Source organism: Prionailurus bengalensis, chromosome C2, assembly GCF_016509475.1.
Source record: "Prionailurus bengalensis isolate Pbe53 chromosome C2, Fcat_Pben_1.1_paternal_pri, whole genome shotgun sequence".
Classification (NCBI taxonomy): domain Eukaryota; kingdom Metazoa; phylum Chordata; class Mammalia; order Carnivora; family Felidae; genus Prionailurus; species Prionailurus bengalensis.
In genome coordinates, this window is record NC_057350.1 from 2,576,634 (window position 1) to 2,857,993 (window position 281,360).

General features: G+C 54.6%; 5 protein-coding genes across 9 annotated transcripts; 2 read left to right on the top strand and 3 right to left on the bottom strand.

Moving 5' to 3' along the window:
- Nucleotides 1-19,499: 19,499 nt before the first annotated feature.
- Nucleotides 19,500-37,903, bottom strand: RRP1 (ribosomal RNA processing 1; the record flags this gene model as incomplete). The annotated part of the gene is made up of 13 exons (XM_043595962.1): nt 19,500-23,828; nt 24,375-24,488; nt 25,395-25,414; nt 25,602-25,699; nt 26,304-26,383; nt 29,014-29,180; nt 29,365-29,429; nt 29,518-29,647; nt 31,906-31,967; nt 33,668-33,753; nt 35,219-35,276; nt 36,484-36,566; nt 37,663-37,903. Coding segments are annotated over 13 exons (1,443 nt in total), but the record flags the coding sequence as incomplete, so codon positions are not given.
- Nucleotides 37,904-49,134: 11,231 nt separating this feature from the next.
- Nucleotides 49,135-52,048, top strand: CSTB (cystatin B). Its single transcript, XM_043593482.1, has 3 exons — nt 49,135-49,299; nt 51,436-51,537; nt 51,698-52,048. The coding sequence occupies exons 1-3, from the start codon at nt 49,234-49,236 to the stop codon at nt 51,824-51,826; spliced, it is 297 nt and encodes a 98-aa protein (XP_043449417.1). The 5' UTR covers nt 49,135-49,233; the 3' UTR covers nt 51,827-52,048.
- Nucleotides 52,049-56,371: 4,323 nt separating this feature from the next.
- On the bottom strand, nt 56,372-89,009 carry PDXK (pyridoxal kinase). Its single transcript, XM_043593489.1, has 11 exons — nt 88,709-89,009; nt 75,713-75,767; nt 71,093-71,197; nt 69,671-69,754; nt 68,606-68,652; nt 67,677-67,762; nt 67,056-67,101; nt 64,375-64,486; nt 63,332-63,468; nt 61,716-61,782; nt 56,372-61,431 (listed from the first exon to the last, which is right to left on the bottom strand). Exons 1-11 carry the CDS (start codon nt 88,793-88,795, stop codon nt 61,319-61,321), a joined length of 939 nt encoding a protein of 312 aa, XP_043449424.1. The 5' UTR covers nt 88,796-89,009; the 3' UTR covers nt 56,372-61,318.
- Nucleotides 89,010-108,872: 19,863 nt separating this feature from the next.
- On the bottom strand, nt 108,873-134,033 carry RRP1B (ribosomal RNA processing 1B). 4 transcript variants are annotated; one of them, XM_043593484.1, is made up of 16 exons: nt 133,717-134,033; nt 126,573-126,655; nt 124,948-125,005; nt 123,587-123,672; nt 122,958-123,019; nt 122,479-122,608; nt 121,555-121,619; nt 120,916-121,097; nt 119,134-119,225; nt 118,404-118,501; nt 117,473-117,492; nt 116,673-116,801; nt 115,496-116,160; nt 113,472-113,627; nt 112,388-112,451; nt 108,873-111,612 (listed from the first exon to the last, which is right to left on the bottom strand). In XM_043593484.1, the coding sequence occupies exons 1-16, from the start codon at nt 133,844-133,846 to the stop codon at nt 111,419-111,421; spliced, it is 2,214 nt and encodes a 737-aa protein (XP_043449419.1). In that variant the 5' UTR covers nt 133,847-134,033; the 3' UTR covers nt 108,873-111,418. The 4 variants fall into 4 exon arrangements, with proteins under 4 accessions (XP_043449419.1, XP_043449418.1, XP_043449421.1 ...); XM_043593483.1 differs by having other exon boundaries at nt 116,673-116,804; XM_043593486.1 differs by lacking the exon at nt 126,573-126,655 and having other exon boundaries at nt 116,673-116,804; nt 133,717-133,826.
- Nucleotides 134,034-134,039: 6 nt separating this feature from the next.
- Nucleotides 134,040-230,991, top strand: LOC122491118 (heat shock transcription factor 2 binding protein). Of its 2 annotated transcripts, none has more exons than XM_043593487.1 (9): nt 134,040-134,158; nt 135,217-135,484; nt 136,249-136,399; nt 149,025-149,128; nt 161,272-161,421; nt 163,449-163,581; nt 166,310-166,427; nt 186,876-186,979; nt 230,252-230,991. In XM_043593487.1, exons 2-9 carry the CDS (start codon nt 135,449-135,451, stop codon nt 230,458-230,460), a joined length of 1,005 nt encoding a protein of 334 aa, XP_043449422.1. In that variant the 5' UTR covers nt 134,040-134,158; nt 135,217-135,448; the 3' UTR covers nt 230,461-230,991. The 2 variants fall into 2 exon arrangements, with proteins under 2 accessions (XP_043449422.1, XP_043449423.1); XM_043593488.1 differs by having other exon boundaries at nt 136,252-136,399.
- The last annotated feature ends 50,369 nt before the right edge of the window (nt 230,992-281,360 follow it).

A 281,360-nucleotide genomic window follows, 5' to 3' on the forward strand; every position in this document is an offset into this window, starting at 1 on the left:
CTCTGGAGGCCTCTGGGACCCCCTCCTTGGCCTCTGGAGCGGAGGGACAGGCAGGGGGGCTGCTGGTGCAGAGCCGGTCTCTGTGTGGCCACCGGAGGGCAGGGAGAGAGCAGACAAAGGTCCAGAGACAGCAAAGCCAAGAGTCTCAGAAAGGGCACATGAGGTCACGACCCCCCAGACCGGGCAGGGAGGCCCCTCCAGTTAGAGGCTGAGCCCCACCCCAGAGGGCAAGGCATCTGCAGGGCCGAGGTTGGGGGGGGGGGGTGACTGGATCTCACCCTGGCCTTCCAGACCCCATTCCAGCTCTCCAGGACCTGGATCTCTTGCCCGGCGACCCCCCAGCCCGCCTCTGGGGTCCACATCCTACGAGGGAGGGCCACCCCCGGCCCAAGGGGCTGCTTGCTGAGGGGTGAGGAGGCCAGGAGGAGGGGCAGCAGGGAACAGGGTCAGTGCTCCCCACATCACCACCTTCCAGAACCACCTCAGAGCGCCAGTTTCCAAGGTCTGACCTGGCTGGGTCTCGGCAGAAATGTGTCAGGTGGGAGGAGAGAGCAGGTCTCGTTAACAGACCCTTAGCTAGTTTACGGCTCTCAGATACTGAGTGCACTCGCCCCGCCACCGAGCCGGGAGGAGCTGGGCCCCGAGGGACGTTCCGGGGCCCCAGGAGCCGGAGCAGTGGAGCTGCAGTCCCAGCAGAGGGACCAGCGGGGAGGGCGCCCTGGAGACCCCCACAGGTGCAAGGAGGGCCACCCTGCTGTGTGTGCTCAAGGAGTCACCTTCACAATGACCCCTTCAAAGCAATCCCCAAACATAAGCTATATTATTGCAGGTGTCATTCTCTCTGCCTCGCGGCTGAGAAAATTGGAGCCCTCTGAACGGAAGAGCTGGGAGACCCCCTACTCTCTAAGCCAGGTGACCGCTCGGACCCTCAGTGTCCTCATCTTTGGGGCAGGGACGACGACAGCCACCGTGGTCTCCCTGTGAAGGTGCCAGAGACAAAGCGCGCACGCCTGGAAACAGTGCCCCGAACGTGACACGTTGCTGTTATTACCTCCAAAGTCCGATCACCTAAGAATCTCGATCACCCAGAAGGCACATCGGCCGTCAGGGACAGGGCTGCAACCAGCCCACTTTGAACTCAGGACCAACAAACGGGGAGATGGACCGCCGTTAAGAAGGTGATGGCGGCTTACGCAGGTGTTCGAACACCGCTTGCCACCCAGCTGGCTAGAAACAGGCCCAGCGGTGTGGGCGCCACGGAGGGAGACACCGGCTGAGACGTGAGTCATCTGCAGCTCTTGAAGGCCAACACTTCTAGAAACAGATATTTTGGGCTCCTTTGCAAAGCGCACCACGGATGGAGAGGAAAAACCCTCAGGGCCTGAGGCTCAGGAAGGGTGGGGAGGGAACCGTAGGGATGGTGGGAATCCTGGGGGGGGGGTGCTGCAGGGAGAAGGGGTGCAGTCCTGAGCCAGTGCCTTCCACTCAGCCACTTGGGGCCAGTTTTGTCCCGAGTCTCAGGACAGGATTGGGAATGGGTCCCTTATGGCGAAGGATGGCATTTTTGAGGGCTCTGCAGGGCTCAGGCGGGGATGCACCCCTTGCAGGACTCTCTGAAGGCCTCCCAGCCGATGCCAGCATGTCACCCAAGGTGAAGCAGGGGGCCAAGGTCACCTGGGGATAGACACAGAGTCAGGAGTCCCCCGGGGGCAGTGGACCCACTGGGGCCCCTTGTGGGTGGCAGATCCGGCTGGTGTCAATGGGGAACACCGCCCCCCAACAGCTGTGGGAGGGAGGGGACCGGCCTGTCCCCGGTGACCTGAGTGACCTCGGACGGTTGGGCACATCTCTCTGGGCTACTTCCTCGCCTGCACAAAAGACGTCAGAAACAGGAACTTGGGAGGATTCTGAGAGACTGACAGCAACACGCTGTCTGAGACCAAGGTCCTGGGTCAGGGGCGGTCACACCTGATGCTTCGGGTTGGAGGCTGAGGCCTTGGACCTCCCTCTGGGGTCCTAACAGCTTGAACCCATACAGTTAGGACAGCAAGGGTCTGCTTTCCAGAAAACAAGAGTTCATTCCCTCAAAACAACCAAAGAACAGAAGAGTCAGGGATGGGGTGGGGGGAGTCCACTGACCATGTGAGCCTGCTTGGGATTCTGTCTCCCTGTCTCTCTGCCCCTCTCCCCTCGTACTCACGGACGCTCTCTCGAAAAATAAATAGGGGCGCCTGGGTGACTCAGTCGGTTAAACGTCCGACTTAGGCTCAGGTCATGATCTCGTGGTTTGTGAAATCGAGCCCTGTGCCGGGCTCTGTGCTGACAGCTTGGAGCCTGGAGCCTGTTTCAGGTTCTGTGTCTCCCCCTCTCTCTGACCCTCCCCCATTCGTGCTCTGGATCTGTCTCAAAAATAAATAAACGTTAAAAAATAAATGAATGAATGAATGAATGAATGAATGAATGGAGACCCCAGTTGGAGGGAGCATGTATGGATTTGAAGCCGGTGGGGTTCATTCACCTGCCCAGAGAGGCAGGGCTCAGACCCCCTCCAGCAAACACCCACGCTCTGCTCCTCTGTGGACCAGTGGCCAGGGGCCGGGGGGGGCGGGGAGGGGGCGATGGGTCAGCCCAGCCCCTACACTCATGGAGCTTGTATTCTCATCGGGACACAGACAAAACCCAGAGTTACAAACTGCGGTTAGTGCCATGGACATATAAAGAGGGGCTGAGATAAGCAGACCGAGCAGGGGAGCCTCCTTCAGCAGGTGCCCGAGGAAGACCACTAACCCCCTGTTCAACACCCACTCTCCCTCCCCTCCCTTTTAACACAACCCCAGTATTGGCTGTGCAGCCCTAAAAATGTTTGTCACCTCCCCCTTGCAGCAGGGGTTTGCCAATGAAATAAAAATGATGGGCTGGGACTTCTAGGAAAGTTCCTTCAAGAGGGCTGCCTCCACTGAGAAATGAGTTCTTTTCCTCTCTTCCCCCCTTCATCCTCCTTGTTCCTGGCTGGAATAGGGTTGTGATTGCTGGAGCTCGAGTAGCCATTTTGTGACATGATGTGACCCTGAGTTTGGGAGGCCCAAGTTTAAACAGCAGGTAAGTTCTAGAGCCACGCATTGGACTTGTTTGGTTTTTTGAGAGAGCACGAGCAGGAGAGAGTGGGAAAGGGAGAGAAAGAATCCCAAGCCGACTCCACACTCAGAGCAGAGCCCAACATGGGGCTCTATCCCACAACCCTGGAATTATGACCTGAGTTAAAATCAAGAGTGGACACTCAACTGAGCCCCCCAGGTGCCCCTGGACTTTTGATTCTAAAACCTATATTCTTCACCCTTTGTAACCCTTTCCTCCTCAAGATACACACACACAGAGCTGAAACAAAACAGGGAGCCTTGTGGCGTTAAGTAGGGCTTCTTGCGGGATGGAAGGCCTCCATGAGTGCAGAGAAGGTTCCTGCCACATGAGCTCAGCCCCACACTCAGGGAGGAGACAGGCCGGATGACAGCAATTCTTGCTCTACTGATGGTCCTAAAATCAAATTCTCATTTCTTCTCTGTGACTGCAACCAGATAAAATTACACAGTGCTAGCAACTTATAAATAGAAGAAAATAAATGGGGAGAAATGAACACATTAAGCCATGAGCCACCAGGAGGAATCAGAGGAGGGGATTTGCTTTGTTGGTATTTCTTTCATTCTGCCAACACCATGGCTAAAACTCTCTGTGCTCTGCACCTGCTGTGCGTGGTCCCGGTGACCCCTGGTGCCCTGCACCTGCCGTGTGTGGTCCCCAGTGACCACCCCGAGCCCTGCACCTGCTGTGCGTGGACCCCGGTGACCCCCCGTGCCCTGCACCTGCTGTGCGTGGACCATGGTGACCCCCCTGTGCCCTGCACCTGCCATGTGTGGTCCCCAGTGACCCCCCCGTGCCCTGCACCTGCTGTGCGTGGACCCCGGTGACCCCCCTGTGCCCTGCACCTGCCGTGTGTGGTCCCCAGTGACCCCCCGTGCCCTGCACCTGCTGTGCGTGGACCCCGGTGACCCCCCGTGCCCTGCACCTGCTGTGCGTGGACCATGGTGACCCCCCTGTGCCCTGCACCTGCCATGTGTGGTCCCCAGTGACCCCCCGTGCCCTGCACCTGCTGTGCGTGGACCCCGGTGACCCCCCTGTGCCCTGCACCTGCCGTGTGTGGTCCCCAGTGACCCCCCGTGCCCTGCACCTGCTGTGCGTGGACCCCGGTGACCCCCCGTGCCCTGCACCTGCTGTGCGTGGACCATGGTGACCCCCCTGTGCCCTGCACCTGCCATGTGTGGTCCCCAGTGACCCCCTGCCCTGCACCTGCTGTGCGTGGACCATGGTGACCCCCCGTGCCCTGCACCTGCTGTGCGTGGACCACGGTGACCCCCCTGTGCCCTGCACCTGCCGTGTGTGGTCCCCGGTGACCCCCTGCCCTGCACCTGCTGTGCGTGGACCCCGGTGACCCCCCGTGCCCTGCACCTGCTGTGCGTGGACCACGGTGACCCCCCTGTGCCCTGCACCTGCCGTGTGTGGTCCCCGGTGACCCCCTGCCCTGCACCTGCTGTGCATGGACCCCGGTGACCCCCCGTGCCCTGCACCTGCTGTGCGTGGACCATGGTGACCCCCTGTGCCCTGCACCTGCCATGTGTGGTCCCCAGTGACCCCCTGTGCCCTGCACCTGCTGTGCGTGGACCCCGGTGACCCCCCTGTGCCCTGCACCTGCCGTGTGTGGTCCCCGGTGACCCCCCGTGCCCTGCACCTGCCGTGTGTGGTCCCCGGTGACCCCCCGTGCCCTGCACCTGCCGTGCGTGGACCATGGTGACCCCCCTGTGCCCTGCACCTGCCATGTGTGGTCCCCGGTGACCCCCTGCCCTGCACCTGCTGTGCGTGGACCCCGGTGACCCCCCCCCCGTGCCCTGCACCTGCTGCATGTGGACCCCCGTGAGCCTCTGGCTCCACCCCTTTCTCACATCAGCTAAATCCAAAATGAAAATGCAGAGCATCTTACTCTGGAACTTGATCTGCACTTGGGACGGTCTGCTCCAATGCTGAGTCCATAAAATGACACACAAACCAGGAGATGCGTGGTTGCTCTGACGGTATTGGCTGGACACCACGGGGCTGCAGGTGAGGACCCAGGCGGGGGCCCAGAGAGCAGCCCCCGCCGCAAGCCGGGTAGCGGGACACCAGGTCCACGGCCAAGGTCAGGAAGGGGACGCGCTCCCCTCCAGCATGGCTCCCCCGTCCTGCTATCGTCTCAGAGCCACGTGCCCCCCCCCCCCCGCCTTTGCAAACATGCTCAAAGTCCAGTTGAAGCCAACACAAAACACTGGGAAACCAAAGGGAGGAAAGGGTTGAACGCAAAAGATTTCGTGGGTCGTCTCTGCAGCTGCCAGGATTTGGGGGTGTGTGAAAGAGGCACTGCTATGATTTCTTCAAGGTGTATCCATTTTCCAGGGGGGGAGGAGTGGAGACAGGAGGGGAACAGAGGATCTGAAGCAGGCTCTGCTCTGACAGCAGCGGGCCCAGTGCGGGGCTCGAACCCACAAACCACAAGATCACGACCTGAGCTGAAGCCGGACGCTCAACCCGCTGAGCCACCCAGACGCCCCAAGATTTTCCTTCAGGGTTGACTTCTACTCACCTGAATTCTCTGCAGACTTGTCCAGCTGGCTTAGGTCACACACACACACAACCTGTGGTCACACTGGCTCACACACACACGCTCAGACACGTGTACACACACACTCACACCAGGGGCTGGGCTCACACTCCGGGCCCTTTAACGCTCCTTGGCTTATGCCGCTCAAAGATGAGCTCGAGGCAGGAGGAGAGTCAGACCGTCTGTTGTCGGCCGCTGCTCCCCTGCTTCGTCTGCGCTGCTCTCTGGCTGCCCTGGTGACGCATTCCTTTGGGGTTTGTTTCACTTTATTTTTACTTCTTCGGCGATAAAACCCATGAGCCCGCGCTGACGCCGGGACAGGTATCTGAGGGCAGGCTCTAGGCCGCTCTCTGGGGCTGGGGTGACCGCAGGCCTCCCCTGCCTGCCTGTCCAGGCCGCTCCCCATGCCCGCGGGGCTGGGGTCCCGCTGGAGGGCCCCCTCTTCTGCCTCTCCCACCCCCCCAAAGCCCACGGGCTCTGCCATATCCAGGGCGGGCTGGCCTGGGGAACCCGGGGGAACCCTGCAGGCAGGGCACGGCTGGGCAGGAGGGCCTTTCTCACCTGAACGAAAAATTTAAGGTGGTGCCAAAAACTCAGCAGTTTAGATGAACAATAACTTTATTTCAATATTTTAGTGAATCAAATAGATGTCAAAAAAACCGATAAACAAAAATAACAAAATTTTAAATAAAGGCACTGGCCTGGCTGTCTCTTCTCACTCGCCCCACCCTGGTCCTTGTCCTGGGCACCATCACCATCAATATGGGGAAACCGCATTTAGAACGGAGTCTGGGGGCCACGGGGGTGCTCACACATCCCACCGCTATCTTTATCGGCGCACCTGACGACAAAGGCAGCTACTGTTTTAGCTACTGTATCACCCAGCAGAAAGAGGGAAGGTTTGGGGGGCGCCTGGGCGGCTCAGTCGGTTGAGCGTGTGGCTTCGGCTCAGCTCACGATCTCGCGGTCCGTGAGTTCGAGCCCCGCGTCGGGCCCCGTGCTGACAGCTCGGAGCCTGGAGCCTGCTTCTTGTTCTGTGTCTCCCTCTCTCTCTGCCCCTCCCCTGCTCATGCTCTGCCTCTCTCTCTCTCTCTCTCTCTCTCTCTCAAAAATAAATAGACACTTAAAAAAAATTTTTTTTAAGAAAGAGGGAAGGTTTTCTCTTCCCCTAGCAGCAGCCCAGCCGGTGAGAGACAGTCGTAGCCAAGCCAGTGAGAGACGGTCCCAACACAGCCAGTGAGAGGCCACTCTGCTTCCGGCCCCCAGTTTCTCCAGGGGACTTTGCGTTGACAACAGCCCTCACGGCCCCACTTTCCTCTGCAGAAGAGCCTCCTTGGCCTTGTTCTCCGACTGGACTAGGGTTTTGCCATGACCTGCTCGTTCTGGGTTGTGATCCCCTACTATTCCCAAAGAAACCCATCGCTGTAAAACTGGACAGTTTTATTTTCAAGCTGAACAGCAGCTTGATCCCCGGAGCAAGGGTGGAGGATGGGCCAAGGCCCCGCCACCTCTGCAGCGGGTGAGGCCCTCCTGTCACCTGTGCAGCAGGGCCTTTCCCTGGATACCTACGGCCATTCGCTGCGGGCATCCCCTGACACGTGTACGCGTGCACACACGCACGCGGGTGCACCCAGCAGCAGCTTCCTGGGAGCTCCCCGCTCGCCGTCACAGCGCACGGCAGCACGGGGAGAGGCCCTCACTCAGCCACGGCAGACTTCTGAATCCAGGTCAAAGCCACGGGGGCAGGAACTGGCAGAAGCCAGAGTCCCAGATGGGGTGGAGTCGACGAGACGCCCCCAACGCCAGGCCTCTGCTGTGGACAGCACTGATCCCACGGGGGCTCCACCTCCGTGTGTGTGTGTGTGTGAGAGAGAGAGAGAGAGAGAGAGAGAGAGAGACAGTGTCTCCTCCCCCACCTGGGCTGTCACCTCCACGGGCGCAGCCCTCCTGCGCTGTCCACAGCCTGACACTGCCCACGGCTGCAGTGCGTGAACGACATTCGGGGTGTCTCCGGGAAGCTCCCACGCTGTAGGGTGGCTGTGCCCTGGCATAGGGCTGGACGAGGGCCACATGCCAGCCACGTGGCTCCTTGGGCAGCGGGGAGGGCCGGGCGGCTGGGGTCAGAACTAGGCCCCCTGAAATGGCCCGAGGCCAGGGAGGGTTTAGAGAGCACAGGGGGCCCGTGGAACCACCTACACTGGTTTGGCCACTGCAGCCGGGAGGCTGGACGACCGCGGGACAGAAGGGCTCTGCTCCTTCCTGTCCCTTTCGGCAATCAATCCTCTGCGGGGATTGACCGTGCCAGTTGGTTGCCATTCCAGGCACCGTCGCTGCTCCTTGCTGCTTCCCGCTCAGTCTGCCGCACTATTTATAGCGGACTATTTAAGAGCCACAAATCACTATTGTAATACTGCCTTTAAGTTCCAGGAGGCTAAAGGATACAACGGGCTGAAACGTTTGCTAATGGACTTCGTGTCTCTGGCGGGTTTGCAATGAAACTGCCTCTTTTCTCTTAAGCGATGAGTGTGCTTTCAAGGCCTCTCCCAAAAATGTACCTTCCTTTAAATAAACTGCTCGGCTGCATTTCCCGAAGGGCGGGCGCGACCCTCCTCCCTGCCAACCGGTGGCCAGGGGAGGCGGGCCGTCCCTCTCACACGGCTCTAGAAAGCTTTCGCGACCTTCCCCTCGGCTCCGACTCCGACCTCGCTGACTCCGTGCCCACCCGCCGACATCCCCCCCAAGCCTGGAGATCGGCCTCCATTCGGCACCAGCAGGCCGGAACAACCCACAAACATCATGCTGCCACAGCTGCTCTGCACCCACACGCTTCTCGCCACTTTGCTCGTATTAATGTATCAAATCCTCAAACAACCTGAGGCGGGTGCCGCTGCCGATCCTGAGCGGCAGGAGGGGAGACGGCCCGACTCCCTGGACCCCCCAGGCCAGCCCCCCCTACCCCCACCCCGCATGACCACGCGGCAAAGCTCCTCAGGGGCCTGGCAGCTCCAACAGCTCCCCCGCCTGGGCCTGAGCTCTGCCTCACCCTTAAGTCACTTGTAGGACGCTCCGGGGTCAGCGGAGTCACCACAGACATAAGGACGTCAAACTCGAGTGGTCTCTCCTGGAAGGGATGAGGGGGCTCCTGAGAGGAGCTTCTGAGGACTCCCGACGGGGGAGGGCCAGGAGGCAGCAAGGTGGGAGGAAGCCAGAGTCTGAGTCGGACTGTGGGGGTCCCGACCCCCGGGGGGGGGGGCCTTTGGAGAGGTACGCAGGACGGCCCTCGGGGACACCATCCTGCATGGGCCCACAGGAGGAGGAGACTCGGGATTTGCCCACCCGCAGGAGGCGGGGGTCGTGCTCGTGCTGGCCAGGAAGGCACAAAAGGAAAAGCCTGAGCTTAGAGGTTGCCCCTGGGGAGCGAGGTGTCCTCCGGGAGGGTGGCTAGCTCATCCTGGAGATGGGAGGGGGGAGAGGGACCATGGGGGCACAGGTGGGCAGCCCGCTTCCAAAAGGCCAGTGGGGCGGGGGTGGGGGAGGAAGGCCAGACCAGACACTCATGCACCCCCCCCCCCCAGGCCCGAGGCCCCAGGGAGCAGGGCGGGCCCCCAGGGGGGCCCCAGGCAGCTCTGCCCCACCCCCCTCCCGTCTTTTGTTCTTGCTACTGGTTTTGGCCAACGGCCCCGCCCGGCCTTCCCCTCTGCCGGAGGCCTGCATTTCCACACAGAAGCCAGGATCCCGTGAGACGGGTCTGGCTTTGGGGGACTCAGCTCTGCTCGTCCTCCCACTGGTGGCCACCGGCCCTTCCCTGCCCTGCCCCCCGACCTGCTATGGGTCAGCAACCTTAGGAACGGGTGACACGAGGCCAAGGGGCACTGGGTGCCTCCCCATCGGGGTTCCAGGGCTGCCTGCTGGGCACGTTTCCGTAATCCACAGCTGAGTCATCGTAAGTGTCCACGGGGCCTGATGGCTGACAAGGCCGCCTGGGGCTGGCTGTGCCCCTCTGGCCCAGGACGGAAGGGCCGGGCGTCGGTGCTGGGGAGCCTCCCTCCCGCCCTCCTCCCTCGGAGGCTGGAGAAAGTGGTCTTTGGAGCCGAGCCTGTGCCGGCAGGCCCGGGGCGGTTCGGCAACCCAGGACGCCGCCTCCAGGCTCTCGTGCAAGGAGGTGCCCCTGGCACGTGCCCCATTTTTACACAGACCTCTGCTTCTCGAACCCAAACCTTTCCAGTGCAGTGGGACGTTCAGACCCTGAGAGCAACGGGAACCTATTGAGGACACCACGTGGGGCTCGCGGTGGCTCCCCACTCCCAGCTCTGGGGAGAGCCACTGGACCACAGGAGTGGACAGAAGCGACTCGGCCATGCACGCCATCCGCCTCCTGCCCCCCCCACCCCCACCCCGCATCTCACAGCACGCGTGTCCTCTTGCAGGAGCGCCTCCCCTTTGTGCCTATTTTTTGTGAGCAGGGAAGAGAACGCCCTGGAGACTCCAAGGCCCAAAGGCTCTAGAGACGCTCCAGGGACGGCGGCCCCCACGACGACAGGGATGAGGGAGCCGCTGCCAGATCACACAGCCCAGGGTGACTCGAGGGACGAGGAGCAGCGTGGGGAGACCGCGGGAGAGGGACTTCTGGCACCAGGGCCCACAAAGGATGGCACCCATTCCAAGTGACCAGGAGCGACAGGGTGAAGCCGGGCCGGCCGGGGCCCAGGAGCCACTCAAGCCGCGTGTCGGGGACGCGGCCTTGAGATGCTTTCGGCTTTCGTGATAGAGTCCCTGAGTTAACGCAGGAGGCACCTGCCCCGCAGGTGGCAGGGGCAGGGCACTGGCACACCCTCCAGGCAGGAGTCTCCTGGCCACGGGGTCTCCGCGCTGAGTCCGTACAGCGCCTCCCGGCTGTACGGGTCTGGCCGGGAATGGAACAGCCCCCCGCCCCCGACGAAAGACCCCCCCACACGGACAGGAGAGAGGGAACTTAGTGCGCGGCACGTCAGAGCGCCAGGCGTGGCACCGCGGACGCGACCGCGAGGTGTGGACAGAATCTCGCGCGAGGTCGCGAAGAAAAGCAGCAGAGAACGCGCCGAGAACGTCCTGGAAGGAGGCAGGGGTGGCGGTCGGGCAACACGGTGGGCGCGCCCAACGCCCCTCGGCTGTGTACTCTCGTCGCTTTCATCAGCTATCGCGCGACTTCTGCCTCAACTGAAAAAGACGACCCACATCGTGCTCGTCTCGGGGGGGCCTGAGGGAGACCCCGAGAGGCTCGGGTGTTTACAGTCCCGACGGCCGGGCCCCAAGACGCCGCGCTGCCCGCCGGAGGGAGGGCGCCTCTGCTCCGGCTTCCTCGCGTTCTCAAGGAGATGCCTGAAGAGCCTCCGTCACCCCAGCCGGACACGCCACCCCGCCGGAGGCCTCAGTCCCTCCCGGCCCGCCCCCGCCCCGCCAGGGCTTCCAGGCCCTTCCGCGGCGGCCGGGCGTGAGTGGGAGCCCTGTCACGTGGGGCCCCTTTCCAGAACTCTTACACGTCTCACAGGTTTGTGCCGACTCTAGCTGAATGTCAGCTGCTTATCACGTGTCTCCCTGGGGCTTTGGTCTGGGTGCCGGGCCGGAGACCCGCGTACTACAGGCCCCAGGGGACCAGCAGGCGGCGGCCTCTGCGTCCCCCCCACCACATCCACCCCAACGGGAGCTGGGCGATTTTAGGGCCACCCCCGGGGAAGCCCAGGGCACGGTCGGTGGCTACAGCCCGGGTCTGAGGGACGCCCAGGCCGCACATCTCCCCCTCCCGCTGGGTCACGGTGGCTGCGGGACGTCGTGTCCAACGCGTGCCCCCTGGGAGACGAATCCACCTCAGGCTCCCGAGCGATGGGGGGGGGGGGGGGGGGGGGGGGCGGGCGACAGCACCGAGGGGAGACTCGGGGACGCCAGCAGCTCCCGTGCACGTGAAGGAGGCTCCGCTTCACTCGAAACACAGCAGGCGCCACGTGGACCTCGCCGAGGCCCGCCCTCGTGTCACCAGCCCTCGTCCCAGCAGGGCAGCAGCCAGGTCCACCGTCCTGGAGGCTCCGGGGCATCCGCACTCTGGGAGGGGACGGGGCAGACGCCGGGCAAGGGGACAGCGAGTGTCACAGTCAGGAGAGAGGGCAGGCCACATTCACCACGACAGACCATCAGTGTGCTGCCGTGAGAGGTGGGGCCAACTGGCCGCCACCTGCCACCGAGACCGTCGGGCGGGCACGCGCAGGGTGGCCGGCCATCCTGCACACACACGTGCACACTTGCACACGCACACACTCATGTCACACAGATACACACACACACATACGCACCACACGTGGCTTTTTAAACATATCATCTCCGGGGCACCTGAGTGGCTCAGTCGGTTAAGCATCCGACTTCAGCTCGGGTCACGATCTCACGGTTCCTGAGTTCGAGCCCCGCGTCGGGCTCTGTGCTGACCACTCGGAGCCTGGAGCCTAGAGGGCAAACCGTCCAGCCCAGAGCCAGCGGCCGGGCCCCCTCGACACGCCGCGGCCTCTTCGTGCCTGTCAGCAGCCATCAGGCATCAACACCGTCACACGCCCGGACCGCCACTCGTCCCTGCTGCTCCGGCCACATCTGCACTTTCCCAGTCTGTTTACTGGAGTGACAAGGTCAGTCCCCAGACGGAGGCTGGCGGGGGTCTCCCCACCACCCCGTTCCCTTCTTACAGTTTCTCTGCCGAACCAGGTTGCCTGTCCTGGGGCGGTTCCCCAGACTGAAGGACGCTGCGCCCCCACCGTGTCGGGTGACGTGTCCTTCTGTCCCCAGTGTCTGTGAACCGGTATCAGCTCCACGGGCTCAATCCAGCTCAGACTCTCCTTCTGTCCTCCTCTCCCGGTGGGAGGTCCTCAGAGGCCGGGGGGTGTTCTCCCACCGGAGGCTCATTCACCTGCTGGTTTCCCGGTTCTGGGAGGTGACACCCGCTGGTCTTCGTCCCCTGGACCCGACTCAGTCAGGGTTGCACAACGGATTCACTTTTTCTCTACAGAAACTCGCCCTCATCGAGTCCGGACCACCCCTGGCAGGGACGGGTCTGGGAGCATCTGGACGGGAAGGGCAGGGTCGGCGTGGGGCTCTCACCCCTCAGCCATTTTCCAAAGAATGAACGGGGTCCCCAGCACCGCCCACGGGCCCACATTCCTGTTCTTCCTCACCGCGTCACGAGACACGCACGCCCGACCACATCGCTCCGCCGCAGCCTGTGTCCCCACGACGCTCCTCAACGCGTGCCGAGTGTCGGCAAGAATCCGCGCAGCGGGACCCCACGCGGCACTAACGCCACACTCCGGGCCAAGCATCCACGTGGGACCTGATCACGGGCATGCGTGACAAAAACGCTGGGGACAGAGCACACGATGGGGAGCAGCCCATCCGGAGAGGGCTCGCGTTCACGTTTGCCCCGCCTCTTCCCTCCTATCCTGACCTGACGTGGAGCTGGGTCCCGGTGACATTTCCTCTCCTGCCTCCTTCGCTCCGGGACACAGGGCCACGGGGGCGCTTTAGAACGGGGCAGACCCACCCCCTCTTCTGCCCGGCGCACACAGACGCTGCCCAGTGTTCCCAAATACGACGCTGAGCGGAGTCACAGATGGGGGCTCCACCCCGGGAGTCCCCACGGCACAGCCGAGGCGAACCCCCGACGGGCGCGGCCGGCTTCGCGGCCCTTGCGGGCACCCGCGCCCAGGCTGACATCCTGCCGTTGCCAGCCCAAATCCCCTAACGATTTTACGGAGGGGCCCCGCAGATAGGGCGGCCGGTCCTGCCTCTGGGGCCCCCACCCTGTTCCAGACACGGGCACAAAGACACCACCATACGCCTTGAACATTCTCACCGAGGTCACAGCTCCACCGCACGGCCGGTGACCGGCTGCAGGGAGGGCTGGGGGTCCCCGTCCGGACGGCAGAACCCAACCTCGGGACGGGCCTGGCTCTATGGCCCAGCCGTGCGAGCCCACGACCCCGCTGCCCTGTGCTGCCCCCCTGCCCCCCCTCCACCTTGCGGGGGCAGCGCCATCGGCCACCTGGAGAACCCCAGCCTCAGGCTCAGCGTCCTAGAGCCGCATCGATGACTGACGGACCTGCTGCAGGCACGCGTGGGGGCCGTGGGGGGGCAGCTCACAGGGAGAGGCAGGGCCCTCCCACGGCATCTGGAACTGGGCAGGGGTGTGGGGGCTCCGGTCCCGACCCGAAGCCGGCCTCCGGCAGACCGCAGAACTCCTCAGGGGCCCCAGGGAACGCCAGCCTCCAGAGCCTTCACAGACACATAAAGGCACCTGTGCAGACCAGAAGGCCTACGTGAGTCCTGGGGCTGGAGCCTCTCAGCACGGCGCGGACGGACATGAGTCACGCTTCTGCTGGATGCCACCGAGCTCGCCACTCCATCTTGTCAGCTCACCCTGGGACACGGGAAAGACCTTGCTTCCTGCTCCGACACCCCAGGTCCGGGAGACCAGAGTGGACGACCTGCATCGCCCTACCCAGCAGCCCCCATTTGCCGGGTCGCAGCCCTAGAAGCTCTTGGGGGGGGGGGGCAGCAACACAGAGCCTCTCAGTGGCGGCGGGCACGGCGAGGGCAGCCCCGGTGCCACCACGTGGTTAAAGGACACCAGTCACACAGGGATGGGCAAGAAAAGGGAACTGACCGGTGGTGAGCTCCCCTGAGGCAACACCACTTCCAGAAGCCCCAGAGGCGAGGGCCAGTGAGCCCCTCTCCCGTTTAAGCCGGCCTGAGTCTGAGTTCAGTTAGTGAAGGTCCCAAATCAAAACACCCCCGCTTTTGAAACTCAAGCACGTCATCGATTCACATGAAGGCAGAACTTACTACGATAATTAGAAGCTAGAAAGAAAGCAGTGACCGTCTGGACGTGCGGCTGGGAAGCAAGGGAACAGCTGCCTCGCCCCCCCTCCCAGAAGCCCCCGCACATGACACAAACTCAGGAAGCCCCAAAGCCCAGGGCCTGACCCGTCCAACTCTGAAACAGCTTCGTGCCAGGGAAGGATCTGGGAGAGAGGGTTCAGGGTCAGCGTGAACGAGGCACCGCTTAGGCACAAAGCAGAGGCTCCGACGGGAGATGTCAGGGCGGGGCTGATCGGGGCACTGGGAGCTGAGAGACGTGGGGCCTGGCCCGGTGGGCAGGGCGCCCCGGGAAGGGAAGAAGGGAGCTGCGGTCGTGCAGGGACCAGGCCTCCAGAGAGACAAGGGACGATGGGATGGGGACCATGACTTCTCCACGTCCGGGAGACCCAGAGCCTTCAGGGAAACGGGATGTTCTGTTCTCCAACAGGAGGGCTGTCGGGAGCGTCCCCAACCAGGCTCCGGGGCAAGGCCGAGGCCACCCAAGCGCCATGAAGGCAACGGGGCCCTGGGGTGTGCCGGAGGGGTCACCCGACAGGCCAGGAGCCCACGGGGCGGGTGAGGACAGGACGGCACCGGTGCCCAGGGAGCACAGCAGCCCCGCCGCGGGCCCCTGGGAGTGGCCTGGCCCTCTAGCCTGGGAGACAGGATCCGGTCCCCAGAAAGCTGGGCTCAAGGTCCGTAACGGGAAAGGAGCCGGCCCAGAAGCTGACCCGCCATGCCACAGGAGGGGACGGGGCCAGCCACGGGCCCTCGGTCACATGCTCGTCCCCCGTGCCCAACACAGGCCCGGACCCCGCTGGTCACGAGCCCTCACCACTTCCTGACAGGCTGGTGCCCTCAAGCCTGATCAACCCTGTCCCTGGCCTCAGGGTGCTCCCGGGGGAAGGGGGGGAAGGGGCGTGCAGGGTGAGAGTATACAGGGAAACACCTACGGTGAGGCAGGGAGCCAGGCTGCGGATTGAGGTGGGGTGATGAGGTGACCCGGAACGCCACCCACCCCCCCGCCGCCACATTGCCCGGCCCCACAACCCCAGACCCTGGCCGGGGAAACGGGCAGCACTGCCAAGCGAGGCAGAGCACTCTGGGCGTCCAGGGAGCTTGGGGCCAATCTCTGGCTCTGTCAATCGTAACGGCCCCACCCCCACACTTCAGCGTTTTCTAACCCTTTCACTCTTTGGCAAACCTCCCAGAGCAGGGAATTTTCCAAGGGCAGGAAAGGGACAGGGCCAAGCCCTGAAGTGTGAGGCTCAGGAGAAAGAAAGCCTGGACACAGGGACTGTGGCGGCAGGATTCTCAGTCAGCCCCGAGAGGCCCGCCCCCGGCCCCAGCGTGGGTGGGCCTGTCCTAATCAGGTCAGCGGGAACGCAGAGGAGTGGCCGGAGGCCTCCGAGGTGAGAGTCTGTCCTGCTGGCCCGGGAGCTGCGGACGGCCTCAGAGGCTCAGACTGATCCGGGCAGACAGCCAGCAAGAAAACCGGGACCTCGGACCTCCAGCCGCAAAGACCTGAATTCTGCCAACAACCGGTGAGCTGGAAGGGGGACTCCGAGCCTCTCATGTCACGGCAGCCTCGCTCCAACCTCACCTTCGGCCTGAGACCCCGAGCAGGAGCCCGCCAGGCCTCACGCTGGCCCCCGACCTCAGCATGGTCTCCAGCCCCTGCGTCCGCAGTGAATGGCTGGCCACCACCGGCACCTCACACGGGACTGCGTGAACATTCAGGGAGAAAAGGAGAGAGAAGAGGGGAGGGGAGAAACAAGAGGGTGACCGCAGAGGCGGGCAGCGAGCCGGGCTGCCGGGGGCACGGGACGGCCGAGGGTCCAGGGTCCCGCCAGGGAGCACCAATGTCTGCGGACGACCCAACATCATGAGTCAGAATTGCAAAGGGAGGCGCGGGAACGAGGGTGAGACGCGTGCCGACGGGTATCCGCCGCGCCCAGGGGCCAGGCCGCGTGGCAGACCCAGAAGCGGCACTGCCACCCGGGGCCCCCGGCTCCGCTGGCCGCGGGTCGCTGAGCCCGCACGTCCCTCTCCTCCCATCCTCCGCGTGGCCCGGCCGGCACACGGCCGCCAGGCCCGCAGATGAGCGCCCGGGAAGGCCGTGGCAACGCACTGGCAAGCCCTGAGGTCAGGGTCGATACCCGCCCCGGCCTGGGAAAGGCCTAACGTCTGTCTGCCTGGGACTCCAACCACGCTCTTGGGTTTCCAGAAACGTGGCGCCGGCAGCAGCAGGGACACCCCCACGGAGCCCTCAGAGGCCACCGACACCACCCCACGTGCGGACGAGATCACGGAGGCTACAGCGGTTAGGGACCCACGCGAGGAGGGACCAGACGCCTCTCCGTGTGCCCACCTCAGAGGGGCACCCGCCGCGTGGGCCCAAGCACCCGCCGCCCCCCACCCCCTAAACCCGCCTCCCACTGGCCCTCAGGGCCACACTCCTCTGCCTGTACTCTCCAACCCCACGAATCCAGAGGCTTCCAAGAGGTGGGCAGAGCTGCAGGCCCTGGGGCCACAAGCCCGCTGCCAAGTGTGTGGGGTTGCCTGCCCGCCCTCACATACGCCTTCAAGGTCTGTAGCGCCAGCCAAGAGGGCCCCGGGCAGCTTCCTCCCGGGGCGTATTTCCCAACCATGGGTAGCGAGGAGTCTGAAGGGTCCAGAACAGGGACGAGCGTGCGGTATGGTGGCCTGGAGCTCTGCCAGCTGCTCCGGGCCAACCCCTGGAAGGAGAGGTCTGGGCTCCTGAGGCCCCTCAGAAAGGAAGCCCCTGTGTCGGCCTCACCGGTGGGGCCGGCCACGCTGGGGTAAGATGCCCTCTGAGCCAGCTACGTGGACACCAGCCACCTAAGAGCAGAGCCAGGACCTCAGGGCCTGTGTCCATCCTGGGGCCTGGAGGACAAGGTGGGCTGCTGGGCCGACCGGGAAGAGCGAGGGCCCACGCAGCCCATCCCCAGACAGACCCAGGGTTCAGCCCACCCACCCAGGGCACGGGGGCGAGCGCCAGGAGGCCCGTGACTGCAGGGAACCATCCCTGAGAGGCACCTTCGGGGCTCTATTCAAAGAAAAGAACAAGTTGGGGGCTTTGGCCACTGGCCATAAGGGGAGGTGGGGCAGCACCCCCATGACCTGGCTGGGAGGGACTAGGGACTAGACAAGCCCGTCTCAGGGCCACGGGCGCCCCCAGAGGCCAGTGGCGGGACAGCACCCGCTCCCCGTGGCGGGTCCCAAAAAGGATGGGATGGGATGACATGGGGAAGGGGACATCCCCAGGGGCCACCAGAGGGGGCTAGACTACCCTCCCTACACCTCTACCCTGCCCCTCACCCACATCAGGACAGAGAGCTCCATGCAAACAAGGCTACTCCATGGAGGATGCCCGCATGGGGGCCGACACTGGCGGGGTGCGGGGACAGGTCACTTCAGACAGAATTTCCAGTTCTTCTTCACTTAGGGAGGGACGGAGGGAGGGTGTCGGACAGGATAAGGGCAGGTAAATGGATGGAGGGAGACAGATGAAGAGGGCAGACGGCTGGTAGGTAGGTGGAAGGGACAGGTAGGTAGGGAGCTCAGGAGGTGGACAGAGATGTAAGTGAGCATGTGCCTTTGCACGCGGTGCTCAAGCAGAGCCGTCTTCGGTGCAAGCCCACAGCGGACAAGCCTGGCTGATCACCAGCTCAAAGCAAAAGAATCCATGGGAAAGGGACGTGCGGTGACACCGGACTGAAAGGGAAGTCAAGACTCCCGGGCACAGCTGCTACGGGGAGACCAGGCACCGCCTGACACAGCTCCCTCCAGCCAAATCCGGTTTGGAAAGAAAATCAGCCCAATTTACCAGCTGAGCGGCCCCTTTCAACAGGCTCCAAGCCCGCCCACTGCTGGGGCCAGCTGGTTGGCACGGCTTTTCACAGTAGAAAGGTCGTCTGGGGAGACGTCCCCCTGAGACTTAACTGATCCTCACAGGCTTCGGGCTGGGACCTGGAGCCTCAGTCCTTCCCCCACGCTGGCTGGCGGTGAGCAGCACATAGACCCCCCCCCCCAGGACCCTCCTTTTTCTTCTACAGGGTACAGGCCACAGGATGGGACCTCCCCTGCATCCGCCCCTCCACCCCACTAAGTGCACAACCACCTGGAGTCTGGGTCCTCCATCTAAGCCCTGCTGCCCACGTGGGGAACGTCTGGGCTGGGGATGAGGACACTGTCCTTTGCTGCCAGGCCCTAGTGATTAAGAGGCTATTTTTATAAGGCAGTGTGTGTAAAGGCCGGACCTACCCGAGACACTGGCCAGAAGGCGTCCCAACCTAGGGCTGCTGGCAGGACTGTCCCCAAATTCACCCCCTATCCCACTACCAACGGGACAGGTGCAAAACTGTCACGCCCCTGCTTGAACGTTCAGCACACAGGACCCCCTCACCTGCCCGCCCCTCACCCCCAACCAAACCCCCTCCCTCGCAGCCCTGGTGTCTCTTTGCCCTGGGTGAAAGCTGCCCCCTGCTCTGCCACCCAACCCGCCCGGTCCTCGTTACAAAAGCGAAGCCGTCGGCCCGACCCCTTGCTGGTTGTGGCTAAAACGGGAGTTCTGGGTCACGGTGGTGACCGATGAGCAGTTAACTCAGAGGCGGCCCTGGCTGACTCGAGCCCCCCCCTCCGGTTGATTCAAGGCCAGGCCTGCCTTGCCAAGCAAGGCGAGGCAGGGACGAGACTTATCTCCGAGGTCGGTGAGCCGAGACCCCACGGCACAGGGGCCGCCCACGTGCCCCGGACCAAAGCTCCAGTCCCACCTACGTGTACTGCTGACACAGAGGAGGCAAAGGGTCCCGAGAGGCCCCTACCTGACCAGTGACCCCCAGAGCTACTGTGTAAGCACCCAGGAGAGAATTCCTCAGGTCGCCTCAGACACAAGCTGTATGTGTTCCAGACCTCTCAGTGGTTCGAGAAAACTATAAATTCATCTATCAGCCTTGTGAGCAATAACCCATCACCACCTCTTGGCGGGGGCTCCTGCTGGTCCAGAAGCTTCACACAGGCTTTCTCCAAGTTAAGAGGCCCCCCACTATGGAGTTTCTTTGGGGGGGATGGGTACAAATGTCCCATGCTGGCCCGTGGTGACGGAGGCACGCCCCTGCGGATACATGAAGAACCCCCGGACAGGCCACTTTAAGCAGGAGAACCGAACGCCGCGTGAGGTACATCTCAGTGACGTGGTGGCAGAACGCAAGATGAAGGGACTCCAGGAGGCCCTTGTCCACACCAGCTCCTCCCGAGCCGGGCAGGGTTGTACCGTCAATTGAGTCAGTGCTCCGTGGAGAAGCGGCCTGTCCCGGGGCTGAGGATTCTTACTGTGACAAAGGTGAGGGGTGGTGGGGGCTCCTTACGGGGAGCAGAAGCCAGCCTCAAGTCTCCCACTGGCCCAAACGGGACATGCTATTAGAATAAGTGGCAGGGACAGATTACAACCCACAAGATAAACAGGAAACCAGGAGCCACCGATGTAAGTCAATGAAGTTTGGCGAGAAGCTCCGTTTGGGGGCCGCGGAGGCCCTTGCCACACACACCGTTAGCAACCAAGGGAAGGGGCCACATTCACAAGCAGGTGCCTCCGCACCAGGGCAGGTGGAAAGCGGAGGCCCGGGCAGGACACGGGGAGAACGAGCATTGTTTCCGATTCCTGCCGAGAGGGGTGACCGAGGGACCACCAGTCACCCGCAGTGGGGACGATGTACAGAATCGCCAGCCTGAGATCCACCCGACATCCAGGTCCTGGATGGTACACAAGGGCGGAGGACCTGGTCTCGTTCAGAGGAAGCTGAAGAGAAACGAGAATCAGACGCGGGTGACTCCAGATGGGGTCTCGTGGCTGCAGAGGGCATCGCTGAACAGACCGGACAGAGGCTTCGATGGCACAGAGGGGCCCATGCTAATTCTGACTCAATGACTGTGCTGTGGTTAAGAGAATGTTGGTTGCAGAAAATGCACCTAAAGTATTCCGGGTGACATGCATCAAGTCAGCACACAACTCTCAAGCGGTTTGGGTGAAAAACGCTCATCGCGTTTGTGACTCCTCTATAAGTTTCAGGCTGCCTTGGAAAAAACAGCAATATAATCCCCAGCCCGGCCACGTTACCCCCATTTCACAGATAGGTCAGTGAAGGCTCAGAGTGACTGTCTCCTGCCCAACAGCACACAGGTGGACGGCTGAGCCAGTCAGGTCCAAGCGGGACCAGACAGGGGCAGGGGTGAGACGGTCCGGAGTGCACCCCCGCACAGGGGCCAGGCGGGTTCTCTGCAGCCGCAAGGCACCCTCAAGGCCGTCTGTCCGCTCTGATCAGCCGTGGCGCCGTGGCGCCAAGGGCACGCCACAGGCTCACAGGTCAAGCGGCACCAGGGAGCGCCCGCCTAAAGCTGCGCCCCGTCCAGAGGTGGGAACGTCAGGAGGTGTGGCGACTGTGAGAAGCCTGGCGGATCTTCACGCAGGTCAAGGAGTCACCTACCGCCCGGCCCAGCAATTCCGTCCCTGGGTACACACCGAGGAGTGAGAGCGGGTCCCCGCAGAAGCTCGTGCGTGTCTACAGCGGCACTAATGGTCACAAGCGCACCGCGCACAAACGGTAAACGGAAATGCGGTGCAGGCATCCTCCACTTCGCTTTTACGGAACACCTGTGTCAGTACCAGTTCTTGCTGATCAGACTCAATCTGAAGACTTCTGCGTGTAGGGAAAAAAAGACAAAAAGCGGGGAGAGCGTCCAGCACTGGTTCCGCAGCGAGCTGTAACAGAGGCGGCGCGAACCCCGGCAGCAAGCGCGGCCCCGCCAACCTCCTTCCCGGGACCCGCGTCAGCCGCCAGCCGCCACAGCTCTGAGCGGTGTCCGTGAGCACCTGGGCTCGATCACGACTGATTTTGGGTCTCCATTAGCGAAGTAAGTCCCGGGGAGTAGAATCACAAGAGATTTGGGGTCTGGAAACGCCCAAAAAACTTTCCACGTAAATTAACGGTAACTGTTTTTGCTTTATGCCGTTTCGGCTGAAGAAAGGTCTCACAGGAACACTGTGCTTTCGGACAGCAGGTGACACTTGGGCATCCACACGATGGGACATTGCTCGGCCACACAGGGAATGAAGTCCTGGCCCAGGCGACGTGGGACAACACGGATGCACACAGAAAACATCCGCACCAAAAAGCCGCACGCAGAAGACCCACACGGGATGATTCCATCTACATGGCAAGTCCAGAACACGCAGACAGAAAATGGGTGAGGGTTGGCCAGGGGCTGGGGTGGCGGTGGGGGCCACGAGAGGGCCAGTTCAAGGACACTGGTTTCTTTGACAAAAGGCTGGAATGTGGATGGTTACGTAACTCTGACCCACGGAGCCCTACGCTCGACGGAGGTGACTTATAATGCCTGTGAGTTACAGCTCAGTAAAGTGATTCTAGAAAAAGAATACATGATAAACACAACGTCCTCTTCTGGACACAGGCTCTCCTGGGGGCACTGGGTGGCGGTCACCTTCCGTTTCCTCTTGAGGTTGCCCTGTTTGGCCCAAGGAGAGCCCGTCCTGACAGGGAGGAGCGACCACAAGCCGCCCACTGCTGGCCAGGGCGCCAACGGTCACATTGTCCACACGACGCGGTCGGTAAGGGAAGGACCACAGCGTGGTCGGAGAACCGCCTGGAAACAGCACTGAGGAAGCCACAGATCCTCTGGTTTGAGGGCTACGATCTGGTCGGATTTTCGTTTCTTCACAAATTCCGCATGTGGCTGTTTCCTTACCCTTTGACCAAAGAAATTTCGGCCGAGACAACAGAGCACAGGCCGTCCCCGCCACACACACAAAATGGCACCAACGGCTGGGGAAGAGACAAGGCCTCGGCAACGTCCGCCCGGCCCCTGCCTGGGCCCGGGCTCTGGGTGGGATGTGCTGCTTTTCCAAGTCACTTTGCACAGCAAGAACCGTGCCCTCCAGGGTCCAGGGGCCCGCCCCGTCGGCCCCTGGCTCTGCCCACCCCGCTGAACTGACTGAACGGGGCCACCGGGGGCCACCGGCCCTCGCGTGCGGCAGGCTTGAGGAACCGGGGTTCAGTGAGAGACCGTGCGGTCCTCTTGCTGGGCTCACCCACACACCTCAGCTCAGCAGTGACCCCGCAGGCCGACCCAGATGGTGCCCACCTGTCACCTACGCAGCCCCGAGCCCGGAGGCCACCAGGGACCCACGTGGCACTGACTCACACCTACGGTCCTCCTAATCCGCATTCTTGGGCCAGGGGCTTCTCACAGCACCCTGGTTCTGGTCAGGGTCCCGGTCACGTTCCGGCAACACACGACTGCCTCAGACCCTCCAGGATGAGCAGCAGGGCCGACGCTGAATTTCAAGGCACTGAAGGGAGATGGGGGCACCACGGGTCCACCCACAAGTCAGGGCTGAGGGATGAGCAGAGCCAACCTCCCTGCCTCGGACACACCAACCAAGCAGTAGCCGGCTCTGTGTCAGCCCGACTGCTGACTGTCAGCTCCAAACACAAGTTTACGAAGAGGTCGTCCAGAAAACCACAATTAACGCTCGGTGTCCGCTCCCAAATTTCGAGACGTGTGTGAACTTTTTCTCCACAAACAGGTACGAGATACAAACACTACTGGGAACAAGCACCTAGCAGTTTTCCCCACTGGAACTCTTCCTGCACGAATGCACCAGAAGCGGGACTCTGCTGGAAAGAGCTGCACAGCATTTTATTCACGGATGCCCCGGGGTGTGGCGGGTCACTGGCCCAGGGAGAGGGTCTGCAGGGCACTTTCACGTCTCGGGGGTTCCTGACCAAGGTCAGCACGGCGCCAGCATTTTCTGGGGCCTGGGGCACGGCCACCGAGCAAGGGGCCCGACCCTCTGCCGACACAGGTCAGGAGCCGCTGCCATCGGGACACGGTCTTAGGAGCGGGGCCCTGCGGCCCTGATCCCCCGCTCACCTCAGCACGAGACGGAGGGGCCACAGCGAAGGGCCTCCCTGCACGTGCGGGGCCTGCCGGGGTCACTTCCCGCTCCGTGGCGGCTGCCGCCTCCTCATCTGCAGGTCCTGGCAATCGGTCACCTTCGCTCTGGCCCCCGCCCGAGGCCGCCGCCGCCGCCGCCTCTTCCGAGCCCCTCTCCCAGCAGGGCCCCCGGGCTGCTCCTGGGGCCCGGTGTGCTCAGCCCCCGAGCCCTGCCGCCTCGCCATCCTCTCAGCTCCGGAGCTCAGGTCTGGACACGAGTCCTCCTCACCGCCTTTCCCTACAACAGCAAGGCCATGTGAACAAGGCGCCGGGGCCTGGTTGCCTCGCTTCCACCCGGACCAAAGACGCAGGCTGCGGCCTCCGGGGCCGCACGCGGGCCACACAAAGGGAGCCCACACAGAAGCACCGACGGGCTCAGGAGCGTCCCAGCAGCGTGGAGGTCAAGTGCCACAGCCATCGGGCACCCGCGAGGCTATTTATGGTGGCTCCCGGCCAGGCAGGAAGACCGGAAGCAGACCTCCAGGAAAGCCAGCAGACAGACTCAGGAGAGAGGAGGTGGCCACAAACATGCGACCCGAGGGGTGAGGAGGCCCGGAACGCAGGATGGGGCAGACTGGATCCGGCGTCCAGCCTAGCGTCGCTGCATGAGCTGGGCCACTGACTGCAGCAAGGGCCCGGGCATAAGCCAACACGGGGGGAGGTGGCCTGGGCACGGGCAGAAGCAGTGGCGACCCAGGACACCCTTCAAAGGGTAGATGCCGGGACCTGAGACGGTTAGCACCGTGGGTGAACGCCAAGGTCAGCACCAAGGCACGAATCCTACCCGCCTTGTTCTGTAACGCAGATTTGGGCAAACGCTTCCTCGTCCTCCTCTCCCGCCTGTCTTCCTGCAGGTTCCTGCAGACTTTTTCCGGAACGTCATCCTCAGGGAAGAGCCCTAGGGACCAAGGCAGGTGATCAGGAGGCAAAAGGCGGGTTGTGATGCTGTCGGTGCGCGTTCAGGACTGCGAACCACCACGCAGGGTCCACCTCCAGGCGCCGCGAGTGGGAAGACCGTGTTCATGCCCCCACAGCCACGACCAGCTCGAAGCCGCGTCAGCAGGAAGTGGGGGGGGGGGGGGAGGTTCCTGCAGCGCCGATGGTGGGTCGTGACCCATTCCCTAAAAACCTCATGCTGAAAGGGAGCCAAGATCGCCCTCCGGGCCAATGGCGATGTTCTCTATGCTGACGGGGACAGCGCCTGTGACACCCAGACGTATGTAACACACACGCATGTACGTGCATGAATTTTACCTAAAAATCCCACACTTCAGCTCACGGTGCGCACAAAGTAGTTGGGGTTACGGTGGGACGGAGGAAGAGGGAGACATGTGACACAGCAGGGACAGTAAATACTGACGGCAGAACTGGACACCCTCCCGACGTCGCTCTGCGTTTAAAAGTTCTCACAGCGAAATGGGGGACATGCCCGTCTCCAGTCATAAGCCGAGAAAACACCTTTCAGAAGAAGCCTCATTACCAGCCCCCTCAGCCACACGCTGAGAAGTGCTACCGTCTGCCACACAGCGTGCCAGCAGCAGGGCAGGCCTGAGAACTCACTAGAAATGCAGGTTCTCGGGCCACCGTGCCCGGGGGGCCAGCAGAGCGTCACAAGCCCCCGGGGCTCTAGCACACGTGCAGGGCTGACAGCCACAGCATCGGGCTAGGGCGAGCGCAGAACCCCTCGGGCCCCCTCTTCCCCAGACAGAGCCCCGCCTCCACAGACCAGTCAAGCCGTGAGGGTGACCATGCGAGCCAGCGCACGCCCAGGAGAAAGGCCGGGGTCCCGGCACGAGATGCTCACCTTCGGCGAGGTCCTGCAACCTGCAAGGAAAGACAGGCACTCAGCACGGCCACAGCCGCTGCCCGAGGGCGGAGGCCGCGCCCGTCTCTGCACCGGCCGCCCGCGATGAAGCCCCCCACCCGTGCTCTGAGGTCGGGACGGAGGGAAGGCACCAGGCCAAAGGAGCGAGCGACGGCAACACCAAGGACAGAGAGAAGGGCAACTTACTTCCGGATCACTTTGTAGAGGCGCTTCCTGTTCTGGGAAGGGGTGTCCTGCTGACTGGCCGCCGCGAACAGTCTGCTGGCCACAGCCTCATAGTCAAACTGTTGCCCAAAAAGAGACACCAGTCACCTCCCAGCTGCTCTGGGAGTGGAAGCCGAGCAGAGAGAGCACGCAGACCACATGCAGACTCTCCGATGGGGTCACAAGGACGGGTCCTGACGACGTCCTCCCGAGTCCCCTACGCTAACACCACGTACAAGGCATGAGGCAGCGAGCAGGACCCCAGCGCTGCTGACAATGTAAAGGGCCCGCCCAGGCCAGCCTCTCTGTGACCCCGCCCCCCCGCCGCGCCCCGGGCAGCCACATCAAGATGAGCAGAAAACACTCGTTCAACTCTGACAGATGCTACTTAGGCCATACACCTAATTCCTACTCCTTTAACAAGTAGTCAACATTTGAAAAGTTAGTAGGAAGTGTACGTTTCCAATGGGCCTGAAGTCACAGGTCCTGTTTGCCGGGTTCTGACCCCGAGTGCGACACAAAAGGTGACCCATCGGCAGTGCTATCTCATGGGTCTAGTGCTCCAAGAGGCGAACAGGGAGCACACCGCTTGCAAGGACTCCGTGACTCGGCACGTGAGGGGCTGGAGCGCCCGCCTTCCTGGCAAGCAGAGGCGGAGCCAGGCCCCGAACACAGGCCACCCACCTGGAGGACGGGGCCCATGCTGTCCTCGCCATCTCCTGCTGGCTCCTCGCTCGTGTCAGGTGCGGCCCCGTGGAGAGAGCCTAGAACAAAAGGGCCCCCGTGAACAGGTGCATATACCCAGCGTGCAGAGGACCCCAACACAAACACCTGGGAACCTGGAGCCCCGTGCACCAGGGCCCAAGACCTGGGCAGAGGTAGGTGCAGGCTGGGGTGGGGGTTCACACCGAGCGGTAAGGTGCCACTGCAGGCCTGGAAATGAAAGCAACGTCCCACAGGCGGCGGGGCCTGAGCAGTCCTTAGAGCGAAACTAAGAATTACGAGCGGGCGTCTTACATAGCCAACGTAGCGTCAGAAGTTCCGGAGACAAAGAAGAGGGGTGCTAGATGCCACCACGGGAGAGCCCCGGATCAAGGGGCCGCAGAGACAGTGTTCAGATCGCTTGGGGCTATGATGTCACGGCCTACCTACAGCATGGTTCTGGACAACAGGCAGGCACGCAGGACAGAGAAAGGGGACGGCAGGGCCACAGGCAGGCTCGGGGGGCCCTCCAGGAGACTACTAAACCTGCCTGTGTCGAGGCGACTCGGCTACAGAGGAAAAGGATGGGCAAGATACACAAGATGGCTGGATAAAACGCTGGGGGCACAAACACAGCCACCAGGAGAGCTCCACTGGGGGCGTGAAGAGCTGGTGGGGGGGGGATATTAACCCTTGAATCTACGTGGTCAAACGACCTTCCATAAGGGCTCTAGAACCACTCACTGGGGAAGGACAGGCTCTTCAACAGACGGTGCTGGGAAAACTGGACATCCATGTGCAAGGGAACGAAGCTAGGTCCTGACCTAGCACCATAAACAAAAATCAGCTTGAAGTAGGTGAAAGACCTACGTGTAAGAACTCAAACAGTGTAACTCTGAGAAGTAAATAAAGCAAGGCCCTCACGAGACTGGACGCAGCGAGGACTTCTCAGGTGTGGCCCAGAAGACACAGGGAACAGGGCAATTGAATTTTATGAGGATGAAAACTTCCGTGCATCCAAAGCCGCTACCCAGAGGACAGTGCACAGAGGGAGAAGATATCTGCGGATCACAAACCCGACAAGGTGTGAGTGTCCAAAACACACAGGGAGCCCCTAACACTCAGCGGCACAGGGCATCCTGCCCTGCCCAAAACAAAGGACTAGGGCAGACCCATCTCCGGGAAGACGCACAGACAGCCACCAAGCGCATAAGGGTGTTCACATCCCCGATCATCAGGGACACACAGACCAAAACCACAGTGAGACACCCCCTCACACCCACGGGGATGCTCCCGCCAGCAAAACAGGACATGGGGCCCCTTATGCGCTGTTGGCAGGAATGCAAGATGGTGGAGCTGCTGTGGAAACAGCATGGAGGGGGTCCCCAAAAAATTTTAAAAACAATTATGTATGATCCCACAATCCCACTTCAGGGCATTTGCCCCCACGAACTGAAAGCAGGGACTCCGAGCAATCCCTGTTCACCCGTGTTCACTGCAGAGTCCCTCACAGTAGCTACAATGTGCAAGCAACCCAAGGGTCCCTCGATGGGTGACTGGACACCCATAACATGGTCTATGAACAGTGGTGCACTATTCAACCTTAAGAGAAAGAAATGGAAAGAAACTGACATGTGCTTGAGGTCGTGATGCTGAGTGAAATCAGCCGGCCACAAAAGGACAAATCCCGTGGGACGCACTTATATGAGGCCCCAGAGCAGTCAGCGTCACAGAGACAGAGAACGGATGGTGGGCGCCATTGGCTGGGGAGGGAGCGATTGAGGGGAGGGGGTCAGTGTTTAACGGGGACAGAGTTTCAGTGTGGAAAGATGGAAAGTTCCAGAAAGATGGTGGGGACAGCTGCACAACAGTGTGAACACGCTTACCACCACCGAACTGAACACTTGACGATGGTTAATGTAAGCTTCACATAACGCATATTTTCGCACAAAAAGAGTCAGAGGCAGGCAGAGTCCTAAAGCTGGCGGCAGACGCACGCCTGCAGCCACAGGCCACAACCGAGGCCACAGGCCACCTGAGATCAACGGACGTCCCACAAGGACCCACATGAGCATCGAGGCGGTGAACAGACCCCAGAGCCCTTCCCCGGGACATCCCCCGTGGCAGGTTTCCCCGTGGTACGCTCCATCCACTCACTCACCCACCCCGGCTCGTGGGCACCTCGTCTGTGCCAGCTGCCGCTCCCGGCACTGGGGACGCAGCTGTGATCAACAACCCTCGCCGTCCTGGGGGAGCCCACGTCCGGTGGGGAGAAAGGGCCACAAATGACAAACGTCATTTATCTAAGTGACTTATCCCAGAAAATGAGATGTGTTGTGGGGAAACCCAGTGAGCGAGCCAAGGCAGGGGCTGGGAGGCTGTTTCAACAGGGTGGTCCGGGTGGGCCCAGTGATGGAGGGTTGGGACCGGAGAGGAAGGGTGAGCGGGGAGGAACCATAAGTCAGAAAGGAGCCAGGGAGTCAGGATCGCATCCTGGGAAAGGGAGGCTGGAGAGGAAAAACACACGTGCTTGTTTCTGGAAGTCAACCCGGCTGCCGGGCCACGGATAAAAGCTGGGGGTAAGCTCAGGAACAAGGGGACCAGGCCAGAGGCTAATGCGGAACCCCGGCAGGCACCGAAGCTTGCCGGGCCAGGACGGGTGCCGGCACACCAGATGTGCTGTGACCCTCACCTCTCCGTGGCTCCTTAGACGGCACGTCCTCCTCCCGCTCATCCTCCGACGTCCCCTCCTCCTCCTCTGGTGCCTCCAACTCATTCATAAGGTCCTCGATGGCAAACGGGGCCTGCTCCACGATCGTTTCAAAGACGCCCCGAGTGATGTTATGCAAGACCAGGGAGCTGAGGGGCAGCCGCACAGGAGCAGGCCAGTTAGGTCGTGCCCATCCATCCAGCCCCGCCCACGGCAGCCACCCTCCAGTGGCCCTGTCATGCACCCGGACGGGACTCAGCCTCTCTTCCCGGAGGTGGGCATCCGGGGAATTCAGCGAGAAAGAACCGGCCGGAGGAAGCCCCTGCCACTTACTCCTTAGTCTGAGCGGCGATCGTGCAGAAGGGCTCGATGAACTTGAGGTTCTGGTCCGCCGTCAGCTACGAGGAGAGACAGGCGTGGCCTGAGGCCCTCGTGCCTGAGCACAGGTGAGGGGCTCGGCCGCCACCCTCGGCCCGCCGCCCTCACCTCCGTGGCGCCCACTTTGCTCAACTCCTCCAGGAAGATCTCAAGGAAGTGGCTCTTGACCCCGCTGGGGGCCTGGCTGTCAGGGTGCAGGATCTCTGTCGTCAGCAGCTCCAGCAGCCGTTCCGCCTGCCTGAGGAGGGAGACGGGCAGGTACAGCAGGCGGCCACAGCCGGCCACGAGCCAGTGAGGTCCCTCTACCTGAAGCGGAACTCTGACGGGGCACGGTGACAGGCAAGCGCCCATCCTCCCAACGTGCCGCTTTCCGCCGGTGCCGATCTGGTGACCCGGGCGGGTCTGTTCCAGCACAAAGGACTCGTCATTACAGACGTGGGACCACTGTCGGCACCAGCACACGTGGCAAGACAATCTCAGCTACGAGGGCCTTCCCTTCCATCACCATGCCGGGGGCCTGGAGTGACAAGAGGCCGCACCACCACGTCTCGCACGGCTCCGTCCTCACGGGGAGGGAACGCCAGGACAGGGCAAAGACAGGAGGGGAGGCCAGCGAGGGGGAAGAGCCACTTCCCCGGTTCCACTGCATGGAGCACGTGGCCCGGGCAGACCACGTCTGCCCTCCCCTAGCATGCTGGTTTCAGTGGTCTGAGGCCTGGGGCTCCAAGGTCAGAGAGCCCTGGCGACCAGCCTTCGATGGTCCCGATGCATCGAGGTGCAGAGTGACGTAGCGTTCCCTTCACCTGAATTGTAAAACGCGCCTTCTTTAACGAGCTCCGCGGCTGAAGCGGACGCTTGGCCGCACGGGGACTCGCTGGCTAGGAAAGGATGCTGTCTGCGGCTCAGCCCCGGGACCCCTCCTCCCAGGCCAGTGCCAGTAACGAACGTTGCCAGGCAACCGGCGCCATCCGGCTGTGCGAGAACGGGGACAGGCTGCAAGGACAGCCGGGGCGGACAGCACTGGTGACCCCAGGCCGATGGGAGGCTACCAGCTTCTTCAAGAGGACCTCTGCATTCAATTCCCCACAACGAGGCTGGAACTACTCTCGCAGTGATAAACCGAAGAGTTAACAGAAGTAAGACGTCCCTTCAACATGCCCCTCTGCTCAGGCACCAGCCACCTACGGTACGGGGACTGAAATCCTGAGTCCCGTCGGGTGGGTGCCTGACCCCGGGCACCCCCCCCCCCCAGAAGTAAAGGATGAAAATCACTCAAAAGCAGAGGCACCCTTGCCCTAAACATGACGTCACTCATAATCAGAGAACTACGGTCCGCTCCTGCTGATCCACGTTTATTTGGGAAAACGCAGGCCAGAGGCAAGGACGTCCCCTTACTCTCCAGAAGATGCACCGCCTGGGCTGGGACACGTGCCTGGTGTAGCAGCTAGGCCAGTGGCACTGGTTTTAGGGTCCGCATGCTTGAAATGAGCACTTGAGCATACATACGATTCTTAATCACGAAACCACTCACAATATGTTGTTTCTGACCCTCCCTGCTCCCCAGACCTTGCCGCAGAACACGGGACACAGGGGGCGTCTTCGATGCATCATCAGTGAAATAAAAAAGCGCTCTGCAAACGTGGTGTTTGCGCCACGCCCCTCTGTGCCCCCCACACCGAACACCGCAGAACCTTAAAGGTCGTTACCTGTTGCTGTTCAGCATCTTAAATGTGTTCTGAGTTCCTATACAGGGAAGTGTCACTCTCACGATGAGAAAAAAGTGTAAAGAAACAGTTTTAATTTTAAAAGCTTTAAAATGGCAGCTCAGAAACCCATCTGGAGCCGCAGACCTCGGCCTGCCTCCTGAAGGTGTAGACAGTGGTGCCATACCTGGGAGGCACGGCCCAGGTGGCCTTGCCGGGCGTGGTCCCGGGGGGCCCAGGAGGGTGGAGGAGGGCTGGGGCTCGGCACAGCCCCCCAGCCCGGAGCCCGGGGGAGCCCAAGGCCGGCCACAGACCGAGGGGGCCTCTTAATGTGGGGGACGCGGACTTCCCCATCACAAGCACCACTGTCAAAAGTGACAAGTCTGAATGAGTCAAAAATTTCTGTAACTGGAAGCAAGTACCACTGATAACAGAGCCAACTATGCCACCCCGTATGAAAACAAAACAAAAAACAAAAACCACCACCGTGGCTGTGCGTTAACTATATTGAGAAATGACACTACGTTATTTACAATGAGAGAACTCAATTGGGATTCAGAGTAAGAACTCACCATCGAGGCTGAAAACGTTCACTTCTGAGAACACAAGAACCAACTATGATGTTACAAATGCCTTCCTATGAAGCACCACTGGGTCGCCCTTTAACGGGAAGACTGACGTCTCTTTATGACAAAGAGCTAAAGAAGAGGCACGTGACCCAACCCCCAGGGAAGGAACGTGGGCTCGCCCGTGAGAAGCACAGCGGCTCTCAGGATGCACCATGAGTACCAACCTTTCTTCCCACCCCTGCATCTTCAAGGCCTTCAAGGACTCGTTCAGGACCATCCGCATGAGCTGTGGCATGAACAGAGACCCCCGTTAGTGGGAGCAAGGCCCCGACTTCCCAGAATCCCCTCCACCCTGGTCGTCTCTGTGGCCCAGAGCGCACAGCAGGCCCCCCAGAGCTGCTGGTGGACAGGACACCAAGGTTCAGGACCCTGAGTCGAGAGGATACGCCGCTGCCCCCAGGCTGGGATGCTCCCACCTTCCAAGAGCACCCGGAATTCCAGCTCACAGTGGACACATCCGGGGGCACCGGCAGCACCATCAACAAAAGCCAAACGGAAGTGTCCTCGTTTCAGGGGTGGGAGCAGGGAACCAAGCGTGGGTCCCCCCTGGGGAGGCAGAGCGCTTTGGGAGAACCAGGTCTGGAACAGAGAACGGCCCCTCTGGGCCCCCCGAGGGCTGCTGTCCCAACAGAATGGAAGCATTCGCTCGCTCTCTCGCCTTCGCATCAGGTCCCGGCTCCCCCCACAACTCCCCGCTTCCCGCTGCAACAGCCTTTCCACCCGGTTTCCCCACCGTCCAGAGGCCGAGCAGCACGCCCGCAGAGGGGTCCGGCAGTGGCAAAGGGACAGAGCGTGCACAGGGCACAGCGGGCAGCCAGCAGACCCGTGCCTAGGAACACGGGGTCTCATGTGACATCACTCACGGGGCCGGCGGCGCCACCAAGGGGGCTGTGCTGCTGGGCGCGCTCACACGGGCCCCCGCCAAGCAACAGAAGCCCTCCTCCCAAGGTCGCGGCAACTGCATCTCAGGGAACGGGGAGCTGACTTACACAGAAGCTCCTCTGTCTTGTAAACCTGCATCTCGTGCACGTGCACAGCTCGGGCCCTGGCCCCACCCCGACTGCCCTAGCGCCCACCCTCCTTCCTACTGGGGCTCCGGGCCTTGCCCGCTAGCTGGTCCTCACCCGGACATCTGAGATACACAGTGTCCACACAGCCCCGGGCCAAGTCTGAGCTGGCAGCCGATCCCGAGTAACTACAGCCCCACGGGGCCGTCCTCAGTGAGGCCCAGCCAATGCCCTACTGGGTCCCCACTGGGTCCCCTGCTCTCAGACGGCAGCACTGCCCCAAGTCCCAGCGGACAGCACTGTAGTAACGAGACTGCGGTTCAAATGGGGGGGAGGGGAGTGGACGGCAAGACCCTGAGTGCGTAAAACTCCACCTGTCCTGCATTTCTGAGCGCAGACAAGTAACCGAAGCTCGCAGGAATGCAGCACAGAAAAGAAAAAGGGGATTCTGCACACAACCATCACATGAATCGTCCTCACGCAGAGGAAAACATCACAGGCTGGAGCCCACCGTGGACCCGAGGCCTGTGTCTCGGGCACGAACCCGACGGAGGCTTGCTGGCTCGCAGGTCCACGGCCTCTCCAGCAGGGATGCGATGGCTGCACCACCGACTCTCCCCACACGGGTGACTCTGACACCCCTGCCTGAGACCGAAGCCCGTGCGTTACGTTCTGAACCGTCTGCACGCTCACCGACGCTGAGATGGGGCAGACGCGTGGAATCGCGGGCCCGTGCTCCCCTCGAGGCCCGTTGGACTCACGGGTCACAGTCCTCAGGGCCACCGCGCTGCCCAGGCCGGGCAGGAAAGGCTCAGAGGCCACATCTCTCGGTGCCGTGCCCCCAGCTCTCCCCCACTTGCCCTCATGCCCACCGCCGCCGGCACGGGGGGACCCAGAGAAGAACGCAGAGCCTCCTCACCATGTAGAACTTATCCAGGCGCAGTCTGTCAATGCCCGTCCACTCGCGGTTCATGGTTTGCCAGAATGTTTGAAGGAACAGGTGCTCTGAAGGAGAAAGGCCAGAAGAGAATCACAGGGGAACACGGATGCTGCTTTGCAAAGTGGGGTGAGAGAATGTGGAGAAACCCGGTCAGGACGCCACGCGCAACCAACCGCTGGGGTCCTTGCCCCAGGCCGCGGAGCTCAGAAGCAGTGTTAGGAAGCGGGCCTAGAAATGGGACTCAGAAAGCAAGCGCCCAGCTACAACCTCAAACCGCAGCCACGTTCTCTGAAGAACAGGCACAGAAAGCTGGCAAAGCCGGCAGCAGAGAAGCGGCTCCAGCCAGTCCCCCCGCCCCCTCCCCGACACCCACGCCCGGCCCCCGCATCCCCTAACCCGCTCAGGCACAGAACCCCACCGATGGCGGGGAGGGAGCCACACACAGTGCCACGAGCTGTGTCCCCCAAATTCACGTTGAACCCTAACCCCAGGACCTCGCAATAACTTTATCTGAAGATCGGGTCTTTAAAGAGGGAACGAAGGTGAAATGAGGGGGACGATGGGGGCCCTAAGCCAACCTGACTTGAAGAGATCAGGACACAGACACACAGGGGGACGAGCAGGTGAGGACGCGGGGAGAGGACGGTGTCTGCACGCCCGGGAGCAAGGCCTCCAGGAACCAGCCCTGCCCACGCCTGGACCCCGGGACACACGTGGGGCCTCCCTGATCTCCTGGGACGAGTTTCTCCAACAGCAAAGGTTGGTCAGGCGCTTCAATAACAGACAAGCCCGAGTCCAACTCGTGCAACTATCACCAGGCGAGTCTTTCTACTTGGCCTTCTGCAGGCTCTCAGAGAGAACAAGTTAGAAAACACAGACCTCCGCTGTCTGCTCAGATGTAGTTACCTCGACTACCTGTGCACCCCTAACTGCAACTACTCCACCCACGTAAGTGTAACTGAACTAAACCCGCCCGGTCCTCACCAGCAACGGCCACACTATCTACAGGGTGACACCGGGCCACCCTGGCTGTGGCCCACCTGAACACCGTGGGGAGGTCAACACTGCCGGTGCCCGGCCCCAACGCCAGAGCCACATTCATCTGGACCAGGGTCTAGACATCAAGATTTGTAAAGAGGCCCCAGTGATCACAGCGGGCAGGCAGCAGGGTTGAGAACGACGCATCTTGGGCAGGACAAAAACAGAAGCGCTGGGGAAACACTGAGGGAACACCCCAACTATCAGGTGACTCAGCCAAGCAATTTGGCAACCCTGCACTAGGTCTCCATTTCTAGGTCTCCGTTTTTATTTTAAAACGTAAGCTACCGGCCCTTTAGACTCCAGCTGGGTCCACGGTGGATAAACAGGTGAATACCGTCGGACACCTAGAGCAGGGTTTTGCAGCTAAGCACCAGCAGACGCCAGGCAGAACGGGACCTCCCTCTTCTCTAGGTCTCAGGACGCAAGCCTCCCACGTCCCGTAGCCAACGCTCAGCCGTTCTGCCCTTACCCCAGGGCAGGGATACTCACGTGCCTCTGTGGTCTGAAAAGCATGGATGAGCTGGGAAATGGTCCTCCCTAGTTCCTCCTGCGTGGTAAACAGTAAAAACCGCTCTCAGACCCTGAAGAAACGTGGTCTTACACCAAGAAGCATCAGCAGAGAGGGGTGCCTGGGTGGCTCAGTAGGTTAAACATCCGACTTCGGCTCAGGTCATGATCTCGCGGTTCGTGAGTTCGAGCCCCGCGTGGGGCTCTGTGCTGACAGCCCGGAGCCTGGAGCCTGCTTCCGATTCTGTGTCTCCCTCTCTCTCTTTGCCCCTCCCCCATTCATGTTCTGTCTCAAAAATAAACGCTAAAAAAACTTTAATATAAAAGGATGTTTTTTACAATATTGGGTTTTTTTGGTTTTTTGTCTACTCACTTATTATTTTTCAATTTACATCCAAGTTAGTTAGCATCTAGTGCAACAATGATTTCAGGAGTAGCTTCCTTAATGCCCCTCACCCATTTAGCCCATCCCCCCTCCCACAGCCCCCCCAGGAACCCTGTTTGTTCTCTGTATTTACGAGTCTCTTCTGTTTTGTCCCCCTCCCTGTTGTCCTTATATTATTTTTGTTTCCCTTCCTTTATGTTCACCTGTTTTGTCCCTTAAAGTCCTCATACGAGTCAAGTTATATATTTGTCTTTCTCTGACTAATTTCACTTAGCATAATACCCTTCAGGTCCATCCACGTAGTTGCAAATGGCAAGATTTCATTCTTTTTGATTGCCGAGTAATACTCCATTGTATGTGTGTGTGTATATGTATATATGTGTGTATATGTATATATGTATATATGTATGTATATGTATATACGTATATATGTGTGTATATGTGTGTGTGTATATATATATATATATACACACATACACACACACACACACACACACACACACACACACACCACATCTCCTTTACCCATTCATCCCTCGGTGGACATCTGGGCTCTTTTATACTTTGGCTATTGTCGACAGCACGGCTATAAACATGGGGGTGCCTGTGCCCCTTTGAAACAGCACACCTGTATCCCTTGGATAAGTACCTAGTAGTGCAATTGCTGGGTCGTAGGGTAGTTCCATTTTTCATTAAAAAAAACCCAAAAAACACAGTTTTTTGTTTTTTTTAGCAAAAAATAAAAAATACAGCATCGAAGCTGTGAAAGTGCACCCAGTGTCTGAGGCTACCTTAAACGCCCGTCTGCCCTCCCAGTGGCACGGCTACTCCGGCTTCTCCTGCTACCGCCTCATACGCTCACCTGGAGGAGGGCCTTGTCCTGCATCCACATGCAGTAAAACAGTCCTTTCCAAACCTTGAGCAGCTCGTCATGAGTGAAACCACCTGCACCAGAAACAGCAACACTCGAGGTAAACCAAGATTTTAGTGCCGGGAACAAAGCCAGAGAAATGCGACCGCCCGAATTACATCAAAGCCTCTCACTGTAAAGGTGCCTGGCCCTCTCCTCCAGCCCATCCTCTCAACTCAGAACCCGCGGGGACTGGGCCTAGTCTCCCAGGTAACAGCCATTTCATTCATCCAATAAACAAGCATCTACAAGTATCCATATTCCATTTCAGGACTCTCAACACTGCATGCGTCTGTCATAATGCATTCAGCTCTACACTTGGGATTTGTGCATGTTTGTGTTAAGCTTCAAATTTTAAATGAAAAAGTTAATTCATTCAAACTAGTAAGGGAGCTACAGAAAAGCACTTGAAATATTTACAGGGGTCCTAAAAATGCGCCCGGCACTCCGTTCCTGAAGCAATGGTTCTCAGACTTTAGCACTAGGAATGGAATCACTTGGAAGGTTTCTGACTCCTTAGGGCTGGAATGGGACGCAATAATTTGCATTTCTAACAGGTGCCCGGGTGACACCGAAGCTGCTGATAGGGGCCACACTTTCAGAACCAGCGTTAGAGAGATCAGTTCACAAGAAGCACGTTCCCCGCCCCGGCGGAGGCCACACTGCACCTAACTCAGACCACAACCCAGTGACCACACAAAGAGAAAACTACCAACGGCAACAAATGCCGCCCTGAGGGAAAAATACCGAGTGCCCAAACACCCGGGTAGCAGAGATATCAGGACACATGGTCTGATGACGGCGCCGGTTCCCAGGGGGAGGGAGGTGTGAGCTGGGAAAAGGAGATAAGGGCTGGGGGGGGGGGGGTCCACGAAGAGGGACACCTGGTCACCACCACCACCTGGAGGAGCCGCAAGGGGTCGGAGAGGGGAGGGGCGCAGGGCGAGAGCTCGCCGGGCAGGACAGGGGGGCCTGCACCACACGGAGGCCGCGCCGGCCCGGCCACGTGGAAGTCCCGCGTGGTTCGGAGGTCCCACCCGGCCCCGCGCCTCCGCAGGCCTCCGGCCGCCCCGCGACCCCCGCCGCGGTCCCACCCCGCAGGGCGCCCACGCCCCGCCAGCCCACGCCAACCTGCGGCCCGCTGAGTCCTGGCGACGATGTATTTCCGGAGCCTCTTCACCGCCCGGTCCCGGGTCACCTGCTCGTTCCCGGCCAGGCGCTGGGCCAGCTGGATCTCCGGGGGAGCGGCACGCGCGGGCCCATGGCGAACGCCCCCGACCCTCGGGCGCCGACGACCACTTCGCTTCGCCGGGGCGTGCGCGCGCGTGACGTCACAGGACCGCGCCGGCCTCTCTGGGGCGTGCGCGTGACGTCATCGGCCCCGCCCGTCTCCCTCGGCGCGCGCGAGTGACGCCTCCCTGCCGCGCGCGCCTCTCTCGGGGCGTGAGCTCCCGCCGCCTGGCGGCGGGTCCGGGATGCTGCTTCTCTGGTTCTGCGGGTGGCCGTTGCCCCTGGACACTCGGGGTTAAAGAGAGACCATTATGGGGCGCCTGGGTGGCTCGGTCGCGTCAGCGTCAGGAGTCTTCATCTAGGCTCAGGTCGTGATCTCACCGTGGGTGAGGTCGAGCCCTGCGTGGGGCGCCATGCTGGCAGTGCGGAGTCGGCTTGCAGTTCTCTGCCTTTCCGTCTCTCTCTCTGCCCCTCCCCTGCTTGCGCGCGCGTGGGCTCTGTCTCCCTCTCTAAATAAATAAATAACTTAAAAAAAAAAAAGAGGAAGAGGTCATTAAGCGTGTGCCAGTCTTTGGGGGGGGGGGGCTGTAGTTCACCCTGTAAGGGTTAAATTGTAGTGTAGGGCTAACGCTTAGCTTGAAAAATAACAGCGTTGAGTTGACACTGAAGGTTAAGAGATAACAGCCTTGCTTTGCTCTGGTAAACTAGCTTCATACTCTTGTAAATTAGGCTTCACCAATTAAGGAAACAAAAGTCCAAAGAAAAGAGCGTCAGAGGCAGGGTCAAGGAGATCCACCGGTTGCAACTTAGAGGCAGAAAGTCTAAAATAAACACGTCATTAGGCAACTGTTTCTAACTCATCTGGCAACTGTTTCTAACTCATCTGGAACCTGTTTCTTCGTTCTGTTCCCAGGTGATGATAAAACGATGTGATCGGTTATAAAAACTCTGTACCCCGGCTGTTCCGGGCCGCACTCTTATCAAGCGTGTTGGTCCCGATCGGTCGGCCTTGCCTCTCATTGTAGTAAACTTTGTTGTGACTGTCACTGGTGCCCGTAGCATTCTGTTTCAGGAGTCGTGTGGATGCATCAACCCCGCCAGTGGGCGAAGGATGCCAGAGAGCAAGCACAGGAGTGGTCGAATTGGAGGCAGACCCCGTGAAGCCCCCATGAACGGTTGGTGCAGGCGAAGGTCATCCGAAAATGCAACAACGGAGGGAAAAAGATGTCACGGGGAGGGGGGTGTCAGCCGCACCCCAAATGTCTGGCACCACCGGGGCACCGTGTACCAGTGTTGCCGAAGGGTCTATCACAGCCAGTAACTCAGAGAAGGGAGGGGAGCCCTGGCGCTGCCCGGTCAACTGCTCCCTCCCAGGAATCGAGGAGCCTGCACAAGTGGAAACACAGCTCAGGGCCGGGTTTGCCAACAGTGTTGTCGAACAAACATGGATAAACATCTTGCAAGCGAAGCCAAGCACTCAAGAGAGGAGGGTTTGGAAAAGAGAGAGGTAGAAATATACTCTGGGTGCCGGCAACCAGGGGCCGCAGCAGGCTCGAGCTTCACCAACCACCTCTCCACTGCTGGCAAGATGGACACCTAGAGTTTTCTCGAGAGAGGTTCAGGGGGTACGTGCAAGAAGGCAGGCAGAGAGTGCATAATCACGGGTGGGGTTCGGTATGTGCTCAGCCCCTGGTCGTGGGCAGGGAAGGGGACGTGCTGCATGCGGTCCTCTGCAAGCATTCTGTTGCTATTAGGACTTTTCTGGTCAGGCGTTAACGATGGTTTGGTCATCGTCAATGTCTCAAGAGAGTGTAGTAAGAAATAACCGCTGGCCACTACAGTTGAGCAAGAGGGCTCGCTAACACCAGCATCACTTGCAGCGCAGTCCAGCCTAAACCTTGACCAGCCTTTAGGTCTGCACCCCTGCTTTCAGGACACAGAGGAAGGCCACCCACAGTGCACGAGAAAACAATCGTGAGCCCGGGTCTGGGACAGTTTGCGGGCAGCTGCCCTGATCTCCTCACAAAGTTAATGTCATAAACAAGGAATGAATGAATGAATATATAAAGGATGGGGGAATGAAACATACAAATCTTGATTGGATCCTGGTTCAAAGAAAAAGTTAAAAAAAGGTCACTTGGGAAACAATTGGGACAGCGTGCATACAGACTAGATGTTAGATTATAGTACAGAAGAATTGTTTCTTTTTCCGGGTGTGACTGGTGTTTGTGTAGAATGGGGTTCAGCAGGTTTTTTCTTTTTTTTTTTTAATGTTTATTTTTGAGAGAGAGACAGAGCGTGAGTGGGGGAGGTGCGGAGAGAGAGGGAGACACAGAATCCGAAGCAGGCTCCAGTTTCTGAGCTGTCAGCACAGAGCCTGATGCCGGGCTTAAACCCACAGACCATGAGATCATGACCTGAGCCGAAGTCAGACGCTTAACCGACTGAGACACCCAGGCGCCCCATCAGCAGCTTTTTTCTTTAAAGGGCTATGTGTCCAGGGACCCCAAGACTACCCCCAGATTCCCTGATTTGCTGGGAGGATTCATGGCTGTGACTTACTATGGCAAAAGGATATAAAGCAAAATCAGCACAGGGAAAAGGCTTGTGAAGTGAGTCAAGGAGGAAGCTTCCAGAAGCTTTTCTCAGTGGGGTCACACTGAAGTCACTTAATTCCCCAGCAAAGAGCTGTGACACACATGGGAGATGTCATCTACCAGGGAGCTGGTCAGAGATCAGCACCCAAGGTTTTTACCAGGGGCTAATCACATGGGAACCCTCTGCCTGGCTTTTACAAAATTCCGACTCCCAGAGGGAGAGCAAGTGTTCAGTGTCAGCCTGTGAAAATTAGCAAAGGGAAACCTCACTCAAATGGAGTCGTGAAGCCAGAAGGGGGATCCCTACCACTCAACTTCGATTACAGGAACAGCTGTCAGTTACAGACCCGACAGGAGAAGATGTACTTGCATATCTCCCACCAGGAATTGGCCACCTGTGCGATTCAGCTAATGAGAAATCACCATCACCATGAACTCGGGCTTTCCTCCAATGGACTTTGGTTCAAAACAGCCCCTTCCCATTTCCTCCTTCTTCCCCATGAAATAAAGTTTCTCTCCTCTGTTGGACTAGCGTGTGGGGTTTTTAGTAGCTTGCTTGTTCCCAGTTGTAATTCTCTGCTATTCCTGAATAAACCCATTTTAGCTGGTGACATAATGGTTTTATTTTTAAGGTCAATGAGCCCATCGTTGATACAAATGGTTTTGGCCCAGTGAAGCACTCTCATCACAGGGTGGTAGGAACCCTCTTGACATCCACGTTCCCAGACAGCAGCCAACCGTGTATGAGCAGGAGGTTCTAAGGAAAGCAGTCAGGACTTAAGTCAACTCTTTTCTACACAGTTGTAAGATGGTAAATATTTTCAGGATTATGGGTCAGACCACTGCTACTGTGGTGCAAAATCAGCCATAGGCAACATGTAAATGATGAGCATGGCCGTGTTCCAATAAACTTTATTTTCGAAACCAGGTGATACGTGGGGTGCCTGGCTGGCTCAGTCAGTGGAGCGTGCGACTCTTGATCCTGGGGTTGTGAGTTTGAGCCCCACGTTGGGCATAGAGCTTACTTAAAAAAAAAAAACAAAAAACAGGTGGTGTGATGGATTTGGGCCATGAACCATAGTGAAGTGTCGCGATATCTGGAAGTTAATTCAATAAATAAATAAGCATGCACAGTATATAAACAAACGTGGCAAAATGTTAACAAAGGCTGACATTGGCAAAGGAGGGGTCAGGAGTACAGGTGTGTGGTGCTGTATTTTTCCAACTGTCTCAATTTTTGGATATTTCCATGAAAAAAGTTGGGAAATATTTTAGAAACTGACTTTAGAATCAGAATGTGCTTTTCCACCTGCTGTTTAGGTCCCATTGATAAACAGTGACGCAATGAACAAGACAAGGTTGGTCAATGAAGTCACACATCCATGCGCTATCCAGACAGAAGGCAGGAGACAGCCAAACCTGAAGAAAAGGACAATTTTTAAAGAAAAACTTTAGCATTCAATTTTGAAAGACAGAGGGAGACAGAGCACGAGCAGGGGAGGGGCAGAGAGAGAGAGAGGGAGACACAGAATCCGACAGAGTCTGAGCCGTCAGCACAGAGCCTGACGCGGGGCTCGAACCCATGAACCACGAGATCATGACTTGAACTGAAGCCAGATGCTCAACCGACTGAGCCACCCAGGCACCCCAAAAAGAACAATCTTAATAAACGCACAGTGTATTTGTGAGGCGAAATTTCACCAAGATCATGCAATGAAGTGCACCAATGTATAATTTTAAAATAGGCTTTACCATATATACAGCTAGTAGATGCTAGCACCTAATGAAAGGTTTGCATCAGTGTACCAGCGTACCAAAAAAATAAATGTGCTCTGTCCTAAATGCAAAATTATCCCTCTTTAGGAAACTTTTCAGTTTGCTGTGCATGGCAGGCAAGAACCAGCAATGGATACGAAGATTAGAGGCAAAGTATGATAGGGACCATGATATTTGCATGGTCTCGTAGGTACTTGGTTACAATAGGAAAGTGGTAACTTTATTCAGGATGGAAGTCAACGTCACCAGCGATGAAACACACAGATACCAGGTACCTTCCCTACGAGGCACTGAAAGGGCACAGCATCACTTTGGTGGTGATGAGAGAGGAACCCTCTAAGGGCCTGATTTACGAGGGGGGACCAGTTTAGATTTCTCAGTCAGCACGACTGGAGGGAACGTCTGTTGGGACCCAGAGCCTGATCTACAGCCCGCCGCCCCTGCACCGGGTGCCTGCTCTGGGAATGACTCCGCTAGAGGAAGACCATCTCGTCCTTGACGCACCGATCGACTTTCCTGCTCCCCGCGTTCCTTTGTGACAAAACCCGTGACTCCTGCCTACACGCTGCTCTACGATCTCCCGAGCCCTCACAGGATGTCAAAAAGGATACAAATGTGGGGGCGCCTGGGGGGCTCCATCGGTTAAGCCTCCAACTCTTGATTTCGGCCCAGATCGCGATCCCACAGTTTGTGAGATCGAGCCCCACATCAGGCTCTGTGCTGACGGTGAACAGCCTGCTTGGGATTCTCTCTCTCTCTCTCTCTGTCTCTCTCCCTCTCCCTCTCTCTCTCTGCCCTACCCTCCCTCAGGTGCTCTCGCTCTCTCAGGATAAACATTTTTTTTTTAATTTTTTTTTTCAACGTTTATTTATTTTTGGGACAGAGAGAGACAGAGCATGAACGGGGGAGGGGCAGAGAGAGAGGGAGACACAGAATCGGAAACAGGCTCCAGGCTCTGAGCCATCAGCCCAGAGCCCGACGCGGGGCTCGAACTCCCGGACCGCGAGATCGTGACCTGAGCTGAAGTCGGACGCTTAACCGACTGCGCCACCCAGGCGCCCCTCTCAGGATAAACATTTTAAAAAAGCATATAATTCTGGTAAAAACTGTTCATTCTCCAGAGCACTTCCTTCCCTGTGAAGACCGTGTTTCCTGGACAGCTGTTCTAACCCTGGTTCAAAGAAAACTCTCTTTCTTTCTTTTAGAGATTCTAAAGTTTTGTTTATCTTGTACCGACAGTGGTATTCCTGCTCAAAATGCATAACCTCAACCTGATCATGAGGAAATGTCCGCCAGGCCCCAATGAGGATCCGTCCTCAAAAAAGGTCATCTATACTCTAAAAGTATCAGGGTCCTGGGGCGCCTGGGTGGCTCAGTCAGTTGAGCGTCCGACTTCTGCACAGGTCATGATCTCACAGCTCGTGACTTTGAGCCCGCATCGGGCTCTGTGCTGACAGCTCAGAACCTGGCTCCTGCTTCGGATTCTGTGTCTCCCTCTCTCTCTGCCCCTCCCCCACTCGTGCTCTGTCTCTCTCAAAATAAATCAACATTTAAAACAAATTTTTTAAAGGAAAAAGTATCAAGGTCCCGAAAGACAAAGGTCTAAGAGCTGAGTGCCCCCACCATGTGGGAGGAACTTGGACCAGAAAGATAACTTCATGGGGACGATGGTGAATGAGTCAATTCTGTGGGTCAGCTTGTTTGCTGTAAACCAACATTCACTTCCTGCTTCTGGTAACTGCTATTTCTGCTTAGGTACAGTGCCAACACTTAGGGAAACTGCATGCGGAGTTTACAGAAACTACACAGTCTTTGGACCCTAACATTATTTCCGTGTAAAAAAGTTTTAAATATTAGAAAAAGAAAAAAAAAAAAAAAAAAGAAAGCCTGATGGGAGTTCGGGGAACAGATGTTTTCCAACTTCCATACACAGTACCGCATGAGGTCCGCCCGCGGAGGCAGAGCCCCGCCTGCCTATCTGCCCACACCCAGCACAGGGTCAGGTGGTGACAGTGTGTCAGAAGAGCTGTGAACACCTCACTGGGTACAAATTAGCAACAGAAGGGTGCTTGTGTGTTCCACAAATAATAAGGACCATTACATTGCCATACAGTATCACGTGCACCCACTTCTCATCCTTGTCCCGCTTGCGTTTTGTTTTCTAGAACGTAGAAAAACCGGTGTTCGTGGATCGTGTGTGTTTTCCTAAGTCTTGTCTTTCTTTTTTTTTATTTTTTTTTTAAATTTTTTTTTCAACGTTTATTTATTTTTGGGACAGAGAGAGACAGAGCATGAATGGGGGAGGGGCAGAGAGAGAGGGAGACACAGAATCGGAAACAGGCTCCAGGCTCTGAGCCATCAGCCCAGAGCCCGACGCGGGGCTCGAACTCACAGACCACGAGATCGTGACCTGGCCGAAGTCGGACGCTTAACCGACTGCGCCACCCAGGCGCCCCCTAAGTCTTGTCTTTCAACTCCAAGCTCAACTTGATGGAAACAGACAGGCCCTGGAGCGTGTGTGCGACATCTGTGAAGCGTGGCCGTGCGTCTGTGCTAGGACGCGTGTGTATGACGCGCAGGGAAGGTGTATCAGTTCCCCGGGGGCCGCCAGAACGAGGCGCCATAAGCTGGAGGCCAGAAGTCTGAAATCCGGGGGTCGGCAGGGCCATGGCCCCCTGGGAGACTCCAGGGGAGGATCCTTCCTGCCTCTCCCAGGCTCCTGGCGTGGCTCGTGGCTGTACTGCTGGAAGCCCCGCCTTCCGCATCGTGTGGCCCCTCCCCTGTGCAGCTGTTTCTCCCCCGTGCTGTTCCGCCATCTGTCTCTCTGTGTCTTCTGGTTTTCTTACAAGGGCAGCCATTGGGTGTAGGGCCCACCCTCCCTGATCCACTAGGAATCTCTCTTAACTAAAGACTTCTGGGAAGACCCTATCTCCAAATTAACATCACACTGCCAGTTTCCGGTGCACGTGACTTTCAGGGAGCTGCTAGCCATCCCACCACGAAAGGGGCAAAGAAGATAAGAGAAATAATAGTCGCTGCCATCTAAAGGCCGCTACTAGGCGCCTAAGACTTTATGCACACCCTTCGTAAACCTTAAAACAATGCTCCTAGGGAGGCGTGATTTTTGCCGTGTTACTTGCGAGCAAATTGGCTCCCAAGTTATCCTTCAGCCCAGAGCCTGGAAGAGACAAGGCAAAGGATACGGCCAGGCTGGCCCATGGTGCCCAGCCCGTGAGAGTCTCGCATCCTAGCTGGGACTGCTCCACAGGTGATCCGTGTGTCTGCCCTCCATGGGACCCACATCCTCAGGAGGGCTGGTGTGGCTCTGTTGCTGCCACCTTGAAATTCTTCATATGTTTTTATGTTTATTTTTGAGAGAGAGAGAGAGAGCACACAGGGGAGGGGCAGAGAGACGGGGAGACACAGAATCCAAAGCAGGCTCCAGGCTCCGAGCTGTCAGCACAGAGCCCCATGCCGGGCTCGAACTCACGGACCATGAGATCATGACCCGAGCTGAAGTCAGATGCTTAACTGACTAAGCCACCCAGGCACCCCAAATTCTTCACATTTTCTGAATGAGGGGCCCAAAGATTCGCTTTGCTCTGGGCCTGGCCAGTTAGACAGCAAACTGGCTCTACATACTGTCACAGCCCAGCCCCTCCTCCCAGACCCCCCCCCCCCCTCACCGGAGCCCCGCGCCTGCTGCCCACAGACCTTCTCTCCAGACTCAAACTCATTCACCCCTGTTTCATACCTATGCATCTTCCTCCTGTGTATGCTCTCAATTGTTTATTATAGAAAATTAGGGAAATAAGGTTAAAGGAAGGAGTCAGACATAGTCTCATGATCTAAAGGAACAGCTTTGCACACATCTGCTTATTTTCTGTGCATAAGACTTTTGTTAATTACATATTAATTAATTAATTAAACTTGCTAATTATATTAACTACACTCTACTGACAGTTTTGAAACTGCTTCTCAATAACCATACCTAGCATTTTTCCCGTGGCATTAGTACTTTCTCAAGAATATGCAGTATTCCAAAACAACACAATTCGTTTTTTCTAAAAACAAAATTTGTTTAAATAAAACTTTGGAAAAATACAGAAAATCACGGAGAACTAAGTTATTAAATGCTTGTATCCCACCCTCCGAGATGGCTACTGTTCACGGCTCAGAGAACATCCGTCAATCCCACGGCGCCCGGGCGCCACTGAGCCGCCGGGAACCGGGGTTGCCAGGGAGAAGCCTGGGACTGGTGCTTCGGCGATCAGCCGGTGGAGCCCAGAGCAGGGAAGTGGGGCCATGCCTTTCTAGAAGCGCTTCCTCCCACCTGCCCAGCCCCTTGCTATAGATGGCGGCTGGACATTGTGGTGCTTCTAAATTCTAGGATGGAGATTTTTATAAATTTTCTGTCCATCCAAGAATTTTCCTTAATGCCTGGCATTGAGTTCTCCAACTCTGGTTTTATTTTTTTTTTTTTTTAATTTACAGAAGTGTATGAGAATCGGTTATTTATTTATTGCCTCCTATGTGACAGGTATGAAGGTGAGGAACAGATCAGTGCTGCCTGTCTGCCTGCCGGGGATCCCACTAGAGACACAGGCGGTTAGTGAGAGAGAGCCTCTCGTGTGCCCAGGGCAGGTGCACCGGGCGTACCCCCCACCTGGGTCCCAGCCTTCCCTCTGATTCTGCTGACGCTTCTCCACTTAGGAACCCCCCTGCCTGCATTAGCTTACAGCAAGGCCTTCTAAGATTGTATATCTGTTCCCTCCCTTGACGCGTCTCAATTTCCTGCAGCTCCCTCCATCCCTCCGGAGGGGCTCGGGGCTGGCTCCCTTCAAGGAGCTTGGAAGTAAAGCCACAGTCCACTCAGTTTGTAGCGTCCCCAGGTGGCCAGGCCTGTGATGGGAGGCAGGACAGTGCTGCACCTGTTTTTAGGTTTACCTCCGCTATTATTTCCGTTGTTAGCAAAGATGAATTGGTAGCTGGTAAATGCTTAGTTGAGTAAATGCTACATCTTTCCTTTTCTTCCTGTGATTTCTCTCTTCCTTCTTTCTCTCTCTTTCTTTCTTTTTTCCTTCTTTCTCTCTTCTTTCTTTCTTTCTTTCTTTCTTTCTCTCTCTCTCTCTTTCTTAGGATTTCTTGGGCTAGAATTTAATTAGCAATGGATTCTGATGACAAATTTTTGCATGAGGGAACACAAGCAACCGATTAGCTCCAGAAACAGGCGTGTGGATCACCTGCCTGAGAACACCAAGAGGAAGGCAAAGGAGCTGTGTCTTGCTGAGGAAGAAGGAAGCATGAGACGTTGAGAAAAGAACCCTTTGGCTTCCTTATGCTGGGAAAGTCAGGAACCTCACAGGCGAGGCTTCACAGATTTCAAGCTGAAGTGATGTCCAAGGCCCTGGAGTGGCTCCAGGACCCTGGGTGAGGAGACCTGCTATTTGGTCTCTTTCTCTGGCTCCAGCAAGAAGGGCACCCGGGGCATCAAGGAATGAGAGATAAATGTCAGCATTTTCCAGGGCCTTTGGATAGAAAAAGTTATGCTAATTGTGGGAGAGATTTAAGCTAGTGTACTAATTACAGACAGTAATAGTAAGAACACTATCAACTCGCCCTGGGGCTGAAAACATTTTACACTTATTAACTCATTTAGAACTTTATAAAACTCAAAACCCTTGGAGATTGGTCACGAGTATTATTCCCACAGACGGGACAGGAGTTAGTCCTATGCCATCCAGCATAGGAGGGGGAAGGGGGAGGAGGGGGAGGAGGGGAGGAGGGAGAGGAGGAAAGCCCACTGAGCTGCAGGATAGGAAAAGGCAGGAGAACCGTTTTCCATTTTTGTGGAGTCAAATCTGACTGATCATACATGCATGCAGTTATGAATGAATTGTCAGATCTCCCCTTCCTCTCCCCTTACCGTTCAACCACACCTGACTTTCACCTTTCCTGAAGTTACAAACCAGGTTCTGCCCCTGGCAGGTGTCAGAAAGGCTTGTCTCCCCCCCACACCTGCTTCCAGTCACTCCCGGTTGGGGCTCTGTGTTGGGCCTACAGCAGGCAAGGCTGGGCCTGGTCCTGCACAGTCAGCACCAAGGGATGGGAGAGGCCAGTGTCCACTGAGGGTTGGGCCAGAGGGCTGGAGGGCCTGCACTTTTCTAAGAGACCAATCCTGTCCAGTCAGCCCCTAGTATGGGCCCCACCCCTCCCCCAAATAGAGTGTGGGACCCCTCCCTTCCCTGGGTGCTTGAATCTGCCCAGTCTGAACCCAAATCCTGCCACAGCCTAGCCCCTTCCTAATGCCCTCGATCTGACCACAACCCCTGCCCAGCCTGAAGCCCTGGCAGCCGTCTCCTCCCCATCCCGGGATGGCTTTGTGCCTCCTCTGCTCACACACACGAGCGCTCCATTGTGCCTCTGGGTCACAGGCTGGTGACCTCCAGAGTGGCCGGCACAAGTGGGGTGCTGGGCCAGGCCTTGCAGATGAGGGGTGCAGGGTAGTTGACTACACAGGGGGTCTGAGGCCGGGCAGGGTCTGATCTTGGACTCCGGGATGCCCCGGCAGCCTCCTGCCCCGGTCCCCAGCTCCTGCAGGTCCTGGCTGGGTACGAGTTTCTCTCCCCTCTGCCCTTCCGCAGCTGTCACCTCAGGTCCAGACAACCACCTGCCTGTGACCCGCTCCCCGCCCCCGCCCCCCTCCAACGCTGCGTCCTGCCCTGCACAGGGCAGACTCCACACGGTCCCCTACAGAGCCCACCCCAACCCCATGTGGGGCCTGACCCCAACTGCTCCTTGCAGGCTAGCCCCCACCCCATCCTGACCGGCCAGAGAAGGACGACACCACACCCACATGGCGGGCAGTGGGGGACCCAGGATGTCGCCCGCGAGACGCGCGCCCTAGGGGCAGGTAGGCGACCTGCCGAGCCCCGCCCTTGCCCCCTGCCCCTGCTCCCCGCCCCTCCAGCACCGCCCCTGCCCCGCCCCCAGGGCCCGCCCCGCCCCTAGCGTCACGTGACCGTCGCCTGCTTTAAGCTGAGCGGGCGCCTCTGCTCGGGGTTCCGCTCCGGCTGCAGCTCCTCGGCCCGCCGCCAGGATGATGTGCGGGGCGCCCTCCGCCACTCAGCCCGCCACGGCCGAGACCCAGGCCATCGCCGACCAGGTAGGAGGGAGCGGGTGGGGCTCCGGAAGGCGCTCCCGGCTGCGAGGCCTGCGGGTGCGAGCCTGCACCTGGGGTCCCCGGGGCCCCGCCTCGGTTTCCCCTCTGCGGCCGCAGGCAGGTGGTGGGAGGGTGGGCCGAGCGGGCCGGTCGGGGCCCGAGCGGGCGGAAGCACCCGGACGGCTCCTTCGGCGCCCCTCCCCTCCCCTCCCCTCCCCTCCCCGGCCGCCCCGGGCCTCGCTCAGGTGGCTCCACCACCCGACCGCAGTGCAGGCTGGTGACTCAGCCCCACGAGACCCGTGAAATGAGGAATTCGCAGGGACTGCTGCGCGAGCCCCGCCTGGGCCGCGCGGCTCCCGGCTCTGCCCCCGCAGCCCCTCCTCTCGCCGGGATCGGAGGGTCCTCTCCGGTCAGGGGAGTTGGAGCGGGTGTGAGGTCATTTGCTCCTGAATTTGGTGTGAAAGTGACCTGTGGCGGAGGTGTTGCTGCTGGCAGGCACCGAGGCGGCCAGCCGGTCTGCTGGAGGTGTCTAAGAGGACAGGGGCAGGGGGAGTCCCCACCTCTGCCCCTGGTGCTGCCTCCTTTCTGGAGCACTCTGGGGCACGCAAAGGGAGCGGTCTGTGACTGACCCCGGGTCAGAAGACATTCTGCGCCGGCCCCCGCCCCGTGAGCAGCGCCACCAGCCCCGGGCGCTTGGGCCTTGGGCCTCTGTGCCCCCTTGGCTGCAGCCCAGCCCAGCCCGTCTTTGTCCTGGTCCGTCCTGGGACCGACAGCTCCCACTCTGTAGGGAGCGGCCGGGCCTGGCAGTCGAGGCTGCGGCGTTACCTGTTCTGCCACCTGGCGCCTGGGTTTTCTTTCCATTCTTTGCCAGCGGCCTGGGGCTTTCGGCCTCTCCTGAAGCAGACAGAGAGAGAGGTGAAAGCCTCCCAAAGCCCTGGGCCGTTGTGGGGGTGGCACTCACCCCCCAGAACCACCCCCCCCCCCCGCCCCGATCCGTAAACTGTCAGCAGAGTCCATTCCCTGCAGACCTAGCGTGGCGTTTTGCACAGAGAAGGGGGCTCCAGGAAGTATGTAGACACAGGTAAGCCCCACCCTGGAGAAAGCAATGAGCACCGTGAGTTGCACAGATAAGGATCAACTTCTGCCCAAAAGCTCTACATCTTTTTTTTTTTTAACGTTTATTTATTTTTGAGAGAAAGAGACAGAGCATGAGGGGGAGAGGGACCGAGAGCCAGGGAGTTACAGAATCCAAAGCAGGCTCCAGGCTCCGAGCTGTCAGCACAGAGCTCGACGCGGGGCTCGAACTCACAAACCGCGAGATCATGACCTGAGCTGAAGTCGGACGCTCAACCGGCTGAGCCACCCAGGCGCCCCACCAAAGGCTCTACATCTTAAAACGTGGTAGGGGCACCTGGGTGACTTCCGACTTCAGCTCAGGTCATGATCTCGCGGTTGGAGAGCTTGAGCCCCGCATCGGACTCGCTGCTGTCAGCTCAGAGCCGGCTTTGGAACCTCTGCCCCCTCCCCCCGCCCCTTCCCCACTCACGCTCTCTCTCTCTCTCTCAGAAATGAATAAACATTTAAAAATAAAATAAACATGCAGTCAAGTGCATTTTACCTGCGAAGCCCTGTGCCTGCCGCCTCCGGTGTCTGGGGACACATTTGGAGGCTTTAATGCCCTCCGGAGAGGAGCCGCAAAGACACTCATGACCTCTCTAGACTAGAAGGGGAAATTTAAATCTATGACTGAACTTCGTTTAAAATTTCGAATTTTAAGAGGGAATAATTACATACAGCCTCTTCGTCAAACTGTTCGGCTGTGAACTGGAAAGGAAAACGGGGCGTCAACTCGTACATAGTTGTCATGATGGAAATTTAAAAATCACCCGTGCCTAGAACACGAAGGGCCAATGACTTGCTCCAGCACTGTCGCGGGAGCCGGTAGATTTAAGGAGCTTTCCGCACTCTATCGGTAGAGCTGACCGTGTAGAGAATGCCCCTCTCCGCTCTCAAGAACGCTCTTGCTGGAGAAGATCTGGAACGGGCGGGCGCAGGAATCCCGTTTGTAACGTTCCGTGGGAGAACTGGGCTGTGTGAGGAGGGAAGCCACTAAGTTCTCCGTTCTGTCCCCTCCCCTAGGTGAAGCCCCAGCTAGAGGAGCAGGAGAATAAGAAGTACACTACCTTTAAGGCGGTGGAGTTCAGGAGCCAGGTGGTCGCAGGGAGGAACTACTTCATCAAGGTGAGGGTCAGCCGTGGGCGGGGGGTGGGGGGGTTGGGGGGGCAGGGCCCCGCCCCTCTCCGGGGCCCTCCTCATGCAGGCTGGTCCAGCAGGGGCACTTGGGGTCAGAGGTCCTCCGGCCTGCCCCTCACTGGCCTCTCTCCTCTCTGTCCGTCTCCAGGTTCAAGTCGACGATGATGAGTTTGTGCACATTCGAGTGTTTCAGAGTCTCCCGCACGAAAACAAACCCTTGGCCTTGTCCAGCTATCAGACCCACAAAGCCAGGCACGACGAACTGGCGTATTTCTAGTTCCCGCTCTGAACATGGCCCGTCCGTGTGGTTCTGTCCTCTGTGGACACGTCTGGGGTCATAAACGGGTGCCATTTCTTCACTGGGGGTGGGGGGGGTGTCGCGCAGCTCTTCTGACTTGCGTCGGGAGAGACAAAGTCAACCCAACCGGCGATCTTAATTACTTTCAAAGAAGGCTTATATTCCCTTTTAAATACATATTTTTAAGTCTTGGCAAATTTATTCCTGCGTTTTGGGTTTTTTTGGCTTCGTCGGAAACCACAGTCCCGTACAGAAGCGTCAGGAGGCGTGAGAGTGGCGTGCTAATATGGTTGTTTGACGGCCACGTGACCGCTGTGCCACGTGGCGCCCCTCCTGGGTCACGTACTGGCCTGAGCTGGCCGGATACCTCTTCTACCTACAGAGCTGCCTCCCGGGGGAGTCGCTCAAGGTCCCCGCAAGTGGATGGTAGACCCAGGACTCCAGGAGCCTGTGCTCCAACCACAGTTCCCCACGCTCAGCTTTGACTGTGTCCTGTCTCCAGGCCTTAGTCTCCCCCATAAAATAAAAGGCTTTGGGCAAATCTGATTCTAGAGCATTAGCTCTGGATGTACTTAGACGCGCTCACACACCACCCTTACACCCCAGTAGAAACACACACGCGTGTGCAGAGGACGCCATAGATGTACGTGTACGTGTAGAATAGTTGTGAGGCCTCGCTGAGCGCCATCCACCTGGAAGGGTTCGTGAACTTAGCCTCTGAGCATCTGGGCAACGGCACATCTCCGGTTTTCGACACAGGGTCCCCGCCATGAGCGAAGGCAGTGCAGTGGTTTGCCCTGTGTCTGTTTTGCAAATAAAGAGCACGCGCATCGTTGCAAGAGTAGGGGCTGAGACGTCTGTGTGGTTCAGGTCATGGCAGAAAACCGTCCCCGAGGGTTCGAGTTGGTCTCAAATCACCACACCACTCTGCATCGGCGGCGTGTGGCGCTTGGTGGCGGGTCGGCAGTGCAAGGCGCGGGCTGTCCAGATCGCGAGGGAAGGAAGAGCACACCGGGTCGCAGGGTGAGCAAGCAGCTTGAAAGCGGCAAGAAGAGGGGCGCCCGGGGGGCTCAGTCGGTTGGGCGTCCGACTTCGGCTCAGGTCGTGATCTCACGGTTCGTGGGTTCGAGCCCCGCGTCGGGCTCTGCGCTGACGGCTCGGAGCCTGGAGCCTGCTAGGGATTCTGTGTCTCCCTCTCTCTCTGCCCCTCCCTCTGCTCTCAAAAATAAACATTAAAAAAAAATTTAAGTGGCAAGAAGAACACCTTAATGCCAGCTGTGTGTGTCCCCATCTCCATTCTTAAACTAGAAGAATGAAGAGTTTTCCCAACAGGCTCTTGTTCTTGGTAGTGAAGCAATTTGGGGTTGAAATGAAGACCTAACGGAGAGAGAGGAGAGAGAACCCCAAGCAGGCTCCACAGTGTCAGCACAGAGCCCGACGCGGAGCTCAATCCCATGAACCTTGAGATCACGACCTGATCCAAAAATCGAGAGTCTTGAGGCTTAACCAGCTGAGCCACCCAGGTGTGCCCCTCCCCCCACTTCTAAGAGTTATTGATACATTAGCAATGTCGTGCCTCAGTAAGTCACAAATATTTTCTCCAAGTTGTAATTTGTTTTGAGTCCTAGATTAAAAGCCCGTCTCCAGACCCAGACTGTAGAGAAACTCACCCGTTCCTCTAGAATTTTAATTTTTTAAATTTTTTCTTATGGATTTGGAGAGAAATAGCAAGTGGGGAGGGGCAGAGAGAGAGAGAACCCCAAGCCGGCCCCAGTGCGGGGCTCGAACTCCACGAACCATGAGATCATGATCTGGGCTGAAGTCAAGAGTCGGGACGCCGTCTGAGCCACCCAGGCGCCCCTAGAATTCTAGTTTTTTTTCCAGCCCTTGTATGCTGGAGCCACGGCCCTGCTTGTGCAAGGACAGAAAATGTGCATTAATGCCATTTCCGGGCAGCTCCGTTAGGGCCTCCGGGGCACCCCGCCTGGTAATGACGAATTAGTGACACCGCCGATTGTGTCCAGCGCACAAGTGACATCGGTTATCTGTTCCTCTATCTCCAGGCCAACGTGCGTCTGCTCCCTTGTGAGCCGGCTGGCCGGATCTGTGCCGGCACCGGGCTCCGGGAGCACTCCGAGACCGGGTGCTGCGGGGTGTGCTCCGAGCTGGGGCGGCTCTGCCAGGGCACGCACAGCGCACTGACCTGTTCAGCCCGAGCGGGGGCGCCGGGTCAGGCCTTGGGAAGAGTGACATTCGCCGAGAATCCCGGGCGGAGGAGAGGGGCCTCAGCTGAGGACAGCGGGGGGGGGGGGGGAAAGGTGCCCCCCTGCTGGCCCGGGGAGAGGGTGCTTGGTCCCACCCGGGGAGCATGAGGACTGGGGTCTGACTCCCAGCGGTGGGACCGGTCCCTGTAGCAGCCTTCTCGGTCCTGGAGAAACACAGCACTCGGCAGTGAGTGGAAGAGGAGGGCTTAGTAAGGGCCCCCCGCCCCCGCGCCTGTACGCGCACTCGCTCGCTCGCTCGCTCTCAAAAAAGGATGAAAAATTCTATAGTGAAGTGGGCAAAGACCTGAACAGCCACGGCAATCTGTAACACGTCCACACAATGAGAAGAGCAGAGTGAAACCACAGTGGGTGCCGGTCTCTGTCCTGCCCCACAGGCAAACGTCCGGACCTGCTAACCCCACCGCGGGCCGGGAATGCAAACAGGTACAAGCCCTTCGCAGACACCCGGGTGACCTCTCGGGACTACGCGGCACGCGCCCTTCCCGCTGGCGCTCCCCCGCACGTGGGTCTGTGAGCCCGGATTACCGGTGCGGATATTTCGGTCATTCACTTCCCCGACTTGGCCACGGGCACGGGGTCCCCAGTGGCTGGCACCGGGCAGGCAGTTGAGACAGTGACCAGATAACGCAGGAGGCTGTACTTCTTCTCTAACTCGGGGCTTTCTCGGCTCACCTCTGCAGGGCCTGGGACTGGGCCCCCCTCGCCTGTCCGTCCCGACCCGCCCTGGCCTCTGCCGTGGCGGCTCTGCTCCAGCGTCCAGCCCAGTGGGGCCCACACCTGCCCGAGGCCAGGCAGCACACCTCAAAAACCCAGGGGTGCCCGCCCCTGTGGGGTGAACTTTGACCAATTGGAGAAGACGGGAGAGATGCCCCCGCTTGACCACCTGGCCAGCTAGGTCACACGCTGCCATGCATCTTCTCCCCCCTCTCCCTGCCTTGTCCCTTTTCCTGTTCTTACCTGTCCCTTGAAAGGGCACCCCCTCCCCCCGTACCACTTAGTGCAAGGGTGGGGCCCGGGCTCCCTTCCAGGAACTCGGCCTGAGGGAGCCCCGGCCGGTGTGGTCTCCAGGGTGGGGCCTGCACCCGAGGCCAGGCTTCCCACCCTCCCCAGGGGACGTCTGCGGCAGGAATCCTCCTGATGGTTGAGGTTCAAGGCCGTGCGTGTCCTCTGCTGGACATCTCATGCGGAGTATCAGAGAGGGAAAGGTGACCGTGTCGGGACTCACTGGGCTTCACCCCCATCCCCATCACAGGAGGCAGTGGGTTGAATAATGTCCCCCCGGGATATCCCTGGCCCAGTGCCCGGAGCCTGTGGGTGTTATCTCACAGGGCAAGGGGACTTGTCAGATGTGATTAAGCTAAGGGTCTTGAGCTGGAGAGGAGATCCCGGACTCTCTGGGGCCCCAAGGTCATCCCGGGGTCCTCAGAAGAAGAGGCAGGGGTCGGGGTCAGACTGAAGCCACACCACAGCTGTGAAGTCATGAGGGCCCCTCTAAAGTCTGGAAGAGGCTGGGCACATTCTCCCTGGAACCTTCCAGAGGACCCAGCCCCGCCCACCTATTTGCACAAGTCTGATCTCCAGAGTCGCTTTAAGCCACTGCATTTGTGGAAGTGTGCCACAGCAGCCACAAAGGGTCGTCCACCAGGAGGGCCTTGCGGGCCAGCTAAGGGGCACGGGAGTCAGCAGGGGGGTGGAGAGGCGGAGTTTGAGGTGTTCCAGACATGAAGCAGATCCCTCGTTCTCTTCCACCCTTCTCCTGCTTTTCCTTCCAGGGCAAGGGGCCTGGCATTCTGCAGACTGCCTGGGGAGCTACTCACAAAGGTGTGGGTGAATCACAGCGGGAGCACAGTACCTGCCCGGCCTGCAGGACCGGCTGTCACCACCCAGGTGTGAAGGGATTGAAACCCAGGAGCAGTGACATTCATCAGGGATGAGGCTGGTCCTTGGACTCTATCGGGGGCTGGGGGCGGGGCCTGAGAAAGGGAACCCACCCTCCTGGGATCCCTGCCCGCAGGAGGAGCTTAGAGGCCAGCCCCCAGGGCACAGAACAGAGTGGGTGGGACAAGGGGACCTGGGCCACCGTGGGTGGGTTGGGCAATCTCTTTCCCTTAAGACACACGTGTTTACGGCCTCAGCTCCCATGCTGGGCTGGCTGGCTGGTGGCAGGGGCTTCGGGCACCAGGGGATAATTAACGGGGGGTTCCTGAGGCGGGAGGAATCACTGCACTTCAACACCATGGCCAGAAAAAGATTTATTCACGGATAATCGTAAGTCAGTAGGACCAGCACACAGACACGGCCCCTACAGCGCCGACAGGGACTTTACAAACACGCGCACAGGACGGAGGGCTGGAGACCCCAGCACTGGAGAAACCACCCCCTGGCCCTCCCCCGCAGCCGGGCCCCAGGGGCAACGTGCTCAGACCCGAGGGGGTCACACAGCCTCCACAGTCTGAGTTAATTTCCAGGAAGGCTCAGGCCAGCACCCGCTGGGCTCTGAGTCAGCACCTCAACCCTCCTGTCCGCCCAGTCTTGCAGTCATTGGCTGGAATCCCAACTAAAATTCGACATCAGAAAGTATGCAGCTATAAAGCCAAAAGCACTCAAAACATCCACACGCTCTTCATCTTGGAGCCTACACGTTGTACGTTAGGAATTCACTTTCAGTTCCCCAAACAGGAACATCTGTGCTACCCGTCAGGACAACAGGCCCACACGCTTTGAGGGGCGCACCAAGGCACCTTTCGCTCCCCACCTGTGCTCTTTGGGACGTCCTGAAGGCCGCTGCCAAGCCCGCCAATTCTCCCTTTCTGCCCCTCTCCCCCGCCCCGCCGCACTCACCCGCTCATGCCGGGAGCCGAGTCCCGCACGAGAAACGAAATGTAGTGGCTCTCTGGAGCCAGAGGCCCTGTCCCGCCCTGTCCCACAGCTCGGAACAGTGTGGGGGTGGGGTGCGCCCCGCTCCCTCCCCGGAGCCGGGCTCCGCGGAGCAGACAGAGGGTGGTAGGCCCTCCTCACCGTCAGCCCCATTCTGCTGCACCCTTGCCATCCGGCTCCCCAGGACACCTGCAGGGCAACGAGGGACGGCCGGGACAGGGAGTGGTCAGGGGCTTCAGGAAGTCTCTTCCCACCAGAATGGGCTTCCGGAGGCAGAAGGTGGAAACTTGCCCACCGTGGTGTGGGGGCTGCCCCACCTAGGGCTCATCTGCAGCCAGGGTTCAGCGACGGAACCAAGTGGCCTGCTCTGAGCACAGGGCTCTGCTCTTCTGGGACAGCAGGAAAGCTTCTAGAACAGCTGTTTACTCTGCCAGAATTTAAAGAGAAAATTCTAGGAAGAACTTTCCGTTCATACAAAGCTTGGAAATATTCTCGAAGTCAGAACTAAAGTTAACTCGTTAAACTCCGTCTTAAGCAAAGGAACATGTGGTGGGTGGTGTCTGTGAGCACGACCTCTTAAGACAGGCAGGAATGTGGTTTGTAAGACCCTGTGCTTTGGTCAGAGTCTCCCCTCAGTAAGACAGGAAATGTCCTGCACCGAGAATCACCTGCAGAAGTCCACGGGGAGACTCATGCACCAGAAGCCCGGGATTTTAGGAACCTGGCCAGCCTGGGACACAGACCCCGAGGCCCAGTGCCTGTCACTAGCACTAGAGCCCCGTGCACTACGCCACGGGGTGGCGATGTGTGCAAGCTCTAGGGGCCTGCCCCGCCCCCTGCCGGCAGAGGGTGGAAGTGCAGGGCTGGATTCTGCAACCGGTGGGGGGGGGCGTGAGGGGGGGTGGAGGGGGCTCTATAAACAAGCACTCAAGGTTCTTGACACTTTTCACCCTCAAAGGCCCCCCGACCACCCGACCGCCCCTGCCACAAAGCGACTGCAGCACACACACACACACACACACACACACACGCAACACCAGCTCCCTGGCCACATGTGTGCACTTGGGTCACTGTGCTTTGAGGGTCCAGCCTGACCAGCACCCTCGGGGCAGAAATGAAGCGGGAGGTCTCCTGGGCTCCCAGAGCTGCCCTCCCAGGGATGGGGGTCCTTCTGAGTGCCCACCCGGCACAGGCATCTAACGTGTTCCCTGTGAGCACACGGGACCCGGCTCTGAAGGAAGTCCTAATGTAAACAGTTCACGGAGTGACGGGATGAGAGAAATCACCTGCAGCCGGTCGGCAGGAGCTGGTGTGGAATGAACACGGGTGGGCTTGGTGGCCACGCCCCTCTGGGGGCAGAGTGGCGTCTGGGGGCCCCGCGGCTCCCATGAGACTCAGACAGCCAGGACCCCACTCGCAGCATCCTGGCCTGCACCCTCGCCCCTCTGCCCACTCAAACTTCCTTCCCCGCCTTCCGGCCCAGGCAGGTGCTAGGGTGGGCGGTTCCTACAGAAACCCTGTCCCATGGGGACATGTGCACGGGGACCCCAGCAACCTGCTGGGGGGCAGAGAAGGAAGACAGAGATTCTGGCTATTCTGGTGCCGGAATCCAGAGTGCTCACAAGTGCCTGTGATTCAGGCAGACGCAGCCCCGATGCCCTGGGGCAGGTTGGTCCCATCAAAGGGCAGGAGGGATAAAGGAGGGGGCGTGCTCACAGCGCAGGTCCAACAGCTAGAACGCTGTCACCTCCTTTACTGTACATTTCAACTAGCAGTGAACGTGAGGTCCAGCAAGGAGGGAATGGCAGTCAGGAGTGGCCTTGGGACACCCAGTGAGGCCAGGGCCCCGCCCGCCTGGCCCTGCCCCACCTGCCTGCTCCCCAGAGGCAAGGATTCACCCTTCGGGGGCTCCATCACACAGCATTACTTTCCTGGACGATGAAGGTGGGGAGGAGGGGGATTCTGCATCGACACGGGGACTCCGGCATCATGTTGCTGGCGGGGCGCCCTGGCCTCCGTTCTGAACACGAAAAGCACGCCAAACCAGGCTCAGTCCATTGTAAAGTTAGACGACATTTAAAAAATTGGTTCCGACAAGGTCAAGAACAGCACAACAAAGCATCATTTTTACCATTGCTGACATACATTTAAAAATAACGCAGATTACCACGATGACCTTAGCAAGACTTGGCAATGATTTGAAAATGGTTTTAAAAAAAGAGTAGTTTGTAATTCATCTTTAAGGCCTACAGAAGCTTTGAAAAACCATATTGAAATCTGTACTCTGGTAATAAGCAGGCGACTTAGGACTGATACACTTCTCATTTTAAAATATATAATTATTACTTTGCATGTTACTAAACTATGGGAAGTAAAAACAAAGATTTACTCTAATTTGGACCCAACCTATGTAAAAAAAAAAAAAAAAAGAAAGAAAGAAAGAAAGAAAAACCCGCTGCTAGTGACCACGGCTGACCTCTGGGTGGGAAATTCTAAGCACAGACAAGCCAGGGCCTGCGTGTCTGCGCAGGACCCCGCCCAGGATGGCAGTGGGCTCAGCAGCAGCACGTGGCCAGCGCAGCTCGCTGGGAGAAGCTGCTGTGGTTTCTACGGGAGCCCCGCGCCCTGCAGGGGCTCTTGGGATGCCGGGGTCCCGCTGCTGGGGGCGAGGGCTCAAGACCCCACCGCTCCCAGCGGTCGGGGCTTCTCGGTCGGAGGAACTTGGGAGGAGAACGTCCGAGATCCAGCCAGAAAGCTCACAGTTTCGCAGGAAGTTTAGGGGCGGAATAACTATCGTTCTATGTACAGTTGGGGGAAGTAAAAGCATCAAGTGTAACACGAAGCCTGAGCCCCTGAAATAAAACTTAAAGAACAGAGGATCGGCGTCTGCAGTGTTCCCAAGGCCATGGTACACACAGAGTAAGCCCCTACGCCCTACACGGTATCCTCACGGTGGGTTTTCCACCATCTCGTCGCAGAGAGATACCATGGCCCGTGCACGGGCTGCCGGGTGCTAACGCACGAGAGCGGACACTCAGGACGTGGACAGACTGGGAAGAAAGAAGAGCAGGCGGAACGGCATGGACGCTGGTATTTCTTTGTTTCGGGGAGTTTGCAACAGAGTGAACTCTGCCCTACCCAGGAGGTGGCAGTGGATCCTGGGGACACTGGCCCTGCTGCAGAGGACAGCGCGGGCTGCAGGAGAGGACCCGCCTGCGGGACGGGGAGGGGGCCCCCCCACTCTGCAGGCTCTGTCCCCTCCCGGCCGCAGGCTCCTGGGGGAGGCAGACCTCTGCTCTCCCCAGGGCGGCGCGGAGAGGGGCACCCTCGCTTGCAGCCACGCCTGGGGGTGCCCCGGGCAGTAGACGCCTGGCCTGGTGTCACAGCCCGAGGCGTCTGAGAGCTGCTAGCCCGGCGCTCTGCCCCGGCCCCTCCCCCGATCTGCCAACACCCTCTCCTCGGAGGAGGGGCTCAAGCTGCGGCTGCCTTTCAGGGGGCCTCGCGCACCCCGGCTTCCGGTGGCACGGAAGGCAGGACTGAGCGGGCAGGGGCGAGCGCACAGGGTGACTGGCTCGTGGGGTTAAATATGCCAATGGTATCCACGGCCCTCTACCCGTCTCTGCACAACCACGTGGCACGAGGCATCTGTCGCCAGCCAAGGGTGGCAAGCGCGCAGACGTAACCCGGCGTGCCAGAGACCAGGTGAGGTTTCCGGCAGGAACACAACGGGCCAGTCTCGCCACGGGCTGTTCCAGCCTCGGGAGCCCTTCCTCATCCCCGGCGCGCATCCGGGCCAGCTGGTCTCGACCTGTTCCCGCAGTGACGCAGTCCCCGGCGACCTACCCCACAGCTAGGTGACAAAAGAGACTTCTCAAGCAGGAACAAAGGGGGTCGGGTCACAACGACAACAGAGGCATTTGGCAGGATTCGCCCAGACGCAGATGGTTAAAACCCAACTCTTCCTCAGGGATGCACAGACTCCAGGACTTTCCCCGGCCCTCGCCCGCCAGGGATGGGACGCCGCCGGGGGGCCGCCGGGGGGCCCATGGGGAGTGGGGTTCCCGGGAGGCCCAGGAGCCCTGGGGGACAGGGAGCTGGGTTCCCCGAATTACAGATTTCTGTGATGGCTTTGTGACTTTTAAAAAGCACGACCAGCACGTTTTCACAATTAAGACCGGTTGAGGCTGGACACTCACGAAAGAAAAAAATATCAAGTTTCGGTCACGGCTCTAAGGCAGATGCTACGTTTTCACAGGGACGACGATGGAGACACCGACACGCTGTGCATTGGGAGGTGGCACGCGGGCCCTCACAGCACCGCGGCCTGGACCACGATCTCCGGGTTCTCGATGTCCTTCTTGCTCTGGACCATCCTCAGCTCCAGCTGCGACGGGCTGGGCTTCAGTCCTCCCCCTGCCTGGGCTGCAAGATGAAGCGTGGGTGACAGGGACAGACCAGAAGGCACTCCAGTTTCGTGCCCCCTTCCCTCGCCTGAGCCCTGACGGTCCGTGTCCCCTCTGGGGCTCCCGTGTGGGGCACGAGCTCCGCAGGCTAGCAGAGGAGGAGGGAGCCCCGGGACCCCGCCGTCGGCTCCCTCCCTCCCGCCTCCCCCCTCCGCTCTCGTTGCCGGCTCCTCCCCGCTCTGCTCTCAGTGCAGTCCCCCTGCCCCCTCCGCTGGTGGGCTCGGGGGCCCAGCCAGGAGGTACCTTTTGCACACGCGATGGTCCGCTGCAGAACGTGATGCATGGCCGACAAGGTCTTCTCACAGGCCACCTGCAGGGCGGGAGACGCGCACACGTGGTCAGTGCTGCCCAGGGCCCGGATGGGATTCTCCGTTCACCCAGACCCTGCCTCCGCCCCGAGATAGCAGGGCACTGGCTTTACCGTCACATGCTCCCCATCAACCTTCCCTGGAGAGCTGAGCAGATGCCTGCGTACTAAAACTAACCACCTTCCTCCAGACCGTGCCCTCTAGGGGAGGGCTGGGCTCTAGCACTCCTCGGTACTGTCTGCCGTGCAGTAGACGCTTAATAGGTGTTTCTGGAAGGAATGAGTTGTAAAGAGTCTTCATCAAAAATGACTCCTACCCCAAAGTTGGCCAAGGTCACTGCTTACTGGCACCTCAAAGTCAAAGACCCGGGCTTAGCAGGAGCCGGGGAAGCGAGTGGAACCCCCTCCCGCCCGACCCGGGGATGTGCCGAACCCGGTCTGGCCTCAGGTGGCCCAGCAGCAAGGTCTCCACTGCGCACCAGATGGCCAAGGTGCCCTGTACCAGAGGAAGATCCCACGGCTGCCAACGGCAACAGCAGGTCTGTGCTCCCCCTGGTCCCTGGGGGGCGGGGGGGGCAGGCAAGGACACAGCAGGTCTGTGCTCCCCCTGGTCCCTGGGGGGGGGGGGGCAGGTAAGAGGGGCAGGGCTCCGGTCCAGCCCTGCGTCTCACAGACAAGCTAGTTGATGGGATGGGAGGGGCGTGCCAGCCTCCGGCGGGTAGAGGCAGCTTTGGGGGCATCCACTTCCAGATCCCGACCTGGGGCTCCTCCTTCCCTCGGTGGACCCAGCACAGACGGGGGCATGGCTCCTCTCTAACCACCCTGCACGGCTGCCCTTCCCGAGCACATTCCAGAGACGGGAGGCAGGCCCTGACGGCCACCAAGTAAGTGGAGAAGGAAATAACAGAGGGGCCGGGGACAGCCTCGTGCACAGCTGTCCACTTGCGTGGTTCCAACGACGTTGAAGGAGGCCACGGCACGATCTGACGTCACGAAGGAACTTTCCTGCACGCCATGCAGATCGCAGCCATCACTCCTGAGCTTAACCACGGGGGCACGCGGCCCCCGCCACCCCACACCCCCATTGACAGAATCGGTAGCAAGGTATCTGCTCGCCCAGCAGAGCCCGCACACAGTGGCTTTATCTCCGTACAAACGCATCTGTGGACGTTTACACACAAAGCAAGGGATGGGGGAGGGACGGACAGACGCGCAGACAGTGCCTGACAAGAGCTGAGCCCCTCTGCAAGTCTGACTTCGGAGCCCTGTCCCTCACGCCCCCGAGGGGGCTCCCAGCCTCTGAGTCTCTCGACTCACCGGGGCCATGACATCTTAGGACCAACTTTCACCGGCTGCTCTCTGGGAGACGTTCCTAGTTCCGGACCTACCGAGGCTGCGGTAACCCCTCCCAGGCTCCGCCTTCCCGGGGCTCACACCTGCTCCGCGGCCCGACAGGCCGACTCCAGCGTGTGGTACACGGGTGACCTGTTTGAGCCCCCACAGAACCCAGTTGGTCCCCGATGGGGGCAGGGCGGGGGCGCGTCCTGCTGACCTTGAGATTGTTGGGGTGCTTGTGTGTCCATGCCAGGAGCATGGCAGCAAAGAGGTCCCCGGTGCCCACGAAGACCGCGTCGACCTTGTGCATCTCCATCCGGATGCGTTCCGTCACCACAGAGCCATCGGGGTTCCCTGGAGGAGAGCACAGCCGATGGGCCCCGAGACCCTGGGCCAGCAGAGAACGAGCCCCTCGTCTGGGAGCCAGCCTGCCCTCCCCCCCGCTCCTCCCCCTCATGGTGGCAGGGAGGGCTAGTGTCGCCTGTCACGAGGGAGGGAGTAGACGCCAGAACCCCTAGCAGGATGGCCCGGGGCGAGAAGAACCGCACAGCTGGGCGTGAGGGACCAGCACGTGTGACCGGGTGCAGAGGGAGCCCCAGCCTGGCACAGTAACAAGGGCACCGACAGCCGTGGGGGCCGTGAGCTTAATGAAATGGTATGGGAGCGCACAGGGCATGCGCGGGTGTGCACAGGGGCACATGGGTGTGCATGTAGGCGTGTGCGTGGGTTTGCGCACAGGGGCATGCTCTCCCGAAGACACAGAGGGAGTGGTGAGAGAGCTCTATGCTCTCTGGGGCAGCGGGTGTGACCCCAGCCTCCTGTGTCATTTCAGCACCCCGCAGAAAACACCAACCCAGGCGGTATTTATGTGAACCGACAGTCGACAGGTGAGGCCGCACAGGCGCCCCCGGCTCTGTGGGAGGGGACGGTGTGGACGCCTGGTTCCCCAAGCCCCGGGCCCTAGCCGGGCCATCCACGTGACCCTGAGCCTGTAAGACAGACGCTCCCCTCGAGCCGACGGCATGTCACGGGTACGGAGAGCTCGCCGCTCGGTGACCGCGGGGAGGCCTCCCGCACCTCGACTCACAGAACCCTCTCTCGGTTTCTGTTCTCAGTGTGTTTAGGGGGTGACAGGAGTTCAGGACACCGACCGCCTGCTGAGTGAGGCCCGAATTCTCTTCCCTACGGAGCCTAAAGCCAGGGAGGCCTCCAGGAACCCGCGGCGAAGAGGCAGGAGGGAGCCAGGGTCGCAGGACTTACGGATCCTCTGGCTCCCCAGCGCGATCAGGTAGTCGCTGCCCCTCGGGGAGGGCAGGTCAGAGCTGGTGATGACCACCGTGTCGGGGCCCATGGCGTGCAGCACGTCCATCACCTGCCGGAGCACAGGACTGCGTCAGCCACGCCGCGGACCCCTGCGCCAGGGCTCCCAGCAGCCCGAGCAGTCGGGTCCGACCGGCGGGAGGACGCCCTTCTACGGGGTCTGACTTGACGGAGTGGACACCAGAGGCCGAGAACACGAGGAATGGCGCCCGGGTTCCGCCTGCCCCCCGCCAGCCCGGGCGTGCCGAGTGGCAGCTTTGGCCGCTTAGAGCCACCACCCCGATTCCCTCCCACGAGCACACCTGCCGGGCCCCACACTCTTCCTGTGCCCACATTCCAGAGGAAGGCGTCAACCAGGCCCCAGACCGGCTGTCCTTTCTCATCTGGCTCCAGGGCGGCAAAACCAGGCCCACCATCAGGCTGTCACGTCCTGTCCACTCTGGGAAGGCACTTGTTCCCTCACTTGTTCATTCAATGAAGCTCTCCCGCTGTGTGCCCAGCAACACGCTGGCGGCTGGAGGCTCCCCGGCCTCCCACGACACACACGTTGGGACAAAATACCCGCTGGGCAAACCGGGGGCTCGGGAGAGCACCAGCTACACTGGAGAGGGGTGCTCCTCTCACCTCCGTGGGGGCAACGCCAGCTAAGCCCCTCGGGCCTCCCGCCCCGCACGGCTCACTGTGGGAAGCTGGGAAGGCTCTCGTATGGACCCTGAAGCGTGCGTAGGCGTTCAGAGCGTCTGATCTTGGCCCAGTGTGGACCCCGAGTCAGGCTCCCTGGCCCAGGAGAAGCCTCCCGAGTCCCAGCACGTGGCTACGTCCCCCCCTCGTCAGCCCGGGGCCTGCGGGCTGGGGAGAAGACAGGCCAGGGGGTCATGTGACAAGGAACAAGCTTTCTGCAAGTGGCTTTTCCTTCCCTCCTTGTACAAGGGCCTCAGAGCTGGGCTGGTGACCGTGCCGGCAGGCACCCTCCACTCCAGAGTCTGGGGCAGGCTGTGGGAGACGTGTCCCTGCCACACACGTGGAGCGTGTCTCCTACCCGGCCCCCACCCTGCACGAGGCACCACACAGGCACACACCGGGAATGCCCTGCAGTCCTCGGAGCACACGGGCGCACAGCAGAGGAGGGTCACCTGTGACCCCAGACCACCTGCTCTCCTGTCCCGGTGTCACCTGACTCTGAGGCCCCCGGGTACTGTCCCATCTCAGAGCGAGACCCTCAGAGCAGAGGAGGGCACCCTCTTCCCCTTGCCACAGTGAGCCCTCTGCACATTGGGGAAACAGAGGCCCCACAGCCCCTCGGGCCCGGGTGTGGCCAGGACTAGACCTGGTGCTCGGATTTGTTTCCTGGATGATGGAGAGAGCGTGCGCGCCTGATGAGGCCCCGCCATGACGGGGCGAGGGCCCTGGTGTGCGGGACCCGGGTCTGCTGCTGGGACACGTGGCCCAGGACTCCATGTGAGAGGTTAAACGACAGACAGGCAACAAGTTCTACAGGGGAAAGCTTTGGAGAGGAAACCTTGCCTACCTCACTTCCAGCTGCCCCTCCTGTCAGCGGGCCCTGTGGCTTCCAGACGTGGCCAGCCAACCCCCAAAGGTGTGAGCCAGCTCCTGGCCATAAATCTCTTCATGCACGCATGCACGCACACAGGTGTTTGCACACGTGTGCCCAGACACGCACACCACCCCACATATGGGCACACGCGCACTCCCTCTCGCTGGTGTCGGACGGACCCTGACTGGCCGTTTCTGATCCCTGCTTCTCTGACCATGCATGGGCTGGGGTGGTGGTGAGCGCGTCTGGAGGGCCGGCCCCTGCCTCTCCGCAGACACACAGGTCACGGGTGCGCGGGAGGGCCGCACCCGGCAAGCTGGATTCACGGTACCTGGCACACAGCAAGCACTCACTAAATGCCGTGACCACCACGGGCTGAACTGTGTCCCCCCGAGACGGACGCTGGAACCCTAAGCCCAGAACCTCCGAGCGTTTCTGATCTCCTCGAAGGGAAACACGGTCCGTGCAGATTCGAGCTGAGACGAGGTCACTAGCGTGGGCCTGGGTCCTATCTGCCTGGCGCCCTTAGCAAGAAAGACGAGGACACAGACACACCACGGGGGCCCCTTGAAGACACAGGCAAAGGCTGGTGACGGGTCTACAAACCCAGGGGCGCCAAGGATGGCCAGTGGCTGCCAGAAGCTGGGAGGCTGGCAAGCAATGGGTGCCTCCCTGCAGGTTTTGGGCCGAAGACAGTCCGACCGACACCCCGATCTTGGCCTTCCGGCCCCCAGAACCAGACAGAACGCACTCGCGTCGTTGTCAGCCACCCGGTCTGTGGCGCTTTGTCACGGACGCCCCGGGAAGCTCCCAGGGGACAGCCGCTGTGCGCAGAGCGGGCGGGGGGTCACGCGGACCCAGCCAAGCACTGTGGCTGCAGCTGCCCGACCCAGTGGCTAAGACAGAATCTACAGCACGTCCCGCAGGCCCCACCGGGCGGCTGGCTGGGAGCCAGGGTGCTGCCCACCTGGGGTGCCCATCTCCCCTCCCCGAGGGCATGTGGCTGTCCCCTCCCCACCACGAGCGGTGCACCTGTCTCATGCCAGGCCTCGGAAGGTCTCCTTACCGCTAATGCTTCTTCTTGACTGTGGATCTTTCTGCCGCTCAGTAACCTGGAAGGCAGATGAAGCGCGGGTGAGACCTTGCTTCTCTGGGTCCTGCTGGAAACATCCCCGAAGCTCCGGTGGCTCCGGGGACCCCCTCCCATCCCCACAGGAACTCACTCAGTGTCTGCTGGCCCCGTGATGCCCCCAAGGACCAGTCAGGGGTAACATTTAATAGCAGCAAGGGACAGCAGCACACAGCCCCACTTAGTGGCCAGTGAGGGTGACCGACATCCACGTGGGTTTTGGAGCTCCAGGTGGCCGCCTGCGTCAGGTGGCGTGGGATCCCCATCCCATGGCTGGTGTCACCCACATATGCCCTCAGCCCCTCCCCTTTCTGTCCCCAAAGGCTTGTGCTGCTCGGGGAAACGGCTGGGGGTCAGCACGACCACAGGAAGTCAGGGTGAAAATAACCACCCCCACCGTCATCGGGCCAGGGCACCGGGTTGGCCCCCCACCCAGAATGGCCTGCCCCCACCCCCTGAGGCAGGACTTCGGGAGGAGGGCCTCAGTGGCCTGACCGGCTCCGGAACAGCCCTCCCCATGGGGAGATCTGAAAGCTTCCGTGGTTTCAAGTTACTTACTCAGCCTCGAACTGGTTGGGGGTTATGATGTCTGCTACCGGCACAACCTTCTCTTTGTAAACCGGAAGGAGGTCCTCCGGAACGTACTAGAGGGCGACAGGGACACAGGCTGACGCGTACAGCAGAGGGAACGAGGCCAGCGAGCGTTTGCTGAGAGCCCTGCGGTCCAGGCTGGAGACCCGGAGCCCCGCCGTGAGCCCCACCGCGGGTACGAGACGCTGGTGCCCTGCGGCCAGGCCGGCACGCGCTCACCCGAAGGCCCCGGGGTCCTGGGGTAGGGCCGGGGCCAGCGCCCTCCGTGCCCCACACGCCAAGCTCCCCTGCTGGCCACGGGGTGACTCCTACCAGCGGACTGACGGCACCCCGCCCTACACTAGTCGGGGGGGTAGTCTGCTAAGACACGGCTAAGGGGGAAACAGGAAAGAAAGAACATTTGTGACACACAGAAACTACAGGAAATTCAAATTTCAGGGTCCGTGTGTAGGATTTTATTAGGAAACAGCCGTGTCTGTTTGTCTGCAAACTGTGACTACTTTTTTCTTGAGATTTTATTTTATTTATTTATTTTTTCAATATATGAAGTTTATTGTCAAATTGGTTTCCATACAACACCCAGTGCTCATCCCAAAAGGTGCCCTCCTCAATACCCATCACCCACTCTCCCCTCCCTCCGACCCCCAAGATTTTATTTTTAAGTCATCTCTGCACCCAGCGTGGGGCTCAAACACACAACCCTGAGATCGAGAGTCGCAGGCTCCACCAGGAGCCTGAACCAGGAGACATATGGACCCAAACATCTACTCTCTGGCCCTTTACAGAAAACCTCGTCTGCCGACCCCGCTTCCCGGCAAGGATGATGTGCACCCCCAGAGCGGTGTCTCGCCCAGCGAGACGTGTGCACTTGGATTAACGTGCCTGAAATCACTAACCATGGAGCCTTCGCCGTTCCATTTGTCGCCCATCACGGGGTCGCACACTGCGGAGGCAGAAAGGGCATCTGTTAGCACAGGGTGAGGCTCCCGAGAGGAGGACGCTTAACGCTTATTTCTGCTGTTAAATTTCGCGTGTGCGGCCGATCCTCGTTTCCTGGATTCCACGTTTGTGGTCCGAGGCCAACTACTCTGATCGATTTCTGACAATCGTTTGTTTGCGCCTTTCTCGAGAGTGTGGCACAGAACAGCATCCCCTTTCCCTCCGGCCCCCACACAAGCACGTTCCCTTCCCGCGACGGTCCACATGCCGTGTGGGACCTGCCATGAGGCCAGCTGAGGGTGGGGACCGGCGCGGACACCTGGGAGGCCCGCGCCTCAGGGAAGGCCCCCGAGTCTGCGTGGCTGAGGCAGCAAGGACGCACCGGTACCGCAGGGGCCCCCGAACCCAGCTACCGTTCGCGACGGGGGGACCCACACATCAGGACACTGGGGTTCCCGCCAGGATGGAAGAAGTGTCACACGTGGTCGGACCCTGCAGAGGCCTGAACGTGCACGTCTGAGTCCCAGAGGGGAAAGAGTAACCGAACCGTCCCACGTGTGTCTTGCCCGGAGAGGCCTCTGTGTGGGACATGCTCAGGGCTGGCGCTGAAGCCCCGGGGGGTGGGACGGACAGGCCCGGCGTGCGCCTCAGCTCTGTCCCAGCTGGGTGTCCACCATCACCCCACCCCCACCCCTCACTGGCCAGGCGCCGCCCACGACATGCACATCCACCCCATCCTCTCAGGGGTCAAGTGTGGCCACCCAGCGCCCCCCCCCCCCCAACACACTGCACACACGGGCACACGTGGACACGGATGACAGCACGTATATAACCCGCTTCTCTGCCAGGGTCACCGTGAGGACGTTCTGAACCCTTCCCAGAGCTCTGAGCTTTCGGACCGGGAGAGGCGGGACATGAAGGAGGGGCGTCCGGGAGGAAGGAGGTCGAGCCCCCGCTCCCCGGGTCAACCCCACCAGACAAGGTGGCGCCCCAGCGTGCACGCGGGAAAGCCCGGCACCTACCGTACACGAGCCCCGAGTTCTGCCGCTTCAGCTCCCGCACGATGTCCACCACCGAGGCCAGGAAGGACTTGTCTCTCGTGTAGCCTGGGGGGGGGGGGACGCACGGGCCACCCTCATCAGAAGGCTCCCATCCTGGCCGCGGCCCAAGGAGAAAAAGCGCCACCAAAACCACCTGCTGCAGGGGCGCCCGGGGGGGCTCGGTTGGCTAAGTGTCCGACTCCTGATCTCAACTCAGGTCGTGACCTTGTCGTCGTGGGATGGAGCCCCACGTGAGGCTCTGCGCGGAGCAGAGAGCCTGCTTGGGATTGATTCTCTCTCTGCCCCTCCCTTGCTCACAAGCAAGTGCACGCTCTCTCTCAAATAAACTTAAAATTTAACAAACGAAAAAACCCCATTCTGCTCTTGAGAAGGGCAGGCAGTTCTCAGATCCTGTGACCAGGGTTAAGACAAAGTGTCCTCAATATCTATAGTCCCTGAGGGGACACTATGCATTTCCCAAAAGTAAAGTCAAGTTTTTTTTTTTTTTTTTTAGAATCTTTTTTTTTTTTTTTTTGAGAAAGAGTGCGTACACACGCACAAGTGGGGCAGAGAGAGAGACAGAGAGAATCCCGCACTCAGTATGGAGCCCGATGAGGGGTCTCAATCTCACAAACCATGAGATCATGACCTGAGCCGAAATCAAGAGTCAGATGCTCAACTGACTGAGTCACCCAGGTGCCCCATCAAGTTTTAAACGAAGGGAAAAAGCCACGAGTGATAGGTGTACAAAGAACATTTTCTTTTGTCTTTTCCATTTTATTTAGAAAAATCGTTTTTAATGTTTGTTTATTTTGAGAAAGACATAGTGTGAGCGGGCGAGGGGCAGAGAGAGAGGGAGACATGGAATCCGAAGCAGGCTCCAGGTTCCGAGCTGTCAGCACAGAGCCCGACGCGGGGCCCGAACTCACGAACCGTGAGATCACGACCTGAGTCGAAGTCAGATGCTCAACCGACTGAGCCACCCGGACGCCTCTTTTCCATTTTCAATAGTAAGTACATTCACTTCTAACTACGTATATAAATGCAAATAAATATTTTTACTGTTACGGTGACTCACGAACCAATGTGCCAAGTGGCAGCGAGTTGCTTACCTGGCTGTTTTCACTGCCAACCCCCCACGTATCCTCCGACCCTACACGGGTCCCAGAAGCCCAACACGGCTCATCTGAGACAGCACCATGGGCCCTGGGCATCCAAGGCCACGCGACTGGGGCACGGCCGTCATCAGGGCACCACCAAGTTCTTGGCGGCACAGCCCATCTGTCCTCGAAGGAGGCAGGGGCCAGGGCGGAGCCCGGGGGCGGGGGGGGAATCCCTCCCCAAGCCCAAGCCCCACCGGATCGAGGCCCACGGGTCCAGCACCCCGCTCCCCCGGACACTTACCCGTGAGCACATAGTCATATTTATTCACGTTGTTCAGCTTCAGGCCTTCGTACAGCTCCTGGAGTTCATTGGAGTTCAGCACTTGACCTTTCCAGTGTGGGTAGCCTGGGGGGAGAGCAGGACAGTCGGGGCCTTGACACCAGGGCACACACGGGAAACACGGCCTTCCCCGACGGCCAGCCGCGGCCCAGACACTTGCTCACCGGCCCTCGATGGTGCCGTGCTTTGGTGGGTCCCCCGGACACCGTGCACCTCAAAGCCCCCCGCAAACACCGCCGGCTCTCGTGCTGCCCCAGCTCCAGGCCCCCTCCCGCTGCCAGCCCCTCTGCAGTCAACCCAATGCAGCGAGGCCGGTCAGCTTTCCATGCTGGCCTGAGCAGCCTGTGTCGAGCGGACATGCAGACACGCGCACAGCTGCGCACCTTCTCCCAGGGGCGCCCCCGCCCCAGGTCACGGCGGCTGGCTCCGCCAGCCCCCCCTGTGCGTGTTTCCCCCATCCAGGCCGCGTCGCGTCCTGCCAACCCAGCCCCACAAGACTGAGGCGGCCACCAAGGCCAGCCCCAGGTCAAGGCGTGACCAAGAGCCAAACGTGAAGTAGGAGGAGGCTCCGACGCGGGCTCTCGGCCCTAACGGGTGCCCCAGGTGAAGTCCTCGCTCCAGGCTCATGAGCAGGCAGGACTGCCGGCCTCCTAGGGGACCGTCCCGCCATGCAGGAGGACCCCTGCCCACCGTGGGCCCCCTGCAGCTGACCCATGAAAACCTGGTCCTGGCGGCTCTGGACTGTGTTCCTGATGCCCGGCTTCTCCCCACAGGCCTTCACCCTGGGCTGTGTTAGCTCTTTGTGCTGAGTCCTGGGAGGTCCCCTGGCACACGGGGGTCCATCCCTAAGCCCTAGGAATGAGCCTCCGACCCCTTGGGCTCCAAAGCATCCCTCCCCCAAAGCACACCCACCTTTTGTGGGTCTCCATGCTTCCCATCCCCAGTGGGGTCTCTGACGTTAGCGGCACCCACACCCCTGGCGGCTTGTCTGAAATGCAGATTCTCAGGCCCTGCCCAGCCCGTGAGTCACAGTGTTTGGGGGCGGGCCCGGCACTCGGTTTCAGCAAGGCCTCAGGAGGTTCTTACGCACACACGCATCTGAGAGGCACAGACCCAGGGCAGGGGATCCACAAACGAGGGCCCGTGGGCCAAGTCTGGCCCACTGCACGCCTCTGCACAGCCAGGTTTTGCATTTTTATTTTTATTTATTTTTTTAACGTTTATTCATTTTTGAGACAGAGAGAAACAGAGCATGAATGGGGGAAGGTCAGAGAGAGAGAGGGAGACACAGAATCTGAAACGGGCTCCAGGCTCCGAGCGGTCAGCACAGAGCCCGACGCGGGGCTCGAACTCACGGACTGTGAGATCGTGACCTGAGCCGAAGTCGGACGCCCAACCGACTGAGCCGCCCAGGCGCCCCGGTTTTGCATTTTTAAATGGTTGGGGCAAAGAGAGGAGTGACACATTACGACCTGTGAAAATTGCATGAAATCCCATTCTCCGTGTCCACGAAGGAAGCTGAAGTTTGGCCGAAGCTCAGCCGCGCCCAGCCCTGCGCACGGGGTCCCTCGCGGCTCTCACGCTACGAGGGCGCCGAGGCTGCAGAGCCTCCATTATTCACTATCTGCCCGTAACAGGGTAAGTGTGCCAGCCCTGCTCACCCAGGACGGGGGGGTCTGTGGCCTCCATGTTAAGAGTCATCTCTGAGTCGAACCATAACGAGCTCTGTTGAAGAAAAACAGGCCCGAAATGGGGTGTCTTCCATTAACGCCCCACGTCAGTACACCAAGACCTAATACCTCACTGCACCTGCCACCCTGGAGTGGAGCCTTTAGCCGGCCAGCGTGGAATTTCCTGGCCAATGTTGGGAAACTTACCGATGGACCCATTCTGTTCCCCTCAGAAGGGCAACCTTGCCTAAACCCAAGGCATTCGCCGCTGATAAATTCCTCCCTCTTTTTTTTTTTTTTTATGCTCTCTCTCTGTCTTTAAAAGCCTTTTTTTCTCCTTCAGCTTGGCAGAGCCCCCTCTACTTTCCAGATGGGATGCCGCCCAATTCACGAGTCATTTAACAAAACCAAGTAGGCCTTCCAGTGTACTCAGTTGAATCTCGTTTTTTTAACAGATCCCGCGTCACACCCACCAGGACGGTTAGGATGAAAAAAGCAGACGCGTCAGACGACACGTGCTAATGAGCATGCGAAGAAAGGGGAGCCCTCCCACCCCGCTGGCAGGGACAGGACGGCGCAGCCACCGTGGAAAACAGACTGGTGGCCGTTCACGCGGTCAGTGTTACTCTCCGATCGAGCGATTGTGCCTCTGGGGGTATCTCTCTGGGAAAAACGGGGAAATGGTCCCCAGAAGTACGTGCAGACGGATGCTCACAGCCTCAACCTTCGTGACAGCCACGACACACAAACCCGCGTCCATCAGTGAACGGACGCACGAGCGAGGCGTGGTGTATCCCTACGCCAGCCTTAAAGCGGGGCACGGACACCTGTCGCCGCACGGACGAGCCTGGAGAACACAAACAGTCACCTACCCCAGGGTTCTGCGTGTAGGAGACCTCCAGAAGGGGCACATCCACAGACAGAAAGTGGGACAGCGGTCCAGCCGCCAGGAGGAGGGGGCAAGGGTGAGGGACAGGTACGGCTCCCGCTGGAGCGGTGCAAACCTCTGGGAGTGTGCTTGTATTCAGCGAGCGATACACGTAAATAGGTGACCTGATTCCACGGCACATAAATACCGGACAGAGACGTTATTTAAGAAAGGAAGAGCTTTCTGGGGCCGCCTGGGCGGCTCAGTTGGTTAAGCATCCAACTCTTTAGTTTGGCTCAGTCGTGATCCCAGGGTCGACAGGATCAAGCCCTGCACTGGGCTCCCAGCTGAACGTGCAGCCTGCTTGGGATTCTCTCTCTGCCCCTCCCCTGCTCACTCACACGGTCTCTCTTGCTCAAAAAAAAAAAAAAGAAAAGAAAAAAAAAAGAGAGAGAGAAAGAGAAACACTTTGAAAAGAGGTGAAAACAAAAAACAAAAAAACACCCCAAGTACTTCTGGGTACAAAGCCCAGGACTGAACCCACGACAGCCCCGTGTGTCCAAGTACGGGGTGTTCCGAGTCACTCCCAGGCCCCGGGGGTCCCCTCGCCAGGCAGGCGCCGCACGGCATCTGGAGGCTGGGGTGGGGGCCCTGCCAGGGACCACAGGAGGTGAAGCCCCCATCCCTCTCCTGGCCCGACCACACCCCGCAGCGGCATGGGCTCCCAGCACTCCAGGGTCTGGCCTCCATCCGCCCCTCAGTCTTGGACCCCTCAGGATGGGCAGTCCGCCAGCACCTGAAGAGTTGTATGGGGGCCCAGAAGGCAGCCACTGGCCACGGAGGCCCCAGAAGCCCCCTCCCCGCTGCCGGGGTCTGTGCAAAGGGCGAAGTTTCTGAGCCAGGTCTGTGCTTATGTTGAACTAATGCTGCTTATGTCACAATGCTACGTGCAGCAAGAAATTCAATTCCAACGTTCAGTGCCCAAGGCAGTTGGCTCGTTTACTTAAATAAACAAACAAAAGGGAAGGTGGTTACAACGGCCAATAAAGCACGTGGGATTCAGGGAAGCTCACTGAGTCGACTTAAACGTTTTGGAGGCTTCTCCAAATCCACAGGACCCAGAACGGTCAGCAAAGCCGCAACGGAAGGGCTGTCCACAAGAACCACAGGCTCCTTCCGAATCCCGAACGTCACTCTTCCCCTCGATATGTGACTCATGATACCCCACCCCTTCCAAGAAAAGCCACACCAGGAGAATTGCAGGCAACCTTTCCTAAGAGCGTGGGCGGAGGCCCAGGTGCCCACCCGCATACCCTGCCGGCGCACTGCCAGGCTGCTTCTGGGACGTTCCGTACTCCTGAGCTTCCATCCGGGTTCAGAGTAACTTCAGAAGAGGCGACATTGGGATGTTTCCAGGAAGGGAGTGGCCTCGTTCCCCTGCTGCGACGGCACTGCGGGGTCACAGGACAGGCCCTCCCCGCTCATGGAGCCAGGGGCGTGGGGAGCGGGTTCAGGAAGCCTTTCTGAGGGCCGCGACCCTCACGTGCCCTTGAATCGGCGATTCTGCTTCAAGGCCTCTGTGCAGAAGTCCTTGGGGTCCCCTCTGTGCTGACACAGACGACACACGGGCCCCCGAGGCGTGGGTTCGTAACAGAGAAAATCAGGATCCACCTACGCACCCACAAGCGGCACGCGCACACGCGGGGCCCCGCTCGCGGCCCGCAGTGCCACGTCACTGGAAGAGGGCAGGGCCCCGCAGCAGGTGCCAGGATCCCAACCTCGTCTCAGAGGAGACCGAGGGGCTGAGCGGCTACACCAGCCCGCCCCAGGTCCCGGGTGGCTCGGCTGCACGCAGCCGGGCCGAGGTTCTAATGGTGTCCACACCCGGACAGGCCAACCCAGCCCCTCCGACCCTCACGTGCTGGGCGGCCCCTCCGGCTCCAGCTCCCAACCATCAGATGAGGGGCGGGGGCCCCGGATCTCTGAAGGCCACGTCTCATGCCCACACGCCCTCTGCGGCGACTGCTGGGGCCAACGCCTTACCTGTGTGGTTTGAAAACTGGACGGAGTTCAACGCGTCAATCTCGAATCCCAAAACCTGCAAGACAGAGAAGGCCCCGGTGTGAGAGAGCCAGGACCCCGGGGGCGGGCGGCAGTGCCTCCCTGAGTGGGGCTCCACGCCCACACTTTGGTGCCGTGCGGGTCTGGTGAGGGGCTTCGTCTGGAAGTATGTTGGCAGCAAGCAGCCCGGAGAGCCGAGCCTCTGAGCCGCTGCCACCCGTGGGAACTCACTTCTGGAAATCCCGCCAAGCAAAGATGCTTGAAAGTGCGAGGCGACAAGGCGTCCGTCTGCTCAGACGCTGAAAGGGAGAGGTGAGGCCGTCTCGGTTTCCAGAACGTGGGTTTGAAGCCCCGACCCCTCTGCGGAGGCAGGGCCTAGGGGCTCCCCACTGGACGGCACAGCCGGCCGGCCCCTCCCCCCGAGCCTCCACTGAAGTATCAGCCCCGCCTGCTCACTGCAAGCGGGGAGCCCACCGCAGAGCCACACCGGCCTGGGGTCGTGTGGCCACCCTGTGGCTGCGACACAGTTTCGTCACGCACCTCACAGCACAGAGAGTCCCAGGTGCCACTGAGTCAGGGACCAAGTTTATAAAGAACAGGAACTCCTTTTTCAATGAAGGGGAAGAAAGCTTCTACCTAAAATAGCCCAGGGGCGCCTGGGTGGCTCAGTCGGTTAGGTGTCTGGACTCTTGATTTTGGCTCAGGTCATGACCTCACAGTTCATGGGATCAGGCCCTGAGTCAGGCTCTCTGCTGGCAGCACGGAGCCTGCTGGGGATTCTCTCTCTCCCTCTCTCTCTACCCCACCCCCACTCGCGTGCCCACTCTTTCAAGATAAACAAACGTTAAAAAGAAATTAAAAATGAAATCAGATGGGCGAGGTCTACACCAGCCGGCGTGGACAGCTGTTTGCCTGTGGAACAGCAAATCCCAGGGGGATCTTTCCTTTTGCTCATCTTTCCCGTTTTTCCTCATGTAACAGGTAGGCGAGATTCACTCAGGCAACATGACCTACAGAACACTGCAGAGCCCTCCGGAGACGAGCCACATTCTCAGCGGGGCCCTGCCCACGCCCCTTGGAGGTCAGAGGTGGCAGGCATCGGGACACTTCCCTGCCCATCCCTCAGCCTTCGTGCCCTCCCCTGACCCTGGGTCCCTGCCAGGCCCCACGGGCCACCTCCACCTGTCCTTCCGGGCTGGCCCTGGCCGGCATCACCCCAAGCAGCGCAGGCCCACGGCCCTGCCACGTGGTCCTCGCCGTCTCTCGGAGCATCCTCGGGGTGGCTCTGCACAGCCGGCCGCCTGAGGAAACCTGCCCGGGGCCGCACAGAGGCCTCTGGAGCTCGGGGGAAGGGTACAGCCAGAACCGCCACCCGCCCCGCAAGGTGAGGCCCGAACGCCCGGAAGCAAGCCAAAGCCAAGCCGGTGTGAACAGCACGCCAGGGCCCGGCCAAGTCCTGTGGGGTGTTAACATCCCACAGACCACAGACGTCTGGCTCTTGGAGTCCCACTGACCTTTGGACCCTCTCCCTCCGCAGCCCCAGGAAAATGACAAAGAACAAAGGAGCTTTTTATGGCTCTGGTCCACAAGTGGGTGAGCGACTCCGACGTACTTTGGGGACACAGAAACAGATGCTCCACAGGGACCAGGCAGTCCCCCAACAAGAGCCTGGGACGAGACCTCGGGGACATTACATGGGGGGACATCACTCGGGCCTTCCTTTGTGTCCCCCCACCCCTGTGTGACTGACACAGCCGGGGGAGGTCACACATGGGCTCCGACCACAACCTGTCCTCTGGACGCTCGGGGCCAAGCGGGCTCGCGGCCAGCCTGGACTCTGGAGCCATGTGAGACCATGTCATGAGGACAGGTGTTCAACCCGGATGCCCCCCCTGCTGAGAGCTGGGCTGTCCCGCTGGCCCCTGCCACTGGGGGAGGCTCCTCATCTTTCCATTTGGAGATTCTGGCTCTGCCCACAGCTGGGACTCAGGACTGAACTGAGAGTCCCGTCCTCACCCCAGGCCGGACCAGGAAAATCACGTCACCCTTAGGATCGGCAGGACAGGACCAGCCCGGAAACCCAGAGCCCGCCCCCCACCCCCCCAACGCCAGCACCTCTGCCTTCCCGTCTCCCTATTTCACGTCACCCCTGCCCTGTCCTTCCCTTCCGAGGGAAGCGCGGCCCTCGGTGACTCCTCCCACCCCTGCACGCCGCTCCCTCCGGGGTTGACGCCAGGCCCACGCCACCAGCCAGCACCTGCACGAGGCCACCGTGGGGCCAGCCTGTCAGCCCGGAAGGTCCTCTCTCCTCCCCTCTCCTCGGTGCTCCCAGCTCCGTGACGCCCCGCCCCACGCCGACCCCCAGCCCCACCGTGACCGCGCCGTGGCACAGGGTGGGTCAGTCACTGCTGCCCTCAGTGACGGCCAGGACCCCCAGGAGGGCTAGCCCTGTTCTTTGGCACACGTGGGGACAGGGCGTGACCTTATGAGTATCTGTTGATTCGACGTGCCCACCACATTCGTCCTGGTGTCCGTCCCGCTGGTGCCCTGCTCCAGACCCCGGGCCCGGCCCCCAGCCACCCCTGTGGGCACAGTGTCTCCCCTCCATCCCCTCCTCCCTCCCCTCCAAGTCTCGGTTCACATCCACAGCTGAGGCCATCTGCGGACCCCGGCCACAGGAGCCACACGCAAGCAGTGAGATGCCAGGAGGCACCAGCAGAAGTGCCAAGACAGTGGCCCTGGGGGGGCCGGGTGCAGGAGGTCAGAGGTCGGAGCCCGACTGCCGGGGCAGGAGCAGGTGTGACACCAGGGCAGGGAGGCCACAGGGTGTTAATGCCCCACGGAGCGTCTGGCTCTTGAGTCCCGCTGACCTTTGGACCCTCTCCCTCTGCAGCCCCAGGAAAATGACAAAGAACAAAGGAGCTTTTTATGGCCCTGGTCCACAAGGCCGGGAAGAGGGCCCCAGTGGATGAGACTCCGACGAACTTTGGGGACACAGAAACAGATACCCCACAGGGCACGGGGACACTAAAACCTCAGTTCCCACAGAGGGGCTGGGCCAGTGCCCCGTGGAATGTGGCTGAGGAGGAGGCAGCGAAAGGGATGGGGGGATGGAAGGACAGGGGCGAGTGGGCAGGTGAGAGACAGGACAGGGACCGAGAGCAATGAGCACACAGTCCCCGGCCGTCCCTCTGTGTCCTACTCACCCGAACACCACTGACCACCCTTCAAGTCTCCCCTGCACGCTCAGAGATAGGCAGAAGTACGTGTGGGGGTCAGGAGTGGCTGCCTCCAGCAGCTGGGGGGGGGGGGGGAGTGGGTGCTGCTCACCCTCGCCGTGGCCCACCGGTGGCCTTCCCTCTGTGACGGTTCACTGTGCAATATGCACTTAAGATTGACATCTAACAAGTCTCTCCAAAATAATTAAGCGGGTATTACCCAAACTCAAAGAAATAAAATAAAAATCGCCAGTCTTATTAAACCCAACAGTTAAAACGGGCCCTTTGCAAGTCTGCCTGCCAGGTGCACGGCCTCCTATTCCCACATCCAGCTTGCGCGGCTTCGAATCCCTTAGAATTCTAATCAAGGCTCAAGAAACAGACTTGAAGCGGCCATGACACAAATCTGGAAACCCCTGCCAAGATATCCCGCTCCACTGCTTCCGGATGTATAGATAATTAATCCTTTGAAGCTGGCAAACTGATCCGGGAACGAAGCCCCTACTTGGTGCTTCTGAATGATAGCGAGCTCAGCCGCAGGCTGCCTGCTCCTCGAAGGCGGCAGTCGATGCGGCTCATTCCTCGGTGCACGTGCCGTGTGCAGGGCACGCACGACCGCGGGCGCTCCACTGTGCAGGCGCGGGCTCCCGCCCAGCCAGGGGACACCGAGGAGGCTCTGCCCTCACGCCCTCCATGGCCCCCCTCCTGGGGCACAGAGCACCTGCCGCCCCCCCCACCCCCCGCTGCTTGGGACCCAGTACCCCGCACCCCTCCCAGTTCCTTGCTGGCCCACAGCTGCTAAGGCAGGTGCCTGGGCGGGGGGGGGGGGGGGGGCGCAGGTGCCTCCTCGAGGGCGGGGCTCCGACCCAGGATTTCAGAAAGCAGGAAGCCTTTGCAAACCAACCTTGCCTAAGCCAAAACAGCAGTGGAAAGCGGGCGCTCCCCTGCTTGCCACAGGTTCACGCTGCTCCACTCTGCAAGGAACTGCATTAGTACGGTAACCGTTTTCTCGCAACAGCAAAATTCCTCTCTGGTTTCCTCCGTTAGCACAAACAGGTACTAGCGAACGTCTTGAGTAAAAGCGAAGTGGCTAACGTGAGCTTCTGGACAAGCAGGGGACACCGGGACCTGGATAACACCGAATGAATTCCCTGTAGAAATAACTGCTCTGGTCCCCATTTCTGGACTGGACCCCGCTGGTCACACCTCGCCTCCCCCCTACCCCCCGCCGAGGGAGCCGGACACACGCTGACCCTTGGTCTGGAACTCAGTGCAGTGTTCAGGACGCACATCGTGGGCAGCTGGGTTCTGCCCGGCCATGCTCACCTCCCGCTCAGCATGTGGCACACGTCCAAATTCCCATCCCTTGACAGGCTGTGCACAAGTCACATTCCCTGGGAAGAAACCCTCGAGTTGCACGGACACGACCTCCCCGGACCGGGCTAACTTCCGGGACAGTACTGGAGGTCTGTGTATTCTTGTGGGTGACAATCATGTCGTTCTGCAGTGAACCTTGGAGCCCACGGGGCCCCAGAAGCCCTCGCTCACCCTGCACCACCGTGTCCGAGTGTGGGCGGCCCCCGGGAGGGGGTCTCTCTCCCACGGTCACCATCTCGTGGCACAAGGGACCCTACCCAGCCGGGTCCACTCTTGTTACAGGCGTGCGTTGGAAGCGGGTGTCTGGGCTGAGCTCCAGAAGGGGGGCCAGCGCCCTGAATGAGGGAAGGACTCGGCAGCAATGCGGTTGTGCAAGACCGTCTCGCCTGGAGCCATTGCAGCTGTTGCTAAACACGCTTCCTTAGGAAAACCAGAGCCACCAGCCAGCCTGGCCTCACCCCCCTCCCCCGGGGACTTCCCTACATTCCACCTTCAGCAACGCTCCCTACCGATGGCTCTGGCAGAATCCCACGTAATGGAGGCCACGGTGTGCGCACCTCTTCCACCCACGCTGGAAGTGTGCGGTCACCACGGAAACGGGCACACACAGGAATCGGCCTCCCCCACCCCCCGGGTCGCTTTTTAAACATCCACCAGCACGGCTGCAGCACACGGTGGAAGACGCAAAAGACAGCGTGAGAACAAGAGGGAGGAACGACGCTCAGCCCAGGGAGGACGGCTGAAGCGAGGCCTCGCCACGGAAGGGGGACCACCACCTCCACCGACTCTCACCGGCACACACAGGGACAGAGTCCCCTCTCCCCAGCCCCGCCAGGCTGGCGGCCACCGGCCTTCAGTGTGCCCCCATCTCTGCGGACAGCCCCGCGCAGGTGTGTTTGGCCGTCCTCACTACCATCCCCGTGACTCTCCATTGTCCTCACCCCCCGGCCCCCAGATATACCCATGAAACCCCAACCTATGGGGGCCTGCCCCTGCGCACGGAATGAGGTCGGGACCCCCGGGCTGCGTGTCCCAACATTCCACCAATTCCACATTGTGGCCACAGAGCTGCTGACCACTTTCTGACCCCCCCCCCCCCCAAAATCTCTGAAACCCCTATGCCTGCGAGCAAATCTCCTGAATGCAGAACATCAGGACCTTGTTGAAAACCTTGTCTTCTCGGCCTCTGCTGCAGCGCCGGGACTCGGTGGGGTTTCTGGGCCCTGGGACTCCCCCCACCAACCGTGAGCCCCTAGGATGCACCCACCACCCTGTGCACCTCTGAATGAAGGCTGGTGTGGCCAAAGCCCGGCCCGGGCCACATGAGGAGAGCCACACCCATTTCAGAAAACACGAGGAGCCTTGGCCAAGAAGTCCCACGACAAAGCACGCCCCTCTCCCCAGCGAGCCCCTGCACCTCCACGCGGCTGCGGAGGAAAGCCCGGCTGCTCGATGACCACGGAAGCACAACCAAGCCCAGGCGACAAGAGTCTCAGGATGGAGAGGACCACTGAGGTTCACGGCCAGCCCAAACCGGAGGCACTTCTGACAAGGTCCCAGCATTGGACACACTGCCGGTGGGAGCGGCCCCTCGGCCTGCCGGGGGACGGGGGGTGCAGACGTGTGCATGGCGTACAGGAAGCACCCCACCTCCTGCCAAGAGAAGGGCGGTCAAAACGAGTCCAGGTGGGAGGGGCAGCTTGGAGATGGCTTCTGCTTTCCGTGCCTCTCTGCGTGTTCTGTGCGCTCAGTGTGCAGGATGGGGGAGGGGTGGTGCACACGACACCTGCGGTGACTATGGCGGGAGGGGGCTCTCAAACACTTAGTCACAGCCATCCGGCCACCAAGAACGAGCGAGGACGGCAGGGACGCCGGCACGCACTCCAGCTCGGTGGCCCGACTCCCACGGCTGTCATCTCCCGCCCCACGCAGACCTGTGGCCTTTCCCGAAGGAGGGAGGAGGGGCCTTGGGCGGGTGACGCATGTTCTCCGAGGCCAGATCCCCCTCATTGCTGCAATCATCACCCACTCTGCTGACAGCCAGCAAGACACGGTCGTTAACTCAGCAGCTGGGCGGGCAGCCCGCCCTCGCGGGGAATAGCAGGAGAGGGGAAGCTCTGGAACATTCCAGCACAGCTCCCCCACCCTGTCTGGACCACCCGGGCTCCTCTGCGGGAGAGGCTCGTGTTGGGCAGGGAGGGGTCACAGTCTCCAAGAACCCTCACTATGGCTTGTTCTGCAAGACCATCAGTTGCTTCCACAGGAAATCAGGATTAGGAAAGAGAGGACGCAAGATGTCAAGGGACTGCTGGCATCCTCGGGGCTCGGTGCCCAGTGTCCTGCCCACCACCTGTGACCGGTCAGCTCTACCCACGTCCACTGTTCCCTGACCTCCAACGGGAACCTCTGCTGGAAACAGCCCCGCATCCCCGAAGGAGCCCGTAGCTCGCTTTTGGTCCCCAGGCCACCTTGGCCCGTGTGTGTGCACCCTTGCCTCAGCCGTCACCACCCTGGACCCCAGCGACCCTGGCCCTGGTCCCGGGACAGCCCACTCCCCAACTTCCAGGCTCGAAGTGCTCAGTGGCAGGACCCTGGCCCCCTGCCAGGCCCCGCCCAGGGGCCATACACTAGCAAGGGGGCTGGGCCGCACTGCAGAGCCCTAGGAGAAGGGGGTCTCACCCCAAGACCCGGCAGCACCTGGATATGCACGGGGAACAGGGCACTGCCTCCCTCGGCCCCGCAGGATTCTACCACATGGCCCGGGGCCCCACACCTGCTTCCTCTCTCCTTGACAAACTCCATTTGTTCTGTTCCTTGGTGTCACTCTTCCAGATCACTCTATGAGCAGAACTGGCTGGTTCTACATCAAAAGCTCCACGCAGGCATATGCACCAGGGGACGATCAAGCCCATGAGCCACAAGGCCAACGGCTCCCGCGTCACGTAAGCGCCCTGCTCACAGACGCACCCTCGCCCTTCCAGAGAGCACGGTGCCACCCCGGGCCCCCGGGGGGAGCACTTAAACAGAAGAGAGGGCCCCACTCGGAGCACGGCAACAACACGCAACACCCGTGTACGCATGCACGCACACAGTGAGAAAAAGGTCAGAGAACAGGACCAAGCAAGCTCTTGCTTTCTCCACAACACGCACAGAGGAACGACAGAGGGGGCGCCTCCGTGGCTCGGTGGGTTAAGCGTCCGACTTCGGCTCAGGTCATGATCTCACGGTCCGTGAGTTCGAGCCCCGCGTCGGGCTCTGGGCTGATGGCTCGGAGCCTGGAGGCTGTTTCCGATTCTGTGTCTCCCTCTCTCTCTGCCCCTCCCCCGTTCATGCTCTGTCTCTCTCTGTCCCAAAAATAAATAAACGTTGAAAAAAAAAAAAAAGAAATTAAGCAATTCTGGACCTTCCTGGGGAAAGAGCTAAAACACCACCTACGTCCCAGGACTGGAACACAAGCTGGATCAGACCGGGGACTTCCAGAGGCCGGGAAAACGGGAATCATCTCAAATGGAGGAAGGGAAGAGAGCAGACGCGTGCGTCCCGGAGCACGAGGGAAAGTCTGGAAGAGGCTCAGAAGAGTTGCAAACCCCGCGCACCACACGGACTTGAACCTCCAAGGACTTGAACGTCCACACCAGGCAGGAGGGGCGGGCACTGTTTGATGCCAGGTCTCTTGTGCTGTTTGCCAACATACGTGTCCCCAGGAGAGACATTAAGGCAAAGGCCACATCTTTTAAAGGGCAGGCTGACATTCTTCCGGTATCTTCCAAATGCAGTTATGCTGCAGAAGGGCCCTTTCTATCCCAGGACTGCTAAGGAAAAAAAGTAAAGCACTTCCTCTGAAGGCAGCCACCTTGAGGCCCCAGGGGTTCTTAAAGATGAGAGGCTGAATCGAAAGGACCCCCCGCCATTCGCACCCCCGCCCCGTCACGCGTCTCTAGGAGATCCTGACGCGTCCGGGGCCCTGCCGCCCTGCGGCTTAGCGGTGGGCATACCATCCCTCTGCCCCAGCCTACGTCGCTCGGCAGGTAGGGGTCTCAATCCACGTTCCAGGCCAGCGGCCTCTCAATGCACCCGCTGCCCACCCACTGCCCTCCTCCCGAGGGATGTCTGAGCCAGTCCATGGTGGCCAACGCGTCCCTGCACAAAAGAATACGATCTCCACCGGCCACCAGACACGTCCCAGGTCTCAGGTCTGCTTCTGCACCGACGGGCCCAGAGAGTCAAAGAACGAGGCTGCTTTCTGCAGCAGGCCCCGCAGGCAGCCATCTCCCCAGGATCTGCCAGGACCCCCCAGGGCCCTGCCTTCCCGGCTCAGCAGCGACAAGGTGTTTAAACGGGTTCTGAGCGAAGGCCCAAGTCACATCCTCCAAGCTGCTGGAATTCAGGAATCTCGTGTCTCCCTGCGGACCCTTCAGGGCCGCACCTCTCCACGGTGACCCTCCAGTGCTACTCCCCTTCCCAGGACAGAGGTCACATGTGTCTGATGCAAGCTCCTCCCCGGGAGCCTGCACGCGGCCCCGCCGGCACCCTGACATCAGCTTCTGGCCCCCAGCACGGCGAGGGAGTAAATCTCTGTGGTTTCAACCCCCCGGCTTGCAGCAAGAGGGAGAGCGACCCGAGGACACGCACACACCACCCTAAGCCTCGGGACCTGCTGGACCTTCAATACAGCGGCACGGAAACGGGCTGCGGGGCTGCCTGGGGGATCCCAGGGTCCCCCCTCCCCCAGGGGGTGACGCAGACGCGGGAGTGGCTGCCGAACGGACACGCGCGCACACACAGACGCTGTGGGGCTGGCAGCGACTGGACCTCCCAGCTTGGGGGAATTTTAAGTTTCCAACTTCCAAAAGGAGGCGACCCCAGCAGCGTCTGGTGCGTGAGGCGGCCAGCGGCAGGCTGCACACCGTCTCTCCTCACCACATCCTTCCCTTCGCTTTCCCGCCCCTAAAACGGAAGGTCAGAGCAGCGGGAAGGCCCCGCCCCGCCCAGGGAGGCACCCCAGGCGCGCCCCTGGCCTGTGTGACCTTGACCTGGCGGCCCTCCCTCCGTGGACGGGGTCATGGAGTCCACGAGCCTGCCCTCGCTCCCCTCACTCTGCAAACATGGGGTCATCCCGCCTGACACTCGACCTCCTCTGCGGCTGGTCACTAAAACGTACTTGGGACTCTGGCCTGGAAGCAAATCCAAGACCAGGGCCAGGTTCTGGCCCTTTCTCTCCCGTGCGACGCTTTCCTCTGCCCGGGGAAGGCGGCTGCAAGCACTGGGCTCTGCAGACCCGGCAAAAAGCAGGCTGGGAACCGTGGCCCCTGACGCCCGGGATTCGCAGGCCTGCGCCACCCTCACCCCGGAGCGGCGGGAGCTCCCCGGGCACGGGCCCTCGCCATGCCAGCACCACGGGCCGAGCTCCGTCCGGGCGGTGCCCCCGGGAGCCCTGGCCCCATCTGACTGCCAGGAGGATTGCTCTCGCTTTGCTCGTGAGGCTTGGAGAGGCTCCACAGGCGGGGCCCCGTCCCTGAGCCAGAAGTCCAGGACAAAGGGACACTGCAGTCAGTCCCCACCGGGGCTTCTCCCGTCTCTCCAAACCCGTGGAGTCCAGCCAGAGTCCACCTTCTGCCACCCTCTGCGAGTTCTCCTCCCGTGAGAACAGTCGGGCGCTGTGTGAACCAGTGCACCGGACTCTAGCTGTATGGCGTCGGCCAGAATTGAGCATCTACACCCCATCCCCCCCGCCCCGACTAAGCACAGCTCTGGGCGTTGCGGGACGCGTCCCCTCAGAGTCCCTGCTGGAATCTGCGAGTGTGTGGCTTCGCGGCTATCCCAGGCTCTGCCCAACCCCGCCCATGCTGTGCCAAGGCTGGTCCGAGGTCAGTCAGCAGGCCGTCCCACCCCTCCGTGCCCCAGCGCGGCGCAGAGGTGGGGGGTGGGAGGGCTGCAAGATGCCAGCGTGGGACCCTGTGGAGCACCCTGCAGGATTAACAGATTGATCCTACCGGAGCTAAGCAGTCCAGCCTTGGCAAGTGTTTGCAGGCTGATAAGGAATCTAGACTCTCATCAAGGAAGCACTAAGTAGCTGCGGGGAGAAAGTGCCCCACGGACTAAGAAATTTCCGGAAATTGTTCTTGTTATGAGCTGAATTGTGTTCCCCAAATTCCTCTGCTGAAACCCTGGCCCCCAGCACCTCAGAATGTGACTGTATTTAGAGACAGCATCTTTAAAGAGGTAATTAAGGTAAAATGCGGTCAGTAGGGTGGCCCTGATGCAATCTGACTGGTGTCCTCACCTGACACGCACAGGGGGACCAAGTGAAGGTAGCCACCTACACGCCACGGAGAGACAGACATCTCAGGAGGACACGGCCTTGCTGACACCTCGATCTTGGACTTCCAGAACCAAGAGAGAACAAACTATCGTCTACACAGCCTGATCTGCAGTACTTGGTTATGGCTGCCTGAAACCACACCGATACTGTCCTGTTTGGGGTCCAGCTTGGCGGGGAGCATGTTTGGAGGACCCCCACCCCTGGTTTTCTCCCCTCCATTCCCTGAGACTGCATCTTATTTCTGTAATTAGGAAGAAGGTGATTAAGCCCAAAAAAACATACACAAGTAAGTACCTGAGGCCCCAGCCCCCACCCACTGCTGGCAGAGGTCCCAGCCTCTACGAGAGGCCCCAGGCACACTACCAGGCCATCTGGCCCTGCTCTCCTCACCGGTCTTCCTGTACGGTGGGGGAGAACACAGCACCCCTGGGCACTGCTGGCCCACCTCATTCAGCAGCCTCTAAGACAGACCCCATTCACGCGCCGCATCTCCCCTAAAACAACCTGGGAAGCAGGCATCGTGACTGTTCTACAGACAAAGGAACTGAGCTCAGTGTAGAAGGTGGCCTCTTCAAGTTCAGGGACCTAACAAATATCCCCTGCCTTCAGAGACACCCCCCCTGCCAGGCTTTTCCTGGGTCACAACCCCAGAAGGAAGTGCCAGGATGAGTCAAATCAGAGGCAGAGCCTCCGACCCCCAGCACACAGGTGAAGGATGCTGGGCCCTGGGGAAAGCCCAGGTTAGAATCGCAGTTCTGACCTTCAGAACCACTTCCCCGGGTGGGTGGTCTAGCCCCATCCCTAGGGTCCCCGGTGTGGAAGTTGAGAGCACGTGCCTGGAAGGGAAGGGCATCACTGCAGGACCCAGGTGAGCCGAGGAGGGGAACGGGTGCCCAGTGCAGGGAGAAAGGAGTGTAGACAGACACGGAGGAGGGACTGTGCACAGCACACAAGGAAGCCAGCGGGGGGCCGCACACCTCTGTCAAGGACAAAGCTCCCACGGTTGTGTGGCCAAGAAGGGGTGTCCCTCCTGGGACAGCAGGCTGAAGTTGTTCTTGAGCCCTTCCTGCTTCTGATTGCCAGGTGTGCCCCTGCACCTTTCTCCCAAGCACAGTGCCACCCGAGCGGCCCTGCCCACATAATCCACCTACATGTAACCAAGCGTCCCCTTCCCCAGAGAGCTAGGAGCAGGCAATCCACGGGCCATACCTGCTTCTTGCTGGGGGGTGTGGGTGTGTGTGTGTGTGTGCAGGCCAGGGACAACGGGCCAAAGGTGGGCAGTCCAGGGGAGCCGTGACCTTGTCATGACCACCCAGCCCTCCTGCTGGGCAGACAAGGGAAGGAAGCGCCCATCACCGGTGCTGCCTCCAGCCTGGCATGAGAGCCCACGCCAGCCGGGCCTCCTTCTGCACCTCCAAGAGCCACCCGGCCATAACCTTGCGGCTGGAATAGGAAGCAGTGGGTGCCCGGCCAGTGAAGCCCCAACAAGGACAGGCGCGGGAGGTCTGTCATTAAGTAAAGGCTACAGTACTTGAAAAGCAGCTTCTAAAGCCAAAAAGGCAGGCGCCTGAGTCGCTCTCTGGGCTTTTCTTCAACAACACCTGCAGGTAGGCCACCTCTGCCCTGTCTGCCTCTCTGGCCACCACCTCCCCCAGCCGCAAGGTGGGACCCAACCCGGCCGGCAGAAGCCAGGGTCCGCGAGCTCGCTCCTCCTCCTGGCAGGTGGACGCGCCAAACACCTGCCTTCCCTCCCTCGCCCTGCGCCTCCCCCCTCCCCCCTCCCCCCTCCCCCCGGCCAGGGTCCGGAGGCCCCGCGCCGCATTCTCTCGCCTCCAGGGAGTCGCCGGCCCCCCGCCGCCGCAGGCAGGGGTGCGGGTGGCGAGTGCGCCACAGCCTGCGCGCGGGGGCCTGGCCCTCGGCAGCCCCCCTTCCCCCCCCAGCCCAGTGCTTCTGCCCCCGCAGAACGCGGGCCCGGCGGCCGAGCCAAGGTCACGGAGCCCGCACGCCCGGCGCGGGGACCCCCGGCCGGTTACGTAAGCCGCGCCGGCTGGCGGCGCGTACCTGCAGCGGGAACGTGGCCGCCCGGTTGCCCACGTAGCCGCGGACGACGTGGCTCTGGATGGAGAGCACCCGGCACTCCTCCTCCATGCCGGGCCTGCCGCGGCGGCGCGGGGCCGGGCGGGCGTCCGCGTGTGCGCCGCTCGCTGGGCTCCGCTCGGCTCCGCTCGGCTCCGCTCGGCGCAGGCGCTCGGCTCGCGCGCCAGGCCGCCTCCCTGTGACCTCAGCGCGGCCGGCAACCGCGGGTCCCGCTCGGCGCGGGGGGGGGCGGGGGCGGGGCTTCCGCGCAGCCCCGCCCACCGGCCCGCCCGCGCGGGGACAGGGACAGCGGGAGCCACGCCCCGCCGGGCCCGGGGGGCGGCGTCACGGCGGCTCCCGGCGCGTGGGCGGGCGCAGCCACCCTGCGAGACGCCGGGGTAGCTCTTTCCGGTCCGGTGGGCGAGGGCGCTGCCGCGTCGCCCCTTCCTGGCACGAGGTCCGCGGGCCTCGCCTCTGACCTCCGGGCCTCACACCCCGGCGCGCTGCCGGACCCGAGCGCTTGCGACAAGGACAGCCGGCGCCGCGACAGGGCGCGAGGGCGGGGGGGTCCCTGGGGCCTCGCCCCCGTATAGCCCACTCACCGCTCCAGGGGCGTCAAGCCGGGCCCGGGGCCACCCCTCCGGCCACCGTGCTGGCGGGTGCCGGGACGCACTAGCCCCGAGCCCGCCCTGCTCGCCGGGGGGCGCCGGTCCAGGGGACGCGGAGCGGGCCGTCGTGCCGCCACCCCGCAGAGGCCTGGGGGGCGGGGGCGACATCTCCGCGGTGTCTTGAGACCCTTGGGGACCCCAAGGCGCCCCGTCCCGGGACACGTGGCCAATCCTGCCGCAGGGTGCCCCTGACCGACCCCGTGGTCCTTGTCCATCCAATACCTCCACCCATTATCCACGTTCAGAGCCCGCAGCAAGCACGAGTTGCCCCCCCCCACACCCCCAACGGTCACCACCCTGCCCTTCACCTCCTACTGCCACTGCCACCAGGCTGAGGGCACTCCCTGGGCTCCCCCACACTGTCCCCGCGCTGTCTCGGGGGCTGACTTCCAGACTGGGTGATCTGGGTCCCTTGTGGTGACCCAAGGCTGCATGTGCTTAAACCTCTGCAGCCTGGGGAGAAGGCCGGTGGAGCAGCCACGGGTGCTGGGGCAGTGAGGAAGGGGGCAGTGCCTTAACTGTCCAGACTGTCCAGACTGTCAAGAGGAAACCTGTCATAATTAAAACCAGTGGCAGGAATAAGAACAGCTAACATTTATTGAGCGGTTACTATGTGCCAAGCCTATTTCACACATTAACGTTTAAACTCCACAGCACCTTACGTGAGAGAGGTTCATCCGGTTTCACCCATGGGGAAACAGGAAGAGAAACTGAATGCCACAGAATTAGTGACAGCTATTGCTGGGAGAGAGCCCTGCGGGCCCGCAGCGACCAGCAGGCTAGCCGTCGCCCTCACTGCCTTTTCTCTCTCCTACAACGTGAGGTCAGCTGCCCTTGGCTCTTGGGAGGGCCTGATGAATCTCTCTCTGCAGCCGATCTTACCCCCTCCCCACCTTGATCCTTCATTCACTGTCCCTCTTTTTCTGGGCAAACCTGTAAGCCCCCTCCCCCATTCTTCCTCCCCACCCCCTCCTACCTTCAGCCCAGGTAAATCCAGAGCACTAAGAGGGGAAGAGGCTGACAGGCCTCTGGGACTTGAGGCTCTGGTACCCTCTTCCTTGACAGAGGGCCCAGGGAGAGGTCAAAAGCCTGGGAATGACATTTTGGTGAATCGACTTTTCGTTGAGCTTCGGAAAGTTCTAGGTTCCTCACTCCCAGTGCCCATGGTTCTCAAACTAGTCACCGGAGAGTCACCTGGAGAACCCGGTAACCTGGCCAAGGCCCAGCCCAGTCCCACTTCACCGAGCCTGGGCCCCAGGGCAGCCTTTCAACTCTACAGCTGCAACTGGGGCCTCTCAGATTAGGCAGATAAGGGACTTTGGTATTTTGGGAGCCCCGTTGGTTGCCGCTAATTATCAGTCCACAAACCTCTTTCCCGATGACTCAGAAAGTGAAGACCTTCAGAAACCACCAGTCTGTGGGAAAGATACCCCAATCCTGGCCAGCCAAGTGATGGTGGGCCATCTCACCTCTGTGTCTGGTCGGGCAGGGGTGGAGAGCCCCTCGGGACCCCTTCCACCCACTCCTGTGCCCCTCCGGGGCAGACCTGCCCTCCCCGGGACAGGAAGCCGTCCCCAGCTCTTAGCTGATTGGGAAGAGGCAGCGGACTGCAGGGCCCCTGCTTGGGAGGAGGGCTGGAGCCCCAAGTGGGTGGGGTCCAGGAGGTTCCAAGAAGGTTGTCTACCAAGAAAGAACCTGAGAACTGAGAGACTTCTCTCATACTCTGAGCTCGGTTTCCAAAAGAGCACTTGAGTTACTCCTGCTCTCTGAGCAGCTGGTGCTAATATGTGTGCGGGAAGGACACGAAGCCTTGGAAAATGACCACGATTTTGGGGACCATGGGTCAGTGATTGTTGTTGTTGTTGTTGTTGTTGTTGTTGTTTTTACATGTATTTATTTTGAGAGAGGCAGAGACAGCGTGAGCAGGGGAGGGGCAGGGAGAGAGAGGGAGAGAAAGAGAGAGAGGGTCTGCACTGTCCGCACAGACCCTGACGTGGGGCTCGAACTCACAAAACTTGCAGATTGTGACCTGAGCTGAAACTGAGAGTTGGACGCTTTACCTACTGAGCCACTCAGGTTCTCTGATGGGTAATTTTTTTTTTAAAAAGCTTTCCATTTGGACGCAGTGATGGGTAAACCCTGTAAGCACATCTTCTTTCTTTCTTTTTTTTTTTTTTAACATTTATTTATTGTTGAGAGACAGAGAGAGACAGAGCATGAGCAGGGAGAGGGGCAGAGAGAGAGGGAGACACAGAATTCGAAGCGGGACTCCAGGCTCCGAGCTGTCAGCACAGAGCCCGACACAGGGCTCGAACCCACGAACAGCAAGATCATGACCTGAGCCGAAGTCGGACGCTTAACCGACTGAGACACCCAGGCGCCCCAAGCACATCTTCACCTAAACCCTGGTGGCATTTGAAATGCCCAAATCCAGAGTGCACACGCAGAGGGAGCCTGGGCAGGGGCTCATCCAGTAAGGGGTGTTAGGAGTCGTGTTCTTTGACGAAACGGTGGTGCTCGGGTCTGTGGAGGCCCACAGGTTTGGATGGGCGCCTGTGCCCCAACAACCGGCACAGCCCAGCGCCTAACACCTTTGAAGGAGGACTTTGGCCATAGCCATTCTTGCCTCGGTCTGTACTTTCTGATTATGCCCTCGCTTCCAGCTCATCTTTTAACTCAGGCGAAGCGCCCCCTGGTGGGAGCCCCAATTACCCCCTCCAGCAACACGCACCGCCCAGAGCCGGGGAGACCCCGCGTGATTGACCCCAAGACAGTGATGGACCTGACCTTCGCTGCCCACCTGCATGGACCTACTGCCTTTGCCCCCCTTTTCCTGACCCCAAACGCAAGTATTTCCCGCACTTTGGGGACAGTCTTTGAAACATCCACCGTCTTCCCCTGCGTCCCCCCCCCCCCCCCCCCCGCCACGCCAGAGGGATGCTGTGACCTGGCCTGGGAAAAGGCTGGCTGATCCCACCTTCCACTGGAGGTGAACTTTACATACAGGCTGCCTGATCCAGGTTGAACTGTGTTCTCCCCCCAATTCACATGTCACAGTCCTAACCCCCGGTACCTGAAAATGTGACCTTGTTTAGAAACAGGGCGTTTTGCAGATGTAATCAAGTTAAAATGAAGTCGTCAGGGTGGGCCCTAAATCCAACATGGCTGGTGTCCTTAGGAAGAGAGGAAGACGAGACGGGGAGATGATGGCCACACGCAAGCCGCGGCCAGAGGCATGGAACAGACACTCCTTCACAGCCCCCGGAAGGAGCCAGCCCTGGGGACACCTTGATCTTGGGCCTCTCGCCTCCACAGCCGGAAGAGAATCACTTTTGTCTGGTGAAGCCTGGTCAGTGGCTCCCGGTTATGGCCGCACCCACTACCTGCGTCCGAATTCCAGCTTCGCTTGGGCATGCCACCTGCTAGCCATCAAGCTTGCCGCTCGTGGTCCAAGGTGACCGGCATTGGTCCCGAAGAAGCTGACCATCCTGAAAGCACAAGCTGGCTGGGCTCAGCTGACATCGTGTGTCCCAGATTTTCCGAGGCCTTTCTAGTTTCAAATGTTCCTTCACCAGACACGGTGAATACAGATGTTAGTCCCAGAAAAAGTCATCGCTGTCCCCAGGTTTCCCCGGCCAGAGTGCTGTCTCTGATGTTGGCGACAAGGGATGTCGGTCTCCAGAGATTTAACCACTGTTACAGACACACTTGTATCCCCCCCCCCCCTTCCATATTCCTATGTTGAAGCCCTACCCCTTCAAAGTCATGGCTTTTGGATTGGGGCCCCTGAGAGGTAATTAAAGTTAAACAGGATCGCGGGGGTCATAAGTGGCGGGGCCTGATCTGTAGGATTAGGATCCTTATGATGAAATTTGGAAGTTTTGGGTTTGCGAGCAAACGAACGGCTGAGAAAATTCTCGAGACGTTTTTGGTGCAAAAAGGTGATTTTATTGCAGCACCGGGACAGGGCCCGTGGGCAGAAAGAGCTGCACTGGGCTTGTGAGGAGAGACTGATGATATACTTATAAGTTAGTGGGGGGTTAGGGATGGCATAAGTCTCTAAGGAATTTGGAAGCAAGGCTTTCAGGACCTTGAGGGGCTCGTTACTGTTCAGATAAAGTTATTTTTAATCTTTATTTTTCCTAATTTTGTTTAATGTTTATTTATTTTTGAGAAAGAGAGAGAGAGAGCGAGAGAGCACCAGCAGGGGAGAGACAGACAGAGAGGGAGACAGAGAATCCAAAGCAGGCTCCCCGCTGTCCGTGCAAAGCCCAGCACAGGGCTTGAACCCACAAACTGTGAGATCGTGACCTGGGCTGAAGTCGGACGCTCAACGGTCAACTGCTCAACTGACTGAGCCCCCCCAGGCGCTTCTGTGTTGAGCCTGGAATAAAACATAAACATAAAGGCTCTAAGGCAGCCATGAGTTGCTTGAGGAAGGTCACACTCTGCGTCTTTCAGGTGTCTATCAGCGGGCTGTGAGCTGTCAGGAGATTTAATTTAAGTGACATTTCTCTGGCTTTGTTTCCCTCATCACATAGAAGAAGGAACAGCAGAGAGCCGGCTCTCTGTGCCTGAAGCGCGGAGGACAGGAACGAGAGCACGCGCTGAGCGGGGGGCTCACGTGGGGACCTGCATCAGAGCAAGTCCAAGTGGAATCTTTGACTTTGAGCGTCCAGAACCATGAGAAAATAAAGGTGGGTGGTTTAAGCCGCCCAGCCTGTGGTGTTTTGTGGCAGCCTGAGCGGACATCCTTTTTTTTGCCTTACAAATCATGCATTTCTTCAAGGCCCTGCCGCTATTTTTAGAATACACCGCCTCGAAGACTGTAACTGCGGGCCAGGAAGGCGCACACGAGGTGTGTCTGTCCCAACGCCGGCTTTATTCGGTCATAAAGCAAAGTTAGTCATACTTATAAAGCAGGTTCAGGATTCCAGACTCAGTGATATTTTACCACGTGGACAGATGTGTCTTCTTACGCGGCAGACAGAGCAGAACCGAGGACAGGCCACACAACACGCAAGATAACAGAGCGGTTAGGAAGTTAACGAATGAACTCGAAGTCAGTCTGCGGACCTGGGGTTGAGATAAGGCCTCTGTCTGTTGGGTCCGGGTCAGCGCTCGGCACTCGGCGGGCTCACTGCTCAAACAGCGGAGGGTCTCTGTTCCTTTTGGAGATGAACCGTGTGACTCTTGATCTCGGGGCGGTGAGTTCGAGCCCCATGTTGGGTGTAGAGATTACTTGAAAAAAACAACAACAACAACAACAACCAGGCAATAACTGAACCTGAAGCTTGGATTACAGGTTTTTTATTTGAACAGATTATCTTTTTTGCTTCCCTCTGGGGAATAGCCAAGATTTTTTGGAACCTTTTGAGCGCTTTGGCTCAGTGACTCCAGGAGCACTAGAGAACACCCTGGATTCTTTCCTGACCTGTTCCAGGTGTGGTTTTCTATTTCTTAATCCTCGAACACGCTCGTCTGGTTTCAAGCTGACCCTGCAGTCTCCAGGTCAATGAGCTGGTCACTATGACAACCTCCGGGCTGGGCTGTCCTTGATCCCCAGTCTCCACCTGAAATAGCTCCACACCATCTGGAGAGTTTTCTCCCGAGAGTTCAGAAGAATGTGTGATAAGTGTCATCTTAAACCCAGGGTGGGGCGATCTCTGCTCAAGGTTCTCACCTGAGAAATAACCTTGAGCCTCATTGTCTCTTCCTGACCAGACTCTATTGGAAATGTTTCTTCTTTCTCCTTAGTTCTCCTTAGTAATACTTTGATTCAGAAAAGACTCAAAATCTGGGCCAGCAGCCAGGAAATCAGACCCTCAAGGGGCCTGTTGGGGCAAATTATTCACGGAGAAAGAACCGAGGGAAAGTGAGGGGATTCGCTCTTGTACTGGGAGCTCCATGCCTGGGAGTGGCTGGATTTTCATCCCATCTAATGGGAAGCGATTGGCTGACCGGGATGGCGTGGGGTTCCCTTCACGGCAGCTGCTCTTCCTTACTGTGCCCCACAGAGATTCGCAAACATCCCTCGGGGGCCTCCAGCTCTAAGAGAAGCTCATGTCGCAGAGAACTCGGGGGGATGACGACCACTACAAGGAAGAAAATGAAGCCGCTCGCAGTCCCATGGTCTTGGGGGCGTATGGCTTTCTCGTCTTCTCCCCGGGCACATCGGTGTGCTTTTACACGAACGTGGCAAGTGCTCAAGAATCACAACAGTGTTAGGGGCGCCTGGAGGGATCCGTTGGCTAGGCATCCGACTTCAGCTCAGGTCGTGATCTCACAGTTCGTGAGTTCAAGCCCCGCGTTGGGCTCTGACCTGCTTCAGATTCTGTGTCTCCCTCTCTCTCTGCCCTTCCCCCACTCGTGTTCTGTCTCTCTCAAAAATGAATAAAAACATTCAAAAAAATTAAGAAACATACCGACATTATGCTCTGTAGACAAAGATTGGGATTGTCGTTGGTTGTGTATATTCGTATATTTTTCAACTTCCCACACGTCGTCTGATGTTCTCGGTGACCTTTGATGCCTACGTGACTTGCTTGCATCGCATGAACTTACAAGAATTTAATGAACCCTCTTATTGAATAGTCAGGTTGGGCCCAGTCTTTCACTGTTGTAAATATTTCACTGGCCTTACTTGTAAGTGAATCTTTGTGTGCATTTCTGATGACTTTCTTAGTATAACTTCCTTGAAGTGGAAAGACAGGTAAAAGAGAAGTTTGCATCTTTTGATTCTTAGTATATAGACGTGTTGTCAAATTACACTTGAGGAATGTGTGTAATGTACATGCCTGTCAGCCCTCAGTGATGATTTCAGCTCAGCTTTGTCAGGATTAGGTATCTGTATTTTTTTTTTTAATTTTTTTTTTAACATTTATTTATTTTTGAGACAGAGAGAGACAGAGCATGAACGGGGGGAGGGCCAGAGAGAGAGGGAGACACAGAATCTGAAGCAGGCTCCAAGCTCTGAGCTGTCAGCACAGAGCCTGATGCGGGGCTCGAACTCACGGACCGTGAGATCGTGACCTGAGCGAAGTCGGACGCTCAACCGACTGAGCCACCCAGGCGCCCCAGGTATCTGTATTTTTAAAGACTCCTTGAAAATTGGCAAGCCAAAAACACAGGAGGCGTTTTTAGGTACGAGTTTGTACAATTTCTCCCTAGAGTTTTACGGAAGGTCAAAAGTGCAAATAAAAGGGGTTAATCTAACTGTGGAAGCTGAATTTTTAACGTTTGTTTTTGAACTTTATTTATTTGTTCTTTGGCAGGGCGGGGTGGGGGGAGTCCCAAGCAGGCTCAGCACTGTCAGCATAGAGCATGACGTGGGGCTTGATCCCATGAACTGTGAGATCACGACCTGAGCTGAAATCAAGAGTCCGTGCCTGAGCCACCCGGGCGCCCCGTGGAAGCTGGAGTTTTAGAGGCAGAGGATCTTCCGTTTGCTTCCGAAACCACACGAAGAAGGCTGACCTGGACCGGGTCGTGCATCGTCAGAAGCCACCAGTGCACACATCTCAGCGCCTGCGGTCCTCACTATGCCCGAGGTCCCCTCCGCTCACCAGCACCTCATCTGGAGAAGAGGAAGGTCAGGTCCTGCCCAGTTCTCGTGGAAATCACCCCTGGCCATAAACGTGGGGCATTCGATATATGCTGGGGGTTAATCAAACCCGCTTTCCCACCAGACTGGAACTCCATTAACACGGGGAACAGGGCTGTCCTGTACCCCAACATCTTCACTGTGCTGATTGGTGGTAGTCAAATAAATGGAGGGAGCGAGGAGGGAGGTGGGGGGAGGGTTGGACGGGAGGTTGGGTGCGTGTGTGCGTGTTGAGAACAGTTTCCCAAACACTTAAACGTAGAACTACCATATGATCTGGTAATCCCGCTTCTGGAGAGACGCCCAAAAGCATTGAAAGCAAAAGAACTCCCGGATACCATACACCCACGTTCGCAGCAGCACTCGCTCACAGGAGCCGAAGAACCAAGTATCCATCGAGGCAGGAACGGATCAACAAAACGTGGGACGTGCTTGTTGAAAAGAAAACCGCAGGTCCGAAATGGCATCACGCAGACTGAGCTCCCAAACGGGGGCTTCGGCTCTAACCTCACGGCAGTTGCAACTTCCCCCAGAAATGTGGTCCATCGATCAGCACCAACGAGCCGACCGACCGCTCGGGCCCTCTCCCTCCTCCGGAGAAAGATGAGGTCAAGTGCACGATAAGACCCCTCGCCTCTCCCCGCACGGGAGACTGGCTTTGCCCGGAAAAATTCTTTCGCGGATAACCTTCTATCCCACCCTCCTTCCGTAAAAACCTTCCGACTCGTACACCTTTTTGGAGCACCCCCTCTGCTTGCCAGATGGCCGTGTTGCCCGATCCGCGAATCGGTGAATAATTAGATTTTTTAAATTGATTGGTCGAATGTTTGTTATTTGACAATGCGGTGTCTCCCCGATCGCGTGGGGGTCCCCAAATGTGGCATGATGAACCCTATACTGCCTGGTTTGCCCAGGTGGTGAAAGAAATCACCCGCGGCAGCACAGAGGAGGTAGAGGTTTATAGAGTGCATGGCCAGGGACTGGGGGGGGCAGGGCAGCAGAGGAGGGACTGTCTGCATGGAGGCAGTGGGTGGGGGCTGTCTTTAAAGGGGGAAGGGTAGGGGCATGGGGACAAATGGAATCTTCCCTTTCTTGGTACCTGTGTCTGGATGAAAGTAGCCCATTGGTCAGTTAGGGCCCCTGGGTATTTTGAGGCGGGTCGCCCGATGGGCCTGTAAGGGTTAAGTGGTAGTGTAGGGCTAACCTGTAGCCTTGAGAAATAACAGCTTTGTTCTGACACTGTAGGTTAGGAGGTAACAGCCTTGTCCTATCCATCAAGGGAACAAAAGTTCAAGGAAAATCAACTGGATTAGCGTTTGACTGGATTGGGGCAAGGGCATGTCTGAACTGTTTCTACCCCCATCTGGGAACTGTCTCTTTGTTCTGTTCCCAGGTGATGATAAGACGATGTGGTTTCGGCTATAAAAACTCTGTACCCCGGCTGATCCAGGCTGGTCAAGACTGATCAAGAGTGTCGGTCCCGATCAGTCGGCCTTGCCTCTCATTGCAATAAACTTTGCTGGGACTGTCACTGGTGCCCGTAGCATTCTGTTCAGGAGTCATGTGGATGCAACAGGCCTGGGTGTCGAGGTGGCCGTGGTCACTGGGGGCCCTTTCGCCTTGCTCTACATGCCATTGTTCAAGCCTGTGGCCTAGAAGCAGCCTCTACGAGCAATACATACGACACGCTATTGTTCGGCCTCAAACAGTAAGAACATTCTGACACCGGCCGTACCGCGGATGAGCCTTGAGCACACGGTGCTCACCGATATGGCCCGGACACAAAAGACGATACTGTGCGAGTCTGCTTACACGAGGAGGCGCCGAGACGGAAGGCAGGACGGTGGGCGCCAGGGCTGGGGGAGGGGCTGGGGGGGTCTGTGTATCGTGGGGACAGAGTTCCTGTCCCGGGAGATGGAGAGTCCAGGAGACGGAGGGAGGGGTTGGCTGCACAACCGAGTGAATGGACTCAACGCCACCGGCCTGTCCACGTAAAATGGTCAAGAACATAAAAGCACGTTTCGTACGTTTTACCGCAAGCTTGGGGTAAGATCCAGTGTAATGAAAGCAAGTTCCCTATTCTCCCAGAGCCTCCGTATCAGATTTAGCATAATAAGCCCAAGTGATGGACCGAGGGCAGAAAAACATCCCTTTAGGACAAAACACAAAACCGGGGCTGTGGCTGGGCGTTCTGGTTCATTCCGGACGCTGCTGGAGGGCTGTTGCTGGCACGAGCAGAGACTGGGCCTGTGGGCAGCCAGGCTGGGTTGGGGACTGGGGCCGAGAGCCTTCCTGCCAGGGAGGGGCCTGTCCCCGGAGGTCCCCAGGGCGAGGGTGGCCTGGTGCTCGGTCTGTGCATAGTAGTATCTGCTCCCCTTGGGCAGACAGTCCCCAGAGGGTCCTTCTCAGCCATGCGTCCCAGCAGGCGAAGTAACTGGTCCATGTGCCTTCTGTTCCCCTGGGGTGTGGCCACAGGGGTGAGAAGACACAGACCCTGTCGCTGTGCCGTGTCCATCGAGGGCACACAGAGCCTCCTTCCCTCCTTTCTCCCACCCCCCACCCCCACCCCGTTTCCGGCCCTTCCCTAGCCTTTCTGCTTTCTTCCTCTGCTGTGTCCTGCCTTCTGCTGCCCGACATGGGGCAGGGACAGCAACCTGTGTGGGTGTCCTCCCTGGCAGGCGTGCTCCCGGAAGGCAGACGTAATCAAATACAAATGAAAAGCACCGAGAGGTGTACTGGTGGCCAACATATCTGTGACCAGGACTCCCAGGCTTGGCCGGACACTGCCGGGGGTGAGCCAGGAGCTTGGAGACGGAGCCTGGGGGCCCCTTACCTTACCTCTGGACGACGGTCAGGTGGAACAGGCACTCAGCCAGTGAGGACCTGCACTTGAGAGCAGGCTGAACCAGCGAGAGAGATGACTTCTCTGCCCCAAAGAACACCGATACTGGTCACAAAAACGTCCCAGAGGGTAGGAGTCCATTTGTGTGAAAGGTCCAGAAAAGGCAGACCCTCGGAGAAAGGAGGTAGGGGAGTGGTTGCAAGGGTGGGGGGTGGGGGTAAAGGGGAAGGAATGGGGAGGGATGGGGGGGTGATTTGGGGGGATAAAAGGAAAATGTTCTAGAATTAGGTTATTGTTAGAGATGTGCAGTTCTGTGAATGGACAGAAAATCACTGAGTCATACATGTTCAAATGGGTGACCTCTAGGGTGTATCAAATATATTCCAATTAAGCTGTTTTAAAAGTTAAAGAAATAAGGGGCACCTGTGTGGCTCAGTCGGTTAAGCGTCCGACTTCGGCTCAGGTCACGATCTCGCGGTTCGTGAGTTCAAGCCCTGCATCAGGCTCTGTGCTGACAGCTCGGGGCCTGGAGCCTGCTTCGGATTCTGTGTCTCCCTCTCTCTCTGCCTCTCCCCTACTCACACCCTGTTACTCTCTCTCTCCCAAAAATAAACATTAAAAAAAAAATTAAAAAAAAGTTAAAGAAATAAAAAGACATTCAAAGCAAACAAAAGGAAAAAAGAAAACAGTTCTTCAAGGTGAAGTTGAGACTTAGGGGCACCTGGGTGGCTCAGTCGGTGAAGCGTCTGACTCTGGATTTCGGCTCAGGTCATGATCTCACAGTTCGTGAGTTCGAGCCCCACACCGGGCTCCGTGCTGACAGCTGACAGCGTGAAGCCTGCTTGGGATTCTGTCTCCTTCTCTCTCTGCCCCTCTCCTGCTTGCTCTCTGTATCTGTCTCAAAAGAAATAAAAATAAACTTAAAAAAAAAAAGTGCAGACTTAGAAAAGAGGTGGGCAAAACCGCATTCTCGTTGTTCAGACCCAAGCCAGGTGGGGACCTCCGGCCACCGCGCGGACGTGCGTGGAGCCCGGACGCCATCACTTCCACCCTCGTGGGGAAAACAAGCAGACTGACAGTCTGTAACTTTCCTTAGACCTGTCAGAGCACTGAGGTCCTGAGTAGACTGCCACCCCCGAATCTGGAGGGAAGGAAGGGAACACAGAGTCACAGCTGAGGTTGACTCACCCCGGGGCGGAAGCTCCCACAACCAGGAACCATAGGAACGGTTAAACTGTAGTTCTCAACCTGGTGGAGGCTGAGTATGGACCAACTTGAGGGTCCAAACTCTTGTGGGGTGGGGGCCCTTGGTGGGCTCACCTCCAGGAGCCCAGCTGTAAAGACCAGAGAGAGCCCACCGTGCTTGGCAAAGTAGGAAGGGAGGCAAAGGGTTTGAAATGCCCTGAGCGGCCTCGTCGTGGGCCTGGGGCGGGGGAGGGGAGGGGGGGTCACCTACCAGAGCCTGTGTGAGTCTGAGCAGGCTCCTCAGCTCCCGTCTCGGGGAGGGGGAACAGGCTAAGGACTGCTTCTGAGTGTCGCTGCCGAGGGGCGTCTTTGAACATTTCTCGCAAGGCTGGTCTCCGGGCAGCAAATGCTGTCAGGCCTTGTCAGCGAGAGTCTTTAGATCTCCTTCCATTTGCAGGGAAACGTCACGGGAATGGGACGGGACCCTAGGTGGGGGCTCACGTCTCTCTTCTCCTTCACCTGGTGACCTTTGCTCCTCTCCAGGTAAGGTGGCTTTTCTTTTCCCCTGACCCCTTTCAAGAGCTTCTCTTCGTCTCTGATTTTCTGCAGTTTCAATATAATATGCTTATGAGTAGATTCTTTTTGGTTTTTTTTGTATTTATTTTTCTCGGTGTTTCCTTAGCTTCCTGGACTTGTGGTTTGGCGTCTGTCATTCACTTTGGAAAGTTATCTGCTATTATGACTTCAAATATCTCTTCCGTCCCCGTCTCCCTCTTCCTTCTCTTCTGGGGATCCCATCGTGTGTGCCACACCTTTGTAGTTGTCTTATAGCTCCTGGATCATCTGTTCACTTTTTTTCCCCCATTCTTTTTTCTCTCTGCATTTCAGTAGGGAAGTTTCTTTCTTTCTTTCTTTCTTTCTTTCTTTCTTTCTTTCTTTCTTTCTTTTTTTTTAATGTTTTTATTTATTTTTGGAGGAGACAGAGACACAGCATGAGGGTGGGAGGGGCAGAGAGAGAGGGAGACACAGAATCCAAAACAGGCTCCAGGCTCCGAGCTGTCAGCACCGAGACTGACACAGGGTTCGAACCCACGAGACGTGTGATCATGACCTGAGCTGAAAGCAAGAGTTGGGCTTTTAACCCACTGAGCCTCCGGGTGCCCCTGAGCATCTGACTCTTGATTTCGGCTCAGGTCATGATCTCAAGGTTGTGGGATCGGGCCTCACATCGGGCTTTGCTCTGACAGCCCAGAGCCTGCTTGGGATTCTCTCTCTCCTGTCTGTTCTTCCCATGCTTCTCTCTCTCTCTCTCTCTCTCTCTCAAAATAAATAAATAAACTGAAAAAAAAGAAAAAAAAAAAGCTAAACATAGTCTTAGCATTCAATCCAGCAATCACACTCCTGGATATTTACCCAGTGAGTTGAAAAACTTATGTCCAGGGGCGCCTGGGAGGCTCAGTCGCTTGAGTGTCCAACTTCAGCTCAGGTCATGATCTCACTGTTTGTGAGTTCGAGCCCCATGGCTGGCTCTGCGTTGAGAGCCTGGAGCCTGCTTGCGATTCTCTCTCTCCCTCTCTCTCTGCCCCTTCCCCGCTCACTCTCGCTCTCTCTCAAAAATAAATAAACTTTTTTTTTTTCAAAACACAGAGAGACACAGAGGAAACGTAACTGCACGTTGCTAGGTGGAAGAAGGCAACGTGAAGGATCCCACCCGCGTGACCTTCTGGAAAGGGTCACACTACAGACACAGCCAAAGGAAAACCAGCGGTTGCCACGGGGCGGAGGGGAGGCAGGGAGGGATGAGTAGGGAGAGCACAGAGGGTCTTTAGGGCAGTGAAACTATATGAGGCTGTACGATGGGTGCGTGCCATCACACGTTTGTCCAAACCCACGGAGTCCACACCACCAAGAGGGAGCCTAATATAAACTGTGGGCGTCAGTTAGGAATAATGAAGTAATGCTCATCCATTCATTGGAACAAAGGTGCCCCATGCACTGGAGATGCTCAAAGAAGGGGAACTGTGGGGGGGGAGGGGTATAGGAGAACTCTAAGTCCGTACCATCTGCTCAATTGTTCTGTAAACTGAAGACTATCCTAAAAAATAAGATCTGTGAATTTATTCTTTTATTTTTTTTTAAATTTTTTAAATGTTTATTTAGTTTTGAGACAGACAGAGACAGAATGTGAATGGGTTAGGGGCAGAGGGAGAGGGAGACACAGAATCCGAAGCAGGCTCCAGGCTCCGAGCCCCCAGCACGGAGCCCGACGCGGGGCTCGAACTCACCAGCCGTGAGATCATGACCTGAGCCTAAGTCGGACGCTCAGCCGGCTGAGCCCCCCAGGCGCCCCTGTGAATTTATTCTTTTAAAAAAAAGGGCATAGTGTGTGTGTGGTTAAAGCTCTGGGTGTTAAAGGATAGAGGGAGCAGGGCTGAAAGGGTTACTTGAAGAGATAGTAGGCAAGACTCTCCCCCAAGGACGCCAATCCACCGACTGAAGAAACACAGTGGCCCCTGAGCAGCACAGAGTGAAGGAAAGCCACCCCCAGGTTCGTCCTCAGAAACCAGCTGGGACTCATCCCACCACATGCTGTCCCGACGGAACACGCTCCAGTGACATGTGTAAACAGCGGTGCCCGGCTGGGTGGGCCCGGCTCGGGGTACGTCTGCCCTGCGCCCGGTGTCGCGTGCCCGAGGGTGAGGGCGCCCTCATGGCTTGCGCTTGGGGTGAGCCAGGCTTCCCACCCAGCAAAGCACAAGATGGTCCCACGCAGACAGAACTCGCCCCGCACACTTTCACGTGGGTGAAATCCTGTCACCGATGACCTTAGCCCAGAACCTACGTGTGTTTCACATCTAAACACCGTGACGGACTGAAGCCTGTCCTCCCAAACCCATAGGTTGGAGCCCTGTCCCCCCTCGTGTGTTGTGATAGGACCAAGGAAGTGGTTAGGGTTAAATGAGGCCATAAAGGTGGCCCTGATCCGATGGGGTCAGTGTCCTTATTATGACAGGAGACGCCGGGAGCTCATCCTGTCCCTCCCCCCACCAGGCGAGAGGGCAGCCGTCCGCAAACCAGGGAGATGGCCCTCACCAAGACGCCAACCGTGCCTGCACCCGGATCCCCAACTTCCAGCTCCGGAGCAGCCAGGAATAGTCTGTTGTCTCAGCCCCCGTCTGCGGTGTTTTGTTAGGGCCGCCCGAGTGACCGACTGGGGCAAAGAAGTGTTTGCGTGGCTTTAATGTGACTTTGCAGGGGTGCGAGTGCCGTGCAAATTGACAGATCATACTTTGTTTCGTGCTGACCTTTACCTGGAGCCGTTCACCGGTCGGTGGAACCGTGTTTCCAAGGGCAACGCCCGCTGGCTTCTGAGTGGTTCAGTACAGGCCTGCGTGCCTGTGTCCAGTCACGGTTTCCGGCGCTGGGTGGCCAGCCCGCGCCTGCCTGGCGGAGCCTGGGCCCGAGCCAGCCGCTCTCATCAGGAACGTCTCTGTCCTTTGTACAGTAATCAGGGCCGCACTGCAAGTTGTGGCCGTAGCAGGTTGTGGGTCCGCTTCCTGCCCGGGAGGAGGCATCCCGCGTGTTGCTCGGGGCTGGGGTCCGGCAGGAGGCGGCGCGTCCCAGCGTGGCATCACCCCACCGGCGGCAGGGGCTGACGCCCAGGCCCCTGAGAGGCCGGCCTCCGGGTCTGACTCCAGCCTCCTTCAGCGGGTCTGCGCTCACAGGGAGCAGAGACCCGCCCGGGCTCGAGAGCAGTCCCGCCTCTGACGGACTCAGCGGCCTTTCTCTGTTTGTTGCCTCGCGTGTGGCAGTGCCCGTGACCCCGAGGCCATGACCCAGCACCACAGGCCGGGCGGCCAGAGGCCGGGAGCCCAAGATCAAGGTGTGGGCCGGGCTGGCTCCCTCTGAGGCCCCGGAGGGGACTCTGCTCCAGCCTCTGGGGCGGCTGGCTTCCTCACTGTTCCTCGGCTTGTGGCTGCCTCTCCCGATCGGTCTCCACCTCCTGTGTGTCTGTGTCCACATCTCCCCTCTTTGTGAGGACACGTGCTGTGTTGGTTTAGCGCCCACCCTCATGACCTCATCTTAAGTCGACTAAATCTACAAAGCCCCTTTTCTTCTTCTTCTTCTTCTTTTTTTTTTTAACGTTCTTTAATATTTATTTTGGAGAGACAGAGAGTGACAGAGCATGAGCGGGGGAAAGGCAGAGAGAGAGGGAGACCCAGAATCCGAAGCAGGCTCCCGGCTCCAAGCTGTCATCACAGAGCCTGATGCGGGGCTTGAACTCACAAACCGTGAGATCACGACCTGAGCCGAAGTCGGATGCTTCGACTGAGCCACCTAGGCGCCCCCGGACTTCCCTTATGTCTCGAGGTGCCTGTGGTCCTGGACCCCGAGCAGCCCGTGGCCTTTCAGGCTTGCAGTATGGTGCTGGCACTTCCCAGGGACTGCCCCCAGGACAGAGACCCGGGGCTCCTTCAGCGGGTGAGCGTGGCGGTGTGGGGAGCGGGTGGGCTCTCTGTGGTGGGCGGCTCAGGGTGGGGGCTGGGCCCCCTCCCAGCCTCGCCAGCCCCCCAGCAGGGTCACTACGGAACAGTCTGCCCCGGTGTTCTGGCCTGGTTCTGGCAGGCTCTGCGGGCTCAGAAAGCAGATGGACGCCCCGTCGCCTTTCTGCATTCATGTTGTTTTCAAATAACACTTTGATTTGGCTTATGTTTCCTTTATAGAAAAGTGATATTTAGTTGGGGCGTTGGTGAAATCGTAACGATAACGTGTATTCGTGGCTTCTGTCCACTGGCCGTGCACTCCCACCACATGTCTGCTGCCTGACGGGCTAACCCAGGACTTATTGACCTCTCGGGGCCCAGCGACAAAAGTCGGGGACGGTCTGTGCTCGAGGCGGGACCCGGGAGATGGCACCTGTCGGCCCTGGCTGTGGGCCCACGGGGCCTGGCTCAGCAGGCTGCCCGTGCTGGGCCCTGCCGCACCACCCCGGCACTCATGGACGCTCCAGTCCACCCGGGGGCTGGAGGGCCAAGGTCGGACACACTCCTCAAAAGATGCACTCTCACGAGAAAAATTAGGGGAGATGTTCCAGAACGAGAGAGACTAAGGCACGGTAAGCAAATGGGAGTGGCCGACCACCTCCTGGTTAGAAAAAACGTGTCGGCAAGAACTCGGGGACATTTGGGCAGGACCTCGTGGGAGGCGTGGCTGCGGTGACCAGGTTCCAGGGGAAGAACGTCACTCTTTGGCAAAGCAGGCTGGAGCGTTTGGGGATAAAACGTCACGTTGCCCATATTTTACTTGGAGCGGCTTCAAACAGAAAACATGAACAAAACACACAGCAAATGTTCACACGGTCCAGCCCAGATGGCGGCCCTCCGAAGGCTGAAAGGAAGCCGGGGCCGCGGGTCTGGGGCAAAGCTTCTCGAGCTTGACCTTGTGGAGGCAGGGCAAAGGAAGAGCCCTTGGATGTTGTGGTTTTCCAGCTGGATTCGGTTCGGTCCGGCCGGTGTTTGCTGAGCGCCGGTCTGCGCCAAGGGCCCCGGCTAAGGGCTGCGGGGCTTTGGACCTGGGGTTCTGCCACGTGTGCGGGAACAAATCCCCCAGCCCAGGCGAGACGCGGCTGGTTCAGCGGGTCCGGGTGGGACCTGAGATCGTGTGTTCCTGACCAGTGGGTGTGGAGCCCTGTCGCTGGCCGGCGTCCGGGCCGCGAGGGGGCAAACCCACAGCCCCGGGGAGCCCGCGCCTGCGTAGGGCCTGATGCCTCCGTGGCTCCTGAAAGCCCGTGAGCAGGGACCCACAGGAGGACTTACCTTCTGGAAGCTGTCAGGCGTGGACACATGTAGTCAGGCTACATGTGAAGCGCAGAGCCTGGCAGGAGAGAAGGTGCCTGGGGTGGGGGTGGGAGGAGCTCCCACACCCCAGGGCTGGAAACGCGTGTGAGCCCTGGGAGCGTCCCCGCGGCACCACGCCGGCCCTCCTCCAGCCTCTGGCTCCTCCGCGGGCCCCTCCGCCGCCCTGCTCTTGGAGTCACGCTTGCTCCCTGGGAGAGGTCAGCCCACCCACCGAGGGCTTCCCCACGCTGCCGCCTCCAGCCATCACAGCCTCCCTCCCGCTGTCCTTACCCAGCCGCTGTGGACTTTATCGAATAAATGCTTCTCAACTTGTTGTAAGCCCTTTGATCAATCTCCGGAGACCTTGAATGGTTGTTGTTGCTAATTCTGACCAGTTATCCCATGTCTTTCCTGGGGAGAGGTGTCTCTGGGCAATTCACACTACCATTTCGGAAGTTCTGCCTCCTTACCATTCTTAGACTTCCCTGAACAGGCACCTGCCTCAGGGCCTTGGTATGTGCCACTCCTTCTGCCTCAGGGCCTTGGTATGTGCTGCCCCTTCTGCTCACAGTACCTTCTCCAGGTACCTAACACATGGCTCGCTTTTCACGCTCTTCCAGCCTCTGTTCAAATGCCACCTTCTTGTAAACAGTCCTCGCCAGCAGTCAGTTAAATTAAGGAAAAAACACCACATACAAACGAAAATGCTGATTCAATTTCAAGTTCTTTCCAACACTCAATACAAGAAGCACTCCTTCTAGACTGTCTATACTTCTTTGCTGAGTTAGCTAGACACTTAAAGAGGCTCACACGGTGTGAAGCCTGACACTGATCTGTCCAAAACCGGCCAGATGTGTGGGGTGGGAGATTTTCGATCACAGGACGACACCAGACCCTGATGTGTTCCCTGCTCTCCTCCTCCCCAGACAGATCTGATCCCCAGCTGAGCCGTCACATGTGTCCCTGGTGCATCTTCCCCACTGGTCAGCGCCACCAGGGCACGGATTCCGCGGGCTGTAGCCCCTGCAGCATAGACAACAGAGCAGGCACAGCTGAGCGGAGCAATGGCCAAGAACGAATGGGGTTTGCATACGGGGCGAAAATAGTGGTTTTGGAACCTGCCTCCTAAGGACGGTGGCTCCTGTCGTGGCATCGGCTTTCTGCTGCACCCCATGTGAGCTCAGGAAAAGCAGGGACCGCACAGAGCCCGTCATGGCAGCATGGGACAGCAGGTACCCACAGGGAGCTCGGAGCCTGGGCGCGGAAACCGTGAGGAAGCCCGTGAAAGACCACTCTGAAAAGCGATGGTTTAAGCACGACTTCGGGTCTGTGGTGGATGAGTGATGGGAACCGGTTCGCTCCCCGATGCCGGCAGCATCTTAGGACAGGGAGGGCGGGGTGAGGCCCTGGGTGCAGGGAGAACCGGGCAGACAGTCAGGCCTGGGTGTCCTTAGAGCTCCTCTGGGACTTTGCATTCGGAACAGGGAATATTCAAACTCCCACAAGGTATCGAATGGAAGCCCCAGTTGATACTCGAGCTACATCTCAGGCCGGCAAGAGCCTGAAACCTGACCGCCCGCTATCCGAGAAGTGGACGAAGGGACGCGGGGGTGGTGGTGAGACCTGGGGTGAGGTCAGGACTGTGGATGGCAGGGGGAGGCTTTCCTGGTATTCTGGTCGTTTTCTGGTTTGAGTGACCCTCTGTGGACTTGTTGGGGCTCAGGCCACATGCAGCTGGGAAATCTGCTCGGGAACAGGTGCAGATGAGAGCGAGCGCAGTGTGGAGCAGAGGCGTCAGGCCTAGCAGCGGGGTCTCTGCTTCAATCATCCAGGAGACCCCAGAGCAACCGCTCGCTGGTCCCGGGCGGTGGACGCGCGGAGAGACAGGTGCCTGGAGAGGCTTGCTGTCGGGCGCCCAGGGCTGATGTCAGCATCCCGCGACCCCCATTACACTTGTTCCCCAAGACGTGTGTTTTCACGCACACGGACAGCCCATGTCAAGTACAGACCCGAGTGCAAAGACAGGTTGTGTTTATTGGCCTTGGGGTTGACGTGACAGACACACTCTGCAGACGTGAGTACAAACGGACTGTAAACAGACGGATCGTGCCAGCAGAGTCAGGTAAATGCAGAGAAGACACACAGATCAAAAGGCAGGTTCTACTTCAAGTTCTTTCCAACACTAACAACCGCTCCCAGCTGTCCTTGACCCTTCTTTGTGCTTTCGGGTAAACAGGAGTTGGAAAGGACGATACGTTTATAAAGCGTAAAACCAATTTGTACAAACCCGACCAGACGAACAGGGGAAGAGGGAAGATGCTTGTTTTACAAAATACCCTAAGACCACCAGCATTAATGTAAATCATTCCCATTTTTGGACTTCCAAGCCCCCTTAGCAATTGTCCTAGGAAAATAACATGCACCAGATAGAAAATTGGTATTCTAAATACATTTTCTTCGTGTGACACATTCTTGTTGTGGGTATAGGTAATGAGAATGAAAACCTTTTTCTTCTTCCTTTCTTTCTTGCCAAAATGTAGGCATTAAAAGTAAACCACAGCAAACCTACTGAACTCACCCACAGAATGGAGTCAGGACAGATGGAGACACGGGCGGATGGAGTCCAGGAGCATCGCGGGACCGGCAGGAGCATCTCTAGGACGCTCTGCGGGGGCCTCTGAGCAGACGGGCGCGCGTGTGCCACGAAGGGCAGGCCCGCGCTCGGCCGCAGAGCTGGCGCGCCGTCTTGCTAAGACACCTTCATGCTGCTGGGCTATACGGCCCGTCTTTAAAGCTAAAGCGAAAACTGTTAGAAAAATAATCTGGCCAAGGATAACAAAACGTTTTTTTTTAAAACAAAAACTTAAAAAACATTTGGATATTCAAATCTAACCTTTTCATACGATCCGATTTGGTTTTGAAGGTGATTTTAAGTATTTTACCAAATGCAGCACATAACCCCATGCAAGCACCACCACAAAGTCACCTCGTACGTTAAGACTTCTCGTCACAATACTACTTGACAGTTCAGTGTTCGTTATTTTCCTCGTGGCCTAATTGTGACAACTTTAACACAGAGCAGGCAAAGGACAAGGGTTACACTTCCTTCCCTGGGGGTCACCTGACCCTGCAGAAGCAGTATTGAAGATGAAGCCCTGCTACGATTACGTGATTAAGAAACCAAAATCAAATCAACACAGTCCCACGATCCCGGCGGGCGCCCCATGTCACCCGAAGTGGTGGCTGGTGCCTCGGTGCCACCGAGGCAATGCTGGGGTCCCCTCTGGGGGAGGAGCGATAGGGGTGGCAGCTGTCACTCCTGGGAGGTCCCCTGGGCAGAGAGCGGGCCAGGGAAACACTGGGCACCCGCGGGCCAGGCCTACAGACCCCCAAATCTCCTATCTCTTCCTCAAGTGTGCGATTTGTTATTTCGTTAACTCAAAAAGGAGCTGGGGGGGCCCCGGTGACTTTCCTTGGGCAAAGACCTGATGTCTGAATCTGCGCCCCGTCCATCACGTGGGCTCAAGGGACAGACGTAGCTTCCCTATGCTCTGTTCCTGTTTTTCCAACTGAAGTCTGAGTGCCTCCCACTGATGTGTGTGATTAACTAAAATCAGAACTCTATGAAAATCTCAAGTGCAAGCTTCAGTATTTCAGATTAAAGGTAGCTACGAGCAAATAAATATGCACAAGGAACCCTTAGCGGCTGCTTATTTCTGCCTTCTGGCAGGAACTCGGGTTTTCAGACACTGTTGCCACACCTCTGAAGAAATGAATTTTAATCTGAGTTGGGAAAGCTGCTTTTGGGGACACCAGTCACTTTGGGTGCTGGCGCAAAGGCTCGCGTGTAAAGAGGAAGGGAACCGGAGCACGAGACCGGGAGGAAGGCGCGTGCTCGCGGTCCCAGGTGAGAGCCGAGGAGGGGCACTCACCGGTGAAGACACTTTGGGCTGGCCTGAGAGGTAGGAACACAGGGAAGGAGACGGGCCCAAGGGCCGGAAAGAGGCGCCCCGAGGACAGAGGCTCTTCTCTCCCCGCCCCCACTGCAGGGTCACTCCCCCACCCCCACCCCCCCCCCGCGCTGGGCACGCAGAGAAACTACCACCGAGTTGCTGATTGGGGTTCGAGCCCAACACAAACTGCCAAATGCCCACAAGGCCAGGGGAAAGGTGGAAAGCCACTGGAAACCAGCCCAGCACGGCAGACGCAGCGCTGAGCACCCAAGCTCCAAATAGTCGGCTGGCCAGGACGTCCCCTCCGGGCTCCCCCGGGGCCTGCAGCAGGGGGAGTGACGGTCACACCGCTCAGCTCCCGCACCGGTGGGGGTCAGAGAAGTCACCCGCGAACGTGCGACCCCGGAGGGCTCACGCACCAACAGCGTTTGTGGCAAAACCACCACCAAGATGCTCGCAGAGGGGTGGAGGGCTAGCGGCTCTGCTCAGACCTCGTTTGTACGATTTACGGTGATTTATAAAACAATAAAAACCGCCCACCTTTTCAAAGTTATAATTTATAGAATATCTGTACAAAAACAGTCTCTAAAAGGACTCTGCTGCTGCCCTAGAAAAAGTCCATAGCCGTGGGCCTTCTCTTTGGCGTGGCGCTCAGCGGCTTCTTGGCCCCCAGGGGGGTGCCGGTGGGTGAGCCGGTGGCGGTCTTCAGCACGCCGTGGAGGGGCCTCTGCTCAGGGTTGAAGGCCACTCGGGAGGGGCCCGTGGGGCTGACCAGGATACTCTTGTCTGTCTTCTTGAATTCTGTGGCGGGTGAAAGCAAGGCCACGCGTCACCAGGACCTGCGCCTCTCCGTCCCCCCCGCCCGCCCAAGCAGCGTCCCCCGTCGGTGCTCGCTCTCGCCGCTTCACACCGCCGGTGGCCCCGCGCGGGCTGGGCCGCTCGCTCCGTCACGAGGCCCTGCAGATAGCGGGCCGGGAGCTTTTCGAGGGAACGGGAGTCCCTATCGAGGGTGCTCCACGGGAGCGCGTGAACAAGTGCCCGAGGACAGCGCGGGGGGGTCGGGTTCTGAGAGGGACTCTGGGGGCCGGGTGGCGGCGGAAGGCGGACGGACCCGAGGCTCCAGCGGATGCAGGAGGAGCCTTTCTCTGCAGGTGACCTGCCACTCCGGCCGTCTCCAGCTCCCGGGACAAGGCCTCCCTGACGGTCCCTCCCCACCCTGCACGCGCACACACAACTACTTGTGGTCCCTATGAAGAGTCAGGTCTTAAACTCATCGTGTACTTTCAGAACGTGTGGTTTCCGTTGAACTGAACCAAAGCAGTGAGGGGCACCAACGCCAAAAGCAATGAGACGAGACTGTCTCTCTTTTCCTGTCTCCTCATGGGCAGGTGACTCCACGTGTCAGCAGAGGCAGCTATGGCTGGGGGCCGTCAGATGCCCCCCCAGGCTCTGAAGCGTCTGGGCGGGCAGGTCCGGGGACACAGCCTCCTTCCAGAGGCCCCGAGTCCCCACGACCCTTGCAACTCTGGACAGCAGGACCTGCAGGTGCCCTGTGGGAGACGTGCCCCATACTTACCCGCAGTCATGTTTCTGTTCAGCCCGAAGGTGACCTTCTTGGAGCTTGAGGGCGTCTTGTCTCGCTGCAAAGGGAGAACAAAGGGGAGTAAGTCGGTGGCGGTGGAGGCCCTGGATCTGGCATCTCTGGCCACATAGCGGCCTCGTGCTGTGTCCTTGGGGAGGGAAGCCGAGCATGGTGGTGTCTTAACAGCTTCTAAGTGACGGCAAGCAGCTCGCACTTCAAGGCCGTGAGGACCCCACCCACTGAGTTTTAGTTTTAGCGCGTACGTGGGACAGGACCACGCACCGGGATGGGCTCTTGCTCAGGGGGCAGGACGCGCCTCCCAGACCCATCTCGGTGTCCCAGCAATTCATCAGTTAACTAAGTCGTTTCTCATTTGGGAAATTCCTGGATGCGGACCACTCTGCATGATGAAGCACCCGCCTTTGCTGCGTGGATCCCACGATTCCACTCCGCACCGTAAACACTTTACCGGAGGAACTAGTCCTCTGTGCGCCAAGTCTCAGGCCCTCAGGCGAGTGTCCCTAGGACGCCCTACCTGGGACTAGTTAACATGGCAGTCACGGTCCAAGGCTATTTACACAGCAGCTACTCCCCGGTGAGCCTCTGCCCCGGCCTGTCCCTTGATCTGCAGCACCCAGGGGCAGCTGGCAGAGCTGACCCTGTGCTCCACGACAGCCGCCGCCCTCTCCTGCCACTGTGACGGGGACAGTGCCTGCTCCTCCCCCACCCTGACCAGCCCCGAGTCCTGGGCGGGGGCCCTTGTCCCGGTCCTCCCCGTCTTCTAGGCCCGTTTCATGAATTCTAAGGTGAGGCACCACCCACCGCACCTGCAGGTGCCCTGACCAATCCCTCAGTCCCTCCCAGGTCACCAGGAGACAAGCCCCAGGACCACTCGGGCCTTCTGCCCAGCAGACCCAGGCTCCCTGAACAGGCCCCCATGTGCCATGCCATGGGCAGAAGCAGAGTCCCGGCGCACAGAGCCCCAGGCGTGGCCTTTAGGCAGGAAGGGGCTGTGCGGCTGTGGGGAGGGTGGAGGCGGAGGCAGGGAGGCCCGGGGCGCTGGGCAGAGCTGACGGACCTGCCCGGCAGGGCGCACAGAGACGGCAGAGGCACTGCTGCTCTTGGCTTTCCTGAAGAACAGGGGCTTCGGTAAGAAGGGGGTGTCGAACCTCACGAAGTCATTCTCCGTCCTCAGCTGCTGCTTCTTCGAGGGGCTGAGAGCCCCCCCACCGCCCTACGTGAGGGAGGGGCGAGAGGAGAGGAGAGGAGAGGGGAGGGGAGGGGAGGAGAGGGGGGAGAGGAGGGGTCACACCCAAGCACAAGGAGGTGAAGCGGGACGGGGGAAGGGGTGCGCACGCAGCCAGGCGGGGCCCCCAGGATGCAGTGTCTGCAGCTCAGACACCCCATGCCCGCCGCTTCCCGGACGAGGTTGACGGCACCTCTTCACGTGGCAGGGCGCAGTCACGCGCACACGACGGCTTCGCTCTCGTGGCACCGTGCCCACCGGGCCAGAGGGTGCCTGTCTTCCCACCCACAAGACCCGCCTTTGTGTATCTTTAAACTTAGGTCCCCTGTTCTGAGGATTTCTGCCTTTCAAAGGCCACCTGTTAAGTAATTCGTTTTCTTTTTTCTTTGTTAAAGTTTATTCATTTTGAGAGATAGAGAGAGCAGGCAGACGCAAGGGGCAGAGGGAGAGAGTCCCAAGCAGGCTCCACCCTATCAGCGCAGAGCCCAACGAGGGGCTTGAACTCACGAACCACGAGATCACGACCTGAGCCGAAACCAAGAGTCTGACGCTCAACTGACAGACCCACCCAGGCGCCCCCATTTTCTCATTTCTGATCCGAGACATCGTCCTCTACTGAAAGTTCGGTAAGAAAGGGCAAAGGTGACATCTAGTGAGGCCCTGCGGGTCCCTTACGGGCAGGTGAGGAACATTCACTGGGTGTCTGACAGCTGACCAGCACCCACGGCAAGGACCCTGCTCTGGCTCCGGGGTCCCCGGGGTCCGGGAAGCCCAACGTAGCGGACGTCGCGTTGCCAGCTTCCACCAGGTCTTGGTGTTCCTAGCTGGGGAGTGGGCTGCCTGCCCTCACAGAGCCCACAGCGCTGCCGGCGAGGGGCAGACCCGGGGGGCCTCTCTTGCGGACCTTCAGCCCCACTGGCAGAGACACAGGGCCTCGTTTGGGAGGAAAACCTCCCGAGACCCCGGGGCTTACTTCGCGCTAGTTCTAATCCTGAGAGAGGCTGCCAAGGGCCGGAGGAACGAGACAGATTTCCCTGATGTTCTCAGCAAGGAAAGAGCAGCCAGTGAACGCGTGAAGGGCCAAGGGGCGATGGTACAGGCGACAGAGCTGGTCAGGGGAAGGTCAAAGGTGAGAACAGGCTTCCTGGAGCCCGCTGGAGAGTTCCGAGGGCTTCCCCAGCGAAGACTCGTTCTGACCACAAGCTGAGCTAACCGCTCGGAGACGCCATCGTTCTGGGATCAGCACGTGACCCAACCCACTCAAGTTCCCGCTGAGCAAGGCCTCGGCGAGCTAACCGCGCACGGCAGCGCCTGCAAGTACCAGAGGGGGACGCGGTCAGCAGGCCTGTCCTGGAAGGGCGGGGAGTGAATACCGCAGCCTCGCGGCTCACGAGGTTTTCGCTTCTACCGCCACCGCTGAGACGTGAGGCCGCCCTGAGCGGCCCCCACGTGACTGGCGTGGCTGGTGTCCCAGCGGAACTGTGCCGTCACGGGTACAGATGCCTCCCAGAGCTTGACCGCTCGCTTACGCTGGCTCAGACGTATAAGCAGAGGCGGCCTCTTCGTTAAAGAGCAAAAGAGAAGAAAATGCTGGGCTCCGTCTTTTGCCGAAAGGGCCTAAGGACTGGCCAGGAGCTGATGATGAGTCGAGGCCAGCGCCCGACAGCGACTCGGTCTGTGCACTTACGCTGCGGGACGGCGGCGCCCCCCACGGCCGTGGGCACGACGTCCCGGCCCGGTGCCCACCCCCCCGCAGCCTCGGAGTAGCCTCATGGGGGACGGGGAGGGCCACCAAGAGTCTGTATTTCCTCGAGGCTGGACGTGTCCCCCACCTGCCCCCGCAACGGCTGCCTTACCAGAGCCTGCACGAGCCTGGCTTCGGCCTTCAACACTCCGCGGCGCTCCAAGTTACACATCTCTTTCATCTTCTTTCTCTTTTTCAAGATGGCGGCTTTCTGATGAGACGGGTCGTAGAGGTCAAGGCCGCTGGGCTCCGCCTTCTTTTTCTTCAGTCTCCTGCCCGGGGGCAGGCCGGCTGGACGGCCCTGCTGCTGGGGTGGGGGCCAGGCCAGCGCGGGGGGGCCGCTGCCGTTGATCGGGAGGGCTCCGAGCGTCCTCTGCCTCTTCTGGACCGGGGCTCCGCTGGCAGGGGGTGCCGGAGGGGACGGTTCCCGGGCCTCGTCCCCCCGAGGCAGTGGTGGTGTGGACTCCGAGCTCTCGCCCTGGACCCTCAGGCTTCTCTTCCTCGGTCGTTTCCTCTTACCCTGCGCTGGGGCAGGCCCCGAAACGCTGTGCTCCTGGGGGTGAGGGGCAGCTGGTGCCCCCAGCTCAGCCGCAGGCATCTTCTGGGCTCTTCCCGGACTTCCCTCCGGCTCCCCGCCCCCGTTCTGTTCTGGGGGCAGGGCCGGAGCCCCTGACCCTAAATGCTCTGGTTGGAGATGGACCTTCTTCCTCTTTTTCCCTTTTCTCTTCTGAACGCTGCCTTCGCTCTCCTCTTCCTCAGCAAGGAAGGACTTGTTTCCTAGAGACACACACGCCAATACACAGGTGCCCATGGCGGGGAGACGGTTTCCCCGTGTCCCACCCCCAGAAGGGCCCAGGCCCTCCGTGTCCCCCACCCCCCGCAAGCGTTGTCGTGGGCGCCATTCCCTGTCCCAGCTGGGACCACAAACCCTCTTAAGGCCTGTTCCCACAGGGATGGGACGGCCATCACCACGGTTTTCAGGCCCTACGGCCCTCCCCACGGGCCTGAGGCGGAAACAGAACACAGGCTCCCGAGGGTGGGGTCTATCTGGTTCTCCACCTCCTTGCCACCACCCTGAAGCGGCCCCGAGGAGGAAATGAACACTTGTAGCTTAGGAGGCCGTAGAGGTTCCACAGAAAACGACACACGTTCAAAGCTGACGCTCGGCTCTGGAAGGACCTGGGGAGACCCGGCCCAGCCTGCCAGGGCTGCAGGGGCGCACGCCACTCCCCGTGGGCTGCCCGCGTCCTCCACCCCATCCCGCGTCCACGGCAAGCCATGCAGCTCACCTCCTTCTTCCTCCGGGTCGGTTTTCTCTAAAAGTTTATTTCCTTTTTTCTTGTGCTTTCCTCGGTTGAGCGTTTGGTCATCTCCCTCAGCAGAAATGTCCTCAGCAAAACTGAGCCGGGATAGGCTGCCTGCTGGACACCAAAGCCACTCTGGTCAGCTTAGAGACTGGCAGACTCTGTCCCCACCTGACACGGGAAGATTCCCCACCTGAGTCCTGTGTGCTCATCTGGGCTCCTCACCGCCTCCCCAGCCCAAACCTGCCAGCTACTGATGGGGACCGCGCATGACGGGTGACACCGTGGGGCCTGCCCGTCTCTGCACTGCAACCGGGGTTTGGCAGCTGCCCCCTATTCTAAGTGCCCAGGCGCACGGGGGGCTGGGGGAGCCACCGGCTCGCTCATGTCCCCGTGGACAACAGCTTTGCTCCAGGGGCTCAACTGACCACAACAAAGGAAAGGGGCCCCGAGAGCTTAACTTCTCTTCTTCCTAAGGAATCAAACTGGCACCTTCCTCGACCACCAGAAATCCTTCCCGCTAAGACAACGATGCCCCCCTCCCTCCGGCCTCAGGTCTGGATCCGCTGGGTCCCCGGGACGGGAAAGTGGGCTGGCTGGAAGAGGCCCGGCACTGTGGCTCTCACAAGGGCCCTGCCGAGCTGACGCCTTTCACAGGGAAAGGCTGCTATGTCTTGTGTTCCCAGTCGGTGTCACTCAAGCCCGTGTTTCAGTACATGGCATGAGAGTCTCAGTGGGGCCCTGCTCACGTAACGTCGTCAGGGGTAATCCTCAGACATTCTCACCTTCGGAGAGATCCCGAAATCTGAAAGAGAAATCAAGAGAAGTTCTGAGAAACCCCTTCTTTCCATGCTCTGCAAACACCTGCACATAACTTTTAAGATGTGCTATTTGGATGTGTGTTAAGTTCACTTCCTTCTCCCTCTAGAAGGGGAGGCTTGAGGCAAAGGCCCAAAGTGGAGGACGAATCGCCCTCAACGCCGACATCCTCCAGGATGTGGTGATCCAGAGATTCTATCTTGGTTCGTTCACATAAACTGAAGAGATGAGAACTTCCTTCTTCAGGTTGAAGCTGCCCGTTCTCTTCTCCGTTTGCCCAGAGGAGAAAACACTCCACCCGGTGCTGGTGTCAGGACAAGAGGGTGAGGGGCCGCGTGCTGGCGGGAGGCAAGGACTCCGGCGGCAGAGCACCGGGGAAGGGGGCGTGGACAGCAGGTCTGAGTCCAGCCCTGTCACCTGGTGGCTGCGGCCTCGGGCCAGCCGGTTACCTGCCCTGTGCCCCGGACGGCCCATCTGTGAGGTCAGGAGTGACAGGTCTTCCGGGGCCTCTCCGAACATGACATGATGCATGTCAAGTGCCCCGAAGGGCGCCTGCTCACATGGAGGACAGTTAACTTCGGGTGCCCCCTGCCGCCAACCGTGGTGCTCCGTGCCAAACCGCTGGGATGGCCACAGCGACACCCACTACCACATCCGGCCCGGCTGCGGTGGGGGTGAGGGAGCGGGTTCTCGAAACCCCTGCCCACCTCGCGAACACCTAAGCAGCATACTTCATGCCCTCAGGACGCGGCCCGGGAGGGGAGCTACGGGCACGTGAAGCATCTGCTGCGGGGGGGGGGGGGGGGGGGGGGGGGCAGCCGTGTGCGCGCACCGCTGCTCTGGCTACAAGCGCGGAAGGCCGGGCGGACGTCAGCGGAGCGCCCGCCAGTCACTCACTTCTTGATGAGTTTGGAGAGACGCTTCCTGTTGAAGGGAGGGGTGTTCTTCCTGTTGGTGATTTCCAGGAGTCGGTCAGCAACAGCCTTGTAGTCGAACTGCGTGAGAACAATGAGACGTAAATGAGACGTAAACCCGCAGCCAGACCGCTGACTTAGAGAGTCATTCCCACTGCTAAGAGAAAGCAGCAGCGTGGATTCCAGAAGCATCCAGCAACAAGACGGTCTTATTAAACACAAACGAGTGCTAAGGTTTGGCGACCAGATGGTTAAGCAGTATCTTTGAAAAATTTGCTGTTTGTTCTTGGGGAAACTATTCTTTATCTGCTTTATTTGTTTGTTTATTTAAACAACAACAACAACAACAAAAGACCTGTGGGAAAACACACCACATAAAGTCTGCCTGGGTGTGTGCTTCTTCGCAAATTCAGTCTCGGTGTCCAACTTACACTCGGTAACACAGGAACCTTTCCTTATGGGAGAAGCACTGAGCTGGCCTTGGCGTACGAATGGAACAGATCCCAACGGTTCAAGCCAAAGTGAAGACTGACATCTTTCAAAATTCTGTCACGTTTACGTTTCTTTGTCTCCAATAAGCTCGTGTAAGGAAGGTGACTTCGGCGAGTGAAGGGATTAAAGACGACTTAACAGGCAGGCCTTGTGGATAATGAGCTCTGACCCTAATTCCCAGCCGGCCGGGCCACTCCACGGCAAATCTACGTCGTACCGACCTGGAGCAGGGGCCCGGCGTCCTCCAGGCGCCCGCCGCCTCTCGCCGCGTCGTCGCGGACGCCGTCCATCCTGGAGTGCTGCTGGCTCAGTGCTGTCAAAACACACCCAAGACACAGCTGCAAACACACGGCAACAACTACTTCCGTTGGAGCCACTGCCTCACTCACGTCTCCTTGCACAGAAGCCCCTGCAAATACACTTATGATCTCCCCAAGGAGTCTCGTTAGAGGAACTCTGGGAGAAAGCACACATTACACATTCTGCCTTTTAGTTACATCACAGACACATCAGCTGCCGCCCTCCGCGCCCCCGGCCCAAGGCCAAGGGGTCAACCTGCGGTTGTGGCAAAAATCTACACCGTTATTACACTAACTTCTCACGGAGCTGCTGCAGGAGACAAATTAATACCGATGCAACTTGTAGCAGTCAAAGGATAATTCAAGGAGTGCTGAGGCCCATGAAGAAGTAGATAAAGACTCACAATTTTTCAAATCCTGTGAGTTCGTTAGTGGTGTGGCCTCAGGGCACAGCCTGGAGAAGAGAGCAGGACCTTGTGCTTGCTAACAAGCACGACAGAGGAGGCTGGGAGAGCGTCTCTGGTTCAGACAGAAACCTGGTGCGCAGGGGTGAGCCAGAGACAGGTCCCGTGACCACATGACACTTGCTCAAGGTCATCTGATTAATTCTGTCACCTACGTGGAATTTAAGATGAGACTTTTTCTCCCTTTTTAAGATAGTGATTTTTCTGGTTAAAAAATAATGTATGGTCACTGCGGAAAACTTACAACAGACAAAAGTACAAAGAAAACAGAAGTCACCCATAACTGCCACGCACGACCAACAATTGACATTTTGCTATCTTTCCAGATTTATTTTTATTTTTTTAAAGCTTATGTATTTGAGACAGGGAGCGAGAAAGCACGAGCAAGGGACGGGCCAAGAGAGAGGGAGAGACAGAATCCCAATCAGGTTCTTCATTGAGCGTGGAGCCCGATGGGGGCTTGAACCCACCAACCGTGAGATCGTGACCTGAGCCGAAATCATGAGTTGGACGCCTAACTGACTGAGCCATCCAGGCGTCCCTCTTTCCAGATTTTTCAAGGCACAATGTTAAAAACACACTTGGCTCCTTGTACAGAGAGAGTTTGGTGTTCTGTTATTAAAAAATGTGTAAATTAAATCCCATTGCTTTTTGAAATCTTTGCTTTTTAAGGGCTGAATGACATGTCAGTGCCGCGCAGAGACGCCGTGAACCACCGCCAGATTGGATGGGCTGCAACTTGGGACGCAGGCTCCACGTGCAGCCGCTACAGACGCAGGAGCAGTCCGCACGGTGCCCGCCCACAGCGAGTGCTATCCACCCAAAGGGAAGGGGCCCTGGAGGGACCTGGGAGACCAGGCAGCAGAGCTACAGAAACAAGTGTGTGTTTGCAGTGTGACTGCTGAGGACCCCCTTGCAGACACAAGTCAACATTAGGATGTTTTAGACATCCCAAAACCCACAACAATAAAAACAAATAAAAACCGAAGGGAGAGCAAAATGATGTAAAACCTTCGAGGGAGTCGTGGTCCCGGGAGAAGGCACGTGCCCGCCACCCAGGGCCCCTGGGCAGGTGTGGGCCTTCCACGCAGCTCTGCGCCCTTTCTCTGGGGGAGCCCGCGGCCGAGCCACGTGCGCTGACCTCCAGGTCGTAGTCAGCAAGATTCCAACACAAAAACCAAAAAGTGCCCATCCGATGAGAACTTTGTGTAAAAAAAAGGCTGCCGGAGGAAATTCTTACCGGTCTTCTTTCTACTGACGGTTTGTCTCCACACCACCTCGTTTTCAGGCGTTTCTTCTTCAGAGGGCTCACCCTCGCCCGCCTGAGGCTTCTGTTCCTCGAGGGTCTCTTCAGGTCCAAGAGGAGACTGGTCCACGATGACTTCAAGAACACCCCTAGCTATAGTCTGCACCAACGTCTGGCTGAGGGTGTGTAAGAAGAACGACGAGAAGCTGGTTACAACAGAGGGCCTGGCCCTGGCCCTGGCCCTGGCCCTGGCCTGGGAGGGCTGTGGTGGGGAGAAGCCCCCGGGCACCTGCTGTCACCCACTGGCGTCACCCACCGGCTGCCGCACTCCAGAGCCGGCCAGGCGCGGCTGTGGCTGTGCAAGGCCGGGGGTGGGGCTTGTGGTGAAAGCAGGCAGGGCTGTGGCCGAGGGAGGGCGGGGCTCCTGGATGCTTGAGACCACACCGCAAAGCCAGTGGAGCCCAATTAGGACTCCGAGCTTCCAGAGTCCGGCTTCCAGAAATTCGGAGCTCAGCCGTCCGCGGCTCTGGATTAACCAGCCCAGGTACTCGCGTGGCACTTCACAAGTTTACCACCATCACCCACAATGAAGCACCAAATGAAACAGAGAAAACAAACATGGCAATCACTTACTCCTTAGTCTTGGCGGCGACTTTGCAGAATGGATCAATGAACCTGAGATTCTGATCTGCCAAAAGCTGAAATTTAGAAACAAAATAGGGAAACAATGAGGGGAGAAAAAGAGCCTTTGCTCCTGATAGGTCCTAGAGAGAGGAAGCATTTGCAGTTTTCACGTAGGCTGACGAAGGTCAACACCTCTCCCGGAGAGCCGCTTCCAAGATCCGCTCTGCGTGAATCATCCGGATGCTCTGTGCCAGGCTAAAGGTCATCTAAGGGTCACGGCTGTCTTCCAGCCACCGGGGCATCAAAGAACCCCCCCCCATCAACCCCTGCTGCTCTGCGTTCTCTCCCCTACAGACAGGCTCTGCTCGGACACCATCGGAAACGGTTCGGACCAAGGAACTATCCCTGCTTTCTTTTAATGAAAAGAACACGTGTTCGCTGCGGCACACTCATAAAATAGTGTGCAACTAAAAAAATAAAAAAGGCCTGCTAATTCCAAATGCAGATGATCACCTGCAGGCTAAAAACACGTCTCCTCTCCCGCACTGTCCATTCACACGTAAACAGTGTCGGAAGAGGCGTGCCACTGGCACTGCTGCGTCTATGGCTTTTTCCCTCCTGCTTTTTAAAGAGTCAACACCGCGAGCACATCCTGCGGTTACTACTGGACTGTGTAGGCGGCTTTCAACTGTTTTACAAGGAAGCCTTCCGAGAGCGCCCGCAGTGCACGATCCTCGTTCACGTGCCCCACTGGCCGCTTAGGATACATTCCCGCACGGAGAAGGGTTTGTCAGGTCGGGTGGGAGCGGCGCTGGGGACACAGGTGCCGACAGCAGCCTGTCCTCCGCCCTCCAGGCCCACGTGGGGAAGAGCCAGAGTCCGGACCAGGCGAGCAGCCGTGTCACTGCCGCTGGCGGGAAGTCTGCTCCTTACCTCTCTCCCTCCCACTTTGGACAGTTCGTCCAGGTAAATGCCGATGAAGTGGAACTTCACTCCATCAGGAGACTGGCTCTCAGGGTGCAAGATCTCCTTCATCAAGACGTCTAAGAATAGCTTGATTCGGCTGAAGAACACAAAGCACACGGCTGCGTTAACCGCAGCGTGGCCGAAGAACACAGTCACGTTCACCCCCGGGGCCACACCGCCTAACACGACGCAAGGCTGAAACAGTCCCACGAGGGAAAAGCAGCCACCGAAATCGGTCTGAAGCGCTGCGTGTGTGCTCAGCCCCTCGAGAAGCCTCTACCGGGCTGTGAGCTCTTCACGCGTGGGGAGCTCTGCCTCTCACAGCAGGTAAGAGAACGGGAGGCAAAGAGGAGGCACTTCGTACGAGCTCATGGAAAGGCCTGAGAACCCACTGCCACCTCGCAGGTTTCGAGGCTGCCCAGTGCCTTCCCAGGTCCTTTACCGACCTTTCTTCCCAGCCGTTTCGCTTGAGAACTTCAAAGGACTGCCTCAGGACCAGACGGATCAGCTAAAGACGGACAACAAATTGGTCACAAAAGGAAAAGCAAGGTCAGTCGGCACAGCAAAGACCCCGATGGAACTGCTACAGCCTGCATCTCCGAAGTGAAAATATCGTCACGACAACCGCATTTACCTTTTCTTTTTTTTTTCAATGTTTGTTTTGAGAGAGAGAGAGAGAGAGAGACAGAGGGAGACAGAATCCAAGCAGTCCCCACACTGTCAGCACAGAGCCCGACGCGAGGCTTGATCTCACCAACCGTGAGATCGTGACCCGAGCGGAAATCAAGAGTCGGACGCTCAACTGACTGAGCCGCCCAGGCGCCCTGCATTTACCTTTTCCTTTTCCGCAGAGAGTCTTAACTAAGGATCCCAAACTCCTCCCCAACAGCTGAAAGAGCAGAGCCGCCTTCGAGCGCATGTTCAAACGCCCTCCCTTGATCGCGTTACCTCTCAACACACTAAGCCTGGAGCCCCCTCTGCTTCACAGATAAACCTTTCCCGTTGTTCTCAAGACACTCAACATCCCCCCTTCAGGGGCTTCTGAAGCAGACGGGGTAAGGTGCTCAGATCTTACCATATAGTACTTGCCCAGGCGCAGCCGGTCTATCCCCTTCCACTCTCGATTCATCGTTTGCCAGAAGGTTTGAATGAACAGGTGTTCTGCAGTGAACAAGAGGCTTTGAATGCTTGGTGTTCACGCTCATGCGTTACCATAAAGCAAGAAAGTAACAGAGAAACAAACTAGCATCACTTATCATTTACGTTCTCCAAGGGTTTTCGGCAGCTATTTGATCAATAATTAAACGTGCTCGGTGATTTCCTTCATGTTTGAATAAAAACCTACTAAGACAGGAAGGCTGGTACTATCTTGATGTTCAACTACAATGCTCCGTGTGGCCTTTGTCTTTATCGACTTACAAGGCCAAGTCTATTACAATATTCCTATTAAATATTTTACTAAAATATTTTTGGTCTATTAAATATTTCTATTAAAATAAAAAACTCTCTGAGCCACGTCTACGGGCCCTTCCCACCCACCTACACCTAACAGTGGATCCAAAGCCCTTAATTTTGATGAACACTTGGACGAGCTGCGTAGAAACTCAGCTTTTTGTTTCATGTTCTGCGTCAGCTGGATGAGCTCTAACAGAACATTCTATTTTTCTCTTCTGGGCCACGAAACTACCACTTTTCCATCCAAAAATAACTGTTGATTTTCTTGGTTTTACTTCTTTTTGCATAATTCTTTCTTGATAAGTGAAAACCTAGACGATATTCCACGTGTGGAAGTCGGCTGGGACCTGGCTGAGACCTGGACAGCCACTGGGGTCACTAAGGCCGGGTGGATGGCTCTGCTCCAAGGAGCACCAAGCAGCACCCACCAACTCTGCCGTCTGTTTTTCCTTTGTCAGTGATCAAAGCCTGAACATCTCAGCAAGAATTCACCTCTCCCTCCGCTCTTCTTGGTACAGCGGGGCTATTTTACGGTTTATTACCAATGACGACCTCAACTGGCTCCGGTCTCCAGGAGGACAGCCAGGCATGCTGAGCTTATAGCACACACAGGCACAAGCACACATGGCCCCTGGGAGTGTTAAAGCAGCTCAGAATCTGGAGACTCTGGAGATTTTCATTTCTTAAACCACTGTTTTGAAATCTTTTGAGATGTCACCCGTGATTCAACCGCACAAGGTGCCTCTTTTATTTGCCCTCTTTTGGGATCAACATCTAAGCTCATCACGGCTCTCCCACAGGGAAGGTTTGTCGCCTGACGTCTGCACACTGGAAGGAAGCCCCAGGTTCACGTGCAACAAGCCCCCTGGAAAACTGGAACTTGAAGGAAGGAGAAGAAACAGTATTGCCTAGTTTCCTAGGCAAGTTACCAAAGCTGATGAACAAGAAAGTTTGGAAAGTCATGAAAACGTCAGGACTTACGGGCCTCCGAGTTGTTAACGACGTGGACGAGCTGGGAAATCGTGTTTGCTAGTTCCTCCTGCAAAGGCGGGGTCGGGGAGAGACAGCGGGGTTATTAGGGGGCAGCACGGTGAAGGGGACAGCACCCAGCCTGCTCTCCTCCCGCATCCGCTGGGGTCTGGACCTCCTGTCACGTCAGTATTTGAATTTTACCGGACGTGGAACTTCTGGTCCCAGCGGACTACAACGTAACATGCCCGTGAGGGTCACGCTGCCTGGTTAGAAAAGTATCTCTAGCTTCAGCTCCAATGATCTACAGGAGTAAACGAGCTGTCAATTCCTGGCTTCAAAAATATAGACCTTAAAGTGAGATTCTATTCTAAGCCCCCGATCCCGGAACACGGGAGCCGGCGAGGGGATCGCCGATGGGTAGACCCGGGGACTGCCACTCCGTAGGGGTGCGTGTGGAACCAGAAAGTCCTGTGCTGGGCTTGCTCGGAGGCAGGCTGCAGAGGCGGGGGTGCGGGGTGGGGGGGTGAAGCAGAGGTTAACGGCTCCCCTCCAGGCTCTGTCCAGGGCAAGGGGTCAGGTGCAGAGCGCCTGCTACAACGCAGCAAAGCTCATTTGTGGGGAGACTTGGGCGGGCTGGCTCTGAGAAGAGGCCCACCCTGAGGAGTGTCAGCGAGAGAATCCTGTTCACAAGTTACGTGAGAAAAGAACAGTCCTCCTCGGCATTCCTGGTGCTTCACCTGGCCTCGAGTCCTCTTCCCCCATTTTAACTGAACTCCAGACTGGAAAATGACGCTCTCGTTCACGTTTTCTTCCTCCACTAAAGCTGTCGGCTGTTACTTTTGAATGTAACTTACAAATATTTTGCCCTGCTGTCCTACTCAAAATATGTTCAGTGCAGTAAAAGCAATAAATCAAAGCCCGCTACTACGCGGTCTGGGAAAGCGGCAAAGTTGCACATTGAAATCCAGACAAATACAATCTGTGGCGTTTTATCTATCGAAGCGTTTCACACCGCGCTGCTCAAGGCTTAGCCTCCACTAGCTGTTACACACCAGAACAAAGGTCTGTGGACACTGAAAGCCGTTTCCCTACAGCGCCTTGGTGGTGGGGCTCAGGGTGCTTGGCAGACGGGTCCAGAAGCACGTGCACACCTGTGCGTCTCCACGGACTTCAAGGGTGGGATGTCGGGTGGGGGGCCACCGCTTGCTTTACAGAGATCCTGGCCCCGGCAAGGTGGCTGCCCGGTCCTGGCACCCACTTGAATCACGGCAGAGGTGAGCCCAGAGCCCGGTGCTCACAGGCTCTCGGACCAGTGCCGTGCCCTTACCGACCACGAATAATAGAAGAGGAAACAGAAACTAAAATAAGTCACGTGACACCTGCCGTGGAACCAGCCTATGAAAGCATGACAGTGAAATACCAGATCTCCCTTCATCCATATTCTTCGTTGTTTGAAAAGGTGACTTGGGCACCGTGTCCCTCTCTAGGTGGACGAGAGGTGGGCAACTGAACCCCGGGCGGTGACTGCAAGCTGTTGCTGTGCACGGGGGACCGACACAGCAGGGAACGAGCAAGCCCCTTCTATCCATCTGGGCCACAACACCCAGCCAGAGGACAAGGGAACTGTGTGTTACCTGTAGGAGGGGTTCGTCCTGCACCCACATGCAATAGAAGAGCCCTTTCCATATTTTTAGGAGTTCTTCTTGACTGAAACCTCCTAGGGGACAAAACAGCACAGACGTCTTACTTCAGAATCCTCCCACTTCCTGTCCCAGCATCTCGCGCTGCCTCACGGGCAGCGACAGCAATACCACATTTTCATTCTTTCGCCCGCAATGTCTTTTTAAATTTGAGGCACACACTTCCTTGTGGTACAAAATAAGCACACACAGGCTATGTCATTTTATCATCTCATCCTGCACACCAACACTTTCATCAGTCTTACAAGATAAAACCGCGAATCCTACGAAAGATGGGGATTCGCGTCCCGTATACCCGGCCCCACGGAAACCGGCAGAGCTCTGGGACGTTTTTGCAAGGATACCTTTTTAAGGATCCTGCCACGAGGTCAAACTCGGCGAAACCCTGATCTCTTTCCCTCCTGGTTATGGTTTTCATTTACTGGGCAATGATAGCCTGTTTGAAGGGACATCAACCTGGTTAGCCTTCTTCTGACTCATTTTCAAGCCCTGCACTATACCTCTGACTGAGCTACGAGTCACACATAGCCTTCTAGGTCCTGGGCAGACCCCAGGTGTCACGGAGAACAAACACAATCCTCGAGTCTTGGGGCATGTTACAAATGGCCTGTGTTAATACTTCACTAGCAGGTACTAGGAAAAATCTTTCGGAGTATCAAAGTAGGACAAAGGAGGCAAACCTCACAAGTACCTCACAAAACGTATACATTTGGAATCAATGTAATTTCAACGTGCCAAAAGAGAATTAAAAAGTGGCAAACAAATCCTTTTTGACGTACTGAAGTTTACTTAGTATATTCGGAGTGAGCTTTGTACCTTTAAAGATATTTACATACCTAGGTATTGGTTTCCAAGTTACTGAAGACCTTTCTCATATCAACAATTTTATTAGGGCACATTTTTATTCTTTGTGATAGTTCCTCACTTAAAATCCATATACCAGAAACTACAGTGAAGTTTATTACAATACATTTCCTTTAGGGGTTGGGCAAATCATGTGGCAACTGCCCCCCCCCCCCCCCAACGCTTGTTATGGCACAAGCCACGCCTGGGCGCCTATCGCTGGCACAACTATGGCGCCAGTGACTGATTCCCCTGGACCCCCAGATCGGAGACTGCCGCAGTCAGGACCACAGGAACTCTGTCAAAGTGACCTGTACTTACATTCAGTCATGTTAAGACTAATGAGTTTGGGGTTGGGGCGAGGATCACCAATGGCTGGGAAAGCATCAGATGAAAAAGCACAGTGGAACTTGGAACGGATACGTGAGGCCGGCAACACCCAAACCTACTGACCCATCTGGGCCCGCGACATCCGCCGGTCCTTCGGGGCCTGCAGACCCGACTCTCCATTCAATGCAGGATGTAATGCAAAAGAAGGGCACGGCACCACCCGGTAAATGGTCTTACCAAAACGAACCGACATCATGTCGAATCTATTTAAGATCAGCTTGGGGGAAAATACAGGGGACAGAGGAGTATGTCAGGTGAGACCATGGCTTGTAGCTAGCAAAACCCCAAACACGAGAGACTCCGTGGGGCAAATGGCGCAGTTCCTGCAACAAGCAAGCTGCGGGAGGAAAAACCACGGATGGGCGCTGCAGACCGAACGACCACAGGCACACCGGGTCTTGCTTGGATTCTGATGAATCCTGGAAAAATGGAGACGATGATGGGAAAACCCAACAGACTAGGTATTTCATATAGAGGAGTTTTTTTTAAAAAAGATGTGATAAGGGTACTGTGGTCATGTTAAAAAGAGTCCTCATCTTTTAGAGATACACACTGAGGTGCGTGGAGAAGAAATGAGATGTCTGAGATTGCTTCCTAAGGCTTTCGTGGGAGGAGGAAGTGGGCAGATTACACAAACCGGGTATTAATAGATGCTGCAGCAGAGTGACGGGTACACTTTTTATATGTTTGAAACAGTCGTAATAAAAAACAAGGAAACAAGTACTGTGTGAGGTTACCACAGCGTTACCATGGGCTGTTTCCGTTCTCTTTCTGTAGAAAACTCTTCACAAGGGGACTAGAAAGCCACAACCACAGGCAAACTTACGAGCAAACAAGACTGAATGTCGCCGGTTCCTGTGTGAGGCCTGGTGCTGGCTATCCCCGTTTCTGCCATACTGTTTGCCCCTCCAGCGCTGCCCCCTACCAGGCAGGGCCCAGCGGGGGAGGCAGGGGTCTAGGTGGGGCTCGCCAGACACAGAGGGGAGCCGGCAAGCTGGGCTTATTCCAAATTAGCGTGAGTCCTCTTGGCCACAGGGCTGGTTCAAGGCACAGACGACCTCCTCGCCGAGGCTCCTGCTCAGGCTTCAGGAGAGTCGCTCTCTCCCAGCAGACTGGAAGGGGACACAGTCCGCACCTGCACTCGGCCACCATGCCACTTGCTGGGGAGCCTGCCTGAGAAGGGAGCCGATCTAGGGGAGCAGAGTCCGCTGTGTAGGAAACAGTTCTGGCACTATCAGTCGAGCTCCTGCATGAGGCTGTGCTTGGTTTTTCCCCTTGAAACTAGTTTGGCTTGGATGTTCTGTCAACTTGTAACTGAAAGAGTCTCATTCAATAACACACTTTTATTGCAAAAAATTCCTATTCACATATTACACCAGAAGTTACACAATCAAAGGTGCCTTGTTCACTACCTCCTGGACCCCAGAGGGACCACTGCTATCTGCCTGATGTACATCTTTCCATCCAGATCTTTCCTGTGCTTCGACATAATACTTCTATGCAGCACAGAAACGCACAGATGCATAGCTGTGTATATAACCCGAAAAGCATCACATGTTCTACATACTCCAAATTCTGGCCTTTTTCACTTAAAAATAGCACAGTGTATGTTTATCTCCGGAGGATTGTTCTAAGTGCACCCGTGTGTCAAATCAGCACCGAGTGACGATGCGACAGACCAAGTAACTGTGCCGAACCCACGCCTGTAGGAGTTGGAGGTGCGGCAAGCTCTGGAGAGGCTTATGTAACGAAGACTGTGGATTTCAGCAGAGTAACAGAGCGACAGTGGATCCCAGACGGTGGGCAGAAAGGGGCTGCACGTGAAGACATATTCTCAGTGTTTCATCCTACGTGAGGCAGCACGAGTGTGGTGGTCACAAACCCACGGTGAGGCCCCAGCTTGCCACTTACTAGCTGTGCTGCGGCAGAAAACCGTCAACGAGCCCGTAGGCCTGTGTCCTCGCCTACAATACGTGCACGGCTTACGGTCGGGAACAAAACTAAAAGCACGTATGAGAAGCACTTCGTAAGATGAAGCACGACCCAGTTGGCAGGTGTGAGGATTGTCTCGTGTTCTCCACCCATAGGCCACTGGAGCTCTTTTCCCTTTGGAAACATGTATTTTCAATACATGTAGAAAAACCACTCATTTTCACCCAGGAGTTTAGGTGGTAAAAACCAAATACCAGTTTCTTTTAAACTTGTTTTTAAGTCTTTTTAAAATGTTTATTTACTGACTGAGAGAGAGGGAGAGGGAGAGGGAGGGAGAGGGAGAGAGAGGGAGAGAGAGGGGGAGAGAGGGAGAGGGAGAGGGAGAGGGAGAGGGAGGGGGAGAGAGGGAGAGGGAGAGAGAGAGAGAGAATTCCAAGCAGGTCCGTGAGGAGCCTGATGTGGGGCTCGATCCCAAGAACCACGAGACCATGAGCTGAACCAAAACCAAGATTCAGAGGCTTAACTGACTGAGCCTCCCAGGCGCCCCTGGGGTTGAGTTTCTTTAACTTAATGTCGCTTAAGTTTCTGGCAACAACATAGGTTTAGTTATTTCACAACAAACGGGGTGAACCTGAAGTGAGACATGGGCTGAGTAAATTCCAACAAGCTGTGAAATGAGAAAGCCTGACGGCCACTGTCAGCACACGATGAGCTCAGGAGCCATGTGAGGTGGGGGCGAGTCCACACCAGGGTCAGTCAAAACATCCACAGCTCTCAGGGAGCCTGGGTGGCTCAGTCGATTAAGCGTCCAACTTCGGCTCAGGTCATGATTTCACGGTTTGTGGGTTCGAGCCCCGCGTTGGGCCCTGTGCTGACAGCTCGGAGCCTGGAGCCTGCTTCCGATTCTGTGTCTTCCTCTCTCCCTGCCCCTCCCCTGCTCACACTCTGTGTCTGTCTCTCAATAATGAATAAATGTTAAAAAAAAACAAAAACAAAAAAACAAAACCACACACACACACACATCCACAGCTCTCATTTATTCTTACTTCTCGGTCCAGGAACCCCCAAATGTGTCAGAATGAAGAGACACTTTCCCCATCACTGTATCTGAGACCCTGGCAACTCTCAGTTGTACAGTTATTTTATGTGTCACCAAATGAAAGAGAGCAAATAAAAGTCACAAGGTTGACTTCAAGATACATCTCAGTTTCTGTAGATGTCAAATGTTTCAAGTTGCATAATCAATAAAACGGGGGGGGGGGGGAATTTGTCTCTTTTGTTCACTGCCCTATCCCTGGGGCCAAGAATAACAATAGCACGCAGTAAGTGCTTTGTGTTTGCTGAAGACAGACGAATGATCTCTCATGAGTAAAACCACAGACAGTGGTCATTCTGTGAGTGCTCTGTGTGAACAGTTAAAGCACCAGAGCAACATTTAGCTCCTTTAAGCACTACAAAGATTTCCAATTTGTTTCCAAAATTACAAGGCTACGGGGGCGCCTGGCTGGCTCAGTCAGTAGAGCATCTTACTCTTGATCTTGGAGTCCTGACTTTGAGCCACATGCTGGGTGTAGAGATTACTTAAAAACAAAAAAATCTCACAAAGCTATTTATGTTGCTCACGGGCAGTTCTTTGTATCAGTAACATTTGAGATTTTATTTACTATGCCCGAGACAAAAGGCAACAGGCTTTGGGCCTGCCGGTGAGATGCAAATGTCAGGACAAGTTATTTCCCACCTTGCATCTCACGTTGATGGGAGCACAGTGGAGGCAGAGGCCTTGCCTACTTTGCCGCGCCTACGACATTCGCCTTGCAGCTCCTCTTATGCAGGCCCAGCGTACTCCACGCAGCGTGGACATGGTGGCAAACAAAAGCGTGAAACAAATCACTCTCAGCGTGATGGGCGCAGAGCAGACAGGACCTTGGGGGCACTGGTGTAAACCCCCGGCATCATGGCCCTGTGTCCCCTCAGCGCTTCAGATCCTGAGCCTGCTCATCAAAAAGGTTTGAGCAACAGGTTCTGTCTGGCCATCTTGGCCCGTGTGTACTGCATCTGGCCTCTCTTCCATTCTTGTGTTCAGACAGGTGAGTCCGCGGATGCCTGCACGCGCTCCCACTGCTCCCACTTCCAGCCAAGCAGACAGATTGGAAACTTCCATTGCCCGGTGGGGGGAGGGGGCGCAGAATGATACACTAACAGATTAGGAAGAAGCAACCTAAGTGTTGCCATTGAGACCCACTGGATAGTCTGGAATCCTGGAGGGGTGGGGTGAGATGGGAGGCAAGGCACTCTGGAGGAAGCTGTGTTGAACGGGATGCTAGGCGTGAACAAGAGAAGCAAAGGTAGAGAGGTGAGAAACAATGCGGATCCAGGACGAAGCAGTCACGTAGGGGCCGAGGTAGGAAGAGAAAGGGAGGACGGACCATTACCTGCAGACCTGGAAACCCAGGGAAGTAGGTGACATGGTCAGAACCGCCTTAGGAAGATGGCCCTGGGCTGGTGTGCGGAAGATGGGTTTAAGAGCGGCGCCAACGGAGTTAAGGAGACTGGCTAGGAAGTGATCAAGTTCAGAGGTCTGGCTGAGATGAAGGGGGTCTTCAGTGAGGTCAGAGGATGTCAGACGGTGAAAAATGGTAGAAGCGAGACACAATGGGTGAGGGGTGGGGAGCGAAGATCCGGAAGGAGTCTAGGCCGTCACCACATGTCCAGCCGGAGTGAGTAGACAGTGGGGACAGCATCCAAGATACGAGAACACAGGCGGCAGAGGAGACGCAGGAGAGAACGGGTTTTAGGGGGAGGAAAACGAGTCACTTGTGGGCCTCTGAGTCCGAGGTGCCCCTGGGACAGATCTAGAGACTTAGACTTAGGAACCTTCAGTGTTCTGGGGATGCCCGAAACCATGTGAATGAAATCCCTCAGGGAGGTCCCTAACAGAACTGATGTTAGGAATTCGGTCCTCATTCCTTTCTAGCTGACTTCCCGTCAGACTGTTACTTTCTTTTCCCTGGGCAGTCTTTTTGGGATTTCTCCTCCAAACAAAACAAACTAAGAAAGTCAGTACTGGGATAGACAGTACCCGTTCTTTCAAGTAGACTCTAAATGCATTAGCATTAGCAGTAAATCCAAATTCATCCCTGCACAACGTAAAAGCTCCACCGCCTATGGTGGTTCATGCTCTCCAGGGTTTACAGAACGCACCTTGGCTCAGGTAAATGAAATCCTTCAACAGCACCCCACTGCAGTTAAGAAACGAACCAGAAGGCCCCGTGTGACCTGGCCACTGCGGTCTTTTCCAACTTTAAGTCCTAACACCCTCCCCCTCTCTCACTTAACTGGTCTTCCAGCCACTCCTAGGGCAGCTTCGCTCTTCTCTCCCGCCTGTTGGAATCCGTTGAACGTCACCCAGAGGCCTTCCTGGAACAGCCTATGCAGAGGAGCTCCCTCTTCCCGTGATTTTCCTTTCCTTGCCTCCACTTGTAAAACTCTCTTTTAGTTATCCAGCCCCCGCCCCGATTTACTAGTGCAACTTTCAAAGTAGGGATTCTCTCGTCTCCTGTAACTCCCGCACCTCAGGTGGGTGTGGGTCAGATAAACACGTGCATGAACGGAGAGCACAGCAGAAGAAACCGGGCTCAGTTTGGTGACTCAAGGGGCAGGCTCAGGGTCGGACAGACTCGTCCACTCCCGGCTTCGCCACTCGCCGAGACTTTCGGCAGACCATCTCGCCCCTGCGGGCTGCAGCCCCTCCACCGTCACACCCGGCTGGCCCCAGCAGGAAGCGGGTCCCACCGCTTGGAGGCACCCAGGGCCGCGGCGGGAGTGCGAGTCCGCGCCCGCCGCTCTCCCGGCCCCCCCCCCCCGGCCCCCCTGCCCGGCCGCCATGTGGCGCGGCTGACCGCCGGGCGCCCACCTGTCTCCCTCTGCGTCTTCACGCTGATGTACTGGCGCAGCTTCTTCACCGCGCGGTCCCGGATGCCCTTCTCGTGGGACGCCAGCCGCTGGGCGAACTGGAGCTCGGCCGGCTGCATGGCGGGGGCCATCGCGCCCGCTGGACCATCCCCGGCCGCAGCCTCCCGCCACCCGCAGCCTCCCGCCGCCGCCGCCGCCGCCGCCGCCGAGCAGCCCGGGGCCGCGTCTGCGCAGAAGGCGGCTCGCTTCGGCGGCGGCGGGCGGGGGCGGCGCGCGGGCTGATGGCGTCACAAAGGCGCCGGCCACAGCTCGCAGCGCGTTCTGGGTGCGAGCGCGGCAGACAGGCAGTGGGCGGAGCAGCCCAGTTCGAGTTCGGTCTGGGCTTCACTCCCCTGCGCCTCCGCTGTCTCTTGTCGCCACATCTCTGGGCGTTTGGCGGCGAGGTTAGCTAGCGATGGGTCTTGGCCGGGAAGAGATGGATGGCCGTAGCCTACAATCTTTAAACTCACTCTACAAATCTCCATCCGATCGATCGATTACTCACCTACGAGATAGACAGCACTGAGTTTTTAATTGTATTGGACTCCTCGAGCCGCCTCTGCCGGGTGGAGACTGAGAAGATGGCAGTCCTTGGGGTTTTTGGCGGGATGTTGGGGACAGCCCCATTAAGGGGCCGCCTTGACGGGGTCCAGGTCTGAGCCTCTGCTGCTGGCGGAGGCAGGGCCCTCCAGCATCTCCCAATGTCCAGGTCCCGGGACAGGTCCCAGGGCAAAGACAAGTCCTGGCACAGGGGCAGGGCAGGGCAGGTCCAGGGACAGGGTAGGTCCTGGTGCAGGGGATGGTAGGGCCAGGGTCGGGTCCCAGTGCAGAGGATGGCAGGGGCAGGTCCTGGTACAGAGGATAGCAGGGGCAGGGCAGGTCCAGGGACAGGGCAGGTCCCGGTGCAGGGAATGGTAGGGACAGGGTCAGGTCCCAATGCAGAGGATGGCAGGGGCAGGTCCCGGTGTGGGGCAGGAGTTTGGAGGGAGTGCTTGTGAGTCCATCCTTAGGCGTGGAGAGCATTCAGGGAACTCTGGCAGTGTTGGCTTCCTGCCAGCTTAGAAATAAACGAGGTCTTAGTCATCGTAGTAACCCAGTACATTTGAACCTACAGGCTGCACCCTATTTTGTGAATTTAGTGGTCGTACTGGGGCAGGTAAATGGACTAGGTGGCATCTTCCAATATATGGTGGTCGTCTCAGTTATTTAGCCAGCTGGCTAGACTGACCTTCCCTATCCAGGGCTGACTTCGCGAGGAGTCTGTTGTCGGAGAGCTTTGAGCCTTGCTATTGGAGCTTAGAGCCCAGCGTGGGAGCATGGCCGCCGGCTGCGTGGCGTCTGTTCCTTTGAACACACAGCCCGTTGGTCTAGCGTCCCTTGCCAAACAGGAAAGGCCCAATCCCGATTTGACTTATTTAACTTGACACTTACACTTGGGTTTCACTGTCCTTCTATTTTGCAGTTAACGAGTTTAAAGCCCCGACTAAGCCAGGAGAGCCGACGCGGGATCTCACCATGCCCAACCCTCGTCCGTAAGACCGAAAAATGCAGCGCGAACTCTGCGAGGTTTGAGCCTCGTGGCTCGCCGTCCTGACCCCCCCGGCACGGATACGTTCCCGCTCTTTCTGGCGTGAGGGGGAGGGGTCAGAGGGCGCGCCGCCGCGCAGGCGCACGAAGCTTTGGCTGCGGCGGCCATGGGCGAAGCAGGCGGCTCTGAGGAGGCCTCGTGGGTCAGTGAGGGGTCCGGGCGGCCGTCATTCTCTTCCTCGCGCCGTGTGGCGGCCCGCCTGGGCTTGCCCAGGGCTCCTTGGACAGCCCTGGGCCTCGTCCGCGGGGCAGCGTGGCCCGGGGGGGGGGGCTGGGGGCGTGGCGGGGACCCCCGCGCGGGGGCCGTGGGCGCGGCAGCGGGACGTGCGGTCCGAGCCCGGCCCTCCTCGCAAGGCCCTAACGCGCCTTCCAAGGCTCAGTGCAAGGTGCAGGGAGAACGCAGGCCACAGGTCGCCACGCTGTCGCCTCCACAGCAGGTGATGCGGGAGAGACCCGGGTTCAGGGTCCGCTTCTGTCCCGTTAACGGCGTTACCCTAAGGAGGTCACTTAACCTGCCTGTGCCTCTGCTCGTGACCCGGACAACCTTGAGGGGTTGGGGATGCCAAGTGAGCTGACCCCCCGCGGGCCAGGTGCCCCCCCCGCAGGAGTGCAGTGACCTTCCCGTTGCTTCCGAGGAGCCCGGTGCCGGACCTGTCCTTGGCTTTCAGGAGGATGGCTTCAGGCCTGGGTGCAGGGAGAAGACAAAAACTGGCTTCCCCTTGCAGCCTGTGGCTCCAGCTGGCAAGATGTACCCTACAGAGCAGAGGGCGGGCTGGGTGGAGCAGAGCCCCGCTATCGAGACCATCAGGAACATAGAGGCGCTAGGGAAAGGAGGCTGCCTTGGGCTGCGGGTCATTGTCCTCCACAGAGAAATGTTAATAATCTCGAGATCTGCTTGTTGTTTTAGCAGGTGGGATCTAAAGAAGAATTTGTGAAAGTCAGAAAGAAGGACCTGGAACGCCTGACGACTGAAGTAATGCAGATCCGGGACTTCTTGCCCAGAATGCTAAATGGGGAAGTGCTGGAAAGCTTCCAGAAGTTAAAGATTGTAGAGAAAAGTGAGTCTCGTCCTTAGCAGCCATGGACGGCGACGCTGTCTGTTCCAGCAGACCAATCTCCCGTGAACAACCATAGGGCAGCTGTAAATACGCCTCGGGGTGCTGCCACAGTCCTTGTAATTCCTTTTGGGAGGGTCAGATAAGACCTAAGGAAGAGAGGTGCCCTCACGTGAGGGACTCAGACACCTACGCGCGTGCTGGAAGAAGGGCTGCCAGCTCTTCTGGAGAATCTCACCAGCTTCTCTTCCCCCCCACCTCCCGTCCCTGGCAAACACGTGGGACGCTTTTGTCATTGAAAAGCGCTGCCCTGAAAATTAAGTGTGTCCGTTGGAGATCTGGCCCCGTGGACGGGTTGCACGGAGCCAAGCGTGTGTGGACTTGTCTCTGGGTGGACGGACAGGTCAGTGTCTAGCCCTGAATTGAGTCCGGGACCGCCAGGACTCGTCCGTTCAGAGTTGGAGATGCGAGGTGGGCTGCCCGTCGGGTAGCAGTCTGGGCGCCCGTTGACGTCCTCAAGGCAGCCTCTGGGGCTGATTCTGCGCTTGCGTAGCTGAGGCTGAATTTTAGCTGAGTCCACCCGCAGCGCTCCCGGCTGACGCGCCACACTGCGTCGGACCGCTCACCATCACCGGTGGTCTCTAGGAAGGCCGCAGGTCCCCGGCGCTAGTGCCGACGAGAAGGTGTGGGGACAGCACGCCAGGTTTGTGCACGTGTCCCCGGCGGAGGGCGCAGCCGCGTCCGCTGGATGGGGAAACGCGCATGCCTGCCGGAGTTGCCTGCCCTGTTTGTTTTCTCTTAGGAATCCTCAGACCCGCTCTCCTCTGCCCTGTGGTGTGTGTGCCCCCAGCAGTGGGCTCCTGCAGACTGCCCGCCTCTGACTTCTTGCTGGCTGCCCGGGGCTCACCAGTGGAAGGCGTCAGGGGCGGAGACAGGGGTTGGGGTGTTTCCTCCCGCGGCCGCCACAGCTGTGGCTTCCACCTCAGGGCCCCGGAGACGGTCTCAGGTCCCGCTGAGTCTCTCCCATTCCCTCGTCGGGTGCGCTGTCGCTAGTTTCTGGGTGCCGCAGCAACCCCGTTGTGTCCCCTGTGCCGCCTTCCTCTCTGTAAGTAGTCCTTTCCGTGAATCTCAACATCTGGACCTCTGTTTCCCGCTGGGACCCTGCCGCATGTGCTCGTGTCACCGGTTACGCTGTCGCTCCAGGTCACTGGCCTCTGAGTCCCTGCTTCTGGTCCCATGCTCCTCCGACGACCCTCTGAGAGCGGTCAGTCGCCGCACGCGTTTGTCTTTGGGGAGGCGACGTGCTGACCCGTAGCAGGGTATGTCAGCGTGCTGGGTGGTTATGTCTCTCCGCGGGGTAATCAACCTGCGCTCAGGGTCTCACGGATTGGTCAGCACGAGGCAGTCTTTAGAGACACCACGTCAGATTGCGGTGCCTGCAGGAGCGAGGGCCACGGAAGAATCCGCGGTGACTCGATCACAGGCTTTGGGAGCTCTTGCTGCCCATCCCCTGGTCTTCCTCAGGCCCCGCGGCCATCTCTTCCCGCTCTCTGGCCATTTTGTCTTGGCCTGCTTTGCCGACGTGTCCTCCTCTGCGGCAGCCTTTCGGCTAGTGGAGCTGCCCGAGGCTCAGGCCTAGGCCCCTTCTCCCCTCACTCCGTGGCTTTTCCGTGGGTGGTCTCCTGCACACACAGCTTCATGTCTGTCTCCATGCCGGTGGCTCCCGGGTTGATCTCTGGTCCTCGGCTCGGCCCAGACCCCCAGGCTTGCGGTCCGGTATCCGACTCCTCCTTGGTGTTTCTTCTTGCTTTTTTTTAACGATAGTTTCAAATTCTCACTATTTGTCTTACAAGCAGCCAGCCTGCAGCCGTCAGGAGGGACCCGCAGCCCGACGAGGGAGACCACACAGCAGAGGAACGGTGGGCCTCTTGACAGCAAAAGGCCGGCATTGCCGAGGGATTTGGGGAGGGATGGAGTTCAGGTGAAGTGCACCTTAAACATGTTTTGATGGGCTCCAAGTAAAATAGGGCCGTGTGTGGGGCTGTCACCATATCCTACTACAGTGGACCCGGGCCTTGTCTTGGAAAACCACAAAATGAGATAGACGTGGAACATCGTGTCTGAAGTGCCTTATTTGAAGCTCTGCGGCCAGCAGGGAATCGGGGCTGCTGCTCTGTGTCCCAGTGACTTTGATTCTGCAGGGAACAGGAGGATGTCTTCTTTTTAGTGGTATAATTCCAAACAGCAGAATTTCTGATAGTCTGGGATTTTACAAAACAAGCTTTTTATGAATGAGTGGTCACCGAAAGAGGGGCCGTTAAGACACTGCAGTGCGTTCTTTCCTGTTAACTTGGCAGCCGGCTCTGTGTGTTCGTTAGCCCAGCCTAGCAAACTGCAGGACACATTGCTGCTTTCTGACCTCTGACCCGTGATATCCATCCTCCTACTCCCCCCCCACGCTGGGCTTGCTCAGCCTCCCCAGCACCTCCATCCGCCTAGAGACCTGGGATCCTCCTCACTGCCCGCCTCTCCTCCCCCGCACCCCCAGTCTCTCTTCCCATTAAGTCCTGTACCTTGTCACTCACGGATGCATCCTGAATTCACTAGCCTGCCTTCACTGCCACGGCCACGGCCACGGCCACCACCACCACCACCACCGATTCGAGCCCAGGACACCGTTGTCTTGTTTCGTGTTTTGCCTGAAGCTCTGCCTCCTGGCAGCGTCCGCTTGTCGTCACTTTCCAGTCTGTCGTGTGCACTGCAGCCCATGTAGTTTTTAACCGTTGTTAGCTTGTGTCACTCCCCTGCTTAATTCTTCAATGGCTTCTCCTTGCTTTTAGGATAAAGACCGGAAAAACACCCCCTTCCCCAAGAAAGCAATACCGCCCGAAAACCTAAGCAAAACTGTACCATGGCTTAAAAGATTTTGTTATTGGACTTAGGCTCAGGTTCAGATTCACTTTCTTATCTGACTGTCTAGATCTGTCTTCCTGTTAGTCCTATTAAATGTTATAGCACACCGTTCTTTTCCTTCCGAGAAAGTTTTATTCTCATCTTATAGTAAGAGTGGGTGGGAGGGCAGGGCCCCTGTTTTTGCCTCCCATTTTATTCTCTGTGCCTGAATATTTGGTCCTGAGGTTACTTCTCGCCCGGTGTCTGTGTTCTCTTCTGTCCAACTTGCTTGCTGTCTCATGAAGCTAAGGTGCCATCGGCCCCTCGGTGCTGGGAGAAAGGGAGGACCTAAGTGCACTTTGACGTAAATCACAGAATGGTCAAGATTTTAAACCTTTTGCTGTGCAACCTCAGGGTGTTTTTCAGTTATACCGATCTTGAAGCTTGAAATCAGGGTTAGATACTTTCGTTTCATAATTACGTCACAAGGTCTGATAATTCCTTGTCTTTCTTGATTGGCACTGGTTCATTTAGAGAAACAGTGAAAAAGTCACTCAGCCTCTTTTCTTTTCTCCAAGTTACTTAACATATAGTGTAATAATGGTTCCAAGAGTAGAATTGAGTGATTCATCACTTACACTTAACACTGTGCTCAGCCCAACAAGTGCCCTCCTTGATGCCCATCCCCCATTTAGCCCATCCCCCCACCCCACCCCTCCAGCAACCTCAGTTCTCTGTATTTAAGAGTCTCTTAAGGTTTGTGTCCCTCCCTGTTTTTGTATTATTTTTGTTTCCCTTCCCTTATGTTCATCTGTTTTGTCTCTTAAAGTCCTCATATGAGTGAAGTCATATGGTTTTTGTCTTTCTCTGACTGACTAGTTTCGCTTAGCATAATACCCTCCAGTTCCATCCACGTAGTTGCAAATGGCCAGATTTCATTCTTTTTGATTGCCGAGTAATACTCCATTGTGTGTGTGTGTGTGTGTGTGTGTGTGTGTCTATGTGTGTCTATAGATACTTCTATAAATATAGATATGTATATGTGCCTATATATGTATCTATATCTATATCTATACACCACATCTTTATCCATTCATCCATCGATGGACATTTGGGCTCTTTCCATACTTCAGTTATTGTTGATGGTGCTGCTGTAAACAAGGGGGTGCATGTGTCCCTTTGAAACAGCACACCTGTATCTCTTGGATAAATGCCTAGTAGTGCAATTGCTGGGTCGTAGGGTAGTTGTATTTTTAATTTTTTGAGGAACCTTCATACTGTTTTCCAGAGTGGCTGCACCAGCTTACATACCCACCAGCAGTGCAAGAGGGTTTCTGTTTCTCCACATCCTTGCCAGGATCTATAGTTTCCTGAGTTGTTAATTTTAGCCGTTCTGACAGGTGTAAGGTGGTATCTCATTGTGGTTTTGATTTGATTTCCCTGAGGTTGAGTGATGCACGTTTTTTCATGTGTCTGTCGGCCATCTGGATGTCTTCTTTGGAGAAGTGTCTATTCATGTCTTTTGCCCATTTCTTCACTGGATTATTTGTTTTTTGGGTGTGGAGTTTGGTAAGTTCTTACAGATTTTTGGATACTAACGCTTTATCCGATATGACATTTGTGAATATCTTCTCCCATTCTGTCAGTTGCCTTTTAGTTTTGTTGATTATTTTTTTTACTGTGCAGAAACTTCTTATCTTGAAGAGGTCCCAATAGTTCATTTTTGCTTTTGTTTCCCTTGCCTCAGGAGACATGTCGAGTAAGAAGTTGCTGTGGCTGAGGTCAGAGAGATGGTTGCCTGTGTTCTTCTCTAGGATTTTGATGGTTTCCTGTCTCACATTGAGGTCTTTCATCCATTTTGAGTTTATTTTTGTGTATGGCGTAAGAAAGTGGTCCAGGTTCATTTTTCTGCATGTTGTTGTCCAGTTTTCCCAGCACCACATTCAGCCTGTTTCAATCTCCATTGTCCTATAGACCACTTTTCAAACGCGTAGGTTGCCTTTGAGATGTTAGGTGATACAATTTAAAAACAACTTGATGTCTTAGTGGCAGTCAGATCCTCAGAGTCTTGAGTTGTGATCGTATAATTTTTCGTGTTGACACCAAACATAAATTGCAGTCTTATTTCTAACGTTTTAAAATCTGCAACATTAGTTTTAACCTTTTAAAATTTACTGAAATATGTTTATTTATTACCGTGTTAATATTATGAACCAGCCTTGTTTTGTTCCTTGAATATCAGTAATGAATACAAACTAGTGTGGCCATGATATGCTGGAGAGATATTTGACTAATTTTCTTTAGCAATAGAAACAAGTTGTTTTGTGTACTTTAAAATACAGCACCTGCTGCTGCACCTGTGCAGCAACATCTTGCCTCTGTTGGCATCGTCCAAGAGAACTTTCTGTGATGATGAAGTTCTTGTATAATTCATGCTGTCCCTGTCTATTTAAAAATAGTCACTAGACAAAAATTGAAAAAAGGTGGGGGGGCGCCTCAATTGGTTAATCGTCTGACTTCAGCTCAAGTCATGATCTTCCAGTCTGTGAGTTCGAGCCCTGCGTCGGGCTCTGTGCTGACAGCTCAGAGCGTGGAGCCTGCTTCGGATTCTGTGTCTCCCTCTCTCTCTGCCCCTCCCGTGCTCATGCTCTGTTTCTCTCTGTCTCAAAAATAAATAAAAACATTTAAAAAAATTAAAAAAAATCACTAGACATATGTGGCCAACTGACCCAGCCCCATTTATTAAAAAGACAGTCTTTCCTTCCTTTAGTACAGAGACGGCTTTGTTGTAAATGGCTGTGTATGTGTGAATTTGATTCTGAATTCTTTATTCTGTTATTTTTTTAGTGTAACTTATTAGTATTTATTAGTTTTTATATTGATATCCACTCGGTTGTGTTTTATTGTAGCTCCCTGATGAAATTCTGTTTTTGCCTTTTTTTTTCCTGTAACATTAATTAGTTATTTTAACGTCTGAATCTGATAATTCTATTTTTTCCTTTTTACTTTTTTAAATTTATTTTTTAGAGAGAAAAAGAGACAGAGTGTGAGTTAGGGAAGGGCAGAGAGAGGGAGACACAGAATCCGAAGCAGGCTCCAGGCTCTGAGGTGTCAGCACAGAGCCTGATGCGGGGCTCGAACCTACAAACTGTGAGATCGTGACCCGAGCCGAAGTTGGACGCCTAACCCACTGAGCCCTCCCCGGTGCCCTTGAATCTGATAATTCTAATATCTGGATCACCTGTTGATCTGCTTGTATTGTCTAATTTCCCTCTTGGTAGTCTTTGTAATTTTTTATTGATTAGTGGAGTTTTTCAAGTGGAACTTGTAGAGACTTCCGGTGATGGTATTTTTCTCCAGCAAGTGGTGCCCCTGCCTCCCCCCCCCCCCCCACTGTCTGCTTTCCTCTACAGCCTCTGTGTTCTGCTTATGCTCTGCTGAGTGCCTGCAGGAGAGAGACGGCTCCGACATCAGCTCATTTTTCTGTGCTCCTATCTCCTCTGGGATCATGGCCCACCCTAAGTCTTGGCTGTCTGATAGCTCTGGAATTTATTTTCATTTCCCAGCTCGGTGCCACCACTGGCTGCTCTGCCCAGCTTTGCTGCCTCTTTCCCTGTGCTGCTTTGGATTATGCCAGGGTCTTTGGGAAGAATGAAGTGGGAAGCTGGGGTCCTGTACCTCAGGGCACTTTCCTCGTCTCTGGGTCCTATAGCCTAAAGGCCTGTGTGACTCAGGAGCTCTCACATACTTTCAGAGGAGTCCATGTTTTTAAGTTCTGCTTTTGTAATTATTCTTGGTGGGTAGATTGATCTGTTCCCTCACCATTATAGCTGGAAATGTAAGTCCTTCCATATATGTGGTTGTGATTTTTAAATTGTTAAAAACATTTGGTAATGTCCTACAGGAAAGACAGACTATGGAGATGTTCCAGATTAAAGGAGGCCAAAGGTACAATGACAATCGAGGCAATTCCTGACACCTGACTGGTTGTTGTGCCTCGAAGGAAGAAAATGCTATAAAGGACGGTTTGGGGTCATTTGAGAGAATTTGAATGTCGGTGGCAGATTAGATAGAGGTATTAATTCTTCTGAAGTTGACAACTGTATAGAGTAGGTGTCTAGGACATCCCTATTCCTGGGAAATACCCACTGAAGTATTTAGAAGTAAAGGGCAGTGATAGATGTAACTTGCCTCAGCTGGCTCATAGTGCGTATTGTGTGTGTGTCTGTCCATGGTACACGGGATGAGCAGATGTGAAATGTTGCCAGTAGATGAGTCTGGGGAAAGGGACCGTGGGTGTTCTTTGTATGGTTTTTATTTGTGTGATGTGTTGTAAGCTTGAAATTGTTTCCAAATAAGAAGTTGAAAAAACCTGGTAAAGTGGAAGCACAACCGTTCACAGAGCCGTAAGCATCCCCTAGGCGCCCTTGGGTTGTTAGAAGCGGGGGTGGAAAACCACTAGTACCACACGGTCTCTCAAGTGTTGACGGGTGTTTGGAGGTTAATTTCCCGAGTTTGGTATTAATGAGAAGAGGAAGACCTCTGTTTACAGCTCAGAGAAGAATGATAATTTCTGGGCCACGGAAATGTGAACCAGAGAGAGAATCGCGAAGAGTGGGATGGAAGGAAGAGTGAGTGCCAGCAGGGCATTATCGGGGTGCCCAGCGGGCTCAGCAGGTGGAGCCTGGTTCGCCGCATCTTGGGGTTGGGAGTTCGGGCCCCGTGTTGGGTGGAGAGAGGACTCAAAAATAAAATCTTAAAAAAGAAAAAAAGAGGGGCGCCTGGGTGGCGCAGTCGGTTAGGCGTCCGACTTCAGCCAGGTCACTATCTCGTGGTCCGTGAGTTCGAGCCCCACATCGGGCTCTGGGCTGATGGCTCAGAGCCTGGAGTCTGTTTCCGATTCTGTGCCTCCCTCTCTTCTCTGCCCCTCCCCCGTTCATGCTCTGTCTCTCTCTGTCCCAAAAATAAATAAAAACGTTGAAAAAAAATTAAAAAAAAAAAGAAAAAAGAAAAAAAGATTATTTGATACGACCGAAAGTTTATTGTGACCCAAATGAGATAATGTCAGAGTGTCTTTTCCCCATGTGTTGGCAGGAACAAAAGGGGTAACATGGAGTGTGCTGTGGACGGACGGGTGTGGTCCAGGTTTGGGGAACCCACGCTAGGGAGCTAGGGGAGTGGGGTTCCAGGGCCTCCCTAAGAGCTTCCAGATGCGCAGGAGGGCAGGGGCCTGCCTCACCCGGAAGGGGAGTTGCTGCCACTGGAAGACGGGCAGCGACAATGCAGTGGGGAGTAAGTGCCCCAGCGTGTCTCCTCTTGCCCCTGCCCCTGTCCTGGTCTAACAGGAGCCTGGGTGCTGTGGGTGTTCACTTTTGCCTCTTGGAGCACAGAGCACGGAGGAGAGTGGATCTCAAGGGCACGTGGAGATGGTCCAGAGCACAGGGGACTGGGAGAGAGGAAAAGAGACATAACGGGCTTTTGGACCGAGGAAGTGGGGACGTAGCCGCGATGGAGAAGGCAGAGATGTACGTTATTTGAACGAATCGCTCCCGACACGCGGTTGTTAACGTTATCTCTGTATGCCAATAAGTGAAACGTTTCCCAACTCAACAGTTTGAGAAATGCGTTAACAGAATTCATTTGAATTTGGCAAGATTGATCTTATTTTTTGTGATGGTGTTTATTTTCAAGTCTTCCAGCGGATGTGGTGGATGAGTCACTCAGGTAGAGGTGCCCTGTCTGCCTGGTGTTTGCCAAGCGTTGCTAGGTGGTGTACGGACATACAAAGGATGAAATCTGGCCCCTCTTCTTTGGCATTTACCCGTGGACTAAGGGGCTCCAACACACAGATGTTGAAGTTAGTGATCCAAGGTGCTGCCACGTCCATTGGCAGTGCCACAGTAGAACGAATTCCCGTGAGTCACACATTTTCTTCGTCCTACAAGAGACAACTCCAGTGGCCTTGAAGGCAGAGAAAGAAGAGTGGTTTGGGGAGCAGGTTGTTGGCAGTGCAGGAGAAAAAAATGCTATTTCCATGTTCCGGTTCCACCTCTTTCCCCCCCCCCCCCCGCCCCCTTTGATTTGTTTTAAAAATTTGACGGCTAATCAAAGTGTTGTTTTTCTGGCTTAGAGTGGGTAGCAGGATTTCAAGTTCACGTAATGTCTTTAACCGAAGGGTTTTTTTTAAATGAATTCTGAACTACTCTCATTTTATCACGTTTTGAACTTACATTGTTGCCAGGCTGATTATGTTAAGATAAGACAAGGTCTTTAGGGTGGGCCCTGATCCAGCATGACAGGTGTCCTTACAAAAGGGAAATTTGGACACCGAGAAAGAAGATGTGCACGAGGAAGCTGATGTGAAGAGACCAGGAGAAGGCCAATGACAGCGGAGGCGGGTGGGAATTTTGGAACAGCAGGGCTGCTGAAAGCTGGAGAAGGCAAGGGAGGATCCTCACCCGCGGGTTTCAGAGGGAGCATGGGCCTGCTGACACTGTGGTCTTGGACCCATGGCCTCCAGAACTAGGAGAGGAGACGTTTCTGTTCTAAGCTGCCCAGTTTGTGGTGCTTTGTTATACACCCTCCAAATCTCAGTTCAAAGTAAATGGAGTCCATAGCGGCTAACTGTAAATCCTTTTCTGAACCTATTGGAGAGTGATGCAAAGGGAGAAGTGAAGGGCTGTTTAAAAGCTTTCACTTTGGATTTGAGACTTTTAGCAATCTTGATCAAAAACAATACTTTCGTATTAACGTACATGGAACAACTGATAGTTTGCTTTGCTTATTATAAGCATACCTGTGATAAAAACAGGGTAGGGGAAATCGATCTCTTTTGTGTGGTTTACGTTTCTTTGCTCAGTGTTTTAGAAATGCTGCTTTTCAGTTATAGCTCTGTCTCCTGCCTGTAATAGTTCACTGTACCCTTCCCACCAATAACTTAAACATTAAGAGATACAGGTGTTCTCGTGTTATTGGAACTATCAAAAAAGGATTGTAAGTTTCAAACCAGATCGACGTTGAAGTAGCCTGTGACGTAGATTGTGTTTATATATTGGTGGTCTGTCTTGGCCGCTCTTTTAATTAGTTAACAGTTAAATGGAGGAGGTTTCTCCTTCATTCTGAACACTAAAGGTGAGCAGTTGAAAGAATCTTAGGCTGGGTGATCCTATTCTGATATTGAGGCTGGGTAGGATAATGTCTTGATTACACATAGTGGATCATTTACTGTCCATATTCTTTCTGTCCCTGGATTTAAAAAAAAATCATAAAAAGGTATATTCTCATTATGAGAATGAGACAATCAAAGTAGCTGTGCATTTTTCTCTATTCAAGGATTAGCAGAAGGAATGTGTAGAGAAGTCTAATTTATTTATGTGACAGATATTTATAAAACGCTGGTGCTGTTCTAGGGATTTGGGATGTATCAGAAAACAAAACATGAAAATCCCTGCCCTTGTGGTGTGTGTTCTAGCAAACACCGCAGGCACTGCTGGGGGCCAAACTGACAATGCAAGGTGGGGGTTTTGTTGGACAGTGGTGGCAGTGCTCCCATCCGGCCACAAGGCGGCGGCCTCGGACAGCAGAAAGGCACCCTCTGCCTCCGGGGGCTGGGGTGGGCTCATGGTGGGCGGGTGTGGCTTCCCTGGTGCTGACTTTGAATTCTGTGGGGCACCTGTAGGAGAGTGGGACGTTTTGACCGTGTCCTGTGTTATGGTAGCCTATGATAAAGTTGTATACAGGTATATAGAGCGAGAGATTATGAAGTTACTGTAATGAAAATCTTCTGGGTGGTCAGAATTAATTCCTCCATATTTTACACAAGGTAAAGCTTGTAAGGATGTAATTTCCTATCTTCTTCGCCATGTTCGAATGATACACCGCTTAATGATACAAGAAAATTTAAAAGTGAACTGCAAAGAAAAAATTGGCACCACTAATTATTTTAGTTCCTTTTTTGATCTTTCTTTCTTTCTACCAGATGCAATTTATGGTTCATTCATAATTGTAAATAATACATGTTTTAATTTAACATTGTTACAAAGGGCAAATAAGAAGTTTTTTTTTTTTAAAGCATAGTACTTGAGGGGTGCCTGGGTGGCTCAGTCGGTTAAGTGTTTGGCTTCGACTCAGGTCATGATCTAAGGGTTCGTGAGCTCAAGCCCCGCATTGGGCTCTGTGCTGACAGCTCTGAGTCCAGAGCTTGCTTCAGATTCTGTGTCTCTCTGTCTGCACTCTCCCCCACCCCCACTCGTGCTCTGTCTCTCAAAAATAAACAAACATTAAAAAAAAAAACAGTAAAGCATTTGACTGATCATTGATTTCTTCGGTGGCCACAATTGGTAGGGCAGAGTGTAGAATCGGGAAAATCCTGCTGTGGATTTTATCGAAGGGGAGAAAGAGAACTGATTTAAGGGAGAAGAAACAGTCCCGTATTCACGTAGTTTCTCAGAAACACATTTTCAGTGAGAAGTTCTGGCCAGTTTCATAATCTGTAACTGAATATTTAGCTTCAGGTGCTAATCTCCCTTCTAGGGTAATGGGCCCCTGGAAAATGCAGACTGCATTCATTTCTCCAGAGCTTTTGGGATCCCCCTGCTGTTCTTGGTGGTCCCCTCTTTGTCAGACCCCTGGGCTATGAAGCCACAGCCCCCTCTGGTCTGCGCTTCACTGGGGGGAGTGCTGTAAGCCACCTCCCCTCTCAGGTAGGGGAAGGCGCCAGTTTTCAGGCTGCTGCCCCCGCCACCCTCCGTTTCTCCGCACCCCGTGCTCCTGTGGCTGGGCTCCCTCATTTGCTGGTGCTGATGGGTGTCGATTTCATTTCGTTAGTGACCAGAGACCAGGCCGTGGTCCCGAAGCAGTCTTTCTCAGAGTCTCTTCCCAGATGAGCAGTATCAGCCTCACCTGGGAACTTGCTAGAAGTGTAGGTTTTCAGGCCCCACTCGGTCCTCCGAATAGGAAACTCTGACGAGGGACACAGCAGGACACAGGCGGACTGTGTTCTTCCACCTCAAATCTTGGTTTACACTAGCATAAAAATGGATGATTTCTTAGTCCCTGAAGTCGAGGCACTTAACATTTTAAGCTCTAGACTTCTTTGCTTTATGAGTGTCATAATATCTTTTATTTAAAGTTGATAATGCTTTTGATCTCAGACTTATTAACATGAATATCTTTGGGGAATTGTGCTGGCTGTTTGAATCGCCATCTAAGCGAATGTGGTTGAGAGGAAGAATGCCGTGGTGCCGCGCCGTCACCGTGGCCTTTTTTGTGTGACCACGTTGCTCCCGCCCTCCATTGACTGCCGCTGTTCCTCCTGAGTCAGTCTGCCAGTTGGTGAGACGCGCTTTGTGAATCAGCCCCGGCTGGCACCGTCTACTCGCTGAGCTGCCTTCTGCTTTTTATGGAGCAGATACAAGTCTGTGCCACGAGACAGTCAGGCTTCTCAGCCCTGCCTTCAGTCCTTTAAATAACCCACTTTCTTAAAGCCTCGAGTACAAGTCTGGCAGTCAAACGAGGTCTTAAAAACACACGACCAGAAACAACAACAAAAGTAGTGCTTTCTGCTACGGGCTGCAAACTGATGAAAACCGAAACGAGCAGGACTCTCGGAATATCGGTCAAGGACTGGTTGCGAGCAAGCAGTGCTGCTTTTCCTGAAAGAAGATCAGGCAAAGTGGATTCTTAGAAAAGAGTAGTGATTTGAGATACTGAGTATTGTTATGCCTCTTTCTTCTAGACCTGGAAAGGAAAGAACAAGCATTAGAGCAACTGAGAATGGACTGTGAGCACTTTAAAGCCCGCCTGGAGACCGTGCAGGCCGACAGCATGAGAGAGAAGAAGGTACGATGCTCACGGGCTACCGCGTAACACACTCGTGTCACGGCTGCGTCCACAAAGTGGTGTTGCCAACAGCTTGTGTAGACCTTCAGCCTCGAGAGATTGTGTCTTGAAACGCATATATTCCGAATGGGTTGGAACATAGTCAGACGTTGGCCTTTATGACCATTTAACGTGGAGAACGTTTACTGGGCGACTTGTGATAGTCACTTTCTGTTGATTTTTATGTTTAAAAGACCATTGCAAAGCTTTAAAAGTCAGAGTATAGTAAGAATCTTAAGAAGTGCACATCATAATTCATAATCAGAGATAAATGTATTACCTACAAATATTAATAATTAAGGGATCATTCACCGATATTTTATTTTATTATTTAAAATAAATTTTTCAATGTTTATTTTTGAGAGAGAGAGTGTGTGCGCAAGTGGGGAGGGGCAGAGAGAGGGGGGGGACACAGAATCCGAAGAGGCTCCAGGCCCTGAGCTGTCAGCACAGAGCCCGACATGGGGCTCGAACCCACAAACCGTGAGATCGTGACCTGAGCTGAAGTCGGATGCTCAACTGACTGAGCCACCCCGGCACCCCCATTTAGTGATATTTTAGAAATAACCAATGTATTTTAATATTTAAGGAGACTAATAGGATTTCTCAAAAATTACACGTTTTTACTTTATGGAACAAATACTTCCCCCTTTTTTCTGTAAAGCTAGAACTATCCTGTCACTTTGGATAAAATGATAAAATTCGGAGTGTGCATGTTTTTTTTGTTTTTTGTTTTCCCAGTAATAACAGTGTAACAGTATTAGTAGCAGCAGCTAGGTATTTGGTTCCCTGGGCCCCGGCGGGTGCTGCCCCTGGCTCAGCGGGACCAGCAGGCGCTGTTAGTGTGAAGGAATGTGCGGTAGCTGGTCACAGGCCCACTGCCTCCTCTGGTGAAGGGATTCCAAATGCTTGAGGCTGCCGTGGAGGCGTTCCAAAACTGGTGGGTCTGTAGAGACTTGAATATTGAGCAGATAGAAAAAGGGAAAGAGTTTTAGTCTCAAAACTGAGTTGAGTGTCACATAATTGAAGTTGAAGTTTCAGTTTTGTCATGGTTTGGATCATGATCAACTAAGATGCCAGTGTGGCTAATTTGGGCCTGGAAGTCTCATGGTCTGAAAGAAGTTGACCAACACACAAGAAGGAATGTGGTAAAAATCAGCAATGCACCTGTTGGTTCAATACTTACTTAAATTGCTAAACATCCTTGTTAAATTGAAACTTAACTGGGCAGAATCTTCCTGTTTTTTTTTTTTTTTTAATTGTTACGCATAGGGAAAAAGTGCCTGTTCTGTGGGCATTTTAGATGCAGTGCATAAAAATAAGCCATCCTGGTAAAGCACCAGTCAGTATAGAATGGATGAAATGACCTTGGTAAAGTAGGGTCAGATCACCAGCGTGTTATTGCCCTGACACTTTGACCTTAGTTACAACACGGGAATATTTTAGATTAAACTATTTCCTATTTCCAGCCAAGTTTCCTGTTTAACTCTCCTGCCAACTTGATACGGATGGGAGTCCCTTCGTGCTGGCCACAACAAGGCCGCATCTCTTTTTGCTGTAGAGAACTGAGAGCTGCCTCCATAGCCTCTTCTCTGGTCTCTGCCCAGGTGTCTACAGATCACGGGGCTGGACGCTGGAAGCTTATTTTAGAGTTGAGGAACCAGGAAAGAATTTGGGGATTGGATCCCACATTAGAGCACTGCTAGTAAGAACCGCAGTATGGGTAGACGTCATTAGGAAAAGACAGCGGTTACTGGATCCACATGTAAGCAAAGATGAGAAAACACGGCGTGGACTCCAAGTCATAAAGAAGCGTGATGGGGGAGCAACAGCTCCTGACCGCGCCCCCCCCCCCCCCCCCCCCCCCCCGCCCCGGAGAATGGCTGCCGGACAGGGGAAGCTTGGTTGCCGGCCTCAGTTGAGCTGTTTCCTCAGCAGTAGTTGAGTCCAGTCAATGGGAGTCCAGCTGGGCCTTGATGTGCACTCAGGGGCTGGCACAGTGCAGGAGGGTCCTCCTGGCAGTGGCAACCTTTGAACTCTGGAGAAGAAAGAGCCCAGCTTCCCTGGTGTGGGCGGAGCTGTTGGAGGACGTCTGACTTGCTTTTCGTAGGACCGTGCTGTCCCTGTGAGGTTAGACGAGGCTCCCCACAAAGGGTCTGCCGGTTTTTACTGTCTGACCTGGCTGTCCCACATGTGTGAACTTGCCTACACGAGGTGCGCGTTCACCTGTGCTGAGGGGCATTTCGGTCGCCTGCCTGTGGCTTCATTTTCTCTGTGTCTTCTTGTGTGCACTCCTGCCACAGTCAACAGGCTTGCATGTGACTGCCTGCTTTTTGTTATCTGTGTTTTTGATTTGTTAGCAAAGAGTTGCTACTTTTGTGATAGTAAATGGAAGCTGTTGCAAACATTGTATTATTTCAGGAAACTTTTTAAAGAAAAACTGATAGTATATTTCAGTTAAAATCAGAAATGAACTACAGAGGATTTTGAAGGAATCCTGAAAGCTTTATGCTCGGTACTCTGTTAGGTAGGAGTATTCACTTAAAACAGGTGACTATATCAGGGGTTGATTATTGTTCCTTTTTTATTTTATTTAAAAAAATTTTTTTTCAACGTTTATTTATTTTTGGGACAGAGAGAGACAGAGCATGAACAGGGGAGGGGCAGAGAGAGAGGGAGACACAGAATCGGAAACAGGCTCCAGGCTCCGAGCCATCCACCCAGAGCCTGACGCGGGGCTCGAACTCACGGACCGCGAGATCGTGACCTGGCTGAAGTCGGACGCTCAACCGACTGCGCCACCCAGGCGCCCCAATTGTTCCTTTTTTAAAAGCAACTTTATTGAGACGTGTTTTGCATAACATGGACTTGATCTGCTGTAAAAGTGAAACTGGAACATTTTTAATAACTGCATGCAGTCCCACAGCTTTCGCTACAATGCAGTTTGGTTTTGGTTAAAAGGTTACAGAAAGAATTACAGAGTTGCAGGAAGGCGCAACAAGTCCAGGGGAGTCCCTGTACCCTCCACCCAGTTTGCGCAGGTGTAGCGTCTTGCATCACTCCGGCACGAGGTCAAAGGCGGGAAACTGACACTGGTACAACCCACACAGGTTATTTGGGTTCACTGGCTTTACCTGGGTTCGTTTGTATCTCCTCAAGTGTGTGTGTACGTGTGCACACACGCTCAGTTCTGTGCCGTTTCAACACATGTATACATTCACGTATCCGTCACCAGCACGTTGAAGATACCAAACAAAGATCTCTCCATGCTTCCCTGCTGCAACCACACCCACCCTGTGCCCCGTACTTCGCTCCAGGCAACCACCTGCACATAGTTGTCACACATCAATCTCTATCATTTTAGGGCGCCTGGGTGGCTCAGTCGGTCTTCGGCTCAGGTCATGATCTCACGGTTTGTGAATTCGAGCCCCGCGTCAGGCTGTGTGCCGACAGCTCAGAGCCTGAAGTCTGTTTCAGATTCTGTGTCTCCCTCTCTGTCTCTACACCTCCCCTGCTTATGTTCTGTCCCTCTCGCTTTCAAAAATAAATAAACGTTAAAAAAAAATTTAATCTCTATCATCTTATTTCAAGAATGTCATGAAAATGGAATGTCATGAAAATGACTTTTCCCGCTCAGATTCATCCAAATTGTTGCTTGGATCAATAGCCTGCTCCTTTTTATTGCTGTGTAGTATTCCATGGTGTGGCTAGATCACACTTCGCTCAACTGTTCTCTCAGGGAAGGAGTTGGTGGGTTGTTTCCGGTTTTTTGCTATTAGGAGTAGAGGTGCTGTAAATATCCGTGTATAGGTTTTTGTGCGATTGTACGTTTTCATTTCTCTGGGATAGATGGCTCAAGAGTGCAGTCACTGGGTTATGTGCCAATGCATGTTTACTTTTGTGAGAAATTGCCAAGTTGTGTTGCAGAGTGGTGGTTCCGTTTTACATTCCCACCAGCCATGTGTGAGTGATTCATTTCTTCCACACCTTAATTGGCATTTAGTATTATCACTGGTTTTATTGTAGCCATTCTGGTAGGTGAGTTGTGGCTCTGATTTGCATTTCTCTAGTGGCTGACAATGCTGAGATCTTCTAACACGCTTATTTGCCATTGTATATCCTCTTCTGTGAAATACCTGTTCACGTCTTTTTTATATATAAATCTTTTTAATATATATGTGTATGTATATATATATATATTTTACTGTTGAGTTTAAAGAGTCCTTGATACACCCTAGATAAAAGTCTGCTATTGGATGCGTGGTTTGCAGATAGATTCTCCCAGTGTGGAGCATGTTGTTTCATCATCTTCATGGGGGCTTTTATGGAGCTAAAGGGTTCAATCTGGGTGGCGTCCAGTTTGTTAGTTTTCCCTTCCATGATCAATGCGCTTAGTGTTGTAAGAACTTTTCTTGTAGCCCTTGGTCCTAAGGACTTTTTTCCCCTAATGGTTTTATATTTTTATATTGCACAGTTACGTTCACAATACATTTTGGGTTAAGTTTTGTATAAGGTACGAACTTTGGTTGAGGTTCTTTTTTTTTTTTTTGGTCCAGCTGCTCCCATGCTTTGTGGGAGAGGTGATCTTTCCCCTTATAGCTCTGCCAGCGATCGCTTAGCGTATTTGCCTGGTCTGTTCGGGCTTCTCTGCCCTGGCCCATCGATCTGTTCTTCCATCAGAGCTCACTGTCTGATTCCTGTGGCTGCATAGTGAGCCTCAGCATTGGATAAAGTGATTCTTCCCGTCGAATTTTTCTTTTCCAAAATTGTCTAGACAGGTCCTGTGCTTTTCCAAATACATTTTATCATAAGATCATCTGTGTCTGTAAAAATTTTTGCTGGGATTCAGATGAGAATTGTGTCATTTCTGTAGATCAGCTTGGGGAGAACTGTTGTCTCTGTTGCGTCTCGCAGTCTGCAAACAAAGCATGTGTTTCCATTTACTTAGGTTGTCTTTAATTTCTTCCATCAGTGGTTTGTAACTTTCAGCACACAGCACAGATCCTACACGTTTTGTTAGATTTTTACCTAAGCGTTTCTCTTTTTTCCTTTCTTGATTCCAATGTTTTAATTTTTATCTAACTGTAAGCGAATAGCTGAATTAGTAGAACATTCTAAAACTCCAGATTGGCTTTTCTTACACCAGAAAAAAGTGATCAATTTAACAGGCGAAGACGGGATTTCTGACAACCTCTCACCCGGCGTGCAGCTCATCTAGACGGCTGTCTCTTAACTGCAAAGTGACGCTCCCTCTTGCTTTTTCCAGCACTGCTCTTTAAAGGAACCAGAGACACTGACCCCTAGTAACCAGTCTGAGATGTAACACACTGGGGGTTAGTGGACATGCCAGCCTCTGGCTGTCTTGGTGAGAGACACTGTCATGAAAATGTGACCTAGAAGATGCCATTATGCACAGTTCCCGACTTGGACTGGCTCACAAAGGCAGAGGCAGTGAATCAGTTTTTTGTTTTGTTTTGTTTTTTAAACCTTCCTTAAAGATTCTTTGACGCTCTGCTCTATTACTGTAGACCTGGTCTTTTTACCTGAAAATTTTTTTAAGTTCTGGGTTGCTATTATGTTAACAATTTGATGATCCCATCCTAGTACCAAAATGTCCCCCAGAACGGAGTTCACATTTGATCAAAACATAAATCGGGGTGTGACACTGTAGAATTATAAAAGGTAGGCAGAAGGAAAAGTCATCCTGAACCACTATGTGATGGCTCAGGTCTCGTCTGTGAGAATGGGAGTGGGGAAGGGGCGACATCTACATGCGTCACTGAACTTGAGAGTGCTGCTGGGGACCCCCAGGACGCTTCCATCTCCTGGCTTCCCTCTGCTTCCCAGACAGCTGCTCACAGAGCTGGGCGCACAGCCATCCCATTCAGCCTGGTAACGCATGCTGGCCGTCAGGGGCCTGAGCTTGTACTTTTTGTAGGCAGATGCCACTTCGAGTTTACCACAGCGGTCTCCAGATTGGTTGCCGAAAATGGGCTCGGCATACTTCAGTGGCCCATTCTGCTCATAAACCGGCCAGACGTGAAGGTGAAGGCCTCGGGAGGCCCAGATCCCACGTAATCGGAGAGGACTCTGCCACTGCCGATGTCAGTCATTGCCCTTCATGTTGACCACCAGAAAATGGTGCCATTCCCTGTATTTGGGGTCCTTCCTGCTGGGAGCGTCTGGGTCTGTCATGACCAACGGGCAGCGTTTGCCTGGATGGGGGCCTCCCATGCGATCCTGGTGGGCCAGTTCCTTACCTGGGTGGGCGTCCCCCTTTGTCCACCTCATTGACCTCTGCCCCAGCGTATTTGACCTTCGGTGGAATTCTGCAGCTGCCTGTCTGCTTCCTGCAGGCTCAGAGTCCCAGGCCACTTGCTCAGGTCTCCCGGTGTTGCAGGGCCGAGCCGGGCAGACAGCGGGGAGTCTTGGCAAGGCCCGGGCCTGTGGCACTGACTCAGAGCACTCTGCAAACTGGCCCCGGGGGGCGTGGGACCAGCAGCCAGGGTGCTTTTCATTTTCTGTGGAACAGTTTTAAATGATGTTGTATTTTTTTAATTTTTATTTATTTTTTAAATGTTTGTTTTTGAGAGAGAAAGAGAGGGAAATTTCGGGAGAGAACACACGGGGGAGGGGCAGAGAGAGGGGGAGATAGAGGGCTCGAAGCAGGCTCAGAGCCTGATGTGGGGCTTGAGCTCACAAACCATGAGATTATGACCTAAGCTGAAGTCAGACGCTTAACTGACTGAGCCACCCAGGTGCCCCAGTGATGTTGTGTTTTAAATTTTAGGTTTCATTTTGTTGTTGTTAATGTATAGAAATGTCATTGTTTTGTGTGTGCTGATCTTGTAACTTGTGACCTGGCTGAAGTCACTTGTGAGTCTAGAAGTTTTATTTACTTTTTACTTTTACTTTTAATTTATTATTATTTTTAATGTTTATTTTTGAGAGCAAGAGAGCGTGAGTGGGGGAGGGCAGAGAGGGGGTGGACAGAGGATCCGAAGTGGGCTCTGCGTTGACAGCTCTGTGCTGACAGCAGCCAGCCCAGCATGGGACTTGAACTCACAAACCATGGGACCATGACCTGAGCTGAAGCAGGATGCTCAACCAGCTGAGCCCCCTAGGTGCTCCTGTTTTTTAATTTAAAAAAAGTTTATTTCTTTTGAGAGAGAGAGAGAGAGAGAGAGAGAGAGAGAGAATTCACACACAAGCAGGGGAGGGACAGAGAGAGAAGGAGAGAGAATTCTAAGCAGGCTCTGCATCGTCAGTGCATGGGGCTCAATCCCATGAGTCATGAGATCATGATCTGAGCTGAAATCAAGAGTTGGGCGCTTAGCTGACTGAGCCACCCAGGGGCCCCAACTAAGAGTTAAAAAAAAATTCCTTGAGTTTTTTTTTTTAATGTTTATTTTTGAGAGAGAGAGAGAGAGGGCGCATACGTGTGCATGTGTGTGTAGGGGGGGCAGAGATCTGAAGCAGGCTCTGTGCTGATGACAGAGAGCCTGATATGGGGCTCGAACTCATGAGCTGTGAGATCCTTACCTGAGCTGAAGTTGGATGCTTAACCAGCTGAGCCATCCAGGTGCCCCAAGTTTGTCTGTGTTTCTTTTTTCTTTTCTTTCCTTTTTTCTTTTCTTTCCTTTTCTTTTCTTTCCTTTTCTTTTCTTTTCTCTTTCTCTCTCTCTCTCTCTCTCTCTCTCTCTCTCTCTCTCTCTCTCTCTCTCTCAGACAATCATGTCATCTACAAACAGGGACAGTTCTGTTTCTTCCTTCTGCTCTATGTACTTTTTGTTTCTCTTGTGTTATTACACTGTAGGGAACTTCTGACATTATGTTGAATAAGAGAGACAAGAGTGGACAATCTTGCCTTGTTCCTGATCTTGGGGGGGAAGCAGTCTTTCACCATTAACTATGATTTTAAAAAAACAGAGCTTTTTTTAAAAGTTTTTATTTCAATTCCAGTTAACATGCAGTGTAGTATTAGTTTCAGGTGTACAATATAGTGGTTCGACACCTCCATACATCACCTGGTGCTCATCACAAGTGCCCTCCTTGATCCCCATCAGCTGTGTCACCCCCCCCCCACCTCCCCTCTGGTGACCATCAGTTTGTTCTCTGTAGTTAAGAGTCTGTTTCTTGGTTCGCCTCTTTTTCTTTTCCTTTGCTCATTTGTTTCTTAAATTCCACATATAAGTGAGATCATATGGTATTTGTCTTTCTCTGACTTCTTTTGCCTAATGTTATATATACTCTCTAGCTTCATCTATGTCACTGCAAATGGCAAGATTTCACTCTTTTCTTATGGCTGAGCAATATTCCAGTGTTCACAGCAAAACTGGAAAATAGGGAGATATTCCCATGTACCGCCTGCCCCCATTCATTTGTAGCCTTCCCCATCAGAAACGTAAGTATGATTTTAGCTACAGTGTTTGGTAGATGCTTTTTATCAACTTGAAGTTCCCTTCTATTCCTGGTTTGCTGAGAATTTTTATCACGTGTGCGTGCTGGATTTTGTTCAATTTTTAGAACGTTTCCATCACATATCTGTTTGTAGTTAGTCCTTGCCCCAGCCCTAGGCCACCACTGACCTGCTTTCTGTCTCTATAGGTTTGGCTTTTCTGAATATTTTATAGGAATGAAATCATACAATATGTAGTCTTGTATGTCTGGTGTAATGCTTTGGAAGCTCGTTTATGTTAGCACGTGTCAATTGTCCTTTTTATTGTACCATATTTTATCTGTTCACCAGTTGATAGACATTTAGTTTCCAGTTTGTGACTCTTGTGAGTAATACCGCTGTGAACATTCACGTACAAGTGTTTGTGTGGACGTGTACTTTAGTCTTTTTTGGGCAGATACCTAGGAGCAAAGTTGCGGGTCATGTGGTAAGTGTATGGCCAACTTGGTGAGGAGCTGCCAAACTGTTTACCAAAGTGAGTGTGCCGTTCTGCATTCCACCCAGCGATGTGTGAAGGTCCTACTTTTTCTGTATTCTTGTCAACACTTGGTGGTGTTGGTCCTTTGAATTACAGTCATGTTGGTGAGCATGTAATGGTGACTCATTGTGGTTTTAATTTGCATTATCCTCATGTTGAGCATCTTTTCATGTGTTTATTATTCATTCATATATTTTTTTTGGTTAAATACCTATTCCCATCTTCTATTTAAGTTGTTTTATTTGTCATTGAAACATATTTGACCCACAATGTTACATGAGGTTCAGGTATACAATCTTTTGACTATTTTTAATCGGATTGTTTATTTTTGTGTTGCAAGAGTTCTTTATATTTTCTACTCATAAGTCTTTTTTTTCCTGTACAATTTAGAAATAATTTCTTTTAGTCTGTGGCTTGCGTTTTTACTTTCTTAATGGTGTCTTTTGAAGTGTAAAAGTTTTAAATTTTGATGAAGTTAAATTTGCTATTTTTTTAATGGATTATGACTTTGTTGTCATATCTAAGAAATATTTGCCTAACCCAAGGCCACAGAGGTTTTCTTCTAGAAATTTTACCTTTTGGTCTGTGATTCATTTTGAGTTGCTGTTATTTTTATTTCTTTGCATATGACCATCTCTCTAGTTGTTTTGTGATCATTTGTCAAAGAGACTGCTTTTTCCATTGAATTGCCTTGACACTTCAGTTAAAATCAGTTGCCATAAATGTTAATGTTTCATTGATCTGTATGTCTGTACTTATGCCATACCACACTGGTTTGATTTCTGTAGCTTTCTGGTAAGTTTTTGTGTTTTGTTTTTGAAATCAGGCAGTGTTAGTTCCTCCTTAACATTGTTTTTCTTTTTATAAGTTTTTTTTTTTTGCATTTCCATATGCATTGCAGAATCAGATTATGATTTTGTACAAACAAACCTGCTGAAATTTTGATAGGAATTGCATTGAATCTGTATCTGTAGGTCAGTTTGGGTAGATTACCATTTTACCAGTATTGACTTTTCCAGCTCATGAACATGGTATATCTTTCCATTGATTTAGATCTTCTATATTTTTTCTCAGTAATGCTTTATAGTTTTTACAGTTTTGTACAGGTCTTGAACTGCATTTTTTTTCTTTTTTCTGTTTCCCACTCTTCTCATTTTCTTTTGTGAATTTGTCATTTTGAAATTGGCCTTGAGGTGGGGTAGAGTAGCTTGAGCTGGCTGAACATCTTTTATTTAAGTTTTTATTTATTTTTGAGAGAGAGAGAGAGCATGCACAAGTAAGAGAGTGCCCAAGTAGGGGAGGGACACAGAGAGAAAGGGACAGAGGATCTGAAGCAAGCTCTGCACAGACAGCAGAGAGCCTGATGTGGGTGAACCATGAGATCTGAGCTGGACTGAAGGCAGATGCTTAACTGACTGAGCTACCCAGGCACCTCTTGAATCGCTTTTCTTAAGTTTATTCCTGAGTATTTTTTTTTTTATTTATGATGTTACTGTGAATGGAATTACTTTCATTGAGTTTCTTTTGATACAGTACTGTATGTGCAGCCCTGTGTTGGGGCATATCTGCACGCAGCCACCAAATGTGACCGTAGTGAAGACCATCCTGTCCGGTCATTCTCAACAGCTACTGAGCGATCTTATCGAAGAACTGTCATAACCAGACTAATTGGGATGCAGGCTGCTTCAACTGTGAGACAGGCTAGAGTTCCTAAAGCACATGCCTGACGTAGGTTTGCACGCATTCCCACTACTTGAGTGGGTTCAGCTATAGACACCTGAAGAATGAGTCTAGGAGTCCAGACTCCTGTTAGGGTACAGCGAGCGTTTGTAATCACCTAAGGCAACATTAGCATGTGTCACAGGTTCAGTGACCATCCTTCTCCTAAAGTGAGTGTGAATATATGTGCGGATGTATATGAAACTCTGCATACTAAATACATCATCCCTAGTAGATGTGAATGGCTACCCTAGGCCAAATTATGAAGTCAACAAAGTTTGATTTGTGGCCCATTTCTTCCTTTTCTTTCCCCTTGATTTGTCCTGCATTCACCTCTCCAAAAGAAACCCCTAAAACATCTAAAATACTTCAACTTTGAGGGTTGTTGTTCTAATCATGCTTTGGTATAGATGTATTCAACCAGGTTTCTGTATTTCTTAAGTTGATCTCTTACCAAGTAAGGAAATGCTCTCATCTTTTGGGGGAACTGCAGGTAACACAAATAGTGCAACCAGCAGTGGTGGTTGGGAGGGTCAGGAAGCCCTTTCCTGCCCAAGAGCTACCTGAAGTGAACCTTTAGGACTGTTTGTGTGGTCAGAGGGACTATCGGGACGATAGTTCATTGCTAAGAGGCCTGGCCGAAACTTGCCAGCTCTGTTCTTCGGAAGCCGCCGGTGGCCTCCGTCTCGGTGTCCCACTGGTGCTCATCTTGCTATGCACGGCGTGCTTGGGAGGCCCTCCTTTGTACTTCTCCCTGCCTCTGTCCCATCTGTCCTAGCTGGGCTTGGCTGTGCCAGGTGGTGTGTTTTCCAGTGGGGTGAGCCATCTGGAGGTGACTGGCTCTTCTACTACAAATGCTGCTCTGCGGACTGCTGTGTTCGTGGTTACTTCATTGAGGTGTCCCAGGCGCCCTTGATTCTGGGTGTGGCCACTGGGGGCCTGAGGCTCCTTATGTTTCATTTTACTTGAAGTTGAGTCTTGGCAGTATTTATGTTTTTTTTTTTTAATTTAAATGTTCATTTATTTATTTTGTTGAGAGAGAGAGTGGGAGTGGGAGATGGGCAGAGAGAGAGGGAGACACGGAATCCAAAGCAGGCTCCGGGCTCTGAGCTGTCAGCACAGAGCCTGACGCGGGGCTTGAACCCACGAACTGTGAGATCATGACCTGAGCGGAAGTCGGACACTTAACTGACTGAGCCACCCAGGTGCCCCTTGGCAGTATTTATAAACTCTAATACAGCAGTTTGTTCTTTTTCCAGAGTGTTATTTTTCAATTTTTCCTCTAAAGTTAAAAAAAATACGGGTTGTAGCTGTCTCAGGACCAGTTTTCATTTGCCAACTGTTTCCTATAACTCCGTATGCATTGTTCTCAACCTTTGAATGAGAAACACAATAGAGATATCTCAAGGTTGAATGGTATTTATTTTGCTGATTTTGCTTTGATTTTAGGAGAAACTCGCTCTCCGACAGCAGCTGAATGAAGCAAAGCAGCAACTCCTGCAACAGGCAGAGTACTGTACAGAGATGGGGGCGGCAGCCTGCACGCTTTTGTGGGGTGTCTCCAGCAGCGAGGACGTCGTCAAGGCCATCCTGGGAGGAGTAAGCATGGCCCCTCGGCTCCCTGCGTATCGTGGATCTGTGTTTATGGAATACCGAGGGTACAGTGTGTCTGCTGAGGCGCCCATAGGTGAAATCCACGTCTTTTGTTCACGCATCAGGTGTCGGCACACCCGCTGTGCAGAGTCCAGCATAAGCTGCTCTAGGCGGTGTGTCAGGGCGATGGAATAAGGTCCCTCATCTCCCACAATCTGTATAGTGTTCGTGGAGACAGTGCCACTCCAGTATTGTTACTTGGCATCTATACGCATTTAACAAGGTTTTTATTTTTTTATTTTTGTCTCAATGTTTGTTTATTTTTGAGAGAGAGAGAGTATGTGAGCAGTGGAGGGGCAGAGAGAGACACACACAGAATCCAAAGCAGGCTCCAGGCTCAGGCTCCGAGCCATCAGCACGGGGCCTGACACGAGGCTTGAACTCGTGAACTGTGAGATCACGACCTGAGTTGAAGTCGGACACTTACCTGACTGAGCCACCCAGGTGCCTTGCCTTTAACAAAGTTTAAAGTGCTTTTATATACGTTACCCCGTGGGTAACATAAGAATTAATTTGTTGAAAGTGATATGTTTTTTTAACATACCTATGTTAATAGTACACACACACACACACACACACACACACACACACACGCCGAGAGACTTCCCAGAGGAAAAGAGATTTGAAGTGGGCTTTGATTAACTTGCATAGGTGGCAGTGGCAGAAAATGGGGAGTATCTCAGGAGGAGAGAGAAATAGCCTAATCAGAAGCCTGGGGTGAGAAGTCTGAGATTTGTTTTAGGGCCTGTGTGTGGGTCAGTTGACACACAGTGGAGGGGCAGCATGGTAAAGTCGTGGTGAGATGAGGCCCCAGAAGTAGGGTGAGATTTTGGAAGCCCTCAAATGCCGGGTCATAGATTTTATCTGGTGGGTGGTAAGACTGGATTCCCTGAGGGTTTTGAGTACAAGAGTGGTGGGGCAGGAGACTCTGGGAAGACTATCCTGACCGTGAGCGAGGATAGATGGGAGGTGGGCTGTGGGCCTGGAGGCGGGCCAGGAATACCAGCCCAGAGGGCCCTGTGGTGGCTCGGCCAGCACCTGGTATGGGGCAGGGGCCAGGGTTGGCGGGGGCGGGAGGGGGGGTTCGGCGCCTGAGGCAGGCGTGGTGCCAGAGGACCAGAGGGACCAAGGAGGCTGTGGCTGCCCTCGAGGAGAGCGGTGTGGTCGTGAATGGAAGTACAAGTCCGGGATGTCTGGCGGGAGACCTGCGATGAATTACTTATGACTTAGAGAAATAAACATGTGTGACTTTAGGTGGAGAGATTGGTTGTATTTTCACATTTATTGAGGTGTAACTTAACGTACCATATAATTCACCCATTTGTGAGTGTGCAATTCAGTGGTTTTAGCTCATTTCCAGAGTTGTGTGATCACCACCACAGCCCAGTCTGAGAACACTTGTATCAGTCCACGAAGCAGCCTCGCGCCATCTGCAAGCACGTTGGCTTCTCAGCTATTCCTTAGAGCCCCCCCCCCCCCCCCAGGAAATGCTTCAGAGGTTCTGCAAACTGGGAGATACTTTTGCCAAGTAACGCAGATTTATTAAACTGCCAGACAAGCCTGCTCACTGCCTTCATCTCTTGACAAGTTGAAGTTTCTGTTGCGATTGTATTTGAAAATCCATTCTCCAAAGGTTGCAACCTATGGTTTCATGCCTAGAACAAACACTGTATTTTTCTAGCTCTTCCTGGTGCATGCTGGGTGAGCCCACTCTGATGCTTCCACTGCTGCACAAATTTGAGCTCTTCCCTCACATGGATTTTGTTTTACTTTCTGTCTGTGAGGGCAATTTTTCTACAGTTTTCCAAACGTCCTGTTTCTGGTCTTTTCAGTGGGAACTTGTCATGAAGGAGCAGACTTCTAACTGCTGCTTCCGATAATTAAAACAAGCTTTTCTTCCGCGCCCTTGCACTCTTGTGTTTTGTACTGGCATTGGTGCAAAAGTGTGATACTTTTCATTTCCAAACTTTCAGGATAAAGCTTTGAAGTTTTTCAACATCACTGGTCAGACAATGGAGAGTTTTGTGAAGTCACTGGACGGGGATGTCAAGGAGCTCGATTCTGATGAAAATCAGTTTGTGTTTGCTTTGGCTGGGATCGTAACAAGTAAGTAATTCTTTTTAGATGCAGTGAACTGTCAGAGGTGTGCCCGGAGTGGTGATTACAGCCAGGGGTGTGTGTGCAGGAGCATCTCCAGGAACGTTCTAGATGCCCTGTGGTCCTGACCCTGGAGGGTCTGATTCAGTGGGGCCGGGCCAGTACCAGTACCCAGGTGATTCTGGGAAGCACCCACCGGTGAGGAAGGTGACGGATCCAGGAAACAAGATGAGTCTGTGTGTTCCGTTCAGTTCTGCACATGGAAAGAAGTCAAAACAAAACTTTGAAGTTTAGCTACTTGTTATTTGGAGATCTGGTTATTTTGCTAATGTCTAGCTAAAGTAGAAGCCTTAAGCTAAGCCTAAGTGAGGCTCTTGCGGTTGTTTTGGTACGAAACCCAAGTTGTTTCCCAGAGATTATAGTTATTGTTATGATACAAGTACGTGATAAAACTACCGTAAGGGATAAAGCCAAGTGGCTACATAATGTAATAAGTCGTATCTCGGTATAGTGGGAAGTGATACATACTGGTGAGTGTCACAGCTCTGAAGTCAGTGAAAGAGATGTGTTGCCGTGACTGTTTTGTTCTTTACAGTCTTCTCTGTCCTCTCTGCTGTATCCTGTGCTGCTCTTAGGGTAATTCTCTGCTATTAAAGAGAGAGGAAGTCTTATTTTCCTCATGGCATCATCCCTCATCTACTGAAATCCTAATGAGGCAGATCCTGTGTAGACATGTACTTCATAATTCCTGCCAAATTGGTGATACTTCTTTGAGGTGGATATTGAGACGCGGGTGGTGTCTGGGGCGGTCCTGACCGAGCCCGGCCCTTTTCCAGGACGGCACTGCATGCGTCCAACATGGCACCGTGGGGTGGAGGGGGCTCGCGTTGCTCTTTCAAAGTTGTTTTAAGGTCTCTTTTTAAACCAAAGGCATTTGCAGACTTGATCGGGTTCTCTGCTGTTTTCAGGGGACCCAGAGGTCTGTGATGAATATGATTTGTCATTCTGTTGGGTTGTGAATCTGAACCGCTTGAATTACTGGTTAGTGTGTGGGGTGGGGCAGTTGGCCAGCAGGTAAAGCAGCCTATTGCCCAACTTAACAAACTCAACTTGGCTTTGTTTTTTCCTGCCTGGAGTTGCTTACCTGGGAACTCACAAAGAGAAAGCGTGCACTTCTACTTCCGCTTACACGTTGGTCGAAAGCTTCAAAGATAGTAATAAAAGATAAATCAATTCAAAATGGGCAAAAGTCTTGAATAAACATTTCTCCAAAGTAAACATACAAATGGCCAGTAAACACATGAAGCGATGTTCAACATCATTAGCCATCAGGGAAATGCAAATCGAAACCACAATGAGAGGGGCACCTGGGTGGCTCAGTCGGTTAAGCTTCCAACACTTGATTTTAGCTCAGGTCACAAACTCATGGTTCATGGGTTCAAGCCCCATGTCAGGCTCTGTGCTGACAGCATGCTTAGGATTCTCTCTCTCCTCTCTGCCCCTCCTCTGCTCTCTCTCTCAAAATAAATAAACTTTTAAATATTTATATATATTGGGACGCCTGGGTGGTTCAGCCGGTTGAGCATCCGACTTCAGCTCGGGTCATGATCTCATGGTTTGTGAGTTCGAGCGCCATGCCGGGCTCTGTGATGACAGCTCAGAGCCTGGAGCCTGTTTCAGATTCTGTGTCTCCCTCTCTCTCTGCCCCTCCCCCACTTGTGCTCTGTCTCTCTCTGCCTCTAAAAAATAAAATAATGTAAAAAAAAAAACTTTAAAATATATATATTTAAAGATTATTTTTTATTACTTATTAAAGTTATATGATTATTATGGTAACAGAAATATCTATAAATATCTAAAAAATGTTGTTAATGTTTATTTATTTTGAGTGAGAGAGAGAGAGAGACAGTGTGAGCTGGGGAGGGGCACAGAGAGAGGGAGACACAATCTGAAGAAGGCTCCAGGCTCTGAGCTGCCAGCACAGAACCCGACACGGGGCCTGAACTCACAAAGTGTGAGATCGTGACCTGAGCCGAAGTCAGACGCTTACCCGACTGAGCCACCTAGCCGCCTGCCCCTCTACAAATAATTTTAAAGGAAAATAAACCGAGAAAAAAATGGGTACATTTTAGCAGTTTTCTGCAAAAACTACAATAGAGCAACCCTTTATGGTGTACTCTTAGAGCTGACTCCCCAGCGTTCCCGGACAGATGGACTAATCCTGGAGCTATTTGTAGGCATTTACTCACGTTTATTTACCTTGTAGTTTGCTCTGTAGTTATTGGTAAGTCAGTGAAGTACAGGCTCGGCGTTTGCTCTCACGATACCGGACACGTGGTCTGGGACTTTATTTACCAGTAAATTTGCTGTGTTTCGTTGGGTGCCGTTGCCCATCGAGGTGTGTTTTCAGTGGTACCTTAGCGATGTCCTGTTGTCCATCGCTTGTACCAAAGCACCTGAAACTTCAGGTCTTCAAACAAGCACAGTCGCTTCTCTTGCTTCGGGCTTGGAGGGTGAGGTGCCACTCTGCGCTGTGCGGGGCCTCAGCTGAGGCGGCTCCGCTTGCCTCCGGAGGCTGGGACACCCGGTGTCTTTCTCTTTCTCTCTGCAGGTGGTCCCAGGGCTTCCCTGTGTGCTCTCTGGTCTCTGCATCCCATCTTGGGCAGACTTTTCCGGACTCTGAAGTAACAGTGATTTTGATGCTTTTTTTTTTTTTTTTTTTATCTTTCTGTTGCAGATGTTGCTGCCATAGCATGTGGTCGAGAATTCTTGGTTAATTCAAGTCGGGTGCTGTTGGACACCTTTCTGCAGCTTCTGGGAGACTTGAAGCCAGGACAGTGCACGAAACTCAAAGTGTATGGTGGATGATATTAAAAAGCTCATGTTTATTTACCTATTAGTTAGAATTTGCCGATGGGGCTTCTTTTTCAAGTAAACACAGTTACTTTGGCAATAATTCTAAAAAAATAGAAGAAACACGTTGCCCGGAGAATTAAGGGATGCACTCTTTGTTCAGTACTATCTTAGAAAAATAATAAACAAAAAGAGTGTTCTCGTTCTCACCTTAGAGCAATCGGTGAGTCCCAAATGCTATCATGTGACACTTTAAGGTCATCTTAATTACCTCAAAGTGAACTTAAATAGGAGATTGTTACAGCAGTGTCCTACCTCCAGGTGCCAAAATCTGCCTTTGTTTTCTACTGGGTAACAAACTTCGTGGCTCAAACAGCACCTGCTTCACAGTCCTGCGGGTCAGGAGTCCGAGAGAGCTCACCTGGGCTCTCTGAGCGGGGCCTCACATGGCCAAAACCGAGGTGTTGTCCAGGCCGGGCTCTTTTCCAGAGGCCCCAGAGGGCCCACCTGGGGCACGTTCAGGATGCTGGCGAATCCAGCTCCCTGCACTTATAGGACTCAGGTCCTCGTTTCCTCGCTGACTGGCCTGTGGGACTGTCTCAGCTTCCTGGGCTGATGGAGTTTCTGATCCTGTGAGGCACCCATCTTCAAGGTCCAGTGGCTCACTGAGTCCTTAGCCTGGAAGCTCTCAGACTTCCTCTTCCGCTGCCAGCCAGAGAAAATGCTGTACGTGGATGGGCTCGGGGGTGTAGCTTAGGCATAACTGGATAAACTCCCTTTTGATAAGCCAGAGGCACCCAATTGGTAACCTCAGGTAGGTGTGCCGAGACTCTCCGCCGTGTAACTGAACGTGACCCGGGTGTTGTGTGTTCAGCCTGGGGGTCAGGGCAGGAGGTCTTGGGCCACTTTAGGATTCTGCCTCCTACATTGTTCATTCTGAGCGGTGGCTTTTCCTCCTTGGAACATTTCGTTGTCTCTGTCATCTTGGCGTGGTGTCTCTTGGTTATCTTTTCCCATATGAGTTGGGATTTTTCCTATTTTTTTGTGTGCTGAGTAATTTTGGGTTGTACTGTGGATATTTGAATATTATGTTTTGAGACCCTTGGTCTTTTTTAAACTGTGGAAAATGTTGACGTTTTTGTTTGAGCAGACAGCCTGGTTGGGTCCAAGTGACAGGTTCTCACCTGCCTCCTCTGTATTGTGTTTTCAGCGTCCTTTGCAGTTTCAGAAAGCCTTCGCGGACCGCTGGGTCTGCCCCTCCCGTGTACCGCCCGCGTCAGCCTAAAACCCTGGTGATCGCTGGCAATTTAGTTCTCAGGCTGGGGTATGCTCTTTCTGATTAGATTCACACATGCCTAGCTTGGTGTGAGGCCGGGGTTTACGAACCACCTTGTGGGGTCACTCGCCTGAGCTCTTGAACTCCACGGTGTGCTTGGTACTTGTTAGTTACCCAGGGCTCCCCTTCCAGCCCTTCGCCTGGAGTGCCGGCGTTCCGCGTGCCCTGCTGCGTCCTGTGCTTCTGCAGCTGTGCCCGGCAGCAGGGGTTCAGAGGGTCACAGTTCCTTCCGGCGGTGAGGAAGATTTCCTGTCCACACAGTGGGAGTTATTTGGGGGCCCCGCTGCCGGCAGAGCCCCTTCCTACTGCTCGAGCCCGACAAGAGGTCTTCCGGTGCGCGTTCTTATGCGAGTCACTGCCACGCCTGGGCTTGGGGGCTGAGTGGTGAACTCGCTGCGTGTTTGGTGGTTCTTCTCACTCTGGACTTGTGCCCGTTCTGTCTGCTGCTGTTTCCTTTTCAGGGGCTTCACATCGCTGCTCCGTGTATTCTGTTCAGAATTCATAGCTGCGTTCAGTGGAACCAAGAGGGTGGGGCATGTTCACCCCCATCTTACCTGGAACCAGATTCTTGAGTCTGCTCCAGTATTTTATACTAGCAAATAGATGTCCGCGAGTGATACATGTAATACAACATAACATATAACTTGTATAGTTTTGTGTATATTTTTGCGAGTTGTCTGTGCCCGTAGTTAATTCCTTTGAAATATCTTGCACCAAAAAGATGTAACATTTGGATTATCTTATCCCAGATTGATGGACATTAGGTTATTTTCAGGTTTTACTCTGCAAATGTAATAGTGTAGTGAACACCTTTGGCAAATATCTCCTTGCTAACCTGTGTGAGGCTTTTTTTCTCTAGGAGTTTTCCCAAAAATGCAATGTTTGAGAAGTAAGACGTGCACACTTTTAGTTTGATAAGACGCTGCCAGATGGGTCACCAAAGTACACACTCTACCCACAGGGCATCAGAGTTCTGTGTCTCCCACACCTTCCTCAGCACTTCACTGTTTATTATTTTCTAATAAAGGGTATTTGTATTATCTACATCCGTCTGCCTGTCTTTAGGTGTATATTACTGGTATGGTTGAAACTCTTTTCACTTTTTCATGACATTGTTTTTCCTGTGAATTACCTGTTCATGTCTCTTGCCTGTTTTCTGTTGGGTTGTATTTTTCATAATGACTTGCTGTTTTTTTTGTGTGTGTTCTGGATACTACACCGTTGTCTCTTGTGCCTCTGTGGTCCGTACAAGGTCAGTGTTTGGGGGCCAGTTAGCCCCCTCCTGCACTTCCAAGACAAGGCTTTGTACAGGGTCTGTGTGTCTTCTAGTCTCTCTGGTTCCAGTACGTGAAGCTCTGGGCCTTTGCATGTTAGGCAGCCCCTGTCCTGCACTGGGAGATGGGCAGACTTGCATTCAGAGACATTTGCTTGCTTGCTTGGCAGTTTTCCACCTGACAGGGAGCAAAGCCTGGAGCAAAAGTGGATAAACTGTTCGCCTCAGACCTGCTTGGGATCTCAGCCTGCACCAGCCTCTTGTGGGTCTCCTCACGTTATCATTTTTGGCTGCCTTCTGATTTGCGTGCCATTTGTTCATGCTTTTCTTCACTGCTAACTCGTGACCTTGAGTCCTCTGGAACCAGGACCTTTTTTGTACTGTAAATAAACTTTTCTTTTTGGCCTCTCCTTGTCTTGACTGTAACTTGCCTGTATCCTGGAAAGTTTGCTTTCCTTTCTGCTTCTGTGGCTAAAGGCTACTCATTTTCAGCACCTTGGGTGCCTTAGACCCAGAGAAGGGGATTTTTTTTTAAAGACTTAAATCTTTTAGAGCAGTTTTAGTTTCACAGCAAAATTTACTGGAAAATACAGAGATTTCCCATATACTGTGTCCCAACACATACATAGCCTTTTCCACTATCAGTATCATTCACGAGAATGTTTTTTTTTTTTTCTTTTTTTGCCAGCAGTGAACCTGCATTGACACAACATAGTCACCCAAAGACCATAATTTACCTAAGTTTACTCTTAGTGTCGCACATTCCGTGGATTGGGGCTAATGTATTATGGCATATGTTCATTAACAGTATACAGAGTATTTTCACTGCCCTGGAAATCTTCTGTGTTCTACCTGTTCATTTCTTTCCTGCCCCAGCCCCTGGCAGTTCTTGATCTATGTATTGCCTCCATGGTTTTGCCTTTTCCACAGTGTCATACAGTTGAAAGCCTTCTCAGACTGGCTTCTTTTACTTAGTAATAGTCTTTTAAGGTTCTTTCATATCTTTTCATGGCTTTGAGTTTTTTGAGAGTTCTTTGTATATTTTGGATAATATTCTTCTATCAGCTGTGTCATTTGCAAGTATTTTCTCTCAGTCTGTGGCTTGTCTTCTTAATCTCTTGACACGGTCTTTCACAGAGCAGAAGCTCTTAATTTTCATGCAGCCTAGCTCATCAAGTATTTGTTTTACTGGACCTCTGGTGTTGTGTCTACATAAGGCATCACCACGTATGGGTCATAGGTGTTCTCCTGTGTTACACCCTGGGAGCCGTATAGTATTTTATTTTACAGTTAGGCCTGTGAGTCACTTTGAGGTAAGTTTTGTGAAGGGTGTAATGTCCGTGTCTAGATTTATTTTTTTGCCTGTGGATGTCCACTTGTCCTAGTACCACTTGTCGAAGAGACTGTCTTTGCTCCGTCGTATTGCCTTTGCTCCTTTGTTGAAGATCAGTTAACTCTGTTTGTGTGGATCTACTACTGAGCTCTTTATGCTGTTCCGTTGATCCGTTGAAGATCAGTTAACTCTGTTTGTGTGGATCTACTACTGAGCTCCTTATGCTGTTCCGTTGATCTGTTTGTCTGTTCTTTTTCCAGTATCACATCATCTTGATCACTGTAGCTTTGTAGTGAGTCCTGAAGTCAGGTGATGTTTGTCCTACAACCTTGTTGTTATTCAATATTATGTAGGCTATTCTGGGTCTTTTGCCACTCTTTATAAACTTAGAGTCAGGTTAGTGATACCCACAAAACAACCTGCTGGAATTTTGATTGGGATTGCGGTGAATCTAAAGATCAGGTTGGGAAGAACTGACATCTTCACATTGAATCTTCCTATCCATGAACATGGAATATCTCTGTCTATATGTCTTCCTTCCTTCCTTCCTTCCTTCCTTCTCCTTCTCTTTATTTTCTTTCTTTCCTCCATTTATTTAGTTCTTTGATTTAATTCATCAGACTTTTATAGTTTTCTACATATATATCTTGTACATATCTTGTTAGATATATACATGAGTATTTAATTTGTAGGGCGTGCTAAATGTGAATGATACTGCATTTTTTATTTCAAACTCTACTTGTAAATTGTTGGTATATAGGAAAGCAGTTGACTTTCGTATGCCAACCTGGTATCCAAAACCTTGCTATAATCTTATTAGTTCTGGGAGGCTTTTTTGGTTGATTCTTTCAGATTTTCTACATAGATGATTATGTTACCTGTGAACAAAGACAGTTTTATTTCTTTCTTCCCAATCTGTATATCTTTTACTATATTTTCTTAACTTCCTGCATTAATAAGGACTTGCAGCATGATGTTGAAAAAGAGTGGTGAGAGGGGACATCCTCACCTTGTACCTGATCTTAGTGGAAAACATTTGAGTTTCTTACCATTAAGTATGTTAGCTATAGGTTTTTTGTAAATACTGTTTATCGAGTTTGTCAAATAAACTATTCCTAGTTTACCGAGAGACTTTTTCATGGATGGATGTTGGATTTTGTCAGATGCTTGTTCTGCATCTATTGGTATGATTTTGTGATTTTTTTTTTAGTCTGTTGATATGATGGATTATAGTAATTGATTTTTTTAAAAACGTTTGTTTATTTTTGAGACAGAGAGAGACAGAGGATGAACAGGGGAGGGTCAGAGAGAGAGAGGGAGACACAGAATCGGAAAAAGGCTCCAGGCTCTGAGCTGTCAGCACAGAGCCCAACGTGGGGCTCAAACTCACGAACCGCGAGATCATGACCTGAGCTGAAGTCGGACACTCAACCGACTGAGCCACCCAGGCGCCCCATATAGTAATTGATTTTTGAATATTGAACCAGCCTTGGATACCTAGGTTAAATCTCACTTGGTCGTGGTGTAAATTCTATTTATACTTTTTTAATTTCAGTTTGCTGATATTTTGTTGAGGGTTTTTCCATCTATGTTCATGAGAGGTATTGGTCTGTAGTTTTCTTACAATGTCTTTGTCTGGTTTTGGTGTTTGGGTAATGCTGTTCTCAAAGAATGAGTTAGGAAATATTCTGTTTCTCTCCTCTGAAAGAGATTGTAGAGAATTGTTCCTTAAACATTTGGTAGAATTGACCAATGAACCCATCTGGGCCTGGTGCTTTCTGTTTTGGAAAGTTATTAATTATTTTCTCAATTTCTTAATAGATAAGAGCCTATACAGATCATCTGTTTCTTGTTGTATGAGTTTTGGCAGATTGTGTCTTGTAAGGAATAGATTCATATCATCTGGGTTATCAAATTTGTGGGCATAGAGTTGTTCATAGTATTAGGTTACTATCCTTTCAATTTCCATGGGATCTGTAGTAATGTCTCTTTTTATTTCTTTTTTTTTTTTAATTTTTTTTTCAACGTTTATTTATTTTTGGGACAGAGAGAGACAGAGCATGAACGGGGGAGGGGCAGAGAGAGAGGGAGACACAGAATTGGAAACAGGCTCCAGGCTCCGAGCCATCAGCCCAGAGCCCGATGTGGGGCTCGAACTCACGGACCGCGAGATCGTGACCTGGCTGAAGTCGGACGCTTAACCGACTGCGCTACCCAGGCGCCCCTCTTTTTATTTCTGATATTAGTAATATGTATTATCTGTCAATTTTATTGTTCTTTTCAAAGAAACAGCTTTTGGTTTTATTGATTTTTCTCTGCTGGTTTCCTATATTAAGTTTCATTGATAATCTTTTTCTTTTTTAATCTTTATTTATTTATTTTTTTTTTGAAAGAGAGAGAGAGAGAGCGAGAGCATGGGGGAGAGGGGCAGAGAGAGAGGGAGACACAGAATCAGAAGCAGGCTCCAGGCTCTGAGCTGTCAGCACAGAGCCCAATGTGGGACCCAAACCCACAAACTGTGAGATCATGACCTGAGCCGAAGTCGGACGCTTAACTGACTGAGCCACCCAGATGCCCCTTTAATGTTTGTTTTTGAGAGAGAGAGACAGAGAGAGAGCATGAGCAGGGGAAGGGCAGAGAGATAGAGACACACAGAATCTGAAGCAGGCTCCATGCTCTGAGCAGTCAGCACTGAGCCCGAGGCAGGGCTCAAACCCACAGAGCATGAAATCATGAAGTCTAGCTGAAGTCAGACGCTTAGCTGACTGAGCTACCCAGGTGCCCCAAAATATCTTTAAATTTTTCTTGAGACTTCTTTAATTCATGTTATTTAGAAGCGTGTTCTTTAATCTCCAAGTATTTAGGGATTTTCCAGTTATTTTTCTATTACTAATTTCTAGTTGCATTCCATTGTGGTTGCAGTGATATCAAAGTCTCCAGCTGTAAGGTGGATTCATCTATTTCTCTTTGTAGTTCTATCATCTTTTGCCTCACTTAGTTTGACACTCTGTTGTTAGGTGCATATATGTTAACAATTGTTATGTCTTTTTGGAGAATTGACCCCTTTATTATTATGTAATACCCTTCTTTTTTTTTAAGTTTATTTATTTAGTTTTGAGAGACAGGGCATAAGCAGGGGAGGGGCAGAGAGAGAGAGGGAGAGCGAGAATCTCAAACAGGCTCCCCACTGTCAGTGCAGAACCTGATGTGGGGCTCAATCTTACGAACTTTGAGATCATGGCTTGAGCTGAAATCCAGAGTTGGACGCTCAATTGACTGAGCCACCCAGGTGCCCCTGTGCAATACCCTTTTTTATTACTGATAATTTTCCTTGCTTTCAAGTCTGCTTTTTCTGAAATTAATTGAGCTGCTCCTGCTTTCTTTTGATTAGTGTTAACATGGTATATTTTTCTCCATCCATTTATTTTTAACCTATATTTATTTTTATACTTAAAGTAGATTTCTTGTAGACTACCTATGGTTGGGCTGTGTCTTTTGATCCACTCTGACAACCTCTGTCTTTCTGTTGGTGCACTTGGGCCCCCGACATTCCAAGAGATAACTGGCGTAGTTGGGCCACTGTCTACCGTCGTTGTTACTCTGTTGCCCTTGGTCTCTGTCTTGTTTTTGCCTTCCACTCTGTTTCTGCCTTTCCTGGTTTTAACTGAGCATTTGACATGGTTCCATTTTCTCTCCTTTCTTAGCATCTCAGGTCATTTCTCTTTTGCCTTTTTCGGTGGTCGCCCTGCAGCTTGGGATACATTTACAGCTAATCCCGACCCCCTTTCGGATAGCGCTGCCGGCTCCCAGGTCCAGGGGCCCCTTATGGTAACACGACCATCCTGCTCCTCCCTCCCTCCCTCCCGAGCCCCGCACGGTGCCGTCGTTCATTTCACATACCCCTCAGTCAGCACGACTACCCTCCTTGCTGTTACTTTGAACCAACTGCTGTTAGATCAAGTAAGGAAAAGAGAAGTACAACTTGTAACTTTTCCTTCAGTGACTTATGTTCCTTTAAGGAGATTTTCACGTTTCTTGCAAGGCAGGTCTACTGGCAACAAATTACAATTTTTGTTTGTCTAAGAAAGTCTTTGTTTCATTTTCTAAGGATACTTTCACTGGATGCAGAATTCGGGTTTGTTTTGTTTTGTTTTGTTTTGTTTTTTCCCTTCTCAACCCTTTAAAAATTTCACTGTCCTCTCTCTGTGCTTGTGTGGCTTCTGCAGAGAAGCTGATGGAATCTCGTCTCTGGTCCTGTAGGTGAGGTGTTCTTTTCTCTGGCTTCTTTCAGGACTTTTTCTTCCTCTTTGATTCTCTGCAGTTTGACAGTGCTCTGCCCAGGGGCACATGATTTTTGCACTTACCCTGCTTGGTGTCCTCGGAGCCTCCCAGATCTGGGGTCTGGTGTCTGATGTCAGGGTAGGGAATTCTCAGCCATCGTTGTTTCAAGCACGTTTCTGCAGCTTTCTCTCTCTCTTCTCCTCCCGTATTCCCGCCGCCCGGAGGTTACGCCTCCCTTATTGTCCCACAGTCCTTGGGTGTTCTGTTTGGGTTTTGTCTTTGTTCCCTTTGCTTTTCAGTTCTGCAGGTTTCTGTGGCTACGTCGTCCAGCTCAGAGATGCTTTTGCCAGCCATGTCCAGCCCACTAGGAAGCCCATGAAAGGCATCCTCTATTTCTGCCACAGTGGTTTTGTGTCTAGAATTTCTTTCTGGTTTTTCTTACGATTTCCATCTCTCTGCTTACGTTTGCCCGTCTGCTCTTGTGTGCGGTCTGCTTTATCCATCAGAGCCCTTAGCGTATTCGTCATGGTTGTTCTGAATTCCTGGTCTGACAACTCAGGCATCTCGGCCGTGTCTGGCTATGTTGTTGCTTGCTTTGTCTGCGAATGGGTTTTTTTTTTGCCTTTTGCCTTATGATTTTTTTTCTCTATAACCAGGCAGGTGACCTGGGTAGAAGGAAGTGCTGTAAACAGCCTTTTAGTAACATGGTGGTGAGATGTCATGGGGAGGACACATTCTGTAGTCCTGTGACCCGGGCTCAGTCTTCCAGTGAGCCTGGGCCTCTGGACTGTGAACTTTATGAGTATTTCTCAGCTTTTTCCTCCCCTGCCCTCCCCCCACCCCCCCAGTGGAAGAGGATGGCTGGAGTGGGCTGCTCTTGGGTATCTCCCTTTCCTAGGTCAGTTAGGGTCCAGTTAACTAGTTTCCCCTGAGGGCAGGCCTTGCTGGGAAGAACAGAGTGCCCTGGTGTGTTTCAGAACAGGTCCTTTTCCCTCACCCAGCCCTGGACACCCAGTCGAGCCCCTGCAGGTGCACGCCACAGGCCACCCTGTGGAGGCCGCCCTGGCTGGGAGCCCCGCACTTTCTAACGCTCAGGCTTGTCTACACCGAGCTTCTGGTGGTTCACCAGTTACCATTCAGGATTTCCTGCCCCAGCACTTGCTCCTGCACTGGTTTCTGCTCGTGACTCTGCTCCGGTGAGCTGTGGCCCCGTATCCACCTGTCTGTCTAGTCTTGGGGACAGCAGTTTGCCCTGTGTCCTCCCCTCTCCTTGGGATCCAAGAGGAGCAGTTGTTGACTTTTCAGTCTGTTGAGCTTTTTACCTATCATTAGGATGGCGAGATGGCTCCCAGCTCCTGACATGCAGAACTGGAAACTGCAAGTCCTAGCTTTCATTTTTTTTTATTTAAAAAAATTTTTTTAATGTTTATTTATTTTTAATAGAGAGACAGAGCATGAGTGGGGGAGGGGCAGAGAGAGGGAGACACAGAATCTGAAACAGGCTCCAGGCTCTGAGCTGTCAGCACAGAGCCTGACTCGGGGCTCGAACTCACAGACCTCGAGATCATGACCTGAGCCGAAGTCAGACGCTCAACCAACTGAGCCACCCAGGCGCCCCATCGTTTTTAAAGTCCATTTAAAAAAATCCATCTCTCTTCCACTTCATAAAAAGCCTTTTCCTTCTTCGGAATTCAAGCAGCCAGTTACCTCCCCGTCCGCCTTTGCCTCCCCTTGTCCACTCGGCAAGCACAGGGGTCGTGGCTTCCCCTGCCTGCTGTTCCCTTCGGTCTTGAATGTCTTGATCGTGTCTGTGGTGGTGCTTTCAATGCTCTGATGTCAAGGCTGCTTGCCTTTCTCAGTTCCAGAGATGCTGCTGCTCGACACCGTGAATAACCCAGTCTTGCCGCCACGCATTTCAGCCTCTGACATGGCAGAGCCCACGGCGGCGCTCAGGTACATATCCTCTCTGTTCCTGCTCCCTCCTCGTTGCCCCTTAAGCTCCTGCTCCTTCTGACTGTCACCCTCCCTGGCCAGCTTGCCTTCTGTCGCACTCGCCGGGATCCCGTGTGGAACACACCAGGTTTCTACTTGCCTGTTGGCAGTCACAGCACCCCCCCACCCCCCTTTTCCTGATGCTCCAGCCTTGGACCGGCCATGGGCCTTCTCCTTTCCTACGCCAGGGCTGCTCAGTGATGCTTGACCAGAAGGTTCCCAGTGCAGCCATGCCATCTCACCCTTTCCTGGTCTGAAGCCCCTGCCGGGCCCCTGTCTGTGTCCTCCCCAGTCTCCGCTTTGGTCTTCAGAGTGGCCAGGTCAGACTTCAGACTCTTTGTGACCTTGACCACTTCACCGTTCCTCGGTCCCTTGCAGATGTGTTCCCAGCAAGTGGCTTTCCTTCCTGCTACCCAGGGAGGATTGGGGGTGACCGTGACCTTACTTATGGCGGCTGCCTCATTTATGCCCACCCACTCTCTTTCTTCTCTGTGTGTCAGAGGAACCTGTGGCCTTCTGGGATTTTGGGTGACTGGTCCTTCTGCCTCTGGTTTTAATTAGCTGCCCTCTGCGATTTTGCTCAGTTGGTCGTCATCTCTTGCTTCGGCATTTTCAAACCCTCCCTCTCTACTGGCCCTTATCAGCCTTTTTGCTCCCATTTGTGCTGTGACAACCTTCATCCGGGCCCATTTGTCAGCTCTGCTGGAGTTTGGGTGGCCTTGGGTTTACCTGACATAACATGAAGGGTGGTGTCTCATGGTGCCTCGTTCCTTTTGCTTCCTCTTGAAGTCCCTGTGGGCCCCGTGGGCCACTGGCCTTGTAATAGACTTGATCCTACTGTGGGACCCAGTAGGTCTCTTTGGTGGCACACACCATAGGGTGACAAGTGAGACATTCTTGTGACTTGGCCTCGGTGAGTTCTTTCAGCGTCCTGTCCTCTCAGCTTGTGTAATTTCTCATTTGTCCTGGCTTATCTGCCTGTTTTGGGGGAAGACCCTTTTTAACTCCAAATCTAGAAACTTCCTATATCTGGTAGCCAGACGCACCGGCGGCTGCTGGGCCTCTCGAGGTGCTTTGTTCTGTTCCAGCAGGATGGCCGGACTGCCGTTTGCTATAGTGGTATGTCTCGTGAGCCTTGGCATCTGGGCCTCCGAGGGGATCGCCTTCCTGCTGCACCAGCCAGGACTGCCTTCCCTGTGGGTGTTTCTCACGTCCTCACACAGCAGCCTCTCAGCCTCTCAGCCCAGGCCGGCCCTCCACCAGGCTCTGTCAGCCAAGGCGGGGGAGGTCAGCGCTCCCAGCTGCCAGCAAGACACAGGGGCTCCCGTCCACCTCTTCTCCAGCACTTCCGTTATCACCTGGCAGCCCGTGCGGGCCGGGTCAGGAGCCCCCGTCGCCACCGGCGCCAGCTCTCGTCCTCCGCCTCCAGCCTCAGGTCACGCAGGCGTGTGCGGCACCTGGCGCACTCTGCCGTGTCCGGCTTGTACCCGGACCTTGGGGCCGCACAGGCCAACGTGCACGGCGCTGGCACTCAGCCTGCTGTGGTGGACGCTGAGCCTCTCCTGGTTGGGTCTTGTCCCTCCCCACTGCTGTGGCGTGACACGGGTGTTGTCGTTGTTCTTGACACTCGAGAGCTGGACCAGCAAAATCTTTGTTTCACGTGGGGGATCTGGATTTCAGGAATCAGAGTCACTTGGGCCTTTCTAAGTACCTTCTATTTCTTTTGTACTTAATTTTCTCAGTAACTGATTGTCATTGCCTTTCATTGTGGTTTTACCAATCCTATCAAATAGACCATGCGAGGCCTTTTAGCATCTTGTCGTACCTGCTACGTAGGGCCACTGAACGGGTTTGCTGGAGGCCCCGGGTTCAGGGTGGCTCCCCAGCTGGCGAAAGGGGACCTCAGGCAGGGCAAGCTATTGGAGGTTGCAGAGGTGGGGGGACTTCTCCACATTCCCGAACAAAGACCACTGGTTCTCAGTGGAACACCATCCCCAGGTTTGGGGTTCATCTGCATGCTCCAGGAAGGGGGTGTGGTTACTCGGTTCCAGCCATAGGTCGTCGACACAGCATGTTCCACAGTTCAGGGCCCGGGGAACATACGGTGTTTACGGTCAGGGAAGGCTGGAGAGGACAGAAGTTCCGCAAAGGTGTTTTTCGCCCAGGCACATGGAGGCACGATTACAGAAGCACCTTTGCAGTAGGGGATGTACTTGGCCCTGCTACTTGAAGTTGTTTGTTGGTCCACTTGACGGCTTCCCAGATGTCATCAGCAGGGTTTAGTCAGTGAGAAGTCTTGTACCTGCAGTCTCCCAGGTGCAGAGATTTCCTCTGGTGCAGAACCAGCTTGTGAGTTCTGCAGAAAACCAGTTCATAGCTTATGGCCAAACTAGCATTATTATGTTTTGGAACGGATGCAGTCTTGCGTGGTCATAGCTACATTTGCAGAGCTGAGCCTCCTTGAGTGATGATTCCCCATCCTAAGGACCATTGGGCTGATTTTTCCCGTGGAATCCCAGTTTCCAAAGAGGAGAGAACTTGGAAGGTGAGAACCCAGACTGTACTTTATAAAGATGATTCTAGAAGCATTTCCCCCAAATGTCATAGTGGCCGTGTTTTAGGACTACACTTAGGACTCTAAGCTTGGAGAGGGAACTGTGCAGGCACCACAGTGCACTCAGTGGATGCATTGCTCATCTCTCCTCCCTTTGCTGGAAACTTCTGGGCGCCACAGACCGTGCTTCAGTTCTGTATTCCCAAGGCCTGATACACAGAAGGTACTCAGTAAATGATGCTAAATGAGCAAAGGAGGCAGATATTCACTTTCTAGGGTCTGGTTATACCTGTTTGTTGTTAAAGTCGTACAGAGTGTAACCATGCATTTGGGTGAGCTGAAACCTTCACATAAGGAACAGCTTAATTCCAGTTGAAAAGAAATCCTCAAACATGATTGCGTTTTCTTAATTGTTACCAAACTTTATTAATCCTAAGTAGTAGGAAAGCTATTGTTATTATTTTGTTTAGTGTTTATTTTTATTTTTGAGACAGAGACAGAACATGAGCAGGGGAGGGACAGAGAGGGAGACACAGAATCCGAAGCAGTGTCCAGGCTCTGAGCCGTCGGCACAGAGCCTGACGTGGGGCTCGAACCCACAAATCGAGAGATCATGACCTGAGCCGAAGTTGAGACGCTCAACCGACTGAGTCACCCAGGTGCCCTGGGAAGTTATTATTAATAAGGACATTACAGCGTATTTCTAGGATGTTGGTTAATGGTTAAATATTTTGAAGAGGGACATACGTTTGAGGACAAAATCTTAGGTTATGTTCAAATTCCTTAGAGTTGGCAGCATTTCCAGATACTAACAAAGGTCAACAAAGCTTCTAAACTGTTTGTAACATTTGGGGCCTGGGAGCTACTATATTTTATTTTTCAGGGGGTAGAGCTTGCAGCCACAAAATGTTTAACACTCAGTGAATTAGTCAAATACTAGGTTTTCAATTGGTAGGTGGTAGTTTCAATATAACCTTGATTTTTCTTAAAGGCATTTTAAGGGTTTCAGCCTACCCAGTTTGATCATTCTATGTACACTTTTTAAAAAAACAAAAATCTATATTTGGTATTTTCATTAAGAAAAAAGCAAATAATGTAATACACATATGGGCAAAAGAGATCATCAGGCAGTTCACAAAAGAAACACTGGCAAGCTTCATAAATATGGAAAAAGATTCTTGGCTTCAATCATAATGCAAATTATTACCATTATGAGATAACTTCATTCTATCTCATTGAAAAAAATCAGTGTCTGACAGTTAAGAGCTGTGGAGAGATGTGAGGCCTGAGAATGCTTACACCTGTCCGCTGCTGGTGGGAGGGAGACGAAGGCAGGTGGGCAGCATCTGTTGAGGTGAATATGCTTATGCCTGGAACAGGTAATCCCCTTTTGCGCACATACTCCAGAAAAGGTTTTAGCTGTAAACACTAGGACACTAGTGCGGAAATGTCATGGCATCTGCATTTGTAATAGCACGTACTAGGAATTATCTCAACCTTTGTCAGCCACAGAAGAGAGTGTGATTGATTCACGTGAAAATACTATTCAAGTCAATGTGGACAAACATCTCACTGTGGTGTGGAATATTACGGTACGGTATGCTGCCACTGATACAGACACGGAAGATGGGATTGTCGGGCTCTGCACGTGTGCTGTGAAAATGTCTAAAAGTGCGTGGCTGTGTCATGGGACAAATGGAGGTAAGGTATGCATTTAGACAGAGTTCACAAAGGGGATTTGACTATGGTGATAAGATTTTTTTTTCTTAACCAGGGAGGTGGGTATTGTTATCGTTCTTTCTATCTTTTCTGGGCCTTTAATGCTACACAGTAGGTAAAAATTAATCTGTAGACATTTGGTTAGGGTTACATACGCTGATTTGTAGGTTCTAACTTGATAAGGGGGTGCAGAATCTAAAACAAGCAGATTATGTATTTAATTACTGTACTTATTGGAAAAAAGAAACAACCAAACACTCCTAAAATGTGTATGGAACCACAAAAGACCCTGACTAGCCACAGTGACCTTGAAGAAGGAAAGCAAAGCTGGAGGCATCGCATTTCCAGATTTCAAGTTATATTACAAAGCTGTAGTTATCAACGCAATATGGTACTGGCACAAACACAGACACGTAGATCAATGGAACAGAAATGAACCCGCAACTATATGGTCAATTAATCTTTGACGGAGCAGGAAAGAATATCCAACGGAAAAAAAAGACAGTCTCTTCAGTAAATGGTGTTGGGAAAACTAGACAGCGACATGCAAAAGAATGAAACTGGACCGCTTTCTTACACCAGACACAAAATAAATTAAAAATGGATGAAAGACCTAAATGTGAGACGAAACCATCAAAATCCCAGAGGAGAATGCAGTCAGTGAGGTCTTTGACATCAGTGGTAGCAACTACTTTCTAGATATCTCACCAGAGGCAAGGGGAACAAAAGCAAAAGTAAACTATTGGGACTTTGTCAAGATGAAAATCTTCTGCACAGCAAAGGAAACCAACAAAACTAAAAGGCAACCTGCTGAATGGGAGAAGATCTTTGCAAATGACATGTCTGATAAAGGATTAGTATCCAAAATATAAAAAGAACTAATAGAACTTACCACCCAAAAAACAATCCAATTAAAAAATGGGCAGAAGACACGAACAGGTGTTTCTCCAAAGAAGACATCCAGATGGTCAACAGACACATGAATAGATGCTCAGTGTCACTCATCATCAGGGAAATGGAAACCAAAACCGCAGTGAGCTACCACCTTACACCTGTCAGAATGGCGAAAATCAACAACACAAGAAACAAGTATTGTCAAGGAAGTGGGGAAAAGGGAAGCCTTGTGTTGTGCCCTGTTGGTGGAAATGCAAACTGGTGTAGCCACTCTGGAAAACAGTATGGGGTTCCCTGAAAAAGTTAAAAATAGAACTACCCTATGATCCAGCAATTGTATTACTGGGTATTTACCCAAAGGATACAGAAATACTGATTCAAAGGGGTACATGCATCTCAACGTTTATAGCAGCATTATTTACAATAGCCAGACTACGAAAGCAGCCCAAATGTCCATTGATGAATGAATAAAAATGTGGTGTGTGTGTGTGTGTGTGTGTGTGTGTGTGTGTGTGTGTGTGTGATGGAATATAATTCAGCCTTAAAAAAGAGTGAAATCTTGCCATTTGCAACAACATGGTTGGATCTAGAGAGTATTATGCTAAGTGAAATAAGTCCGAGAAAGACAAATACCATATCTCACTTATAGGTATGGAATTTAAGCAACAAAAGCAGCACAGGGGAAGAGAAGAGAGGCAAAGAAAGAAACAGCCTCTTAATTGTAGACAGCACACTGCTGGTCACCAGAGGGGAGGTGGGGATGGGTGAGCTAGGTGATGGGGCTTAAGGGGGGCACTTGTGATGAGCACCAGGCGATGTATGGAGGTGTCGAATCACTGTATCGTACGCTTGAAACTAATACTACACTGCATGTTAACTGGGATTTGAGTAAAAGCTTAAAAAATATTTACTAGGACAGGTACTTGCTCCTACAGTTGGCCCATGGCAAATGCTCAGTGAGATTTCAAAAAATATGTATATGTTGGTGGGCCTCAAACTGCCAGTTTCTGTGCGTTGTTTCGTCTGAAGTATGGTGGTAAGGCTCTGCCGTTTGCCTCTCTCGGTTAATATGTGCGGTCTCTTGTAAGCATTTTCTTGCTCATTGTTCCCCAGCTTTACTCGACGGTGCTAATTTGGCTACTTTTGGTTTTAGTCCAGATGACCAGTCGGGGCTTTTGTTTCCTGAGGTTATGCCTTTTTGTTTATTTCTGTTGTTGGCTTGTTTTGAAGTGTTGGGTGTCTCTGTTCTTTGTTACTTCCAGTTGTCATTTCTTTTAAGACGAGTAAGGTAATCCAGGAGTGTCACCTTTACTTGTAATGACTCAGCCTGTCCGTCAGACTGTCAGGAGGGCTTCCCGACTTCTTGTCAGGCCGATCTGTGCAGCCCGGCCTGGGGAAGCTGGGTGGAAAGAGTGGGTTCGCCAGTGTCCCTCTCGTAGCCTGGGTTTCAGTCCTCTCTCTGTCGATATCGGATGTGTCCGCAGTTCCCAGCCTTTGGAGCCTTCGCATCTGTTTGTAACAAATCTTCTGCTTAGCTTCGTGGAAGGAAGCAGAATCCGCCTACCTTTTTTGTCACTGGAGGGAAGTCGGACTCCTGGTACTGCAGCAGTTTGGGAGATGACGTTTACTTTTAATCCCTCGCTGCCAGAAGAGTCGACGGTGCAGTGTCTCCTGACTTTGCAGTTGGAAACTTGATACGCGATTTACAAAGTATTTGTGGTTAGAGTAGGAATCTTGGAACAGAAGGTTTTCTGGGTTTGCTGTTGCTGCGTCCTGTGTGACCTTGGAGAAGTCTCTGGTCTTCTGTGAGATACAGCCTGGCACTGACGTGGGGTCACTGCGACCACATTTGTTCCCATCTTAGCTGCCTCCGGATGGCTGATTCTGACCAAATACGAATTTTAAAGGTATTTATCAATTTTGTGAGTCGTTTTTGCCACCTTAAATGGCAGTCAGTGGAGCGTTTCAGCTGGCTATATTTCCTGGGTTTGCCCTGTATTCCAGCTTTCACTCACGTGCCGATTCTGCCTTTTAACGTTTAAAGATTAGCTAGCTTAAAAAAAAATAAAAAAGATTAGCTAGCTTATTTTCATTCTCTGAGGCAGGGGTCACAAACTTTATCTGTAAAGGGCCAGAGAGAAAGTACTTTAGGCTTTGCGGGCCACACGGCCTCTGTAGCAGTGACTCGGCCGTGCTGTCGTAGCATATGGAAACGCGGGGACACTACGTGTAACTTGGAGGAATTCCGACTACCTGTGCTGGTGATCCGAGAAAAGAACTTCTCTCTTCTTAGATTCCTGGGTTGGAGGCCTCAGAAAGTTCTAGTTAAAGTGCTGACTTTTCCTCATGAATACGACATTTGGACCGCTCTCAGTAACTCATCAAATAGATTACTAATGAATAGGGTTTGGATACTGCAAACATTCTCGGGAAACCTTGAAAGGATTTGCAAGTTTGGCTCCTTTTGTGGCCCGTGAGAAGGCAGAGGATCATCATCTGAGAACTGGGCATCACTGCCCTGGAGGGCGCTAGTCTAGCGTTGTCTTCTTGAACTTGGTAGCATTACTTTGACTTTGCAAACACCCATGGGAATACGGGGAGAGAACGCCTTGTCTCTGCGTGCTTTGCCCTGCTGGGGCTCTCAGTCGCTGGGGGTTGGTGCCCTTTCCATATTCAAACTGAGTGCTTACAGGCCCTGCAGCAGGCTGTGTGGCTGCAAAAATGAATAAGCCACGGAGCTTAGAAACCAACTATTTTAACAGAAAACCGTAGTAAACATTTCTGTGGCGTGCACGTGAGCGTGTACCACAGTTGATTTAATTAGTCCCTTGTTAATGGACTGAATCGCTATTATTGATTTTCTTTTGCTTCAGGCTCCAATGTGTCTTGGCATGACACTGTTACTGATCCCTTCTTTATTTAAAATGTTGACGTATTGCTTATTACGGAGTTTTTGCAGTGGTTTTGATTTTTTTAAAAGGTTGCCGTGCAGTACATTAAAAAAAAATCTTGTTTACTGTTTTGGCACCCCTTGCATTTGCACCCAAAGAAATAAATGCCTTCTCTCTGCACCCTAGCGGGCCCTGCCGGGTAAATCTGCCAGCGTCTCCTGGACTTTGCAGGTTGTCTTTGTGGACTCTGGGTTCTGTTACCTCTTCCTGAAGGGGAAGAGTTTGTCCTAACAGGCGGTTAGCTTTACCTGACTCTTAAACTCCGGCTCCCCTGAGGTGATCAACACACTCTGGGCCCTGTCCTTGGTTTTCCAGCCCCTACTGCTCACGGGGCCTCTTCGGGGCTGCCTTGTGGAGGCGCCGTCTGTCCGTGCAGGCTGGGCCGGGGCCACGGAGGTTTTGCCCTGCACTGTAGTGCTCCCGGGTGGCGTCCCGGGCCGAGTCCCCGCCTGCCTACGCTCCCTCCTCCCCGCCTGTGCTCTGCTTGCCGTAGCTCCTTTAACTCCTCCTCTCTCTCTGTGTGGGGCCTCTCCTTACCGGCCTTGCCACCGCCTCAGTTTCCCTTGAGTTTCACCATTTGATTGTTACCCTTTCACTTTTTGTAAGTTCTAGGTCCTCCTTTGAATGGGCTGGCCACTTGTAATACTCCGTAGCTCCTTTATCTCGTTTCTTAAATTTATTTTTGTATTTTTCTTAATATTTTTATTTCTGAGAGAGAATGTGTACAAGTGGGGGAGGGGCAGAGAGAGAGAGGGGACAGAGGATCTGAAGCGGGCTCCGTGCAGACTGCAGAGAGCCCGATGTGGGGCTCGAACTCACAAACCGTTGGATCGTGACCTGAGCCGAAGTCGGACGCTCAACCGATTGAGCCCCCCCCAGGCGCCCCTCTTTTTGTATTCTCTGTACCTACTAAATATACCCATTTTCTGTTCTGTGGTTGACACTTCCAGGGTGTGCCAGTTCTCTTTGTAGAAAAATTCTGACTCTCATTGGTTCTTTGTGCTCTCACTTGTGACATCTCGTTTCTCATGGCTTTTGTGATTTTTGTTATGGACTCACATTTGTTGGTACTGTATTTGGGGCAGTTCTTCGAAGATCGGGTTGAGGGTTCTATCCCAGCTCTCCTTTGTCTTAAAATTATTGGCTTGTGGATTTTCAGGCCATCCACAAAGTGTGGATTCATGCCCAGCTTGACAGCTCACTCTCTCTGGTTTTCCGCAGGGCTCTGTGATCTGAGTCCCTGTCTCGCGTGGGTCTGAGACCTTTCCTTCTGTCCTGCTGCCCATAGCCACTCTGCTGCACCATAGCTGTGTGCTTCTGGAATCTGTCGTCACGCCTCCCTGAATTTGCACTCTCACCGAGTTCCTGGCCAGGGGTATTTTCCCTTTACTTCTTGCAAGCTCATCCATTCTTTCAGGGGCTTGCAAAATCTTTGTGTAGCTTGTTTTTTCTTTTCTTTTCATTTCTTTTCTTTTAAATTGCTTTGCAATGTGAGGTTTAGGGATCTCTGTATTCTGCAGTATTACTAGAAATCTGTCTGGCAGTTTTCCAGTTTTCATTAGACTCTAACTTAGTAGTTGTGGTCAGTTCTTACGATAGCTTCTAAGATCCTGATTAACTCTGGATACTGTCTTGTCGGTGTTAGAAATGGGGTTATGGCATTCTTCATCCCTCATGCTGTGGATTAAACACATTTGTATGGCCTGAGTGGGCTACCCAGACATCTGGATAATTTCCATTGAATGAGAAGATAGGATTCAATTGTAAGCAGCTGAATTGAACTGTTAGAACACAGTATGCTTGTGAATTGAGGGTTGCCTGTGTGTAAATGCAGGACTGGTAATAAGAGATGACTGCATAAATCTGGTCTTGAGGTTTCCTGTGGGACCCTCTCTGCAGTCGTGTCCCTTGATTAGGTGCACTTTGCGAAGGTGGTTTTATGTGGCCCTGTTGCCGGAGCTTCCCATTTTCCTGTAGCGTCCTGGAGGCCTACACCCTGTTTCCGGCCCCTGTCACCCAGCCTGTTGAGTGGGACCCCTGCGGTGTTCACCAGGAGGTGTGCTGGGGGCGAGACTCCACGTGGGGCATCAACTCAACCTGCCTTCTTTACATTTCAGGTTACTGCTGATGTCCCTGTACAACGTGAGCATCAACCTGAAAGGCCTGAAGTACATCAGCGAGAGCCCGGGCTTCATCCCGCTGCTTTGGTGGCTTCTGAGTGGTGAGGAGAGAGGGCTCCCCCGTGCGTCTTCTCGTCCAGCCTGGGCGCCTGCCCCTCTGTGGCTGGAGGAAGCTGTAAGGTTGGGATGGCAGGCCCAGGGTATTAACATTTTTTCAAAGAAAGCTTTCAAACTATAAAGAGCTCAGTGGGGTGCTAGGTTATTTCTGGTTCTGCTTCTGGAGTATTGCTCTCAGTTATGATTCTGTGATACAAAGAAAAATGATCTTCTAGAACAGCTGGCAAGGGGCGTTCACCCATCCCTTTCTCTGCGGGCAGTACAGCACTGGGTGTGTCGTCTACGGCTCCGAATGTCAGGGAAAGAACGTGGGGAAAAAGACATCAGGGAGATTGCAGCCCTGGAGTTACATATGTAGTATGTGTATGCGGGGTTGTTATTTTCTTTGAAATAAAAGCTCTGTCTACTGTCTTTGTGTAGTTAACCTTCGGTGTCATATTAGTTTCCGCTGTAGAATACAGCAATTCAACATTTCTCTGTGTTACTCACTGCTCCTCATGATAAATGTATTCTGGATTCCCTTCATATGTCTTTCCCTCCCCCCACCAACCTCCCCTCGGGTGACCACCAGTTTGTTCTCTATAGTTAGGAGTCTGTTTCTTGGTTTGTTCCTATTTTTCCCCTTTGTTTGTTTGTTCCTTAAATTCCACTTAATTGTGAGTGAAATCATATGATACTTGTCTTTCTCGGACTGGCTTATTTCACATACCATTATACTCTCTGGATCCAGTCATATCATTGCAAATGGCAAGATTTTATTCCTTTTTATGACTGAGTAGTATTCCATTATATGTATGCCACATCTTCTTTATCTACTCATCAATAGATGAAACCGCTCGGGCTGCTCCTATAATTTGGCTACTACAGATAACGCTGCAGTTTACGTAGGGGTGCATATATGCTTTCGCTAGTGGAATTAGCGATTTCATACTCTTTGGGTAAATAACCAGTAGTGTGATTACTGGGTCATAGGTAGATCTGCTTTTAACTTCTTGAGGAGCCACCATACTATTTTCCAGAGTGGCTGCACCAGTTTGCATTCCCACCAATAAATAGTACATGAGAGTTCTCCTTTCTCCACATCCTCACCAACAGCTCTTATTTCTTGTGTTTTTGATTTTAGCCATTCTGACAGGTGAGAGGTGGGATCTCATTGGGGCTTTGATTTTCATTTTCCTGGTGATGAGTGACATTGAGCATCTTTTCGTGTACCTGTTAACTATCTGTATGTCTTATTTGGAGAAATGCCTGTTCCTGTCTTCTGCCTATTTTTAAATTGAAGTATTTGTCTTTTGGGGTGTTGAGTTTTGTAAGTTCTATTGTGTATTTTTGATACTTGCCCTTTATCAGACATGTCATTTGCGAATGTCTTCTCCTGTTCTGTAGGTTACTTTTTTATTTTATTGGTTTTGTTTGCTGTGCAGAAGCTTTTTATTTTGATGAAGTCCCAACAGTTTATTTTTGCTTTTGTTTCTCTTGCCTCAGGAGACGCATCTAGAAAAATGTTGTGGCCAACGTCTGACCACCAAGTTAACAAAATTTTGTCCCAATCTGTTCATCATAACTTTTATTTTATTTATTTATTTTTAACATTTATTTTGAGAGTGCGCATGTGCATGCACCCAAGTGGGAGTGGGGGGGGGGAGAGGAAGAGAGAGAGAGAGAGAGGGAGACAGAGAATCCTAAGCAGGCTCCAACACTGTCAGCACAGAGCCTGACATGGGGCTCAATCTCACGCAGTGTGAGATCATGACCTGAGCTGAAATCAAGAGCCAGACACCTAACCAACTGAGCCATCCAGGCACCACCATCATAACTTTTAACACTGTGTGTTTAGTAGGTACGTATTTCACTCAAGTGTGCAAAAATAGACTTTCCTTATTTTTTCATAACTTAGGTCAATCTCTCCTGGAGCTTCAGTTCCACTTGCTGGTGAATGCTGATTTTTTGTAACAGCAGTTTGGAGGTATAATTGACATACAATAAACACATGTTTAAGGCAATCAATGGATAAGTTTTGATGTAAATATGCACCTGTCACCACAATAAAGATAGTGAAGGTGGCCATCACCCCCAAGAGGTACCTTGTACCACTTGGTGGTCCCTCCCTCCCCTCCCTCTGCTCCTATCTTCCCACTCATTCACCACCTTTTTGCACTATAAATTAGTTTTCATTTTCCACGAGTTTATATTCCTGGATTCCTGCATCTTGTATTCTGTTTTGCCTGGTGGCTTCTCTCATTCAACATGATTATTTTGAGATCCGTCCGTGTCGTTATTGTGGACTGATAATTGGCTGCTTTTTATCGCTAAATAGTGCCCTGTGATGTGGGTGCACTACAGTTGCTTTATTTATTCAGGTATTGATAGACATTTGGGTTGTCTCTAGGTTTCGGCTATTATAAATAAAACTGTTGTGAACATTCTAGTATGTCTTTGCATGGATATATGTTTTCATTTCTTTTGGGTAAATACCTAGGAGTGGAACGTCTAGGTGTATGGTAAGTGTATGCTACCATTTTGCACACCCCCCAGCAGTATGTCACCTGCTGCGTAACCTTGTCAGTGCTCACTGGTCTCTCTGTTTAACTTTAGACTTTAGATAGTGACACCTCACTGTGGTCTTAATTTGCACTTTTGTTATGACTAACGATGTTGAACACCTTTTCATGTACTAATTTCCCATCCATGTATCTTCTCTGATAAGGTATCGTTTCATATCTTTTGCCCATTAAAAAAAAATTGGGTTGTTTTGATTGAGTATCGAGAGTTCATTGTATATTCTAGATGCAAATCCTTTGTCAGTACGTGGTTTGCAAATATTTTCTCCCAGTCTGTGGCTTGTCTTTTCATTTTCTTTAAAGCATTTTCAAAGAATGGAAGTTCTTAATTTTTTTTTTTTTAATTTTTTTTTTCAACGTTTATTTATTTTTGGGACAGAGAGAGACAGAGCATGAACGGGGGAGGGGCAGAGAGAGAGGGAGACACAGAATCGGAAACAGGCTCCAGGCTCTGAGCCATCAACCCAGAGCCTGACGCGGGGCTCGAACTCCCGGACCGCGAGATCGTGACCTGGCTGAAGTCGGACGCTTAACCGGCTGTGCCACCCAGGCGCCCCTGGAAGTTCTTAATTTTGATGAGGTTTAACTTGTTCTTTTTCTTTTATGAATTGTGCTTTTGGTGTATTAATGTTTTATTTATTTTTGAGAGAGCATAAGCAGGGGAAGGGTAAAGAGAGGGGGACAGAGGATCTGAAGCAGGCTCTGCGTTGACAGCAGCAAACCCAAGGTGGGGGGCTTGAACTCATGAACTGCGAGATCATGATCTGAGCTGAAGTTGGATGCTCGACTGACTGAGCCACCCAGGTGCCCCTAAATTTGTTTTCTTTTAATAGTTCTAAAGTTTTGAGTTTTATAGATTTAGGTCTGTGATCCATTTTGGAATAATACTTGCGTGTGGCAGGAAGTGAGAATCCCAGTTCTTGTTTTCTGTACGGCTGCTTGGTTGGTATAATGCCATTTGTTGTGAAGGCCACTTTCTCCACCAGATTGCCTCTGAACCTTTGTTGAAAATCACATGACAGTGTATGTGAGAGCGTGGTTTTGGACTTACTATTCTGTTCCGTGGATCCATTTTTGTCTTTATGCCAGTATCATACTCTATAATAAATCTTACATCAGGTAATGTAAGTCCTCCAACACTGTTCTGATTTTTCAAAGTTTTTTTTTCGTTATTTCTAAGTTCTTTGTGTTTCCAGATAATTTGAGAAATCAGCATGTCAGTTTCTACCAAAAACAAATCCTATTGAGACTTTTATCGGGGTTGTGCTGAATTGACATTTCATTTGGGGAGAATTGGCATTTTAGCAATATTGAGCCTTCCAGTCCATGAACATAGTATATATGTCCATTTATTTAGTTTTGTTGGAAACAGGGAACTCTCATGTTTCTTTATATCTTAAGAATAGAGGAACTGACCTCCTTTGTTCCTAGCTGTTTTTGCAAGGATGCTTGCATAGTGAGCACCCTTAGTAGGTAGAGATGCTGTCTATCTCCAGAGCAAAGGGTGGGCTTGTTTACAAGCATGCAGTAGGGGTAATGCTTCCCTCTAGGGCAAAGGTCAGGTAGGCTTACTGCCCATTATGAAAGATCTGGGGTTCCTCCTGTGTAAGGCAACCCAGGGCCTGTTCATGGCGCTGTAGAATTGGTCTCGCTGAACTGGCCCAAGTGTGGATGTGGCGGTTGCTGGTGAGTAGTGCAGTCCTTTATCTTGGTCTCAGGAGTTTCGAGTCTCTCCTTCCAGCACCCGTGAAACTACAACCTGCTGAGCCGTTAGCTGGCAAGTAGGATAAAACACCAGACTTCCATAGTCTCAAGGGCTGTGTTTTGTACAGAGTGATAACTCCCAGCCCCCAGGGTTGGATGCTCGACCAGACAGCTTTTACTCTCTTGAGAGTGTGAACTAAGGGCTGTGGACTCCAGCATGTGTCCCGGACCTGACCTATCAGGTGCCCATCCAGGCCAGTTGTCATGGGCACATCATGCCCACGATGCCAGTTGGAGGGGGAGGAGGTGGTGACAGGGAGACAATAACTAGATACTTTTTGAGTGGCAGTCACTGTTGTAAATGCTTTACATATATTCACAGAGTTCATTCTCTAAGTGCCATTATAAGGCAAATACTGTAACTTCTCTTTTATAGATGAGGCAACTAAAGGCACATAAAGGCGAAGTGACTTGCTCAAGGTTGTATAGCCGCTGAGTGGAAAGCCTGACAGGTGGGCTCCAGACCCCATCTCTTGGCCTCCATGTTGGACTGCTGCTTTGCAGAAGCACCTCAGACATGGCAGCCTAGTTCTGGGTGCCTCCCTGCCTTTACCTGCCTGTAAGCTGGCTGGGCTTGGCCTTGGACACGGGGGGTCCTGCAACCATATGCTCCTCTCTTTTTAAGCTAGCACCTTCTGTCCGCTGTTGACTTTCTTATCAAAGGAGGGCCTTAAACGTTCTACAGGGTCCTGTTTAGCTACGGTACTCCAGAAATTGTCTGCAGCTGAGAGAGAATTGTTGGGTCTGACTTCAATTTATACAGCTCTCTAGGCATGAGCAGTCTGAGTGGCCCTGGCGCTCACTGGACACGGTGCTCTTTGACCCGAATGGACTGTTCTGCTTAAACTTTGGATTGTGTCCAGTAGGGGACCGTGGTGAAGTTGCCTTAATGCCACTTTTCCCCACTGTGGCATCAGTCTTTCTTGTCCGTGAAGACAACTGTTCTTTTGACACAGTGGACACAACCCAAACCCTAATAAATCTTTTACAAGGTCATTTTGCCTGGTATCTTCAGAGCTGTTATCACAGTCAAACAAAGGCAAGGTCTAGTAAACCCAGGACGTTTGACCCTCGAATTATTTGTGGAATTACTTCAGCTTAAAAATGGAAATTTGTTGGGGTGCCTGGGTGGCTCAGTCGGTTGAGTGTCCAACTTCGGCTCAGGTCGTGATCTCACGGTTTGTGGGTTCAGGTCCCACATTGGACTCTGTGCTGACAGCTCGGAGCCTGGAGCCCGCTTCGGATTCTGTGTCCGCCCCGCCCCCCCCGCCCCGCCCCTGCTGGTGGTGCTCTGTCTCTCTCAAAAATAAACAAACATTAAAAACATTTTTTAAAAACCTTGAAATTTGTTATAGAATCTGGTGCATATGATAGGAAGGTGAATATATTTTCTATTCTGTATTTTATTATAGAATAGGAAAATAGGAACAAAAATAGTTCCCTGAAAAGTAATCCACGCTTCTTGGTGCTCAGTGGATTTAGTGTGACTGTCAGAGCTCTAGGCTCTTGTAACTGCTTAGAGCTAGGACAGAACTTGAAAACCGGTGTGTTCTATCCCTTTGCTTTTAGGTAGATCTGCTCTGTGAAAATATACCAGACAAATAAGAGTCTGTTGTAGTTTTTAGAAGATCTAGGAAAATAGATTTCATTACTTCTCTTAATAATAGGGTCCTGCTTTTATCAGCTCTCCTGTTGGGAGATTTGATGTATTTTGAAGAATGTCGACTTGGGATGCATTTGATTAGAATTGCAGCTTTTGCACTTGGGAATTCACCTCACCTTTTAGAATCCCGCTCTTCTGTTCTGCAAAATGGAGATTCCTACCTCAAGAGTCTTAATGTATTAAAATGCAGCAGCGCCAGGGCCAACACCTAACAGAGTCGGTGTGAAATACGTTGTGCCGCAGGTAAGTCTTTTGTGCTGCAGCGAAAGCTCACTTCCTTTTATTTCCTTTGACCTAAAGGTAGCAGGTCGCTAGCACGTGTCTGGACTTCCCAACCCAGAGTATAGAACCGGTTGCTGTGAATCACCCCTCACCAAACAACCTCGTTTCCTTTAACATCTGTCGGATTGCATTTTCCTTCCCTCTGTTCGCCTCTGTGACTGGCTTTTCCCCATGCCGTCTCTACATTCTCAACATTCCTCTTAAGCTGCAGAGCTGGCATGGAGAGCTAGTAAACGGCTGGTGAGGACAGAATGTATCGGGATGATGACCACAGGTTATGTCACCGTGAGCGCAGACTAGTATCTTGGTCACGCTTGTAACTCTTCTGCGCTGTGTTTCCTGGCCGTGTGTACGATGTTGAATAGGAAGGCACTTGCCGCTGTCTTACATTTATTTAGTGTGTGTAAGCAGTGCGAGACACTGATAATCCCACCAAGTTTGTATGTTTAGCCCAGACCTCTGCCCTGAACTCCGTACTCATATGTCCACCTGCCTCCTTGGTGTCCCCACGTGTATATCTGAGTAAACATTCAGACCTCTCCATGCGGACCTTGTCTAGCAGGCATCCAGACGTCTCCCCGCGGACGTCTAATGGATACCGAAACTCCTCGTGTTCAGGCTAAATTCCTAATCTTTCCCGACACTGACCTCTTGCCATGGCCTTCCCAGTCTCTGTTAATGACAGCTCTATTTTGATTTCTCAGGCCTTTAAAAACCTTATAGTGAATCTTGTCTCCTTTTCCTTTCACACCCACATCCAACCTGTAAGGAGATCTTGATGGCTCCGCTTTCAAAATATGTCCAGAATCTGACCGCCGTCTACCAACCCCACCTGGCTTTGAGCCTCCATCATCTTTCATTTAAAGAATTCCCAGCAGCCTCCTACAGATCTCCCTTCTGTCCTTCCTTGCAGGGCATGAGTGGGGAGCCAGTGGTATGATGGGATAGATCCCAGACCAACTCTCCTTATTGAAAAGAGTCAAAATGTTGAGTGAGACTTAAAAAAAAAAAAGTTTTTTAAATGCTCCTCTGAGCTAGGAAAAAAGTAATTGTATCTAAAGCACAAAAAACCAAGCAAAAGTGGGACACCAAAGAAGTTACAGACCTGAGCTAACTCCTGCCTTGAGGGCATTTGTCAAAATGACCTTTAGTTTCCATGGCCTCCCAGGGTGTGGGGACAAGAAACAAAGCCCAGGTCCCATCCCAGATGAGTAGCCCGGTAGGGACTCCCAAAGGCATTTACCAGCATTGGAGGGGTAAACTGAGGATACTCCTCCAACCCTTGGGGACTGCAGGAAAATTGCTCTCAGGGGAGGTCGTCGAGAGGACACGACTGCTGCTTGAGACCTGATTGGACCTTGGGAACTGGAGGCTCCTCACCCCCCATCTCATTCTCGGAATGTGCCTTCTGTTGTCTTTCTTGCTCCCAGAAGCCGTCCCAAGAACGTAGCCTGGAGATGGTGATGTGGCGTTGAGACTGGACAGTGTACGTGGCTGAACCCACTTAAGGCCTCTGTGTGAACTTTTTGGGGGGGAAGATAGAAGTGTTTTTATGTGTTTATTTCTTTTATTTTATAAAGTTCTTATTTAAATTCCACTTATTTAACATTCAGTGTCACATTAGTTTCAGGATAGCGATTCAGCATTTCCGTACAACACCGCGTTCATCGTGACAAGGGCCCTCCTTGATCCCCATCACCTGTTTCACTTTCCTCCACTCACCTCCCCTCTGGTGACCATCAGTTTGTTCTCTGTAGTTAAGAGTCTGTTTCTTCGTTTGTCTCCCTCTGTTTTTTTTTTCCTTTGTTTTGTTTCTCAAATTCCACATATGCGTGAATTCATATGGTGTTTGTCTTTCTCTGACTGACTTACTGCATTTAGCATTATACTCTCTGGCTCCATCCATGGCATTGCAGATTGCAAGATTTCATTCTTTTTTATGCCTGAGTAATATTCGTGTGTGGGTGTGGGTGTGGGTGTGTGTACATATACATGTATATACATACATGTACATATACCACATTTTCTTTATCTTACTCGGTCGATGGACGCTTGGGTTGTTTCCATGTTTAGCTGTTGTAGATAATGTTGCTATAAACGTCATGTGCACGTATCCGTTTGAATTAGTGTTCTTGTATTCTTTGGGTAAGTAGCTAGTAGTGCAGTTGCAAGATCATAGGATAGTTCTACTTTTAACCTTCTATTCTGGTGGGTGAGTGCAGGGATCTGCAAATCTTGTGGATGGCTGAGACAAGCCTCGTGTGTAAGCTCCCTTTGCTTATTAAACCTGCCAGCTACCAGGCTGGAGTGGCAGCCTTTCTCTTTGGTCTTTTCCTGCCCTCAGTCTGTAGGGGCTGATCTCAGATTGCACCCAGGAAGCTCCCAAGAAGTTGTGAACTGATAATTGCCTGTTTGATCTTTGGCACTGAGCAAACTGGAGGATAATCTCTTCTGAGAATTTACCACCATAGGTTGGTTTTCAAGTAGCTCTGAAGCCTTAATTCTCACCTCCTGGGTGGTCCTCATTTAGAGAACAATGAAGATCTTTTCTGGAGAATTTTTTTGACGTCAACCAAGTCCTTAAAGAATTCTTACAGATAAGGTTTTAAGAACCTGAGCTCACATACTGAAAATCACAAGAGGCATGGGAAACATCATTAGTAAATAACACATTACATAGACTTGCAGAAGATTTCAGATATATGAATTATTGGGTCACTATAAAGTAAATTTAATGTGTTTTAAGAAATAAAAGAGGGGATTAATATATGAGTAAAGAGTAAGACATTGTAGAAATGACCAGGCAGATCTGAAAAAGGACCAAATAATATTTGTGGAGATAAACAGTATAATGCTTGCTATTATAAATTTATGGGACAGTTTAACACAGATTATACATAGTTGAAGAGATAATTAAATTGACATAGACAGATCTGAAGAAGTGATTGAGAATGAAGCCCAGAGATGGAAAATAGGAGCAGATGAGGGACGTGGAAGAGAGATGCGAATTTCACATGTGACCAACCAGGGCCCGGGAAGGGAGGGGAGCGAGTGGAACAGAAACGACGTTTGAAGGAGTCCTCCAGACTCGTTACTTCATTTGAGAAGTCTACCTACTTGGAAGCAAGATAAATGCAACCTCCCCTCAGAGCCGCCATAATGAAAACCACAGAGTATCGGAGACGGTCTGAGAGGCAGGCAGACAGCAAACGGTGTGCCTTCAGAGGAGTGGCACTTAGACTGCTGGTTGACCCCGGACAGCGACAGCGTCCCATCTGATGCCGAGAGAATAGCTGTCAGCCTGGATTTGCAGGTCTCCCCCTCCCGCCAGTCTCTTTCAGGGCAGGGGTGAGATGGAGACGTTTCAGACAAACAAGAACTGAGGCTTCATCTCCACAGACCTTCCCAGGGTGTGCTTCAGGAGGAGGGTCCTCTCAGACGGAAAGTATGCAGGAGAGAATGAGGGCCAGAGAGAGTGGCAGATGTGGGGATAAATCGAAGTAGGCGTGGACTGTATGGAACAAAGCCAACAAAACCAAAGCGATAGAATTAGAAACACCAAGAGCAGAACAGTGGCACGTGTCCTGGGTGGGCGATAGGCTGAGTTACAGCATTATGAGTCCAGTGCTGTCCAGGAGGAGAGCAGTAGTGATGGCTCATTTCAGACTTTGATAATTAACACGCAGCTTAAATTTCTAGGGTAACGTGTAGATAATAGAAACAGAACATACACCTATAAATAATATGAATACTGGATAAAATGGAAGGTGAAAAGGAATTCAGAAGATGGCGAGAGAAAAAACAAAAAAAGAAAAGATATGCTGGCAGCATTCAATCCAAGTATATGCGCAAATGGACTAAATGACTCGTAAAAGGTAGTAATGTTAGACTGGATTGAAACTATCATAATCAACAAAATACATGTTGTTTATATAGTTCCATCTAAAACTCCGTAGTACGTTAATGGTTCAGAGTAAAAGGAAGACAATACGAGGCATATTCTTATCAATTCATCAGAAGGCTACAACAATTGTGAATTTCTCTATGCACTTCCTAATATAGTCTCAAAACAAAAAACTGTAGCGTTCTGGGTTATAAAGAAAGCATGTCTCAACAAATTTCAGATGATCAGAATCATGCAGAATATCTTCTCTGGCCACAGTACAATGAAGCTGGAAATTAGTGACAAAAACATGAGTAAAATTAAGTAACCCGTGAGTAGAAGAAGGAATCGTAATATCAATCAGATATTTTGAACTGAATAATAGAAATGTTACATACCAAAAATGGTGAAATGCACCCAAATAAGCATTTACTAGAAATTTTATTAGTTTAAGGAGGAAAGCAGAAGATTAATGAACTAAACATGTAGCATAAGGATTAAAAAAAAAATTGAAACAACCCAAATAAAGTCCAAGGAGGAAATCTAGAAAAAAGTAGAAATTAATGGGCTTTACTAGGCAGGTTCCACAGCACATTTGAGCCAGTAGTGGGAAGAACCAGCAGACTGAGAGCTAGATAAATAGAGAGTATCTGGTCTGCAGAATAGAAACAAAAACGAGTGAAGAAAATGATCAAGCTCAGAGGCCTGTGGGACATTATCAGACACACCAATCTGTGCACGGTCCTCAAGGAAATTCAAGAGAGAGAGGAACAGAAAAAAATTATTTGAAGAAATAATGTCAGAAAACTTCCTAACTTTGATGAAAACAAGTCTACGACATCCAAGAAGCATAGTGCGCTCCAAGTAGGATAAACACAGATCTACATCTAGACAAATCCCAGTCAGACTGTTGAAACTTGAGACAAAGAAAACATCTTGAAATCAGCAAGGGAAAAACATGTATAAGAGAACCACAGCAAGATTAACAGCTCTCTGCTTGTCAGAAACAGTGGTCATGAAGCAGAGGGATGAGGTTTTCAAAGTTCTGAGAGACTGTCTACTAACAATTTTGTGTCCAGCTAAACTATTCTTCAGAAGTGAAGGCAAAATGCATTCCCGGATAAACCAGGCCCAAGGGATTTTATTGCTGGCACACCTTCTTTACCAGAAAGAAAGTTCTTCAAGCTGGGAGAACATGACAGCAGAACATCACGCCAGTCCTTGCCACGTGCCGAGTGTGATACCTGGGGAGGGCTGGTGTTTTGGAGCAACTCTGTTGAAACTGTTGCTTGAAAGACTCCTAGCGGAAGTGAAAGATCTTATCCCACTTCTGGGTTATTTACCCAAAAGAATGAAAAACAGGATCTTGAAGAGGTATTTGGATAGCCGTGTTCACTGCAGCAAGATATGGAGGCAACCAGAATGTCCGCTGGTGGATGAACGGTTACAGGAAATGTGGAGTATACACGCAGTGGGATGTTTTTCGGCGCGAGAGAAGAAGGACCTTCTGACGCCTACAACATGGTTGAATCTTGAGGACGTGATGCTCGGTGAAGCAAGCCAATCCCCAAAGACAAATTCTGCACGATTCCACTCACAGGAGGCGTGTAAAGCAGTCACACTCACAAACCGGAAGTAGAACCGCGGTTGCCAGAGGCAGGGGAAGAAGGGTTAATGGAGGCAGTGTCCGTTCTACAAGATGAAAAGAGCCCCGGAGACGGAGGTGACGGCCGCAAAGGCTGTGAATGGACTTAGCACCGCTGGACCGCACACTTGAGAATGGTCAACACGGTAAATTTTATGTAAGTTCTACCACAATTAAAAAACCTGTTTCAAGTGTCCGTCGTACAAGTGTAGTAGAACAATGCGGGACGATAGTTGTAGTGTATCGTTGCCCAGGGAAAGTAGCTTCCCCAGAATGTGTAAATATATACATAGAAACATAAGAAATCCCCACAACTTTGAATATCCCCCCATCTGTCCGTGTTTCCTCTTCCCGCTCGTCTTGGAGGCTCAGCTCAGGTTGTACCTCTTAGCAGGCCTCTGCTGCTGCCCCGGTCCGCGTGGCGCTCTCTCTGCTCTGGTTTCCCATCTTACTTAGAGACGGTTTCACATTTTCTCGTTCTTTTGTGTCACAAATGCCAGTTATCTCCAACTAGACCGTTGCGTTTTTGTAGGAACCAGATCTTAGGTTTCCCTGGAATTCCTGTTCTCACAGGCCTGCCTCTCCCAGTGTCCCTCAGCTGTGGCCTCGGCCCTCGTGCCGCGGAAGCGGCCCTGCGCGGCTCGGCACCCTGGGAGCTGGCGTCTGCTCTCCCTCGGGCCGTGGCTGCCCTGCCGGCAGTGCTCATCCTGCTTTCTGTGCGGCCTCTTGCCTCCGTTGTGGCTTCGCTCCAGTTCGCCACCAGCCTGAGCCCTGACTGGATCTCAGGGTCTTCTGAATCCACGTAACCTTCTCCTCAGCCTCTGGGGCTCTTCGCCGTGGCCTGCAAACGGTTAGCGGCGGCTCACGGCTGGCCCAGCGTCACCCGAAGACGCCTCCTGTTCCGCACACTCTTCGGGCAGATCCCTCAAATCGATCACACAGCCCGGACCGAGACTGAACTCCAAGTTGGGCTTCGCTGGCGGGATTAGCCTCTGGGCTGGGCAAGTGAGCCCTTGACCTGGTCTCTTTGGGGCTGTCACCCTGGTTGCCCTCTGTGCTCCTGCCTTCTTCCTCTGGAGCGGGCCTTCTACCCTGGTCAGGGAGGGACCCAGCAGTGCCGAGTGATGATCTCAGTGATGGGTGTGTGAGCGGAGCGGGATCGGAGTCGTCTTCTCAGACTTTGCTGGTTGGAGCCGGCGAGGAAGAGTATTCTTCCCACTCTGGGCCATGGAACTACCAGGCATGAGTCTAGAGCCGCCTGTGGCGGTCCTGGCTGCCTGGGGAAAGTCGATCCGTGCTGACCATCACTGAAGCCAGGGTAGGGATGCTGAGATAAGAAATGCTGGAAGGAGCCCCGTAGCTGGTGTCAGCTTGGTCCCGTCCTTCCCAAGTCCTGGTCTCTAGCTCTTTCTCAAATTTCAAGTTACTCTGGAATCTTCTATGACTCACTCATCTTGCTTTTCTTCAGTTAGTGTAAGCCTCAGTTTCCTCTCCATCAGGGCAGTGCACCTCTCCCGTGCACCCCAGACCTTGATTCCACTTCATCTTCTTCCATGGCACCGGTCACCTTTAACACCAAGCACAGTTTCCCTCCTTGTTCCATGGGGGTTGTTGTCTGTCTTCCACACTGGAATGGAAGCTTCAAGAGCACAGGGATCTTCGTTTGGTTCACAGATGGAACCAAAAATATGTCTCAAGTGAATGAAAGACCAGTTTGTGTGAAGCTGTCCATCATCTTGAGATGAAAAGCCATTGTTTGATATTTGGTTATATCACGGAGAAGATTGGGGGTTTGATTGTATGTCTCTGGGTTATTTTCACAGAGGGAGACTGAAAGGTTTGGATGCTAGGGGAAGTTGAGTTATGACCTCAGTGTCCCTGTCAGCCCAGATATGTGGCTTTTCAAGAGTACTGTCTTATGTCATAGTCCCAGTAGGCTGCATCTCCAGCACATGAACATTGGTGATAACTGTGTGGTTGAAAAGCAAAATATTTATGGCCTTTATTTACAAAGATTTATTTATTATTTTTAATTAAAAATGTTTTAATGTTTATTTATTTTTGAGAGAGAGAGCACGAGCGAGCACGAGTGGGGAAGGGGCAGAGAGAGAGGGAGACACAGGATCCGAAACAGGCTCTAGGCTCTGAGCTGTCAGCACAGAGCCCGACGTGGGGCTTGAACCCATGAACTGTGGGATCACGACCTAAGCTGAACTTGGATACCTAACTGACTGAGTCACCCGGGCACCCCTACAAGGATTTTTTTTTAAGTTTTATTTATTTTCAGAGAGAGAAAGAGAGTGTGAGCGAGGTCCAAAGAGAGAGATGGGAGAAGGGGCAGAGAGAGGGGGAGAGAGAGAATCCCAAGCAGACTCTATGCTGTCAGCGCAGAGCCTGATGTAGGGCTCGACATGAAACATGAAATCATGACCTGAGCTGAGATCAAGCGTTGGACACCTAACTGACTAAACCACCCAGATGCCCCAACCGCTTCATGTCTTGAAGGATGTTGGGAAACATTTGGCTTACATATGTCAAACCCAACAAGTTGAAAGCCATCTAAAATTTACCATAGTCTGACATAGGTATAATGAACTCACAGTCGCAATTTAGGAAGGGCAGCTAGTGTATGTGGGAAGATGAATTTGGTGTGGGACATGCTCAGTTTGAAGTAACAGTAAAAAATATACATCCAAATGGAACTCTCCAGAAGGTCATTGGCAATGAGAAACTTCGGGGTTTATGTGATAGGCCAGAGGCATGGGGTATGGGGTAATTCTACGGTACTCAGGCTGCCATTTATAATACTGTTCCTGTCTTCCTCAAAGGGAGGCCATGAGAATTCAATGGAGGAGTAAATGGAAATGCTGTCTAAATTTTTTAAAAGGGAGAAAATAGTTCTCTGAGAAGAAGAGAGTCTAATGGTGTCAGATGTAACTTGAAGAAAATGGGAATGGAGAAAAGGCTTGGACACGGAGACTCACTGGTGACCTGTGAGCCGAGTGTCTGTGGGGCACAGAGTCAAGAGCAGGAGGCACATGGCGGGGTGGGGACAGGAGGCGATTGTGAGGAGGTGAGTGCTGCCCTGGTCAGCGTAGCAAGAAGAGAGTTTCGGGCATTTGTGCTTACGGCAGTCGGATTCTAATTTTGCAGATTTTCAACTTCGAATAGGAAAGAAGTAATTAAAAACTAAACAAAAATTAGTATGTCTTACTTTAAAACACACCGTGACTTAACATTTTCTTGGATGAGGAGTTACTTTCCCTTGCAGTTTGTCTTTAAATGGTGACCTCTTTTCTGGTATATAAGTAGGCTACTAAAATGTGGGGGGCGCTTGGGTGGCTCAATTGGTTAAGTGTCTGACTCTTGATTTCTGCTCAGGTCATGATCTCATAGTTTCGTGAGTTTGAACCCTGTTGTGTTGGGCTCTGTGCTGACAACATGGAGCCTGCTTGGGATTCTCTGTCTCTGTCTCTGCCTCTCCTCTGTTTGTGCTCTCTCTCAAAAAAGAAAAAAAAACCCAAAACATAAAAAAGTAGGTTTCTACAGCGTGAAATTTGCTTCGTTTTTGGTAGTTTGTTATACTATTGGCCACTAACACTAGAATGATTTTTATGATCACTTTCTCCACATGGGTTCTGTATCCTTTAAGAAGAGACCTCACTGCCTATTCTTCATTGACTCACTGATGAAGGATCTGGTGCTTAGGATTATTGTTCTTTATCAGATTATTCATCCTCAGCTGATGACATTTCCCGCTGGATTTGCACGCCTTCCAGCTGTGAACACACACTATCAGTGACATTAGTTATGTAACCTTCTGGAAGCCATCTTTATTCAGAAGTCAAAAGAAACCCTTTAGAAGGTTTCCAACTGGGGAGTTAGTGTTTACCAAGTATTTGTTGGGTTATATTTCTTGGACACAAATATAACACCGCAAATGCTATAATTGTAGAGAAAAACTTCTGGGTCCCAAGGCCCCAGGGTCCCAGTAGAGGTCCTGGCTGGACCAGCAGGCATATGGCCGGAGCACCCTCTAGTCTTGCCTGCATCACACTCCCAGCCGAGTGTCCCAGCAGGCCACAGAAACCTGTGTAGAGCAGAGACGTTGCCAAGGCACCAAAGGCCATTGTGACTTCAGCCTAGGAACAGCACAGCACTGTAATCTGGGAAAGTACCCGTGAGAGCTCTGCTTGCATCACTGCGGGCTACAAAGTCGTCTCCCTCACGATGGGGCAGATCATAGCACTCTGAGATCACCACTCCTCTTTTGTATGGCATAAAACTGGGCACTGGGCACTGGGCAGGGGCACTGCACCCTGGTGTAGCTGGGATTAGGAACCACACTGTCTTTCTTTCATGATGTATTTGGCTGTGGCTGTGCGTGCAGGACCCTGTGAATGGCTTATCCAGCACCTTTGTTTTCTTCCTTGGATCTAACTATTCAAGGCTTCACTTTCCCTTTTATGGACGATGTGACGTAGAGGTAGATCCTAAACTCCAGTAAGGGTTTTTGTGGAAGAAAAAAAAAAGAGGGAGAGAGAGAGAAAGAAAGAAAACACATACATGTGCCCTGATATTTGTGCTTGGGTCTCCATCCCTAAAGGCCACAATTTAGTTACTGGGAGCGGGGCCCAGGCGTCCAGCTTCTCACATCTGCCCATTCACTTCGATGTGTAAGGCAGGTGGGAGGGTTAGGGCTCTGGGGCAGCCGTGGGAGTCCTGCCTCCGTGCCACCGAGTGGCTTCAGCCTCAAGGCTTATGCCATTCGGTGCATGGCATCCTCTGTCCGCAGTCACTGGTCCACAGATGGACGCATGAGCTAGGTGGGCCCATCCAGACCGCAGGGGTGGTGCAGGGGTTTCTCCCTCACTGGATATGGACAGGGAAGCACGTTATACCTCAGCGTGAGCAACGTGAGCTACCTCATAGGAGATGCTGTGGGGGAGAGGACAGAGGGAAGAAAGGGTCCCGGCCTTCGATGATATAACCGAGCCACCGAGTCCAACCCTACTTCTGCACTTGACATGAGATGATATGTCACCGTCAGGCCATTCTGAGTTGCAGTTTGATACTTGGAGCTGAACCATTTTGACTCACTGCTCTGTGGTAAATCCAGTAACATTTTCTAAACCAGTTTCAGGTTTCCCCATATGCAGAGTGAAAGCGTATACAGGTGGGATAGTTGGAGGGGACATCTGCATTTCCTTTAAAACACATCCACCAGCGCCATCATACCGGCTTTTCTCTTCTTTTTTTTAAACATTTATTCATTTTTGAGAGTGAGAGAGACAGAGCATGAGCGGGGGAGGGGCATAGAGAGAGGGAGACACAGAATCCGAAGCAGTCTCCAGGCTCCGAGCTGTCGGCGCAGAGCCCCACGTGGGGCTTGACCTCACGGACCGCGAGATTATGACCTGAGCCAAAGTCGGACGCTCAACCGACTGAGCCACCCAGGCGCCCCTGGGCTTTTCTCTTCTTGACAAAATATGTAGTACAAGACCAGAGAAGTCCACGGAGCCACTACTGTGCTTGAGAAGGGGCAAGGAGAGGTGGGAGTGTGAATCCTGCTTGTTTGTTTTGTCTCTGGCAAGTTTGGTGACCGGTCTGTGCCTCCAGTCTTCATCTATAAAACAGTGATGTTGACGTGTGCTTCAGAGCACGTATGAGAGCTCAGTCAGTCTGCAGCCCGAGCGCGGCCAGCACGGGGCCACACGGAGTCGCCAGCACTGGTGCATTTCAGACCCACGAGTGACAAGTTTCCCTGGTTTAGCCGAGCAGTTTCTTAACAATGCTGGCTGTTGTGTTATCAACAGTGAGGAACGGGGACGAGGATGGCAGCAGGATCATTAAAAGCACTATTTTGGCATCAAATAATGTGCAGTGAAGTTTCTTTTTAAACTGAGTTAGCTGTTTCCCTTGACTTTACACGATTTTACTTGTCAGCCAAAAAGGTAACTTACACATTTGATTTTCAAGACCGTGCACAGGGTGCTTAGCTCTTAGGAATATAGATCAGAATTATGTCTTTCTTTGAAAAGTTTGCATCACCTGGCACAAAAACAGACACTGAGATCAATGGAACAGAATAGAGAACCCAGAAATGGACCCACAAACGTACGGCCAACTAATCTTTGACAAAGCAGGAAAGAATATCCAATGGAATGAAGACAGTCTCTTCAGCAAGTGGTGCTGGGAAAACTGGACAGCAACATGCAGAAAGAATGAACCTGGACACTTTCTTACACCAGACACAAAAATAAACTCAAAATGGATGAAAGACCTCAATGTAAGACAGGAAGCCATTAAAATCCTCAAGGAGAAAGCAGGCAAAAACCTCTTTGATCTTGGCCACAGCAACTTCTTACTCAACACGTGTCCAGAGGCAAGGGAAACAAAAGCAAAAATGAACTATTGGGACCTCGTCAAGATAAAAAGCTTCTGCACAGTGAAGGAAACAATCAGCAAAACTAAAAGGCAACCGACAGAATAGGAGAAGGTATTTGCAAACAACATATCAGGTAAAAGGTTAGTATCCAAAATCTATAAAGAAATTCTCAAACTCAACACCCAAAAAACAATCCAGTGAAGAAATGGGCAAAAGACATGAATAGACACTTCTCCAAAGAAGACATCCAGATGGCCAACCGACACATGAAAAAATGCTCAACATCACTCATCTCTAGGGAAATGCAAATCAAAACCACACTGAGATACCACCTCACATCTGTTAGAATGGACAACATTAACAACTCAAACAACAGATGTTGGCGAGGATGCGGAGAAAGAGGATCTCTTTGCATTGTTGGTGGCAATGCAAACTGGTGCAGCCACTCTGGAAAAGAGTGTGGAGATTTCTCAAAAAACTAAAAATAGAACTACCCTACGACCCAGCAGTTGCACTACTAGGCATTTATCCAAGGGATACAGGCGTGCTGTTTCGAAGGGACACGTGCACCCCCATGTTTATAGCAGCACTATCGACAATAGCCAGAGTATGGAAAGAGCCCAAATGTCCATCGAGGGATGAATGGATAAAGGAGATGTGGTATATATATACGATGGAGTATTACTCAGCCATCAAAAAGAATGAAATCTTGCCATTTGCAACAACATGGATGGAACTAGAGGGTATTATGCTAAGTGAAATTAGAGAAAGGCAAATATATGACTTCACTCATATGAGGACTTTAAGAGACAAAACTGATGAACATAAGGGAAGGGAAGCAAAAATAATAGAAAAACAGGGAGGGAGACAAAACAGAAGAGACTCATAAATATGGAGAACAAACTGAGGGTTGATGGAGGGGTTGTGGGAGGGGGGATGGGCTAAATGGGGGAGGGGCATTAGGGTATCTACTGAAATCGTTGTTGCACTATATGCTACCTAATTTGGATGTAAGTTAAAAAAATAAAAAGCTGAGCATCACTAAGGCAAGGCTCTCATCCGTGAGGGAAGGTGGTAGAGGGTCGACTTCTATATAATGTTGTGAAATACGTGTGTTCGGCTCACATTTTCGTCGCTGCCAGCCCGTGTCATCTCTGCGTGAACCACAGGGATAGCGGATACGAATACCACACTTGGGCTTGTGCACTTCCTGCCTGGAAGCCCCGGGGCTGGCGCCCTCACTCACCACATCTCGCGCAGCCTTCCCCGCAGCTGTGTTTTACCCGCAAAGGTACTGAGGCTCGTGGATGTGTGGAGGCTCCAAGGCCACGCGGGCAGGAGCCCGGCTTTAGCAGAGCAGGTTTAAGTGCGTGGGGGAAGGCAGGTTTAATGCCACAGACAGTCATGAAGGCAGAAAACGACTTTGCAAACGCTCAGCCTCTTTTCCACGTAGAAGTTCAAGTCACTGAGCTCTGGGCCCAGGAGGACGTAGCCCACCCCTGACGCTGATATCCTTACGTGAAATTGGACAAGGGGACGTGGGAATGCCTTTTGAGTTATGATGTCGGTACCCTCAGGACCTGCCACTGGCTTTCATTCTGACCTAACTTTGTTCTCTTAACTGTGGATTGGAGGAAAGATGCCTTTAGGAATTTTCTCCTCCCACAGCAGGATCCCGACGGTCCGTTCCTTGTCCCCGCAGAGTCAGCCGAGGTGCTCTCGTATCGATTTGGCAGGGTTACTTGACGGCAGTGTTTCATTTTCTTTTGGCCTAAGGAGATTTTCCCCGTGATAAAACTGCGTAATGTGGGTGGAAGTGCTCGTAAGTGGTAACTTGCTGGTCACACGTAAGTGGTTTTTACCACCGTCTCCTTGTGGGAAGAACCGGGTCCTCAGAGGGTGGCCGGCAGCAGCCGGGTGGCAGCTGGAGAGAGACATCTTCTCAAGTTCCTAAAGGAGTCTAGAGCCCAGGTGAAGGGTGTGGTTCTCCCGGCAGGCTGAGGACTTCTCCACGAAACTGCACGGCTTTGAAGCAAGTTGCGGAGGGAGGGCGGGGAGCCCGAGGAAGGTGAGGTGCCCGTGCGTGCCAACGAGGCGTGTGCGTTCCTCGTCCGTGGCCCACCGCCCGTTACCAGCATTGCGTTGTAAATACGCTGTAACATTTGAAAAAGACCAAACCCTAGAGGCGCGGACGGTTTGAGTTCCGATTCTGAATCAGAAGCACACGTGGGCAGACCGTTGTGAAGGCACAGTGGGAGCCCTGTTAGAGGCGAGGAAGGGGAGCGAAGGCCTCACGCGCTCCTGCATCGGCCGCCGGCATGGGCACCACGGGTGCTTCGGGCCTGGGAGCAGAGCGGGTGTGCGTCTGCCGGCCCTCCTCAGCCACCCCCAGGCAGGACGGGAGGCGCGGTGGCTCTGATCTGGCCCGGTTGCAGCAGTCCCGAGCGCGGGACGAGGGCGGGACCGAGATCTGTCCTGCGGATTGCTGGCTGCCTCCATAAGGCAGCGCCCTGTAACTCTGGTGTCCTGGAGGGATGGGTGTGTGCGTGTCGGGTGGAGGAGGCTTGGGAACCATCGCTCTCAAGGTAAACACTCAACCTGTAGCTCTGTCGGGTGTCTTCAGAGGAGTCAGCCAGTGTGTGGCAGCTGAGAGGTAAGATGCTGGATTGGGTGTTGCTGGATCTCAGCGCTGAATAGACTCATGGATTGAAAGGGCACGGCAAGGGGACTGCAGTGTTTTCCAGGGGAAGGCTTGATGGTGGTAGTCTGCCAAGACACCTGCCCAGCCCATGGTCTGGGCCTCCTCCCTCTTTTAGGGCTCTCCCTCTTTCAGGGAATGGTCGGGATAACCAAAGGCTGCCTCAGGGCATGCTTAGTCGTGGAAACTGAGGGTTTTAGGCAAGGGGGCTGATGGAGTACTGAGGGCTGACTGGGACCCTCTTGTCTCCATCCAGAGCATCTTCTTCCTGAGTTCTGACTCCCTAGCAAACTACCCATCACAGAGTTTTCCCCAAAGCGTGGGGATCAGAGCTGAGGAAAGGACGTGCAGGGGTGTGGAGGCAGAGCAACTGAGACGCCTGGGGCGTCTCCCTCGTCCCTGAGCACGGCACTTAGTTCCAGGGGTGGGTCCGTGTCCTGCGCCACCTTCAGTGCCCTCCCCAGCACTGCCTGTCTGTGACCTGTCGCCCTGCTCCTGCTCGAGCCCGGCCAGCCCTCCATTCACCCCGTCTGCCTCACCAGGGAGGCCACACCGTCTGCCCTGTCCCTGCCCGGTACACAGACAGATCTGCGGTTTGAGGCCCATCGTGTCCCATCGGCATCTATCAGGTGAATGAAGGAGGCTGGTCTGGCTTTTGGAGACTGCAGCAAGGTCCGCAACCTTTTAGCCATACGTTTCCAGTTAGGTTCCTAATTTGTTACATTCAAAGGATGTGGGTTTTCCTTTTTGTCCCCTGGGAAGTCAGCACTGTGGACAAGCTTTTGGGGGGCTTTGTGTCCCCTGGACTGCACAGGACACAGCCAGTTTATGACGTGCTTGAGCGTCCAGGAGCCTGGCACACGTGGAGTGGGCTGTGGCTGCCCATCTGTCCTGTGGAGCAGTGGCTTTCAGAAGATGGTTTTTCTGGAACCATAGAGCCAGCAAGTGGGGGAACCAGGATCAAAGCCTGCTTTGTGCACCCATGCAGGGGTGTGGCGGGTGATTTTCTGGGGAACATGCTCACTCCTGTGTTCGCTCTCTTGTGGTGTCATTCATTGATTCCCTAAACGTTAGCGAGCCTACGAGTGACCAGGCCCGGCTCAGGTGTACTGAGTGGGTGGGGAAGGCGGGGCCTCAGAGTTGCTCCGGTGAGGGGTGGCTCCTCCAGGGCATCATTCCAGTCTGAGAGAGAAGCAGTAAGACAGAGGGAACGAGAGGCTGAAGGGCTCGGGATGGACGGAGTGTGTTGTGTAGCAGAAGATAGGAGAGGAGTGAGCAAGCCTGGGGGAGAGGAAGCCAGCAGCCACCAAGGAGAGGAGTGTCTGTGAGTGCATTTAAGGCAGAGGAGTGATGCAGGGTCTTAGACTTCCTGTGTCTTCTAGGGTCTGCATTTATATCAGGGACCTCTTTTTTTTTTTTTTAATATTTATTATTTTGAAAGAGAGAGACAGAGTGTGAGCGGGGGAGGGGCAGACAGCAAGCGAGACACAGAATCCGAAGCAGGCTCCAGGCTCCAGGCTGTCAGCACAGAGCCCGACGCGGGGCTCGAACCCACAAACTGTGGGATCGTGACCTGAGCCGAAGTTGGATGCTTAACGGACTGAGCCACCCAGGCACCCCTGGTAGAAATATGTTTTTAACGGATATATAAATATATATTATGTGTTTTTATATGTGTGCTTTATATATGCATACATATAAATAGATATACTAATACTAATCAGAAGGAAACTGCAGTGGCTATACTGACCTCTACAAAGTGGAATCCAGAGGAGGGATCATGACCAGGGATGAGGAAGGACACTGTGTAACCTTCAAGGAGTCAATTCCTTAAGCAGACGTAACAGTCCTAAACGTGTATGCACCTACCAGCAGAGTTGCAAAACACATGAAGTGAAAACTGACAGACGTGAATGGAAAACTGAATCCACGGAGGTGGTCACAGATTTCAGCATCCCTCTCCTTATAACTGACAGAAGAGGTGACAGAAAACCAGGAAGGATAAAGACCTCAGCAACATTATCAACCACCTTCAAAGTACACCATTTACAAACATGCCACCTAATAACAGAGGGGCATACGTTTTTTTTCAACGCGTGTGGAACGTTTACAAGACAGACTCCGATTGGGGCTATAAACTACATCTCGCGGCACCTGGGTGGCTCCGTTGGTTAAGTGCCTGACTTCGGCTCAGGTCCTGATCCTACGTACGGTTTGTGGGTTCGAGCCCCACGTCGGGCTCTGTGCTGACAGCCTGGAGCCTGGAGCCTGCTTCGGATTCTGTGTCTCCCTCTCTCTCTGCCCCTCCCCTGCTCGTGCTCTGTCTGTCTCTGTCAAAAATAAATAATAAAAAGCATAAAAAATTTTTAAATATGTCTCAATAAACTTAGCAGGGTTGGAATTATACATGGTATGTTCTCTGACCACAGTAGCATTAAGTTAGAGTTCAATAGAAATATATCTGGAAAATCTCCAAATATTTGTAAATTAAATAAGCCAATCTAAAGTAGAACATGTGCCACGCACAACAAATGAAAAAGTAAGGTGGTGTCACAAAGCAGATAAACAGGTGGCGTCACAGCTCCCCAAAAGGCAGAAACGCTTGCATTCAACATGCAGTGGCACACTATGTTAGTCATAGATGATAATGTCGTATTTCCTAATACGTTCACATATATTCAGAACGTAAAGCTTCATAAGCATTCTCTTTGTTGCAAATTATCCAGGGATCAAGAGGTCACCTGAGGGGCGCTTGGGTGCTTTAGTTGATTAAGCGACCAACTTCTGTCTCTCTCTCCTTCTCTCTTTCTCAAAATAATAAATAACCATTAAGATTTTTTTAATAAAAAAAACATATTTCCATCCTTTTAACCTACACTCCCTTTATATTTAATGTGACTTCCACGTGTTGACTTTAAAAATAAAACTGCCAGTTATCTTTTTTTTTTTTTAACGTTTTTATTTTTATTTATTTTTGAGACAGAGAGAGAGCGTGAACAGGGGAGGGGCAGAGAGAGAGGGAGACACAGAATCTGACACAGGCTCCAGGCTCTGAGCAGTCAGCACAGAGCCCGACGCGGGGCTCGAACTCACGGACCGTGAGATCATGACCTGAGCCGAGGTCAGACGCTTAACCGACCGAGCCACCCAGGCGCCCCAAAACTGCCAGTTATCTTAGCAGCAAAAATGGGTTTATTCTGGAGTAACGAAGAACTACAGCCCAGTACCAACTACCTAGGGCAACACTATGGACACGTCTGAAGAATAGAGCAGAGGAAGCTATTTTATAGGGGAAAGAAAGGTTGTCTCTCATTGGCTGGGCTGTGATGACCTCTCATTGGCTGGGCTGTTGCCAGGGTCAGGAAGAAACCTTCCTTCCTCCTGCCCCAGGAGTCTCTCCTTGCTGGGTCTGTAGTGGACCAGGGGCGGTGGGGCGGAGAGCTGCTCCTGCTGGCCTCTGGTTCTAAACAAGGTTTTACTTCATTAATTAATTTATTATTTATTAAATTATTACTCTTGTAAACCATGTATTGTTGGGTCTTGTATTTTGAAGATTAAATATTACTGAGTATTTAAATCTGTCATCCTGTTGTTTTTTTTCTACTGGTTCTATATTTTCTTTACCTTCAGTGTCCGCTTTCTTCTGGATTAAGTTAGTATTATTTTGTGATTTCATTTTGTCTCCATTATTGGCTCATTAGCTTATTAGCTTAACTTATCATAGTCCACATTCAAAACCTACTCTACTGCTCAGGTGGAGGGTAAGAAGCCTACAGCACTGCTGTTCCTTCCCCCTTCCATCCTTTTCTAATTGTTGCCATACATGTGTGGAAAACCCCAGAAACATTTTTATTATTTTTACTTTTAACAGCTACCTTTTATTTTATTTATTTATTTACTTAATTTATTTTAAGATTTACTTTTTGTAAAGTAATCTCTACACCCAGTGTGGGGCTTGAACTCACAACCCTGAGGCCAAGAGTCGCATGCTCCACCATTGGAGCCAGCCGGGTGCCCCTAAACAGCTGCCTTTTAAAGAAGTTGAAAAGGTATGAGGAAGGGGCACCCGGGTGGCCCAGTTGTCTGAGTGCCGCCTTTAGCTTAGGTCGTGATCTCACAGTTCATAAGTCCGAGCCCCACATCGGGCTCCCTGCTGTCGGCACAGAGCCGGCTTCGGATCCTCTGTCCCCCCTCTCTCTGCCCCTCCCCCACTCATGCACCCGCTCTCTCAAAAATAAACATTAAAAAAAAAAGAGGGGTGCCTGGGTGGCTCAGTCGACTGAGCATCCGACTTCGGCTCAGGTCACGATCTCGAGGTTCATGAGTTCGAGCCCCACGTCGGGCTCTGTGCCGACAGCTCGGAGCCTGGAGCCTGCTTCGGATTCTGTGTCTCCCTCGCTCTCTGCCCCTCTCCCCACTCACACTCTGTCTCTCTCTCCTTCAAAAATAAATACATGTTAAAAAAAATTTAAAAAAAAAGAGAAAAGGTATGAGGAAAAATATCCATATATTTGCTGTTTCTGCCTCTCTCTGTTCCTGCGTGTCAGACCCGAGTTTGTATCTGGGATCACTCTCCCTCTGCCGGCAGGACTTCGAACCGTTTTGAGGCGCAGGTCCGCGGGCGTAGAGCTCTGCAGCTCGGGCTCGGGCCCCGGCTCGCGTGGTGTTCCCTCGCCGTCATCGTCCTGGCCGCGTGCGGGGGTGCGGCCGGTGGGCGTTCTCTGGCCTTCTGTCCGTGCTGCTGCTCCGTGGCCTTGGACCTGGCCTGTCTGTGACACACCCCCGTCACTCTTGAGTGTGTCTGCATCACTGGCTCGTGGCCGCGTGATTCTCAGGGGCCGCGTGTGCTTCTGTCTGCCCAGGGCTGTGCTTTATAGCTTCCTCACCTTTGGATATTTTCGGCCGTGGTTTCTTCACAATATTTATGACTTGGCCTCCTCTCCTTCTGGGAGTCCGGGGACGTGCTCAATGCCTTCCCATGGGTCACTGCTGCTTTTGGCTTTTTTGTGTTTCTTTCAGTCTTTTTTTCGTCTCCGTGTGAGGGCAGAAGTCCAGTGAAGATCACAGTGAGGAAATTTGGTAGCTTTACGTTCTCCTCTGGGGTCACAGCCATGGTCTCCTCCAGAGTCACTTAAAGCTGCACATTCCTGCCACCGCTTGTCCCCACGTCGTGCTGGCCCAGTGAATAGAAACACGTCTTCTGCCAGAAACTCTCACATCTCAAGTGTATTGCCCGTAAGCTCAACTTCCCAGAAGACTAAACCAAAAGGTGATTCTTGGAAGTCTCTTTCGGCTAAGATGCCCGAGTTCTGTCAGGCCACGGGCGAGTGATAATCCCACGGCTGAAGGGGGCGCGATAGCCAGGAAGGGTTCTGGTTCGAGTACCCTCCCTGGCACATCCTTCCAGGAGCTCCCTGAGGACTCTTCCAGGTGGTGGGTGGTCTTGTTTATTGACGAGGAAACCGAGGCTCAGAGGATGTGAATGCCTCCCCTGCCGCGGCCTGTTGTTCAGAAGTACCACAGTTGCCGTTCACGTCCTGGCCTCCTGACCGCAGACCCTGTGCCTGAGCCTGTGTGATTCCTCCTGGGCCCGGCTGACCGCACCAGGTCCCCCTGCACCGAATCTGACATGTAGAAATTACGCGTCGCCTTCATTTAATGGATGATGACGCTGTTCTGAGAACTGTGTTTGCCAGCGCTATTTCTGTCACAGCTACTGACAGCTGCTTGTTTTAATGTATTTTGACACGTGTCGAGGCGGGACCAATCTGGTTGTGGTTCAGGCTCTGCCCGTGTGTCAGAGCTCCTCCATCTGCCGTGCAAAGAGTGTTTTAGAAAAGGAGCAAATTCCTAGTTGGGCTCAGTGACACCTTTTCCACTTTCTTCTGTGTGTGATCTGTTGTCTAAAGTGTTGGTTTGAAAAAGTTGAGTGATTTTGGAAGGAGAAGTGAGGAGTTTGTTGCTGGAGTGCGGTTCAGACACAGATGAGTCCCTGGAAGACGCCAAGGCGCTCACAGCCGTTAGGGCGTTTTCGTTCGTTCATAAGGGTCGGAGCTATAATCTCTCTTCGGACTTTGGAAAGACAAACTTAGAGTAAATAAAGCAGCCTGCTCCCTGGAGTTATACTAATCCATCTCCTAGCCACCCGATAGTCAGACACGTTGTGTTCCCAGACCTTCAGAATCCACTTGGAGCCATTGTCTAGAGAGCCTGTCCAGACGCCCCGTCCCCAAGGGTGATCACTCCTTCCGTAGTGTCCGCAGCAGGTATTGTAAGTGCAGTCATATCTGCACTTTCCGGTCTCTTGCTTGTTAGTGGCCCGGAACTATTTCGATTAGGAAAAAAATCTCTGGGAAAGAGAGTCGAGACTAGCGGTTGTATTTCTTTTGTCTCCCACGAAGTATGTTGTTGGCGCTCGGCACCCCCTCTGCATTCCGTGCTGCTGAGCTGGGAGGCTTCACCCGCCCCCGAGTTGGCTGGTGTCACGGGCAGGGCACCCGGTGGCCTGCGGCACCGGCTCATTTATTGCAGGTGCTCACCGAGCTCTGAGCCCCGTCCCGGGAACTGGGGGTTCAGAAGTGAACAAGACCGAGTGCTTCCCCCATGGAACTTCTGTGCAGGTGGACAGACTTGCCGGTGCGTGGAACGGCGGACGTCATAGGATACAAATAACGGCGGGGCGGCATGAGGGGCCAGAGGGTGACACCTGCTCTTCAGGTATTTGAGTGAGGCCCGAGTGAAGTGAAGGGCAGGCTGTGCAGAGGTGTGAGGGCAGAGCATCACAGGCTGAGGCCAGGCAGCAGGCGGCCCCCAGCCCAGGGCCATGAGAGCTCTGGCTTGGAAAAGGCCAGTGTGGCTGGGGAGGGCGGGAGGATGTCAGGAGAGCCAGAATGACCGTGTTCTGCCCCTGCTCAGAGCACCGCCCAAGGCCTTCACGGCTGTCTCTGGGCCTGGCCGTCTTCAGTGCGGGAGGAAGGGGAGGAGGGTGCACAAAGAAGCGAGACGGGGTGGGGGGAAAACCAGGAGGATGTGGTGTCCTTGAGCCCAGCGAAGACGGTGTTGCTGGATGAAGCAAGGGCTGTGCCGTGCGCTCCCGAGATACCAAGCTGCGGTGGGTGAGCTGGTAGGCTGGGGAGGCCAGGGGTCCAGCCGTGTGGGTGCTAGGTGTGTTGGGGGCTAAAGCCCAGCCACTAGGCCCCCCCACTTTGTCAGCAGCGCATGGGCAACGCTCATAATAAGCTGTTGGTTCAGTGTGGCACGACCGGGTGCACACTCAGCATTATGCCTGGGGACCCGGGGTCTGAATCGAAGGTGGTGACACCGATGTTTGGGTGTGGCTCAGACTGGCCCCCAAAACGTTCTGGATAGTGGTGGTGTCGTTGGAACGACGATGCAGTCCTCACTGCTGACTGCTTTGGTGGCAAGTCCAGAACTCTGATGGAAGGGTTCCTCTCATCACCGGAAGTGGCCGGGAGACCCCCAGGCTGTTTCCAGTTCCCACATTGGCCGTCTGGCCGGACCCTCCAGGCTGAAGAGCAGGGGCACAGACCCTCTTCTGCCTTTGCCAACCGTTCATGGAGAGACCCGATTGCTTCTGTTTGGTTTTGTTCTGCGTGGTAGATTTTGGTTCTTGTCAAGAGAAGTTAAAAGTAAAATTATACTTTAAATTTTTTTTTTCAACGTTTATTTATTTTTGGGACAGAGAGAGACAGAGCATGAACGGGGGAGGGGCAGAGAGAGAGGGAGACACAGAATCAGAAACAGGCTCCAGGCTCTGAGCCATCAGCCCAGAGCCTGACGCGGGGCTCGAACTCACGGACCGCGAGATCGTGACCTGGCTGAAGTCGGACGCTTAACCGACTGCGCCACCCAGGCGCCCCGAAAAGTAAAATTATACTTTACTTGTTCTTGTAGTTTAAGAGGATTCTGTGGTCAACCTTTTGTAGTCCCCTTGATGGGTTTTCTCAGTCTCTGTCTTCAGAGCTGACTCCAGACGTGCCGAAGCCTGCTTGCCCTCCCTTTTCCCATGCGTGCGTGTCAGGGTTATTACTATGTTTCCCAGGCACGTTGCCTTTTCGTGTTGGATTCATCTTTCATCAGCTTTTCGAGAGAAGATAGGGTAAGGTGTTGGATGCTCTGGAACTCCCCTCCTAGTGGTGCCCAGTGGCAAAAGAGTGCTGCGGCTGGCCGAGGGACCGTTCGTAGAAGGGTGACAAGACGCTCGGCCAGGATTAGACGTCACCCAGGCAAGTATTCGCTCCCAGTGTTTATATCGAAATGCTAACTACACCCAAACTGCTGTTTTATCACGAGGCTCCCGTGGCCATATCAAACACCGTGAGTCCGACCTGGCTTCGTGCTTACGGCTCAGTAACTGCCTCTGGGTTAGAGAACTAGACAGTCAGGTTCGGTTGATTTGTGAAGGTGGATTTTGGTTTTATTTTAATGGGATTCTTTTGATCTAATGAATTTTTCCTCTCCCACAAAGAAGTAATTGTAGAGAATCTTTTGTGGCGCAAGAAACACTTAAATTTATACGCAGGGGCTAGAGGGTGCCATTAATAACCTGAAATAGTCAGATGTCATTGTAGGGGCAAGAACAGTCGTCCCCTGAGGAAACGATGCAGTGAACAGCTGAAAAGATTCATAGAGAACATGACAGAAACCAGACATTCTCTGAAATACTCACTTGTCACTTAGAAAGAATGATGTACAGAGTATCATTTGAATTCCTACTTCTTAGATTTTCATTGAGGACACTGGTGGCTTTAGAGATATTTGTACATTGTGGGTTAATGCCCAAGGCACCAATTTCTTCAACCTAAAGAAAAAAGAACCACAAGTAACAAAGGAAAGCCAAGCAAATACTTCCTTTCTTGGCTGATAAGCTGCTGCGTGATGTGTAGCTTATTTTGAAGGCATGTTGGGTGTTCTTTATTTTCAGAATCTTTCCAAGGTGAGACTTGAGTCTAATGGACAGAGGCCCCTGCTGCAGGATATGGAGCTGCTCTCCTGCCTGCCTGGAAGGCTAGATGCGCTTTGTATACAGTGGGGCATAAACTGTGATGTAGCAAGCTTTGCACCCCACTCAGCTGGTCCTCACGTGCAGTACCAGTCAGTCTGTCCAGGCAGGAGTGTCCGGGAGCGTGCACAGCCCTGGATCTGGGTCTACGGGGGCTACCGCCTCATACCCTGTATTTGAGAACAGGAAATTTGCAGGGAAGGTATATCAGGGTTCCCTAGAGAAACAGAACCAATAGGATTCATTCATTCTTCCTTCCTTCCTTCCTTCCTTTCTTTCTTTCTTTCTTTCTTTCTTTCTTTCTTTCTTTCTTTCTTTCTTTTTTTCTTTTCTTTTCTTTTCTTTTCTCTTTCTTTCTTTCTTTCTTTCTTTCTTTCTTTCTTTCTTTCTTTCTTTCTCTTTCTTCCTCCCTCCCTCTCTTCTTCCTTCCTTCCCTCCTTTCTTATCTTTCTATCTATGAGGAGATGTATTATAGGAATTGGCTCACCTACGTTTAGAGGCCAAGAAGCCCCCATCATCTGCGCTCCGCAAGCCAGAGGACCAGGAAAGCCAGCGTTTTGGACTGAATTGTCCGAAAGTCTGAGGGCCAGGAGTGCCGGTGCCTGAGGGCAGGAGAAGCCGACCCTCCCCCCCACCCCGGCACAAGCAGTATGAAGTTGCCCTTCCTTCTTGTCTTTGTTCCCCTCAGGCCCTCGGGGTGTGGATGATGTGCACCCACACTGTGAGAGGCTTCTGTGCTCACTCTGGAGATCCCAGGGCTGCCCTTCCCAGAGAAGCCCTCACAGATGCACCCAGAAATAGTGTTTCACCAGCGGGAGCATCTCTGGGGCCAGTGGAGTTGACACGTAAAATTGACCATCCCAGAAGACAAGACATAACTGCATTGAGACAGGACAACCATAGCTGATGAGGCGATGCTCTTAGCCCCCCTTTCTGAGCGCCTGCTCAGGGCCGGGGCTCTTCCTGAGGATGTCCCATGTGTTCAACCCATGAATTCGCCTCACCAGCCCTGTGAGCTCGTTGCTGGTGCCACCCAGGCCTCAAGTGGCTGAGTTGGAAGCTGAGCCAGGCAGTGGGGCCCCTGGCCAAGCAGGGGACCCAGGGTGGAGAGAGATGGATGCGGTGGGAGGCCCCGAGGACTGAGCTGGGTGCCGGGCTGTCGGGTCAGGGGGACCGCGGCAGTTACATCGGCCTGGAGGTGGCTGGTATGATTTGGGCAGATTGTTATTTCTTTTTCTCTGTCCTCCTCTCTGCCTTCTCCCTTTTCTTCCTCTTTCCTTTCCTTTCTTTTCATTTCCTTCCCTCCTCTTTTCCTTTCTTTTCCTCTTTCCTTTCTTTCTTAATTTCCTTTGATTTCAAAATCAGTTCAGCGAGTGCAGTGTGTTTAGAGAGAAGTGCATAAGATAAAAGTGACAGAGAGAAGTGTTGCACAGGCGGGGCACTGTTGCCAGAGCCCAGGCTGAGAAACGGGAAGTTGTCCGCACCCCAGAAATGCCGTGCCCCTCCTGATCGCTTCTTGCGTCCCCTTTGCCTGTTCTGGAACATTGTATGAATGCAGTCGTGCCTCCACGTGGGCTTTTGTATCCACAGCTTGTTCGTGAGGTTCTCATGCTGCTGAGCGTCTCTGTGGACGTGCTCGCTGCCGTGCCGCGGGGTTCGCAGCACTGTGGCCACTAGGGCAGGACAGCCCTGTGTTGTGGGGGCTGTGACGCGCACTGGGATGTTGAGCGACATCCTGGCCTCTACCCATTAGGTGACGGGAGCACCCTCCCCACCCCGCCCCACCCCCACCGGCCTCCCGTTGTGATAAGCACAGATGTTTGGAATGTTCCCTGGGGGGTTCTCAGTTGAGAACCACTGCTGAATAGTATTCCATTACGTGAATTTTTCCAGTTACTGTTTGGATCCTTTCTGGTTTTTGTTCCAAGACTTCTTGTGCATGTCTTCTGGTAAATACCTTCCTGTCAGGTGTCTCTTAGAAATGGAAGTTTGGATCGTGGGAGTGCATGTCTTCAACTCCAGTAGTTTGTCATGGGCCACTGTCCCAAGTGCAAGGTTTTTTGTTTTTTGTTTTTTAATTTTTTTTTCAACGTTTATTTATTTTGGGGACAGAGAGAGACAGAGCATGAACGGGCGAGGGGCAGAGAGAGAGGGAGACACAGAATCAGAAACAGGCTCCAGGCTCTGAGCCATCAGCCCAGAGCCCGACGCGGGGCTCGAACTCCCGGACCGCGAGATTGTGACCTGGCTGAAGTCGGACGCTTAACCGACTGCGCCACCCAGGCGCCCCAACCAAGTGCAAGTTTTATCAACGGCATGGGAGCATTCGGGTACTTTCCATTCTCACGAGCACCTGCTGCTGTCGGCCTGCTTCACTTTGGCCACTTCGACTTGGCCTTTTGGATATTGTCTTTGTCAGGTCCTATTCCAGTCTCTTGCCTGTTTTACTGTTGGGTTGTCTGTTGTCTTACTAACTTTTACATTCCAGAAACAGGATCTTTGTTGCTTTTGTAAAAGTTGCAGATATTTTTTACTGCTCTGTGTCTTACGTTATTTCCCTTAATGGTGTGTTTTGATGAACCGGAAGGTCTCAGTTTGAATGGAGTCTGGATGCTTTTTGCTTCTTGTTAAGGGAGGATTTGCCTGTCTCAGGGTCATGAACGTACTGTGCTGGGTCATCTCCTGGAAGCCTTCTCTTTTTGCCCTTCACATTTCGTCGCACCGTCTCCCCGATTTGGGCGTATGCTATGTCCTGGGGATCCAGTTTCACCGTTTTCCTGTATGGATGTCCCCTGACCCCAACCCATGGCTCTTCAGAGCAGCCTTTGTTCCTTTGCCAGCATTCCGCATGTGTCCCGGGCCCTCCCCTCCGTTCCCTGTCTCTCTGTCGTTCTGCAGTCTCGTGTGGTTTCTTGTCAAGATTGGTCAGTCTTGATAGCCAGCACAGACATTGCCTCCTCCCTTATCTTCTTCAGAAATGGCCTTGCTGCCCCACAGTTTTAGATCTGCCTGTCCGGTTTCACAGAGGAAGCTGCAGAAGCTTTTGGTTTGGTTGAAATTACACGGACGTCTTCACAGTGTTGATGCTTCAGTAGGTCACTTACCTTGTTACTACATAATGGGTCTTTCCCTCCCTTAATAGTGAGTGGTGCTTTCTGCATAGAGGTCCTGAGTGTTTCACATTGGACTTACTTCTGGTAGTGGTGCATTCTTCTAATTATGTAATTCCTGAATCCACCCAGAAAACCTTTATCCCGCGCCCACGCCTGCAGTGTGCCAGGCACCGTTCTAGTTACCAGGATGCCACAGTGAGTCAGGGCCAAATCCTTGCCCTTGTGGAACCGGTGAGTGAAGAGAGACCACAGAGAAAGTAAATAAACGAAGCATACTGTGTGTTTTGTAATGTTTACAATGCTATTGAAAAGGAGGGCTGGCAAAGGGGATAGGAGGGCCGTGTTTGTCTTTTACCTTAATTTTAAGGTGGTTGTGGAAGGCTCCTGAACAGTTGACTTCCACACAAAGGCCCTTAGGATCTCTGGGAAAGCGCCCTGCAGCCAGAGGGATCGGTGGTGCAAGAGCCCTGGGGCCGGGGCGTCCTGCTCTGTTGGAAGGGCACCGAAGGCCCTTGTTGCAAGTGTGGGAGTGGGGTGAGTTTGTTCCGTGTACCGTGGGACTTGCTACGTACGGGACACCAGCTACATGCCAGGCGTTGTGATAGCTGCTTTCATACGCCTCCTCCTTTGGTCTTTATGCTAATGCTGTGGATGATTTAAGCCCTCGGTTCATAGATGAGAAGACAACGGCCCAGCAAGCCTTTGTTTAAATAGTTTTGCTAAGGGCCACCTAGGTGACTCCAAGGCTCAGATCATGATCTCACAGTTCATGAGTTCAAGACCCTCGTCGGGCCCCACCTTCAGCTCTGTGCTGACATCGTGGAGCCTGCTTGGGATATTCTCTCTCTCTCTCTCTCTCTCTCTCTCTCTCTCTCTCTCTCTCTTTGCTTCTCTCCCCTTCATGCTCACTCTCTCTCTCAAAATAAATAAATAAACTTAAAAAAAAAAAGAGGGAGAAAGACAGTTTTGCTAAGACAATGGTGGTGAGTGACTCTGAATCACATGTGTCTCTCCATATGCTGCTACTGCCCTGTCACGGAGGTAGCTGCCGGCTCACCTCCGATTTTTGTTTATACATTCAGTATATGAATTTTTTAAAAAAATAAGCATAATTACCAGGTAATTAAAGAAAGACAAATGTGTTTGTTTTAATTTCAAGTATGACTGAGAACAGAAAGACCCTCTGAACGTATGTGTGAGCGTATTGAGTGTGTGTGAGCATGAACATGTGTGTTGGAGTGTGTGTTGAGAGTACGTGTGCACGGGTGTGTGTAAGTGCGTGTGTGTGCGCGCATGAGCGTGTGTTAGAGCGTGTGTGCATGCGTGTGTGGGAGTGCATGGGAGCGTGTGTGTGAGCTGTACTTCAGGGAGCCGCTTCAGCTGTCAGGAAATCATGGGGCTGGGGCTGGTGAGTTTCGTCTGTGTCTGTTCGAGTGCCTGGGAGTCAGTGCGTGTGATGGGCTGTTGGGGGCGTGTGGAGTTAGGGATGTGTCAGGGACGCGTCCTTGTCCTCTAGTCCTTAATTTGCTATGGCTTAATTCCCAGAGTACTGTTTTGCCCCCTCCTTCCTTCCCCTGCTCAGTGGGGTGGGTGTGGGGTAGATGGAAACACCCGTCGCCGTCTGGGGAACTAGTGTCCTGGGGGACCCAGCTCGGGACCCATAGAGCGAATTGATGGTGATGATGAGTGTGTGTGGAGAATGGGGAGGGACGGTGAGTAGGAAGGGGGGCAAGGAGAGTTCGCAGACCTTCCTTCCCGTGGAGGGAGGGTGTGCCTGTCAGGGGCTTCCCTCTAAGGAACCCGGGTCAGCACCTACCAGCTTTAGGGTAAGACATTTCACTTCTACTTGTGTTCAAAGAAACGCAGTGTAGAAATTCCTTATCGTGTTGTGGAAATATGGTTACATCCTAACGTGCCAGTTCGGATTTTCCCCCAAATCCCTGTAGGTGGTAACAGGCAAGAGTGTGGCCTGCCACTGAGTCTTTGGCCAGCAGTCAGTGCTCCGGCCCAGCGGCCCGGCGTCAGGCCCAGCGTGGGTGGTGCTCCCCGCCATGGCGCCCCTCACAGAGTCGGTTGCTTCGGCGGGCAGCACGGATGTGATGCTGTTACTTAAGCCTGGCTACCGTGTGGCTCCTTCCAGATGCTGCTGCTGGGGACAGATGTGACTGCATGAGCTGCATGCTTATCAGAGACATTTGTGACAGATACCAGTGACGTGAGAGCTCCGAGCTGCGGAGGATGTCACCCAGGGAAGTTGCGTTGCTGGTTTATAATTGCCGGTGACTCTCCTGGCTTTCTTCTCTCCCCCACATCCTCCCCACTCCCTGATGTAAAAACAATTACAAAGAAAGACGTCTGTTGTTTGGGGGAAAACACGGTATGGTGCAGTGATTTCCTGTCCATCCAAGTGCTTATTAGTAGGACGTTGTGAGAAGAAAATAGCCCCAGAATCTCAAGAGGGGACTGACTTGATAAAAATGGAGGAAGGAACCAAGCAGAATGTTATTTCATTTGTTTTGAGCTGCCTGAGCTTTAATGATGAAATAGTGCTTTAAAAAAAGTGTGGTCTCATGTACACGATTTTCAAGAACAGGCAAACGGATCTCTGTTGACGGGAACCAGAGCATCACTTGCGCGAGGGCGGGGATGGGCCGCGAGGCAGGGGGTGTGCGGGAGCTTTGTGGGGAGGGAAGTGTTCCGCGTCCCCTTAGGATTGGGGTTTATACGGGTGTGTACGTTTGTCCAAACTTTTTGAGCTGCGTGTGTAAAATTGGTGCAGTTTGCTCTGTGTAAACTTTACTTTCATTTTGACAACACCGTCCAAGAACCCTGTGTTTATTTGTGTAGCTTTACGTTATACATAACAACCAGTCCCTGTCTCCTTGTGCAGCTTCTTTCCAGTTCAGGTGAAGCGCAAGTTTTACGTCCCTCCATCCTTTATCTTTCCCATTTGTTCTAAAATTGTCTGAAGGATTCCCTCTGTTTACATTGAGAACCACATCGGACACTGAAATAATTCCTGCCTCAACCAGCAAACGCAATTGGGAGAGCTCAACAGGAGAGGCAGAGTTTCTTGTATGTACCCTTATTTTTATGACAAAATTTCTTTTGTCATTCTTTCCCATTCCGAGAACTTCCTTGAGCTATTTTCTCTTCAGTTCACTCTTTTAGATTTTCAGAAAAGTTGCAGAGATTGTACATCTGAGATGGAACAAAGAAAGAAAAAAATGTGGAAAGCCAACGAGAGAAATGGCGTATCACCCGTGGGAGCAAAACAATTCAGTGATACTCACCCTGCTTCCCCTAATGTTAACACCTTACGTGACCATAGACCACATGCACGTGGAGGACGTTCACATTGGTGCGCTGTGAGAACCTCATCTTCAGCTCTAATTAGAATTTTGCCAGTTTTCCCACTAATCTCCTTTTTCTAAAAACAGATGTAACTCATCAGCCATGAAATTCAACTGTGTATAGTGTATAACTCAGTAGTTGTTAATATATTCACAGAGTTGTGCAAACATGACTGCCACCTATGTAATTTTAGAATATTTTCGTCACCACTCGTGGAAACCACCATGCCCATTAGCAGCCACCCCCTCCTTCTCCCCACCCAGCCCCTGGGGGCTGCTAATCTGCTTCCTGTATCTATGGATTTACCTTCATCTAAGCCATTCATAAAATTGGAACTTTATAACTTGTACCCTTTTGTGTCTGGCTTCTTTCATTTAGCATGTTTTCAGGGATCACCCGTGTTGTACCATGTATCAATACTTTATTCCTTCTCCTTGCCAGATAACGTTCCACTGTGTAGATATACCACGTTTTGTTTATCCATTGACCACTTGATGGACATTTGGGCTGTTTTCACTTTGGGGCTGTGTTATGAGTTGTCAAAGTAACACTTACTAAGTGGAGCACAGGCTGCTGGATGGTGAGCTGTGGTCTAACAGTAGCCCACAAGAGAAACTGAAAAAGAGGTCCTGGAGGACACCTTGAGGGCGCCCCACAGGGAAGTCGAGGCAGAGTGCAGACAGAGAGAGGCAGGACCTGGGGCCTTAATGAGGGTCGGCGGCTGGGGGGCTTTGGGATCCCTGGGCTGAGGCTGGACTGGTCAGTTGAAACCAGAAGAGTGGGGCTCTTACCTAAGGGGCCCATAAGGGGAAGGTGTGAGGGGGTGGGGGTGGCGGTGGGGCGGGGGGCAGTTGATCACAGGGCTGTGGGAGAAATCAAATCAGGGACTTACATTTGCTTGTGGCTCTGTGGGCTGCTGTCTAGGGCACCTGCATGCATGAGAGGCTGCCATCAGTTCAAGGTCCCTTCAGGCCATTTAACCCAATGAAACGGATGGCGAGGCAGCGCCACCAGGGAACAGCTGAGCCACACTCTTGACCGGCTGTTACTAAGTTGAGTAATGCTGCAGTGAACGTTCCTGTGCACGTTTTTGTGTGGCGCAGCCAGGCTGTCACAGTAGGGTCTACTGGCAACAGATTCTCTTGATTTTCCTTCATCTGAGAATGTCTTGAATTCCTCTTCATTTCTGAAGGACATTTTCACTGGGTATAGGATTCTGGGTTGATGACTCTTTTCTTTCAACATGTGGAAAATGTGTCACTTTATTCTGGCCTCTGTGGTTTCTTTCTTTTTTATATATTTTTTTATTATTTATTTTGAGAGAGAGCGAGCAGGGGAGGGGTAGAGAGAGAGGGAGACACAGAATCCAAAGCGGGCTCCAGGCTCCGAGCTGTCAGCACAGAGCCCGACGTGGGGCTCGAACTCACGGACCGTGAGATCATGACCTCAGTGGAAGGAAGTCGGACGCTTGACCAACGGAGCCACCCAGGCGCCAGTGGCCTCTGTGGTTTCTGATGGGAAATCGGTATCATTGTTTTTCTCCTATATGTGATGTGTCATTTTTCTCTTGCAGCTTTCAGGATTTATTTTCTTTGTTTTTAGTGTTCAGAAGTTTGGCTAGGACGTGTCTTGGTGTAGATTTCTTGGTGTCTGACCTGCTTTGAGTTTGCTCACCTTTTTGGATCTGTAAGTTTGTGTCTTTGGCCAAATAGGGTAAAATCTCAGCCATTGTATCTTGGGTATTTTCCAGCCCTGCGATGACATGAACGTTAGATCTTCTTTATAGGCCTTCTGGACCCAGGGGCTTTGTTTCTTTTTTTTCTCCGTCTTTTTTCCTCTCTGTTCAGATTGGGTGATTTCTATTGTCCTGTCTTCCTCTTCACAGATTGTTTCCTGTGTCCCTTCCATTCTTTCTCTGTCAAGTTTTTAACTTCAGTTATTGTTATTTTTCAGTTCCAATGTTTCCCTTTTATTGTTCTTTATATCTTTGATTTCTTTGCTGAGCCTTTTTTTTTCATTTGCTTCTGGCATGTTGTGGTTGCTCATTGAATAACTTGAATATCGGCTGCTGAAAAACTCTTGTCAGATAACTTCACATCTGTGTCATTTTGCATTGTGGTCAGATGAATGCCTTTTCTCGTTATGGTTGATTCACTCATTTCCAAACTCATAATTGAGCCATCTACAGGAATGTTCTCAGTCTCAGGGAATAAGGTTTTCCATGATTCTTTTAAAGGATAAATTGAGTAGTTATAACTCAGAATTTGCTGATTTGTGGCCTGAACAGACCCGAGTTCTGTGTTATTCTCCTCGCTGCATGGTTTTGGCACATCAGCTGATTATCTTTCTCTTAGTCTGTATTTCCTTCCAGTGCAGTCGCCAGGCTGATTCTCTTCTTTTGTGTTGGCCTTCCCATTTTTGTGTATCTCATGTTGTCATTTTCTTTCCTGTATGGACTGTGCTTTTCATTTGATATCTAAGAAATCCTTGCCAAGCTCAAGGTCACAAAGGTTATGTCTTGTTTTCTTCTAGTTTTGGGTTTTACATTTAAGTCTATTATTAGTTTTCATGTAAGTTTTATATGTGAGGCAAGGTATGGATTAAAGTTCTCTGTTTTTACATATGGATGTTCAATTTTTCCAGCACCAGTTGTTGAAAAGGCTATTATTTTTTTAAATATCTATTTATTTTTGAGAGAGAGAGAAAGAGACAGACAGAGTGGGAGTGGGGGAGGGGCAGAGAGAGAAGGAGAGAGAATCCAGAGCAGGCTCCAGGCTCCGAGCTGTCAGCACAGATCCCGACGCAGGGCTCGAACTCACAAACCACAAGAGTCTGACCTGAGCTAAAGTCGGGCTCTTAACCGACTGAGCCACCCAGGTGCCCCAGAAAAGGCTATTTTTTTAAATTAATTAATTAATAACACCAAAAAGGTGGTTTTATTAAAGCAGGGAGACAGGATCTGTGAGCTGAAAGCCCTGCACTTGGGATCGTGAGAAGTGACTGGTTATATACTTTTTGTGGAGGGAGTGGCAAGGCTAGAGATAAGTTTCTGAGGAATTTCTGTTTGCTGCAAGGAGAGTGTACTGGACCTTGAAGGTCTGTCAAGATAGGTTGTTTTTAGTCTTTAATGAAACATCAACATTAAGGCAGCCATGAGTTCTCTGATGAATCTTTTTTTTTTTTTTTTAATTATTAAGTAAGCTCTAGCCCAGTGTGGGGCTTGATCTCACGACCCCAAGATCAAGAGTCACACGCTCTACTGACTGAGCCAGCCAGGCACCCTGAAAAGGCTATTATTTTATTATTATTATTATTAAAATGTATTAATATGTTTTTTGAGATTTTACAAAACTGTGGTCTGTTCCTGGATTCTCTAACCCTATACCATTTATCTCTGTGACTATCCCTTTATCAGTATCACACTGTCTTGATAACTGACATTGAGTGGTCTGAATTGAGTGGTCTGAATCTTTCAGTGTTTTTCTTTTTTTGAAATTGTTTTGGCTGTCTTAGTTCCTTCTCTTTCTCAAATAAATTTGAAAATCAGTTTGTTAATTTCTACAAACCAGCCTACTGGGTTTTTGGGATTACATGGCATAGATCAGTGGGGAGACTGACATCAAAACTATATTAAGTCTTCTATCTCTCAAATTTACTTAGGTTGTCTTTTTTTTTTACATCAATGTCTTATGGTTTTTAGCATACAAATATTGCACATATTTTGTAAGATTTATAGACCTAAATGTTTTATGTTTTGGTGCTCTTGTAAATGATAGTCTTTTTAAAAATTTAGTTTCCAGTTTATTGTTACTGATATGTGGATACAGTTGATCTTTGTATGCTGACCTTGTTAAACTCAATTAGTTTGGGTTGTTCTGAGGTTCTGTGTTTTTACTGATTTCCTTTCCTCCTGTTTTAAAATCAATAATGGAAATAAGGACATGAAAGTTTTCAACTCTAATTGTGAATTGATTTGCCCTTAGAGTTCTATCATAGTTTGCTTTGTGTTTTTTGAAGCTCTGTTATTAGGTACGTACGTAATTGAGACTGTTCTGTCTTCCTGAGGCATTGACCTCTTTATAATTATGCAGTGTCACTCCTCAGTCCTGGTAACATTTCTTGTTCTGAGGTCTACTGTGTCTGGTAAGAACATAGGCTCTGTAGCCCTCTTTTAATTAGTGTTTATATGGCGTATTTTAAATATTTTTGTTTATGTTTAACCTTCGTCCTTATATTTTTCTGGGGTGTCTTGTGGACAGCGTATAGCAGGGTCTTGCTGTTTTGTGCGTTCTCTGCCTTCCAATTGGTGTGTCTATGCTGTTTCATTTACTGTGTACAGAAAGGAATACAAACGTATCTCTAGTTGTTTCTTTCTTCTTTTTTTGTTTGCTGTTGGAGTATTTTAATATTCCATTTGTCTACACCGTTGGCTTATCATTTGTACTGTAAAAACTTTTTATGATTTGCCCTAGGGTTTCCATACAATCTTTAATTAATCTTTAAATTTTTTTTTTAATGTTTATTTATTTTTGGGACAGAGAGAGACAGAGCATGAATGGGGGAGGGGCAGAGAGAGAGGGAGACACAGAATCGGAAGCAGGCTCCAGGCTCTGAGCCGTCAGCCCAGAGCCCGACGCGGGGCTCGAACTCACGGACCGCGAGATCGTGACCTGAGCTGAAGTCGGACGCCTAACCGACTGAGCCACCCAGGCGCCCCTAATTAATCTTTAAGTAGTACAGCACTGCTTCAGGTGTGCCATAGGACCCATACAGCAGTGTTTTCCTGTCTATTAATCCTATTTATTTCCAGTTCCTTTTCTAGCTGTTGCTGTATCCGGTTCATCTGTGAGTGTGGTGCTGTTGACTACTTTGTCGCCACTGTGGGTGTTTGGTTTCCCTTGCTTGGTCTTTGTCATTGGACGTCGCATCAGGGCAGGAGAGCAAACGTTTTGTATAATGGGTTGGATAGTAAATATCTTAAGCTTTAGGGCCACACGTGGTTTCTGTTGCATATTCTTCTCCCTCTCTTTCTCTTTTTAAAGTAACTCTTCAAAATGTACACATCACTCTTCGCTCCCGGCCTGCACAGAAATGGTTCCCGGGCTGCGTTTGGCGTGGCGTGGCCTGGGGTGCCGGGCTCTGCGGCCCTACGGTCATGGCGTCGGCTTGCGGACGTGGCCTCTCGTTGTGCTGGGACGTCCGTGGGGGTGAGGAGGGTGTGGGTTTTGTCATCGCTGTGCTTGCCTCCTGTGTACTGCTGGCTTCGGGTTCCTCTCTTCTCCTTGTGCTGAGGGTGAGGGCTGAGCTCCCCGTGTGTCTTCCTCGGTGTCCTCTTCGCACCCTTAGCTCTTGGCCTTCCCTTTGCGTCTGCGTTCGTAGGGGTCTCCTCCCCCGGCTGTAGACCGCTCGCCTGGGCCGCCGGTGTTTGCCGGACTGGCGCTGGAGGACGAGGTTCTCTGTCCGTTCGGTTCGGTTTCTGTCCATCCGTGTCTGGGTGGTGGGGCCTTCCCGGTGATCCCTGCGCACGCTTCCCTGTGGCAGCCACGCTCTTCCCCGGGTCTGTGGCGGGTCTGGTACGAGGAAGAGTTGCTCTCCCCTCCCCCAGAGTAGGAGCGCTGTAACGGCCGGCACCCAGGCCGTGGTGCCTTCCCTCCTGGGTACAGCACGGCAGCTGTCGCCATGCCCTGGGGGCCCTGGGTCAACAGCAAAAGCCTCTGGGCAGCTCTGGTGTGTGGCACTTCCCACGGAGGACTGATTGAGTCCACTCTTTCAATCCATTCACTTCTTGAAAGGTTTAGGTATAGCGCTAGGAAAGAGGTTCCAATTACAATATTCAGTCAACAGTGAATGGATGGCAGGGGCGCCTGCGGGGCTCAGTCGGGTGGGCGTCTGACTCCGGCTCGGGTCATGGTCTCACGGTTTGTGGGTTCAAGCCCCACGTTGGGCTCTGTGCTGACGGCTCGGAGCCCGGAGCCTGCTCCGGACTCTGTGTCTCCCTCTCTCTCTCTCAAAAATAAAATAGATACAAAAAACCCCCACAAACCACCAAGAAGTGACTCGGAGGCATATTGAAGCTTCCCAGTAGGGAGAAGTAGGGGGAGAGTTGCGTCCAGCCTGGTGAAGGTCGTAGCTCCGCGTCGGGCTCTTTTTAGTGGCGCCACCACGCGTGCGGGGCACCAGCTTCTGTAACTCCAGAGGCAGCTCCTGAGGGAATTCCTCGGGGGGACAGTGGAAACAGTGTGACTTTGGAAACTCGGCGGCCCTGAAGAGATTCAGCGTCAGTATGTGGCCACTGAGGGACTTGATGCACCGGGAGGGCAAATGAAACAGTACCTTTTATTCATTCATTCATTCATTCATTCATTCATTCGTCCAATGTCTTATTTACTTGTTTTTGAGAGAGGGAAGGATAGAGAGGGAGAGGGAGAGGGAGAGAGAGAATCCCAAGCAGGCTCCTCACTGTCAGCGCGGAGCCAGACAAACCACGAGCTCACGACCTGAGGTGAAATCAAGGGGCCGACGCTTGATGGACTGAGCCACCCAGGTGCGCCTGAAGTAACACCTTTCAAAACTGTCCTAGAAGTGGACAGAATTCTAGCAGACAACACGAAAGGCCCTCACATTTTTAGTTCGGCATCTTAAAATGATCTGACTGCGAATCATATTTGAAGATGGATGTTACTAGAACGGGTGGTGATTGAGTTAGTTGTGTTGCTCTTGTGAGCTAAGCTTTTACGTCAAGCAGGGACACTTTCCCGGTGAGTCTGCAGTTACCAGGTGGTCGGATTTGGCCCTCAGAAAGACCAAGAGCCCTTGAGGGGTAGGTGTCGCCGCGTGTCCTGGAGAGGGTCCCTCTAACCGGAAGCGCTCCCTCTCTCCCCAGACCCCGACGCGGAGGTGTGCCTTCATGCGCTGCGGCTCGTCCAGTCTGTGGTCCTGGAGCCGGAAGTCTTCTCCAAGTCTGCCTCCGAGTTCCGGAGCTCCCTGCCCCTGCAGCGCATCCTGGCCATGGCCAAGAGCCGTAACCCCCACCTGCAGACCGTGGCCCAGGAGCTCCTGGAGGACCTCCGCGCCCTGGAGCGTGACGTGTAGGGGCGCGCGTGTGTCCCTCCCCCGCCCCCAGGTCCCCACTTTGTATTCTGGAACCATCACCGCGTGCCATGTGTCCCAGACGGTAGACCGTGAGTGACTCAAGAGGGACATGAATGCATATGCATCCACACAACTTCCTCCTGGAGGCAAAAGTTCCTGTGGGTGGCTGGGTGACCTTGCCAAGGTGCCCGTGGAACAGTCCATCCTTCCGGAAAGGCCCATGTCCTGTACCTAAAAGAGGGCCGCCTTAGAGCGGCCCCTGCTGCTCAGGAGACTTTCTGAGACCTGTGGGCTCCCTCGTACAAAGGGGGGTGAAATGATCACCTGCCCCACCGGTCAGCATTTTCCTGAGATACATGGTTTGAAAAACAATTCATTCTCTCTTTAGTAATTGTAATTAATACCCTAAAATGCAAGTTTACCTTTAAAGCTTTGGTGAACCTGCTATTTCAGGTGACATTGGACATTTTAGTTCTTTTTTTTTTTTTTTTTGCCTGTTTTATTTTTGAATAAAGAAAGCCAGAAGAGTCATTGATGTGCACGCTGCTGTTTCTGGAATATCATGATCTTGGTATCAGGAAGTGGTATATTACAATGCATTCAGCGCGTACACTCGGTAGAAAAAACCTCTCCTTATATTGTTGTGGGCTGTTGGGCTATAAACTCAGAAGTCTGGTTTTTCACATAAGATACCACGAAAAGGGCCTCACGGACAAGAGCCCATGCACTGGTCGAAATCTTTAAATGATGTACACGGCTGTGTGCCAGAGTGCCCTCTCTGTGCGGGTCCTTCTCGGCTGCGCCTTGGCCACTGGCAGAGAGCAGAGAAGGATACACCCCATCTGTCACAGACAGCCTGCGTGTGAGAGGAAGTGCCGTCTACATCACCCCTACGGTCACTTGAGGGAACACACTCGCTCCTTTCTTGTGCTCCTTCCCGCACACTGTCGCTGTGGGCCCTCGGGCTCCGGGCATCCTCTGAGGGTGACGGCAAAGGCCGGCGTCGCTGGATGGTGGCGGCCTCGCATACACGTATAAGCTCTTTTCTGCCGTGTGGCGTTTTAGAATAACTTCATTTTCTTTTAAGTAGATTTTATAGGCAATGCGTGGTTCATGGCTGAGGCTGAAGCAGGAGCTTAGAGGAAAGGCCCGGTGCTGAATCTCACGAGCCGACAGATTGTGGAATAGCTACTAGCTCGTCAGAGCCAGAGAGATGTTGTAAGAGGTGATTTGAAATTCACGGATGCAGAAACCGGTCCATCTGTGCGCCGTGGCTCTGCAGGTCTGATTATTGGCAAATAAAATCGAGAGCGTCGTGTGTTTGTACTTTTTCTGGCATGGTATTTTCTCTTTGGTTACTTGTTTGATAAGGTGATGGGAGATAAACTAGTGTAATTAGTTTGTGCTGCCTCTAGAAATGCGGGGTCTTTTCCTGCCAAAGACGGATCCGCAGTGTATGCAGAGACCCAGAACTGGGCCAGCCCACGAGTATTGTGTAGTTCAGCTAATTGTAGATGGATGTGATCGAGAAGGATACTTTTTTTCCTCATGAAAACTCCTTCAGGGAGAAACACATGACAAATGCACGTTTCGAATGTATATCACAGGAAAAGTACTTGAGGCCAGTTTTAAGGAATGGCTAGTCTTTCAAATATTTCTGTTCTTCACATGAAGGTCAAGGGGAACACGCAAGTACTAACAAAATCTCAGTTTAAAAAGTATGTTAAAGCGGGGCTCCTGGATGGCTCAGTCGGTTAAGCGTCCGACTTCAGCTCAGGTCAGGATCTCACGGTCCATGAGTTCGAGCCCTGACGTCGGGCTCTGTGCTGACAGCTCGGAGCCTGGAGCCCGCTTCGGATTCTGTGTCTCCCTCTCTCTCTGGCCCTCCCCTGCTCACACTCTGTCTGTCTCTCTCACAAATAAATAAATATTTTTTTAAAAAGTATGTAAAAGCGTGCACTTGGGGGGCTCAGTTGGTTAGGTATCTGACTCTTGATCTCAGCTCAGGTCCTGATCTCAGGTTCAAGCCCCATGCTGGCCCTTGTGCTGAGTGTGAAACCTACTTTAAAAAAAAAAAAAAAAAAAAAGCATGTACTTGGCGGTGTTTGAAGTCTCTTGTGAATTTAAAACCAGAAACAAAAGCAGTAAAATGGTGTATGTATTTTTAAATTTAGCTTTTAAAGAATCCCTCTCTTGTTAAGTTGAGGAACTCTTTCTTTTTCCCTTGGTGCTGTCAGTATTTTCTGTAAAAGCCTGGAGCCTCCCAGGCCCGCAACCAGCCCTTGCCCCTGCCCCCCACGGGTGCTCAGAGCAGCCCTCGTGCCCATGGACCTGAGAGGTCCTGGTTCACATGCAGATGGTGCTGTGGCTTTGAGGACGGTGTTTCATAGCTGGTCTGCCCGTGGCGCAGAGTGGAGTAAGGAGTCCTCGCCCTGGATGTTTATATATCCCTGTGCCTTTCACTTATTCAGGGGGGTTTAAAATTAATTGGGGAGCCCCGCAGAGCATTGCAAGTCTGGGGCTTGAAGGAAACCCGCACAAGGCAGGCAGGCAGACCGGGGCAAGGAGGGGTTTCCCGGAGAGCTGTAAATCTGCCCGTTTCACTGGTTCCGCCAGACCTGCCGTTAGCTGTACTGCCATGACATGAATGTGCTGGAAAAGTCGGTAGATACTTTTGTAGACTTACCAGCTTCCTGAGGAGCTCTGAAGACAGAGTTTTCTCTGTGTTCTCCTGGGACACAGACCTGACCACCCGAGAGCTGGCCAGAGCGGGGTCTGGGCGTAGGCCCCGGGGTGGCGCAGACCCAGCATTGGCTGCAGCACCCCGTGGGCAGTACGCAGGCTCAGAAGGTGGAGCGATGGGGCCGGTGGAAAGTCTCTGATACTTCTCCAGCCCAGGGTCAGGTGCAGGGCTGAGAGACCGCCGGTGCACCTGCGTCCCCGCAGGACTTGTCCCCAGTGCTCACCGGCGCCCCTCCGCTCGGAGACATCACACCTTAAAATCGTCTCCACGTGCAGGACGAGGGGACCTTTGAATGTGCTAGTGCCTGTAACAAAATGAAGACTCGTCCTTTTTTTATTTGTAATTCTTCAAGTGTTTCTTAATTGTGGCAGAACTTACCACATAGACAGAAATGGTAAGCATAAAATTACCATTTTAACCGTTTCTAAGTGTAGAATTCGGTGGCTCACAATGTTGTGTAACCACCGCCACTGTCTATTTCCAGAACTTTTTATCATACCAAACCGAAGTTCTGTCCCCATTCAGCAAGGTCTCCTCGGTCCCTAACTGCCCTCTTCCCAGCCTCTGGCATCCTTTGCTCTCCTTCTGACTCTGAATTTGACTATGTCCTCGTCGTATAAGTGGGATCATAAACTGTCTGTCTGCCTGGGTCCAGCTTATTTCACTTGAGCGTAAAGTCTTCAGGGTTCGGCCGTGGTGTGTCACGTGTCCTAATTCCGTTCCTTTTTGTGGCTAAATAATACTCCATTGTATGTACACACGGGCACACCTTGGAGACATCACAGGTGTGGTTCCGGACCCCCGCAACAAAGCGGGGGCAATAAAGTGAGTCTAATGTTTTGGTTTCCCAGTGCACATAAAGGCTGTGTTTTTGCCACGCTGTCGTCTGTTACATGTCCAGTAGCAATATGTCGAAAATCCACAGTGTATGTACCTTAATTAAAAAATACTTTATTGCTGAAACATGCTAGCCATTGTCTGAGCTTTCAGGGACTTGTGATCTTTTTGCTGGTGGAGGGTCTCGCCTCCATGTTGGTGGCTGCTGAAGGCTGGGGTGTCCGTGGCAACCTCTTAAGACAGCAGTGAACTTTGCCACAACGATCGACTCTTCCTTTCACCAACGATTTCTCTGTAGTTTGTGGTGCCGTTTGATAGCATTCTACCCACAGAACTTGTCACACCCTGTTGCTGCTCTGTCAACTAAGTGTATGGAATATTCCAGATCCTTCTGTCATTTCAACAGTCTTCACAGCACCTTCACCAGTGGTAGATCCCAGCTCAAGAAACCACCTTCTTTGCCTTATCCCTAAGAAGCAGCTCCTCGTCGGGGCGCCTGGGTGGCTCAGTCGGTTGAGCGTCCGACTTCGGCTCAGGTCACAATCTTGCGGTCCGTGGGTTCGAGCCCCGCGTCGGGCTCTGTGCCGACGGCTCGGAGCCTGGAGCTGCTTCGGATTCTGTGTCTCCCTCTCTCCCTGCCCCTCCCCCGCTCATGCTCTGTCTCTCTCTCTCTCTGTCAAAAATAAATAAAACATTTAAAAAATTTTTTTAAAAATGAAGCAGCTCCTCATCTGTTCAGGTTTCTCCTGAGGTGCAGCAACTCAGCTCCTTCTTTCAGGCTCCACTTCTGGTTCTGGTTTTCCTGCTGTTTCCACCACATCTGCAGTGACTTCCTCCACTGATGTCTTGAACCCTTCAAGGTCCTGCCTGAGGGCTGGAGTCCACTTCTTCCAAACTCCTGTTCACGTGGATAGTTTGACCTCTTCCCACGAATCTCAAATGTTCTTTAATGGCACCTAGAATGGTGAATTCTTTCCAGAAGGTTTTCAGTTGATTGATTTTACCCAGATCCGTCAGAGGAATCACTATCCGTGGCAGCCAAGCCTTACAAAATGTATGTCTTCAGTAATAAGACTAGACGGTTACACTTACTCCTTGACCCGTGGCTGCAGAATAGGTGTTGTATTAGCCGACCCGAAAACAACATTCATCTCCTTGTCCACCTCCATCAGAGCCCTTGGGTGATCAGGTGCACCGTCAATGAGTGGTCATATTTTGAAAGGAATAGTTCTGGGGCGCCTGGGTGGCTCAGTCGGTTAAGCGGCCGACTTCGGCTCAGGTCATGATCTCACCGTCCGTGAGTTCGAGCCCCACGTCAGGCTCTGTGCTGACGGCTCAGAGCCTGGAGCCTGTTTCAGATTCTGTGTCTCCCTCTCTCTGACCCTCCCCTGTTCATGCTCTGTCTCTCCCTGTCTCAAAAATAAAAAATTAAAAAATTAAAAAAAAAGAAGAAAGGAATAGTTCTTTCTGAGGGTAGGTCTCAGCGATGGGCTTAGTGTATTCAGTAAACTGTGTTGTAAACAGATGTGCTGTCATCTAGGCTTTGTTCCATTTGTAGAGCACGGGCAGAGTAGAGTCAGCATAATTGCTGAGGCCCTAGGACTTTCAGAATAGTCAGTGAGCACTGGCTTCAAATGAAGTTCACCAGCTGTGTTAGCCCGAGAGAGGAGTCAGCCCGTCCTTTGAAGCTCTGAAGCCAGGCACCGACTTCTCCTCTCCAGCTATGAAAGTGCTAGATGGCATATTCTTCCTATAGAAGACTGTTTCTTGTACGCTGAGAAAACGGTTTTGTGTAAACGCCTTCGAGAACTGTCCTGCTACGTCTTCTGGAGAACTCGATGCAGCTTTTGCCTCAGCACGTGCTGCCTCACGGCGCCCTTCTCTGTTACGGAGACGGCGTCTTTGCTTAAACCTCCTGGACCAACCCCTGCAGGCTTCAGATTTTCTTCCGCAGCTTCCCCACCTCTCCCAGCCTTCACGGAATTGAAGGGAGTTAGGATCTTGCTCTGGATGAGGCTTTGGTTGAAGGGGATGTTGTGGCTGGTTGGACCTTCTCTCCAGACCACTGAAACTTTCTCCATTTCAGCGATCAGGCTGTTTCGCTTTCTTATCCTTTATGTGTTTGCTACAGCAGCACTTTTAAAAACGTCCTTCAAGAACTTTTTCTTCGCATTGCCTTTTGGCCGCTGGGTGCACGAGGCCAAGCTTTTGGCCCGTCCGCTTTCGACACGCCTTCCTTACTAGGTAAGCGTCATCATTTGTAGCTTCTGATTCGTAGTGAGAGATGTGACTCTTCCTTTCATTTGGACACTTGGAGGCCTTGTAGGGCCGTTCATTGGCCTAATTTAAACATTATGTGTCTCGGGGAACAGGGAGGCCTGAGGAGAGAGGGAGGGTTGGGGGAATGGCCAGTCAGAGCAGTCAGAACACACACGACACTTCCCAATTAAGTTCGTCGTCTTCTGTAGGTGCGGTTCGGGGCACCCAAAAACAAGTACGAGAGTAACGTCACAGATCACCATAACAAATGTGTAGTAATAACAAAGTTCGGAATATTGTGAGAATTACCAAAACATGATGCAGGGCCATGAAACGAGCAAAGGCTGTTGGAAAAATGGTGCTGACCGACTTGACTGAGGCCACAAACCTTCCCTTTTTGAAAAATGCAGGATCTGTTCAGCAGATAATCTGCTGAACAGATCCTGTTCAGCACAGTAAAGCGGAGCGCAATAAAACAAGGTATGCCCGTACCGTATTCTGTGTGTCCTCTCGTCTGTTGATGGACACTTGGCTTGTTTCCACCTTTTGGCCGTTTGGATAATGCTGCAGCGAATATTGGTGCACAGGTATCCGAGTCTCTGCTTTCGAGTCTTTGGGGTGTGTCCTTAAACGTGAAATTCCTGTATCATGTGGCGATCCTGTGTTTGGCTATTACAGGAACTGCCGAACTGCTTTCCACACCAGCTGCACAGTCTTACCTCCCCACCAGGGCCAATGCGTGAGGGCTCGTGTCTCCGTGTCCTTGCCGACACTGGTTACTTTTTTTTTTTTTTTTTTACAAAAACTCATTACTTTGTTGCTTTTTTATAAAACTCATTACTTTGTTTTTTTGTGTATCTTCTTTGGAGAAATACCTATGTACGTCTTTTGTCTGTTTTTGAGTTGGGTTCTTTGCTTCTTGCTGTTGAGTTCCAGGAGCTCTTTATATATTCTGGATATCAGTCCCTTATTGGATATATGATTTGCAAATACTCCCATTCTGTGGGTTGTCTTTTCACTCCGTGGATAGTGTCCCTTGATGTACAGAGTTTTAAATTTTTATCAATTCTTAGTCTGTTTTTTCTTTTGTTGCTTGTGCTTTTGATATCATATCCAAAAAATCATTGCCAAATTCATGGTCATGAAGATTTTCCTGTTTTCTTCTAAGGGTTTTACTGTTTTCTTTCTGCAGGTCATGTCTTTGATCCATATTGAATTAATTTTCGCATATGGTGTGAGGTCAAGGTCCAGCTTCATTCTTCCAGTTTTTCCAACCACTTGTTGAATTTTGTGATCATCATTTGGAAATATTATTGCAAGTATGATTTTCTGAACACAATTTCTCATGTATATTATACTCATTGTATTTTGGAAATCTTTTTTTTTTTTTCATGAGTTGCTTTTACTGTAAGGATTGTAAGTTGTTCCTAGTGGAGCTCCCTCAGCTGTTACTTTCCCACCAAGAATGTGTGTATGTAATATTCTTAGAACATATCTAACCCCAAATGACTCAAAAAAGAAAAAAACATTCTCAGTCATATAGTTTATTACATTTTTAAAAAGTTTTGTTTATTTTGAGTGGGGGGGGGGAGGAGAGGACAGATAGAGGGAAAGAGAGAATCCTAAGTAGCATCAGCACAGAGCCCAACATGGGGCCCGATCTCATGAGATCGTGACCTGACCTGAAGTCAAGAGTTGGATGCCTGACCGACTGAGCCACCAGGCGCCCCTGGTTCGTTACATTTTTAAACTGAAGGCATATTTGTAGCTCAGCTTTTTAGACTAAATGGTTTTATTCAGTTGCTCTAGAACATCTGAGACGAGAGTCCCCACAGCAGGAAGAGGACGTACAGGGGCCCTCGAACCCCTGTTTGGGGTGAGTTTGAAGATGGCAGGGAGGGTGTGGGTACAGGCTTTGGACAGACTTCATGGCTTGCTTTGTGTGAGGGCAGATTGTTGGAGAGCTAGGGGCAGGGCAATATCTGATTTACGTTTTATTTATCTTTTAATTTTTTAAAAAATGTTTTTTTTATTTATTTTTGGGAGAGAGATACAGAGTGCGAGCGGGGAAAGAGCAGAGAGAGAGGGAGACACAGAATCCAAAGTGGGCTCCAGGCTCTGAGCTGTCAGCACAGAGCCCGACGCAGGGCTCGAACTCATAGGCCGCGACACCATGACCTGAGCTGAAGTCGGACACTTACCCGACTGAGCCACGCAGGCGCCCCTGATTCATGTTTTAAAACGTAAGCAAAATTGATTTTGTTCTTAGGATCAGTGGGTGGCCACACTTGGACTTGAGCCTAGTGGCTCAACCACTAGGGCCTGCCAGCTCTACCCCTGTAAGCCACAGGGGTTAAGATACCCAGACCAGGAGACACACACTTCCCCAGGGGACGCCTCGGTGTCCCAGGCCAGTGCCTCCCACACTCGGACCTGAGGCCCAGCGTGCGGGTTCTCACCGGGCCCTGCACCTGACTTGCTGCCATGCACACGCATCATGCAGAGCACAGGTGAGGGGGAGGTGACGTGTCCCTGTGGGGGGAGGAGAGCCACTCGGTCCAGCCTGCTCTCAGCCAGCCCAGCTCATCAGCGCCTCAGCTGTGCTGGGCCCGCTGTCTCCTGGACCTTAGGTCAGAGGTTCTTAGCGATTGTGGACTCCTGGAGCACTTACCCAACCCCATAAGCTTCTCTCCACAGTCATCCGTGGAAGCACGTGTCCCGTCTCCTGTACAATTTCTGGGGACCCCTCGGTGGTTGGTAAGGGACCCGTTGCCCCAGGTGTGAGAACCACACGGCCGGGTGCAGGGCCGGCCCGTAACGAAGTACTTGGGCGCGACGGGCATGTGATTGCGCCGTGATTTCCGGGAGAACGTGAGGCCTCCCGCGAGCACGCTGGCCCTGTAGCTGGCGGTGGCAGTCACAGGGCTGTGTCTACAGGCAGGGGACAAGCCCCGGGCAGTCCAGTCCAGCCCCTTGCCTGAGGGCAGAGCTGTGATTTGAGCCGTTGGTAGTCCCTAGTCACAGCCCGATGTCACCTCCGCCCCTCTGGGGGCGTGTCCACCCTCCTCTGTGGTCACCTGTTCTCCAGGCCGGGGTCTGGCCCTGCTCTCGGAACTTCCCGGCTTACAGCTCCTTTGGCGTCCTCTGGCCTGCACGCTCTGGGTGCTGGCGGCAGGCCCACGGAGGGGTGGCGGGAGGCCGGGGAGGCAGCGGGTGTCCACCACTTACCCCCTCGGCCCACCCACCTGAGCGGCGTTCGGACAGCACACGCAGGTACGTGGCAGGCTCCCATGGCTGCCTGGTCACGTGGTAACACGGAGATGACATGGAGGGAGATGCAGCTATTAATCACCAATATTAAAATGTTATATTTTTGAAAGATTCTGTTCAGCATCTGTAGTTCAATTTACGAAATTAATATTTCCTTCTGTCTCAGGGAGCTGATTGTTCCTGGGGTCACTGCAACCTGTTTTACCTTTGCCTAGGAGAACGGAGTGTTTCTCTATGTCATTCTTTGAGATCCCCTAGAGCTGAGGCACATGGGCCGGGAGCAGACTCCTGCCTGCTCTGGGCCAGCAGGCCAGCTTCCGGAGCCCGGGCCTGGGCTGGGGTAGGGCTGTTGGGGGCAGGGGGTGGAGAGGCAGCCCCGTGCAGAGGGCTGGCACTTCTGCTTTCTTCCCCGTCTTTACCCAGATGCACACGGAGGGAAAGTAAGGGCAGCTGGAGCTTGGAAGGTACCGCTGAGGGCAGAGGGGGGCAGGTCCCTCTTGCTGGCACAGAAAAAAACGCATGTTTTTTCTGGGGCCGGAAACTCACCTCTTTCTGAGGTGAACCGTTTTCATGGCAATCTTTATAAACACATCGCACACTGGCTGCCTTTATGCGTTGTACTTGGAGCACTGAGCTCTCCTGGATGAATCAGTGTTTCCCCCGCCTGCCTCCCCGCCAGGGCATATCTTAGAGCCACACTGTAGCATTGGAACGTACTTCCTCCAGCTATGAGAGTAGGAGGCTGTTTCTCACATCGGGATGGGTTTCTCGCCTCCGTGTACCTCCTGGTCACAGGGGCGGGGGCAGGGGCACAGACGGTGGCCCGGATCCCTGGGGGGCAGGGGTGGTTTCTGTTTGGTTCTGGCCAGGCATAGGGGGTGGCCAGGCTTTCTGCCCCAACGAAACTGTGATCCTGCCAGGATAGCAGCCTGGGGCGTGTGGGAACAAGGCCCCAGGGTTCTCTCCTCAGGGCCTTTGAGGGCCATGCAGGGAGTTGGGGTGGAGCCTCTGCCTTCTCTTCCTGCCTCTGGGGAGCCCCTCCGGCGGTTGTGCCGAAAGGTTCGCCCTTGGGTGAAGAGGGGGCAGTGCCCCGCTGGCTCCTGGAGCCCCTGCCTCCCTTGCTTCTCTCCTGTCTGGATTCTGTGGGAGCCCAGGCTCCCTGCGAGTGAGGGGGGAGAGGCTTTTCCAGGTGGCTGAGGCCCTGGGCTCCTTGGCTTCTCTTGCTCTGGACCTTCCCCTCCTCTGGAGCACTTGCTGGATGGCCTGGGGTGCCTCCGGCTAAAGCCACAGCTGCCACTTTCCTGGGGCACCTGCTCCCGCTGATGAGCTGTCCCCTGCCTCCCTGTGGCTCCCCCCACAGACATAAGTGCCGCCTTCCCCCCAGACACTTTCTGCCTGACTCAGGTGTGGACATAGTTCAAGCCTTTGCAACGATGCCCCCGACTGCTCATTGGGTGGATATGGCCGCAGAGCTTGTGTGTGTGTGTGTGTGGGTGGGTGGGTGTGTGTGTGCACGCGCCTGTGCACGCGTGCGTTGAGTCCGTCATACCTTCCTTCAGCAGTGAGCCTGCGTCTTGGCTCTCACCCAGCCAGGTTACGCTGTTGTGTCTGTCCTCCAGGCCCATGAAATCCCAGTGGGGATTTGGCCACAAACAAGAAGACCCAAGTCTCCGGGTGTAGATTTCTTTCTAGGAGTACAAGGGAAGCCCATAAAAGAATAAAACTCCAGAAGCAGCAGCGTCCTGGGAGATCGTCCGCCAGGGCATGGCCTCGGCCACGTTCTCAAGCAAAGAGCACAGAGGGGACGGCTGGGCCACGGAGCTTCCCTCGTGAGGCAGGCCAGGCACTGCGTTTCCTTACCGGAGTCCTGACAGAAGGACGGGTCACAAAGCGGTTGTGGTTTTCTGTGTGATGTCGTATTCAAGCTTTTCCTGCATGGAGCTAAGGAGGTGCGTCGTAAGGTTTTCCAGGGCACACGTGGCCCTCCCCCACGGGGGCCGGACTGTGGTTCTGGGCTGTGGTTCGGAGTAGATGCGTCTCCTCCTGACCCCTCACTTTGAGACCCCATGTTGGATGGTGCTTGGGGTTTGGGTGCTCAAGGGACAGCCCATGGGTGCGGGACTCCCAGTGACATCGAAGGCATTTGTAGCCCATGTTTCTGGGGATGTGTACCTGTTAATTTTTGGCTATAGATCAAGTGTACTTGTGGCCAGACATTTGGTTAGGCCAAAGGAGATGGTGGCAGGTGACATCTCTGAGCCCTGTAGGACAAACCTAAAACCTCCTCCTCATCCAAGGCCGGCATAGGTCAGGCTCACATTTGTCCTTAAAACCAGCAATAGAATGACGGGTCCTGGACTGCAGGCCGGCCTGAGGCAGAGCCCCCCTCTGCTGCTACCTCTGCTCTCCACTGTCCTGTGACCTTTCTCAATCTTGTTTTCTCTGCTGTGCTGGAAAAAAATCCCATTCCTGGAAATTTCCAGCAGAAAAGCCCTATCTTCAGGCCAGAGGCCCAGGCTTTAGAACAAGAGTCCCTATCTCAGAGGCCCAGATGCCTGCCATTCAGCTTCCTCCCTCCACACCATCCAGACCAGGCACTGCCTTATGCCCTGTGGACGTCACCAGCACAAGAGACTCCAAGCAGGGAACAAAAGTGCCTGTACCCTGGGGCTCCCGATGCTATCGTCTGCTAGGAAACCCTGACTGAGCTCCAGGCAGGTGAAAAGCTTTCCTGTCTGTCCCGCAATCAGTCACACGGATTCTGGGCCAAGACCCGTCGTCCGAGCCGATATTAATCCCCAGGCCTGGAGGTGGCAGCTGGCCATTGCCGAGGGGGCACCACAGAACTTCGGGCAGCCGGATGGCTTCGCTTTTCCCATTAATTGCAACTCCTGCCCTGCTCAGCACACGCTTCCAAGTCCTTCTGGAACATTTTGCTCTGGGCTACGCTTTGCCCTGCTGGGGAGAGGCAGCCTTCAGCACAGAAGGAGGCTCTGACCCTGTGCTGGGAGGGCTTGGCCTCCTTCCAGGGGCCGCTGCTCCAGCTGGGGGGGTGGGGGGAGGGGCGTGGGCAGGGGCAGCTCCCAGAGTTTCCTCTTCCAGACAGCGTGGGGGACATTCGTGCCTCGGGCTTCCCGGGAACTAAAGGATATGCACACCAAGAAAATCGAACAAACCAAACTTCACCTTGTTTCTGTTCTTTGCAAATCTGCATGTAGTATCTTTCCAGGGCAGGGATCAGATTATCTGTTGCAGCAGTCTGGACCGGGTACCGTATGAACCCGCAGGCGTGTCTTGTGGCTCCCAGGCCTGCTGGCGGTGGCCAGACCACCACCCCACCGCTCCCGGCGGGCAGCCCTCCCTTCTCAGGCAGGAACCAGAAAGCTCTTGCCACACTGATGTATGTCCTGAAGGCCCATCTGGAGCAAAGCCCCGGAAGTGGGGAGAACGGAGCTCTGGGTTGGTGCCGCATCACAGAAGAGGAGAGTGTGTTCCCACGGCCACAGGCCTCCGTGGGCGCTCGTCCTCCCATGATCTGATGGCTGTTCACTCTTGTAAGTTCATTTAATAGCAGACAGGGGCAGGGCCACACAGAGAAACCCCAGGTGTGAGTTCCGTCGCAGATCAGCTTCCACTTTTGACTTGGGGTCATGTCGCATGGTTTCGGCCCCAGTGTTCATTTTTTCCTGATTGCGTTTAGGTTGGGCTCCTGTTAAAATCTGCATTTCCTTAGCACGCCTTAAACACACGAGACGTGGGAGGTGGGGCTCCAGCCAGGGACCCGAATGTTCCCGCAGATGTTGTACCGCAGGGGCAGGTGACACTGCTGAGAGAAGCCTGTCCTGGGTGCAGGTCCCCAGGAGGCCGGATGGGGCGGCCTGGCCCGGGCCCCACCCTGCTGGCTATCCCGCCAGCCAGCCCTCGGCAGCTCCTGGCGGTGTGGATGTATCTGAGCCCCACCTGGCTGCCCTCGCTGCCTGGTGTCTCACAAGTCCGCCTTCAGTTTTCCTAAAGGTGCCAACGAGGTGGGAGGCCACTAGGGGCTCCGCAGAGCATGGTCTCAGGTGGAAGGGAGGATCCTGGGCGGGGGACAGGGTGGGGCCCCCAGGGGTTGCTCGGCGGGAGCGGGCTGCTGGGGTCCCCGCGGCCTTGGCAGGCTGGCCGGCCCCCCTCGTGGCCTCGAGCCTCGTGTAGCCGGTCTGCCAGTGTCTGGACCAAGCATCGCGTCCGTAATGCTGCTGAACGCTGGTGAAGGCCGCTTGCCTCGAGGAAAGGAAGGCCCGGGGGGAGGAGGGCCATGAGGGAAGTCGGGGAAACAGAGGACACGTAGGCTGGTCTCAGCCGGGGTCCAACTTTCCTTCCTGCCTCTCAGTGTCCAAGCTGCGTTTCATAACATGGCCAGCAACTGCTCTGGTGAGGCTTGATTTGAGGCACGACTACTGGGCCTAAGTGGGTTGTTGTGCCGCGAGGAAGCGCCACATTGGCGAGGGGTGTGCTGTTTCTGGGAGGCCAGGCCAGAAAAGGGAGGTTACACTCTACACGTCCACGCCTGCCGGAGACCGACTCCCCCGCCCTGCTCTTCTCCTGTGGCAGCCTGGGGGCCACGGCTGGCACACCCTGATAGGGCTGGCGTGGCACGGGTGACAAGAACGGGCCCACGAGGCCATTCTTCCTGGGCGGAAGTCTCTTGGGCACCAACACGCTTCCCGCTGGTACAGCCTGGTGAGAAGGGGCCCGTGGTGCAGCCTGGCTGGACGCTGGTGTCAGGCCCCCAGGCCTTTTGGGGGCCGAGGGCAGAGAGGGCCGGCACGAAGGTCAGTGCTCTGGCAGGAGAGGGTGTCGTCAGAGCAAGGACTCCCAGGGCCTGCCGGCTCCCTGGCAGCGGAATGTTCCAGCAATGTACTGCCCTTGACCCTGAGCTCTGTCTTTCCTGGACATTGTTCCCCCCCACCTCCCGCGCACCGTCACTTCCTAGAAAGTCGGTTACTAGAATTTTCCTGCAAGCTCAATCCCTTCTTGGGAAATAGTTGGGAAGGCTGAGTATGTGTCCGCGTAAACATCTGCTTAGTCCTGGCCTCTGGGTTCACATGTGGGATAGCAGACCTATCCTGAGTTGGCAAGGAAGGGCTGTTGTGACATCTCGGGGCCTGTGTCCTGACCCCTCCTCGTGTTCCCTGATTGGGCTAGCCCGGCCCTGCACACCAGGGAAGGGCCTCTGAGCTGGAGGAGGCTGAGGGAGGTCACCTCCGGGCCTGCGGAGTCTCAGTCGTGGTCTGGGGCAGTCTGGGGAGGGGGCATGGGGGTACCTGGAGAGCTGAGCCTTGAGCAGGAGGGAGAGTCCTGCCCCCAGGAGGCTCTGCGGCTGGCCAGGGCATGAGGTGTGCCTGTTAACTGGAGTCCCAGAGGGAAGGAAAAGCTCCTGCCGGACGGATCTCTCTCTGGCGCCTTGTCTCCCAGTGTGGCCTGCCTCTTCACCCCTTCTTCCTCGTGGCTCAGCCATCCATCCAGCCCTAGTTTTGGTTGCCACCTTGGCCCTGCTGCCCCTCACTGCTGCTCGTCTGCTCTAGGACCTCCCCTCTGGCCAGCAGGTACCCCACTTGGACCTCCCGTCCCCACTTGCTCCACTTCCTTCTTAGAACACTTCCCTCCGTGGCCGGCACGGCGCCACCCCCTTGCGAATCCTTGCCTGCTGGCCCGCTGCCACACTCACCCGGCAGAGCCAGACCCTGAGGAATGAAACGGCTCGGTGGCTCTGTGCTGTACCCAGGCACCTGGCTGGTGCCAGGAAGAACCTCGGCACTCCTCGGAACATCGGGGACGGCATCTGGCTGCCGAGCAGGTGCTACGGCCCTGTCCCGGGGCCACGAATGTGCCACCAGCAGGGCCAACGTGGGCCCCTTGGTTCCCTCCTCAGTATCCCTCAACTTCCCAAGCTCTGGCCTCTGTGCCCAGTTCATTCTCCACCCAGCGACCAGCTGGACCTTTTCAATAAACCTGACCACGTCATTCCCTCGCTTAGACTTCTTTCGTGACGTCCCGTGGCCCTTGGAGCAGGTGTGCAGAGCCCAGCTGTCGTGCCCTGGCTCCGTTGCTCCCAAGCACCGCAGATGCCTGAACCAGCCAGCCTGGCTCCGTGGCTCTTGCTGCTTATCTGGTTTTTGCTTTCTCTCCATGAGGAGGGGGCCTGGAGGTCTGCCAGACCGAGAACCAGGCCTGGCCCACGTGGATGCGGGAAGTATTAGGTGAGTGAACCCCGCCAGGGGGCCGTGCCGTCTGGGGACAATGCCGTCGGTCCCCTCTCGGCTCACCTCTCGGGACCCATCCACCCTGTGGCGTAGCCGGGACAGAGTTGGTTGTGGAGGGTGCAAGGCTGAGCGGCCGGCAGCTCCGAGTCTCCGAGCCCGAGCCGCACCTGCCCTGGCTTCTCTCTGCCATGGGACCTCACCCAGCCTGTGCATATTCGCTGCCCACATATTTTGCACCCACCCCATGTGCCTTCTAGAAGAGGCTGGTGGAACATTCCCTGTGGACAGCTGGTCCGGGGCTCCTTCCTCTCCTGTGCCGACAGCTGGGCTGGTGCCGGGCTGTGCCAGGTGCTTCAGAAACCCACTGTCCCCTCCCACACTGGGCAGATTTTCTGGTATTTGAAGAGTGCCACCGCCCCCCCCCCCGCCCCGATTGCCAGTCCCTGGGAGCAACAAGGATGACTTCCTGAGAAGACATAAAGGAAGAAGGTTCTCCAAGGGTGACTGGAAAGAAATAGTTGGCTCACAGGTGGGCATGCTGTCCCAGAGGACTGATGTGCCTCTGTGCTGGAAATACAGGAGAGGCTTCTCGGGGGCCTTATAGGTGTCTGGGTGTCCGGGCCTTCGGGCTGGCGTGGGCCACGCTCTTGGGTGTGCGCCATTGGGTGGGGCAAGAGGCCTCTGCACCCTCCCTTCTCCTTTGAGGATTGCTGCCCAGCCCCCCACCTGAGCCCTTCTCTGGGGTTCCCTGTAGAGCATGCAGGGGCGTGGCGGCCAGGGTGACAAGGCAGCTTCCCGGCTTTGCTAGGAAATGAGACGGACACGTCCCCCAGAGCTTGGTGCCAGCACAGCACATCCAGTGCTCTGGCCCCACCTGGGACTAGGGGAGTTCGCCCCAGTGAGGGGTGAGGCCGCTGGGAGGCTGACTTCACAAGGAGGACAAGGAAGGCGGGAACAGGCGTCCCTGCCCCGCCCCGCCCCAGCTTCCCGCCAGACAGAGACCCACGTGCTCTGCCGGCCACATGTTTCCTGAGCCGGGAGGGATGCTTTGGCCCCACAGGGTGGGCGGCCGTGCTGTATCCCCGCCATCCGCCACGCTGTCTGAGGGCTGAGAGGGGCCATGAGGGGCGTGGTGACAGCCCCGTGCGACCCTGCAGGCACTGCTCCCGTCCTCTGCTCCAGCGTGGCCTGCACGGGGTGGGGGCGGTGGGAGGCAGACCAGGGCACCGGGGCCGCCGCCAGGAGGTGGAGCCCGGCTGCACCTGCATTTCCCAGCGACTCTCAGTGCACTGCTGCATCTGAGAACGGAAACATGGGCCCAGGAAGCCTCTGGGGAGCGGGGAGCCCCAGAGCACCCAGTTTCCGATGTCTGCCCGGGGCTGGGCCTCCACACCACAGGCCTGGAGACCCTCCGCCCCCTCGGCCCCATCAGCTCGACTGACATGAGCTTGTGCTTCGGTAACTCGGCAGTAAGGGGCTGACGTCTGGTCTTCGTTAAAGGCGACCACGCATGGACCCTGGGCCTGAGCTGGGGAGGGGAGGCTCGTGGTGACGCGGGCAGTTGGGGACAGGCCCGCGCCCGTGTGGAAGCACAAACAGGTGTGCTTACTGAGGGGACGTTTAGTCAGCCCCATTCGCTGGTGCCGCCCCATGGCGGGGTTCTTAAGACTCACTCTTAGGGCAACAGTACTTTGGTTCGGGGTCAGCTGCGCCTCCTGCAGCTCGGACAGGCGGTGTCTGCCTCCCAGGGTCACCGTGAGCCTCGGGTCGCTGCCACCTGGCTCTTCCACCTCGATACCCGGGTCGGTCTTCTCGCCGCTTTGGAGAGCAAAGTGGTGGACACTGAATGAGCCGCAGGCAGAAGTCTATTCGAGGATCAGATCGGGAAGGGAGAATGGTAGGAAAGCTCTGTTCACAGAGAGGGGACACTGGGCGGTGAATGCCGGGGACAGTAGGCAAGGGTGCTTGTTTGATAAGGTTCTCAGATCCTACCCTTGCTGGCTGGTCACCTGTAGGTGCTGGGTGGTCCAGTCCTGATTGGCTCGTTTCCATTGTGTGAGGGGTGGTCTACGGCCAGTCGTTCCTCGTGGGTCGTATGTTTTATGGGCCACTGATTTCAAGTCAGGTCTTTTGTCACATTCCTGAGGGGAGGCTGACGGGGAGTAGAAAGTGTCTGTTACGTCCTTACGAGGACCCTTATGCCCGAGGGGCTTTGCTGTGGTCAGACGCTCCCCGCGTTGTTCCAAAATGCCCCCCTGCCCCCCCATCTCTCACCCTATCCTTTGCTTCTCTGCCTACCGAAGCCTATCTTTTCCTATCACAGCTCTGTACCAGGTTCTGAAAGCATCTCACGAACCCTGTGTTAACAGTGTGTGTGCTTACACGCGTGTTTGAGTGCAAGTGCACACGGGAGCTTGTGCAGGAGTGCATGTGGCTCTCCCCTGTGGGATTCTCCTTGCACGGCCTGCTTGGGGAACCAGGTGGGCCTGAGCCTGCTCCGGACGGAGGACACGGTGAGGCCAGGGGTCCTCGGTGGATGGCGGGCCCCTGCCCTGCCTGAGAGTCACCCACAGCAGTCCCGGCTCAGGGAGGCCCCTGCCGCGTGGTACGCGCTGTCCTCCCTCCCAGGGACAGCTGTCTGTGGGTCTGAGGGTCTGGCAGGGAAATACCAGATGTGGGAACACAGGCCGGCTCCGTGGAGGTGCAGCGGCCTCGGAGCTGGGGGTTTCCGGCTGCCCCCTCTCCCCAGTGAAACATGCCTTCTCGACGACAGGGGCCCCGGAAGCCCCGGGCTGTGAGCGGTGACCCTGGAGCTGGGAGCGAGGTGGGCGTGATGGGAGGAGACAGCTGTTAGCAATCGCCTGGGGAGAACGGAGGACCCCCCACCCCACTGATGGCATCAGGATGCCTGCCAAGAGTGGGGCCGCGGGGAGAGCCTGCCTGCGTCAGTGCAGGGAGCCCCGTGGGCAGGCCGGCGCCCACCTCGGCCAGGCCGGGCACGCCACCGTCTGGGCTGTCTCAGCTCCGGCTGCCGGGACAGATAACCACAGACCAGGAGGCTCAAAGAGCAGTTTATTGTCGTCTGCTGGAGTCCAAGGTGTGGGCCGGACTGGCTCCTCCCCAGGCCTCTCTCCCGGGCGCGTGGACGCCGTCCCCTCCCCGGGTCCTCACACGGTCGTCCCTCTGTGTGTGTCTGTGTCCTTGCCTCCTTGTCTCACGGGGACGCCAGTCACGTTGGATCAGGGCCACCCTAGTGACCTCACTCTACCTTAACCACCTCTCCAGAGACCCCGTCTCCACACACAGCCACGTCCTAGCTGCTGGGGGCCCGAGCTCCAGCATAGGAATTTGGGGGACACGACTAAGTCCACATCACTGACGTTTCCCGGGAGCCCCGTGGCAGGCACCGCTCGGCTGTCGTGCACGTGTTTCCGTGTCTGTTTTGCCGTTTAACGTGCGGCTGTTACAGCCCGGGTTCCCAGGTGGGGACACTGAGGCTCAAGGAGAGGTGTGTGCAGAGGTTGTGACAGTCCAGCAGAGGAGAGCGCGTGCACGCAGCGCCTCAGCACAGCGTGAGGGACGAGTGGGGGCCATCATGCCCTGGCCGCACTTCCCTCACGTTTCCTGGCACCCCCTGGCAGTGTGTTCCGTGTCACCAGGGACCCTGCTAATCCCGTACCGCTTGCGGCCGAGTGTCGGTTGAGAATGGGCAGCCTGCGTGTCACGTGGCCACGGCCTCCCGGCCACGGGCAAAGCTGGCCGTCTGCGTGCCGGTCCTCGGCTTCTGGGACCTTCTGTTCACGCTCCAGGTTTATCCAGATGGGACCGGCCGCGGGCTGCTGTTGGTAGGAGACTCTCCAGGGAAACCCTCCCCTGTGGTCATGTGCGTCAGACTTTGCGCTGGCCGTGCTGCGGTCGGTCTGCTTTATCCTGATCGCCGACGTTTCTATCTGCGAGCCGAGGCTGCCGCGCTGACTTGAACGGTCTGTCCAGTTCAGTTCTCTCAGCCGCGCCTGGGGCCGGGCTCTCTGGTTGCCCACTCGCTCCCGGGGGCCGCGATGAAGGCCAAGTGCCTGTGAGGACAGGGTGGGGCCGCCCCGCCTACAGGCAGCTTCGACCTCTCAGGCCGGTCCAGGGTCTGCGTCCTCATGGGCCTCGGGGGCCCCCCGCCCCGGTCAGCTCTGACCCTGCCCCAGCACTCCCTCCTGGGCTTTGGTGCATGTGGGCCCCTGAATCCTGGGTACCCCTGTCCCGCTCGGGCCACTGAGGGGGCCCTGGCCGTTTGGTTTGTTTGTTTTGGGGTGTCCCTCCAGCCCCTCCTGCTTTGTGAGATGCCCCGGAGAGGTATCCTTTCCTGGCCCTGGTTGTCACCGGGCGGCAGGGTCCCTCGAAGCTTGTGGTCAGTCCTGAAGCCAGCAGCGAAGCTGGGGAGCCTCCTCCTGGTGGCCATCTGCCCGGGAGGGATCTCTCTCTGGGGGAGAAGCCACCACGTTGCAGAGCTGCCCTTGTATTCTCCAGGCTGGCGGAGAAAATAGTGGGGGGGTCTTTACAGACCCCGAGCAGGGGAGTCCTCGAACGAGGAGACCAGGGATGGATGCGTCCCGAAAGTTTACCAATTAAGAGTGTAAGTTTACCAAAACCACCTTACGGAGATGTTAAGAGCCAGCCACACCGTGGGGCAGGTGTCCGTAGCGCTTTGAATCGACAGGATCGGTGCGTAAAAAAATAAAGACGCCCTAAAAACCGGAGAGAAAAAGTTCGACAGCCCAGTGGACACACGGGCACCGGTCAGGAGCTCTGCGCAGCCCTTCCGCCAGCAGGCATGGGAAGAGGCGGTCGGTCTCGCTCGGGCACTGGGCCGCAGGTGCTAAGACACCTGGCAGTTCCCTGCGGGGGGCTGGCCTTCCTCCAGGGCTGGCGGGAGACCCGCAGCCACGGCGACACCGCGGCACCCATGCTTCTTAGGAGCGCACGGTCGCCCAGGGTGCGGCCGGAGGGCAGGCGACGCCGGGCTTGCGGCATAGCTCAGGACCGGGCCCAGCCCGTGTACGTTGTTAGGCGGAGAGGCGCACGCGAGGGGACGCTGACGAAGACACGGAGGGGATGGTGAATACAGTCTGGGCAGAGGTTGCCTGGTGCCTGGCTGGGCCGGGGCCGGGGCTGCCCACCAGGCTCCCCGACGGCATCGCTGTGAAAACCGCCGAGCCCGCACGGACGGATGCGGAACGTGTGTCGGGAAGCAAGGGTCTGCGCCCCTGGTTCCATGACAAAGGGAGAGGGGAGAAGGGAGGGGGGACGGCCCCCCACAGACCACAACCCAGGGGATGCTTTTCCCTCCTTCGCGACTCCCCTGTTACGGGCCGTTACGGGGCGCGAGGGCAGGGTGGAGTCCTCTGTCTTCTGTCCCCCACCCCAGGGACTCTCGAAGGGAGCGGACACCCGGCTCTGGCCCGGGCCTGCGACAACACGTATGCATCCCGGGGGTGCAGGGAGGCTTTGGACTGTCCTCCGCCCTCGTGACAACCGGGCGTGGATGGCATTGGCACTCACCCAGCTCCCGCCCAAAGGCTGCTCTCCTGCTCCTCTGCCCCCTGCCCCTCGTCCAGGCCTCGCCTGGGCATCGGCCTCCCCTTCTGTGACAACAGCGTGCAGAGACCACACCGGCTCTTGGAGATCTTGGCTGCTCTCTCTAGAAGGTTTTGGGACTGCTGGGAGACCACAGCGGCGCAGGGGCCAGGAGGGGAGGGGAGACTCGTCCTGGTTTGTGGTGGGGGAAACTGAGGTACGGCAGGGCTGGGCTCGCCCAGGTCACAGTTGGTCCTGAGCCCTCCTCACGGCCCAGGCCACTTGGGAAGGCCCATTACTCTTTGCACTCGCTGCTAGTTCTGGGAACATGGGAAATGGGGTCGCTCTCTGTGCTTCCTGAGGAAGCTTCTCCAGGAAACACGCCAGGCCCCAGGGAGCCCAGATCAGATACTGGAAGCGAACCCGGGGGAGCCTGGGCTCTGGCCTTGCAGGGCAGGGAGCGGGCAAGCTGAGCCCTCTCCGCAGGCTTGGGGCCGCAGCTGGGGGGGCAGCTTCCGTTAATGCTCCAGGCCCAGAGGAGCCTGTGGGGCCCAGGGGCCAGGCTTCCAGGAACTGGCCCAGGGAGGGGGCTCCGGCCAGGGCTTGGGGCCGTGCCAAAGCTGTGGGCCTGTTTTGGGGGCGTGCCTCCAGCGGGGGCTGTCCCCCGGAGAGACGCTCAGGCCTTCCAGAGAATGCCAGCCCACCTCTGCTTGCTGATTCGTTGCTTCAAAAGGAAGGGTCACATTCAGACTCTGGCCCCGTGGCCTCGGGCAGATAGAGCAACCCTCTCTCAGGAAGAGCCGGTGGGGTCAGGACAGGATTCTTGGCCTGGCCTCTCCCTTGGCCAGGACCCTTGTCTTGTCCTGGGAGCCCTAGCAGGCCCTCAGTCATCTGTGAGATGAGGCCAGGTGGCATTTGAATCTCGGCTCTTGGGGTCCCAAGGGAGAAAGGGGCGGGTGCCCCAAGGCTTCCTTCCCAGGATGGTGTTGTGTCTGCGTCCTGATGGCCCCGAGCATGTACCCAATGGGGTTGCGTGTTGGGGGAGGGTGGCTTTAAGAATTTGCGCTGAGATTGGTCCTTGCTGTGTGTGGCACCTGTTGTCCCCCACTGGATGCTGTCGTTTGGTCGCTGGGGGGCCCCGGGGGGCTCAAGAGGTGCTTGGCAGCTGGGGGTTTCCACCTGCCCAAGGCCTACACTGGAGAGAGCCAGGCTCGGGTGAAGGTAGGAGCCTGGGGACACAGTGCAGGCTACACGGGAAGGGGGGCGGGGGTGACGGGAGCCCCAGGAGCATGAGACCTGCCCCACCCTGGCTCTGATGATAGGGGAGCAGCCCTGCCCCTGCCCCTGCCCTTTGGTGGTGGTATTAGCACCTCAGGTAGCTGGGCCAAGACTTGGGGCCTTTGCCTCTCTACTGAGCAGCCAAGAATTTTGACTTCCAGAGGAGCCTCCACTGCCTCGGCCATTCTCTCTCCCCTCCCCCTTCCCGGTCCTTTCACAGCTCAGCACCGGTAAACACTGGGGCAGGGCGGGCACGGCAGAAAGGGACTGGGACTTAAGATACTGCTGTTGGGTGAGAGCTACGAAGGGTACGGACAGTCGGCACGGGGGACAGGACCAGCCAGAGGACGGCAGGAGCACAGCAGGTGCAAAGGCCCGGTCGGCGGGAGAGAGCCAGGGGCACGGGGACGTCCCAAAGAGGCCAGCAGGGCTGGAGCTCTGGGCAGGGTGCAGGATTCGGATCTCACTGGGATGAAGACCAGAGCTCACCACTGATCCCATCTCTCAGTGAGCAGGTGGTTGGTGACCGGGAAGGGCAGTGACCTCCCCCCAGGCACACGATAGGCAGTAGTGACCAGGAGTGTGATCAGTGACAGTCCAGGGTGGCTGTTCTCCGATTGGGAGACTGGTCCAGTGACGAGCAGACCCACCTTCCTCGCTCTGAAGCTCCCAGGAATGGAGGGCGTGGGTCGGGCCATCTGTTCCGGTGGGAGCTATAAATGGACAGGGGCAGCTGTCGCCACAGAGACCAGAGTGCCTGCTCCCGGAGCAGCCCTGGCCGGCGCCCCCACGGCCCCTGCTCTCCCCCTGGGAACAAGAAGCCAGGCCCGCCTCGGCCTTTTAAGGGCATTTCTGGGCCAGCACCTCCATTACCAGTCTTTGTACTGGCTGAAATGTGATCTCGCCGGAGCCTGGCTCTCAGTACGGCAGGAAACTCTTCCTGGCTGGGCGGACAGCCAGCACTGCCTGTCCGGGCAGGCGCCTCCACGTGCCACCCCCACTGGAAGGGGGGAAGGTGCGCGAACCTCCCCCGGAGCTGCTCCGCTGGCGTGGGTGGGGGGGCGGCCACGGAGGTGAGGACGCCTGCAGAGAAGCCTGGGCTTCCGGCAGGGGTGGGGGCGCCTCTCCGGAGCCCTGCTGGGTGGGGGGCCCAGGGACCCTGTGTGCAGCCTGTTGCCCGTTCCCTTGCCTGGATCTGGGCTACTTTCAAAACCAGCAGGGCTTATCCCTGCAGACGGCAGGAAGGAGAGTGTGGGGGTCCCCAAGCTGGGACCACCCAGGGTCTCATGTCAGGTTTGGGTGGGTGGGGGCTGGACAGGAAGAGGTGAGGGGAGATTTCAGGAAGCCTGGAGATGTAGCCCCTCCACATTCTGAGGTTCCCCTGGGTGTCCCTCAGCCAGGCCCCACCAGGGTCAGGGCAGAAGGGGCCACGCCGGGAGCCTGGGTCGCCAGGGAATGCTGGGTAGGCAGGCATGTCCCGGGAGAGGTTCCTCACACACCTGGTGCACCAGGTAACGCAGTCTCTGAGCCCCAGAGCTGGCAGCGCGGGCTCCCTGTGTCCCCCAGGCCCAGTCCTGTGCCCCGTGGCCCCCCACCACGGGTTACAGGTACCCTCACAGGCCTGCTCCCGCGGCGTGGCAGCTCCCCGAAGGCAGGCCTGGGTCTCCGTTGTCTCTGCCGGCCTCGGAGGGTCCTCGGCACATGTATGCTGGTGCAGCCGGTACCACGCCCGTGCCTGTCCTGGGTCCCACCTTGTCCAGACAGCAGGCCGGTGGAGAGCTTGCAGCCCAGGATGCTTCCCCCTCATTCCAGAGCCGGGAAAGCAGAGGCCAGAGAGTGGCCTGCCCAAAGAGCTCCTCGAGGCACAGCAGGCTTGTGCCGTGGCGTCCACATGGCCGGGCGGGGCGGGGGAGCAGCCCCGGGAGGTGTGGCTGCAGAAGAGCCCGGCTCGGGGTCTGCCGGGTTGGGCACAGCTGATGAGCCACACCGCCTGGACACCGATTAGCGCCGCTGTGCGTTTTAACTGAATTATTTCATTTTAGTTGTTCCGTTCTATTGTTTTACTTACAAGTACGAGGGTTTCAACCTGATAAAGGGCATCTGTGAAAAGTCCACAGCTGATATCCACCTAATGGTGCAAGATCTGATGCTTTTCCACCTCTGAGTTTGCCGGACTGTTGTGATAAAGGACCACGGACCCGGAGGCTTCAACAACGGAGATTTCTTCTCTTACGGCCTGGAGGCTGGAGGTTTCAAATCCAGGTGTCCTCAGGGTTGGCTCCTTCCGAGACTACGAAGGAGAATCCGTTCCAGGCCTCGCCTCCAGCATCTGGTGTTTGCCGGCAATCGCTAGTGCTTCTCGGCCTGTGGACGTGCCACCAGGACCCCCGCCTTCATCTTCGGTCGGCCTCCTCTGTGTGCACGTGTGTGTCCACACCCCCCTTTACAAGGACGCGGTCGTATCGGGTGTAGGGCCCCTTCCTCCAGTATGGCCTCGTCTTAACTGATCACATCTGTAACGGCCCTCGTTCCAAGTAAGGTCCCATTCTGAGGTCCTGTGGGTTAGGACTTCAACATCATAGGAATTTTTAGGGGGACACAGTTCAGCCCATGAGACCGGGAATAGGCAAGGATGTCTGTTCTCACCACTTTGATTCAACAGCTTTCTGGACGTCCTACCATGTGCAATAGGCAGGAAAAAGAAAAAAAAAAAAACAGCATCTAGGTTAGAAAGGAAGTAGTAAGTTGTCTTTCTGCACCGGTGACAGGATTAACTGTGCAGGGAATCTTAGGAAAATGTATGGAAAACTTCTAGAACTAGTAAATGTAGCAAGGTTAATACAAGATTGTTGTGCAGAAATAGTATTCTGTTCGCAAGCAACAAACACAATCCAAAATTTAAGTTAAAAAAAAACGCTAAAAATATGAAATATTTAGGGATAGATCTTGCCAAAAGTGTGCTAATTCTGACTATTAATTTTAAAATATTGCCGAAGGAAACATTGTGGAAGGGAATTAAGGTGAATTAAATAAATGGAGAGATGAACTTTGTTCACGGGTTGGAAGACGCAAGTTTGCGCAAATGTCTCTTCCCCCCAAACCGATCTGCTCCTTCAGAGCAACCCCGGTCAGAATCCTACCAAGACTCTCGTAGACGCTGGCAAGCTGATTGTTAAGTTCATACGAAGTGTAAGAGACCTCGCATACCCCGTGTAAACGGGATGAGGAAGAATGAATTTGGAAGACGTGGTACCTGATTTCAAGACTTACGATAAAGCTCGCACAATCAAGATAGTGTGGTGTTGACGTTAGCGAAGATAATACATGAATGGAATAGAATAGAGTCCAGAAAGAGACGCAGAAATATGCGGACAATTCTCAGCAAAGGCACAGAGGCCATTCAGTGGAGAAAGGAGGGTCTTTTTTTTTTTTTTTTTTTAACATCCTGGGTGTCCCTAGGCACACAGATGACAGATGGAACTTTGATCCTTACCTGCCACCATATACTAAGCAATAACTCAAAGTCGTAGACCAAGATACCTAACCTAAAACTAAAATTTCTAGAAGAGAATGTTGGAGAAAATATTTGTAACCTTGAGTGAGGAAAAGGTTTCTTAGCTATAGCACCAGAAGCGTGAGCCATAAAAGAAAACGGGTACCTTGGACCGCATCAAAATGAAGACCTTTTTCTTTTCCAAAAGCATTGTAAAGAAGTGGAAAACCAGCCACGAACTGGGAGAAAAGTCTTTGCAGAGCACGTACCTGACGAAGGATGTACATCCAGAATATACAAAGACCTCCCTAAGCCCAAAACGGGAGTACAAACCGCCCAGTTTAAAACATGGGCCAAAAAAAAAAAAAAAAAAAAATGTGAACAGACATTTAACCAAGGACACACTGATGGAAAATAAGCAAATAAGTGTACGTATTTAGTTATCGGGGAAATGCAGATCAAAACCCAGCAAGGTAACCACTGTGCACTAACTAGAAAGTCTGAAGTTTTAAGAGACTGATCATCCCAAGGGTTGACGAGGTGGGGAACGAACCGGAATTCGCCTTCCTTGCTGCTGAGAGAACAGACCGATGCCCACTTTAGGAGAACAGTCTGGGAGTTCCTTTAAAAGTGAAACACTGGGGCGCCTGGGTGGCGCAGTCGGTTAAGCGTCCGGCTTCAGCCAGGTCACGGTCTCGCGGTCCGTGAGTTCGAGCCCCGCGTCGGGCTCTGGGCTGATGGCTCAGAGCCTGGAGCCTGTTTCTGATTCTGTGTCTCCCTCTCTCTCTGCCCCTCCCCCGTTCATGCTCTGTCTCTCTCTGTCCCAAAAATAAATAAACGTTGAAAAAAAAAATTAAAAAAAAAAAAAAAGTGAAACATGTGCCAGGCACAGGATCCAACCGTTGTACTCCTGGAGAAATGAGAGCATTGATCCGTGCAAAGGCACGTCCACAAGTGTGCCAGCGGCTTTGTTTGTAATAGCCCCAAACTGGAAGCAGACCAGATGTGCACCGGCAGGCGAAGGGGTAAACCGTGGGCGCCCACGCCGTGGGGGAAGGCGCGGGGATCCAGGGCGTGCCATGGCCGGAATGGAGCTCGGCGTAATTCGTGAAAAGAAGGCAGGCAAAACAGAGCACACACTGCCTGATGCCATCCGTACATCCTACAGGCACAAACTCCTCCATGGTGACAGGAAGTAGTGATTGCCGGGAGACCGCTGGGGTCAGGGTGGAGAGGTCAGGAGGGAGGGGTCCCGAGGCTCGGGAAGCCTTGGGGTGGTGGAGGCAAAAGCCCCTAACAAGAGATCCTCCTAATACTCAGCTACTCTATATACAATTTCCAGAAACTTCGACCCACTTGATACGTTGCTATGTCAAGGAGGTACCGATCCTGAGGGAAAACGTTTGGTGGAGCACTGCCTTCCCTGTCTGTGGAGGGGCGGGGGCTGCACTACCTGGCCTCCTGTCCGCCTGGTGCAGGCTCAGGGTCTTGTGACTACAAAGTGGATTCAAAGCCTTGTAGGTTTATGCCAAAGCCAGTCCCTGGCCAAGCCCCCTCCCCCTCCCCCCACACCTCCTCTTGCTCTCCCTGAAAAAGGCTGCAGTCTGGTGGCGGGCGGGGGGGGGGGGGCGGGCACGTCCCATTCCAGAGCTGTGTGCCCACCTGGCACCTCGGAGCCACGGTCTCTGCAGCTGGAAAAGGAAGAGGGAGATGTGCTTCCTCCTGGGAAAGCTCTTTGGGGATTGGCTTCTGCTTGCAGCTTTGGTTTCCCAGAGCGGGCTCCCGGGGCAGGGGCTGCGAGGGGGTGATGGCAGCTCCTGGAAACGGCAGGGACCGCGGGCAGGATTGAACATTAAAGCCGGAACCCCCCTGGGAGCCGGAACCGCTCTGAAGTCAGAGCGGTGTGTAGGGCGGCCCCGGCACCGATGGCCATCATCGGAGCGGGACCCGAGGGTTCCCAGGGGCTGGAGCACCAGGTCACTGGTCCTGTCAGCGCTCCGTTCCTGCGTGGCACCATGGTCCCCTGCCCTCGCCAGTCAGCCTGGCAGGGGCTTGCCTGGGCTCCTGTGCTCCCCAACCCTCCCCAATTCCTCACTACGGGCAGTGAGAAAGAGCAGTGGAGAGGCGTCTTCTAATAACAGCAGGCTCCTGAATCTGAAGCATAATTATGTCGCCCTGGTCGCCATATTTTTCTTCCAAGCACTTATGGAAATCTGAATTTGCATATTTACTTGGGATTTATTACTTGTTAGAGTTGAATCATGTCCCCCCTCCCCCACAAAGATGTTCAAGTCTTAACCCCCAGTACATGTGGATGTGACCTTATTTGGAAAGAGGATCTTTGCAGACGATCAAGTTACCGGGAGGTCATCGGTTGGGTCCTAATCCAATTCGACCGGTGTCCTTATAAAAAGGGGAAATTTGGACACGGGCACACAGGCAGACATTGGGGCGATACTCCTTCAAGCCAAAGAGTGCCAAAGACATCAGCCAGCACCAGAGCCTGAGGCAGATTCTCCCTCGCAGCCCTCAGGAGCAATCAGCCCTACTGACACCTTGATCTCAGACTTCTGGCTTCCAGAACCTCGAGAAGAAATCTCTGCTGTCTAACCCACTGGTTTGGGTGCTTTGGTTCGGCAGCCCCAGGACTCTGACACGTGACTTAACACTTGCTTCCCCTCTGGACCGGGTGCTCCACACAGACAGCCGCCACATCCGTCATGTCACCGAGAACCCTGGCCTCCAGCCTGGACACGACCCGCTGTGACCGTTTGCGTACAGAGCATATGCAGGACCTCTCCGCAGTCACCTGTGGATCAGAGGTCTCTCGGTGACCCCTCCTGCCCCCACAGATCCCCTGAAAATGGGGCTGCTGTCTGTTTGGGGTGTGGGGACAGCCCACATGAGCCTGGGGTTCTGCGGACTGAGCACAGCCCTCTGTTGAGACTCATCTGCGCCCTGAGTGTTCTCCACTCCCCGGAGCTGAATGAGGGGTGTCCGGGCAGGCCGCCCGCCTGTGCCACACCAGCAGTCAGTGGAGGACCCCCGATCCACTCCTGCCCTTCACGGCCATCTTCAAGGCCCTGTGGACCTGCCCCGTGTGTGTGCACGCACGCTGGGGTGTGAGGACGTGAGGGTTACTTCTCTGGGTCCCTCCCTCCAGCAGGTGCTGTTGGATTCCCGCCAAGCCTATTTCCCAAAGTGGTAGGGATGGTTGGCCACTCCGGAAGCTCCTCATTGTCCCTGTGGGGGCGCCCTGCTCCTGGGGCAGGGAGACCCATGCTGGGGGTGGGGGGTGCGGAGGCTCAGAGGCCCTGGAAGGTCACGGGGTGCGAGGGGACTCACCACCCCCCGGGCGGGTGTCTGCCAAAGAGAAGAGAGCAGCAGCCCGCCGACCTTCCTCGGACCACATTCCCGCCGCTGCCTCTACTTCCTGCCCACGGCCAAGGCCAAGAGAGGAATGGCCTGCTCGCAAAGACTCGGGTTCACCGCGTCTGGCTGCCTCTGCTACAGGAAATTTGCCATTGATTTGAAAACCACTCCGGTGAAAACACGGCTACCTGCTCTCTGAAGTCAAGGTGCTGGTCACTGAGCAATGGCCCGGGGCTGGGGGGTGGTCAGTCCTGGAGTGTGACGGGGCCTGCCCCCCACCGGCAGAGCTGCCGTGGTGGGGCTGCCTCCCCCCCAGCCTGGCCCACGAGGTGGATGGGGTGTTGTGGCTCTGGTCTCACTGGTTCCAGGCCGCTAGCCTCACCTCCCCAGGTTGAGCCTCACCGTCATCACCTGGCCATTTAGGGGCCGGGTCTGGCTGTGAAATGCTGTTGGAGCTCCGGGTGCAGCAGCAGACGGTGCTCTGGGGGGCACTGAGGACATGCAGAAAAGTCTGGAAGCTTCCGCTGGTGAGACATCGAAGACAGACAACCTGCCAAGTGCTGAGGGCCGGAGCGAGGGTCTGGAGACCCAGCATGGTGGTCTAGGTCGGGCAGCAGAGACGCCCCAGGTGGCAGGCCCAGGGCGGGGGCCCCCCTGCGGGTCACGGCCAGCCAGCATCCAGAGTCTCTCGGACTCCTCGGATGTGTCGGTCACAAACTGGTGTCCCCCAGAGGCCCCCCGGGGTTGGAGGCGACCGTCTGGCCGTGTCCATCTGAAAGCAAAGACCTTCCCATACTGGGGCTGAGAGACAGATAGGAGCCAGGCGGGGTGCTGACCACTCGGGGTGGCTCCGGGTCCCTTTGAAGGTCCAAACAAGTCGTGGCCTCTGGCCTGGCTGTCAGACCTTGGAACCAGAAGGAAAGCCCCACCCTCAGGCCAAGGTTTTCCTGCTCTTTGAAAGGATCTTGGTTCCAGGGTCCCACCCTCAGAAGCTTCCGGAATCGGCCCATCCCCCTCCTGCCCCAGAAGTACCCAAGGGGGAGGTGGGGAACACAGCGAGCAGGGCCAGTGGTTCGTTGGCCTCCGGGAAGCTCTGATGGAAGTCCGTGGCACCGTGGGACTCCCGCACCGGCCGCCCCTCCTGCTCCAGAACAGAGAGTAGAGACCCCAGGCTTCTGCGCACTGGGGGGCACTGGCCCACCTGGGCCCCCTCTGAACTCCCGCCGGCGCTGGGTTTGGGCCCCAGGGGACAGACCGGCGCGACAACCTGGTAGAGAGAGGCTGGTGCTTGTAACCTGCCCACAGGTGGGGCACAGCCCTGCAAATGGGGACACGGGGCGTTCTGCCCTGGCCACGGGTTTGGAGCGCTTCTGCGTGCACGGCTGCTCCTGAGGGACAGCGCTCTGCGGGAGACTCTGGTGATGGCCCTTGCTGGAGCCCCGCGGGTCTCACTTTGCTTCTCTCATGGCAGTGATGGGAGCAGACCTGCGGGGACCCCATGCTAGGGGCTGTGGCAGCCACCTGTCTCCCCTCCGAGCCTGGCCTGTGGCCTGTCGAGTACACCGGGGGGGCCTCCCACCTTCCACCCACCAGGGGCCCCTGGTCACCTGCCTGCTCTTCCCACATTTGTGGATATCTCGTGCTGGATGCACAGGGAACCGTGTTCCGGCAGCTTCCACGCACATTGGCCCGCGTGAGCCAGCAGCTCTCGGGCTGCAGAGCACGTGTCTGTGGGTGACTCTGGGATGGGCCAGCAGGCCACCTTCTGCCCCAGCCCCGTGGTGCTCAGCGGCCCTCCTGCCCTCACAGCTGGGGTCGCCCCAGCCCCTCCCACCTTGGGGGCTCTTTGAACCCCACCAGATCCTCCCTCGGGCTGCATCCCCATTTTGGAGGTCCCCTCTCATCAGTGGCTGATGGCAGCCTTTGTCCTTCTCTCGTCCTGCCCCTAGGAGCGGCACCCGCTGCCCCTGCCGAGGCTGCCTGGTTCTGAGCCCACTGGGGACCCCGGGCCTGGGTGGGGGTGTCTGAGGCCTGGCTGCATCCTCGTCCAAGCCGTGTCCTTGGCCAAGTGACAGTTTCACAGAGAGATGGAGGTAGGGTGCTTGGCAGTTCCCGGGGTCGTGGGGCTGTCAGGGGGACCTCCTGTGTCCCAGCCACCTCCAGACAGAGGCCAGACCCTCTGCCAGGATGGATGCCGGGGGACATGGCCCAGCACAGTCACACCCAGATCCCGCCAGCCCCTGCCTGTGCTTACCTGGCCCTGCGGGAAAGGGTGGGGTGAGGCGGGAAAGTGCGGTGGCCGCCAGGCGGGGGCTTGAATTCACACAGCCTGGCACTGGCTCTTGCACGCACGGGTCCCAGCACACACCCATGTGTATCTCAAGCGTGTGCTCCTGGCACAAGCACCTATGGGCAGTGTACAACGCACCCATGCTGTGCACACACTCGGGCCAGACACACACACGTGCAAGGTGTGCTCACCTGCATAGGTACATGCGTACACGGGGGACCCCACGCTGGGGAGGGGGATCCTGGCAGTGGCTCGGAGGTGATGAGTGGCACTCGTTGGGCATGGGCGGCGGGGGGGGGGGCCTGATCCCCGGTGGCCGGATGTGTCCAAGTCAGCAGGTCTGTCGGCTTGCTGACCTGGGTCACTGCCGGGCTGTGGGGTGCTCAGGCCCCCAGCCTGCAGCGCCCCCCTCCCCGATATCTGCCGCCAGGACCAAGCGGCGTCCACACGTCATTTCATTTTCCATGTCTTCTCTGTGCTTGTACTGTTATTTAAGCCAAATATTCGTGCGCTCTCCCTCACAGAGTGCTTAACGTCACACAGAAATCAGCCCTGCCGTCCTCCGCCTGCGGCTCGCCTCGGCCCTGTAGCCTCCCTCCAGCCGCAGCTGCGGGGACCGTCATTACCTCCGTGGGCAGGACAGGGCCAGCCTGGCTCTCTGCATGCCCTTGGACGAGGCCACACGGCTTCCGTGGGTGGACCGTGCACCGGGGTGCCGGAGCTGGGGGGCACAGATGTCCAGGGCCACGGGGCTGGGTGAGGTGCCCGGGACGGGGACCCTGGAGCGGTCTGAGGGCTCCCAGCCCCCCACCGCGTGCAGAGCCCATGCGTCCTGCAGCCCCACGGGCCTGGGCTCATGCTACTCCCCCCACCCGGGCCCGGGCCCGCCCGGCTGTCCCGAGTCCCTCCTCCTCCCGTGCGGGGCCTCGTGCTCTGGTGTGGGCCTGGGGGCTGTGGGACGGCCAGCCGGACCCTGGCTGCAGGTGTGTGGTGAGGGAGACCCCTAAGGTGTTGGACGGAGGTGGTGGGGGCTTCCTGCTGCGGCAGGAAAGATCCGCGGGCTTTGACCCCGACCCCCAAGCATCACCGCGCACAAGGTTCGGGGGGGCTGTGGGCCGTGCAGCCACTGCTGGCAAAACCAGGGGGTGGCGGTTCTGGGCAGGGTGGTGATGAATGGGCCTGATGCGGGAAGATGCACGGGGCAGGGTGAGTGTGTGCATGTGTGGGTGTGTGTGTGTGTGGTGTGTAGGTGGGGTGTGTGTTAATGTGAACTTGGGGGCGGGAAGGGGAGAGACCTGAGCTCAGTGGATGGCATGGTGGGGGGACAGCAGGGTCACAGTCCAGTGAGGAGGTGGGACCACCTGTCCAGCCGGGTGCCCCCCCCCCACGTCTGTCCCGGCTGGTGGCATCTGTCCACCCCTCCCACCACACTGGCCTTGCCTCGTCCCCGCTGAGTCGGGCCGTGCCCAGAGCTGCCCTTGGGGCTCTGCGAGCATAGTGACCGCAGGGTGAGCACGTGGCCACCAAGGAAAGCATGTGGCATTTAGACGGCCACCTCCTCTGGACTTGTGGCCGGTCCTTCCAGGCCCTCTGCGGCAGCTGGCCATTTGTCCCGAGTCCTCTTCTGTGTCCTTATGAGAAAGGGCCATTTGTCCCGAGTCCTCTTCTGTGTCCTTATGAGAAAGGGCCGTCTGTCCGCCCACTCCTCCAGCTGCACTTAAAAGTGCTGGGGTCACACCTGGGCTCTCCCTCCCTCCGGGGCCATGTGTCCAGCCTGGCATTCTTCTTACAGAGCACCCATCAGTGCGTTTGCACGCCCCAGCAGTTTGCACTCCCTGTGAGCTGTGTATGCGTCGTGTTCTCGTTCACGGACACCCCGCGGCTGCACCAACAGTGAAGTTCCTGACCACGGCTGCGGGCGTAAATCCCTGCATTAAAGCACTGACCCGGTGACCTCAAAGGTGACCTCCCAGTACCAGCTCGGGCTCCCGTCTGTGAGTCTGAGTGACCACGGGACAAGGTCCTCCCGGGAGGACCCTGCCGGCTTCACCGGGGAGCACGGAGGCACTGGGACCGGGGTCCCAGCTGTCTGTCCAGGCTCGGGGGGCCAGGCCGCTGTCCAGGGCGGCCCTTGTCCGGGGAGCTGGTCACGCCGCTGAGGCTCTCAGGAGCCTCTCTGGGGCTGCGGGCTGTCCCAGTGGCTGGCGGGGGACCCTGGGACTCGGGATGCCTCCCTGAGGCTCTGCTTCTCCGGAGGCAGAGAGGCCCCGCTGAGGGACCGCAGACCAGTGGGCACAGGCATGTAAGAAGGGCATACGTGATCACAGGAAGGCGTGCGTAGGCGCTCATGGGCACACGTGGTCACAGGAGGGCACACACGGGGCACACGTGGGCACACGGGCACTGTGTCCTGCGCCTTTCTGTGACACCATAGTTCTCCCCAGACCTTTCGGCCTGTTTTTTTGTTTTTGTTTTTGTTTTTTGGTAAAACAACAACACGAAACTTACCATCATAACCATTTCAAGTGTCCAGGTCAGTGGCATCGAGGCCCCTCGCGTTGTTGTGCAGCCATCCCCACCGTCCGTGTCCAGAACTGTCCCCATTAAGAGCTGACTCCCCGTCTCCTCCACAGTCCCTACCGTCCTATTTCCTGCCTCTGGATCTGACTGCTCCAGGGATCTCCGATAGATGCAGTCAGGTGACCTTTGTCCTTCTGTGACTGGCTCGTGTCCCTGAGCGTGACGTCTTCAGGGTTCATCCATTTCGTAGCAGGTGTCAGAATATGCCCTCCCTCATTGCTATAGACTGGATGTTTGCATCCTTCCAAACTTCTGTGTTAAATCCCTAAGCCCCAGTGTGATGTTATTAGGGGGTGAGGCCTTTGGGAGGTGATTAATCATGATAGGGGAGGAGGCATGATTCAGTCGTGCCCTCAGCAGGAGACGCGCCCCTCCCCCACATGAGGACACAGAGAAGCCTCCAGCCGTGAGCCCAGAAGGGGCCTCCCCGGACACCGAATGCGCCACCACCGCGCTCGTGGACCCCCCAGCCCCCAGCACTGAGAGACAGACACGTCTGTTGTTTACAACCCGCCCAGCCTACGATCGTCGTGTCCCGGCAGCCCAGACTCACTGACCGAATATCTAGGCCCTGCGGCCCCGCAGACTGGACACCAAGTCAGCCCTCAGTTGGTTGCCGCGTACCAGCGTTCTGCCTCCTTGACCGTGTTTATTCCTGGGCGTTTCAGCGATTTTGTGCTGCTGCTGCTGCTGCTGCTGTAAACAGAACTCTTTTCTTACTTACGTTCCTTTCCGGACCAGACACTGTTCGTGTGCAGAAGCCTGGCAGACTTCTGCGAGCTGGTTCCGCACCCTGCGACAATTTCGTCGACCTCGTTTATTTGTCCCGACGGTGGTTGTCTTCTGTGCGCGTGCGCGCGTGTGCAGTCTCTAGGGTTTTCTCCCTCTGAGATCGTGTCCTCTGTGCGCAGAGGTAACTTGGCTTCCTCTTTCGGGTTTGGATGCCTCACGTCTCTCTGTCTTGGGGCGCTGCTCCGGCAGGGACGTCCAGCACTCCGTCGAGCAGAAGTGGTGGAATCGGGCATCGGTTTCTTGTTTGTTCTCAGGCGTCGCCGTTGAGAATGGCATTTGAGGTGGGCCTCACAGCACTGGGGCCTCACCCTGAAGGATGGCGCGATCCACCGGGACCTGGAAAGGAGTCCTGAGCAGCTGACCTCCCCCCTCTGTCTCGCTGCAAGGCGAGCGCCTCCCAACAGACAGCAGAGGCTCCAGTCAGCGGGTCTGACTCAGCCTGCCTGAGAGCCCCCACCTTGACCGGTGTGTCAGCTCATCTCCGAGGAGGCGTGGGATGGGCCAGACGCACATCTTGTGACGTTCTGCCACAAGTGGTCAGCCCCGGCACCGTCCCGTCCCCGAGGTCCCCGAGAGCCCACAGGCCTGCCGTGAGCACCACTGTCACCCGGAGGAGGGCGCAGAGGGCCCGCCAAGTGGGCACAGGCCTGCGGATGTCCGTGGGCCCCGCTAGGCAGACCGGGCGGGTCCCAGCCTTCTGCAGAAGCGGGGACTGTCACCCGGCTCCCCCCACCCCCACCCCGCCAGGGCCATTGGGGATAAACGTGAAACTTTCTGCGCCTAGGAGTTCCCCCCGAGACGCTAATTTCCACCTCCTTCCCCGGGCGGAGGGCATGGGGTGCACTCCACCAGAGCCCCAGTGTCGGCTGCGGTGGGTGTGAATCCCAGGATTCCAACCCACGTCTGCTCTCTGCTCCCCAAGCTGCCGAGCAGGTATGGCCTGTCCTTCCCGTTTCCTGTCTGAGGCCACGTCAGGGACTGTGCCCTCCACCCAACCCGACTTCCCAAGGTCGAGCCCTGCCCTGAGTAATGCTCTGTCCCCCACCCCCCATCCCCGCTGCAGGCACCTGGCCATGCGTCTCAGGCCTTGGTGTCCCCCCACCGGGGTCCACTGCGCCCAACACATCCCCTTCCACATGCTCTGAAGTGAGAGAAAGCACGAGTCCTTTTCCCACACGGGAGGGTCTGGTGTTTTTGGACTTCGGTTCTCTGCGTGTGTGAGAGAGAGACAGAGAGACAGAGGCAGAGAGAGACAGCACAGACGGAGAGGGACAGGGACACCTGGAGAGGAGGGAGGGCCCAGGACAGGTGCAATGTCCTCGGGCAGTGAGGTCGGCCCCTGCAGCCTGACCCGTGACCGCAGGCTCTTCTTGGTGGGTCACCCTCAGCCGGCCCTTCCTGGGCTGAGACACAACAGGCTGGGGGTGGGTGGTCCCTGTCACAGACCAGTGCAGCCATGGGGGTCCTGGGGCCCTGGGCCCACTCCCCGGGCTCCACCCCACTGGGCCTGTTTGTGCACACGGAGTGTGAGGGACCCCAGCGGGGTGCCCCACAAATCAACCCAGTTCTTCCCTGCTTAAGCAGGGCTGGTGCAGACCCCACAGGCAGGGGGCTCAGCCCCACCGGATGCCCCTTACTGACACGACCCGCAAGGAGCAGGTCCCCAGGTGCCCACACTGCTGTTCCCCCCTGCCATCTTTCCTCAGGTGTGATCGCTTGCTCACAGAACTTAGGAAAACACTTGGGGCACCTGGGCGGCTCAGTCGGTTAAGCATCCAGCTTGGGCTCAGGTCACGATCTCGAGGTGCGTGGGTTCGAGCCCCGCGTCGGGCTCTGTGCGGCTTGGAGCCCGGAGCCCGCGTCGGATTCTGTGTCTCCCTCTCTCTCTGCCCCTCCCCCACTCATACTCTGTGTCCCTCTGTCAAAAATAAATAAACATTAAAAAAACAAACAAACAAAAAGAACTTAGGAAAGTACTTGACTTGCTATTAGTTTATCATAAAGGACACAACTGGGAGCAGCCGGATAGAGGAGCGGCCCGGGGCAGGTACGGGGCACGAGGGCTTCCAAGCTTCTCAGGGCCCCCCTGCCCCTGCCCCCCCCCCTTCCCGGGGCCTCCGTGGTCACAGGCCTGGAAGCCTGTGAACCTTGTCCTTTTGGGGATTTGTGGAGGTTCCATTACCCAGGCATACTGACTTGAGTCCCGGCCAACGGTGATGGACCCCAATCCAGCCCCAGCCCCTCCCTGAGGTTGGGGGAGAGGCCAAAAGGTCAACCCTGTCTTCGCAGTTTGCACGCCCCCCAAAGCTGGCCCCCGCCCAGGGTTCTCTAGCGGCTGTCCCAAAGTCGCCTGGCTGATGTGACTCAGGTCAGGTCATGGGCTTGTTGCGGATAAGCCTAGGGACCCCAAGGGATTCAAGAGCTCTGCGCAAAACAGGACGAAGACCAGATATAAACGTCTTCCTGTAAATCACTCGATCACAGGGTCTCCCTAGGGCACCCACCTCCCCGGGTGGGGACAGCAGGGCCGGCGGCCACACCCGCGGAGGCGGCACCTTCACGGCCTCCCCTGGTCACCTGCCGACCACACCTGCAGACACAACTCCGGAGACGTCCACAGACAGCGGACCCAGGAGGCATTCCACGGGCCCTCCAGACCGTCCACCACGTCCCCCGCACCCCTGCTGGACAACAGCCAGGACACGTCTGCTAAGTGCACCCAGAGGAAGACCCCTCCGGGATGCCTGAGGGTCCCCAGCGTCCCTCCTGAAGCTCCTTCCAGACCTGCCCTTTTGAGTCACACACCCTGACCGTGGGCGGTCGGGAAATGGGCAGGGGAGGCCGGCACAAGCTGTGATGTCCCAGGAGTCCCCTGGGCCTGGCCTCTGCCGAAGGGGCGCCTGCGGCTCAGAGGGACCCGGGGGCCCCCACGCTCACCACGCACTGCGGGGTCGCGGGAGCTCCGTCTTCTCCAATGGGGACAGCAGGGGCTCAGGTCCCCGTGAGGACTGCCTGGGAGGAAGCTGTGAGGGCAGCTGTTGTTACCATGAAAGCCACCTTGTCTCAGGGACTGCTCTCCAGGGGGTCCCGATTGCCTGCCAGTGTTGACCCCACCGCGGCCGGGCTGTCGGGAGGTCATGGGATGCGGCCAGCGGGACTAGACAGGCTCGGGGCAGACGGGCCTGAATGGCCCCTCGGAGGGCGCTCTGCCACCACCTGTTGCCTTCTTGTCCCCTGCCCTGCGGAGCCGCCCTGGGGGCGTCCCCAGGCCTGTCACCCCTTCCTTCCTGGAGTGGACCCTGCTCAGTCCTTCGTTCCGGTCACCTAGACGTCACTGCTGACATTCACCCTGGCTCCGCCTTCCCTACCAGCCCCGGCACCTGCCCCCTCCTGCTTGCCTCCTTGGGGTGCCTGACGCCTTACTACCCTCACCCGCTCACCCGGTCCAGCGGCAGGACATCACTCTAATCACTGGCGTGCGGTCTGGAAACTTCTCTGTCCCTCTTCCTCCGCTGGACTTACCTGGGAAAGCTCACCCTCAGTCCCTCGCCTGCACCTGAATGGCAGCCCCAGCCTGGCCTCCCTCAGCTGCCCGCCCCCACCCTGGCCATTCCCAGTGCCCTGCCTGGGGGCCCCTACTGGCCTGGTGGCAGGAGGCATGGAACGGGCTCATCTGGTCCTGGGGTCTGGTCCTCAGTCCGTCTCCCTTCCTGAAGCCTGGTGACCTGTCCGTGTGTCCCTCTTTGCTCACCCTCCCTTAGATCTCCGGGTCCCACCCTTGCTTCCCCAGGAACATCATGCACCCCCCCCCCCAGTTCCCCCGCTCCAAATTCTGATGTTTCCCCATGTCCCAGGAGAGCTGTCTACACCATGCTCCCTGTTTGCCCCTCTCTGTCTGCCTGTCCCCCTTGGGCAGGAGGAGGGTCCCGTCGTCTGAGGAAGTGCATGGGGCCACACACTTTTCTGTGGAAAAGGCTTTTCTGGGGAAAAGCCAGAAACAGGAGTGTCATGTACAAAGGTCCTGAGGCAGGAGAGATCCCCATTATGTTCCAGGCTCAGCACTAAAGGAAGTGTGGCTCCAGAGAGGAGGCTAAGTATCTATAGGTTCTGCAGAGCTCAAATCCATGCAGACCAGAGTGAATCCTTTCAGAAAACGCCCCTGAGATTGCTTTGGGAGGATTGTGGGCCACTGGAGGGCTCTGAGCAGGCCCGGGTCTGTTGAGCAGGCCCGACACAGCCCCCCGCACACCAGGTCTCTGCTTCTTGCATAGCCCCCTGGACTGCCCCCCACCCAGGTGTCAGCTCCCCGGGGCTCATCTACAGGCCTTCCTCAGTCTACACCCATGACAAGGACCCCTCGCTCCCCAGGACCTGGACTTCAGATCCCAGTGTCTCTCCACCACCACCCCTGCATTTCTGTCCCCAGCTGGGATCACGGCCATCCTCACTCGGGAGTCTCAGGGGTGCCCTCCACTCAGGCCCAAACCTCACCCCATTTCTCCTTGTGCCTGGAAACCTGCTCCTCCACTGGCCGCCCCCCTGCACCTCTCCCCTCCCTGTGAGACTGACCAGGGAGGCCCAGACCCCACCGAGCTTCCTCTTGACCTTTAAACAGACTCTCATTTTAGATTTACAGAGAAGTCGAGATAGCGCGGGGTTCCCGTGTCCCCTGGTGTTAACGTCGTTCATTGCCGTGGGCCTTTGTGCTGACTGTTGAGCCCACGTGGATACGTGGATCACCCTGATCACAGTGTGGGACATTTCGGGCCTTTCCTGCACACTCACTGCCCTCGAGAATCTGCTGCTTTCCCGGGAGAATGGCTGAGGAAACCAAGGTCTGGGGCTGGGCGGGCTCACGGTACTGGGCGTCCTGGCTTCTAGGCCTTGTCAGTGGACAGACAGAAAACACTGACCGTGTGCACAGGGGCATCTATAAATGTTCTCTGGGTATCATCGTGTCTCTGTAAGCCCAACATGAGTTCGTACTCAGTCTCTGACCTAACCCACCCCCAAGGATCATTCTGGCCTCTCCCCTTGCTCACCGGTAAACTCTGATAACGTACAGCAGACCCGGGCCTGCTCAGAGCCCTCCAGTGGCCCGCAACCCGCCCGAAGCCATCTCAGGGGTGTTTTCTGATAGGATTCACTCTGGCCTGCACAGATTTGAGCTCTGTAAGGGCTGTAGATACTCAGCCTCCTCTCTGGAGTCACACTTCCTTTAGTGCTGAGACTGGAGCATATGGGGTTCTCTCCTGCCTCAGGACCTTTGCATGTGACACTCCCTTTTCTGGAAGGCTTTTCCCCAGGTTCCCACAAGGCCCATGCCCTCACTTTGTTTGGTCTCATTCCAGCATCTCGAGGTGAGATTTTCTGTCTCCTGCGCCTTCCACAGCTCGCGGGCCCTGCTCACACCCTGATCCTGCCTTATTTCCCTGTGCACGGCTCGTGCCCAGTGCTGCCATGCTGTGTATTTACCTTCCACTTAATTAATTAGAGCTTCACCTTTGCAGGATGCTAGGAAACCGACTCATTCTTTAAAAACTGATAAGGGGACAGAATCAAGCAAGTATTTGTCCTGCCTTTCCCAGCAAACAGAAAGTCGGTAAGTCAGCTAACGAAGAAGAATAAACAATGAAATTAAGATACTGCCATTTTGCCGCTTCCAGTGAAATAACGGAGTGGCCACGGGAGCGAGGTGGTGACCAGGCTGCGGGGGCCCTCACAACGGGCGGAACACGCCGACCACATCCAGACCCCCATCCGGCTAATCGCAAGGAGAGGGACAGCCGGACACTGTGCCCCGCGGATGGCACAGCGCCCCTCGGGTCCGCTGGAAAGAAATGGAAGCTCCCGGTGGAACCACCGGCTTCCAGAAGCTTCCTGAAGCTCAGAGGACGGAGGGGCGTTCTGGCTCCACCACGAGGGTCTCTCGGCCGCCTCCACGTGAGACAGAGCAGCTGGTGAAGCACACCGACCGGTGTCAACAGACATAAGCTGTCCCAAAGCACTCGCGAGACAATGGGGAAATTTGAGCCCTGATGGAACTAAGGGAGCACTTGTTTCGTTTCCGGGTGTGCTAATGACGGTGTGATTGTTGCTTTCTAGAGTGTCTTCATTGATGCTTCTGCGGCCCTGTGGTGGGAACAGTCTGATGTCAGGGATTTACGTGAGGGTAAACCCAAGCTGGGTTGTGGGTGGGGTGTGGACGGGAGCCACTGGCCGGCGTGGTGGGGTGTGGACGGGAGCCACTGGCCGGCGGTCACTGGTCACTGTCAACAATGGCTGTGGGGGTGATGGGCTGTCCTGTCCACGTTAGTATATGTTTGATGATTTCCTAATAAAAAGTAAAAAATCAGTCAGTCATTCAACAGGTGGATAATCTGTCCCATCATCACCATCAATTTTCCTCTCGGGTCACGTGGGATTCTGCGACCCCAGGAAGGCAACCTAATACCACTTAAGTTCCAGGAAAACTTGAAAACAAGCAGAGTTAGAAGCTAGGGAGGTTTAAAGACAAGTACAGAAATAAATAACCAGTGAGAGCAAAGACCGATGTTTTAGACCCAGTTTGGGTGCAGCTGTGGCCCCAGTTCGGCTGATAATCACCCTTGCGAATGTTCTGCGTGTCGCGCAAGAAGTCCCCGTGTTCAGCAGCACCTGCCCGCGCTAACGCGGTACCTGCGGTTTTAGTGGTTTGAGGGAATTTGCGTAAGCTTGTAACCAAGCCTTGGCTGGCTAACAAAAGTGCTTCCAAGTTCCCTTTATTTCTGTACGAAGTTTGATAAGCGAGGCACCAAGACCACAAAAGGATGCCGTTCAGCGTCGTTTCTTCATGCGCTTCTGGGACTGGCCGTGTCCCTTTTCATCTTCCGGTGTGCTCAGGGTCGTCCGCCCGCTGGGGTGGGCCACCGGGCGGGCACTCGTCTGGCTTGTCCGGGTGGAGGGGCGCTGGGGCCGGGCCGCCAGAGGCCGGGAGAGGCCGGGGCTTGAGCAGGACGATGGGCATCGTGGGAGGTGCGCGAAGCTTCCGGGCCTCCCTGGGGCCGGGCCCCCTTTGCAGAGGTGCCCCTGGGGTCACGGCCCCTCAGAGGGGACTGGAACCCGCGGGGGGGCGGGGTTGGCAGCTGCGGGTGCTGGCGGCCGGCCACCTCCCTGCACAGGGAGCCGCGGGGGCCCCGAGACAGAATGTTCCCACCGCAGCGGGGAACACCGCGTCCGGCTGCTGCTCCACGGCCGGCCGCGTTTGTTTGTTTAGGTTTTTCTTGTTTGAGCTGAAGGAATGAGCCGGAGCAAGGAGAGAGCCCTGTGGCCGCAGGGCCGTAGCCGGGGCGCTGCGGGCGGGTCACCACGGGCGGGGCCGCCGGCCCCCACCCCGCCCCCATGGGCTGCCCCACTTGGCCTAACGTGCACCTTTTGTTCAGAGCTTTATTGAGGTAGAATTTATATCCCATAAAATCCACCTGTTTTAAATGTGAAGTTGGTGAGTTTTAGTAACTTTACCAAGCGGTGCAGCCACGACCGTGTGACCCGCTTCTAGAACCTCTCCATCACTGTTTCATGCCAGAGACGCATCTTAGTTTGGGGTCCCCTGAAAGCAGAGCTGGGGACAGGGACTCGGGTGCAGGTGGGTTACTTGGAGGGGCCCCAGAAGGGCAAGAGCGAGGGTCTCTGCAGGGGCTCCCCCACCCCGACCCTGACCCCAGGCATCTGGGCTCCGCCCTGGCGGCCCCTCCGAGGACCGGCCCTACAGAGGACAAGCGGGGACGCGTGCCTACGGTGTGTGTGCCCAGCGCACACGGGGCTGCCCTCGTCGGCCTGCCCAGCTGTCCTGGGGAGCCCCTCCTGCAGGTGCACACAGCATTCCCCGTGACACGCCGCGTTTACTCCCCTATTGGCGGAGGTTTAGATTGTTTATTGCTTTTTCTCTCTCAAAAACCGGCTACAAGGATTTCCTTTGAAATGTATCCAAAGTAGGAAGGAGGAATGGAGTGGGCGCAGAGCTGGGCGCTCCCGTACGGTGTGCGAACTCTGATGTACGTGTACAACGTACAAGGAAAGTGTTGGGGGAACACTTCAGTTAATAGTGGTGGACGAGGGAGGAAGAAGGGAGGACGGGGGGGGGGAAGGGGGAGGAAGGAGGAGGAAGAGGGGAGGACGGGAGGAGGAAGGGGGCAGGAAGGAAGGAAGGGAAGAAAGGGAAAAAGAAGGAAGGGGGAAGGAAGGAGAAGGAAGGGAGGAAGGGAGGAGGAAGGAGGGAGGGAGGGGGGAGGAAGGAGGAGGAAGAAGAGAGGAAGGAGGGAGGGAGGGACTGCTGGGTGGGGCAGCCTGGAGTGCATGTTGGTGGCGGGGAGGCAGGGGGAAGGGTGGGGAGCACTGGGGGCGGGGAGGGGAGGGGACAGCAGGGCTGGCAGTCCATGTGGACTCCAGAGAGGACCTGTGTGCCCATCCCTTTCCCGGGGCCTGGCAGAGAGTGGCCCTCTGTCCTCAAGCACAGGTCCTGACGCGGTGGAGGCTGGCCGTACGGGATGGCGGGTGGCAGAGGGTCAGAGGAACAGGGGCTCTCTCACCGGGAGCGTTACTGACCTGCAAAGCCACTTCCTGGGCTGTGTGATCTCGCCGAATCCTTACAACCACCCCATGGGGGGAAACTGAGTCACAGAGAGGGAGAGTCACCGGCCCGAGGCCACACAGCTGGCCGAGACGCAGCTGCTGGGACCCGCTGCACTCTGGACCTCTGCTCTCCCTGCATCTTCAGAATTACATCAGTCAGCCGAAGCCTGTTTGCCCAGAGCCAGGTGGCCCCAAGAGATCTTTCCGGCGAGTAACTGAGAATGTCCGCACAAGTTTCTTCCTTGCTGCTTTATGGCAGCTACGTTTGCCGATATGATTTGGTCCAGCTGGACCGACTGTCTTTTCTTCTGAACGTGCCCTTGATCCTGGCCAAGGCATTTGGCCAGAATTTTTAGCCCCTGCTGTGCCCTTGTTGGCAAAGGGCTGCGGCCAACTGCCCAGACCAGGTTTAAAATGTGTCTGAAGTTTTAGATAAACGGATCATCTAGAGAATTGATCTTCGGGTCCATTAAGGTCATTTTGTTTCTTGGCTTTCATAGAACTGATTTCCTCTATCTTGCTCCAAACTATATTCCAGGTCTCCCCAAAGCCTTGGATGGGCCTTGGCAGATGCCAGAGAGAGTGATGTCTGTGGAGCATCCCCTCAGGGTCTCAGCAAGTGCCCAGGGAGGCCCTCCCTGGGCTTGTTCAGGGACGAAGTGTTCCCTGAACGGGGGAGCAAGAGGTCACGGGCACATCACCACCAGGTGTGCAAGTGTTGCCCGGAGGGTGGCGCAGAGCTCACTGCTGTCCCCTGGGCTCGCTGGGGCTTGCAGCGCATGGGTCCTCCCTGCTCCGTGTCTACGCCTGGGGCCTGGCCCCACCGTGCCCTCCCGCCTCTCCCCCCCACACCTGCTTTAGACCGATGGGTGGTCCCCACCCCTTGTCAGACACCAAGTCTCTTCTCCCGGAATGTACGCACGTGGGTCCCGCGTCCGGCGTCGGCGAAGGGTTTCTTTCGGTGGGTCAGCGTGGGGGCGGCTCAGGGCCCAGCTGCTGGCTGTAGCCTCCTTCATTCAGGACAGCCCTGCCCTCACTGCCCAGCTCGGAACAAAGCAAAACTCAGTCCCCAGGGAAACAGGTGTGGGCTTTGGGGCAAGGTGGCCCTGTGAGCTCACACCCACCCTCTGCCCACCACGGGGCACGGCGGATGGCCACGGGGCTCAGTGGGCACGACCAGCGTCTCTGCAGACTGGAAGCGGGGTCATCTTGGAGGGACGTGAGCAAGGCTGGAACCGAGGCCCGCGGGCTGTGGGAGAGCTTGGTGGGTCTGCCTTCGCCCTCTGGGGTCCCAGCTCCCAGAACCCGGGCCCATGAGTAAAGGAAGGGAGGGGGCTGGGCTGAGCAGAGGGGGCTGGGCTCGCAGGCTGCTGCTGGCTCCCGCTCCCCCCAGGGACTCCTGGGAGGGGCAGAGACAGGCCTGGAGGTGGGAGAGAGTCAAGGTGGTGCCACCCCCCACAGGTTAGCACCTGACTCTGCAGGAGGCCTGTGGCTGGGGCTGACTACAGGCTCCCACAAGCGCAGAATTCTAGACAGGGAGGAGAGACAAAACAAAAACAAAAACACACGCACACCCAAAAAACCAGAAAAGAGATCCCAATAATAAAGCAACAGAGGCAAACTACTGAAAATAAGTCTGCAAACCCAAATGTAAAAATACAAGCTTTTGTATGTTAAGAAACAACCATGGTCGTACAACTCTGAGAATCTATGAAGTGTTACTGAATTATACATTTTAAGATGGTTAATTTTATGTTATATGGATTTCATCCCAATTTTTTAAAAAAAGAGTCAACAAAACCCATGCTCAGAACATGAGTTCATTCCCATTCGAGTTAAGTTTATGGAAGTGGCTGATCAGAACTCCCAAGTAATGTAAGATGCTCAAAGAAATAAGTGAAGAAACCACACTCCTACATTTTTTACAAGTGTTTATTTGTTTTGAGAGAGAGAGAGCGAGCGAGCATGGGAGAGAGCACACAACCGTGCAAGCCGGGAGGGGCAGAGAGAGAGAAAGAGAGAGAGAGAAATCCCAAGCAGGCTCTGAGCTGTCAGCGCGGAGCCCAACGTGGGGCTTGAACCCACGAACCGTGAGTTCACGACCTGAGCTGAAACCAAGAGTCGGATGCTTAACCGACTGGGCCAGCCAGGCGCCCCAGGAACTACACCCATTCAAATAAAATTATGAAATCAAACTGGCGGATACAGAAGAGGAATGGCTGGGCGTGAAAATGGCAGATGTTAGAGATGAACAATAGAGTCCCTGATACAGAAGACTCCCAAGACGGGACGGGCTGGAGCAGGTGTTGACGGGGGATTAGTGAGGTAGGAGACAGCGCTCAGGGGGTCTGCCCAGAGTGCGAACAAGAAGAGATGAAGGTTTAAACGTGCACACTCATGCACACTCATGCACATGCACGCTCACACATGTACGTGCGTGCCCACGTGCACACGCAGGATGGTCGTACACGTGCACACGCCCACATGCACACGTGCAGACACGAGCATGCTGACACGCACACACCCACACGCCTGCTCGCGCACACGCACATGCGTGCACGTATGTGCATGCTCACACACATGTGCGCACACGTATGCACACACAGGGGCGCCGAGAGGTGTGCAGACAGCACGTGTCTTCGAGGAGCCCCAGAGAAGAGCCTGGGGAGGGGGCAGAGGAGCGGGATGTGGAGGGGCGATGGGGGCAGTGGCCAGCGAGCGAGCACGTTTGGACGGAGGGTTGGGGTTAGTGGGGGCGCTCGCTGGGTTTGTCAGGGTTTGTCGAGGCGGCTAGAGGAGCCCCGTCGCGCTGCTCTTGGCGGAAGGGGGCTGGTTGGGGGTGCAGGCAGCTGTGAGACCCGCCGGGAGGGCCCAGAGCAGAGCCGGCCGATGGGACGGGGCCACGGGGTGGTGGGGTTGGGTTTTAGACACGTCTAGAGAAGGTGAGGACGAGCGGCGGGGCAGCAGGAGGAGGGCGGCACCCAGCAGGCGCAGGGGCGGGAGGAAGCCATCTGTCATCCTGCCCGGGTCCACAGCGGGAGGGAGACCGGGTGTTTCCGGGCTCAGGGGCGACAGCCAGGACTCCGCAGATGCCGCCTGAGAATGGCGAGCGAGGCTGTGGGACAAAGCGGGACGATCACGGCCATTCGAAGGGCGCGCTGGTGGTTGAAAGAGCGGAACGAAACGTGTAGGCGACGATCAGAAGCTGACGATGATGTGGGGGAGCAGCCGTGCCCCACCCGCCTCCCACCCGGTCCCGTGACTGCCTCGGACCCCCCCCCCCCAACTGCCCTTGAATGAGGGCCTCGCTAGGACTCCGGGCTCTGACTGTCCGGGGTCCTGCTCCGCTGTGAGGAATGACCTGGAGCCTCTGACCTGCAAGGACATTTGGGGAGGTCACACGTGGGCGGGGTGACCCGGCAGGGCAGGCTGCTGGCAACGGTGGCTCAAGGGAAGGACCCCTTGATGGCGAGGGCTGTCTTGAGGCCCGTTCTTGCCCTTAAAAGCTCAAGAAGGGCCCACTCTGGTCTCTGGCATTGCGGGTGGACACAGCGGGCCCCCTGGAGTCCAGCACCTGAGACCCAGAGGGGACGGACCCTGCCCCCCGGGACCCCCTATAGCCCTAAGCGGCCAGGCTGCTCCTGGCTTTTCAGGCTCCAGCACGTGACACACCCAGAGGCTCGCTTGGACGTCTGGTCTAGATTGCAGCCCCCCATGCCTGAGCCCCTCGTGGTCCCCGGGAGACACGCACCGTCCACCCCCGGGGTCAGCCTTTCTCCCCGGGCCATGCCGCCCTCTGCAGACTGGACTCCATCCCACGTGGCAAATCATTGTGCCCAGGGCCCCTAAGTGCCACATCTCAGGCTGTGCCATCCAGTGCCCGGTCTGGGGTTAACGGGGGACACTCCTGCTCTGCTCACAGTGTCCTCTCGTGGACAGCGGTCCACGGAGACCCAGCCTAGCACCTCGGACCAGAGCCCCTGGCCCGTGGGTGGGGGGTCCGCCTGGAGCAGCCACCCAGGCCCGGGGCTCAGATCCCAGGGTGCCGCGGCGGCCCAGGCCCGGGAGCGGGGCGGCGGTGACAGGACCGGGCTTGTCTGTGGTGGGGAGCAGGCACGGGTGTGCCCCGGGTCCTTGGAAGCCGCGTCACCCTCCTATAATCCGGGCTGGGATGGCGAGAGGCCTGAGTCTGGAGACAGTGACTCACGAGGTCACACCTGGGGCGTCTGATATCTGCGCAGGTCTGGATCTGGCCCTCCCCCCCAGCTCAGGCACCTGCACTCACACGATGGCCAGGGGCCAGCTCAGGCCCGGAGCCGGCCACCCTGCCCTACCTGGGGGCCAGGCATGGGGAAGGCAGCTTGGGGACCTGGTGGAGTCTGAGAAGGACTCACCCCGTCCACGTAGTGCCGGGGGCTTGGCCAGGGCTTCAGGCCTGGGGTCTGTATGTGGCGATGTCGGTAGGGGTCCTCACGGGCTTGTCCCTCCGGCTGAAGGCATAGTTGGGTCAGGTAACCCCGAGCCAATAGGCTTCCTTCCCTGGGAGCAGGGGTGACGCCAGAACCTGCCATGATGTCGCATGCTAAGCGTTGGCTCAGCGCACACGTGGGGCACTCTCAGGAGTGGTTACCATGGTGACCTTGAGCAGCAGATTGGGGCTGTCTGCCCCCACGGGGTGACTCGCCTGCCCTGACCCTCACCAGGGCGCCACGGTCACCTCCCCAACCCCCGGATGCCTCTTCCCCTCCTCTGCCCACCTGTCCCGCGGCCCGCCTTCACGTGCTCGCCTGGGGGCTCTCCGCCCCCGACCACGGCCCCGGCTGAGCTCTGTCACGCGTGCTAGCCTGCCCCTCGACACCTGCACCCCACTTCCTCTGCCTCCAGGGAGCCAGCACGTCACTCTTCCTTCCGAGCTCGGCCCAGCCTGCTCCCGGGCCTGCGTAACGTTCAGAGTCGCACCGGCTCGTGTTCAAGCCTGGTCCCCCACGGACCACGCGTGCGGCCCCGAGCGAGCCATAGTGACACGGGCACATGGGAGACTCCCCCGCAGGCACAGGGCAGCCAGGGTAGGCAGAGGCCGTGCCGCTGGAGCCTCCAGGGTAAGGGTGGGGGGTCCTGGTTTTGCCCTTTCTGTGGCGTGGCCTTGGGCACACCCCGCAACTCCAGAATCTCCTCCCGGGGCTGCTGGGGCATGACGGAGGGGTGTGCGTGAGCCTCCTGGCCTGGTGCCTGCAGGCCACCTCCAGGCTGCCCTCCCGTCCTCCCGTCCTCCGCCCCCAGGTCCACCTCGATGCCTCTCCCCCACGGAGCTTCTGTGCAATGCTCACGAGGTTCTCCGCTCGGCACGGTGCTGTGCCCTCTGCCGTCGCCGGTCCAGGGCTGACCCTGACCCGACCCTGCCCTCAGGAGGGGCAGCCTCAGCCCCCCGGCATCCTCCTACGTGAAAGAGACAGACTCCAGGAGGAAAGCTGCGGGAGATTCTCTGCAAAACCTACAACCTGGCCGTCGGGGCCTCATTTAAGGACGGCACGGGTGGACTCAGAGCCTCAGGCCGGGCAGGGGGTTGTTGCCGGAGGCTTCCGGGGGCACAGAGAGCCCTTCCAGAAAGGAGGGGGCTGGGTAGAGGAGAGGAACGTTTCCCGCACGCGGGTACATCAGGTGGGTACGGCCGGTCGGCTGGAGGGCCCGTGTGCACCGAGCCCCGGCCCTGCTCCTGGGCGGCCACGTGATTCTGTGGCACTCTGGCCCAGAGGCCTGGCTCGTGTCCACGGCCACCATCCTGCCATCCTGTGGGCCCGGCGGCCTCTAGATGCCAGAGGAGGGGTGATGTGGCTGCTGCCCCGGGAGCCCCCGGCGTCTCCAGGGGGGGAAGCAGGAGCGGGGAGGTGGGGGCTGTGGAAATAACAGCGGTGACCACGGCCTACTGTGCTGTTCTACGTGGACCAGCCTGCCTGTCCTCTCTGAGGGCTGGGCCCCCCCGCTCCCCCTCAGGGCCAAGGACAGCGGCTTTGGTCTTGGGGAGCCGTTTCTGCCCTGCAGGGCCTGAAAGATGTCCTCCGCCCGAATGCAGGTGTGAAGCTAACATTCTTCGACTTAATCACACGCCCGACAGCGATCGGGTGTGGTTCTCGGGCAGAGGGAGGGATTCCACGAAGCGGGTTTTGACGGCTGAGTATGGGGCAACTGTCCACGCCCTCAAACCTTTTCTTCTTAGAACGATTTCCCCATCGTGGGACTATTAGCTTTGATCATAATATTTTTTTTTTTTTTTTTTAATTTTTTTTTCAACGTTTATTTATTTTTGGGACAGAGAGACAGAGCATGAACGGGGGAGGGGCAGAGAGAGAGGGAGACACAGAATCGGAAGCAGGCTCCAGGCTCTGAGCCATCAGCTCAGAGCCCGACGCGGGGCTCGAACTCACGGACCGCGAGATCGTGACCTGGCTGAAGTCGGACGCTTAACCGACTGCGCCACCCAGGCGCCCCGATCATAATATTTTTAAGTGTGAATATTTTAGGGAGGGGCCCTTGTTTTGACACTCAGGGACTTTTCTGCCCTCGTACACTCGCGTGTTCCGGAGGCCCACGGGGGATGCGGGAGGGGCAGCGTGGACTGCCCGAGCTCTGGGACGGATCCTCCCTGCCCGAGGCCCTGACACGCTGGCCTTTCCTGCTGGTTCCCCAGGGCCGAGGCCTGAGGACGGCTTTCTCCTTGGGCTTCTTATCGGCCCATCGGCCCATTTAGGTAATGACACTTCCTGCCCGTCAGTCGTGGCCGAAATGAAGTCAGCTCCCTATGTATCTGGCCAGAAGCTTGAAGACTTCCTATTTGGGGAATAAACCAGAGCTGAGCCTCTGGAGCGTTCAGGAAGTGGAGAGCCCCGTTTCTGCTGCAGCTGGCGAGGGAACAAACAGGGGGGCCCACGTAAGAGCAAGGCCTTCCCGGGGTGGAGGCCGGTCGGCCCGGCCCCGAGTGCTGACATCCTGGCCCCACAGGACCTGCCCACAGGAAACGGGGAGCTCGGGCCTGTGCTTTCCTAGGGGACTGGTTGGGGAGCCCGGCCCCGGCGAAGGCTCCCCCCGCCGTCCCGGACTCTGCAAGGACGCTCCCCTGCCGCGGACCAAGTGTCCCCAAGGCCCCCACGGGTGGACCCCCTCCCCTGCCTTCCCCGACTCCCCTCCTGCTGGGTCAGGGTCACCTCCCACATAAACTGGAATCTGGTCTCAGCATCTGCTTCCGCCCCGGCTGCCTCCTGCTCTTTGTCTTGTCACCCCCTCTTGTCTTCTCGGGGTCCTCTTACCCCTCCCGCGTCTCTCCACCCCTCAAGCATCATAGTCTAGGGCAGATGGTGGGCCTGCCTCTTGGTCAAGCCCCTGCTTGTTCTCTGATCTGGAGCCGGGGGGCAGGGGAGGAAGGCAGGGCTGGACAGGCGGACGTGGGAGCAGGCCTGGGTGCTCACTGCACGGGCCGCAGAGTTGGTGCAGCCGGGGGCCTGGGTCGTGGCTTCCCCGGGACGACGTAACCTGCTGGCCACGTGAAGCCCTCCTTACATAAGTGGCAGTGAA

Bases quoted from the DNA above. Each gene is read 5' to 3' on its own strand.
- PDXK (XM_043593489.1), bottom strand. From the start codon at position 88,795: ATGGAGGAGGAGTGCCGGGTGCTCTCCATCCAGAGCCACGTCGTCCGC. The intron at 67,102-67,676 runs GTAAGTAACTTG...TCTGCCTTCCAG, and splicing joins CCCAACCAGTTCGAGGCTGA to GTTACTGAGCGGCAGAAAGA. The intron at 61,432-61,715 runs GTACCTCCTGGC...TTCATCTTGCAG, and splicing joins GACCATCGCGTGTGCAAAAG to CCCAGGCAGGGGGAGGACTG.
- RRP1B (XM_043593483.1), bottom strand. From the start codon at position 133,846: ATGGCCCCCGCCATGCAGCCGGCCGAGCTCCAGTTCGCCCAGCGGCTG. The intron at 123,020-123,586 runs GTAAGATCTGAG...GTCCGTCTTTAG, and splicing joins GCCTGGGCAAGTACTATATG to CTGATCCGTCTGGTCCTGAG. The intron at 121,620-122,478 runs GTAAGGAGCAGA...TCTAAATTTCAG, and splicing joins CCAAAGTGGGAGGGAGAGAG to CTTTTGGCAGATCAGAATCT.
- CSTB (XM_043593482.1), top strand. From the start codon at position 49,234: ATGATGTGCGGGGCGCCCTCCGCCACTCAGCCCGCCACGGCCGAGACC. The intron at 49,300-51,435 runs GTAGGAGGGAGC...CCCCTCCCCTAG, and splicing joins CCCAGGCCATCGCCGACCAG to GTGAAGCCCCAGCTAGAGGA. The intron at 51,538-51,697 runs GTGAGGGTCAGC...GTCCGTCTCCAG, and splicing joins GGAGGAACTACTTCATCAAG to GTTCAAGTCGACGATGATGA.
- LOC122491118 (XM_043593487.1), top strand. From the start codon at position 135,449: ATGGGCGAAGCAGGCGGCTCTGAGGAGGCCTCGTGG. The intron at 135,485-136,248 runs GTCAGTGAGGGG...TTGTTGTTTTAG, and splicing joins GCTCTGAGGAGGCCTCGTGG to CAGGTGGGATCTAAAGAAGA. The intron at 186,980-230,251 runs GTGAGGAGAGAG...CTCTCTCCCCAG, and splicing joins GCTTTGGTGGCTTCTGAGTG to ACCCCGACGCGGAGGTGTGC.